At 38.3% G+C, this 288358-nt stretch overlaps 1 pseudogene; it reads right to left on the bottom strand.

Moving 5' to 3' along the window:
- Nucleotides 1-145678: 145678 nt before the first annotated feature.
- On the bottom strand, nt 145679-269703 carry LOC139042497 (putative ribosomal protein eL39-like 5; annotated as a pseudogene).
- Between the last annotated feature and the right edge of the window lie 18655 nt (nt 269704-288358).

Here is a 288358-nt window from a genome sequence, read left to right as displayed (position 1 = left end):
TTAACTAGTTCAATAAGATAAACTTGGGAAATTGAACTGATCAATCCTATGTGAAGTTTCCCAATTCTCCTGCGGGTTAAGACTAAATAGATGGGGTGGAGAATGTATTTTATGGTTCTGTTTCTAAAAACACCTATCCTGATACATTTCCTATATACAGAAATGTGAAGAGTATTAGGATAAAGTTGGAGAAGAGAGGGTGAATATCAAAAATAAAAAAGAATTAGTGAATATATAACCTTGTTCAGCTAGAGTCTGATTGAATGGGAAAGCAGAGGAAACTAACACATACTGATCACTTTTTATGGGGAAGGTTCTGGGTTACCAATTGTTGCCTGTAAATTCAGTGGCTTCTCTTCTTTCCCCACCTCTTTGTAACTCTTGAATGCCATCCACTTTTGTTTGCAGGACTGGTTCTCCATTGGGAGGGATAGAACTCTGTTAGGCCAATGGAGTGGTGACTTTCCCACCACCCCATCAATCATCAAGGTGGAACTGACAAAGGACAGCGACTCAGCTTCCATCGCAGCAGGAACTAAGTATGTCATCTGCCCAAGCACCTGATCTCCACTTGCCAGGACTGAGAAAATCCAAGAGCCCTAGGAAGGCAGATGTCGAAAGAACATGCTGCCAGGTAGCGATGGCAATAATTTTTCCATCAATTGACTATTTCTGCTTCCGTCCACTTCCCCCATCCCTGTCACACTTTCCAGTACTATTTAGAACAGTCATTTCAGCTTTAGTCTGTTTGATCACTTGCCCCCTTTGTCAGACCTGGTGAGCCATTTGGCGGGGATGGCAGTGGCCATCTGTGCTGTTAGAATGAGACTCTTTTTCATCACTTACCTGTCTCTCCTGTTCCAGAGATTCTTGGCTTAGGGGAGCCAGGTGCCTCACTTTTCTGGGCTTGTTGCCACCAACTGAGTGGGTTTCAAATCTTGAGCTGCCTTTCAGGTAGGAGAATCTACAGGGGATTATGTTTTCTTGGCAATTTCCTGCCCATTCCCAATACTGAAATTCACTTGGCTGTCCCCATTGGCTTGCTCTGTTGAACCCTCCAATTTAAAAGATTAACTCTTATCCTAAAAGTCTGATCAGCCCAGGCAAATGAGATTCTGCGCAATCTGAACAATAGGGAGTAATGAATCAGCTACTCTTCATTTCTTGGGAAAAAATACAAATCCATGCTGAGGAGTGGAATTAAGATTACTGCACAGGGATTTCCAGGTTTATAAACACTATTAAAAGATACATAGGCCTGTAGGAATGGCCTCAATTGAGTATGCATGAGCCACATGGTTTTAAATTTTCTTGGGTCACATCTACTTTCATTTTAAGTAAAAAGCAAGCTTGGAAAACCAAAGTTCTTCACTTTTGCACCAAATATAGAGGAGCCTGTTTTACAAAAATTTACCACCTGGGGAAAATGATCTTCATGTAACCCAGAAACTACATGAGTTCAGCAGTTTTTCACCCTGGTTTAATTTTCTCTTTGAAAATATTGGCAATGATCAGTACAATTAGTGGTTAAATTGGAATATTTTAAAATCTAAAAGCAATTTGGTGGAATGGGGGCATGACACAAAAGCCACCTTTGTAGGGCAAAGCCCAATAATGCAGGCTGGAAAACTCTCTCACGGGTGATCTTAACAAATTACTCATACTGTTGTCGGCCCTTTTCTTTGTTTATACTTAAACCTGGGAAAAATAATGTTTCTCTCCTCCCTAGGTCATAGCAATATTATAAGCATAAAAGTAATTAATGGTTATGAAGCCCTTAGAAGTATTGCCATATCATAAAAATGAAAAGAAAATATATTAGACTGTAATAAATCCTCACTCATCTGGACACTTTTAATTTAGAATTTGGTGCAATATAGAGAGACACACTTCTGAAGTTTACGTTTGTGTTATATGGGAAGAAGTAGTTTGCTAGGCAAATCAAAAAGGTAAACAGAATTATTGGAGGAATATATCTAAGAAATACATGTAATTAAAAGCTCTTGAGTAGTTATTAAAAAATAATGGATGAAAAATCTTCAAATTAACTATCTATTGGCACGACCATACGTTAAAAAGATAATTCTCTGAAGAAAATTTCAGAGAATTATCATTTAAGATAAATTAACAGGAGAGGAGATCCAAGATGGTGGCATGAGTAGTCGTCTTTGTCTCTCCCCCTTTGAATCTACAACTAATTGGACATTCATCGCTTAACAAAGGATATCCATATAGCATCTCAGGATGCCTGAGAGACCCACGCTGTTATACATCAGAAGGCGGACGGACTTCTCTCTGGGAGGAGGTGGAGATAGGTGAAAACTCTCTGACCTCGACACCCGAACAGCCTAGTACCTGCAAGCAGCTTTCTTCCAGCGGACGCCCCCCAGAACATCACCACACACCAAGGGCAGGAGGGAGCATGCACCAGAGGAGCGACAGTGGAAACAGGTGACCAGAGCCCTACCTAAGCCCCCCGCAATTACACCTAAGCCCAGAGGGAAGCTCCAGAGTTACACACCAGAGGCAGAGGGGAAAACCCCTACCCACCATTTGCGGAGAGGCCCATCCTAGCATCCACAACGCTGGGAGACTCCCAGAGAGAATCCCCAGTGGGGCAGCAGCCTGTCAGCTGCCGCCGCTGGCCCCACTGACTGCGGCTATCTCCCGGTCGGGGCTCGGGGCTACCAGAGATCTCCTGGGAGAGGACTAGGGCTGGGTGGAGCTCCAGCAGCTGGCTCCACAGCCCGGGGGGGAAACTCCAGAGTTCCGTCCAGGCAGCAGGCAAAGTCTCTACCTGCCATTAGCAGAGAGGCCTTTCCCAGCATCCACAATGCCAGGAGGCTCCCAGAGAGAATCCCAAATGGGGCGGCGGCCCACCAGCTGCCACCACCAGCCCCACTGACTGTGGCTATTGCCCGGTTAGGGCTTGGGGCTGCCAGAGATCTCCTGGGAGAGGACTGGGGCTGGGTGGAGTTCCAGCAACCCAGCTCCGTGGCCCAGGGGAAACTCTACGGTCTCACAGCAGCCTCAGCGAAAGCCTCTGCACAGCACTAGTAGAGAGCAGCCACCCGGCAACCACAAGGCTGGAAGACCCTGGGACAAAAGTAGCATAGCTAGGTGAGTTAACCACAGACTGCAGAAGATGCCCATAGCTCTGCTGTGACCCATAGTGGACAAGCGAGATTTTGTGGGCGCTGACAGTGACAGAGCTGCAAATATAAGTGATCCTGACCCTGGCAGCTGGGAAAGCCCATAACACCATTGCAGACCCCAAGGAGCATGTCTAGGTGGTCTGCAACAGTAGGCACAAGCAACCTGAAGCCCCCCTCCATGCCCCCGTGACGGTTCCCACAGCTGAAGAGGGAACCCGCAGGACCACTGTGACTATGAGGAGGGGCCCAGGCCCAGTTAGCAACAGCTGATAGAGTTCCTGGTTGGTGCAGTATAAACAGCTGTTCCCCCACCACACCAGTAGAAACAAGTGGAAGCAGTAACTAAACTCTATCTCTATGCGGAGGCACAAATCTACACCATCAAGCAATATGAAAAAATATATTAAATCTCCAGAACAGAAGAAAAATGACAAATACCCAGAAAACAATCCCAAAGACAATGAAATATATTACCTAAATGATGATGACTTCAAAACAGCCATGATTAAAGAACTCAATGAGTTAAAAGAGAATTCAGATAGACAACTCAATGAGTTCAGGAGCTATGTCACAAAAGAGTTCGATACTATAAAGAAGAACCAAACAGAAATACTTGAAATGAAGAACACAATAGAGGAGATTAAGAAAAATCTAGACACACTGAACAGTAGGGCTGATAATATGGAGGAAAGAATTAGCAATTTGGAAGATAGGAATATAGAAATGCTGCAGGCAGAGGAGGAGAGAGAACTAAGACTAAAAAGAAATGAAGAAACTCTCCAAGAATTATCTGACGCAATTAGGAGATGCAACGTAAGGATTATAGTACACAAGAGGGAGAAGAGAGGGAGAAGGGGGCAGAAAGCCTATTCAAAGAAATAATGGCTGAGAACTTCCCAAACCTGGGGAGAGAGATGGAACTTCATGTGACAGAAGCCAATAGATCTCCAAACTTTATCAATGCAAGAAGACCAACCCCAAGGCATATAGTAGTGAAGCTAGCAAAAGTCAATGACAAGGAGAAAATACTAAGGGCAGCCAGGAAGAAGAAATTACCCTACAAAGGAACCCCCATCAGGCTATCAGCAGATTTCTCAGCAGAAACTTTACAGGCTAGAAGAGAGTGGAATGCTATATTCAAAAATCTGAAGGACAAAAACCTGCAGCCGAGAATTCTCTAGCCAGCGAAAATATCCTTCAAATATGATGGAGAAATAAAAACTTTCCCAGATAAACAAAAATTAAGGGAGTTCATTGCCAAAAAACCTCCTCTTCAAGAAATGCTCAGGAAAACCCTCATTCCTGAAAAATCAAAAAAAGGAAAGGGGCTACAAAACCAAGAGCAGAGGAGATAAGTAGAAGGACAACAACAGAGAGTAGCAGCTCTCCATCAGAACAGATTAAACCATGAGACGAGAAACAAAGGAAATTGAAGAGAACCAGAAAACAAGGCATAAAATGGCAGTAGTAGGCCCCCACATTTCAATAATCACTCTAAATGTAAATGGATTGAACTCTCCAATCACAAGACACAGAGTGGCAGGATGGATCAAAGAACAAGACCCAACAATATGCTGCCTCCAGGAAACACACCTCAGCCCCAAAGACAAACACAGACTCAGAGTGAAGGGATGGAGAACAATACTCCAAGCTAATAATGAACAAAAGAAAGCAGGTGTCGCTATACTAATATCAGACAAGGTAGATTTCAAAGCAAAACAGATAAAGAAAGATAAAGAGGGACAGTATATAATGATAAAAGGGACTCTCCACCAAGAAGACATAACACTTATAAATATATACGCACCCAACACAGGAGCACCAAAATTTGTAAAGCAACTCTTAACAGAAGTAAAAGAAGACATCAACAACAATACAATAATAGTAGGGGACCTCAACACCCCATTAACACCAATGGATAGAACATCCAGACAGAAAATCAACAAGGAAATTATAGAATTAAATGAAAAATTAGAACAGATGGACTTAATAGATATATATAGAACACTTCATCCAAAAACAGCAGGTTACACTTTCTTCTCAAGTGCGCATGGAACATTCTCAAGGATAGACCATATTTTGGGAAACAAAGCAAGCATCAATAAATACAAGAGAGTTGAAATAATATCTGCCAACTTTTCTGATCATAATGCTATGAAACTAGAAATCAACTACAAGAATAAAGCAGAGAAAGGCGCAAAAATGTGGAGACTAAACAACACGCTACTGAACAAACAATGGATTATTGAAGAAATTAAAGAAGAAATCAAATATTATCTGGAGACAAATGAAAATGAGAACACGTCATACCAAATCATTTGGGATGCAGCAAAAGCAGTCCTAAGAGGGAAATTCATCGCAATACAGGCTCACCTCACTAAACAAGAAAAAGCTCACATAAGCAACCTCAAACAACACCTCACAGAATTAGAAAAAGAAGAACAAATAAAGCCCAGAGTCAGTAGAAGGAGGGAAATAATAAAAATAAGAGCAGAAATAAATGATATTGAAACAAAAAAGACAGTAGAAAGGATCAATGAAACAGAGTTGTTTCTTCGAAAAAATTAACAAAATTGACAAAACCTTAGCCAGACTCACCAAGAAAAGAAGAGAGAAATGTCAAATAAATAGAATTAGGAATGAGAGAGGAGAAATCACAACAGATACCAAAGAAATACAAGGGATCATAAGAGAATACTATGAAAAACTATATGCCAACAAATTGAACAACCTAGAAGAAATGGACAAATTCCTAGACTCTTACAACCTCCCCAAACTGAATCAGGAAGAAATGGAGAATCTGAATAGGCCAATCACAAGTAAAGAAATAGAAGCAGTAATCAAAAACCTCCCCAAAAATAAGAGTCCAGGACCAGACGGCTTCTCTGGAGAATTCTACCAAATATTCAAAGAAGATTTAATACCTATCCTTCTCAAACTATTTCAGAAAATTGAGGAAGATGGAGCACTCCCTAACACATTCTATGAAGCCAGCATCACTCTGATCCCCAAACCTCACAAGGACAACACAAAGAAGGAGAACTACAGGCCGATATCACTGATGAACATAGATGCAAAAAAACTCAACAAAATTCTGGCAAACTGATTACAGCAATACATCAAAAAGATTATACACCATGATCAAGTGGGATTTATACCAGGGACACAGGGATGGTTCAACATCTGCAAGTCAATCAACGTGATACACTACATTAACAAAATGAGAAACAAAAACCACATGATCATCTCAATAGATGCAGAGAAAACATTCAACAAGATCCAACATCCATTTATGATAAAAATCCTCAATAAAATGGGTATAGAAGGAAAGTACCTGAACATAATAAAGGCCATATATGACAAACCCACAGCCAACATCATATTCAATGGACAAAAACTGAAAGCCATCCCTCTGAGGACAGGAACAAGACAAGGGTGCCCATTCTCACCACTCCTATTCAACATAGTACTGGAGGTGTTGGCCAGAGCAATTCAGCAGGAAAAAGAAATAAAAGGAATCCAAATAGGCAATGAAGAAGTAAAATTGTCTCTGTTTGCAGATGACATGATCTTATATATAGAAAACCCCAAAGAATCCATAGGAAAACTATTAGAAACAATCAACAGGTACAGCAAAGTTGCAGGGTATAAAATCAACATACATAAATGAGTAGCATTTCTATACACTAACAATAAACTAACAGAAAAAGAACTCAAGAACTCAATCCCATTCACAATTGCAACAAAAAGAATAAAATACCTTGGGATAAATTTAACCAAGGAAGTGAAAGATTTATACAATGCAAACTACAAGCCTTTCTTGAAAGAAATTGATGACGACATAAAGAGATGGAAAGACATTCCATGCACATGGATTGGAAGAATAAACATAGTTAAAATGTCCATACTACCTAAAGCAATCTACAGATTCAACGCTATCCCAATCAGAATTCCAAGGACATTCTTTACAGAAATTGAACAAAGAATCCTAAAATTCATATGGGGCAACAAAAGACCGCGAATTGCTAAAGCAATCCTCAGTAAGAAAAACAAAGCCGGAGGCATCCCAATCCCCAATTTCAAAACATACTAGAAAGCTACAGTGATCAAAACAGCATGGTACTGGTACAAAAACAGATGCACAGATCAATGGAACAGAATTGAAAGCCCAGAGATAAAACCACACATCTATGGACAGCTAATCTTTGACAAAGGAGCAGAGGGCCTACAATGGAGAAAAGAAAGTCTCTTCAACAAATGGTGCTGGGAAAACTGGACAGCCACATGTAAAAGAATGAAAATTGACCATTTTTTTTCACAGTCACAAAAATAAACTCAAAATGGATCAAAGACCTAAAGATTAGGCCTGAAACAATAAGTCTTCTAGAAGAGAATATAGGCAGTACACTCAGTTTCAAAAGAATCTTTTCGGACACTATAACTCCTCAGATGAGGGAAACAATAGAAAGAACAAACAAATGGGACTTCATCAGACTAAAGAGCTTCTTCAAGGCAAGGGAAAACAGGACTGAAACAAAAAAACAGTCCACTAATTGGGAAAAATATTTACAAGCTACTTATTCGACAAAGGGTTAATCTCCATAATATACAAAGAACTCACACAGCTTAACAACAAAAAAACAAACAACCCGATTAAAAAATCGGCAGAGGACATGAACAGACATTTCTCCAAAGAAGATATAAGTATAGCCAATAGACACATGAAAAGATGTTCATCATCACTAATCACCAGGGAAATGCAAACCAAAACTACACTAAGATATCACCTTACACCCGTTAGATTGGCAAAAATATCCAAAACCAAGAGTGACAAATGTTGGAGTGGTGGTGGAGAAAGAGGAACCCTCATACACTGTTGGTGGGAATGCAAACTAGTGCAGCCGCTATGGAAAACAGTATGGAGATTTCTCAAAAAATTAAAAATAGAAATACCCTATGACCCAGCCATCCCACTACTGGGTATCTATCCTAAGAACCTGAAATCAGCAATCCCAAGAGTCCCATGCACCCCTATGTTCATTGCAGCATTATTTACAATAGCCAAGACGTGGAACCAACCTAAATGCCCAGAAACTGATGATTGGATAAAGAAGATATGGTATGTATACACAATGGAATACTACTCAGCCATAAAAAAGGACAAAATTGTTCCATTTGCATCAACATGGATGGACCTTGAGGGTATTATGTTAAGCGAAATAAGCCAGACAGAGAAAGACGAAATTTATATGACTCCACTTATAGGTGGAAGTTAACATATAGACAAGGAGAACTGATCGGTGGTTACCAGGGAAAAGGGGGGGTGGGGGGAGGGCACAAAGGGTGAAGTGGTGTACCCACAACATGACTAACAATAATGTATAACTGAAATCTCACAAGGTTGCAATCTATCATAATCTTAATAAAAAAATAATAATAAGATAAATTAACATAACATGTTAGGCCTAAACATTTTTTAGGTTTTTTTCTCTTTCCCCATCTCCATTTTAGAACTTGGCTATAATATGACCCCAAAACTATATTTTCATTTTTCATTAAAGTGTGAAAAAATTCATGGTTCACATTGTAATGAAAGAGGGATACCAAAAACATGCGATGAATATGGTTGCAAAACAAGATGTTATGGCAGTATGAAAAGAGGAGTCTTTAATTCTCACTAATAAGATTTAAGTTGGACTTTAGAAATGAGTAGAATTTTAGTAACAGAAGTGGGAGAAAAAAGCATTTTGAGGGAACAGCATAAAAAGAAAGCATGCAAGTGCATGGTGTATTCAGAAACTGCCCAACAGGTCACCACTGTTGGATAACAAGGTACAAAAGAGTAAATAATCAGAGGCAGCATTGAAAAATAGAGCACGTGACATGGATCTGCTTTGGGTGCCATGCTGTGAAGTTTGCACCTCATTCTGAAGAAAATGAGAACATTTGGGTGTATTTAAGAAGGAGGATGATATAATGAGATACATGATTTTGAAAGAGCTTCAGGTGAGACTTCAGAATGGCTTCAAACATGGAGAAAAATTGGGGGTTAGTGTTAGGGTCAGGCATGGGGAATCAGCAAGGAGATCTATTGCAGACTTAGCTTGGTAAAGTTTAATGGTCTGCTTCTGAGCTGGCATCAAAGAAGCCCTAAGAGGAAGCAGTCCATCAAACAACAGCATCCAAATTTCATGTTTCTTATACTGAGACAGTGAGAAAGAGTTGAGGACTTGTCTGTACAGATATAAATGGACCTAAAAATATAACTTGTGGCCATTACATTGAAGAATATTGTATATGTCCCCAAAGTGTGTAAAATCAGAGGAAAAGAGGGTTGAGGGCAAACCGAAAAAGCTTGTAGCAAGTGAGAAGTAAAGAAGAAGCATCGGCAAAAGAATCCAAGATGGACTCTCCAGAGGGCCATCAAAAGCACAAAGTGCCTAGAGTGTTGCTGAAGCCAAGGAAAAAGAGAATTCAGGAAAAAAAACAGTGTTCTCAGAATGTTCAGATGCCACAGATGAGGGTTAGGCCCTTGGTATCTGATAAATAGACATTGATGTGCAAGCACAATTTCAGAGGAGAGAATGAGAAGACAAAACAGATGAGTGGGAGCAGAGAAAACAGTAAGGGGTTGAATGGCAAGCAGCATGGAGAATAGACATTTTCTTCTTAAAAATAAGGACAGAGAATGAAGGACATTTATAGATGCTAAAAATCCGTGGAGAGGGTAAGACTAAAGAGCGAAGAGATCAAAGAGATAGGTCGTGGAGACAAGTCCTGCAGAATGTAAAAGTGGATAGTTTTAAGAGTTCAGGTGCAAGTGGAAATCTTGGAAAGAAAAATGGCTTCAAATTTCTTGAGATAGGAAAAAAGACAGTGCTACTGAAGCTATGGAGTTTTGAAGTAATCACAAAAATATTGGAGGAATTCATCAGTCGTGCTTGCTGTTCTTCATTGATATCAGAGCTCACTCAGTGGGAAAGAGTGAGAGAAAGGTGGTTTGGGCATGCAAGGAAGATTAGAAAATATTCAGACAGCAGACTGGGCTAGGAAATTAACTAGAGCTGAAAAAAATATTGGCTAGTAGTATCTAGAGCATGTGATGTTGAATCACATGACTTTATTGTGTTTTATTATGCATCTTGATCTTTTTTTTCGTAAAAGTAAGGCATGTTCAGCATGAAAATGTGGAAATGATTGTAATAGTAAAAATAAGTGATATTACATCTTACTATATCTATTTATCAATTTATATATATATATATATATATATATATACGAGTGTGTGTGTGTGTGTGTGTGTGTGCATGCATAAGTATGATTATATATTATAAGGGTCATGGCAGGAAAAAGACGGCACAATACTCAAATGCAGTAATTGAGGAGAGTTTAATAAAGGTTCATTTACAAAGATGTTGGTAGGGTAAAGAGAAATCAAGAAGAATTGGTGAAGTATCCTAGGGATGGAGTGTCCTAGAGCTAGCCACATGTTGGGCAGGGTAGGACAGCAAGAGGGTAAGAGGAGAGAGCATTAGTGAAAGGCAGTGAGATCTATAGCTTTAGAGAGGGCCATTCAATAGGAGCTGTGGTCCTTGACAGACAGTGAGACTGGGGAATCAAATCCAGAGAAGCCAGTCTCCAGCAGGGCAGAGATGGGTAGAGTGGATCTGGAGGTGCCAACAGACAACAAAGAATGAAATATGTTTTTCAGGATTGGAATTCAGCATCCCTGAAGCAGAAACAAAGAAATAGAGGGTTGAATTTACCCAGTGTTAAATTGGGGGAGTGGGGTGGGAAAGAGCAATAGGATTTCAGTGGGAGACAAGGAAATCCAGATGACTATGAGATAAATTGAATAACTCAGATCACAGCTCAACAGTGTTCGGGAGACAAGTGTTCAAGTTCAATAAGACCAGCATTACTTTTTCTTATCACTGAATGGAGAGAGTAGCAATAGTGTGCTGGACCTCGAAACTCTTTCGCTGGCCTGGAGGATCTCCCGGATTATTTGGAAGGAAAAAGGAAAGACAATTCTGGTATGAGGTCATAGAAAACATTCTAGATAAAATTCCAATGAGACTGGGGATTGCTTTAGATGCACTAATTTTTCATAGTTTTACTTTTCTGAATGAAAATGTTTCTTACAGGGCTGACCCCATGGCCAAGTGGTTAAGTTCACATGCTCCACTTCGGGGGCCCAGGGTTTCGGCGGTTCAGATCCTGGGCAAGGACATGGCACTGCTTGTCAGGCCATGTTGAGGCAGCGTCCCACATGCCACAACTAGCAAGACCCACAACTAAAGAATATACAACTATGTAATGGGGAGATTTGGGGGAGAAAAAGCAGAAAAAAAAACAAAGAAGATTGGCAACAGTTAGCTCAGGTGCCAATCTTTAAAAAAAAAAAAATGTTTCTTACAATGGAAGTAATGTTTCTTTTTTTTTCTTCTTCCAAAAACTATTTTTATATTTATCTTAGCTCTTAAAATCAGACACTTTAACATATAAGAAGTATTGTGGTGTAGAAGTAATGAAAAAAGAAAAATGAGAAAAGCTGACATGATAATTACTAAAACAAACTTTCAATCAAGATGCTTCTGAATATTCTTTTGGCAGGTGCTTATTGATGCAAATTGAAAGGAAGATGGAGTAAGCAGATTGCCATTTAAAACTTAATTAAATTAAGACTTAAACATCAGTCCAATCTTTAAGAGTCCTCAATAAACAGGGGACAAATGTAGGCTATAACCAATGAGAAGAGGAAAAACATTAAGAAGCAACTTAGCTTATTTTTCAATTTATAACTTCCAGCCCAAATGAGAGATGAGGAAAAGAGATAAACAATTGTTCCCTGAAGATTCTCTGGTGGCATCTTCGAAATTGCATCAATTATATTTATGCCATCACCATCCACTGCTATAACATCCACACAAGCATAACCCCACAGTTTTCAGGAAATTCCATATTGCTCAACTGTGCATCTAATAGAAGTGCAAAGAAATCTTGCTAAAGGAACTTAATGCATATGGACCTTATTGGAATTGATGTATCTTTGCTACAGAGATCTTGCTTTCAAATCTCCTGGGAATTGTGGGGTAGATGTCATTCTAGTGTCTTTACTTAATCAGGTTTCCTTATCCTGTTCCAAATACTGGGAAAATAGCTGATTTTACGGTTGACCGTACTTAAAGTCTTTTTTAGTCCATCCATTATGAGCATTCTGTCATAAACTTTAACTAGCCTTAGAAGTTATCTATGTCCATCTCTAACACTCAAAGTTTAAGTGACTGACACATAATAAAAATATAGAGAGCATCATTACAAACACTGCTTTATGCAAGGCACTAGGGTTACAGAGATAAAGCACAGTTTCTCCCTGTCAAGGAGTTTACATGATCTCTTTAGAAGCGGTTATGTATGCAAATAAATAAATGTCACACAGTATACCACATGCTATAATTCCAGCAGAGTTCAAAGCACAGGAAGTGCCCGACTCTATGTAGGAACACCCGCAGCAGTTTCTTAAATGAGATAACACATCAGGAGTCCTAGAGAACCTGAGCAAAGTCTAGTTTTTAGTCTCTATTAATTAATTTATTTACTTACTTTTGGTGAGGAAGATAGGCCCTGAGTTAGCATCTGTTACAAATCTTACTCTTTTTTTTTGAGGAAGATTGTCCTTGAGCTAACATTTGTGCCAAACTTCCTCTGCTTTATGTGTGGGACAGCGCCACAGCATGGCTTGATGAGCCGTGTGTAGGTCCACACCTAGGATTTGAACCTGTGAATCCAGGCTGCCGAAGCAGAGCTTGCGAACTTAACCACTGTGCAACCAAGCCAGTCCTAGTCTCTTATTTAATTCTAAGCTCAGGTTTAGATTCTCTTGTATCTCTGTGTACTGGTAAAAATTCTTATTCAGAGATTTTTTTTTTTTATCTTGAGATTTTTTTGTTTTGTTTTGTTTTTGGTGAGGAAGATTGGCCCTGAGCTAACATCTGTTGCCAATCTTCCTATTTTTCTTTTTCTCCCAAAATACCCAATACATAGTTGTATATCCTAGCTGCAGGTCATTCTGGTTCTTCTATGTGGGACGCTGCCACGATACGGCTCGATGAGTGGTGTGTAGGTTCGTGCCCAGAATCTGAACTGGCAAACCCCAGGCCACCAAAGTGGAGCACGAATGTAACCACTTGGCCATGTGGCCGGACCCCTTATTAAGAGTTTTTAAAAGAAGTGAGTCAGAAAATCACTCCAAAAGCATTTTTAATATAAATAATTCCACCTAGGCACAGGTCTACTAATAACAGAGAATGTTGAGAAACTTTGAATTAAAAATTGATGTTGTTAACTTTTATTTAATATACATGAACTGGAAGCTCATTTGCAGAAATCCTGTATTAGGATGTGTGAATGTGTTTAAAGATACAAAGACAAATACCTTGAGCCCAGAATACAAGACATTTGAGAAAGGGAGATGTACACACACAGGAATAAAGTCTGTATCCAAAAAAGTCTGTGAAAGCAGCTTTATGCAGGTACAAAGAGCTATAATCTGCTGACGGAAAGAGCAAAAATTCCACCAAGGAGAACCTCCAAAGTTTCTTGGAGGAAGTGAGGATTTCTAGTTATATAGTTTGAGTTGTTTTCTCAACCATTGTGACAGGATTGTACTGATGCAAATGTGTCCAGAACCAATATTGAAAAGATTATACATTGAGTATCCACGGCCATTTGCACAATCCGTAAGAAATACAATAATGTGATGCTCCCATGCTGGAATCTGTTATGACCTTGATCTCAATGTCTCATGGAATCTATTTACACCATGGTGCCAAGCCACACCAATGAGTCCCAGCCAGTGGGCGAGAGAGAGAGAAGCTACAACTAGATCTCTGTGAATTATGCACAATTTACAAATTATTTTATTTGCTCAGAGACCTCTGCTAATCTAATGCACCCAATGGGGGTGCATCTGCTAGTAGATATGAATTTTTTCAAGCAGTAATCAAGTGAAATGAAAAGGGTTGAGGACAACTGAAACCAATTGGGTAAACTAAGGAACATTTGGGTCATGTCCAAAGTTTAGGTTCCTGCCCAAGCCTATTAACTGGGCATGGTAAGAAATGTAGAGTCCTCATATTCTCAGACAGCAGACTTATTAGATCCAGCACTGGAATCCTAAGGATGCCACCAGAACTTCAAGTCTTCACAGTATCCTCAACTGTAAAATGGAACCAACTGGCCTGTCAAAGCTTATAGAGTAGATTAAAAATCAACTGAGCAGAGTGATTTTTAAAAAGAGCAAATAGGAAGTCCATATAAATGCTAAATAATCATATTAAATTTCTAGACACTACAGCAAGTGGCACTAGGTAAATGCTGAGTAGATTAGGCCCTATTTGATTTGCATTTAACTTCAAGAACACAGGGTTTTTGAAGTAATTTTGTTTTTATACACTATAGCTTATAAAGAGCCATAAATCTTGTTTGTGTCTCTGAGGCTCTGTGAAACTCTTGATTGAAATGAAATGCATCATCTGGCTTCTGTGTTGATTTTGCTTGAGCAAAGAAAGACAGTGAGTTGATTTTCTGGACGGCAAAAGTATATGAGACATAGTTGCACTTTTTCTAATGCAGAATTGCACTGCCTGTTACCATGAGAAATGAAATTGTGCTTTCCCGTAAAAACTTAGTAGGGTAGCTTGCTAGTGTTTGGGATGAAAAGACACAATTGTAAAAGGTGTAAACGAAATTCTGTTCCTGAATATGGTACACCAGACCCAGTGTACCACTGTGGAAACAGTGAACGTGTGTTGGAGTGTACAACAGTCCAATGTATGTAATCTCGGCTCTAATAATGAGTTTATGGATTTCCTTTGTATACATTTTGAAGTCAGTACTAAACTTAGTTGCCATATAAAGGACAGTTGCCCTGGAGAGTCACCTGTAACTACATCGGATAATGGAGAAGTGAGCTTCTGCTATAGTAAGCTCTTGTAGTGTAGGGACTGTTTGTCTCTGTAGCATAACCCTGCCTATGCTGACTAATACATCACCATTAAACTATTTTTTTCTTGTCACTAGAAGGTGAAATCAATAGATTTTAACTATTGTCTAAGTAAGGCGTGCAATTTTTTTCTGTTCCTTTCATGAAGATTTAAGGAAAGTAAAGGTGAAAGTCTGTAAATTTCTTCCAATTAATGCTCTTTTATGGAAATTACTCTTGCTTGTTCCTTTGAATTTCTATAAAGAGGTCCCCAATGTTTCCCTAAAGCGCAAGTTTCAAATAGTGACTTGGACAGAACTCTAGGGATTGTGGTAAAACATGGGCAATTCTGCCATTCACCATTCTTTGAGAAAAATGTCAACATTGGACTTAAGTACCACATGGACAATCGAGAAACCCCAACTTTAGGCAGGGTCAACTTCCTGGGTGTGTTACCCTTGCAAAAACACAGGATCCTGTGCTTCAAAGAGTCCTGTGAATGGTTTAATGCTCTGCCATCAACATTTTATAATTCTTAATAATTTACAAACAAGAAGCCCTGCATTTTCAATTTGCACTGGGATCAGCAAATTTTGTAGCTGGTCCTGATCTGGGGTAATACTTTGTACTGGCTGGCACTGCATTTTCTAGGGAAGTTAGGAAATGTTAAACTCTTTGATAGATCTCTGTCTCTTGGTATCCAGAAATTCTGGTCTCATTTTCATACAAGGAGACAAGTTATATTCTTCTCCAGAAAGGGTACGAAACCTCAAGTTTGATAAGTACCATATGAACCCACTTCCTCTTTGGTATTTCCAACCTCAAAAGGAGAGAAAGGACTAAAATCTGCCTTGTATTTGGAATACCCAAGGCCTGGAAAAATAAATGCAAATGTTTCTCAGGACCTCAGCATTATATGATTTTTTTAAGGTCTATGGTTAGAGAGCACAGTATTAGTTTCTGCTGTTCTCCTTAGTATATCAAGCTGCCAACTCAGAAGCCTCACGTTAGGGACCACCAGTAATCAGTGGGGCTAATTGTGACGTACCAAAGGTAAACTAAAATAATCGTTATTAAACAAGAAAATAAGTTAATGTAAGTTCCACTTTTAATGTAAACAAAGCATGTAAAATTATTCCTTCATTGTTTTCAACTCTATTTGATTTTTTTCTTACTTTGTAGCCTCAAAATTGTATTTTCACTGCACCAGGTAGTTCCTTCCATTAAATGAAAGAGGGTCTGCCCAGGTTGCAGTTGAACATTAAATTTCATGTTGAGTCATATTCATATAGATCTCTCCACATCTAATTTACCACTACTCCGCACCTCCTCTCCCTCCTACCCCTTATCCACACCCAGAATCTTTTTGCATTTCGTGTATTTTGTTTCCCTCGCCAGACAATGAAAACATCGAAGGTGGTGGTTACTCACTTATTATAGTCCCACTTTATTGCACAGAGTAAGCAAAGAGTATTTGACTGACTGAATCTTTCCATTGTCAACTTGGAAAACTCTGAGTTAATAGGCAGTGAAAGAAGTCTATGAAAATTTTGACAATAAAACAATATGACTCTGGTACCAAGCCTTCCTTTCATCGCTTTTCATCACTATGTCTGTAATTAAGGATAAATCTTACTTGGTGGAAAAAAAAAGAATGTAGTAACTTTAAAGAGACAGACAAATTTTAGGCAAAGAATGAAGGACGGTCCTCTTCCCATCAGTAGGCACTAAGAAAATGTTTAAGGAATGAATGGTTGAATAAAACTATTGCCTTCACTTGGAATACTGCTACTACTAGTAATAATTGTGAACACATACAGTATACCATGTGGCAGAGACAGTGCTAAATGTTTTATATGTATTATCTCAATTAATCCTTAAAACAACCTTAAGAAGTAGCTAATATAACATCCCAATCTTACAAATGAGGAAACTGCTATAGAAAGAGGTTCAGTATCCTGCCTGAGGTCACCTAGCTGATAACTGATAGAGATAACATTTAGAGGGAGGCACTCTACCTCCACAGCCTGTGGTCTTAACCACAAGGTAATACTGCTTAGAATAGGTTTTACTGTTGTCAAAATATTCACTGTCCTTCCCTACCAGACCCATTCGATGTCAAGATTCTATTTCTCACCTCATTGAAGCCACATTTGGCCATGTGACTTGCTTTGGCCAATTGAATACAACTAGAAGTGATATGTGCCACTTCTGAACAGAAGATTTATGAAAAATTATGTTGCTTCTCCATTTATTTTTTTCCCTCTCTTGGAGATCAGAGATGTCTTAGATAGGAGCTGATTCTTCATTCTGAGATGGGTCCTAGAATGAAGAGTCAAAGATAACCCATGATAAACTTCTAATATTAGAGCACAATTATTCTTTGTTGTAAGCCACTGAAGTGTGGGAGATATTTGTTACAGGAGCACAGTTTAGCCGTGTAATACTCTGCATTTCTTTTAAAAGTCCATTAAAATTTTACACATAGATAAAGCAATTGACAATTCTGTATCTTTGTATAACACTATTCTGTAGAATGATTATTTTATGCACAGGACCTAAAGTAGTGTCCTCAGAAGGAAAAAATAGAGAGATTGTATTGTGGAAAATAAAGGACTTGGAATAAAGAAATCAGAAATCTGGCCTGAGTCAGTTGCATCACATTGGACAAGTTGCTTAACCTCTCTGATTTTTAGTTTAGTCATATGTAAAATGAGGGTGCCTCATGAGAAAACTGTGTTAGGAACATTTTAGCCTTAAGTTTCCATGAATAGTAGATTCAATGCACTCTCAATCAAAGTTTCAGCAAGCAATTTCATAGAAAATGACCAACCCATCACAAAGTTTATACAGAATGTCAAAAGACACAGAATAGCCAATTCAATACTGAAGAGAAAATCTAGTTGACCTTGGATTTGGCCATGAGGTTTTAGATACAACACGAAAAGCATGATCCATGAAAGAAAATATTTGTAAGTTGGATTTAATTAAAAACTTCTGTTCTGAAAAATATACTCTTAGGATAACAAAAAGACAAGCCACAGGCTAGGACAAAATATTTGCGGAACAAATACTTGATAAAGGGTCTGTATCCAAAATATACAAGCAAGTGTTAAAACTTAACAATAGCTGGAAAAAAATAGGCAAGAAAAAGAAATAAAAGGCATCCAAATTAGAAAGAATGAAGCAAAATTTTCTCCGTTCACAGATGACATGCCCTCATATAGAAAACTCTAAACATTCTCCACAACCAAAAAAACGCGAAAACTTTTAGAACCAATAAACACATTCAGCAAGGTTGAAAAACACAAAATGAACACACAAAAATCAATTGTATTTCTGTACACTAACAATGAACAATCCAAAAAAGGAAATTAAGTAAACAATTCCATTTATAAGAGCATCAAAAAGAATAAAATACTTAGAAATATACTTAATCAAGGAGGCAAAAGATTTGTACACTGAAAACTACAAAACATTTCTGAAAAAAATATTAAAGAAGACACAAACAAATTGAAAGACTTTCCAATGGATTGAAAGAGTTAATATTGTTAAGATGTCAATGCTATCCAAAGAGGTCTAAAGATTTAATGCAACCCCTCTCAAAATCCCAATGGTATTTTTTTATAGAAATAGAAAAAAAAAATCCTAAAATTCATATGGAATCTCAAGGGGTCCTAAATAGCCAAAAGAATCTTTCAAAAGAAGAACAATGTTGTGCAAGTGGCATCTGTTGCCTGTTATCAGGAGCAAAAGTCTGAGCACTCTGTTTGCTGCATCTGGTATTGAAATCACCAAGGAAACACAATGCAGTCAAGCACTGGATGGAACAATGCTTTACTCACATAGGGAAGTGACAGCGTGAGATCAGCTTTAGCAGTGAGCATCAGTTCCCCATAGCCAGTGGGTCCCTCTTAGGAGCTGATGGCGGCCAATTGGCCTGCAGGAACCCTTCCTGTGTTGCCTCAGAAGGACCCTGTCCCCTCCCCTTCTCAGGGGACAGATATAGCAATGGGGTTGGCCATATGCCATATGGTGCACACACTTAAGCAGAACAAAGGAGCACACATTGAATTTGAAACAAGGAAAGATATTCCCACACGAGATGATAAGTCCAGCAAGGCTATGAGGACTCTTTATCTCATGGTAAGGAAGTGTTTCAGGCCCACGACTCATTCTGATGCAGCTGAGTAGGGGTCAAAAGACTCCATGCACCAGACTGCCTTTCTCAATAAAGCTGGATGATTCATACTTCCTGATTTCAAAACTTGTTACAAAGCTATAGTAATTAAAGCAGTGTGGTATTGGCATAAAGACAGACACATAAACCAATGAAATAAAATAGAATGCCCAGAAATAACTATATGGTCAAATGATTTTTGACAAGGAGTCAAAACCATTGAATGGAGAAAGGACAGTCTTTTCACACATGGTGAAAAAGAATGAAGTTGGACCCTTACCTTACACTACAGGCAAAAAATACCTCAACACAAAATGGGGTAGAGACCTAAAAGTAAGACCCAAAACTATAAAACTCATGGAAGAAAGCAGATAGGGGATCCTCATGACAGTGGATTTGGTAAGAATTTCTTGGATATGAGACCAAAAGCGCAGACATCAAAAGGAAAAGTAGATGAAATGGACTACATCGAAATTAAAAATTTCTGCACAGCAAAGGACACAATCAACAGAGTGAAAAGATCTATGAAATGAAAGAAAATATTTGAATCCACATATCTGATAAGGGGTTAATATTCAGAATATGTAAAGAACTCCAACAACTCAACAAAAAATAAAAAAGCTTGATTAAAAAATGGGCAACCTGGGAGATCTTGTCAAGATGGTGGTGTGAGCAGATGTTGAACTCGCCTCTTCCCACGAACACAACCAAGTTACAGCAATTTTTGGAAAAATTACCCTGGATTGAAAACTGAAAACTGGATAAAAAGAATCCCCACAACAAGGGACAGTCCTGACAAAGGCAGAAGAGATAGTAGTTCCTGCTAGAGAAGATGAAAGCCACCTTTGGGAGCAGCAGAGCTTCTCAGCTGGCCAGGCAGAAGCCACCCTAAGGTATGCAGCCCTCCCTGAAGAAGTGAGGTCCAGAGCATGGGCTATGCGGCTCTAAGCATCCTTCCAACTCGGCCCAGCTGAGACGGGGGTCTTACCGTCTGGCTTTGCTGGCTGTTCACTGCTGGAGGGACACCCCCAGAAAAGCTATCTATCAGCCAAAAGCCGAAAAGACCCGGGTCTTAAATGGCCCAGGCACAAACTCACTCATTGCGGCAACCTAAAATCACCAGAGAGAAGGCTGATAGTCCTTTGGTGAAACGAGACTCACCTGGTGGACTCTGGGGGCATCTTGGTGAGAGGAGGGACCTCTCCAGAGACTGAAACATTGGTGGGGGCCATTGTTCTGAGATGGTCCAGGCGTGCTGACACGGACCCCGGGTGGGTGCCATTGAGGTTCATCCCTTGGCCTCTTAGCCCAAGGGTCTGCCATGCCCACTAGAGCACAGGTTTAATCCAGTTTAGCCAGGGCAGATAACCCTCCCTAGGGACTGGCCCCACCTAACAGCAAGCCCTCAGGCTACTTTTCAGCCTGCATTGACTGGGTGCCTTGATCTTCTACAGGCAGGCAAGGGTGTCTGCCTCTGTGGGGCAGGGCCTGTGTGAGGACTGGGTGAACTGTGGGGGGCATTGGTGGAGAGGTGGGGGCCCCTGCAGTGCAGCGTCAGGGTATACTCCAGGGGGTTGAGAAGTGTGTACGACCAGGACTGTGTTGATGGTGTATGTGGTCCTATGTGGGGGGGTGAGGCTTTTCAGTGGCAGAAGACCTGTATTTCACAAATAGCCATAAAAAGGATCAGCCTCACCTTCCAAAGCCTGAAACAATTGAGTGCCCCCTGCCTAGGACCAGCCCCACTCAGCTGCATTCCTAAGAGAACTGACAACAGCCTTGTAGGCCTGACGCCTATCACAACTGTACCCCCCTGAGCCTAGCAACCAGCTACACTGGGTATCAACCCAGCAATAGGAGTGTGCTGATAGACATTGTAGCAAACAGTGCTGAGGCTCCCCAAACCGGATTTACAAGCAGCTGGCCAGGGAAGGAAAGATTAGACTCCCTGGGTACCTGCAGTGGGAGCAACCCTGCCACAGCAGAAGGACACAAGTAGCTCACAAAGGGGTCACTCCTGGTTCTTATGGATTGGTGATGAGAGGGAAGCACACTGCTGGGCCTCATAAGGCATCTCATACATAGGGCCACTTCTCTAAGATCAGGAGACATAGCTGACTCACCTAATACATAGAAATAAGCACAGAGAAAGAGGCATAATGAGGAGGCAAAGGAATACTTTCCTAGCAAGGGAATAGTACAAAACCCCAGAAAAGAGGACTAAATGAAACAGAAACTAGCGACCTACTTGACAAAGAGTTCAAACAAAATATCATGAGGATGCTCACACATATGGGGAGAAGAATGGATGAACACAGTGAGCACATCAGCAAAGAACTGGAGGATATAAAAAAAAAGAGTCAGAAATGAAGAATACAACACTGGAAATGAGAAATTCACTAGAGGGACTCAATAGCATAGTAGAAGAAGCAGAAGAATGGATCAGTATGCTAGACGAAAGACTAGAGGAAATCACCTAAGCAGAACAGAAAAGAGAAAAAGAATTAGACAGAATGAGAACAGTCTAAGGGAACTCTGGGACAATATCAAGTGTGCTAACATTCAGATTATAGGTGTCCCAGAAGGAGAAGAGAGAGACAAAGGGGCAGAAAATTTATTTGTAGAAATAATAGACAAAAATTTTCTTAACCTGAGGAAGGAAACAGACATCCAAGTTCAGGAAGCACAGAGAGCTCCAAAGAAGATAAGCCCAAAGAGGCCCACACCAAAAAATATTATAATTAAAATGTCAAAAATTAAAGACAAAGAGAGAATCCTAAAAGCAGCAAGAGAAAGGCCGCAAGTGACATATAAAGGGAAGCCCATCAGGCTATTCGCGGACTTCTCAGCCGAGACCCTACAGGTGAGAAGAGAATGGCACGATGTATTTAAAGTGCTAAAAGGAAAAAAGCTTACAGCCAAGAATACTCTATCCATCAAGGTTGTCACTCAGAGTGGAAGGAGAGATAAAGTGCTTCCTAGACAAGAAAAAATTAAAGGAGTTTATCACCAAGAAACCAGTTCTGCAAGAAATGCTGAAAGGACTTATTTAAGTGGGAAAGCAATGACAACAAATAGAGATTAAAAAAAAATTATTTAAAAAACACAAAACAACAACAACAACAAAAAACAGGCAATAAAATCACTTGTAAGGTAAAAATATAGTAAAGGCAGCAAATCAACAACCTGTGAAGATAATATGAAGGTTAAGAGACAAAGGTACTAAAATCACCTATTTCAATGATAAGAGGGTAATGGATATACATCACTAAACAAGAGACTATATATGATTTGAAAAACATATAATGTGGGAGGAGGGGGTGAAAAGCAGAGCTTTTAGAAAGAGGTCAAGCTAAAGAGTCTATCTACTCAATATAGACTGTTATATGCATAGTATATTAAATAGGATCCCCATGGTAATCACAAATCAGAAACCTATAATAAGCAAGAAAAAAAGAAAGACAAAAGAAATCAAACAAATTACTAAAGATAGCCATCAAACCACAAGGGAAGAGAGCAAGAGAAAAATAAAGGAACAAAGAACTACTAAAACACACAGAAAAAAAAAGTGACAAAATGGCAATAAATACATATTTATCAATAGCTGCTTTAAATGTCAATGGACTAAATGCTCCAATCAAATGTCATAGGGTGGCCAATTGGATAAAAAAACAAGACCCATGTATATGGTGCATACAAGAGACACACTTCTGACCTAAAGACACTCACAAACTGAAAGTGAAAGGATGGAAAAAGATATTCCATGCAAATGGCAAGGAAAAGAAAGCAGAGGTAGCAATAATTGTATCAGACAAAATAGACTTTAAAACAAAAACTGTAACAAGAGACAAAGACAGGCACTACATAATGGTAAAGGGAACAATCCAACAAGAAAATATAACACTTGTAAATATCTATGCACCCAACATAGGAGCACCTAAATATATAAAGCAATTATTAACAGACATAAAAGGAAAAATAGACAGTAACACAATAATAGTAGGGAAGTTTAACACTCCACTTACACCAATGGATAGATCATCCAATCAGAAGATCAATAAGGAAACACTGGCCTTAAAGGACACATTAGACCAGATGGACTTAGTAGATACATAGAGAACATTCCATCCAAAAACCACAGAATACACATTCTTTTCAAATGCCCATGGAACATTCTCCAGGATTGATCACATATTAAGCCATGAAACAAGTCTCAATAAATTTAAGAAGATTGAAATCCAGCTTACCCACTATTTCCTTCATGGATGTGTCTTTGGTCTTGTGTCTAAAAAAGCATCACCATACCCAAGGTCATCTAGTTTTTCTCCTACATTATCTTTTAGGAGTTTCATAGTTTTGTTTTTTATATGTAGGTCTATGATCCATTTTGAGTTAATTTTTGTGAAAGGTGTAAGGTCTGTGTCTAGATTCATTTGTTTGTATGTGGATGTCCAGTCTTTCTAGCCCCATTTATTGAAGAGACTACTGTCTTACATTTGCTGCTTTGTCAAAGATCAGTGGACTATATTTATGAAGGTCTAAATCTGGGCTGTCTGTTCTATTCCATTGATCTATTTGTCTATTCTTTCTCCAATACCACACTTTCCTGATTCCTGTAGTTTTATAGTAACTCTTGAAGTAAGGTAGTGTCAATTCTCCAACTTTGTTCTCCTTTAATATCGTGTTGCCTATTCTGAGGCTTTCTGACACTCGAAATAAACTTTAGAATAAGTTTGTTAATACCTATAAAATAACTTCCAGGGATTTTATTGGGATTGCATTGAATCTATAGGTCAAGTTGGGAGAACTGACTTCTGGACAATATTGAGTCTTCCTATCCATGATCCTGGAGCACCTTTCCATTTACTGAGTTCTTCTTTGATTTTGTTCATTAGAGTTTGGTAGTCTTCCTCCTATGGATCTTGTATATATTCTGTCATACTTATACCTAAATATTTTATTTGTGGGGGTGCTAATGAACATGGTAATATCTTTTTAACTTCAAATCCCACTTGTTCATTGATGGTACGTAGGAAAGCAATTGGCTTTTATACAATAACCTTGCTATCATCACTCATTCCAGTTTTTTTGTAAATTCTTTCAGACTTTCTACATAAATGATCATGTCATCTGTGAAGAGACAGTTTTATGTCTTCCTTCTCAGTATATACACTTTTCATTTCCTTGCCTTGCCTTGTCATATTGCATTAGCAAGGACGTCCAGTATGATATTGAAAAGGAGTGGTGAGAGGGGACAGATTTGCCTTTAGCTGACCTCAGTAGGAAAGCTTTCAGTTTCTCACTGTTAAGTATGATGTTAGCTGTAGAGTTTTTGTAGATGATATACAAGGTAAAAGGACCTGCTGTAAAGAATCCTTTAGCAATGTGATGGTGAGGTGTATGGAGATCAAAAGCCTTCTGTACTCCTATGACCAGGCTCCAGTCTTTCAGTGAGCCTGGGACTCTGGAATGTGAACTTCTCCAGTGCCTCGTGGTCTTTTTCTCCCGCTTTAGGTGGGAGAGGATGGCTAGAGTGGGCTGGACTTGGGTAAGTCCCTTCCCCAGGTGTCAGTTATGCTCTGCTGAAAGCCCAACAGGTTAGGCTCTGGTTAACTAATTTCCCCTGAGGCTAGGCCTTGTTAAGAAGCACAGAGTGCTCTGGCTTATTTCAGAATCGTTCCTTTTCACCTTCCCTACCAGAAGCCCAAGGGGATTTTTCTCTGATATTTACCGCAGGAACCTGGTCGAGCTCCTAAACATAAGTCTGTCAATATTCTGGGTGGCCCCCCATGACTGGGTCCTTGTGGAGTTTTAAGTCTCAGAGTTGTCTGCACTGAGCCTCCAGCAATTTGTTATTTACAGTTTAGGTTTTTCTTCCCTCTTCAGTTTCTTCTCATGAGCCACTGCTTGGGTGAGCCATCATGACACGTATTCACCTCGCTGTTTCTCCAATCTTGGGGGCAATAGTTTGCCCCGTATCCTCCCCTTTCTTGTGAATTCAAGAAGAGTTCCTAGATGTTCTCAGTCTGTTCAGCTTCTTATTTTTAGGAAGATTTGCCCTGACCTATCATCTGTTGTCAATCCTCCTCTTTTTGATGGGGAAAATTGTTGTTGAGCTAACATCTGTGCCAGTCTTCCTCTATTTTATGTGGGATACTGCTACAGCATGGGTTGATGAGTGGTGCTGGGTCCAAGCCAGGGTTCTGAACGTGTGAACCCTGGGCCGCCGAAGCAGAGTGCGTGAACTTACCCACTGCTCCACCTGGCCAGCCCCCCAGTTCAGCTTTTTATAATTGTTGTTAGGATGGAGTGGTGACTTACATGTGGAACCGGAAACTGGAAGTTAAGTTGCACTTTTATATCAGTTGTGCCACACTGTTTTCTGGAAATTTTATTCGAAAGGCAGACAGTTGCATGGAGAAAATTGCTGAGATTTAGGGACAGCCCTCCTGGTTTGAATCCTACCTCTACCATTGGCTAATTTGATGTGCTGGAATGTTTCAGATTTCAGCTATAAAAAATGAAATGGGAATAAAACTCATTGGTTTGATCGGGGCATCAGACGAGATCATTAATATCCAGAGGATAGCTCTGTGCCTCACCTAGTAGGTTCTTAATGAATATTTACACTTTTTCTTCCACATTACATTTGGGAGGGCTCTTTTTTAATAAATGAGAAATCTGGCTAAGCTTTAACCAAAAAGGGGAAAAAAATAGTAGTTTGTACACATCTGAAAATAATAATTAGTGGAAATGTAAAAATAAAGTCTAGGTCCCCAAACGCCTAGTTTGAGCTCTTTAATATGTTTATCCAGGATCTGAAATGGGGGGAGGAAGAATTCTTTATATATATTAAACTTTATAAATATATATATATATATACACTTTCTGATTCAGAAATTTAATCTCTTATAAAATGTATCTTAAGAAAATATGTGTAAAATAATTTCAAGGATATTTGTTACAAGATTATTTAAAAGAATAAACATTGGAAATAATTCAACTATTTAAGTAAATGATGGTACATACATAAAATGGAACATTATGAAGTTCTCAAAATTACAAGGTAGACACCATTAAGAAAAAAAATCCCAGTCAGACTGGGAGAAAACATTCATAATACAATGAAGTCGCACTTTTTTATATAAAGATATAATACAAATCAATTAATTAAAAATTTTTAATGGCAAAATATTTGAACACACACTTCGCAAGTGTCACTTTAAAAGGTGCTCAGCCTTATTAACAGGGAAATACAAAATAAAACCACAATGTAGTACTACCACATGCCTATAAGAAAGGCCAGGGGCCGGCCCCATGGCCAAATGGTTAAGTTTGCGTGTTCTGCTTTGAAGGCCCAGGGTATCGCCTGTTGGGATCTTGGGCGTGGACATGGCACCGCTGGTCAGGTCACATTAAGGCAGTGTCCCACATGCCACAACTAGGAGGACCCACAAGTAAAAATACACAACTATGAGGTGGGGGGATTTGGGAAGAAAAAAAAAAGAAGATTGGCAACAGTTGTTAGCTCAGGTGCCAATCTTTAAAAAAAAAGAAAGAAAGAAAGGCTAAAATTGAAATAACTAACAATATCAAGTGTTAGCAAGGGTGTAGAGAAACTATAACTCTCATATATTGCTGATGTGAATGCAAAATGGTATGAGCCCTTAGGAAAACTGTTGGAAAGTTTCTAATAAAGTTAACCAAACATCTATTCAATTACCCAGCAATTTCACTCCCATGTCTATATGCCCAAGAGAAATAAGTTCACATGGACACAGAAAGATCTGTACAAGTATATGCATAGCACATTTACATAAAATAAACAAATGTCCATCAACAAGACAACAGGAAATAGATTGTGTTATATTCATAAAATGGAATATTACTCAGCAAACAAAAGGAACAAAATATTGATATGTTCAATAACATGGAGAGATCTTCAAAACATTATGTTGATCAAAGGAGCCCCAACTATATGTTTCCTTTTACAGGAAGTTCAAAAACAGGTAAATCTAATGTATGGTCATAGCAGTCATAACAGTGGTTTCTGGTGTAGAAGGATTGGTTGGAAAAGGTATGAAGAAACTCTGGAGGATGATGGAAATGTTGTATCTCTTAATTCGGTCTAAGGTCACCTGATATATACATTTGTCAGAATTCATAAAACTGTAACCTTGAGATTTGTGCAAATTACAATATATAAATTTTACCTCCATTTAAAAAAAATTCTACAAATAATAAAATATTCCACATAAAAAAGTATATCATCAGGATCCCATATGAGCAAATATTTTTGAGTGCCAGGCTACGGGCCCTCAAGGTTGAACAAAAGCAACAAGGCTCTTTTTTGTATGAAACAAATAGATAGCAATAGAGAAAGAGAGATAGATGCTTCAAAAAGGAGGAGGAGGAGGAACAGGATGAGAAAAAAAAAAGAAATTTGACCATATGCACTACCAATTAGAACTGTTTGTATCCTGTGTCATAATAAGAAGGTGGATGGCTAACTATAGTGTAAGGTAACTGAGCCAGGGATGTGAGGGGGTGTCTTCTGGAAACTTTTCGGAAGCAATGATGATGACTGTGTGTTCTCAGTTGTATTTCTGTTACAACAGTATATGTATCAATTGTGCATTGTAGGTTTTTTTCAGATTTGTTTTTTTCCAGTTTTAATGAGACAGAATTGACATATAGCACTCTATAAGTTTGAAGTGTACAGCATAATGACTTGGCCTCCAAATTGTGAAATGATTACAACAGTAAGTTTAGTTAACACCCATCATCTCATATAGGTACATAGCAAAAAGTTTCTTTCTTTGTAATGAGAACTCTTAGGATCTATTTACTCTCTTTACAACTTTCAAATATACCATACAGCAGGGCTATCTATAGTCATCATGTTGTACATTATATCACCGGTACTTATTGATCTTATAACTGGAAGTTTGTACCTTTTGAGCGCCTTCATCTAATTGCCTCACTCCCCACTCTCTCCTTCTGGTAGTCACAAATCTCATCTCTTTGGGTTTAAAAATTTTTTTTTTTTAGATTTTAGATATAAGTGAGATCATGCAGTATTTATCTTTCTCTGTCTGACATTTCACGTAGCATAACACCCTCAGGATCCACCCAAGTTGTTGCAAAAGTCAGAATTTCCTTGTTTCTTATGGCTGAACAATGTTTCATTGTATATACGTAAGTACCACATTTTCTTTATCCTTTCATCCATCGATAGACACAGATTGTTTCCATGTCTTGACTATTGAAACTAATGCTGCTACGTGAGTGCTATAGTGCAGATGTCTCTTCGACATAGTGGTTTTTATCCTTCAAATAAATACCCAGAGGTGGAATTGCTGAATTACATGGTAGTTCTTTTTCAATTTTTTGAAGAATCTCCTTATTATTTTCCATAGTGGCTTTACCAATTTACAATCCCACCGAAAGTGTATGAGGGTTCCCTTTTCGCAACACTCTCGCCAACACTTATTATCTCTTGTCTTTTTGATGATGACCATTTAGCTGTGTGAGGTGCTATCTCACTGTGATTTTGGTTTGTGTCTCCCTGACCATTAGTGATGGTGAGCATCTTTTCATGTACCTGATGGCCACTCATATATCTTCTTTGGAAGACGATTCAGTTCAAAGCCCATTTTTTAATCAGGTTGTTACTTTCTTTTGCTTTTGAGTTGTATGAATTCTTTCTATATTTTGGATATTAACCCCATATCAGATATATGAATTGCAAATATTTTCTCCTGTTCTCTAGGTTACCTATTCATTTTGTTGATGGTTTCCTTTGCTGTGCAGTAGCTTTTTAGTTTGATGTAGTCCCGTTTATTTATTTTTGCTTGTTGCTTGTGCCTTAGATGTCATATCCAGGAAATGACTGCAGAGACCAATGTCAAGAAGCTTTTCCCCTATGTTTTCTTCTAGGAGTTTTACGGTTTCTGGTCTTACATTTCAGTCTTTAATCCCTTTTGAATACATTATTGTGAGTGCTGTAAGATAGGGGTCTAGCTTCATTCTTTTGCTAATGAATTTCCATTTTTTCCCAGCACCATTTGTTGAAGAGATTATCCTTTATCCATTGAGTATTCCCATTCCCTTGTAAAATATTAGTTGACCACATATGTGAGAGTTTACGTCTGGACTCTTAATTCTGTTCCATTGGTCTATGTGTCTACGTCTTTTGTTTTTTTTTAAGATTGGCACCTGAGCTAACAACTGTTGCCAATCTTTTTTTTTTCTGCTTTATCTCTCCAAATCCCCCCAGTACATAGTTGTATATCTTAGTTGCAGGTCCTTCTAGTTGTGGCACGTGGGACACTGCCTCAACGTGGCCTGACCAGCGATGCCATGTCCGCACCCAGGATCCGAACCTGCAAAACCCTGGGCAAACCTAACCACTTGGCCACGGGGCCAGCCCCTATGTATCTACTTTTATGCCAGTACCATGCTGTTTTGATAACTAAAGCTTTGTAGTAATTCGAAATAGGAAGTGTGATGCCTCTAACTTTGTTCTTCTTTCTCAGGATTGCTTTATATTCAGGGTCTTTTGTGACTCCATACAAATTTTAGATTGTCTTTTCTATTTCTGTGAAAAATAATTCTTTTTTTGTGTGTGAGGAAGATTGACCTTGAGCTAACATCCATTGCCAATCTTCCTCATTTTGCTTGATGAAGATTGTCGCTGAGCTAACTGTGCCAATCTTTCTCTATTTTATGTGGGATGCTGCCACATCATGGCTTGACAAGCACTGCTAGGTCTGCTCCCAGGATCCGAACATGTGAACCCCAGGACACTAAAGCAAGGTATGCAAACTTAACCACTACACTACCAGGCAAGCGTGGTGTTAATTCTTCTTTAAATGTTTGATAGAATTAACCAGAGACCATCTAGTCTGGGGCTTTTCTGTCTCATGGAGTTTTTGGTTACAAATTCAATCTTATTACTCTATGTTGGTCTGTTCAGATTTTCTATTTCTTCATGATTCAGTCTTGGTAGGTTGTATATTTCTAGAAATTCATCCATTTATTCTAGGTTATCCAGTTTGTTTGTGTATAATTGTTCTTAGTAGTCTCTTACAAACCTTTGTATTTATGTGGCATCAGTTGTAATGTTTCCCCTTTCTTTTCTGATATTATTTATTTGAGCACTCTGTTTTTCTGACTGAGTTTAGCTAAACTTTGCCAATTTTGTTTGTCTTTTCAAAAGAACCAGCTTTTAGTTTTGTTGATCTTTTCTATTGTTTTTCTGGTTTCTATTTCATTTATTTCTGCTCTAATCTTTGTCATTTCCTTTTTTCTGCTAACTTTGGGCTTAGTTTGTTCTTTTTCTAGTTCCTTGAGGTGCAAAGTGAGGTTATTCTTTTGAGATCTTTCTTGCTTCTTAATGTAGGCATTTATCACTATACATTTCCCTTTTAGAAATGCTTTTGAAGTATCCCACAAGTTTTGATATGTTGCACTTCCATTTTCAGTTGTTTCAAGATATTTATTGATTTCCCTTTTGATTTCTTCTTTGATCCACTGGTTGTTCAGGAGCATGTTGCTATTGATTTCTACTTTCATAACATACCATACATTTCTGAAGAAGAAGTTTGCTGGTTAAAGTATTCTTGGTTGGCAATTTCTTTCTTTTAGCACTTTGAATATGTCATCCCATTCTCTCCTGGCCTGTAAGGTCTCTACTGAGAAATCTCCTGATAGCCTTATGGTTGTTCCCTTTTATTAAATAATTTTTTCTTCTCTTGCTACTTTTAAAATTCTCTCTGTCTTTGGTTTTAGACAATTTTACTATTATGTTTCCTGGAAAAAAAGTTTTGGATTGAAATTTTGAGATGACCTATTAGTTTCATGAACTTGGATGTCCATATCTCTCCGCATGGTTGGGAAGTTGTCAGCCATAGTTCTTTAAACAAGTTTTCTACTCCTTTCTCCCTCTCTTCTCCTTCTGGGATTCCAATAATGCATATATTTTTCTTTGGATGATATCCCATATATCCTGTAGGTTTTTTTAATTCCTCTGATTCTTTTTTGCCCTTCTTGTTGTATAACTTCAATTGATCTGTCTTCTAGCTTGCTGATTCTCACTTCTGGTTGTTCAAGTCTGATGTTGAAGCTCTTTAGTGAGTTCTTTAGTTCAGTCATTGTATTCAGCTTTGAAATATCTGTTTGATTCTTTTGTGTTTTCGTTTTGTTGAGCTTCTCATTGTACTGTTTTCCTAATGTCATTAAATTATTTATCTTTGTTCTCTTTTAGCTCTCTGAGCATCTGTGGAACAATTATTTTGAATTCTTTGTCTGGCAATTTGTGGATCTCCTTTTGTTGGAGCCAGTTACTGGAGGTTTTCTGTATTCCTTTGATGGCATCAAGTTTGCCTTATTCTTTGTGATTCCTATAGCCTTGGGAAGCCTTTCATCTGTGAATGGGAGCATGCTGGATCATGCTCTGATCCTATGTCTAGTGGTAAGGGTGTGAACTGCAGGGGTATGTGATGGCACCCAGTCCAAGAGGGTGTAATGTCTCTTCAGCTCAGGCCACTGGGGTCCACAGCATCAACAATTGTGTGGTCTTTGGCAAACACTATAGGGGGTCCACAGTGGCTACAAATGCTATTGGGCTTCTAAGCAGTGACTCAAGGACCAATAACTGGGGACCACAGCAGCCATCAGTGATGGTTGAAGCCTGTGGTGTGCACACACTTGGCCGTGCGTTCCTATGTAGTAACAGAGGTCACTTCTAAACACACTGGTAGTGATGGGGGTCAAGGCAAGTAGCAAGGGCCAGGGCCAACTGTGGGCTCACTGGCATCTGCAGAAGACATGAGTATCAGCAGGCCCTTCTGTGGCTTCACACTCTACCCCCAAGTATGCATATTGCAGTGGAGGACAGTGACATGGTTAGGGCTGGGAGGCATGCAGGTCTACAGCTGGAGAGACTGGTTACAGGTGGGCATGGTGGTGCCAGCCAGTGACAGATGGCAGGGCCTGATCAGAGCCTGCAATCTGCTACAGGCTCTTTGGATGTTCATGTGCTCTCCTCTGGCTGCACACTCTTCTCTTTGAGTGTGCTCAGTGTAATGAGGACCAGTGACAGGATGGGCTGGGGGCATGCTGGAGTAAATCTGGATGGGCTAGCTATAGGTGAGCATCATGTTGCCAGTCAGTGACAGAAGGTAGGGCCTGATCTGGGCCCACAAGCAGCTGTGGCCCTGGCTGTCAGTACATTCGCCCATGGCTGCGTACTCTCTCCTCTGTGTGTGTATGCTGCAGTGGAGGCCAATGACAGGTGTCATGCCAGTGGCATGCAGGTGCACAGCTGGAGGGGCTAACTCGAGCACAGGCACAGTCATAGGGGTCAGCGAGGGCACCTAGGCCGGTGTCTTGCGTTTGAGCAGTTGCAGAAGTTCAGATTGGCTGTGTGCATAGCATCCCTGCTCCAATTCAGGGCAGAAAAGGACTCAAGCAGCTGACATCTTACACTTGAGCAGCCTCAAAGACCTTGGGTGGCTACCATGTGGGTCCAGGCTCCAGTAGGAGTGTGAGGGGGAGCAGGGAGGGACTGAGGCAACTGGTGTTAGCAAATGAATATACCTGCGGGGTGGGTGGTGGGATCTGCCCAGCCATTGGTGTCTTCATCATTGGCAGAAGATGCTGAGTTTGTCTGCAGTGCTGTTGTCTGTGAACCACAGTCACTCCCACTGTGTATGTGCTAATAATAGCCTCTGCTTTTCTTCCTTGCTCCTAGCTGGCTCTCTGCTGATATGGCTGGGGTGAAACTGAAGCGGGACCTTCATGCAGTGCCTGAAGAAGCTAGAGAAGCTAGTCAGTCACCCTGCTCTTCCTTGCCTCTCAAGAGGAGCTCTTATGAGCTGGGAAATTCCTTCTTGGCACTGAACGATGCTGGCTTGGGGGCATGGGTGGGATGATGGAGGCAAAATGAAGTTGTCTTCCTTCTCTTCTGAGATTATTCTTAGGTTTTTTTGTTCCATGATATTGCTAAAACTTCCCAAGTGGATTCTAGAGGTCTGGAGCTGTTTTTGTTTGCAGATAGCTGTCTAATTGTTGATCTTTGTGGGGGGGCTGGGGAAGCTGAGATTCCTACGTCACCATTTTTTTCCTCAGAATCCTAAAACTTTTAAGTTTTTTAAGTAAGGTTGTAAGATACAAAATCAAAATGTAAAAATCAACTGTATTTTCTTACACTAGCCATGAACATTCAGCAGTTGGAGTATTTAAAAATACTATTTATAATATTGAAAAATATGAAATATTTAGAAATTAATCTGACAAATGATATGCAAGACCTGTCCACTGAAAACCATAAAACTTTACTGAGAGAAATTAGAGAGGATCAAAGTAATTCAAGACTATATCTGGATTAGAATGAGTAGTGTTGCTAAAATGCCAGTTCTCCCCAAATTGCTACGTAGATTGAATACAATCCCAACAAAAATTTCAACAGGCTTTTTTGTGTAGAAATGTACAAGCCAATGTTAAAATTTATATGGCAATGTAGAAGACCTAGAATTGTCAAAATAGCTTTGAAAAAAGACAAAATACTAACAGTACCCGATTCTAAAACTTATTATAAATCTATAGTAATCAAGACGGTATGTAAATTTAGACAGATAAAGAGTCCAGAATAGACATATAGATGTGTGTGTGTGTGTGTGTGTGTGTAAGTGAAACTTGAAAAATAAGTAGAATTGCCAGGGTTTTCCAGCAGATGGGACAGTGTGAGGGAATGCCTTGTGGTGAGGAAGAGGAGGAATTCTTTGAAGAACTCTTCTAGAAGTTAGAGACAACAAAGAGAGATAATAGGTGATGCTAGAAAATCAGTTGAAGCAAAAATGCACATAGTTTGACAAGCTGTGTTAAGGATTTGGGTTTGTATCTTAAAGGTGATGGAATTCATGTCGGGCTTGGGTTTGGCGTGATCAGATCTGCTGTCGAGGGAGAGAGGCTGTGCCCGTGGCATTATCTCAAGTCTGGAATTATGATCATAAATGCCGTGTTGAGCAGACACCATCTCCTCTGAGATTGTGTGTCTTACAGAGACATTTTCTAGGCAGGCATGATTTTTATGTGTCCATATATGAGAGATGCATCCTATAGATGGCTATTTTCCCATTGCATGTGTTTCCCATCTGCTAATAAAATTAACCTTTGCTTGAAGCTCTTTATGGTCCGTTGCATGTCGTGTTCTCATGATGGGGAGGATACCTTATATGTACTGACTAAAATAATATAATGTCTTGTATTATTGATCCTTAAAATACTTTGTCTCAACTTCAGTTGCTGATAATGAGAACTCTGATATACTAAGAAAACCTGTTCATCTTCTGTTTATGCCCTATGACTGATACTCAGATTATGTCAGAAAAATTCAAATGGATGTCACCACCTCGTAATCCTCTGACTAACCTTTGCTCCTTCCTTAAGCTTTGGAGGAAGTTGAAAAAGTGTCCTGCCCACAAACAGCTACTGGGCACTCTTTCAATTAGTCAATTACATCCACATTAAAGTAGATGTGTAGAAATAGCTGCTCACTGCCAGCATTTTCGATCTTGCCCTTTTCTTCCCCTCACTTCCCCCACTCCCATTCCTTCCACGCCTTCCAGATCATCTCTTTTATAATTAGGTAGGGGTGAAAGGGTAAAATAAAAAACCAACTTAAGATTTTAACACATAATTGCCACTTCATATGAGTGCCAGTGATATTAAATACAAAATACTAAAATAACTCAATGCACAACTACCAAATTGGTGAGTGAGTTTTCAATACTTGTGGCTCCCTCCTGTTTGCATTTCAACCTTCTGCATAATGATCCTCCATAATATGATCTAAAAAAGCAAAAGTTTTGCTTGCATACTCGTTGTTGAAATTCTGAAAATCTATGTATGTTCTCATGCATATTTAAAATTTTCACATATGGCGTTACATGTTACTTTTTAAGAGAAAATACATAATAGACATTATATAACATTAGGATGCATTAGTAATTGGAATATTCTGTGACACCACTTGTTAACTATGTTTTAACTATGTAGTGAATTATGCACACCCAATTTGAAAGAAATCACATGAAAATTTTTTGTTGGTTTTGTCTAATGTGAAGAGATTGAAAAAATGTAGTTCATGAGAATGTTTTAATTATATTTAGAAAAATCAGTATTACTATACTCTGCTGCTTCGGCTGTTCCAGATTCAGAATATGTTTTGAGCTCACCTTCACCCCCATAAGAATATGTATAAAATGGGAAAAGACAGAAAGACCTACAGGATTAGGAAGACTTCCCCAAAAACCAATACTTCAACTTTTTTGATTGCCTTGTAAATTTCATAACCCAGCTAAAGGTGCTATCATAAGATTTGGTATGGATGAGTGTATGCTTTCCTTTCGAAAAGAGGAAGATAGATGATTTTGAACACAGATACATTTTCAGGAAGTTTTAGAAAAGGGCATGAGTCTGAGAACCAGTGAGAGGATTATGCCACTTATCAAGTATTGTCTTTTCTAACCGCATGTTTGAACACCAGATAAATTTGTGGACCCATTGGATGCATTGGGAGACAGAGTCAGACCAGAAGCCTATTTATCACTTAATCCTTGAAAGTCCCCGACTTGACTGATAGACTTCCTCAGGTTTAGCGCAAACTAAGAGTCAGGGTCCATTAACCCCAAGTATTCCTACTTCCTTTTCTGAAAGGCACAGTTACTCAAGCCAATGGCTCCAGAGGAAGGAATGGAAGATTGGGAGTAGACACTTGTGGCAGCATAGTAGGGTGCTTCCTCAAGAGGATCTGCCATCATCCCAACCTACAGAGGATGTCTACAGAGCTCTCCAAGGATGGTGATGCTCTCATCACCAAATATTGCTCCATGCTTCTGTGAAAGAGTATCCTCTGAGCCCTCCCAGGAGATGGGGGCGTCAGTCACACATTAGAAATCCACTCCAACTTTCCTGTTTCCCTAAGCCTTTAGATTTACTCCTCTATTATAGCAAGGAAATTGCACATTTCAACTTCGTTTAATGTAGACCAATGTGACATCCAGGTTTTAGGCAATTATGTGAGCAAATTGTGAGGGCCTTTCCCAGTTGCTCAGGCTAATATACGGAATTGAGAATCCCTCATTAGTGCACCCATATTGATACATTTGTCCATTCCAATCTTTTTTTCCTTCCATCCTGGACAAATATACTTATATTCCTTTTCTGCACGCATGTATTAATGTCTGCTGATGTAAACTAACCACATTTTGCAATTTTTTCAATGTGTGAGTTGACTCCTCCCAGGTAAGTCTCGGCACTCATTTCCCTTGGTTAGGTTGGATGTGACTGTAGTAGGCATCTGGAGGCCATGAGGGACACTGAGTGTGGATCTTTTGGAGATAAGCATTCCCTTGCAATGTAGGCCATTACAGGATCCTCATGCTAGGAGAAGCTACTTCCTCAGAAAGGGGAGGAGGCGCAGTATCTGCTGGTGAGGGAGCTTAAGGGGATTTAGAGGAAGGTCAGGATACTCCGATTCGTCTGAATTCACCTTCATTCATTTCATTCCAGTTCTCAGGCACTACTCTTTTCCTATCAATGCCCTAACACTCATAACTTAGAGCTAAAAGAGATTATTTTATGATAGTCATAGAATCTCCTTTCCAAGATTCTCTTAACTGTGCCAAGAGGTGTTCATTTTCATTCTACCACTTCTCTAATGCAATAAAAATGTTAGCATAGTCCACAGTACCGATAGCAATATTCCCATCATCGTAGTGTTTTGAAACAGTCCCTTTGTTTTCCAAAGTCTTCCCTTTGATAGGCACATTATTTCAGGCAACATTTGGGGCTTATGCCTTAAAAAATATATGTATAATAAGTCCTCATTGTGGTAGGTTTTGGTGAATAATTAAAGTAATGAAGAAAATGTGTTCTCTGCCCCTAAGTTATCTATCTCAGTGTGTTAGGGTTTGGAAGCAAATTTTCCTTAGACATTTGGCTTAAAATTCAGGGTTTTGCCACCAAACAGTGAGACATCAGCTTTGAAGAGACTCGATCTAAACTCTTTGACTAAATGTGAATATCAGAGAAAGCCCAAACTAGTACATAATTCAGTTTCTTGTGAATATCAGAGAAAGCCCAAGCTAATACGTAGTTTCCTATAGACTGATTCTAGTGCATAATTTAAAAATATAGTGTTATTTTAAAAGCAAAATCACAATTACATAGCCACAAAAAGGGAGTTTAAGCAATTATGACGAGTCCTTGTTACCATCCTCTAGGACTGTCAGAGACTTCCTTAGTGTTCTCTAAGACTCCAAGCTTTCTGACTGTGCCCTTTGTCTCATTCCATCCGGTTCTTTCTAATTCCGGCCAATTTAAGTTTTCAATAGATTATAAACTGTGCATTTTACTAGGAAGAAGACATTAATTTTCATTCTCGGCATTTCTAATAATCTTTGGAGTCATTCTCCATTCACATTTGACAAGGGGTATAAAACTGGTTTTCTGATTCTATTAGCTGTCTCCTATGTCCTATCTCTGCTTTCTTTCCATTCCTTGCTGACAAAAAACATCAATGTATCCCTTGTTTTTTGCTGAAAAATAGAAAAATGGAAGATTGTATATGTAGATGCGATTTCCTCATGGTGGTCTATTGCAATCAACAGAAAGTTCCCTTGCAAACAAATCTACTGAGAAGGTCATTCGTCATAACTCATGATCCTCGTCAATGAAACTTTTACATAGATTACTGAAGAAAATACAACGTGTAGTCTATTATCTCCAAATAGTTTTATTCCATCAACCAGGTTTCCAGCTGAAAATCAGAACCAAGTTTCGCCCTTAAATATTTTGAAAGTAATTAAAAATAAAATAACATACACAAAATAGTAGAATTGCTTTATTAAAGATGGAAAATATCATGCAAAGCTTTGAGGTAGGATTGTGTGAAGAAAAATCTAGAACAGATTTGATGTGTATAAGCATTATTACTGGAGTATTCTCTTGGATAATAAAGGAACAATTTTCAATATCTTGTGATCTAGGATATGATGGTTCGGCCAAGACTTATGTAATCTAGTCTTTGAGATGAAATCATAAAACATCTTGGATAAATTCATAAATACAGAGTCTTTAGAAATAAGGTGTTGCAAGTAAATAAATAAACCAAAAGTAAAAATCACCACTAGTTATTTTGCTCTGCCACCTGCTACACCTTCGTTATCTTTTAAATACCTTACAACATATGGCTTAAATGAGCCTGGAATTTTAATTTTTTTCAACATGTTTTCCGAGTTTAATTAGCATTCAGTAAAGTCCTTAAATGTTTGAGTGGCTTGGTTATGGGAAATATGTTATCTTCTTCCAAATCCAGTGACATAAAACTGCCGTTAAACACATTTAAATAAAATTTAAATACTTTAAAAATTGCAACCCAAAGTGTGTGTTTTTAAGAGCTGTGGGTAATTTAAGAGGCTCAGTGGCTTTGTCTTGAACAGATGCGTGAGAACAATCTGGAAAGGAGTACATCTAACAGTGAAGCAGCAGATGATGAAATTATGTATGTATTTATAGTCTTACATTGTTGACTAGCTTTTCATATAACTACCTTTTCACTTTGGGATTATTTTTCATGGTGTGTGTTGTGACCTTCTCTGTTTGCTTTTCTTTTCTTTGGGGACAATAGATTGTTTGGGATCTCTTTTTAAAATGTGTTTCGGGTGTACATTTTAACAGCCTTTCTAGTTGCATTATTTGCTTCATTTCCTCCCTGTAACATCTCTCCCTTATAAACCAAACAAAGAAAATAATTTTGAGTTTGTGTGTAAGGGAGAAAATCGTGTGATATGAATGGGTATGGGACAAACCAGGAGAAGTTTTAAGTATCTTAAATGGGTTTTGCCAGAAATTCTTGTTTGTTATTTTTCCCTTTGTAGATTTATCATAAAATTAATAATATTAAGTATTACTAATGGAAACTATAATTTATTGTAAGCCTTTACTTCAAAGACATTATTCTCAGTGCTTTGTAGTATTTACATATATACATTATTGTGTTTAATCCTCACAGTGACTTAGAAGACAGATGTTACTGTTTCCTTCTTTACAGGTGAAGACACTGAGATGCAGAGAAGTAAACAATTTTTCCATAATCCCCTGGTCAGAGCGTGAAAGACCTGAGAAAGTAGCCCAATTCTGAATGACTGAAAATCCTGTGCAGTGAATGACACTCAGAGCACATGAGTAGTAGACATAAAAATTAGTCCATACTTTGCAAAGACTGGAGGTAGAGAAGGAAACAGTGGTGAAAATAGTAAAAGCAATGAAAATATTAATAACTACTACACTGTTGCCATTTAGGTCCAATTACACACCAGGAATCAATTCAGGGACTTCACAGAAAGTATATTTATCTTCCTAATGATGCTAAGGAATGGTATTTTTATTCCCATTCTAAGATCACACAACTGAGGTCAGGAAAATTAGGTATCTCATTCCAAGTGACATGGCTAGTCCATTACAGATGCAGGATCCAGCTGAGATCTGGGTTCCAAATTCTGTACTTAATCTTCTGCCCCACTGAAACCTACATTCTTCTGTACTTGTGATTTCATCTCAGAAAGTCTTTCTGCTGGAATAGTGGTTTTTTTTAAAATTCTAGTATAATGTGACATTTATACAGCACAATGATTGCAGATATCATCATATTTACAGAACTATTCATCCCATTTGTTTCAATTTAAAAAAAAAAGCTTTCTGAAAATAGTGGAGAAGGGCTGGACGCAGGTGTGGACATCTTCCTTGTAAGCCTAAAATCTCTTAGCAAATGATAATATTCTCATTGGACAAGGATAAAAGTATGATATTAGGTCACCAAAATTCTGAGACTTCTCATAATACTAACAGGAAATAGAGCAAAAGAAATATAAATTTATTGCTAAGGGTCCTATCTGAAGGCAGGATTTAATAATATGAATAGCAGTATGCAGGCCAAATTATTTGGTAGTAGCCTAGAAATACTGGAGCTCCCAAGCTGCAGGAACCGAATCAAGAAGAAACAGACCATTTTTCTAAAGTTCTTTTAGAGGTCTGAAGGAAAGAATCCTCAAATTGTAATGTTAAAGATTTGGACTAAAATTTATCATGTTGCATCTGTGAAGCTTTCCATTTTGGTTCAAAGAAAAAATATATATCTTTGTATGTGTGTGTGCATACTGTATTGGTCTGCTTGGGTTACCACAACAAAAACAAACTGGGTGGCTTTAACAACAGAAATTCATTCCCATTGATCTGGAGCCTGGGAAGTCCAAGTTCAAGGCGCCATCAAGATAGGCTTCATTCCAAGGCCTTCTCTAGGCTCATAGATGGCTGCCATCTCCCTGTGTGCTCACATGGCCTCATTTTTGTGTGTACACAAAAGAGAGCTCTCTGGTGTCTCATTTTATGAGGGCACTAATCCCACCAGAAAGACCCTACTTTTATGACCTCATCTTACCCTAATCACCTCCCAAGGCCCCATCTCCAAGTACCATCATACTGGGGGTTAGGTCTTCAACATATGCATTTGGGGGCAGCACAAACATTCAGTCCATAACATTCTGCCCCTGGCTTTCCAGAATTCATATCCTTCTCACATACAAGGTACATTCATTCCATCCCAATGGCCCCAAAAGCCTTAGTTTATTCCACTATCAACCCTGAAGTCTAAAGTCCAAAGTCTCATCTAAAATCAGATATGGGGGAAAATCAAAGTATAGTTCATCGTAAGGCAAAATTTCTCTCCAGCTGTGAACCTATGCAATCAGACAAGTTGTGAGCTACCAAAATATAGGAGGTGGCCCTGAGATAGATACTCCCATTCTAAAAGGAAGAAATAGGAAAGAAGAAAGGAATGATGGGTCCCAAGCACATCCAAAATTTAGCAAGGAAAATTCCATTAGGTCCTAAGGGTTGGGAACAATTCTATTTGCTGTAATGCTGTACTCTCCAGGCCCACTGTGATCGAGCATCACCCCAAGGGCTTGCCCCACGTAGCTCTCTTCAAGGGCCCCACTCATGGCTCTCTGAGGCCTCTGCCTACCTGCCTGAAATCAAGATGGAGGCGACCTTTCCCCCGAGGCCTGTGAACTCCGGGCCTGTGGTGGGAGTGGTAACCCTGATGATTTCTGAATCACCTTTGCAATTTTTCTTCCCTTCTTGAAAGATAGCTCATGTCCACAGCTGAGTAACTCTGTAACCCAATCTTGTAAAATCCAAGAAGTCTGACAGCCTTGCTTCGTTCTGTCGCACCTTCTCTGGCCACCTTACTTCAAACTGGCAGTGTCTCTGCTGCTATAATCCCATCTCTATTCTTGGCTTATTAAATTTATGAGTTGCACTCATGATCTCTTTTTGTTAGTGTTCTCTTCAGAAGAAACTTTCTCATTTTTTGCAATATGGAAAGGCTGAGAATTTTCCAAATTTTCTAGTTCTGGTTCCTTCATGCTTGACAGTTCCTTCTTCAATGCATCTCTCTCTTTTCACGTTTTACTGTAAGTGGTCAGGAGGAACCAAGCCACACTTTCAGTATGTTGCTTAGACATCTCCTCAGCTAAATATCCAGTTTCATTGCTCACAATTTCTACCTTCCATAAAACACTAGAACATAGTTCAGTCACGTTCTTTGCCACCTTATAACCAAAATTACCATTCCTCCAGTTTCCAATAACATGTTCCTCATTTGCATTTGAGATTTCACCAGAATCTTCCTTAATGTCCACATTTCTAGTATGCACCTCAAAATTCTTCCAGCCTTTTCCCATTACTCAGTTCTAAAGCCACTTGAAAATATTTAGGTGTCCATTACAGCAGCACCCCCCTTCTCTGTACCAAAATCTGTCTTAGTCTGCTCAGGCTGCTGTAACAAAATACCATAGACTGAGTGGCTTAAACAACGGAAATTTATGTCTCACAGCTCTGGAGGCTGGAAGCCCAAGATCAAGGTGCCAGCATGGTTGGGTTCTGGTGAGAGCTAAGAGCTCTCTCCCTGGCCTGTAGAGAGATGCCTTCTCACCGCATCCTGTATGGTGGAGACAAAGAGTGAGCAAGCTTTCTAGTGTCTCTTCCTATGAGGGCACTAATTCCATCATGAGTGTACCATCCTTATGACTTCATCTAACCCTACTCACCTCCCAAACGCCCCATCTCCAAATACCATCACGCTGGATGTTAGGGCTTCAACTTATGCATTTTGGGGGGATGCAAGACTTTAGTCCATAATATATACATCTATTCAAATATGCATATATATATATATACACATGTGTTCATAGATAGATAGATGACATAGATTCTAACTACATGTGTTGCTAACTCTAGATGCAGAAATATCATTAGTAAAATCAGGTATAGAAATAGAAGTGATGACATCTCCTTTCACTCTACTTATATATAGCACATGGCTGTTTTTGAAACAGCTGGCAGAAGTGTCACTTTTTCTTCTTAGTGTGAAACTTAGTTAGACTTAGTGTGGTGAAATCAGTTATTTGCTCCTAATCAGCGTTACAGACAGGCTGACAGCAAAACGTATCCAAAATTGAGTGTCTTGTGTGTCTTTAGAGGAGACTGAGCAACACTCCATAGCATTATCTTAAACTTTAAATTTGACCTCTACTGGACACTCTAGAACCCCTCTCTTAATTTGTTTTTTTCTTAAGGGTATTAGATACCAATTTCATTTCCAGCATGCTTCCGTGGAAGTAATTATGGATATGTAAGTATGTCCACTGTGGTGTTACTTACATTAATAAAACAGCTGAGATATCAAATGGTAGGGGATGTTTATAATACACCATGCTGCAGTGACATATCAAATGCTATGGAATCCTGAAAATGGTCATTTTATTTAAACAAATGAAAGAATAGAAATAGGAAAAATGTCAGAGGATAGGATTGGGAAAAAAATGCTAAAGTGAACACAAGCACCTAATTTTCCCTTCTCACCCAAATAGCTGTGAAATGTCAAGTAATAAATTGTTTTTAAGAAAATAAAATCAGAACCACCCTGGAAAATAAGGCAAGACATTGGTAGAAGAAAATTTCTGAGGAATTCCTCAGATCTAGAAATGGGGTGAGATCAGAATCATGGAAAAGCAAGAAGGGAGGAGATGAAAATCCAAAACACATGCAGGTGGCTTAGGAGCTGTTCCAGGGGAGCTCAAACTCAGAAACTACTAGAACAGGGACAGGAGGGAGCCATGCTGACATTGAAGGGGACTTGCAGTCTGACAACAGCAAGCCATTGATTTACTCAACCTTAACCCGTTTGGACTGAGCTGGGGTCAGTGTGTCCACATATGACCAAGCACCAGCTGCGACTCTTGGGTGTAGACCTGAGGCGGGGCCCAGGTCACTCCAGACCCCAAGCTTGGAGGAGTTGCTGCGCATCCATGGCAGGCTTTCCATCACCATCACCAGAGGCAGGCTCTTGTAGTCAGAACCAACCTCAGCTAAACCTGGTGAGGCGGGTCTCACTGAGGAATACAACACGGTAAGCAAGAATCACAGAAACAAACATCCTTAAAGAAGGATAACAAATGGACACCTAGGAAAACAATGCTTTTACTGCAAACTGAATACCTCGTAACAAGTTTACCTAATATCCTTCTGAGGTTTGTGTGAAATATGAAAATTTAAACATGTTTACAAAATAAAAATCTCAGTTGAACTGAATTGCTGTAAAAAAACAGTAATAAAATCAATCATGAACTAGAATATCAAAGTGTTTTCTCAGAATGTGACACATTTTCTATAAAGTAAACATAAAGTATAAAAGAAAAAGTAAAGAGACATAGGATATATCCAGAAATTCCAACAACCCATTCAGAAACAGAATATTTTTAAAAACTAAAATGTATATGTAGTTATAACTACATTTATGCATATAAAGACATAACAGAGAGGCTGGAAATATGTCTTTGAAAACAAATAGAATCTATAGAAGATTATGAAACTATTTTAAAAGCAGCAAATTAAACTCTCAGGAATAAAAAAATAAAATGTAAAACCTTGGGGCCGCCCCGTGGCTGAGTGGTTAAGTTTGCGTGCTCTGCTTTGGCGGCTCAGACTTACGCCAGTTCAGATCCTGGGCGCAGACCTAGTGCCACTCATCAGGCCATGCTGAGGAGGCGTCCCACATGGCAGAACCAGAAGGACCTACAACTAGAATATACAGCTATGTACTGGGGTCCTTTTGGGAGAAGAAGAATAAAGAAAGAAGACTGGCAACAGATCTTAGCTCAGGTGCCAAAAAAATAAACAAAAAATAAAACGTAAAACCTCAATGGCTGGATTGAATTCCAGATAAACACATCTGACAAAGGAATTAGTAAACTAAAGGATATAACCCAAAAAGAATATGGCTGAAAAAGTCTACGAAGGGGCCTGCCTGGTGGTGCAATGGTTAAGTGCGTATGTTCTGCTTCAGCGGCCCAGGGTTTGCCAGGTCAGATCCCAGGTGCGGACATGGTACCGCTTGTCAAGCCATGCTGTGGTATGCGTCCCACATATAAACTAGAGGAAGATGGGCACGGATGTTAGCTCAGGGCCAGTCTTTCTCAGCAAAAAGAGAAGGCTTGGCAGCAGATGTTAGCTCAGGGCTAATCTTCCTCAAGAAAAAAAAAAAGTCTAGGAAAACAGATGCAAAAATAAGGAAAAGAGGTTAAAACACAAAAAGTCAGAATAAGAAGTAATGACTATCTAATCAGTGATCCAGAGAAAATTTAAGAGAAGGAGGACAAAGCGATGTCTAAAATATAGTGGCTAAGAATTTGCCTAGAATTGTTGAAATTCACCAATCTTCATATCTTGGAATCCCAACAAAATCCAAGCAAGAAGAATGGAAGAGAGAAAGGGAAGAGGGAGAGAGACAGAGACAGAGAAAATCCTAACATTTGTGTCCAAATACGTACCAATGAAGCTACAGAACACCAATGAAAGGTGATAAGACCAGTCACAGAGATTTCATTGATCACCTACAAAAGAACCAAGAAGTGATTACACAATAGCAACAGTGGAAGCTAGAAGGCAGTTGAATTCTATCTCCAATTTATGCAGGATATAACTGTTTACTTTGATTTCTACACCCATCGGAAGTATCTTGATTATGTGAGTGAAACAACGATAATTTCAAACAAAAACTGAGCGATATTTACTGCCAGCAGACCTTCAGTTTTGGTAAAAGGAAACAAAGAAAATACTAGAAACAAAGAAAATTATTTCCAATAGAAAGTCTAAAATGCAAAAAGGAATGGCTAACAAAGATGTTGCAAAATTTGTGGGGAAATCAAAACAAATATCGCTTGTGTCCAACGATAAAACTTTAGAAGAAAAAAAACAGAATAGAACTAAAATACTGGACCACAACTTCATACAACTTGGGAAGAGGATCAATTAGAGTTGAAACTTTCTAAAAAAGTCCTTGAACTAGTTGAGAGTGGAGTGAAGAGATCTGTAAAATTTAGGCTACATTAAGGTGTGTAGAAAAGTGTAGCCTCCCACTCCCAAATACACAAGGGAAGGGAAGAGACAAGAAGAAAATTGGCACGATCAATGTGGAAGAAAGCAAGAAAGAAAAGGTGACAAAAGGAAGAGAAAAAAAAGAACAAGTAAACGGAAAAAAATAAAGAAAAAATATTCATTCAGTCAGAAGAGGATACAAAAAAGAACAACAAAAGGGAAAAAATCAGGACAAATAGCAACTATTTAATACAAACGGTGGAAATAAGTCAGAAGTCAAATAAATGCAAATGGATTAAGTGCTCTAGGGAAAAGACAAGCATTCTCTGAAAAGATAAAAAAAAATTGCTGAGTGATGTTTCCAAATACACATTGCAGGATTTGGTTTGCTAATTTTTATCTGATTTTTCATCAATGTTCATGAGTGATAGTAGTAGAATGTAGATTTCTTTCTTCATACTCTTCTTACCTGATTTTGCTAACAAAGTTATATTAGCTTCATAAAATGGGATGAGGATGTGGTCCTCCAGTTTTCCCCCCTTTTCGTTTGGTAGAAGACACCTAAAAAGTCATATGGACTTGTACTGTTTTCATTGATTTTTTGTTGTTGTTCAGGGATAAATTCTTATCTATGGATTGAACACCTTTAATTATGATACATCTCTTCAGGTTTTCTATTTCTTCAGCATGCTTTCATAAGTTATATTTTCTAGGAAATGGCAATTTTCGTCTATTTTCAAATTTGTCATAAAGGTATTTTTTGAATTTTCTCTGGTAATATTTAAAAGTTCTACTATAATAAATCCTAGCTGCAATTAATCCTCCTTTACATTTCTAAGATGCTTTATCTGTGCTTTTTTTGATCCTTGATTTGTCATGCCAAAGATTTATCTACTTTATTATTAGTCTGTAAGAATTAGCTTTCTTCATATTGATCCTTTCTATTATATCTTTATTTTCAATGTAATTAACTTCTGCTTGTATCTTTATAATTTCCTCTCCTCAATTTTTATTGGCTTCACTTTATTCTTTTACTGAGAGGGGAAAAAATCATAATAGGAGTAGGAAATGCAATGCCACTCACCAGCGGTTGGGACAATTATATAAATCTGCTGGACGTGAGTATTCTCATTGTACAGGAGAGGGTGCCATCCCTTCTTCCTGTCATCAAGTTTAGACAGGAAAAGACACATATTATGAATTTATCTGGGATTAATAGTTGCCAGTTTAAAACGCTCAAGTTTGGAAAGCTAATTAGAATGTGTATGAATTTTAAAATCAGTAGAAGCTCACTTACAGAAATGATCAAGCTCAGATTGCCTTGACTAAACTTTAATATTGCTTAAAACTGAGAAAATGTTCTTTTACTACTAATTTCAAAATTGTTTTATGAAGTATAGACTCAAAGACAGTATTACTTATACTAAGATACTATAGGATTATGCTAATTCAACAAAAGAACTATATAAAGTTGTATAAATAAGAGGGAATAATGTATTTCCATTCCATAAAAGAAAATTAAATGTCTGGTTGATAAGCAGGGTTTCTGGCATGATGTTTTTGCAGATTTCTTGAAAGACATTTTATTAAAACACCATACAAATTAAATTCTTAAATTAACATTGATACCCATTCCTTAAGGGAAGCATATTTAAAATTAAATTTGTGTGTGATTACCTCAAACATAGCCTTATTAACAGCCACCTAGATGTTTGTGGGTTTTCATGCATTAAATTTTTGTTCCAGATTATTCACGGTTTGTTAATTGGTGTGATACTTGATGAATATTGATGGTGCATATTGTGGAAATAATTTCCATATGAAAGGGGTAAAGCATTTCCTGCCCAGGCAATACTCTGGAAATAAAAATAAAAGAATTCTGAAAGGCTGAATTTAGAATGTGAGTTGACCCTTTTATTTATTTAACAGTTAAAAATTCTCTATAACCAGGCATCTCAAATGTATGTATGCCAGATTATAGCTGAATACTTTGATGATGTCCAAAACAAATTAGGAAATTAATTGATTCATTAGGGCCCTGTTTAAATGTCTAACGTGAAGGTTAAATGTTTGCTTTATTTAAATGAGATGTTCAGGCTTTAGAAAAATCTACTAGATTTAACTTCTGCTTCTAAAATGCCATGTCCTAAGGGTGTTCATATTTCTCACTTTACATATATTACAGCAGATACATAGATTCAGCCAATACATTTGCTTAGGGAAGACCTTCATCAGCTCAGAGAATCTTCTTCAGCCAGCACATGATTATTATTTATCAGCTGATGAATCCACAGATTACAGTATTTATAAGTAGTTTTGCAAATGTTATGAAATCGGAGTCTGTTCAATGGCTCTATATTCGTAGAATAACACATTAAGTGCTCAATAAATACTTTTTAAAATTTCTCTGTTTAATAGATCTTTTAAAAACTTTGACACTGTGATAGATGTCATTTAGACGTTACTCATTGAATCTCCACACTTCTCTCTAAAATCAGTACAATCCTAACATTGCATTGGAAGAAACTGAGACTTGAGAAATTAAGTTGCTCATTGTTTACTTTCAGGATCTTCTTATTTAGGGAGCCATGACCTTCTTGGAACTATGAATAAGACATAGAAATTGAGTTTTAAAGGGATCTCAGCTACTCTATCTGTCAGACTTGCAGGAAAAAGGAAGAGCTTATGCTGTCACACACAGCACAACCTCTTTCCTTGAAACTGGATCATACTCTCTAAGGACTCGTTTTTATACATACACCAGTGGTAATCTCATGTTAATTTTTTTTACCCTGAATTACTCCATAATACTCATGGAAGAGAGAGTTGATGGCAGTGGAAAAAGGAGTCAGGAAGAAAAGGAATGTGTGTTCAAGCCACTTCCCCAATTCTTGCCTACATTTTGGCAGCAAGACCCCACTAGTAGAGCTATGCTTCATTTATGGTCGATTTGCATTGTTTGTCATTGGTTTCTCTGCTAGGGAGGTCTCCATCAGTTCAGGTATCTTTTTGTTTTTGAATCATGCACTAGTGCCTTGCCGTTTAATGCACAGTCTACTTTATGCTTAACCAATAATAATTAACTAGCCCCATGAATTATACCTAACACAGCTGCTAAGTAGTTAGGTCAGGACTCAATCTGCAAGTCTAATTCTTTTCTCAAAATCAAAAATTGTCCTAAGATGTTAGTCCTTTGGAGTCTAACCGTATGCATTATTCTTAATGGAAGTATAACTTATCCTTGTTTTTAAAAATAGACTATTAATACAGTCAAGAAGTCTAGTGTATTCTACATATCCTGAAGTCATACTGGGTTTGGAATAACTTAGGCTCTCCAGAAAATTTTCTGAACTCCTAACTTATCCTTCCCTGCCCCCATTTTGTAGTAGCAAGCCGATTACTTGTTGTAAGCCAACTTTTTGCCAGCCTCCCTTGTCCTTGCCTAATGGGTTCATGAACAAAGTAGTCATGGTGGCAGGGAAGCCTTGCAACATGGACTTTCACCCTCCAAAACTGATCTAGATAGAGCTACCTCTGAGTGTCTAACTTGCCAACCGTGGAGACTAAACTTGAATATCTAATATGTTACCATTCCCTGAAGTCACCAACCAGCCACCTAGGGCAGAATGATTACTTTTGACTCTTTCCATTATGGAAGAGGAAATTGTTTCCTCTCACTAGAATAGTCACTTACACTAGACATGGATTTGCCTTACCTGCTGGAAATTTTTCTGCCAAAATCACCACCTGTGGATTTACAAAATGCCTTAATCATTGTCATAGTATTCCTTGCTTCTGACAGGGCAACTCTATTGCTGCCTAACAAGCCAATTCAATAGTTACTGACAAAATAATCATTTTATTATCTTTCATGATTGTATGATTGACTGTTCAGTTCGGTGGTTCTTCTGGTCCATATGATGTCAGCCCTTAATGCAGTCATTGGGCAGCTCAACAAGGCTGGAATATTGAAGCTGTCTGTCACTTAGGTGGTGGATGTCTTGTAGGCTGGGGTCAGCTGAGATGGCTGGGCTTCTCTCTCTCTTAATGTAGTTTCAAAGTCTTGATTCTTCATGTGGTCTTTCTCCATGATATCTCCATAAAGGCAGTCCGACTTCTTAGATGCCAGCTTAAGACTCACAAAATCACAAAAAGAAAAAGTTACCAGATTTTCTTAAGGTGTAGACCCAGAAGTACCTCAGATTGTTTAAAGCATTTACGTGCCAGCACAGTTTCAAGGGGAGGGAAAATAAATTCTGTCTCTAGAAAGGAGTAGAGAAAAAAATTATGACATCTTTAATTTATCACAGGGTGGAAGTCATTCAAGGTAGGATCAAGAGCTTTGGTCTAGATTCTAAGGAGGGAAAAGCACATTGTGTTCAAGAGCTGGGGTGCAAGAGGTGAGGAAAAGAGTAGCAATAGATGAGGCTGGCCCAGAAAAATCCATGGTTTTACAGACATCATCAAGTCTGTGGGACTTTATTATAAATGATATGGAAGAAGTCTATGGCAGAAAGACCATTCAATAAACTACTGTGATAACATGGGAGGGGGTGATGGTTTCTTAGAGTAGGGTGGGAAGGGGGAAATGGAGAAAAGCAGGCTACTTCAAAAGATATTTAGATGATATAATCAACAGGACTTTATGATTGATTAAAATTGAATATACCAATCTCTGGCTTGAATTACTGAGTAGATGATGATTCAGTTACCAAGACAGGAACCTGTAGAAGGAGGATTGGAGAGGAATAGTCATTAGTTCTGTTTTGGATTTGTTCAGTCTAAGTTCCCATGAGATATCCAGATGAAAACATTAAGCAGGCAGTGATCTACTTGGATGTGGACCCCAAAAGACAGGTCTGAGGGCATAGAGTCGGTAAAATCATGAATCATGATATTAATTACAGCAATGCTTGCAGGTGAGGCCGCTTCTAATTGACGGAATGCAGAGGAAGAAGAAAAGCGTTTACATTGTATGACCCGGGAGCCCAGTCATTTCAAGATTTGGTGGTTGGTGGGTGTGGGGACTTCATAGAAACTTAAAAGCTAAAGCCATGGAGATAAGTAAGCTCTGAGGGAACGTGATGTCATAAATACTAGAGAAGATGACGATTTAAGACTATGAGTCTAAGAAAACACAAAGGATGATTTCATGAGTGGGTTGAGTCGTGGGAGCAGAAATGCATACATTTACCAGGTGATAGTGGATAAATAACTGCTAGGAAATGTGTCAAGACCTGCATAGGTTGTGAGATTTTTATCTTACATTCTAAGAAGTTCGCCTACCACAGTTTCATCCACACTAACAAAATACATAAAACTTTTCAACAGAGATTAGCACCGTGATCATCACAACAATTGCATCAGTTCTCTAAGCTCCAACTCCCAGAGGTCAGTGAGCAGAGGGCCAGGTGACACTGCACTCACAGAAAGATGTGTTACAGGATGAGTCCTGAGCTTAGGTTATGTAAATCTTTCTCTCTTTTTTTTGGTGAAGAAGATTGGCCCTGAGCTAACATCTGTTGCCAATCTTCCTCTTTTTGCTGAGGAAAATTTTCCCTGAGCTAACATCTGTGACAGTTTTCCTCTATTTCATATGTGGGATGCCACCACAGCATGGCTTGATGAGTGGTGTGCAGGTGCATGCCCGGGGTCCAAATTCACGAACCCCAGGCTACCCAAGTGGAGCATGTGAACTCAACCACTACACAACAGGGCCAGCCCCCTAAATCTTTCTGTCTTTCTTAACGTGCAGTAAGCATGCTTGTTCTTTTCTCTAAAGGGAGAGACTATCTCTATCTTCTAAGATTATTTGCTATACAACCATCCTTGCAAAGATAATCTGGAACAAAGTCCTCTGCTCCCAAGATATTCAAAAACACAACAGACCCATGGAGAATTGTCTTTTAGCTGAAGGAACCCCAGACATTGGTGATTGGCTTAGTAAAATAGGCTTAAGCAACATTTACTGTTGACGATCTTCTGGGGATTTGCGGGTATTTGAACCTAATAGAATTCATATATAGTTGCAAAGTTCCCTTAATTAAAATGTGCACTTAAGTATTTTAATTTCTATTTGTCCACAGGAGTTGTCAGCTGTAGTGAAAATAGCAATGAGTGTTACCTGGAAATGCATGCATGTCGGGTTGCATAATAGTGGTTAATAACACTATTTTTGGAGGCAGACAGCCTGGAACCAACTGGTGGCTTTTACTGCATCTAAATTAAAGATTTCCATTCCATAAAGTACATCAAATGAGTGATCGATTAGGATAGAATATTTCCAGTAACTGAAATAAAAAAAGATTAGTATACAGACTCTACCAAAATTTCTTCAGACCAGCAAGAAAGACACATAGGAAAATGTTATGATGATATAATTCACAGAAGGAAAAACCAAATGGCCCAGAATTATTAAGAGATGCTTGACTGAAGTAGTCATCAACAAAACACAATTTGAAACAATGAGCTATAATTTTAAACCAATTTTCCTGGTAAAAATTAGAAAATCAGATGATAAGTAATGGCAAAGATATAGGGAAACTAGAAACGCAAGCAGTGCTGATGGGAGTGTAGAATGATGTGGCCATTCTAGAAAGCCATCTGGCATATGCATATGCTACCATTTAGCAATCCGTCTCTTAACTAGGTACCAGAGAAAATCTCCCACAGTTTTATAAAGAGACACGTATGAACAGGACTACTCTTAGGATATGTGAGGCTCAGGCAAATATTTTGAGCAGAACCTTGGTCTTCACATACAATTTGATCAGAAAAGGTATTAAAAAAAATTCAGGGGGCCGGCCCCATGGCTGAGGGGTTGAAGTTCGCTCACTTCGCTTCGGAAGCCCAGGGTTTCACCAGTTCGGATCCTGGGCGCGGACATGGCACCACGCATCGGGTCATGTTAAGGTGGCATCCCATACAGCACAACCAGAGGCACTCATAACTAGAATATACAGCTATGTACCAGGGGAGCTTTGGGGAGAAGAAGGGAAAAAAAGAAAGATTGGCAACAGATGTTAGCGCAGGTGCCAATCTTTAAAAAAAAAAAATTCAGGAGGCCATGTGAGGTATAGTGGCTTATTGATGATTTAGAATAATAAGTAAAGAATAGGTATTGAAATTTTTTTTATAGTCTAATTAGTGCGTGTGAATACTATTTATAGTGTTCAAGTACCGTCTCTTTTTGTTCGTACCCAACAATCGTCTCTTCATTTTCTTTATTGTCATACATGCTGTTCCTGGCCAATTTCTTATCTCCTACCACAGAAAAAGGAATAACATGGCTATTACTCACTATTATAAAAAATATTACATGGGGCCGGCCCGGTGGCGCAGGGGTTAAGTTCGCACGTTCCGCTTCTCGGTGGCCCGGGGTTCGCCAGTTGGGATCCCCGGTGAGGACATGGCGCCGCATGGCAAGCCGTGGTATGGTAGGCATCCTACATAGAGAGTAGAGGAAGATGGGCATGAATGTTAGCTCAGGGCCAGTCTTCCTCAGAAAAAAGAGGAGGGTTGGCAGATGTTAGCTCAGGGTTAATCTTCCTTGGGAAAAAAATATATATATATTACTCATTATTTCAAAAAAAATAATACTATCTTTCCTCTGCAGTTACATAATTTTAATTACTTAATACTGGTTACATCGTTACTCATGACACTACATCATCCGTTCTGCTATCCGTGAATACTGACTTCCAAAGACTATCTCAAAACTTTATTACTCTACTTCATTGATAATGACCACAAATGCAAATCTTACCCGGATTGTGCAGGACAATATAAATACTTGTTCTCCTCTCAGCTTAAAGTTAGTTCACTTTAGGGATTTCATAGTGAAAACACAAGCATAGAACAATACATTATCCAACTCCATGTGTTCTCTTGAAATTTTTAGGCCATAAACACTGTATTCCTGGAATGTGATTTTTTTTCACTGTTGACTATACCCCTGTCTTCCACACACTGCCACCCGTGGGAGGTAGGCCAGGGGCTCAGTACCATTTCCTGAAGGAATACCCATCCTTCATCTGTCACTGCTTAAGGCCAACCAGAGAGAGCATGATGTCATCATATTGACTGTAGACAAGAGAAGATACAGATAGGAAGGGCCTGTTAGAATTGTGAACCAACAGTTTAGGTCTTAAATGCCCTTGGAGGAGGTAGCCACGGCCAACTATGGAGGACTGCCTGGCATGCAGAGCCTATAGAGGGGGTGGAGCGACCAGTCTGAGAGTCAGAAGTCTCAGGAGCTGGCTGGGTATGACAAAAAGGATAAAGGATGAGTGTCATCACCTCTGTAATATTAGAGAATCTTCAAAATTAGTGTGTCAACACACCATCCTGGCAACCCAATTTCATGGAACTTGGGCCAATAAGCCTTGGGAAAACCCATAGCTGTGAGATCTGGAGCTTTCCGGGGCAACTGGCCAACCCCACATGCAGAGTAGGGAGTCAGAAATAGCCACAAAGGGGAGAAATGGGTAATGTGATCCACGCAGGTCACTGTCCAGGATCAAGGCACCAAACTTAATGTCACTGTTGGCCTGGTCCATCTTAGACACCATCACAGTACTTAGAGCATGTCAAGGAAGGCGCTTCAAAGCACAGCACTGCCTGAAGCCTGGGATCAAGGCCAGGAACCTCTGCGTCTAACTGTAAGGGCATTACTGTGCGTGAGGATGCTTGCTGCAGTTGTGGTTTTAGAGGGTTAGAAGTAACATAAGGAGACTCTATAAGTAAATGTGGTGTATGAAAGCAATGAAATGTAAAGCGGTCCAAATGGTAACAGATTGACATTCAGTAGCCTAGTGTATCAGCTACCGCTGGGGATCACCCCCTATTTTGTAGGTCTCGCAGAGATGAACTCCAGTCACTACTGTGGCAACCACTTTTGCACTTTAGAGCAATTTGCCCAGGTGCAACCTGACCTTGATCCATACAACAAACCATTGTTTCCTTCTCTGGGGTTCCTCTGAAGCTGTGGGATGGGATGACTGTGGTTATCCTCCCAGAGTGCAGGCAGTTCAACCCAAAAGTGGTGAGTCGGCCCCCAGAAATTGGTGCCTGTGAGACCCCACTTGGCCAATGGAGAACAAAGGCCAATGGATAAAGAAATGCTTCCCACTTTGATCCCCTGGGCAGAAAATTCTGAGATGCATTTTGCACAATTCCTGAGAAGCTTCCAAGGGATCAAGGGCCTGTCGTAGGTAGCAGTGGAGATGACTCGATACCCTGTTCATGTAGTAGACTTTCTTTCTCCGTTCATCCTTTTGTCCCTCACTCCAGCGATCTGGGGCCATTCTCAAATTATTTGTACAGAAGCTTTCGTCTTAGGCTGTCTTTCAGAAGAACCCAGGCTAAGACACATGGAGAGATTTTTTTAAAAATACAATATTGACAGAAAAGAATAAAAAAAAAAAGTGAGATATATAGCACTATACTACTTACATAAACTAAAAGCACATACATACACACCAAAAGAAAAAATCCCCATATTGGAAGGATATAAATATATAATCCATATATAGAGAAATGCCTATACATACGTAGAGATGTTTATATGTTTATAAGACATATTTATATTTGTTTATGTAAATGTGTTTTTATATGTAAGCGTATATATATAAAATGACATACATTTAAAACATTAGAGTGGATAGCTTGGAAGAGGAGAGGAATGAAAGGAATTGGGGAATAAAAATCCAACAAAAAAAGAGACTCCTGATGAGACCAAGAGAGGCTTGAAAAATTAATTACTCAACTCAATGCCCCTGAGGCCTAATTTTTTATGAAGGGAGAAAGAGAAAGATGGACATGTCTCAAACAGAGGAAGATAGTTTATGCCAAGAAATAGTCTTTGGCTTCTTAATGATTTTGAGAGAGAATATATATTTAATAAGAAAAATAAGAGTGATACAGGACTTCCTGAATGGCATTTATATCTGTGCTTCTCAGTCATCCTTTGTTTACAGAAGTACTGACTCTTGCTTGATTAAGTATCTTGCTAGTCTTTGGTTTACGCTCTGGCTGCAGCATAGAATAGCTGGAAATGTAGAATGGGGATATTGCTGCCCTCTAAAGTCAAAACCATTCACCTTTTCTCATTTATTTCATCTGCCTATGTGTTGTTCGTACTTGACTTTTTTTCTGAAAATATTGCTTACTGAGGTTGGGGGATAGGACCAGGAAAAGAGACTTTCCATCCTCAAATTAGCAATCCTGCTTTGCTTTTACATACATAAGCATTCTGAATTTTCACCCAGCCTCTCTGGGTATTTCAAGAACTACTATAATTATTTTGCCAGCATTTTTCAAATTTGCATTTGTTCTGCTTTCTTCTTAATGTGTGAAATGTTATTAAAAAAAAAAATCTTCAGGACAAATGTGGCCTGTGCTTCCTGATCCACTGGTGAGATGCCCAGTTTCCCTGTGCTCTTTGATTAAATTCCCTTATTGAGAAGGGCATGTCTGGTGGTTAATTTGGCATAGATTCTATTTCCAAGAAATGAGAGAAACTTCTGATCAAGAAAGATCATAGGACTTCCTATTCCTATATCCATGTAGTGAGATACGACAGCGTAGGGGAATATGTGTAATTTACAACAGCTGGATTATCCCCCTGTAATTTATCCTTGCCCCAACAAATTAAAGCCTTTTTCTGTCACACAAATGAAGAGAAAGGAGGGGCCTTGCCCTCAGTCACAGGTGTGCACAGCATGAGCAGGTGAGCTAAGAGCTGAAAAATCGAAACCTCAGCACAACTATTTCCTAAGACAACTCACCCTGAGGCATGGGGCTCCTGTCAAGCCTACAGAGCTTTTCAGGATGATCCCTGGTTCCAATCACTCATATTTCTTGTCCCTAAAAATTTAGTCTCATAGCTAAAAATTTATGTTTCGAAAAATTCCTTCAGCCCATTTAAAATTAGAGTTTTTCTGCTAAAACGTAGGTGACATAAAATTTCAATAAACTCACTTGAAATTTTTCAGACTTGCCTCATCATTTTTTCCCCCAGGGAGCACTCGACACTTTAGAGAGACAGCGAGGTGTGGCAGAAAGAACAATCCTTTCTATTGTCTGTCATAAGGCACTGTCATAAATCTCATCTTTCCTGCTTATGAGCTGTATGAACATAGACAAATTTAAAAAACTCTATGATACTCTCTACTTCTACAAAAGTGGAGGTCATATCTGTGTCCCTTAATACCTAGCAGAGGACCAGGCACATAGTAGGGTATTCGATTGTTATTCCTCTTCTTTCCTGCTCCTCCTCCTGCTTTGATGTCTAGGAATTGAAGCCTTCACTCCTATTGGCTAAAAGCTTATCTAAACTATTTGTGATTTAGTTCCTTATCTTCTCTCTCCTTTTAATCTTTCTTAATAAACCCTTTGTTCATTACTTGGGAGGGGGCATAAAAGCTTTCAAACACTAAAAGAGAATGACTCTCAATGTTAAGAATTTTTTAAATAGCCTGTGCCATTTTAAAGCCATAGACACTATGCAGGGATACTCTAATAATTACAAAAGTTGTTCCACAGTACACAAGTTGAAGAACGTGTTATTCCTTTTCTTCCTTTTTCTTTTTTTTTCCCCCCACCAAATTTACTCTACTCTGAGATTCTACTCTCCTGGCTGGGAAAAAATGCAAGCTCTGTCATGATCAAGTGCCTTCATCCCTTGCACTGTATGACACAAGAATCCTGGGCTTATGTTGCTAGGGTAGGGACCAGGTCCTATATCCACAGTGTTGCCCATCCTCATCATTACTGCATGAGGCACCGGCGCCAACTCTCTGCCGGGCATTGGTGCTCTGGGTGAGCCCTTCACAGGCTTCTGTACTGCAGAAGCTGACTTACTGCTCTTGAGGCCTCCATGCTCCCTCCACATCTGAAGTCCTGCCACCTTCTGGGCGTACTCGCAATCCCTGCTAGGATTAGAACTGACAAAACTTTGCCATGCAGGGGATGCTCTCCAAATTCTCCCTTCCTACATTTGGCCCACATCTACCTCTTAGAATTTAGACTTTTCTCCAAAACAAAAGTCTTGGTGGAGGTTACCTTTTGAGTAACTGCCAATCTATTTCTGGCCAGTCAGCAAGTCTATAATAGCTATCCAAAGGCAAAGATCTTATAACTCAAAAAATAAAACACAGCTACATGTTTGAAGCAGGAGAGAGAAAATACCTCCCATCTCCTCCCATTCCTTCTGACCTCTTAAACAAGGAGATAATGCAAAAGTTAGTCTCCCAAGATGTTAGCTGACTCTTTGGGGGCACATCTTTACGTGTGGTACTTCAGTAGTATGCAAGTATATCTTAATACGTTATCTCTAATCCTTTTATCAAAGCCCCTGGTACCATTTTTTTCCTCAATATTTTAAAGTTGAGGGAATTGAAGTTCAGAGACTTTTAGTGCTATACCAAAGTTCACAAAGCTAATATTTGATGGAGTAAGCATTTAAACCTGGAACTGCCAAGTTAAAAATTGCACTCTTTCAATTGCATCCTGCTCTATCCCAATCAGAGAATCATCATTCTCATCATCCTTTTAATATAACATTAGATGCAGATGTATCAATGGCAGAAATTTCTAGATTACCTCAAAAGTGGGTCTTTTAGTTTCCTTTTGACTACAATTCGCAGTCAGAAGCTCGGGAATACACCCTTACTACTTTTAGCAGACTTCACTTTAACGCAATCTGACTATAAATATTGGAAGAAAGTATAATTGAAAGAAAAAAAATAACAAATAGTTTACTTGTTCTAAAGTAGTTGCTCAACATCTCCCAAGGAGTGGCTTAGTCATTCGTGAATAGAGAATCTTTCTGTCTGGACCACACATGTGTGCCATTGCCCTTTGATGGAATGACCCACCTGTGATACATTCTCCTAGAGTTGCTCTGCTATTGTCACTTCTGGTTTGGCTTGGTTTGCCATGTTGTCATATTAATGTGTTGATCAAATATCTGATGAGTATATTCTCAATGATCCAGATTATGCATATAGAGTTCTGTGAGTGCTCCAGATAGTAGGACTTAAGTAAAGTGTATGGGGTACTAGTCAGAAGTTCATGCACTGGAATTCAGCTGTGTAGATTGTAACCTTGGTTCTACTACCAGGTTGTATGATATTAGGTAAATTACTAAACATTTATAAGCCTCAATTTCATAATCTATAAGGTGACAGCAATAATAACGTCAACTCCCTAGGAGTGTGTGAGGGTCAAATAGGGTAACGAATGTAATTTATACAGGGCACTATGATCATTATATGTTAGCTATGGAACAAAAGAACAAAGCATGTATTATTATAGTTATTCCATCAAAGCCCTAAATTGCTGTAGCAATTTACCTGGTCAGGGATGTTCTCTTCTTTGGTCTTATGCCCTGTGTTTTAGATCAGCTTCCTTGTCTTCCTGGAGAAATAGCTTTCCCTTAGAGCTCTATATGGAATGTAGCTTATTGGCTTCTCAAAGATCATGTGTAAAAGGAAGAACTGTTTTCACCACAAAAGTGACGGCTTGTGCCTCCTGGAGTGAACTTTTGTGAAATACTAATCAAGGGTCATTGACTTGGTCTCTCCTGACACTTTAGATGTATTGTCTTCAAATCCTGATTAAAAGATTACAAAGGGATTCCTCCCTCTCCAACAACAGAACCGATAACATGGCTGTCTTGAAGCCGTCAAATTTCTCCTTAGTTCTTAGTTCATGTAGGAAAGGCACCCGGCTCATTATGCAAATTTAAATGACTTAGACACAACCCAGATCACCTAAGGCTATACTAATGAGTTCTGGATAAGAAGGAATGAACATAAAATCGCATCAGGGGTATTTAGGAATAACTACCCAGCTGAAAGAATAATGAGGTAAGTTGTAAAGGAAAGCTATGGAGAGATTTTTAAAATAATATTTCGTGCCTTCAATCATGTTTAAAAATATGTTCACCTGCTATGTGTAGTACATCTGGACTGTGTATGTGAGCAGGAAACCTTTCAGAATATTAAGCAGTGGTGAAATTGCTAAGGTGTGGTCTTGATTAGAAGAGGGGATTTTGTTTTCTCCAGCACCAGTCTTGAGGGCAAGAAAGTCCAATTCTACCCCCAAATCTGAAAAGTTGGTGACTAGAGATGTCAATGAAGTGATATTTCACCGCACCTAACAGGAAGGAAATCTACTAACCACATCGACTCTTCCAGCAACACACAACTCTTCACCAAACATATGAGCTCCTCCAGCCATATGGGAATTCAGACCTAAATGAAAGTGTTCAGGATTCAAAAAAAGCAGAAGGAGCATTTGCTAAATTTATAATCAAAGGACGCAGAGGATTTTCAGAACCCTGTCCCTTCTGGGAGTCTCAGTTCAGGGGTCTGCTTTAATGCCCCTCTCACAATATGTTAGTGAGGATTCAATTTCTAAGAACGGAATCCATTTTAGGTAGTTTAAACAGAAATTTCTTATTTAATGAAATTTGAGCAGAAATGGTATTAAACGGCTTAAAACTAATTCAGAGGGGAAAGAAACAAACTCTAGGCTGAGTTTCCAGGAAGGACTTCCAAAGACACATTGCAGAACTGGGTGACCAAGGTGCTACTGCTTCTCCTACAATCAGAAATCTGTAGAATCAGGAAAATAGCAGAAAAACTTCCGAATCCATGATGACACTATGTCTTCCAGTCCACTCTAGGTTCATGTCCCAAGTCCTCCCTCTGTCCTCATTTGACTCCTTCACAACCAGGACTCAACAGAGGGAATCTGATTGGCAGGACCTAAAGCATGCCTGGAAACCCTAGCTGTAAGAGAGTGCTGGAAATAGAGTTTTTAGCTTGTCAGACTCTGTGTACTAGAAGGCCATCACAATGCGTATTGAATGAGCAAGTTCATCTAGCTGCTAAACTGCCATTGTCAATCCCAGGTGGTCCTGATCTTACTGAGTATGATTCCAAGAAACAAGCATGTGAGGGAGTGAGACTGACATCTCCTGAGGGATGGAAATTGTGGGTGGGGAATAGAGACCCATCCACACCAGAGGGAAGGGTAGAGGTACCATCCACATGAGAATGGGCAGAGGAGTGCAGGGCCCAACCTTTCTGTTTTGCTATGTCTGCTTCTTGGTATTCTTTATTTAGTGCTTCTCTCTGAGTTTGTCTTATTACCAATTTTGTGGTGGTATTTGGGTCTTTGCCATGGCTGATAAAAAGGAATTTAACTGCCATCTCTACCAATAATGGCCTTCTGGTGGGCTTGATATTGCAAAATGGGTCTTTATAAGGGTTCTTTCAGAAGTATTTGCAGGAAAGTAGACTTGGGCGCAGGAAGAGGGAGCAAGGGAAGGCATTAAGGATAAGCACTATAACCACATGAATTTTTCTATCATTTTAATATTAAATGACACCAATCAACTTTACAATAGAAATAGAGAGCCAAAGAGCATCAAATAAGTTTGGTGATTATAATAAGATTGAAACAACAGAACAGTAGAGAAACATCTTATGTGAGGGTCTCATTCTAAAGTTAGCTCATAAAGTAAAAATTATTTGTAGTCAAATTAACCTTGAAAACTTCAAAATCGCCTATAAAATGTAGCATAGTGTGTGGCATATTTGTTTTTATGTAGGCCTAGAATGGAGTTCTTACAAAGCCGAAGATTAACATCCGCTGAGCTAGACCAAAAGGAGAAATAAAAGAAACGCTAATCACAGATGTCTGGTCTTTGAACTACGTTCCTTTGGGAAAATGATCAGATTCTAAGAAGTAAATGGAGTTTAGTTGGAGAACTTTAAAATGTTCCTGTTCACCTAAAAAGATTACTCAAATTGTTGTTATTTTATTAAGAACATTAATTGTAATATATGTTACTGCTTGTTATTATGAAGACTAATCAATACAAAAGAGTTAAATCTTAGAAGGGGTACAAAATCAGCTCTAAAATTATCATGTGCTTATGAAAAGACACAGCTATGTAGAATGGAGATGGAATTTAAAACATCTGGATGTTATTGCTGATTCTATCATTAATAATAATCTTGGAACAAGACATTCCCTTTACTTTTCCATATCTTAATTTTCCTTCTGAGAAATGAAGTGATAGCCATAGTTTCCATCACCTAATATGTTGTTAAAGTGAATGTTCTCATCCTCCTGCCTGTAAGACTTTCTCCAACCTGGCCATTTCACCAGGCTGTCCCACATCCTTCATTACTTAGCTCAGTCTCCCTTCTTCAGGTGACCTCCCATCTGATCTGATCCTGCAGGGCAGACTGTAATTACCATTATCAAAGTTTAAGCTATTTAAGTGCTTGTTTACCTTCAGTCTAGAAAGTTCTTTGTGATGAGTAGCTGTTTCCCCACTTGTTAATACAATGCTTGGTTAATTATAAATGCCCAATAAATGTATACTAAAGGAATGGAAGAGAAAACGACAGAATCTTAGGAATGAAAGGGAGTAATTTTTAAATTTCTGATTCAGTGTTGGAATCTCTTTATAATATTCTTGATATGTGAATTCCAGCCTTTTATATTTAATAAAATGGAAGCCCGTATTCTTGGACAACTTATTACTTCTACTTCAAATTAAACGAATAGTGCTTCCCTCTAACTTCAAAAAGCATTTGTCCAAGAAAATTTTCTTGAGCATATTTTAGGATGTTTTAGTTAACATAGGACCTTATCCCTGACTTCAAGAAGCTCTTAAGCCAGTAGAGAGAACAGACATGAAGACAAATAATTATAATATTTATATTTCTCAAATGTGATATGATTAAAAAGCAAAGGTCTGTTGTATAAGACCAATTAGTTGTCTAAATATATTACTTACAGTGGCATACTGAATGATGACTAGTACATTATGTAGAAACTTTTACCAGATGGCATTCCAGATGTATCACAGAGGAATAAATAATAATAAGCGTTTATTATATTTTAGGCACTATTCTAAGCAATTTACATTATTAAATCATTTAATACTGACATAACACAGTGAGGTTGGTACTAGGACACAAAGAGGCTAAGTAACAAGCCCAAGGTCGCACAATTGGCATGCAGCAGGGCCAGGGTTTCCATGGTGACAGGCTGGCTCTTGAGTTTGCACTCTTGCCACAGTGCAAGAGAGAAGCCCTTTCCCGTGGGAGCTTCTTGAAAATGAAATGTCATTAGCTTGAATCCTGCTATTACCTAGGCCAAAGCAAAGTAGAGAAACAATATCTAGAACTATATAAATATGGATTCTTTATGTTGGAAGCTTAAACAAATATATAAAGACAGAGATTCTCTGGAATTTGAAGATGAGCCTTGAGTGGAGTGGAGTCAGTAACCATGTTAACTCTATCCCCAAAAAGAAGATGAACTGGGGGCTGGCCCCGTGGCCGAGTGGTTGAGTTCTTGCACTCTGCTGCAGGCAGCCCAGTGTTTCGTTAGTTCGGATCCTGGGCGCGGACATGGCACTGCTCGTCCGACCATGCTGGGGCAGCGTCCCACATGCCACGGCTGGAAGGACCCACCATGAAGAATATACAACTGTGTACCAGGGGGCTTTGGGGAGAAAAAGGAAAAAAAATAAAATAAAATCTTTAAAAAAAAAAAAAAAGAAGATGAAGTGAAGTAGAATCCAACTGTGGGAAGGAGAAACTCCAGACAGACAATTATCAGAGTCACTTCCTTCAAACGATTGTGTCAGTTGACTGGTGGAGACAAAGTAGATGTATATGCATAAATCTCACACACACACACAATATAGAGGGATTACATCCATTGTTTTGAAAAGTATGTATTGAATATTTCACAGCATTATCAACTAATAGCCACGAAAAAGACCAGCATAAAAGAATGATAGTCATTTAGAAGTCAAGATTCTGTTACCCAGAGAAGACAGATCAAGTAAGCAGCACACCTCAGTAACTGATGCCTGAACAGAATCTTTCTTCCTATGTGGTGTGCCACACATTGTGACATCACACCACACTGTGTTTATGTGATGTTATGGAAACAGAGTGGAGGCAGGATCCATTTGGAGCTACACAGAAAATGAACGAGTTTTCCTCATAATGGTCCTTCAAATATTGCATCTCCCTGAGGCCTTTCCTCTCCAGATTAATTGTTCTCTTGTCATGCAGGTTTATCTCTGATGGACATGATTTCCTAGACTTTCACTACCCTGTTCATCCTCCTTTCAATGTATTCTCATTGGCAATCTCTCCCTTCAAACAATCCAGAACTGAATGCAGTACTGCAGGTGTGATCTATCCATGTGATGCCCAGAAGGCTGATTTATTCATTGACCTGGAATCCCTCACTCAGTTCTATTATTACAGCCTAAGTCAGCGTTTTCTACTGTGATCTGATGCACTTCCTGTTAGAGTAGAATGACCTTATAGTCTTTTTCAGATGAATTACTATTAATCTAGTTCTCTTCCACTGTGTAACATTTCATTTTGTTAGTTTACCTTTCTGATCCGGGGTGATGATTGTGTTGGTTGGTATCTCTTTACAGCAATTCTATCAACAAAGCAAATTGGTAACCTTGTTAGTTTTCAGTCATTTATCAATTTGGTAAGTAGATCTTTACTATCAGTAAAGTTGTTACTAAAAATGTCAAACCTGTGATAATTGTTACAAACATTCCTTGAAATACTTGGAAGAAAATCTTATAACAAGTAAAAGGCATATTTTAGTCTATTTACATTTAATGCAATTAATATGGTGGGGTTTAAATCTGCTATCTTATTATTTTTCTCTTTGTCCTCTCTGATTTTTGGTTTTTTAGTCCTCACTTTCTGCTTTATTTTGGTTTATCAAACATCTTTTAGGAATTCATTCCAATTCCTCTACTGGCTTTTTATCCAAACTACTCCATGTAAGTTTTAAATATAGTTTCTTCTGGAAATACAGTATGTGTATTGAGATTAATATTATAGCATTTAGTGATTAATGTAAGAATTTATAACAGTGTAATTCCATTTACATCCTTTCCTTCCTTTATAATCTTGTTATGATATTTTATACATATATATGTGTATATATTTATTCCTTCCTGTAAATTATTTAATGTATTTATCATAAATTTTTAAAAATCCTTGCCTGCTAATGCTTACATATCATTCTTCTGTAGGTCTATTTTTACAAACTGATTTTTCTCTTTGTATATCTCCTTTTTAAAACAATTGTGGATTATATCTTGTTGAGATTCTGGATTCTATTATCTTTTTCTGAGGAATCTGAGAAGTTTTATTCTAGATGACGGTTAAATTGCTGCAAATCAACTTGGACTGGTAGAGGCTTTGTTTTTAAATTTTGTTAAAGTTGGTCTGTTTTAGTTTTGTCCTTAGTCCTAGTGTGAATACCTTAGTTCTTGGATAGTACTCTTAACCCTTTTGGGGTTTCAATGAAAAGCCCAAAATACTTGCCAAGCCCCTCTAACTTGATGAGATCCAAATTCTACTTCAGTCTTCTATGTGGTGTGCAGCTGCCGAAATTCCTATTAGCTCTCTGAGCTTTAAACTCCTATTATTCCCCTGAGCTCCTTGGTGCCTTGTCTGACATATACATTATGCAAAGTGTGATGTATCTGAAGGGAGTTTATATGCCAATTTTGGGCCTTCCTCCTCTGTGGTTCTTTTCTTTTGGGGATTTTCCCCACCTCTCAATTCCCAACAACTGTGTATCCCCAGACTTCATCCTTTTGCATATCAGGCAAATAAAACTGTGTCTTCCTGCTTTATCTTAGCCATCCATGGCTGGGAGGACTGGGAATTCCCTTCAGGGGAAAAGCTATATTTCTTCCGTTTCACTCATTGTGGTTTCCTTCAGTCATGAGTTGAACTCTCTCCAGTTTCTACTTGATTTTGGTTACCCTTCAGTGCCTTCAAACACTTTTTTAAATATAATTGTTGTCAGCAGGAGAACTAGTCTAATACAAGCTACTCTGCAATTACTGAAAATCAGAAGTCAAAGATACATTTTAAAACCTAAATTCATTTTAACCTAAAAGAACGAATTATATTTGTAAGGTAACAGAAGCAGAATGGTGCAGTGGAAGGATCTGGCTCCGAATTGCTGTTCTAAATTTGCATCATGTCTGTGACTGCAGACAAGTGGCTTCATCTGTAAGCTTCATTTTCCTCCTCTCTAAAAATGACCCTTTTCCTTGGAATGCTGAGATTCTCCAAAAATATTAGTTCCTTATCCCATCTCATAGTTGAAGACAACTGAAGAAGAATTTAACATTTTTGAGGTAATATGAATGCTACTGGGGACAGTAGAGCTCCAAGAGTTAATATAGCTTCCCAGGTCACTTAAAGGAATTGAGAGGTGTATGTACTGTGAGAATCTGATTCATTAAGTTCTGTAAATAACACTGGATGACCTTCCTCAGCTCATTCCTTGCTTTTCACTTTGGCTCCTTTATGGGAAAGAGGAGGAGAAGGAGAGATCAAAAGTTGCCTTCCCCAATAATTTTTAATAGCAAGTAAAACTGATGCTCCAATATCTGTTCTCATTTTCATTAAGTTCTTTTTGAGAAATAAGCTAGAGAAATGGAAATGGATGGGTTTTCTGGAAAACATAAGCCGCAAAAAAATTATGACAGTGAGAGGTTTAATAAAAGGAATAATTGTTTTTTCATTCAGATATATTGTGGAGAAGGATTGCCAGGTAAATTGATGCCAATAAATATGCCATGTGACTCCTCTTTTGCTCAAAAAGTTGTTTCCCTACTTGTGTACGGTGGAAATTTTTAGTCCTCTTCACTTGCTCCCTTGCATTGGCTAGATCGTCAGCTATTAGAAAATAGTTTTAACAGCACTGCATATAAATTAATCATATTTACTGCTAGGAGAAAATTCCACTTGTGAAACGTTGGATATTGAACCTTATAGACCAGAATTGAGATTTGCGATAAAATTTCCATTCCTAAAATGTTGAGGTCTCCTAGTATATGATTTTGTTTATTTGCCTTTATACAAAGTAGACATGAGACTAAATCAAAAAAGAAAGTGGAAACAAAGCATGTAAGTTCTCATGCTTGCATTTAGAATTTATGCTTAAGTTTGAGGAGGAAGAGGTAAGAGGACCATGATGGGGAGTCCTGGAGTAATGACACTACTGCAATACAGGAGGATTTTTTGCCCCCTTCATTAAAGAAAGAAAACAGCAATGGTGCCTCTCTAACATCTTTCCAGATAAATTATTATGCTAAATAAATTACTGAATATTGGGTAGAAAGGAAGGTAGTTCAGGCAGGAAAAATATGCATGTGCAAAAAAGTAGACAGGGAAGGAAGAAAGAAGGAGGGGCCGAGCAGGAGGGAGGGCAGGGGAATAAAGAATAGAGAACCCTGGGATTATAAAACTGCTTTAATACCAAGAAGGTGAAGTGTCATTATATCAGGAGACAAGGTTTTGTCAAAGAAAAACAATAGTCTTTGTTACCAGATAGCTGGTTGTGAATCTTGATGCTGCCTAATTCTTGGTATAATTATGGAAATGACTTCTCTGAGTTTTAGTCTTTCATCTGTAAAAATGAGAATAATATCCAAAAACTTACATATATTTCAGTGTTATCGTGAGGATTGAATTAGTTAACTGATGTGAAAACATGTGCCAACTATCGTATGGTGCGATCTCAATAGGTAGGATGCAGATGAGTGACTGAAATCCATGAGCCAAACTTCCAAATTTACTCTTGTTTAGAAATATGCTTTTGGCACTTTTTGTCTCTTTTGAGAGAAAAGTAGAACAAAAAAAAAAGAAAAATTTAACTCCACTCTCTATACAGAAGAAGTGCTTTGTGTCCAATATATAATTATCCTGCATCATACAGGTATATCACTAAATTTATTTTAGCATTTCATGTTTTTCAATAAACAAGTTAAAATCTCTATTTCTGAATTTTAAAGAGCAGGTTGAAAACCTGCTGCTGCAAAAGGTATTTTTGAAATTGTGTGTTCCAAAAAGGGTCAGAGCTAAAGAGAGAGCTACGGTTATTAGTGTTCAAATCCTAAGTGATGTTCCAGGTGGTCAAACAATACATGAGCTAATTCATCCACCCCTCCCTTTGATCACAGCGCTGGAAGGTTTAGCAGCAATATTCGCTTGAGGTGACCTCATGTAGACTGGAGCTACATGGTTCATCCTTTCTTCGGCTACATTTTACCGAACATTTATCAACCTAAACAATCTCATCCACCTAATCTTATAGAACTCTGTCAACAATCCTCTAAAGCTGGCACTATTTTCTCCTCTTTACCAGAGAGGCAGCTGAGATTCAGTAAGTTTTCCCAAGGTCACACGGCCAGCAAGAGACAGCACTGGATTCAGAATCAGACCTCCTGTGCATCAAAGCACCCCTGTTCCATACACCCTCTCCAAGTGGACTGTCATGGAAATCTAGACAGTTTCCACATTGGGTAAGAAGATCAGAGGAACACACACTGTGTTTGTTCCAACTGTCCCACCCTGGCCCTTTCACAGTTTTGGAATTTGGAAATACGTGAAACGGAACACAGAGGGAGTCTTGGGATGAGAAAGTAAGCCACAAAGTGACAGCCTCATGAGTGTGTGTGTGAGTGCCTATGTACGTGAGCGATCATCTGTGTAAATCAGGAGGACTTCCAGCTGCTGGGTTTTGGCAACGCTCATTGTTTGTGAGATAATTGTGAATATATACTGATCTCAAGTGTTTTCATTTCTGTAGCAACTGTTAGATGGAACAACTTCTTTTCCCTCCATTGCTCCCTGTCTGCCAACTTCTTTTCCTTCAATTAATACCTGAACACATTGACTGAAAACACTGAGTCTCTGCCCAGCACCCCAGTGTCAGCAGTGAAAGGTCCTCAAAGAAAGTGGTCTGAGAATGTCTCTTGATCACATTTACCAGATAAAAGTTTTGTCCACATAGTTAAACAAATAATTTCAAAGAAGACCATGTTTCTACAATTAACGGTCAGAATAGACATCGGATAAGATTTTCAGAGGAAAGAGAGATTTCAGTCTGAATGCTAGAAAAAATATTACCTGTGTAGATGAGTATACATTTGCTTGCATCATACTTCTAACCCTTCAGCAAATTCCTACCCTCCATACTTTGTGACCCCGCCTCCCTATATTACTTGAAAATTTCATGTCATCTTATGTAATTTTGAAACCAAAGTAATACTGGACACCTCCATAGGGTTAATTGGCAGGAGGCTGGCATGCATGAAACTGAAGAAGTTGCCAAAGACGTCACAGGATGACCAAGAAGGAATAAGTTAAGGATTTCTAGTTAATAGTTTATTTATGTACTGATCCAGTTTCATTCATTTATGGCTCAAATAAACGTTTGTTGGGGATGAAGTAGTGAATAAAGCTATACAGTTTTGTCCTCTCAAAATGAGTAGAGCCCAGTAAATAGGCAATTAGCATGCAGTAGGATACAACCATTAATAATACAGAATGCTTTGACAGCCCATAAGAGGGGCATGTGACCCAGAGGGATAAGGGGGGCTTTTGGTGGAGTTGGTGATTTAAAGGATGAGTAGGGGATTTACTGAGAAGGATTCAGTGGGAAGAAACACCATGAGAAGAAGAAAATGAGTTCAGCTTTGCTCATGTTGTCTTTAAGGTGTTTCAAATATATACTAATAATAGCGAACATTTCCACTGAGTACTGGTAATGTGTTAAACAAGTTTTCACTGTTGCCTCCAGTGCTCTCAACAGCCTGATGAGGTAGATTTTGGTTATCCTCCTTTTTACAACGAGGTTGAAATAAGTATTTTGAGTCCGTTAGTCTGTTGATGGTAGTTGAAGCTGTGGGGGCGTTTGAGGTTGCCCAAAGGAGATGGAAAGTGGAAGAGGAAGAGGGTTGATGAAAGATCCTGAGGAATATCAGAAAGTACGCAGAGAATGAACAACTGAAAGGATGGAAGAAGAGCCAGGAAAGCGCCATACAATGGAAACACAGGAAAAGTTCACGTAAAGAAGATGAGAGTGGTCCACATGCCAGAAGAGAAGTCAGTGACTATGCAGACTGAGTGTGGTGACAAGGAGTGGGTACCGTCTTGCAGGGAGCTAAAGAGAGAACAGAAAATAAGGACGCAGACTCAGTGAGGAGAGAATAAAATTCATTCAAATACCAGGCTGAAAGGAGAGGAGAGAGAGAGCAGTACAAAAGTGGAACATGGGTGTCAGCCCAGTGGCATAGTGGTTAAGTTCATGCACTTCTCTTTGGTGGCCCAGGGTTCACAGGTTTGGATCCCAGGCATGGACCTACACATATCTCATCAAGCCATGCTGTGGCACCATCCCACATATAGAATAGAAGAAGATTAGCACAGATGTTAACTCAGGGACAATCTTCCTCACCACCAACAAGAAAACAAGTAGACTGTGGGCTTGGGGGTTTTGTGGATTTGTAGTCATGATACCTGTTGGAAGATGCCTAGCGGAGTTGAAGAGGGTGGAACTGAATCCACACAGGGCATTAGCTTGGACATTTCTTTCCTGTAGCAGGAAGGAAGGAGAGAAGATTGCCTCTGGATTTGGGTAGGTTCATATATTCTACATTCTCTGTAGTAATTCCTACCCCTCATGTAGATTTTATTACTAAATTCAATCAAGTAATGAGTTATTCAACCAAAACTACCCCAATCCAACTGAGATTCACAGAGACATTGAGTTGCGCTTGTTTCTTGTTTAATCAGTCACATACTAGTTAGTATTTACTTTCAATTGTAAAGAGCATTTTTAAAAATCAAGAGTGGGCATAAAATTAACATATTCTACCATCTCATTTATTTCATTTTTCTGACTTTATCACTGTCCTTAAACTTTGGGAAATGCTTTCAGGATTTCCTACTGACATTAATCTGTTGAATGGTGGGGGGGATGTGAAGAAGTTTGGTGACTTAGCTATAGCTTCGAAACAAACACGTCTACACCACCTTGGTTCTTGTATTGGAATCCTTTTTGTTCGGCATTGCCGCTGAAGTTATTTTTGGAACATCATATGGATTTTTCATTGAAACATCTGTGTTAACTTTTATTATCCCTGGTCTGCTTTGTAATTTTGGAAACAGATATAAAGAACGAGCAACCCAAAGCACAGTAATATAGTGGGAAGCATCCTTCATAAGTCAATTGAGGAATTTAATAATCTCTTTAGAAATAAGCTCTGCAGCTATGAGAAAAATGTGTGGGTTAAAGGCCTTCCAATTAAGAAAGGTTTCTCTGTGGATTTATAGGCTGGTGGTTCACTCTTCCTGTTCGTGTTTCCATAGCAACTGTCAGGTAGATTTTCTGCTACTTGCTAGGAAGTTGGAAATGTTGAGTCTGGTTGAGCCTTTTCAATTCAGTGAAGCTTAAATGAAATTCTTTGCAAGGAACTGGCATTTAGCCTGGGTCATTTATTCATATCTAGAAGAAAAAATCAATTATAGTAATCAAATGTGCAAATTTTTTATTGGGATTATTTTTGGTACATATTTTGTGCTGTAATCTATTTTTAATGCCAGGATTCTAAAGGTTTGAAGGGCTGCAGCTGGCCCCTTCACTCTCTGATGGCTTGTGGCTTTAATTACAGCCCAAGACACAAGACATAGGAAGGCATGCCTTTTTCTGGTCTACTTTTGCAAGCTGTAATCACCCCTGGTGATATTCAGAAGCAAACTAGGATCCAGGAGACTCATTATGTTGAGACACCTATACTGCACAAAATACAATGCACAACCTTTTATTCTTTTATTTTTCCTGTCCTGTTGGTTAGTTGACTTAAAGCCTGGGAAATAAATAATTTATGTGCCATTATTTAAACTTCTTGGGCATGCAGTATCTTCATTTTCCCTTCAGATTAAACACACTTGGGTGTCACTCACTGTGGGTCATTTCAACCCACATTGACTGATGTCTGACAGCTCCACGTAGGATGGTATCCTTTAATCCTTAAAAAAAAAATCAAGTAGGTGGGTGGACAGAGTGAGCATACATGTCATTATTCCTTATGTAACATACAATATACGCCATGCAAAGGACAGGCGTCTAAGGGGCATTACTGTGTGCATTCTTTTGTTAGCATCTTTGCTCGCTGGCACAGAAACAGCAGCTTCTACAGAAAATAAGGCACAGTCCTTATTTCACACTGTGGTTCTATTTATACCCCTGCTTCCCTGTGGACATTTCCTATAAGATATGTTATTTGCAACAATGGCTTTGAATGTATATTTCAGTTCATTTCATTCCATCCCTCTTCTTTTCTCTGGTCATTTGTGCACCATGTCTTTAACTATTATAAGGATGCTTCATATTATGTACTACGATTGATCATTGGCAAAAATACAAATAAAAATAAGAGAGAACGAGAGAGATTTCTTTTAAAAAAAGTCAGAGCTGAAATGTCTTTTACTTACTTGTCTTGCCTCGTCTTATTTTCTTCCTCTTTGGTCTAGAAACTGTGCTTTCTTCCATTAAGCTAAATAAAAACTTTCTGAGAAGAGCGATTGAAGCTGAAGGAAACTCACTCTTCAGTCGCTATACTAGGAAATGGGAATGAAGTCGCTCAGCCCTGTTCTCAACTTTATTTACTCTAAACGGTGGGCAATTTTCTCTTAAAATAAATTGTACTTGGGGTTGTATGGCTCCCTTAGAAAAAGATGCACTTCTCCCCAGAAGCAGAGAGATGCAGAAAACTGAGGTCAGGACGTTTGTCTGGATTTAGAGAAGTGGAGAAGGAATGGACTTGCTTAGTTCTAGAAATGTATTAAAATGTGTAGGTGCATAAAAGCATAAATGGCCTGGCCACAGAGGCCATTCTGACCTCTGCCTTGACACTGGTAAACAAAGCCTTTCTGGGTAAAATAATGAAGGGGAAGCATCTTGCTTTGGGGGAGTGGCAAGGATTAAATTTCGGTTTCTACTACTCTGAGGGATAAACGAGGCCCTCTCTGCTGCAAGCGTTTATACGTTAGATCAGAGCTCTCCTCTACCCTCTCCTCCTCCCAGGCAGAAGAGGAGGAGGCAGAAGGGGGAGGAAAGCAGCATCTTTGGTCCAGCATGTGGCCAGGCAGGGCGCCCACTCACAGGAGGGAAGACAAATAGTCAAGGGGTTCACCGGTCCTGCCTCTTGCTGCTGCTTGGCTGAGTGTGTATTTAATTCAGTAGATGATTCTTCCAGACCCTCCTGTTGTCCATGACTGAAAGCCCTATGCCCCGTCCTCGAGGCCTTGGCTTCTGCTGAATGTATCAAGAGCCTCCGGGCCAGCATAAGTTCCCTTCTTCCAGACCTTCATTCCTAGAAAAATGGAGGCCTTTTCTGAGTGGGCCTCCAATCCACTTCTTTGGCTTCAGAGTAAGACAACTTCCCCAGCACTTCCCTCCCGCTCTGCTCAGCTGCCATCATTTCTCTGGCTGAGGCAAGTGTCCTACTTAGCTGAGCCACTCAATGGGCTGAGATAACTGTTCCCTCCTCCTCACCCTCCACTTCCCCAGCTTCTACCCCATTGTGCTGTCCTGATCTTTCTTGCTTCCTTTACTTGTAGCTGTTCAGCCAGTCCTCCTGCTCTGGGCTAGCTCGTTCTTCATTTTCTCTTCTAACACCTGACAAGTGTCCGTCCCCTACAGCTCTGGTCACCACCACCTCTCCTTCCATCTTGCTTCACCCACACACACTGGTTTTGCTTAAATACCAACTTATATGTTAGTAAAAATCTCTTTTGAGCCCTGTAAACCTTCCCTCTGATGTGTTTTCTTTCAGAGCCCTAATCATTATTAGCTATGAGATCAAGATACTTAACTTCTTTAAAGTTCAGTTACTGCATCTCTGAAATGGGTACAATTGTACCTATATCAAGATTGCTGTGAAAAATAAATTAGCTAATGCATGTAACGTCTGTAGAACAGTGCGTGGCACCTAGAAAGTGCCGTATAAATGTGAGCATTTATTACTGTTCTTGTGGAGATTTTTTGTTGCAAAGAGCTCAAGCTTCACAATCATACAGATACATGTTGGATCTTTCCTCTGCTATTTACTGCCTACGTGATCTTGAGAACATTTAAAAAATTTACTCAGCCTGTTTCCCTTCTAGTAAAATGAGGACAATCGTAGCTGCCTCCTGGGACTGTTAGAGGCGTTAACTGAGCAGAGGGTTTTGTGGCATCCAACACAATGCCTACCTCACAGTAATAATAATTTTTCTCTCCTTTTCCTTAAGCATGTTGATTTCCTAAAACTTCTATTAATTATTCTTTTTATCTTTACCTTCCCATTTGTACCAAAAACACTTACCCATCACCTTCCTCCATCGTGCTATCTCCTTTCTTAAAAATGATCTCTTTCTCTCTAATCCGTAGAGAAATCTGTTTTCTCAATGCCAAAAATCTTAGAATACCAGAAGGCAGGCAATCTGCCCTCCAGCTCCTTCCCCCTTACAAAGCTGGATCAATATTTAATTTTTGCTTCTAAAAGCAAAGGACCATCTCTACTCACTGGGGTAGGATGGTAAGTTGTGAAGAGAGTGTGTTTTACTATGGTGTGGGGAGTGGGGATTAAAAGGGGTGTCTTCTGAGCACCCCTAAGCCCAAGGAACCCACTCCCAAGGACCCCAACATGAAGTTATCCTACTGGCAGGGTTGTGAAGAACTAGGAGTGTCTTATGTCCAACTTTTGGCATCCTTATCCCAGTTTCACATTTGGATTTTTTTCCCCATCAATTCCAGATGTGGTCCTAATTCCCTTGTTATGCTTGCAGTCTCTGCAAGTACAACATTTGAAATTATTCTTGTCAAATACACCCCTTCCAGATTGGCTAACTCAAAGATCAGAGCTTTCTGCACAAGAAAAGACTTTCTGGCTCAATGTGTCAGTTCTTTTTCATGTAGCTGGATCTTTCAATTTGTAGCATAACCCCTGCAGCACTACAGAGAAAAGATGATATGTCTGAAACGCTGAACTCCAGTCACCCCTGTCTACCATTATGTTTCCACAGGCATTCTATAAAAAGCTGCAAAACCAAGGGGTCTGAGATCTGACACCCGAAATGGCTGCAATCATTCAAAGGCACCCCTTTTCCTATCCCTTGCTGATTGACCCCCTCCTATTGTGCCTTTCAATACATAGCCTACAACTCTATATTTAGGGCAATGACCAGCCATCCACACAGGCTCCAAACACTTCTCACTCTTCTCTAGGATAGCTTCCCCTGTGAGTTTGGTGTTAGACTGAGAAGGATTATGTTCCTCTCTCACCTCGACTGCCTATTGTGTGACATTATACTCTTTCCTGGAACTTTCTGTTGTTTCATTCCCTATAAAATAATAAACAATGGTGACAGCTAATGTTGTTGAGTACTTACTGTCTGCCAGATATTATCCTAAGTGTTTTCTGTTGGAGTATGTGTGGGTGCACCAATTCCTTTAAACCTCACCACAGTCTGATGAATGAGGTCCTTTTGCAAGAGAGGAAATTGAAGCCCAAACCCTCCCAGGTGGTAAATGGTAGAGTTGGGATTTGAACTCATAGAGTCTTGCTCTGGAGCCCTTGTGTTTAATCATAAGTTACTCGTTTGCAATATGTACAACTACAGTTGAGTCTCATTACCCACAGTAGTTATGTTCTATAAAGTCACCATGAATACTGAATTAGCAGATACTGAGCCACTGCTCCTTCAGGAAATACAGGGTTGGGTTCCTGTGAACCTCTGCTTACAACATTTTCACCAATTCATTAATACATAGGCTCGTTTTATGTGTGTTTCTCTTTAAAGATACCTCACTTCATCTATATTGTTGATTCATGAACACTGACGTCACAGCCAACAGCACTATAACTCATGCCTAGACAAACATTATCTAACACACTTATTTGGGGAATGGCATTGGGTTACAAATTTTTTGCTGCTCTCGGCATGTCCCCAAATGACAGTGAAAGCACTGTCAGTTATTGACTTGGGGGGTTCAAAAGAATTTTAACAGATCAGTGAATTTGCAAATAAAGAATTTAGAAAGATGAGCATCAATTATATACAATCATTGGAAAAAAAATCTCGGAAGATCCTCCAACAAGAGTAGGTCTACTATGGGGTTGGTTTAGTGGCGTAGTGGTTAAGTTCATGAGCTCTGCTTCAGCAGCCTGGGGTTTGCAGATTTGGATCCCAGGCGCAGACCTACACACTACTCATCAAGCCGGGCTGTGGTGGCATCACACATACAAAATAGAGGAAGGTTGGCATAGATGTTAGCTCAGAGACAATCTTCCTCAAACAAAAAGAGGAAAATTGGCAACATATGTTAGCTCTGGGCCAATCTTCCTCACCAGAAAAAAAAAAGAGTAGAACTAGTAGATGGAGTTGAGAGGAGTGCAGTCCTGGGGGGCTCCCACACAAAGGCATGGGGCTATTCCACTGCCTGAACAGGCTACATCTCTAGCCGTCTCCCCAAATTAAAGAAGGAAAATGAAATAGCTGGTCAACTGCCCATGTGTTGAATGAGCCTTTATATCCATGTAATATCTGTATATTTTGACTCCTTGTTCTGGATTTCAGAAAGATGTTTTAATTCATAGACACATCATCTCTACATCTACAACTTATATTTCTCTTTCTCTGCAATGGATTATAAGGGCATCTGAGTAGTAGATATTAAAATGTATTTTCTTTAGGGAGAAGGTAAATGAATGGTGAGATATAATAGTGGCTAATAGTGGCGATCACTTCATTCTTGCCCCTACACCTTAGCTCCTAGGGTGCATAGCTCTGGAATATACTGTAACAAGCACATCTGGCCATGTGTGCTCAAATAATAAATGTAAACTCGTTTGTAAACTGAGAAGTTGAGATGGCTGAGCTAGCCAAAAAAAAAAAAAAAAGCTGGGTTTCTGGTGTGGTTCTTTATCGTGCTACTCCAAGATGACATGTGGACCAGCAGCACTGGCGTTACCTGGGAGCTTGTTAAACATGTAGAAGCTCAGTTCTCTCCCCAGACCTACTGCATTTTAACAAGATCTGCATGTGCTTCATATGCATATTAAAGTGTGAGAAACAGTGCTTTGCAAAACCAAGCCCAGATCCCAGCTTGCTATCTCTTCATACTATTAGGTACCTGTTAATTCCACTGTCTATAATCATAATTCTGACTACAGCTTTTGCATAGTTCCAAGGTTACCAAAACCCCACAAAACTCCAGAACCTTCAGTGACTTTTGCACCAGCTCACCATGGAGCAGTATGCCTTTGACCAACTTGCCCCAGCTCCATTTTTTGCAAGTTTCCACTCATTCTCATTCTCAGCAGCTGGTTGTGTTTATTATCCATGACCAATACCTGAGCTGAAATGTTTAAGTTTCAAAATAGTTCACTCAGCCTTCTTGATCAACCATATGCTGTTTCCCTTGTCATATATCCTAGATGTCAAATTGTGACTTTCTTAGCTAACTCTGAGCAGAATATATGTGGGAGAGTTTTTAATAATTCATATGTTTTTTTCACCAAAGCTTCTGTCCCAAATTTATGCCTAACTCAGAGGCCCATGACTCTCAAAACTAGACAATTATTAAGTATCATAAGATTCAGTGCAAATTCTTAATTTTTCTACTTCATCACTCTTCCGTCCAGTTTCCCATTCTGTAGAACACTGGGGAGAGGGGGATAGTAGTCATTGCTCTGTTAAACAGATTCTTTGTAAGGAGCAAATTAGAAAGTGACAAAATGCTTTCAGAAGCATAAAATGATATGCAAATGTAATTATTTTTATTACTATTACTAGCAAGGATAACTCACAATACTAACATTCCTAAAAATCAGCAATTTACTATTACACAGGAGAATATATATGTATATATTCATTTTGAGCCAAAAAAATTTTTTCAGTAAAATGAGTATTACGTTTCTATAATGACTAGTTGGAGTCTAGAATCAGATTATATCCTGTAGCTATTGGAATACTTGCCTTTGACAGTTTCCGCTGGACAATTGGAACAGACAGAAAGTCATCCCACTTCTCTTTCTGTAGTCTGAGGTTCTTAAAATGCAATGAAAGTATTTGGACCATTTTTAATGGAAATGTCATCCCTGATATTTATAAGGCCATCATAGAGACCAGCCAACTCTCTTAAATGCCTCTTTTCATGGTGCCTTTGCAAAGCATGAATGGTCGTCACATGAAATAGGCAGTCCTGAAGTCTTGCCCTGCACACACAGCAATATATTTTTCAAGCAAGAGTGTGGAAGGTTGTAATAAATAACCTTAACTCCTTCTCAGATTCAGAATCTCAGGTTAAGTAAGATAAATGTCATTTGTGAGGCCATTGTCTGAATAGATGCAGGACATTTCAACCCACGGGTACCCATACAAGCTCTTAGCCCATATTGGTTAATGAACAGAGGGATCCCCAGTGCCTAAGTCATTTCCTAGTGGTAAGTGAGGTGTCTGGTGGGTGGGGCATACTTGCTTTAAAATTCAATTTGGTGCCATCCTGCTTCTGGTGTAAAATGTAACCAGCACATCTGGCCATGTATGCTCAAACTCTAAATGGCGCCCAGTGGAATGAAGGAGTGATGCAATGTACCTCCCTGAACTGAGAACAGACTAGTAAACAGCAAGTTCATCACTGGAGATAAGAGAACCTACAGGTGGTTTTTTGCCTCTTTCCTTAATACTCAAGATAGTGTTTTCTTGTTAATGCCATGTGGTTCTGGGGCTCAGTGTGCCCATCCAGTGTGTGATTCTTCCACCCAAGAATGCGTGTGCACACAGAAATAACATCCTGTAACTGTTCTCATCTGTTCTTCAAGGAACAGGTGGACAGCTTCTTCTAATGGCATTTTTTTCCCTTTTTCAATTTTATAGTTGTTTTTATTCCAGGATTCTGTTTGTGTTTGTTTTAAGTTTGGTTAAAAATGAGATGTCTAGCAAGAACTTCAGGAAAACATATCCCCCTCTTTTAAAAAGAGTTGGCAGACGATTACACCAGAAATAATAATATCATATTAATTACCTTAAATTGCACTACCCAATATTTAAGCCTGTTACGAGCTTGGCCTTCTCTCCTAAGAGAAGTTTGATGCCAGGAATTGAGGATGTAAAGATGGGAAAGACCTGTTCTTGACCTTGGGATGGTTGCAATAGAGTAAAGACAAAAGGGAAGATTCAGTAGGGTGATGAAGTTTTGTAAAGCTTGGTGACAATCCCTGCAGAAGCAGAGAGAAAGGGAACGAGCCTGAGGGTGTCAGGGAGCTTTCCTGGAAGAGATGTTGTCTGCATAGGGATACAGCATATGAAGGAAATGGGAAAGGAAATTCCGAGAGAAACTGCGTAAGTAAATGTGCAGAGGTGTGAAGAATGCTCAGGGACAGTGAATGCCAAGCAGCTTGGAATTACTAGAGGACAGTAGCCCTTTGGAGAATGGAGGAGAGTGAGGGTAGAGAGGAAGGCAGCGAGGACGTAAATGTCCTGTGCAGGAGTTTCAACTTTATCTTTAGTCGGTGAGGGCTGTTTAAAGGGTTTGGGTGAGGAAATGAGAGAATGAGTGTTAAAATCAGCACTGCTCTGCTGTCACTCACTCTGAAGAGGATGAGGATGAGGAGCCCAAACCAGAGAGAGAGACTGACCAACTAGTGAAGAAGCTACTGTGGTCACCCAGATAGGAAGCAATGAGGGATTTATCTGGAAAAGCTATAGTCAGAAAGAAGATGGGGCAACAGATTCAGGAAATAATTAGGAGGCAAAAATCATCATGGGCTACTGGATGGTTTTAAAGGAATAGGAAAGGAGTCCTGAAGGAGAGGGTATAAAGTAGTCATGATGTTTCTAGTTTAAGATCCTGGGTGGATGGGGCTGCCATTTAGGGGAACAGAGAGGCCCGGAAGAAACATAGTTTGAGAAGGTTGGAGTCCTTAACTTCTGCCACAGAGCCTGAGAATCAGCCAAAAGAAGCTGAGCATTCCAATGAAGCTCTATGTTTCAACCCAAGAGTGAAGCACAGACTATAATTTTAGGAAATTATTGAGCAGCATATTGCTGGTGACTTTCTTAATTTATTATCTACACATTTCAATTCAATATTTAAAGAACTAACTTAAATTCTCCATCCTAACCAATATATTAATGGCTATCACTTTAATAGCTGTAATTCTTGGGTTTCCTTGAGAGTTTCTCGTTTTCTTCAATGGTTAATATCTTTTGCAATGAGATAATTTTTCGTCATTGATTTCTTATTTATTTAAAAGCAGAAAACATACTTATTTGTGGCTGGACATAATATATAAAAAAAGGAAAGCATTCAGCACTCAAAAGGTAATAATCATATTCCTAAGTTTCAGATATTGTTCCTCTAAAATAAATCTGACTTCTTTTCGGATCGAAATAGCAAAAACAAAATATTATTCATCCTACACTGGAAAGTTTCATATTATTTGGAAAATATATGTCATTTGAGGGTTTTTTTTTTGAATAGTTCAATGAGTTTTTATTAAGAAAGAATCTCCATTCCCATTTTAACATATTATTTCAAATATCTTAGATGATTGCAAAAATATTCTTCTAGACATCTATGGAAAAGTTTATTGTAAAATATTTCAGCTTCTGCTTATTTTTCTTATAATAAAAAGAGAATAAGTGAATCTATATCTGTTGTTGCTATGGTAACTAACATTTTTATATATTGAGAAAGAACATGAACATTTCTAATTGCATTTCCATCCTTCTGATATATGTCTCTGTATATACAAGACCTTATACTTGGGGTGACTTTAAGTCCATGAGACTCTAGGACATGCCCTCCTGTAGCTATTTTGTGCCTCATCCCCACATACAGACAGATGCTTCAGACCTCGGTCTTGGTGTTAGTTTGGTGGAGATGAACTGTACACATTGTGTAAGAAGGGAATTGATCACTTATTTTAAAAGAAGATTGGAAAACATTCCTAAGAGGACATTTATGTTTCAACAGTTTATTAAATTCTATAAATATCTCAGGTTGTTTCTTTTTTTAAATATATTTCAAATCTGAAAGTCATTGGTAAACCACCTATCTGCCTGAGTCCCAGGTTGGCTCTAAGTCAAGTGTGTTACACATACCTTCATTCATTAACAAATATTTCTGACAACTTTCTAAGTTTAGAATCTGTGCTAGATTAATAATACAGAGGAGGTAACAGCCATATACAGATAATTATGCAAAATATGCAAAATGATACCTGCCAGGATGGAAATATAAACAAAGTATGATAGGAACAGAGAAGGGTCAACTAACTTAGCCTGAAGGCATCAAGGAAGACTTGGAGGAGGGAGAAGAGGGGGGAAGTAGGAGAGGGATGCAAGGCCTGAATCAAGTCTTAAAGAATGAGTCTTACCCTACAGGACACTTTTACCTAAAAGATTAATGCTCATATAGACAACTGAGCTAACGTTTAACAAATACAACACAGAATATCCATTATGTACTTACAAAACACTGTGTGTGTAGGAAAAGAAATCAAGGCAGTTGCAGGATTGGATAATGAGAGTTCAGTTCAGTTTAACTACATTTATTGAACTTCTATTACATATCAGACACTCGCTAGGTTCAGAGAGACTCCCAAGGGGCTCATTTTTGTGAAACTTAAACATCCTTAAAAAGGAGTTGTAATCCTGATCTACAATAATACTTTTAAAAATATGCCTATATCCAAGAGTACAGTTTCACTAAAAACTTATTTCATGGTAAATAAATTTAAATTCCCAGATCATTTAAATCATATTCGTTTATTCCCTAAAAACAAGCAACCATATGATGGGTAAGCAAAAGCAGGAATCATAGCATTTACAATAGTCAATGTGAGGAAATAAATATTTCTCTCTTCATTTTTTTCTTTTGGGAGTTGAAGTCTTAAAGAAACATGGCAGCTACAGAGGTAAATAAGAAATACAAATGAATTAAGAACAAAGTCAAAGCAAAAACCAATGAACTGGAAGTCACAAGACCTTGGAACTAAAGCTTTCTCTGCTAACTTATTCACTTGCCATGTGCCTTTGGGCAATGCTGTCACTTCATAAAATCAAGAGTTTAGACAAGTATCAGTACTAAGCAGGGCACAGGGGACTCAGGGATGGATGAGATGGGATGCTTGACCTTGAGACACTTACATTCCAGTGTGGAGATAACAGGAAGGCTCAATGGTACAATGAGGCTGCTGTAGAAAACAGAAAGACAACTTGAATCCAGGGTTTCTACAATTCCATTTCTTGACACCAGACAAGGCTATGTGTACAGTGGGGTAGTTTGACCTAGAACCTGTTCATTCCTTCTAGACTCATATATGAAGTGAAAAACAAGGTAGAATACTATGGAAAGTTACCCTTACATATTTAAAAATATTATATATTTACAATATTTAAAAAGGTATGATGTAGAAACATCAATGGGAAAAAAATCATAAGTACAAAACGTTCCCAAAATGGTGTTTTTATTATAAATAAGAAGTAGCATTTCAAATCAATAAGAAATGGAATATTATTTAATAAATATTGTTAACCAACTAGCTAAGCATTTGCTTCAGTTAAAATTTAATGTAAAACATGAAAACAAAAAGTTCTAGAAAAGTACAGGTAAAAATATAACATGAAAAAAAAAAGACATTCTGAAATGAAGTTGCAGCCAGAAAAATGAAGAAAAACCTTGACAAATGAAATACTTGACTCTGAAAATTTTTAAAAACTTCTGCAGCATAGACAGTCCTAAAATTAAAAGGATTCCACAAATTGAGAAAATAGTTGGAAATTGTATATTAGGAAAAGATTTAAGGCCCTCAATATTTTTTAATACATGATATTCTCTCACCTACCAATTTGGCAATTTAAAGGAAAGTACTAATGCTCAGCATTGGTTTGTCCCTGAAGAAAGTGAGTTTTTTTTCTTTTAAAGATTGGCACCTGAGCTAACAACTGTTGCCAATCTTTTTTTTTCCTTTTTTTTTTTTTTGCTTTTTCTCCCCAAATACCCCTAGTCCATAGTTGTATATTTTTTTTAGTTGTGGGTCCTACTAGTTGTGCTATGTGGGATGTCACCTCAACATGATCTGATGAGCAGTGCCATGTCCACACCCATGGTGCAAACTGGCGCAACACTGGGCCACTGCAGCAGAGCACGTGAACTTAACCACTGGGCCACGGGGCCAGCCCCCTGAAAGTGACTGTTTAATACATTATTCCAGGAGGTAAAACTTGGTAAAACTTTTTGCAGAGTAATTTTTGAATATGAATGGACATTCTTTAAAATACGAAAAATTTTTTGTGTAGCAGTTCCAGCTCTAGGAACATAGTCTAAATAAATAATTACATATTATTAGATATTAGATAATAGTAACACATTCTAGTTAAATAATCACGGATGTGTGTAAAGATGCAGTCACTAGGGTTTTCAACAAAACACTATTAGTAAAAGTGAAAAAACACCATTACCCCAAATGTCCAAAACTAGGTACTGATTGAACAAATTATAATATACATTGTGTATCTGCTGTTATGTAATAATAATTTTATTTATTATATAGTTATTATTTGAATATTAACAATATTGATTTTTATGGAAATATTTTCATCAAAAAGTTGTAGTGAACTAACCAAGCTAAGCAAACTAACCAACAGGTATACTGTACCTATGTTTTTGAATTTCCTAAATTATATGCTACTCTGAGATAACTATCATTGACATTGCCTATATTACATTTTGTTTTTTTAAATGCATATTGTATATCAAACTGAATTGAACTGTAGAGGCCAAAGACATGGTGAAGAAGAGAAAGGAAAAGATTTGAACATGTGGCATTGCTGGAAAAGAAAGATTTAGTAATGGTTCAAGAGTCTCTTAGAAGAGGAGAATTAAGCATGAAAGATTGTTATAGAACAAGTGTAAGAAAGTTGGAGTTGAGAATAAGTTATAGCTAAAGAATTAGAATGAACTTGGATATGGTCCAGGAACATATGGCGGGAGTAAGCGAAGAACAGAATATGAGGACTAAGGAGAATAACATGTTGATTCTGAATCTAAGACTGCTGGTTTTGAAAGTCATAAGATAGAAAAACTAATCATCAGAAGAACCAAGATGGATTCTCAGGCAGGGAGGAAAAGAACTTTCTGAGAAAGTGAAAATAAAGTGCTGGTTGAGCCTTTAGAACAGAGCTGGCAAACTATGACCTGCCTGCTTTTGGATAACCAATGAGCCAAGAATTTTTAAATATTTGAAGAAAACCACAAAAAGGTATTATTTCTTCACATGTGAAATATGAGATTCAAATTTCAGTGTCAATAAATAAAGTTTTATTGGAACACTACCATGATCATTGTTTATGTATTGCCATGGCTGCTTTCACACCACAAAGCAGAGCTGAGTACTTACAACACAGGGCCCATAGGCTTAAAATATTTACTATCTGGCTTTCTACAAAAAGTCTTCTGACCCCTGATCTAAAGACTAAAGGAGACATGAAGAAATAGACAAATATTTAGGAAGGAAATTAAATGAGGAATGCTTGCTTGAAGTCAAGAGTAAAAGGAGATTCTAAGGCCTGAGACAATAAGTCTTTTGGAAGAGAATATAGGCAGTACACTCTTTGACATCAGTTTCAAAAGAATCTTTTCGGACACTGTAACTCCTCAGTTGAGGGAAACAATAGAAAGAATAAACAAATGGGACTTCATCAGACTAAAGAGCTTCTTCAAGGCAAGGGAAAACAGGATTGAAACAAAAAAACAGCTCACTAATGGGAAAAAATATTTACAAGTCACTTATCCGACAAAGGGTTAATCTCCATAATATACAAAGAACTCACACTGCTTAACAACAAAAAAACAAACAACCCGATCAAAAAATGGGCAGAGGACATGAACAGACATTTCTCAAAAGAAGATATGAATATGGCCAATAGACACATGAAAAGATGTTCATCATCACTAATCATCAGGGAAATGCAAATCAAAACTACACTAAGATATCACCTTACCCCCGTTAGATTGGCAAAAACATCCAAAACCAAGAACGACAAATGTTGGAGAGGTTGTGGAGAAAAAGGAACCCTCATACACTGTTGGTGGGAATGCAAACTGGTACAGCCACTATGGAAAACAGTATGGAGATTTCTCAAAAAGTTAAAAATAGAAATACCCTATGACCCAGCCATCCCATTACTGGGTATCTATCCTAAGAACCTGATATCAGAAATCTCAAGAGTCCATTGCACCCCTATGTTCATCGCAGCATTATTTACAATAGCCAAGACGTGGAACCAGCCTACATGCCCAGAAACTGATGATTGGATAAAGAAGATGTGGTATATATATACACAATGGAATACTACTCAGCCATAAAAAAAGACAAAATTGGCCCATTCACAACAACGTGGATGGACCTCGAGGGTATTATGTTAAGCGAAATAAGCCAGTCAGAGAAAGACGAACTCTGTATGACTCCACTCATAGGTGGAAATTAGTATACTGATAAGGAGAACTGATCGGTGGTTACCAGGGAAAAGGGGGGGTGGGGGGAGGGCACAGAGGGGGAAGTGGTGTACCTACAACATGACTAACAAAAATGTACAACTGAAATCTCACAAGGTTGTAATCTATCATAACATTAATAAAAAAAAAGAGTAAAAGGAGATTCTGAAAGGAAAACGTTATTTATGGTTTAGAGGATGTGAAAAATTAGAACCTTGGTTCACACCCAGCCCTATTCCTCCTGACCAGCTCCATTCCCCCTTCATGCCACAATTAATCCCACGTCTCAAGGGTCTGTTGGTTCAACTTCCCCTACTAAATCTTTAATACAATCAAGGTTTTTTGGTTTCAAGAATCAAAAGTCATTCCTAACTAGCTCTAATGAAAAGGTGAATTTGTGAGAAAGTCATACTGTGAGCTTAGGGAATTGAAATTCAAGTGGACTCAACAGAAACTGGAAAACCGTCAGGTTCTGAGGATCCCAGTTTCTGAATCCCCTTTCCTCAGGGGTCTGTATCTTCCTTCTTTTCCTCCTTTCATGAAAGTCTGTCTTTCTCTGCTTTTTCTCTAACTTTCACACGGCTAAAGGTGGCAGCCAACTCATTGTCTCTATCGTAATCTCTGTGTCTTAGCATCCAGCACCAAAACATCCTTCTGCAATTGTCCTCTTTCCCATTGCTGGGGAGAGACTGAGATGCCTCATCCCAGCCAGTTGATTGAATGCATTGGCGAAGAAGGTGTGTGCCTCTGATCCAATCAAATATAATGGGGTGTGTAAGTTACAAAGCCCACTTCACACTTACCAGGGCCTTACGTTGGGTAGACAGTGATAACTAAGGGCAGAAAATGGTAAAGTGTATACTACATATACATAGACAGAGACTTTTTCTTCAAACTTCAGCTCATGCCATCTCTTCTGAAAAGCCTTCACTTTCTATGCAGTCTGACTTAGATACCAATTCTCTGCACTTCCAGAGCATCTTGTTCATACCTCAAGCCCGGGCAAATTCGTAAAGGGTAAAGTTGTGTCTTTATCGTTGGGTTTTTCCAGCGCATAGTATGTGTTCAGTAAATGCACATTGAGAAGATTAATTAGCATAGAAATGAATAACACGTGTTTGTGGGGTCAAACACAGGCAACATTAATTAGGTAGATTAGAAATAGGGCTAGATATTTTTAAGGATGGGCAAATTAAGCTAAATTAATTGGTTGTGAGCTACCCTTCATAAATCCTAAGTGTATATGATATCTATCTATCTATCTATATATATATGGCAATATATATATGTCTCCTAATTTTAGAAAAGGGAAAAAAGTTAATGATATAAAAATTAATTTTGGTAAGTTAAATTGCCCCATTCAGAATATAAGACTCATTCAACATTCAAAATTCAATCAATGTAATTGACTGTAGTAACAGACTTAAAGGTAAAGAACGCCATAATTGTCTCAATAAGCTCCAAAAATCTCTCAGCAAACTAGAAATATAAGGGAATTTTCTTCACCTGATAAAGGGCATCTATTAAAAAAAGTCTATAGCTAACATATGCTTAATGAGGAGATACTGAATAATTTTCTCTAAGATAAGGAACCAGACAAAAAATTTCCTCTTAACACTCTTATCCCACATTGTACTGGGAGTCCTAGACAGTGTAATAAGTTACATTAAAAACTTTTAAAAGAATCTACAAAAACACTGAGAACTAACAAGTGATTTTGCAAAGATCACAGGACACAAGATCAATATACAAAAATCAATAGTATTCATATACTGGTACTGAAAAATGACAATTCAAAATTTTTTAGAACAACATTTGCAATAGGACCAAAACATAACAATACTTAGCTATAAATCCAAAAAGTAAATGCAGGATCTATATGCTTAAAACTATGAAACACCAATTAAAAAAATCAAAGAAGAACTAAATAATGGGAGAGAGAGACCTTATTTAAGGAATAGAAGACTATATTGTTAAAACATCAATTCTTACCAGATTGAGCAATAGATTCAACACAATCCCAGTGAAAATCCCATCAGGATGTTTTTGTGAATATCACCAGCTAATTCTAAGATGCACATTGAAAGGCAAAAGAGTTAAAATAGGAAAAATGACTTCTGACAAAGAACTTGTATCCAGAATACATAAAGAACTCTCAATGCTCAACCAGAAAACATCGCACTAACGAAAATCTCAATTTAAAAAATGGGCAAAATATTTGAACAGACACTTCACCAAAGGAGATATATATATGTCAAATGAGCTCATAAAGAGATGCTCAAAATCACTAGTCATTTGGGAAATGTACATCAAACCCACAATGAGATACCATTATAAACATATTAGAATGGCTATTATCAAAAAACACTGACAATACCAAATGCTGACAAAGATTTGGAGCAAGAGGAACTCATACACTGCTGGTGGGAATGCAAAATTGTACAGCAACTTTAGAAAACAGTTTGGCAATTTCTTAGAAAGCGAAACATTACACTTCCCATATGGGCTGGTGATCCCACTTCTCAATATTTACCCTGACAAAAAAAAACACTTAAATTCGCACAAACAAAAATTTATATTCCCACACAAAAAAAGTCAGTGTGACGTCATTATCACTCAGTGCATCGTAATTTTTCAATGTTTAAATTTGATCAGAATCAATAAGAAAATATAGAAAGAGATAGATAAGTTGATAGAAAAAATATTTGACTGCAAATGTTCCTTAAAAATAAAGCTGTGTGAGACAGAAAGTAGAAAGGTGGTTGCCAGGGCCTGGAAGGAGGGAAGGATGGAGACTTATTGTTTAATGGGTACAGAATTTCAGTTTTACAAGATGAAGAGAGTTATGGAGATGGATGGCACTGATGGTTCTACAACACTATGAATATATGTAATTGCACTGAACTCTACACTTAAAAATAGTTAAGATGGCAAATTTTGTGTTATGTGTATTTTACCAAATAGAAAAATTGAAAACAATATTCAAAGACACTAATAATAAAATTCAAAAATCTCAAAAAATTTAAAAAAAATTACAAAATAAAAATAAATTGGATGAGTTGATCTAATTTATGCCTTGTAGCAGAAAACAGAGTCTATCTGGTTTGGTCCAGTAATTTAGATAAATATCATTAGTAGAGTAGATTTAAGTTAAATTAAAAAAATTCCTGATCTCTCGTATCAGTTACATCATAAAATTTTGGTGATAGTCTACTGCATATTTCAGGAACAAATGGGTTAAGAGTTTGGTCATTGTTACAGGAATGTGCACTAATTGAGACATTTGGGGTCCTACCAAGAATACAGTGCATAATTCTAAGGAGTTTATGAATGCTTTGAATGGTACCCAGCTGGTTTTTGCAAAACTGGGTATGTTCCACTGGTTAGTAACCTCAAGAGCTTACTGCAATGGTTTGCCTTGTGGATTATCAGTCTGCCATTAGGGTTGAGAAGGCTGATATCCCACCATGAGTTTTTTCCCTGACCTCAAGAGATTATAAAATGACATTCAGCAGATTTTAGATGTTTAAACATGCTGGTACTGTTAACATTATTTTACTTTCCAGTTGCAAAGCTAACTGGATAAAAATCCCCAAGACCCTACCTGGTTCCTATAAAGCAGCGAAATGAGAATTTGCTCCCCACTCCCCCATCTAATTCTCTTCTCTTCTTTAATGGTAAAACTATCCTGTGCACTATGTCTCTATTTATAGCCCAGACAGTTCAACTGCAGGCAGGTGGTTCTATTGAAAGATAAACAAACTTGTTAAAAACTCCCACTGGTTTGTAAATGGCCAACTGTGCTGACATGGCAGGCTGCAAGTGATGGAACCCATCTGGGGATGCTGGTCATTTGCTACAGAGCTGCGACCCCACAGTGTCTTTGGCCAAGGAACAGCTGGTACTCTCAGCATTTTTATGTCTTAACAGAAATCAAAATCAGTGGTCATACAAACTGGTTAAAAGTATCAGGTGAGATTTCATCTAATATACCAATCTCCAAAAATATCATCTTTACTGTTTTTGCCTAATGTGCTGATTGATCTCTGAGGATCTATTAGAGGATTTTGTTGAACATTCTTGCCTTTCAAAATGTGACTTGGTGCAGTTAGAGTGACCACAGGCATCTCAGAGACACATTCCTCCTCACTTCTCTCATTGCTCCTTTCTCTGTCTTTCCTCACCCCTAGGGTAAAATCTTGTACATTCTCACATGAAAAGAGTGGGTAAGGAATGACAAGAATTCCTTTCTCAGGAGTGGATTTCTGCATACCCTTTTTCAATTTCCCATTCTCATCAATGGTCTCATTGGATCTTTATACCACTCAGTTAATGACCTCATATTGGATCTTCATTGTTGTTAGTGCTATCGATTCAATTCAGACTCCTAGCAACCCTGTGTACTGCAGAGCAGAACCCTGCCTGGTCTTTTTATGCCATCCTCTTACCTTCCAGAACTATATCAGACAATGCTTTGCTGCTATTCATAGGGTTTTCATGGCCAATTTTTTCAGAAGTGAGTGGCCAGGTCCCTGTTCCAAGTCTGTGTTAGATTGGAAGATCTACTGACACCTGTCCATCATGGGTGACACTGCTGGTATTTGAAATACTGGTGGCATAGCTTTCAGCATCACAGCAGGACACAGCTGCCACAGTATGACAACCGACAGATAGGTGGTATGGTTCTTTGATCAGGAAATGAACCTGAGCTGAGGCAGTGACAGCATCTAATTTCAACTTAACCACCAGGGCTGGCGATTGCATCGTCTTACCTCCTGATTAATTAAGTCTACCACAATAGTATGAGCTTTTCTCGTGGTCACAAATTCATTCTTTGCTATTTTTTTGAGGTATCATTGACATAACAGTATTTTAGTTTCAGATGTACAACATAATGATTCAACACTTGTATATATTGGAAAATAATCACCATGAGTCCAGTTAAAATCCATCACCATAATTACAAATAAATTTTTCTTGTGATGAGGACTTTTAAGATCTACTCTGTTAGCAATTTTCACATATACAATACAATATTATAAACTATAGTCATCACGCTGTGTGACTTATTTATTTTATAACTGGAAGTTTGTACCTTTTGACCCTATTCATCCATTTGCCCACCCCACATTCCCCACCTCTGGCTACCAACAATCTGTCCTCTGTATCTATGAGCTCATTTTGTTTCTTTGTTTTTTAGATTCCACATATAAGTGAGAGCAAATAGTATTTGTCTTTCTCTGTCTGACTTATTCCACTTGGCTAATGCCCTCAAGGTACATCCATGTTGTGGAAAATGGCAAGATTTCATTTCTTTTTATGGCTGAATAATATTCTGTCATATATATGCCATATCTTCTTTATTCATCCATTGATGGGCACTTAGTTTGTTTCCAAATCTTGGCTATTGTAAGTAAAGCTGCAGTGAACATGGGGATGCAGATGTCTTTTTGAGTTAGTGCTTTTCTTTTCTTTGGGTAAATACCCAGATGTTGGATTGCTAGACCATCGAGTAGTTCCATTTTTTTTTTTTTTTTTTTTTACTTCATATAAATTTTATTGATATTCTGGTACCTACGAAGTAATTTTACTTTCAAGCAAATAACATTAACTGCATCCATATAAGAACCACAAAATGTTTCCAAGTACAAAAATAATGATCTAAGATCCTGTGTGTTCATGTGAAACATTTGCTATTAACCTCAGTGGAATCTGACCATTTTTCTATCTGCCACTTTAGCTGTTAAAAATTTTTTTTTTTTTTTATTAATGTTATGATAGATTACAACTTTTTGAGATTTCAGTTGTACATTTTTGTTAGTCATATTGTGGGTACACCACTTCCCCCTCCGTACCCTCCCCCCACCCCCCCTTTTCCCTGGTAACCACCGATCAGATCTCCTCCTCAATATACTAATTTCCACCTATGAGTGGAGTCATATAGAGTTCGTCTTTCTCTGACTGACTTATTTCGCTTAACATAATGCCCTCGAGGTCCATCCACGTTGTTGTGAATGGGCCAATTTCGTCTTTTTTTATGGCTGAGTAGTATTCCATTGTGTATATATACCACATCTTCTTTATCCAATCATCAGTTTCTGGGCATGTAGGCTGGTTCCACGTCTTGGCTATTGTAAATAATGCTGCGATGAACATAGGGGTGCAATGGACTCTTGAGATATCTGATATCAGGTTCTTAGGATAGATACCCAGTAATGGGATGGCTGGGTCATAGGGTATTTCTATTTTTAACTTTTTGAGAAATCTCCATACTGTTTTCCATAGTGGCTGTACCAGTTTGCATTCCCACCAACAGTGTATGAGGGTTCCTCTTTCTCCACAACCTCTCCAACATTTGTCGTTCTTGGTTTTGGATGTTTTTGCCAATCTAACGGGGGTAAGGTGATATCTTAGTGTAGTTTTGATTTGCATTTCCCTGATGATTAGCGATGATGAACATCTTTTCATGTGTCTATTGGCCATATTCATATCTTCTTTTGAGAAATGTCTGTTCATGTCCACTGCCCATTTTTTGATCGGGTTGTTTGTTTTTTTGTTGTTAAGCAGTGTGAGTTCTTTGTATATTATGGAGATTAACCCTTTGTCGGATAAGTGGCTTGTAAATATTTTTTCCCAATTAGTGAGCTGTTTTTTTGTTTCAATTCTGTTTTCCCTTGCCTTGAAGAAGCTCTTTAGTCTGATGAAGTCCCATTTGTTTATTCTTTCTATTGTTTCCCTCAACTGAGGAGTTACAGTGTCCGAAAAGATTCTTTTGAAACTGATGTCAAAGAGTGTACTGCCTATATTCTCTTCCAAAAGACTTATTGTCTCAGGCCTAATCTTTAGGTCTTTGATCCATTTTGAGTTTATTTTGGTGTGTGGTGAAAAAGAATGGTCGATTTTCAATCTTTTGCATGTGGCTGACCAGTTTTCCCAGCACCATTTGTTGAAGAGACTTTCTTTTCTCCATTGTAGGCCCTCTGCTCCTTTGTCAAAGATTAGCTGTCCATAGATGTGTGGTTTTATCTCTGGGCTTTCAATTCTGTTCCATTGATCTGTGGACCTGTTTTTGTACCAGTACCATGCTGTTTTGATCACTGTAGCTTTGTAGTATGTTTTGAAATCTGGGATTGTGATTCCGCCGGCTTTGTTTTTCTTGCTCAGGATTGCTTTAGCAATTCGCGGTCTTTTGTTGCCCCATATGAATTTTAGGATTGTTTGTTCAATTTCTGTGAAGAATGTTCTTGGGATTCTGATTGGGATAGCATTGAATCTGTAGATTGCTTTAGGTAGTATGGACATTTTAACTATGTTTATTCTTCCAATCCATGTGCAAGGAATGTCTTTCCATCTCTTTATGTCATCGTCAATTTCTTTCAAGAAAGTCTTGTAGTTTTCATTGTATAGATCCTTCACTTCCTTGGTTAAGTTTATCCCAAGGTATTTTATTCTTTTCGTTTCGATTGTGAATGGGATAGAGTTCTTGAGTTCTTTTTCTGTTAGTTTATTGTTAGTGTATAGAAATGCTACTGATTTATGCACGTTAATTTTATACCCTGCTACTTTGCTGTAGTTGTTGATTATTTCTAATAGTTTTTCTGTGGATTCTTTGGGGTTTTCTATGTATAAGATCATGTCGTCTGCAAACAACGAGAGTTTTACTTCTTCGTTACCTATTTGGATTCCTTTTATTTCTTTTTCCTGCCGAATTGCTCTGGCCAGCACCTCCAGTACTATGTTGAATAGGAGTGGTGAAAGTGGGCACCCTTGTCTTGTTCCTGTCCTCAGAGGGATGGCTTTCAGCTTTTGTCCGTTGAGTATGATGTTGGCTGTGGGTCTATCATATATGGCCTTTATTATGTTGAGGTACTTTCCTTCTATACCCATTTTACTGAGGGTCTTTATCATAAATGGGTGTTGGATCTTGTCGAATGCTTTCTCTGCATCTATTGAGATGATCATGTGGTTTTTGTTTTTCATTTTGTTGATGTAGTGTATCACATTGATTGACTTGCGGATGTTGAACCATCCCTGTGTCCCTGGTATAAATCCCACTTGATCATGGTGTATAATCTTTTTGATGTATTGCTGTAATCGGTTTGCCAAAATTTTGTTGAGGATTTTTGCATCTATGTTCATCAGTGATATCGGCCTGTAGTTCTCCTTCTTTGTGTTGTCCTTGTGAGGTTTGGGGATCAGAGTGATGTTGGCTTCATAGAATGTGTTAGGGAGTTCTCCATCTTTCTCAATTTTCTGGAACAGTTTGAGGAGAATGGGTATTAAGTCTTCTTTGAATGTTTGGTAGAATTCTCCAGAGAAGCTGTCTGGTCCTGGACTCTTGTTTTTGGGGAGGTTTTTGATTACCGTTTCTATTTCCTTACTTGTGATAGGTCTATTCAGATTCTCCATTTCTTCCTGATTCAGTTTGGGGAGATTGTAGGAGTCTAGGAATTTGTCCATTTCTTCCAGGTTGTTCAATTTGTTGGCATATAGTTTTTCATAGTATTCTCTTATGATCTCTTGTATTTCATTGGTATCTGTTGTGATTTCTCCTCTGTCATTCCTGATTTTATTAATTTGCGATTTCTCTCTTTTTTTCTTGGTGAGTCTGGCTAGGGGTTTGTCAATTTTGTTAATTCTTTCGAAGAACCAACTCTTTGTTTCATTGATCCTTTCTATTGTCTTTTTTGTTTCAATATCGTTTATTTCTGCTCTTATTTTTATTATTTCCCTCCTTCTACTGACTCTGGGCTTTGTTTGTTCTTCTTTTTCTAGTTCTGTTAGGTGTCGTTTGAGGTTGCTTACGTGAGCTTTTTCTTGTTTAGTGAGGTGAGCCTGTATTGCAATGAATTTCCCTCTTAGGACTGCTTTTGCTGCATCCCAAATGATTTGGTATGTCGTGTTCTCATTTTCATTTGTCTCCAGATAATATTTGATTTCTTCTTTAATTTCTTCAATGATCCATTGTTTGTTGAGAAGCGTGTTGTTTAGTCTCCACATTTTTGCACCTTTCTCTGCTTTTTTCTTGTAGTTGATTTCTAGTTTAATAGCGTTATGATCAGAAAAGATGCTTGATATTATTTCAACTCTCTTGTATTTATTGATGTTTGCTTTGGTTCCCAAAATATGGTCAATCCTTGAGAATGTTCCATGTGCACTTGAGAAGAATGTGTAACCTGCTGTTTTTGGATGAAGTGTTCTATATATATCTATTAAGTCCATCTGGTCTAATTTTTCATTTAATTCTATTATTTCCCTGTTGATTTTCTGTCTGGATGTTCTGTCCATTGGTGTTAATGGTGTGTTGAGGTCCCCTACTATTATTGTATTGTTGTTGATGTCTTCTTTTAGTTCTATTAAGAGTTGCTTTACAAATTTTGGTGCTCCTGTGTTGGGTGCGTATATATTTATAAGTGTTATGTCTTCTTGGTGGAGAGTCCCTTTTATCATTATATACTGTCCCTCTTTATCTTTCTTTATCTGTTTTGCTTTGAAATCTACCTTGTCTGATATTAGTATAGCAACACCTGCTTTCTTTTGTTCGTTATTAGCTTGGAGTATTGTTCTCCATCCCTTCACTCTGAGTCTGTGTTTGTCTTTGGGTCTGAGGTGTGTTTCCTGGAGGCAGCATATTGTTGGATCTTGTTCTTTGATCCATCCTGCCACTCTGTGTCTTGTGATTGGGGAGTTCAATCCATTTACATTTAGAGTGATTATTGAGACGTGGGGGCCTTCCACTCCCATTTTGTGTCTTGTTTTCCGGTTTTCTTCAGTTTCCTTTGTTTCTCGTCCCATGGTTTAATCTGTTCTGATGTAGAGCTGCTACTCTCTGTTGTTGTCCTTCTACTTATCTCCTCTGCTCTTGGTTTTGTAGCCCCTTTCCTTTTTTGGATTTTTCAGGAGTGAGGGTTTTCCTGAGGATTTCCTGAAGAGGAGGTTTTGTGGCAATAAACTCCCTTAATTTTTGTTTATCTGGAAAAGTTTTTATTTCTCCATCGTATTTGAAGGATATTTTCGCTGGGTAGAGAATTCTCGGCTGTAGATTTTTGTCCTTCAGATTTTTGAATATATCATTCCACTCTCTTCTAGCCTGTAAAGTTTCTGCTGAGAAATCTGCTGATAGCATGATGGGGGTTCCTTTGTAGGTTAGTTTCTTTTGCCTGGCTGTCCTTAATATTTTCTCCTTGTCGTTGACTTTTGCTAGCTTCACTACTATATGTCGTGGAGTTGGTCTTCTTGCATTGATAAAGTTTGGAGATCTATTGGCTTCTGTCACCTGCAGATCCATCTCCCTCACCAGATTTGGGAAGTTCTCAGCCATTATTTCTTTGAATAGGTTTTCTGCCCCTTTCTCCTTCTCTTCTCCCTCTGGTATACCTATAATCCTTACGTTGCATCTCCTAATTGTGTCTGATAATTCTCGGAGAGTTTCTTCATTTCTTTTAAGTCTTGCTTCTCTCTCCTCCTCTGCCTGCAACAATTCTATATTGCCATCTTCCAAATTGCTAATTCTTTCCTCCATATTATCGGCCCTACTGTTCAGAGCATCTAGATTTTTCTTAATCTCCTCTATTGTGTTCTTCATTTCAAGTATTTCTGTTTGGTTCTTCTTTATAGTATCGAACTCTTTTGTGACATAGCTCCTGAACTCGTTGAGTTGTCGGTCAGAGTTCTCTCTTAACTCATTGAGAATCTTAATGATGGCTGTTTTGAAGTCGTCATCATTTAGGTTATATATCTCATTTTCTTTGGGATTGTTTTCTGTGTATTTGTTACCTTCTTTCTGTTCTGGAGATTTAATGTATTTTTTCATATTGCTTGATGTGGTTGATTTGTGCCTCCGCATGGAGATAGAGTTTAGTTGCTCCTTTCACTTGTTTCAGCTGCTGTGGTGGGGGGAGCCGCTGTTTATACTTCACCAACCAGGAACCCTGTCCGTAGTTGCTAACTGGGCCTGGGCCCCTCTTCGTAGCCACAGTGGCCCTTTGTATTCCCTCGTCTGCTGTGGGGGCCGTCACAGGGGGGCTTCAGGCTGCAGGTGCCTACTGTTGCAGCCCACCTAGATGTGCTCTCTCCTTGGGGTCTGCAACGGTGTTATGGGCTTTTCCAGCGGCCAGGGGTGGGATCACTTATATTTGTTGCTCCGTTGCTCTCTGCACCCACCAAAACTCACTTGTCCTCTATGGGTCGCAGGAGAGCTATTGGCATCTTCTACAGTCTGTGGTTAGTACACCTAACTATGCTGCTTTTGCCCTGGGGTCTTCCAGCCTTGTGGCTGGCGGCTGGGTGCCTTCTACTGGTGCTGTGCAGAGGCTTTCCCTAAGGCTGCTGTGAGCCTGTAGGGTTTCCCACTAGGCTACTAAGCTGGGTCTCTGGAACTCTCTCCAGCCCCAGTCCTCTCCGAGATCTCCGGCAATCCCTAGCCTCACGGGGCGGGCAACGGCAGCTGGGGGTCGCCCCGCCTTCAGGGCTTCTCTCCGGGCCTCTGCCGGAAGCCCTGAATGCTGGGCGTGGCCCCTCTGCTAATGGCAGACAGAGAGTTTTGTCTGCTGCCTGGCGGAGCTCCGGCGCTTCCCCTCCGGGTCGCAGGACCGGCCTTTGAAAGTTCCCCCAGCCCCGGTCCTCTCCGAGATCTCCGGCAATCCCTAGCCCCACGGGGCGGGCAACGGCAGCTGGGGGTCGCCCTGCTCTCTGGGATTCTCTCCGGGCCTCTCCCGGAGCCCTGACTGCTCAGCGTGGCCCCTCTGCTAACGGCAGACAGAGAGTTTTGTCTGCTGCCCGGGCGGAGCTCTGGCGCTTCCCCTCCGGGTCGCAGAACCGGCCTTTGAAACTTCCCCCCGCCCCAGTCCTCTCCGAGATCTCCGGCAATCCCTAGTCCCACGGGGCGGGCAACGGCAGCTGGGAGACCTCCGTGCCCTCCGTGTCTCTCTCTGGGACCCTCCGGGCGCCCCGAGCACCAGGCTGGGTCTCCCCGCCAATGGCGGGGAGAGACTCTCCCCGCGGGCTCAGGTGTGCAACTCCAAAGTTTCCCTCTGCGTTTAGGAGTAATTGCGGGGGGTTTAGGTAGGGTTCTGGTCACCTGTTTCCACCGTCGCTCCTCTGTTGTGTTCTCGCTCCTGGCCTAGATGTGTGTGGATCCTCTGGGGGCGTCCGTTGGAAGAAAGCCGCTTGCGGGTACTAGGCTGCCCGTCGGGGTCGGAGAGTTTTCACCTATTTCCACATCCTCCCGGAGGAAAGTCCATCCGCCTTCCGATGTATAGTCGCGTGGGTGTCTCAGACGTCCTGAGATGTTGTCTGGATATCCTTTGTCAAGCGATAAGTGTCCAAATAATTGTAGACTCGAAGGGCGAGAGACAAAGAGGACTACTCACGGCGCCATCTTGGATCCTCCTCCGAGTAGTTCCATTTTTAATTTTTTGAAAAACATCCATACTCTTTTCTGTGGTGGCTGCACCAATTACATTCCTGCCAACAGTACACAAGGGTTCCCTTTTCTCTACAACCTCTTCAACACTTGTTATTTCTTGTCTTTTTGATAACAGCCAGTCTAACAGATGTGACGTGATATCTCATTGTGGTTTTGATTTGCATTTCCTTGACTATTAGTGATGTTGAGTACCTTTTCATGTACCGGTTAGCTGTTTGTAGGTCTTCTTTGAAAAAGTGTCTATTCAGATCTTCTACCCATTTTTTAAGTGGATTGTTTGAGTTTTTGCTATTGAGCTGTATGAGTTCTTTATATTTTTTGGATATTAACCCCTTATCAGATATATGATTTGCAAATATTTTCTCCCGTTCAGTAGATTGCTCTTTCATCTTGTGGCTTCCTTTGCTGTGTGATGTTTTCCTTTGCTGTGAAGAAGCTTTTTAGTTTTATGTAGTCTCATTTGTTTCTTTTTGCTATTGTTGCCTTTGCTTTTGAAGCCAGATCCAAAAAATTATCACCAAGACTGATGTCAAGGAGCTTACTGTCTGTTTTCTTCTAGGAATTTTATGGTTTCAGGTCTTATATTCAAGTCTTTAATCCATTTTGAGTTAATTCTTGTGTATGGTCTAATATAGTGGCCCAGTTTACTCTTTTGCATGTGGCTATCACAATTGTATTTTGACTGCTCTCATCCTAGGCTTCTCCTTTGGTTTCTTTAAGTATCCAGAATATCTACTGGCAACTAGAGTCTTTGCAAGGTATGGCCCAATCCAGTGCACAAACAATTATTGTTCATCAAAGGAATGGGGAAACTGCCCTTGAAAAGCATACAAGGGAGATAGATAGATAAATAATTAAGGTCTATTTGGCATGTATGGATGTGGTGCAGAAGTGATACTTTGTGATATTGAGTACATTTTTAGACATGAAAGGGAGAAGTATACTGCAGCAGCAGATGAGGCTGGCAAGGTGTTGTAGGGGCTAAAACAGAGAGGCATTTACAGGATGATGGGGGAATCTCTGAAAATTTATAGCAGAAAACCAGCATCATCAGATTTCCATTTTAAAAGTATACTCTGGTAGAAGTATAGAGGCTGAGTTTGAAACAGATGGGGCTCAGGTCAATAAAACCAGCAGCTGGGTTGCTGTTATAATTCGGGAGAGAGTGTATGCGAAGAGCAGTGGATGTAGAAATAAGTATCTGAAAGCTTTTAAGAAGTATTTTTAAAAATCCTAGTTCTCAGCTCCAAAAGCAGTCTAGATAGATAATAGAGACAGGGACTTGGAAATCCCAGAACAAAATCTGCTGTTTTTTCATTTTTGCTTAATAATTAAGATTACTTACTGGAGATGACAGAAGACAGTTTAGTAACGGTGTAAAAATTCAGGGTAAAAATAAATTGAATACTAATCAATCGTTGAGCTAGTGTAGCTCACAACAGGAGGAATTTAGGTAGGATCTGAGATTTAAGATCAGATGAAACTGTTAACTTAATCACTAATGTTATTGGGCACCAGGATGTAGACATACACAGGCACACACTTTCTTGCCTATCAGGATGTCTTACATTTAGACTTCTCTGAATAGTGGGCAAGGTAACATCTTAAGTCCACCTCAGTATATTTTCAAAGAGAAGGAAATGAATTACATGTTTTCTAAAGACAAATTTTATTACATATACTTCTTTTACTTTCCAGAGAGTAAGCTTATTTATTGGTTTACAAACCTATATTGCATGTTAAGTTCATATTGTTTTGATGGTCTGTCTCTGCTGCTTCAAAGTGGTAGCCAGTCAGTTTCTAAAAAACAAACAAAATTAAAAACATAAACCTTTATAGCTGGAGGTTTCATGTTTAAGCTATTGCACTATAAAGCCATAATTGATATGCATCATCTTCCTGCACCACTACCCATCCCAGTTTGTTCTCACCTTCAGCTGTTCTTCTGCTGGTCTAGGTTTTTTGTCCCATGGGCTAACCTAGGCTTTCATTTCTGAGAGATCTGAGGCCCTGGTTACTATGCAGTTTCTTGAGCTGTGGTTGTTTCGTTGGCCATTCACAGCTATCATAGGCTGGAAGCACCAGGAGGTGCCCCAGTAACTCTAACAGGCTCTGAACATTCCTGTTCCTGCCCCCATTGTATAGGAATGACCGTATATCTTCATGATAATCAGTTCAATTACTCCTGCTAACATAGGAATTCCTTTTTCAGCCTGCTGCACTGCTAGCATGAGGAACCTAAAATGACTACATGGCAGTCATTGATTTAAGTTTAGTGGAATTTGTTTTACATTTCCTCAAAGAAGTGTTCCCGTCCCACCAAGAACCAAGATCTCTAATCCAGCAAAACACAGTTTGGTGGATGACAACCACAAAGTCTCCAGGTGAACTGATTAGAATTAACGATGAGAGTGGGCAACTCTCATTTCTACCCCTTCTGCCCAGATCCATGTTTATCACTGTCAGTGATACAGCACCATATAATGGCATCTTGAAGGACAGCCCCCCAATTCACAGGGTCATCTCCATTCTGTGGCTTAGCTCTACCTTTAAGAAGATTGCTTCACTGCTCTATCAGGCTGTCAGATTCCTGTGATACAATTTATAGGAGGTGCCCTCATGGTCAGATGCCCATTGTCATACCTCTTTTGCTGTAAAGTGGATCCCTTGAGCACTCTGATGTGCTAACTGAGGTACTACAGGCAAAAAAGACAAATCCATACTTAAGATATGTATCATTCCCAACAATAATGAATCATAGAAGGTGTCTAATGTTACCAGCCTGCCAATAAATGCCTGGATCCTCTCCTTAAGGGATTGTAAGGGTAGGACTGTCAATGGTAGTAGAATAAGCTTGGTGAGATGGAGTTAACACCAATTAAGCTATGCATAGCTTCCATCCCTGCCATCAAGACTCCTGTGTTCATTGAAAAAACACTGGGGAAGCCAAGGACACAGGCTGGCTTACATCTACTGGATGCGATATCTTGTACAGCTAGTTTTCATTTCTTTCTTTGGAATGGATATTCTTTGATTGGCGTTGGCATGAGACACAGAGTTCTGCACAGTTTGTGTCTGCTTCCGTAAGTCCATCCATATACCTCTCCTTGTCTCTAATCTCCTAGCCATTCACCATTGCCAAGGAGTCATATTTATTCCTACCTCAGTCTACTTCTCCCTCCAAACAAAATGCATGATCAAATACACTACTCAAAGTACTACTACTACTGAGAAGATTTCCCCTAATCATGGTTCTTTAGGGAGAGCCCTACATAGGTCTTTAGTGGAATAGGAGCTGAGTCTCACCTTGTATTAATGAACAAGTCAATCTATCCATCAGCTGTTCATGGTGTGAACTGAGGTGAGGCATTGAGTGACACAGGTAGATGAATGGAGTCTGAACCCCTTGTTTCTATAATTTATTTATACTTTCAAGATTTGCTTGGAACCAACTCTGAATGAGCATTTACATTGTATAGTGGATCAGTGCTGTATCTATTTGACCTTATGACTTAGTGGTTATACAAATACTAACTCATGATAGATAGCTCAGGGTGCAGCATTCATTAATGTTGCCTTGTTAAATGTTTATTATCCTCTAGGACCCAATAGCATGCTAGTAGCTACCTTTCAAATGGCATGACCTGTCTTTATAATTCTGCACTGCCACTATCCTATTCACATCTTTATCTGCTCTATTAGTCTGATATTATGATTTATAAGAAATATATATTTCTCATATATATTTGATCATCAACCATGGTTCTGGGATTACAGCTCCCAAGACCCTTGGAATTTCCTGAACATAAGGGCAATGGGAGCATATTTTGTCATAATATTTGGTCTCTTGTCCTTAGTTCTTCAGAGCAGTAATGGTGAAAAGGGTGTCGTCTTATTCATAACAAGCCCCTTTCCGCCATAACTAGGTTTATGTTAATGAAATGACTTGGAAAGTACCCAAGGATGGGGGCAGGTTTCCTAGGGAACCAATCATGAATAGAGGGTTTGAACTTTTAGTTCCACCCCTAACTTCGGGGGAGTGGAGAGGGGCTGGAGACTGAATCAATCACCAGTGGCCAAGGATTTAATCAATTGTGTCCATCTAATGAAGCTTCCATAAAAACCCAAAAGGACAGGTTTTGGAGAGATTTGGGGAGAGTGGCGCACTCAGAAAGGGCATTTCTCCATTCCTTGCCCTACGCATCTCTTCCATCTGGTTGTTCCTGAGTTATATCCCTTTATAGTAAACTGGTAAACCAATAAGTAAAATGTGCTCAGAGTTCTGTGAGCCACTTTAGCAAATTAATCAAATCCAAGTAGGGGGTTGTGGGAACCTCTTATCTATAGCCAGTCTGTCAGAAGAACAGGTGATACCCTGGACTTGTGGCTGGTGTCAGAAGGAGGGGAAGTCTTGCAGAACTGAACCCTTAACCTGTAGAATCTCATATAATCTCTGGGTAGAAAATGTCAGAACTGAGTTGAATTATCAGACACCCTGCTGGTATCTGAGAATTGTTTGTTCGTGGTGAGGGAAACCGACCCCCACTGCACACATTGGAATTGGATCCAGAATTACCTTTTAATTAGGACTATCCAGAGAAACAGAATCAATAGGATGAATGGGCGGAGAGATAGATAGATAGATAGATAGATAGATAGATAGATAGATAGATACACACACACAGATGAACAGGTGAAGAAAGAGAGAGATTTTAAGGAATTGGCTCATGCACACAATTGTAGGGACTGGCAAGTCCAAAATATGTGGGCCAAGCCAGCCAGAAGGCTGGAAATACAAACAGAATTTCTATGTTGCAGTCTTGAGGCAGAATTTCTTCTTCAGGGAGCCTCAATCTTTGCTCTTAAGGCTTTCAACTGATTGGATGAGGTCCACCCATATTTCAGAGAGTAATCTGCCTTACTTAAAGTCAACTGATTGTAAATATATTGATTTAATCTAAAAAATACCTTCACTACAACATCTAGACTAGTGTTTAACCAACACTGGGTACTATAGCCTATCCATGTTGACATATACAATTAACCATCACATCCACTATATATACTTGTAGCATCTACCAGGTTACATAGTCTAAGCAGGAGAACTGCTTGTATCTGGTATCACAGCCTGAAATTGCTCCAACATCCTCTCTTGCTCTCAGTTCTTCTCAAAATGGACAGCCTTCTGAGTTATTCCATGAATTAATCAGAAAAGAATTACTAATTGTGGTATGTGCCACCTCCCAAATCAGAAGGGACTTGTCAAATGTTGCGCCCCTTTCTTAGTAAAAGAGGCTAAAAGGTAGAATAGCATGTCCTTCACCATGGGGAATTTGTATGTCACGGACCAATGAACTCCTAAAAACTCAAACTCCATAAGAATGAGCCCTTAATACTTGTAGTGTTTTTTCTTTCACTCTCTGGTGCCCTTGTGTATCACTAAAGCATCCAGAGTGCTTGCCAGGTTTTCCTGTCTAGGTCTGATTAATAGGGTATCATCAATATTGTAGACCAATGTAATGAAGGAGTGTCAAGTAGATCAAGTTCCCTTTGGACTATATCATGCCAAAGAGTAGGAGAAGTAACGCAGCCCTGGGGCAAGATTGTAAACATGCACTGTTACTCATCCTAATTGAATGTGAGATGCTCTTGATCATCGTCATCACAAGGATGAGAAAATAATGCATTTTCAGGATGAAAAGCCACATACCAAGTTACGAAGGCTGTATTTAGCTGTCCTACTAAAAATATAATATTTGACATGGCAGCTTTGATCTGTTAAGTATAATTGGTTAAATTTATGCCATCTATCACAGCCCAATGGTTTCTAGAGGGGCAATATCAGTGAATTAAATTTTTTACGATGGGGAACACCACCCCCTACATAATTTAAGACTCTAAGGACAATACTAATCAATGCCATCCCACCTGGTTTGTGTTATTTCTTCTGATTTACTTTCGTGGCTGGTGGGGAGAGGAATGCTCAAGAGCTTCCACTTGGCTTTATTATCATAATGGCTTTTACTCCATAAGGTGAGTAACCTGTGTCAGGAATCTGCCAGCTGTTAGATACATTCATCCTAGTTATTCACTCAGAGATTCAGGAAACAACCATAGAGTAGATCTGGGGGCTCATTAGACTAGCAATCAGAAAAACTTTTTCTCTAAAGGGCCAGAGTAAATATTTTAGGTCTTACAGATCATATGGTATCTATTGCAACTACTCAAATCTGCTGTGGGAGCACAAAAGCAGCCACAGACATTTAAAAAAAAAAGAATGTGTCTGTGTTCTAATAAATCTTTATTTATATAAGTTGATGGTGGGAAGAATTTGGCTGTGGGCCATAGTTTGCTGACTCCTGCATTAGACCCATGTGAAATGAACTTGGACCAGCACTCAATGTATCATCTGACTCCTGCAGGTTCTCACTCTAACAGAGGTACTGTGATGGCATTTTGATTCCTCTGGTACCAGTGTCAGCTCAGATCATCCATCAAACAGGCCTCAAAAGATCTAGGTTTCCCCTTTCCTTAGTGAACTCTGTTAAATGGCTTTGGGAAAGGATTGGGGGAAGTGCAATTGTACTGTATGTACTTTCTAGGACATTTCAGGGTCCTTCTTTTGAGCGCTCAAATTCTCTTTCAATAGATGGGCTTTGGGTCTGAGAATTTGTTCATCTCTGGAATGGGAGAAAGGAATCATAATTTTCCATTGCAATGCTGACAGCTGCCTCCTGTTTCCTTGCTCTTGATTTCTTGTCATCGTTATAAATTTGAGTGGTACCCTTGCTGCTGGCTCATCTATCTCACACATCTCTTGATCTGTGCAAGTGAAGACCCCTGGTTGCCATTCTGGCTTTGTTGCATGTTACAGTAATTATATCCATCTTGCCTCTAATGGTTAAATGTTTTCACTTGGCCTTGAATATTCTAGAATCCTCTCATCTCAGAGACACTAGGAAGCCCAGTTTCAAAGTAGCCTCTCCCATAGTCAAGCCTGATTTACAAAGGATGGTCACCCCGGGGCTTTCTCCCCATGTGAAATGGGGTTGAAAACAAAAAGAGGGATGTCACTGGCCAATGTTTGTTTTACAAAGACAAGATTACAACACTTGAGTGAGTGTGGAGAAAGTGATTCATTGTCCATTACAAAACGAGTTGGGAGTGCTTCTAACCCATGTCTGGCATAACGAAGAGAAAGGTTCTTAACTTATTCCTCCCCACTGAAACCGTGAACAAGTTACTTCTTACTATCTCTCTTCATTTGCTAGCTGAAGAATCACATTTTCTTTCCCAAGTAGCATCTAACTGGTAGCATACATGGTGATAAAATTGGTTAGGTATGGAGTGTGAAGGCAATTTTAATACTGAATTTATTTAGTCCAGAACATTTCTCTTTGTACATGTAAGTGTAACTTAAACAAATCAATTCCATCTGATTAAACTCACTTTACATGGTTAATGTACCATGGACACTCTTTCTCCTCTGGTGCTTTAACCAAAGATCACAGGAAGAGCATTTGGATGTTTGCTTTGCACATCACCCTGATGCACACAAAATCCAATAGATTCAAAAGGAAACATTGCATTAAATTAATTCAGCTTCAAGTTCAAAGGCTCATCATGTATGAAAAACAAAACCAAAGGAACTGATAAGAGGCAGTGTCACATTTCATTTAATATCTAAATCCACTCACAAGGTAATATCTAATTCACTGTAGCGTTGCTGTATACTCATATGGCACAGCCCCTTAGGGAAACAGAAAAGCTCAAAGAACCTGGAGTTGGCAAATGTAATGTGAAGTTATAAATGACTCAGAGCAGTGGTTCCCAACCTTGATTGCACTTTATAATCACTTGGGGAGCTAGTAAAATTCCCAATTCTCTGGCCTCACCCTAGACTAATTAGTTCATAATTTCTGGGGTTAAGACCCAGGCATCAATATTTTTAAAACTCCCCAAGTAATTCCAATGTGTGAGCAAGGTTGAGATCCTCTGATTTAGAGAGTGGTTCTCAAACGTTGATGTGTTTCAAATCACCTAAAAGGCTTGTTAAAGCTCAGATTATTAGGCTCCAACCCCAGAGTTCCTGCATCAGTATGTCTATAATTTGCATTTCAAACAAGTTCCCAGGTAATGTTCTTGCTCCTGGTCCAGGGACCACACTTTGAGAACCACTACTTTAGAAGAACCTTGCAAATCTCAGACAAGGAATAAATGCTATGAGATTACCATCGATATGGTCATAGAAAGATGACAAAAGATACTTCTCAGTAATTCTATTGTGGGGGGGACCCTATACTACATGTGAGTTCTGTAGGAGGAGAAGTTGTTCTAAATAAATAAATGCTTCACTTACAGAAACCTGAAGTCCTATAGAAGGAAAAATTCAACAAGCTGGTAAATTTAAATATGAGAGTTGGGGCTGCAGAGGGTAGAGGAATATGTTTGAGATTTGAAATATCTGAGCTAAATAAGGAAAGGAGAAAAATCTAAGTCTAAATCTTCATGGGTTTGGCAAACTTAGGAACAAATTATTTCGTACGTGGCTTTTATTACCAGCACTAAGAGGAGAAAATAAACAAGGAACAAAACAAACTAGGAAATATGTCTCTGGTGATGATGATGATGATAAATTTGAATTGGTCTTGGAATATATTTCACAGACCATGTTCGACTATTCATGTTCTGCAAATCTGAAATATGTCATGAAGTATAACTAAGGCTCAAACAGAAGAGACTTTCACTTCCTTCTCCTGCCAATGCTGATACTAAGGTTGAATAGCATTATCAGTATGGTGCCTATGTATATACTGACATGGAAAAAAATCTAAGATATTTTGTGAAGTATACAGTTTTGTATATGACATAGATATGAAATTAAATGCATATTTCCTAACATGTACTTGCATTTCTTTATGAGGAAGAATTTTAGGAGAGCATCAGTTTTCGTTTTTTTCTATTTTGCCATTTTTGTCTTGTTTACTACATAACTTCTTTACGTTTAATTGCAAAGTTAAAAAACACGATTTTTAAGAATGCATTAAAAAATTGAACCTAAATAAAGGATAAGGATAAACTGAGAACACAGTTGCCATAAATAAACACATTTTCCAGCCCTCTTTGCAAAAATTATTGTTATGTGACCAGACTCTGGTCAAAGAAATGTAAGCAGATATGTCATGAGTGCCTTCCACTGACTAAATTTAAAGGGATAGAGGCATGTCTTCCTTCCTTCCTTCCTCCCTTTCTTTTTAAATTAAGACTGTATTTTTAGAGCAGTTTTAGGTTCACAGCAAAATTGAGAGGAGGGTACAGGGATTTCCCATATAACCCCCTGCCCTCCCACATGGATAGCCTCTCTCATTATCAACATCCCCCACCAGATTGGTACATTTGTTGGAATTGATGGACCTGTATTGACACATCATAATCACCCAAAGCCCATAGTTTACATTATGGTTCACTTTGGACGCTGTACGACGTTCTGTTGGTTTGGACAATGTGTAATAACATGTATCCTTTATTATGATATCTTATAAAGTATTTTCACTGCCTAAAAATCTGCTGTGCTTTGCTTCTGTATCCCTTCCCCCAAGCTCTCACACTCTGGAAACTACTGATCTGTTTACTGTGTCCACAGTTTTGCCTTTTTCAGAAGGTTGTACAGTTGGAATCATACAGTAGGTAGCTTTTTAAGATTGGTTTCTTTCACTTAGTAATATCATTTAAGGTTCCTGTGTGTCTTTTCAAGGCTTGATAGCTCATTTCTTTTTAGTGCTAAATAATATTCCATTGTCTGGAGTTCACTTTATTTATCCATTCACCTATTGAAGGACATTTTGGTTGCTTCCAAGTTTTGGCAATTATGAATAAAGCTGCCATAAATATTAGTGTACAGGCTTTCATGTGAACATGTTTTCAACTCATTTGTGTAAACCAAGGAGTGTGATTGCTAGATCTTATGTTAAGAATAGGTTTAATTCTGTGAGAAACTGCCAAACTGTCTTCCAAAGTGGATATTCTGTTTTGCATTCCCATCAGTGATGAATGAGAGTTCCTGTTGTTCCTCATCCTTGCCAGCATTGGTCAGTGTTCTGGATTTTGGCCATTCTACAAGGTGTGTAGTGATGTGTCATTGTTTCAATTTGCATTTCCCTGGTGATTTATGATGTGGAGCGTATTTTCATATGCTAATTTGCCATATGTATATCTTCTTGGGTGAGGTGTCTGTTAAGGCCTTTGGCTCATTTTTTAATAAGGTTTTTTGTTTTTTACTGCTGAGTTTACAGAGTTCTTTATATATTTTAGATGACAGTTCTTTATCAGATGTCTTTTACAAATATTTTCTCCTAGTCTGTGGCTTTTCTTCTCTTTCTCTTGACATTGTCTTTTGCAGAGCAGAAGTTTTCATTTTATTGAAGTCCAATTTATTAATTATTTCTTGCAGAGATAATGCCTTTAGTGTTGTTTCTAAAAAGACATCACTATATCCAAAGTCATCTAGGTTTTCTCCTGTGCTATCTTTTAGGAGTTTTATAGTTTTAGATTTAGGTCTATGATCCATTTTTTAGTTCAGTTTTGTAAAGACGGTAAGGTCTTTGTCTAGATTCATTGTTCTGTATGTGGATGTCCAGTTGTTTCAGCACCATTTGTGGAAAGGACCATCTTTGTTCCATTGTATTGCTCCTGCTTCTTTGCCAATTATCAGTTGACTATATTTACGTGGGTCTATTTCTAGGCTTCTATTCCATTCCATTGATCTATTTGTCTATTCTTTCACAAATACCACACTGTCTTGATTATTGTAGCTTTACAGTAAGTCTTGAAATTGGGTAGTGACCATCTTCCAGTTTCGTTCTCCTTCAATGTTGTGTTGACTATTCTGGGCCTTTTGTCTCTCCATATAAACTACAAAATTACTTTGTCAATACCCACAAAATAACTTGACATTTTGATTGGGAAAGCACTGAATCTATAGATGAAGATGGAGAGAACTGATATTGAAAATATTGAGTCTTCCTATCCATAAACATGGAGTATCTTTTCACCTATTTAGTTTTCTGCCTTTGTTTATCAGAACGTTGTAGTTTTCCTCATATAGGTTGTATTTTGTTAAGTTTAGACCAAAGTATTTTATGCTAATGTATATGATAATGTGTTTTTAATTTTATATTCTACATGTTCATTGCTGTTATGTAGGAAAGCAATTGACTTTTGTATTTTAACCTTGTATCTTGCAACCTTGCTAAAATTGCTTATTAGTTCCAAAAATCTTTTGTCAATTCTATTTTGTTTTCCACATAAATGATCATGTCATTTGTATTTCCTCTCTTGCAATGTATTTGCCTGGCTTTGGTATCAGTGTAGTGCTGGCCTCACAGAATGAGCTAGGGACTGTTCCCTTTCCTTCTGTCTTCTGAAAGAGGTTGTAGAAAATTGGTATAATTTTTTTTAGGTGGTTAGCAGAATTCACCAGTGAACCCATCTGGAACTGATTACCTCTGTTATTGGAGGTTATTACTTATTAATTTGATTTCTTTAATAGATATTGGCCTATTTTTCTTCTTGTGAGAATTTTGGTAGATGTGTCTTTCAAGGACTGGGTCCATTGCATCTAGCTTATCAAATTCATGGGCATGGAGTTTTTCATAGTATTCCTTTATTTTTTTAATGTCCACAATATCTGTAGTGATATGCCCTCTCTCATTTCTGATATTAGCAACTTGTGTCTTCTTTTTTTCTTGTAGCTTGACTAGGGGCTTATCAATTTTATTGATCTTTTCAACACACCAACATTTAGTTTCATTGATTTTTTTTCTACCAATTTTCTGTTTTCAATTTCACTGATTTCTCCTCTAATACTTCCTCTTATGTCTTTTTTTCTTCTTACTTTGGATTTAATTTTCTCTTTTTCTATTTTTCTAAGACAGAAACTTAGATTATTGATTTTAGATTATCTGTTCTAATATATGCATTCAATGCTATAAATTTCCCTCTAAGCACTGCTTTCATTACATCTCACAAATTTTGATAAGTTGTGTTTTCATTTTCACTTAGTTCAAAATATTTTTTAATTTCTCTTGAGATTTCTTCTTTGACCCATGTGTTGTTTAAAATTGTGATGTTTAATCCCTATGTATTTTGGCGTTTTCTGGTTATCTCTGTTACTGATTTCCAGTTTAATTGTAGTGTGGTCTGAGAATAGACATTGTATGATTTCTATTCTTTTAAATTTGTTAAGATGCACTTTACGGCCCAGAATGTAGTCTATCTTGTAAATATTCCACGTGAGCTTGAGAAGAATATGCGTTAGCTATTTTCGGATGAAGTAGTCTATTGACGTCAATTATATCCAGTTGATCGGTGGTGTGGTTGACTTCTACTATGTCCTTACTGATTTTCTGCCTGCTGGATCTCTCTGTTTCTGAGACAGGGGTGTTGAAGTCTCCAATTATGATAGCAGATGCATCTATTTCTCTTGCATTTTTTATCAACTTTTGCCTCATGTGGTTGCACACTCTGTTGTTAGGCACAGAAATGTTAAGGATCATGTCTTCTTGGAGAATTGACCCTTTATCATGTAAGGCCTTTCTTTATCCCAGATAACTGTCCTTGCTTTGAAGTCTGCTCTGTCTGATATTAATATAGCTGTACCTGCTTTCTTTTGATCAGTGTTAGTATGGCATATTTTTTTCATCCATTTATTTTTAATCTACAGGCATCTTTATATTTAAGGTGAGTTTCTTGGAAACAATATATATTGGGTCTTGATTTTTGATCCACTCTGACAATCTCCATCTTTTAATTCATGCATTTAGACCATTGATGTTTAAAGTGATTGTTGGTTGAGTTGGATCAATACCTACCATATTCATTGCTATTTTCTATTTATTAACCTTGTTTTTTGTTCCTATTTTTTCTTTCCACTCTTTTTCTGCCTTTTGTGGTTTTAATTGAGCATTTTATATGATTTTATTTTCTCTCCCTTCTTAGCATATCAGTTACACTTCATTTTTAAACTTTTTTTAGTGGTTGCCCCAGAGTTTGCATTATACGTTTACAGCTAATCCGGGTCCACGTTCAAATAACTCTACACCACCACCTCACAGGTAGCGGGAGTCCTCCCTTTTATCCTTTGTAGTATTGCTTTCATTCATTTCACTTGTCTACAAGTATACACACACACACATACTCTTAAGATATGTGCATAAGCATACATAATCGAACTCATTTTGAATCTTATGATTTTGAACGAATTATCTGTTAAATCAATTAAGAATAAATAAAGTTTTTATTTTTACCTTCATTTATTCCTTATTTGATGTCCTCACTTGCTTTATGTAGATACAAATTTCTAACCTATATTATTTTCCTTCTCTCTAAAAATCTTCTTTTAACATTTCTTGCAAGGTAGGTCTACTGGCAAAAAAATCCCTCACTTTTTGCTTGTCCAAAAAAGTATTTATTTCTGTTTCACTTTTGAAAGATAATTTCACTGGGTACAGAATTCTAGGTGAGTGGGTTTTTTTCTTACAACACATTGAATATTTCACTGCACTCTCTTCTTGGTTGCAAGGTTTCTGAGGAGAAGTTGAATGCAATTCTTATCTTTGGTCCTCTATATGTAAGATGGTTTTGTCCTCTGGCTTCTTTCGGTATATTTTTCTTTTTATCTTTTATTTTCTGTGGTTTGAAAACGATGTGCCTTGGTGGGGTTTTTTGGCATTTATCCTGATTGGTGTTCCCTGAGCTTCCTGGATCTGTAATTTAGCATCCGACATTAGTTTGGGGAAATTATTTGTCATTATTATTTCAAATATTTCCTTTGTTCCTTTCTCTCTTTCTTCTCTGGTATTCTCATTGTTTGTACATTACACCTTTTGCAGTTGTCCCACAGTCCTTGGATATTCTGTTCTGTTTTGTTTCAGTCTATTGTGTTTGCTTTTGGTTTTTTTTGAGGATCCTATTGCTATATCCTCTAGCTCAGACATTCCTTCCTCAGCCATGTTCAGTCTGCTAATGAGTCCATCAAAGACATTCTTCATTTGTTACAGTGTTCTTCTATCTCCAGGGTTTCTTTTTGATTCTTTCTTAGGATTTTTATCTCTCTGCTTGCATTGCCCACCTGTTCTTGCATGCTGTCTGCTTTATCCATTAGGACCCTTAGCCCTATTAATCAGGGTCATTCTAAATTCCCAGTCTGATAATTCCAACCTCCTTGCCTTGCCTATTTCTGATGCTGCTCTATCACTTCAATTTGTGTTTTTTGCCTTTGGTAGGCCTTGTAATTTTTTCTTGATAGTGAGACATAGGGTACCAGGTACAAGCAATTTCTGTAAATAGGCCTTTCATAATGTGGTCAGGAGGTGTAGTGGAGGGGAAATGTTCTATAGTCCTATGATCAGGTCCCAGTCTTTTGGTGATCTTGAGCCTTTGGACTGTGAACTTCACAGATTTTTCTCAGTTTTTTTCCTCCCCTGCCCCTCCCCTTTTTTCTTTCACAGGATGACTAGAGTGGGCTGGAGTTGGGTATTTCCTTTTCCCCAGGTCTATTAGGCTCTGATTATAGCCCAGCGGGTTAGGCTCTGGTTAACTAGTTTCCTCTGAGGGCAGGCCTTGTTAAGCAGAACAGATTCATTCTTATTCTAAAATGATTCCTTTCCGCCTCCCCCGGATGGCAGCATGAGGAAATTTTTTGTTCTCTGATATTTTCTGTGAGAACCTCATTAAGCCCTTGGAGGTAAATCTCACAATATTGTGGGGGCCCCATGTGATTGGGTTCCCCTGGATTTTTTAACTCTCAGACTTGTCCACACTGAGCCTCCAGTAATTTGTCAATTACAGTTCATTTTTTTACACCTCGCACTGGTTCCCACAGTGGTTTCTGCTCATGAATCTCTTGTTTGGGTAAGCCATGACTCCCTGTCTGTCTCCCCAGTCTTGGGGGCAGTGGTTTGCCTTGTGTCTGCCCTTGTCTTCAAGACAAGTTGTTGATTTTTCAGTCTGTTCAGCTTTTTACTTGTTGGTAGGACAAAGTGGTGACTTCCAAGCTCCTTATATACAGAACTGGAAACTGGGGCATGTCTGTCTCTGCCTCTTCCTTTTTCCAGGAATGCAGATTTGATGGATGGGGCATAAGCAGCTAACTGAGACCATAGAGCAAATGCCACATGCTGAGGATGGTGGAGATATAAAAGATAGAAGGAGCCTTGGTTCCTGATACCACAGAGTCCTATTCTAGCCCTGCACTCCCTGAATCCAGCCTTCTAGAACATAAGAGAAAAGTGAACTTCAATTGCTTTTAGCTACTGTTTTTTGGGGTTTTGGGTCATTCACAGCTGAACCATATCTTAAATGTTACAATGATGAAGAATAAGGACTATATTTCGAATCTTGGTTTCTAGGAGAATGTTGATAGTCTGAACATAATAAAGATATCACAAGGGTATGGCTTCGGGAGGAGAGGATAAACATTTTATGGTAATTTCTGAAGTCCTGGCAGGACTCTGAGGATTCTATTACTGTTTACAGAAAAAAATTTCCTGCTGCTATCACGACCGGGTAAGTTGGAAAGACTTCTTTTGAAGCTGTCTTCCAGATGCAGGAAGTAAATCACACCTCTCTGTTCATTAAACAAGTTGAATTAACTTCCTAAGAGACCAGAAAATTAATACAGATTGAAGGAACCTACCTCCCAGTGAAAAGACATTTAATTAGTAGAACTTTAAAAGTTACTTTCCTAGCTTTAGTTTTTCAATTTGGAGCTTTTCTGAACAGCCATTATACCATCCTAACAAGAATGTACAGAAAATCAATAAACTGAAAAGTTCAATGTGGTATAATATGACTAAACTTGAAAATATTGTGCAATATGGTATTATAGTGAGCTAATCCTGCCAGATTTTTTTTTGTTACAACAATCCTTTTGAATGCATTGGAGTCCTCAGATAATGTACCTTTTTGTTTTAAAGTAATTTCTGTAGAGCAGGGAGTGATCCCTTAAGGAAATTTGATCTCAAGTTCTTTTTTCAAAAGCAAATTGAATGTTAGGTAAAGTATCTAGATAACCCCTGAAAAGTCAGAACCAATCCACAGTGAATTCTCAGTGTATAAGATCAAGAATTAGTAGAAGCACGAGACAGTAAATACAGCAGGGTTCTTTTCAGATTTGTAAATAGGTTATGCAGTGCTCGGAGCATTCTGAAATGCAACAGTCTGTATATTTCCCATTTCTCTGAAAAGGAGAGGTCTGTTCTTAATATTTTTGGGGGATCGGGGCAATGGTTCTTCTTCTCTGAATTTGGGAATTGTCAAATTTACTTGCCTCTAAAATCAGCATGCTTGGCAATTTAACTCATGGTGACTCTCTGAATAACCAAACAATCAAATATTCCCAGTTACAGAACATTTCCTTCTTGCTTCTCACATGTAAATACAACCCTCCAAAATGTTAAGAAAATATTGAATCACTCTATTAAAAATGCTCAACTTTGGTATAGCTTAGCTGCTAATAGTCCAGTCTATCTCAGGTTTGTCCAGGGCCTCTCCACATTGTGTCTCTAGATATGAAGTGGGCCAAAGAAGCCAGGGTTCCCCAGGCTCACCTACTAGGAGAAGTCAGAAACTAAACTAGCTGCTCCTCCTTTTGGAACTGAGAGCAGAGAAGCTAGGAGGGCAAAATACATAATACATGGCATACAGTTATCTCAGAACGTGATCATCAATGGTGTTTCTGATAAGTCAAGCAAGCGGAAATATCTAGAAGCTGGGTCCTGGAAAAGAGAACCAGAAAAGTAAGTGTGCATAATCCAAAGTGTGCTGTTATTTCAAATTATGATCATTGCTGGAAGCATTCAGATGTATCACTCATGTGTTTTAGAGCCAGGGGTAGTTTTCCAGGACCTGGAGAGTAGACTGGAAAGAGCGAGAAAATCAAGCTGTAGGAAACAGGTGTTCATAGGACGAATTTAAGACAGATACTCTGCAAGAAGGACAAGGAAATATACTCATTTGAATTCAAGACCTTCACGTTGAAGAATTCTGTTCCAGAAACCCAACATCGAAACTGAAATTTTGGCTTTGACTGGGAAGCAATGGAGAACCCGAGTGAAGACTGAATCCTGAGACCTAGAACTAAGTACTTAGAACTAAACTTAGTGATTACAATAAGGTCTCAGGAAAAAAGAAAACAAAAGTAGAAGACAGAGAAGGAAGAGGAGGACAGAGGAAGAGGACAGAAAGAGGAAGAGAAGGAGAAATATTTAATGATCATTTTCTGTGCAAAGAGCGTTCTAAGCATTTTACCTATGTTCACTCATTGAACCCTCACGATCCCGTGACAGTGTGTTGAATGGTGGCCCCTAAAAAATAGATCATGCCCTACTCCCCGGAACCTGGGAATGCTACCTTATTTAGAAAAATGAGGTCTTTGCAGGCATAACTAAGCTAAGGTTCTTAAGATGAGATCATCCCGTATTATCCAGGGGGCCCTAAATCCAAGGACAAATGTCCTTTTAAGAGACATACAGAGGAGGCAGAAAGGAGGCAAGGTGACAATGGAGGCGGACACTGGAGTGATGCAGCGCAAGCCAAGAAATGCCAATAACCACCAGAAGCTGGAAGAGTCAAGGACTAGAAGCTCCCCTAGAGCATCTGGAGAGAGTGTGCCCCTTCTGACACCTGGACTTTGGACATCTGGTCTGCGGAACTCTGAGCAAATAAATTTCGGTTGTTGTAAGCTACCAGGTTTGTGGTGATTTATTATGGCAGCAATAGGAAACAAATATAGTCAGGAAGTAGATGCCACTTTTATCCATATTTTACAGATGAGGAAACTAAGTCTCAGAAAGATTGAGGGAGATGCCCAAGATTACCTAGATACTAGGGGCAGGGAAAGGATTAGAATCCAAGCAAATCTGGCTCCAGCCCATACCTTTAAGCCCTACACTACATCATCAGTGCACAAAACCACGAGAATTACCCAGTATACAATCATATCATATCAGGAGGCTGGAGCTGCATAACTGCTTCCATCAAAGGCAGAAAACAGTACAGGCTGGAACTTACAAGTTATCAGTGACTTTAGCTGTGGGAAACTGAGAAAATAGGAGATGAGGAAATGATGTAGTAGGTATACACTGCTCTAATAATGAAACATCTGATAGGTACTTTTATATTATCTTATTAATAATTAACAAAGATAAAGCCAATAAGCATGACTTTAGGAATATAACATGGAGCCAGAAAATGATAAAATATATGAATAATAGTTTTTTTTAAATACAATGAAAATAATATAGTTATAGAGATTTATCACCTCCTTTGTCAGAAATACAGTTTATCTTAACATTACTGAATAGACTCAGGAAGAGAAAAAAATATTCATGTCACTTCAGAATCCAAAATAGAAGTAAAGATTAGAAATAAGATGTTTCAGTCGAACTAGAACAGTGGGGCTTGGATATATAGGGCGCTAAGAACACAGATCTCAAGCTTTGCATCCACGATTCAGGAGCCATGGAATGAAGTACAGAGTGAAGTCATGAAACCCATGTGTAACTCAGCTCTCATTGGGGGTTATCCAGTCCCTTGAGATTTGTTTTTTTCTCTAATTTCTTCCCCAACATGCCCTGAGTCATCTAACTTACCTCTTAATCTCTTGAAATTCTTGCACGTGAGCTGGGGTGTGGGCAGTGGTTACTGCTAAGTATTTAACAACCTGATTTCCACAAAAATGCCTGAAACACAGCATTTGCCAGTGTTCGTGGTGTAACTGCTCCCACTATGGCCTATTTCAAGCTAGCAGAATGCAATTACTGAGAGAAGTAATGGAAGAGAGACAATGGAAGAGACAGAAAAAAGAAGAGATATACAATCGCACACCATTGTACTGTATTTCCACCACAGATGTGGTAGGCATAAATAACCTCAAGCATGTAGATAACATTAAAAGGTAGGAAGATCATTAGGAAATGATGTTTTGAGTATTTATTGCTTCTGTTTTAAATATAGTTTATTTAATTACATTTATATAATTTTATGTTTAATAATGGCTGTTTTTAACAGGCTTACAAAATTCCAAAAAATTTAACACTTGACTCTCACGGGCCAGTGTGAGCTGGCTCCAGCACCCACTGGTAGTAGAATATGTGGTCCTACTCATCTCTGTCATTGAATTCCTATTTCTGCCCAGTTACTTTAGATTTTGGGTTAGTTCACCACTCCATACCTGCCGTCCCTTTGTAGCCCCACTCAACGCCCACTCTGAACACTGCTTCAACTCGTTATTCTCTAAAATATTATTCATACAATGCTGGGTGAGTAATAGGTACTTACGGACATTTTGAGATGATGGGACTTTTTATATTAGAGTACTTTACACAACTAAAAATTGAATGTTAGACTATCTTTATTCTTAAAAGTTATGTGGTCACCCTGACCCTTGGAACGTTTCTCTGACAACAAATCTCCGTAGATTTCTACTTTCTTCTTGATTCAGGGACCACTTCCTTCTTTTTTTTCTCCTTCTTATTCCTGACTAAAAAATTCTGTTAATTTATTGTACAGGTATATTTGTTAGCACTCTTACTCCAGTCACCTTTCAAATCATGCCCCACCAATCTCAAAATTTCACATCTAAGGAAGTTTATCAAAGTATTTTTTTAATATAAATGGTTCTCAGTCTAAGAGGAATTCTGGAGCTATCTAGCAAATTAATATTGTTGATGCCTACCACTTCATAATCACAAACCATGACAAGATGGTCCATTAGAGACCTTGATTGACACAACAGGAGTAAACGTATTCTGAATTAACAGATGCCTGGGAAAATCAGAAGGAAGGCATAGCAGAAGGCGGATGAGTTCATGTAAGCATCAGCATCCAGGAGTCCATGGAGTGACCTCAAAAGGAGGGACAAGATTCTCAGGAAAGCACTTCTGATATGCTTCCTGTTAAAACAGAAACCATCGCAAAACAAGGGCAACCCAAGCCTACAGATAAGCAAAATGGGACTAGAAAAAGAGAAATGTGTAGCCTTTGAAAAGAGAAACTATAATCTGTCTCTACCTGCTTTTTACAAGATTCGAGAAGCCAAAGGAATGTTTTCTTCATAGCGCCCATACTGCTTGGTACAGATTGTTATTTAATAACTGACCTTAATTTGTAGTTAGAGTAGTTAAATACCACATTCAGAACAGCTGTGGACAGCACAGAGGCTCTGCATTGCCCAACCTCAGATGATGCCATCTAAAGAGTCGATGATGTGGGGCTGGCCCCGTGGCCGAGTGGTTAAGTTCGCATGCTCCGCTGCAGGCAGCCCAGTGTTTCGTTGGTTCGAATCCTGGGCGCGGACATGGCACTGCTCATCAAACCACGCTGAGGCAGCGTCCCACATGCCACAACTAGAAGGACCCACAACGAAGAATATACAACTATGTACAAGGGGCCTTAGGGGAGAAAAAGGAAGAAAATAAAATCTTTAAAGAGTCGATGATGTGAATGGCAACTCCAGGCATGCTGCCATTCATCATATTAAAAAGTTACAAAGCCAGGGACCGGCCCCATGGCCAAGTGGTTGAGTTTGCGTGCTCAGCTTTGGTGGCCCAGGGTTTCACCAGTTCAGATGCAGGGCGTGGACAACCTAGCATCACTCATCAGGCCATGCTGAGGCGGCATCCCACTTGCAGAGCCAGAAGGACCTACAACTAGAATATACAACTATGTACTGGTGGGCTTTGGAGAGAAGAAGAAAAAGAAAAAAAAGAAGTTTGGCAACAGGTGTTAGCTCAGTGCAAATCTTTAAAAATAACGTTATAAAACAAAAAGCAACATATGTAAATTCTATTGTCTTATATAACATATAACTATCTCTCTGTGACATAAATGATGATAAGATTTCTGATGTCAGAGAGTATAAGAAACCTAGAACAATCCTATACTATATTGACGTAGCCCATTACTTATATTTTAACCCAAATTCTTGTTTTCCATATCATAATTTCAATCATGCTTCTCTAATGTCATTGAGATAGCACCAATTTTACATAAAAATAAATTAGTAGTCCTTAAGACATCTGCATGCACGTTTTCATAATCACAAAGAGTATTGCAGAATATAAGCAAATTACCTGACTTCTGTGAAAATAATCCTGTCTTATTGTATTTCATATAAGAGAAGAACACGCTGTATTAGACATGGCATAGTAGGCATATCAGTTCAAAATCCATTTTGGGTAAAATTCCCATTTTACTAAGCTTGGTTGGATATCAAAATTGCTACAGTGTAGTCAAATATCATCAAAATGAAAGTTTATTTCTAAGGCATACTCGGGGGATGCTCTATTGTTTAATGAATCTTACTTCTTTACATAAAGCAGATGTTTAATGTATATTCCTTTTACAAACAACAACATCCCTCCGTCTCTCTTTGGCTCTTTATGCCAAGAGGTGTGTATTGTGGACTTACAAACAATGTCTCCTAGGAGTAAAAATATATTTGTACCTGAATGGATCTAATTTCCTCTACTTGTATTTGAATATAGTATGAGAGATTCTTAATGAAAATTAATGTTACTAAAATACACTCTTGGTGATGTGTTCTTTTAAGATACACCCATTATTTCAATTTGTTCTTATAAAGCATGCTTTCCATATTTGGCCCTAGGCTGTGAGGTTTTTGAAGGCAGGAATATATCCCCTTTATCTTTGTATCCAAGCAGATCTAGACATTTATATATGTTCATAGATATTTGTTGAATGAGCAGGATTGTGATAAGTCTAAACATGAGCCCAAATGCCAGAGATATTTAGTAGAAAACTGAAAAAATCTGATAGGGTTGCAAGGTCAAAGTCAACAGCTGAATGTGAGAACATTGGTAGAGGGGAAAAGAGCAAGGGAATGAGGCAGTCGGCTTTGGATAGAAAATCTTGAAGCAGAAAGGTTGCCAAATGGAGCAATATTAGGAGATGCAGCTCTCAGTGATAGACAGCTGTCACGTGGACTGGGTAGAGGACCTGGTCAGAAGCATTGAGACTTCTCCAAAGAGTCTCTCTAAGGTTTAACATTACTCCAGGGCTGGCCTATCCATAATTCCGTTTCTCTTCAGACCCGCCAGTAACTTTCTTACATGCTGTGAGAATTGTTCCCTGATTCTTGTGGATACCCATGTCTCAGCCTCCCTCATTTATTTCCTCTTACTCACATTTTTCTACCCTGTATCACCTGAAGAACTGAGAATTCTCACACAGGTTATTAGGCAAGTGAAAATGGAAATATCAATGCAGTCGCCAACCCGGGAAACAACAGATTCTCTTCTCACAGCTAGTACTCTAATTCAAAAAAAAAGAAGCAAGAAATGGGGCTGGCCCCATGGTGTAGTGGTTAAGTTTCTGCACTCTGCTTCAGCAGCCTGGAGTTTGTGGTTCGGATCATGATTGCGAACCTACATACCGCTCATCAAGACATGCTGTGGCGGCATCCCACATACAAAATAGAGGAAGATTGGCACAGATTTAGCTCAGGGACAATCCTCCTCAAGCAAAAAGAGGAAGATTGGAAACAGGTGTTACCTCAGGGACAATCTTCCTCAAAAAAAAGAAAAAAAAGGAAGGAGAGAAGGAAGGGGGAGAGAGAGGAAGGGAGGAAAAGAAAATAAATATGTTTATTTTCTTCTTGCTAAAAGGCAAAGTTTGGGAAAAAAATCTAAATGTAAAGAATTTTTTAGAACTTATAGTGAGAATACATGTAAATATTAGTTTATACATAGAAATAATATAAGAAAAGAGAACCTTAAATTTGTTCTCTGCTTCATGACCGAAGATTTGTAAACACATTAATTAAACAGATTTTTTACTGCATCTTTTGACATGCACCATCTCTTTAGAAGGCTGATGCTGTGATTTTTCTCTTAGGCATGAGACCCACAGTTTAGCTCACTAAAATAAAATTGAATGGCACTTACAGAATCAAGTCTAAATGAATTATCATGCATTTTCAAAAACATGGATAATTAAGCTTAGGATTTTTAAATCCTCAAATATATTGCCCACCTTAAATGTAAGCAAATAGGTTTTGTATCTTTAATTATATAGTGCTTATTTTTAAAAATTGCAATTATTATTGATTATGCAGTATATTCAGTAATTTTTCTTTTTAATTATAAAACTAAAATTATAGAATGTGTAGATTCTCTTGAGACTTCATCTTCAATTAAACATCACCTTCATCCATATTATTTGATTCATTCAATAAACATATTGAAGTAAACCTTCCAGGCATGAAGTGCAGCATGAGAGTTACAGAGATGAAAGATGTGGTTCCTGTCTTGGACAAACCTTCAGTCTAATGGGGAAAACAAACAAAGAAGCAAAAGACGGATATCGCAGACTGAAGAAGTTCAGACACAGTTCATGGGAAGAGCTGATGTTGGAAAGACCTTTTTGTGATGGGGGAAGCAGTAGTGGTTAAAGCCGAGAAGGTAAGCCCTCACAAAGGACTTTGCATGTTATGTTGTGACATTATAATCATATGACATGTTTTAAGAGGGGATTACATTTTCACATATGCTCTTTACAAAGATGGCTGTGGTGGCATCATGGAGTGTGGATTTGAGATGAGCAAGAGTAGAGTCAAGAGGTCCAGTTAGGAAATTATTGCAGTCATCTGAGTGAAAATTGTGAGGATCTGAAACACATCACTAGCAATAGGAACAGAAAGAAGAGGCAGCATGCGGCAGCCATCAAGGTGCCACTTGGGTTTGTCATCCGGAAAGAACTTGACGTTCAGCTGCAAGAAGCACCATTAGCCAACTTACTCTAGCTGCAATGTCTTTGAGATCTGCTGCAGAGTCTGAATTGAGATCACACTCATCCTGAGTAGGACCGGCCAGTGACCAACATGGTTACAGCACTAAGATTTGGCCATTTCTGCCCAACAGGGGACTCTTCTAATGGTCGATCCCCTAGTGCTGAGTTCTCCACTGGGTCAACTTCGATTTTGTAAGATCTGCCTTGTCTGAAACTCCCTGCCCAATGCTGTTTCCTCCCCGCTTTCCTTGCACAGGTGTCAGATTATCAACATGACCCAATGGCTCTTCCTATCTAATTCTGCTTCTTTTTCTCTGTATCTTTCACAGCTGTTACCCTTGACTAAACTGCTTGCACTTATGTCTCCAGCTCAACATCTACGTCCAGGAAAATGTGATCGCCACAGGGTGTTTGAGAAATACTTAGAAGATAGAGCTGACAAGAGATTTTATTGATTGGACATTAAGTCAGAAGGATGATTCTGAGACACCTCAGGATTCTTGCTTGGGTGGCACTTCAGTTCACTGAAATATGGTTACAGGAAGAAGGGCAGATCTGGAAGTGGTGGGTTTTAGAGATGGTGAAATTGAGATTCCTGTGAGACTTGCAATAGTTTGGCCCCATAAATAATTGTATACATAGATTTAAAGCTCAGAAGAGAGCTTCCAAGTCTGTCTGTATGCACTAGGATGAATATCTTGCAGTCATAAGCTCTTTGCTCTCCAACCCTGATTGATTACTGAAGATACAAGTCTATCTTTTTTTTCCTTTTTTGATGAAGATTAGCCCTGAGCTAACATCCGCCACCAATCCTCCTTTTTTTGCTGAGGAAGACTGGCCCTGAGCTAACATCCATGCCCATCTTCCTCTACTTTATATGTAGGACACCTGCCACCGCATGGCTTGACAAGCAGTGCATAGGTCCACAACTGGGATCCGAACGGGCGAACTCTGGGCCACCAAAGTGGGAGTGTGCGAACTTATCCACTGCCCCACTAGGCAGGCCCTGAAGATACAACTCTAGAATGCAACAGTAGTTCAATTCTACCATTAAAGCAGTTGTGATGAATATTTGCAATTATATTGTGTCACTCACACACACATATTTCTTCTACAATAGAGCACACAGGTTTTCCACTCGCTAGTTGTACAAGCTGGAGTAAATATTTTCATGCCTCGCGTTTTTTTTTAATTGTAAAATTGGATCAAAATAGTACTAACCACGTAGAGTTCCTATGCGTTGGAATGAGAAACCAGATGAAAAGCCCTCAGAATCGTCCCTGGCACGAAGCTATTTTTTTTACAGACTACTACACGCCTTTATGTCTCCCATAGAGACTAAAGGGTAATTTTCATATAGTCCACATATAATATACACTAGTCAAGACAATGAATGAAATATAAATGAAAAGAAAAATAAGTATTCCTGAATTCCACAGACATGATACCCTGAATAACAAAAATTGACTCGTAAAGGTCAAACTGTTTTGTGGTTGAATTCCAAACCACTCACTCCCGTATCCTCTTCGGGTTTTCTAGAACTCACGCCAAGAAAGGAGGCAAGGCAAACCCTCCCTACATCTGCCTAAGAAGACTGTTGTCAGAATCACTCTGCTCCCTCTCAAAGCTCTCAGAAATTTTCTGGCCGCTCCAGCCCCCTCCATCAGTAATCTCAGGCTTAAAATGAAATAAAAATTTGTACTTTTTGAATAGGTTAGTGGTAACATTCTTACAGAAATAATGTGTGTTATTCTCAGCTCAACTGAATACTATTTTTACCTATAAGTTTTTATTTCTGTCAATTATTAACTGAACTGTATCTGAGTATTTTTGCAAATCAGTGTCAAGTATAAGGCATTAATTTCCATTCTAAGTCCTATATTAGGGATCCTAATTTGAATGCAAGAAGGTTTATACATTTGCCTCTTTTTCCCTCTCTTGAAAATCCAGTCTAATCACTAATGATATCAAGATCATATTTTCATGTTGTTTAATTGAGATGTAATTGACATATAACATTATATTAGTTCCAGGTGTACAACATAATGATTCTATATATCTATATATGGCAAATCCATCCTCACACGTTTACAATTTTTTTCCTCATGCTGAGAGCTTTTAAGATTTACTCTCTTAGCAACTTTCAAATGTACAATACAGTATTATTAACTATAGTCACCAGGCTGTACATTATACCCCCAGGACTTATTTGTATCTGTATCTGGAAGTTTGTACCTGGAAGTTTGTACCTTTTGACCACTTTCACTCATTTTGCCCCACTACCCTGGCTCTGGTAACCAACCTTTTCTCTGTATTTGTGAGTCATTTTTGTTGTTGTTCTTTGGTTTAGAGTCCACATATAAGTGAGATCATACAGTATTTGTCTTTCTCTATCCGCTTTATTTCACTTAACAGAATGCCTTCAAGGTCCAACCATGTTGTTGCAAATGTCAGGATTTCCTTCTTTTTTGTCACTGAATAATATGCCATTGTATATATGTGCCACACCTTATTTATTCATTCATCCATCAATGGATACTTAGGTTGCTTCCACGTCTTGACTGTTGTAAATAATGCTACAATGAACATGAGGGCGCCGATATCTTTTTGAGTTAAGGTTTTTGTTTCCTTTGGATAAACGCCCAGAAGTAGAATTGCTGGATCGTACGCTAATTCTATTTTTAGTTTTTTGAGGAAATTCCATACTACTTTCCATAGTGGCCCACTAAATTACAACTTCACCGACAGTGCACGTGTTCCCTTTTCTCCACATCCTTGCCAGCACTTGCTATTTCTTGCCTTTTTGATAATAGCCATTCTAATAGGTGTGAGATGATATCTCATTATGGTTTTGATTTGCATTTCCCTGATGATTAGTTGTGTTGAGCACCTTTTCAAACATCTGTTGGCCATCTTTATGTCTTCTTTGGAAAAATGTCTATTCAGATCCTCTTCCCATTTTTTAAATTGGATTGTTTGGCTTTTTGCTATTTTATTGTATGAGTTCTTTATATATTTTAGATATTAAACCCTTACCAGATATACGATTTGCAAATATTTTCTCTCACTGGGTAGCCTACCTTTTCACTTTGTTGATGGTTTCTTTGCTGTGCAGAAGCTTTTTAATTTGATGTAGTCCCACTTGTTTATTTTTGGTTTTGTTGCCTTTGCTCTTGGTGTCAAATACAAAAAGTTCATTGCCAAGACCACTATCAAGGATCTTACCAACTATGTTTTCTTCCAGGAGTTTTATGGTTTCAGGTCTTACAGTCAAGTCTTTAATCAATTTTGAGTTAACTTTTGTATATGGTGTGAGATAGTGGTCCAGTTTCATTCTTTCGCATGTGGCTGTCCAGTTTTTCCAACACCATTTATTGAAGAAACTATCCGTTCCCAATTTTATATTCTTGGCTCCTTTGTCATAAATTAATTGACCATGTAGCTGGCATGGGTTTATTTCTGGGCTATTTATTCTGTTCTATTGATATGTATGTCTGTTTTTACGCCAATATCATACTGTTTTAATTACTATAGCTTTGAAATACTGTTTGAAATCAAGAAGTGTGATGCCTCCAGCTTTGTTGTTTTTTCTCAAGATTGCTTTGACTATTTATGGTCTTTTGTGGTTCCATAAAAATTTTAGGATTGTTTGTTCTATTTCTGTGAAAAATGCCACTGGAATTTTGATAGGGATTACATTGAACCCGTAGATTGCTTTGGGTAGTATGAACATTTTAACAATATTAATTCTTCTAATTCATGAGCATGGAATATCTTTCCATTCCTTTGTGTCTTTTTGAATTCCTTTCATCAATGTCTTATAGTTTTCAGTGTACATTTATGTCATTGGTTAAATTGATCCCTAGATATGTTGGGTTTTTTGATGCAATGGTAAATGGGATTTTTTAAATTTCTCTAATAGTTTATTATTAATATATAGAAATGCAGCTGATATTTGTACATTGATTTTGTATCCTGCAACTTTAGTGAATTTGTTTATTAGTTCTAAGAGTTTTTTGGTCAAGTCTTTAGAATTTTCTATATATAATATCATGTCATCTGCCAGTAGAGACAATTTTACTTCTTCCTGTCCAACTTAGATGCCTTTTATTTCTTTTTCTTGTCTAGTTGCTCTGGCTAGGACTTTCAATACTATGTTGAATAAAAGTGTGAGAATGGGCATCCTTGAATTGTTCCTGACCCTAGAGGAAAAGCTTCCAACTTTTACCATTGAGTATGATGTTAGCTGTGGGCTTGTCATATGTGTCCTTAATTATGTTGAGGTGGGTTCCCTCTGTATCCTCTCTAGTGAGAGTTTTTATCATAAATGGATATTGTAAGATTATATTTTCTAGAGCCTCTGTTAGAACACATGACCTGATAACAATATTTTGTTCCATTTATGGTTGATAGTCTAGAAAAGGCAGTGAATATGACAACATGTTAGAGTTTTATGATTTTCCAACTTTTAATAGAATAATAAAATAGAATATTTGAATTGAAGTCTATCCCATAAATTCTAGAGGAAAGGATCGTCCTAACCATGGGATCTATTCACTAACAATGATTCTACAAAGTTGAATCATTTTATGTCAATGAACGTAGGGCCCAAGTAAAAACTTGGAGATAAGTATTCACATTACCAGAAACCAGTAAATAGTATATAGAAACACTAGTTGCAGAAAATAAAGGCTTTAATGTTATTCATATCATAGTCCCTTCAAGTTAGCCTTAATTTTATTCATTTGCCAACCCTGTGCTGATTTTTTTTTTAGTGTATACATAACTTAGACTATAACTTACTATTATGTATTTTACTGTTTTGCTTTATTTCAAACAGCAGGAGCGTTACAAGTTCAAATGCAAAATTAGTACATATTCGGAATGAAATGTATCTGTTTAGAAATTCAATTTGCATGATATTAATTACAGCTATATTCTTTGTTAGAGTTTGTTTCCCTCTAGCATCCAGAATCATCAAGTTCATCCTACATGTAATTTCAGGTCAACAGATTGCTTAATTAGCAACTAGTTGAACTGGGAGACTTGCAAAGCAATTTCACTCTGACAGTTTTAACAACCACAATGATATTTCATACGAAGTTGGGTCACAGAAATGATAACTGATAGTACCTGGCTTAACTTTCTACCCAATGCAAAAATTTATTAGCAATTAGTCATTAAGCTTCCACTTACCTTTGGTGATGGGGACCTCATTACCTGATGAAGTTGTTTATCTCCAGATTTCAGACAATTCTACAGCATTTAAATATTCATAGTTCACGATGAGTTTTAGTGCTTAACTCTTATGGCAAATATGAAATAATTAATAGCATTAAAATAACAATGATGCATACTAATTTAATTCCCTTTACATGTAGGGTGAATTTCATAAGAGAGAACATAAACTGTGTAAATAAGGGTTAACCTATGTGTCTGATGGAGAAGGACAAGGCACAAATAACTGCCCCCAAGTATAAAAACTCATAGACACCTCCCTCTCTACCATGTTTGAAGGGTCCGTGCTTAACTCTCAATACTTCCAGCCTCTAGCTCCCTATGTCCCTCCCCCTGAATGATCAACTGTTGTTTGTTGCTATTATTCCTAATAACTGAATTGCCTCACCCAAAACTTTGTCCCCAGCGTGGTGGCATGACCTCTTTTGGATTGCTTTTATTTGAGGATTCATATTCACCCTTCTTGACACTATAATGTATCCTGGCTTTGATTGACCCAACACCTGGTTCTACACTCACGGCGTTTTACTGACCACCTTGTAGGTAGCCTATTAAGGACTTAAAAACAGACAAAACAACTTTAAAGAAACATTCAGCTAGGATATTGAGGGCAGCCAAGGAGAAGGATTGAAAGGGTAAATAAGCCGACTGGCCACATGAACCATGGCTAAGATGAGTAATCATAGAGCCTAATCTCACTGTTTTTGCTTAAACTTAACACTTTTGTCCTTGAGTGAGCCAATTTTGGATTGGAATTATGTAGAAGAAAAAAGTCGCATATATGGAAGATGATGTGTGCTTCTCATGCTCATTAGATTTTCTTAATATTTCTTAGCTGGAACTTCAGTCTCAGAAATAAAGATCAAGCACACAGCACATTCCAACAAGTCCCACTGAGGCATGGGTGGCCCTGGAGCAGGTGGGTGTCTCAGGAGATCATTATCTGGCTGGAAGAACTTTAAGAAGAATGGCTATGGCACAGATCTAAGGAGCTCACAAAATTCAAAGCAAAGTGTTTGGATCTCTATTGGAAAAATTTTGACAAATGCTGCAAAATGCAGAGGCAAGAATTACAAAGGTCTCATTTTTCAGCTTCCCCTACTCCCCTGCAGAGCTTCCATTGATTTCAAAGACTCGCCAGGCTTGGATCAGCTCTGTGGGGTGTGGACCCTGCCTAGGTATGGACCAAAGGCAGGCAAAAAAGAAAGGCTGAACGGGGAAAGGAAAGTTCGGTGAGTGAATTTTAGTACAAAAGAGTACCCCATTCTTTTGACCCACATGAGTGCTAAAGCAGCCGATATAAGCACCCATCAAATATTTATAAAACATGTTTATAATTGAAACTCTATCATACATCAGATCTAGATACACATGATTACGTAGCATATGCAGAATAAATAAAATACGTATGTTCTTTTTTCAGAAAAAAATCAACCTGAAGGAAACTTACATAGGAGCAGAAAGATTATTAGAGAATGCCATCATAAATCCTAGTATTTTTCTTAGGAATTAACAACTGATTACTATTTTTCATCAACAAGACCATAGTGAGAGATACTACCTTACTCAAATCAATATAGGGCCTGTGTAATAAAAGCTTGGAGAGTGAGAAATTTGCTGGAAAAAGCATGTATACATATGAAGACTTTGGAGAATAGGTATATCTCTATTTCTTCTGTAAGTCTTAAATTTTAAATTTTTACATTTAGATCTTTGATCCATGTGGCATTTATTTTTCTGTGTGCTGTGGCGTGGGGACCTGCTTAAGATTTTTTATCCAGGTAACCGTTTATCCCAAATCATTTATTAAATGGCTTTCTTTTCCCAGTAATGCACAATAGTACTTCTCTCATATTAAGTTCCCATACATACTTGGGTCCTTTGCTGGGCTCTCCACTGAGTATCATTTGTCTACTTTCTACTTCTTTGCTAATACCAAACTATCTTAATTGCTAAAGATTTAAAATAAATATTGATCTGTGGGAGTAACCCCCCACCCCACCCCACATACACCCGTATCTTCTTCAAAATTGGCTGGTATTTGTTTTGTTAAGTAAATTTAGGATTAGATGGTGTCAAATTCCACCAAAACTCTACAAGGATTTTACCTTAAATCATACGTAAATTATAGAAAGGTTTGGAGTGACTTTCCATTATACACTATTTAGTTTTCCTGCCTATTAACACGTAATCAGAGGAGAATTTCCATAGATTCCAAACAGCACATCTACTCCGTTACCAACGTCTGCATCAGTCCACCTTATATGTGGCTGTTGATGAACAGTCCATATGCCTATCTGAAGCCAATCCTGCCCATTTTGTGCTCTCTTTGCCTCCTCAAGGTCATCTCTCCAGGAATTCTATTCTTCTCTGTTAGATCTCTACCAGATTACTCCTATCAGTATACAAAGGTGATACCATTTCTGCCATCTTAAAAAATAACTTCTCTTGACCTCATTTCTCCCTCTAGCTACCACTCCAGTTCTCTATTTCCCTATGCCACAAAATTATTCAAAAGCACTGTTTTAACTCCAATTCCCCTCCTTCTAATCGCCCATAAACTCCTTTTAATTAGGATTTCTCACCACTCCACTAAAACTGCTCTTATCAATATGACCAATGACCTCCACATTATTTCATCCGATTGAAGTTCTATTTTTCTAGAAAATGGTCCAATTCACCTAATTTTCAAATGTACTAGCATATGATTATTTATTATATAATCTCATAATCTTTTCAATGATTTCAACATCTATAGAGAGTGCTTTTGTCCTTTATTTCCACCTTGTTCCTTCTAGGATTTTTCCTTTCTTTTCAAAGAAAGAAGTTTTTTGTTGTTGATCTTCTTTTATCAGTTTCTATCCTTGCCTTCAATTTTTTTGTTTGTTTGTTTCACTTACTTTGGACTCATTTTGCTATTCTTTTTCTACCCTCTTGAGATTGAGACTTAGATCGGTCTTTTTTTTTTTTTTTTTGAGGAAGATTAGCCCTGAGCTAACTGCTGCCAATCCTCCTCTTTTTGCTGAGGAAGACTGGCCCTCAGCTAACATCCATGGCCATCTTCCTCTACATTATATGTGGGACGCCTACCACAGCATGGCTTGCCACGCAGTGCCATGTCTGAACCTGGGATCCGAATTGGTGAGCCCCAGGCTGCCAAAGCGGAATGTGCACACTTAAACACTGCACCACCAGGCCGGCCCCAGATTGGTCATTTTTAGTCTTTTCTTTTCCTAATGAAAACATTTATGTCTCTAAAAGCTTTATAAGTGGCACTTTATTACTGCTAATTTCAAAATATTTCCTAATTTCCAGTATGAATTTTTCTATGACTCGTGAGTTACTTACGCATGTATCTCAATTTCCTAACATAAGATTTTTCTGTTATCTTTTAGATCTCTACTTAATTGCATTGAGGTTGGAAAATATGTTCTGTCTTATTTAATTCCTTTGAAATGTGTTGAAACTTGCTTTATAGCCCAGCATATGATCAGATTACGTAGCTCTTTTATGTATACTTGAAAGGAAGGTGTATTCTGCAGCTTTAGAGTGCAGAACTCTGTAGAAGCCACTAGATCAAGTTTGATAATCATCATGTTCAAATTTTCTGTGTTCTTGCTTATTTTTGTCTGCTTGTTCTATCAGTTACTAAGAGAGTTGTATTAAAATCTCTGATTATGACTGTGAGTTCCTCTTTTTATCCTTGTAGTCCTGTCTATTTTGCTTTCATATATAGAGTCTGTAAATTAGATACCTACATTTCAAAATTATAGTTTTCTGGTAAAATTGACCTTTTTTCACTATGAACTAATCCTTTTATGCCTAATAATGTGTTGGCCTACAGCAAAGTTCTTTAGGAAAGAATTAATCTAGTATGTCTTTCTCCACACTTTCTATTCAACCTTTCTGTATATTTTAGATATATCTCTGGTAAAAAGCACGTAGTTAGATTTTATTTATTGTTGTTTTGTTTTCCAGCTTGAGGAATCTTTGCTTTTCTTTAATTAGAGCATTCAATCCATTTCCACTTAATATAATTAATTATATATTTGCATTTATTTGTGCTTTCTTTTCTCCACATCTGTTCAACATATTCCTTTTCTTCCCTTTTTTACCTTCTTTTTAATTTGCCTACTTACTAAAATTTATGTGTGATCTCAAAATCAATATTCATAGTGCTTTCATGGTCATTCACAGACGTGCAGAATGGCAAAAAGTTTGAGTCACCCAACGTGCACATCCCCAACTGGTGTCTAGCAAAATGACCCTCTGCCTTCTTGTGTCAGCTTTCATATTTTACATAAGTGCCCTCTTCACAGTATATTTGGTACTACATTTTTTTTTGCATTTTTGCGGGTTTTTGGTGACTTCCTTGTTCCAAATGGCCCCCAAGCATACTGCTTAAGTGCTATTTAATGTTCCTAAGTACAAGAAGGCTGTTCTGTGCCTTCTGGAAAACGCGTGTGTTAGATAAGCTTCAAAGGCGTATAAGGACTTATAATACTGTTGGCTGTCAGTTCAGTGTTGAAGAGTCAACCATATGTAGCGAATGAGGTGTCTTTAAACAGAAAGCACATAAAATAAGGCGATGTATTGAATAATTGACAAAAATGTTGTGACCAGAGGCTTGCGGGAACCTAAACCTGTGTTTCAACTAAGAGCAATGGTTCAGTATTCACTAATTGGTGTTCAAGGGGACTTTAGAGAACATAACCTCATAAATAAGAATTGCCCATGCTTGCAATACATATGCTTTATAAAGGACTCATATACAGAACATATGAAGCACTCACAAAATGATAAGAAGATGAGGGGCAACCCAGTATACACATGGGCAAAACATTGAACAGGTACTTCATGAAAAGGGATATCCAAATGGTCAGTATACTTATGGAATGGTAGACGCGGATATATATTTATTATCTCTGCTCTGTCCCTCAGTTTCACACACAAAAATAATAATCTACAATTTGTCTAGAATAAAGTTATTTTTAAATAAAGTGATTTTTCACTTTGGTGGGTTCCTAATGCAAAAATATTGTGTTGCCATTATAGTAGTTTCCTCTATAAACAATGGAGGAATTATGCATAATAAAGTCTCAACTTATGTGACAGAGGGTGTAAACCTTCGACTGTAATTACCCAAAGTCAATCAAATATGACTTGAGTATATATTTTATTTACAGAGCTTAAAAAATATTTGGAAGTAATGTTTGCTGGGATTCATATAATAACTACATTTGTAGAATTTTAATGGAGGGTCTTAGTGTTTTCTGGGAAAATAATGGGAATGATAAAATTAAATTCTTGTGCAAAAAAATTTTAAAAAGGTTTTAAGATTATCAAATTCTTCCCAAATAATTTTGTCAGGATCTCTTTGGATCTGCTGTTTGTTTTGCCACGCTGAGTCTTTGTTCATGCATTTCCTTGTGTGCCTCTGCCTACTGTAATGCTAACCATAATTCACTGCTCAGCTAAAAATGTTGCCACTTCATTGCAATCTTTTCTGGTTTTCCTCTAGGAGTAACTCCTTCTACTTCTGAGCTCCCATTGTACTTTACAGGCATTTAACCCTGTCCATTCTGCTTTGCAATGTAGTTATTTATGTGTATGTTCCATCTTCCAAACCAGATTACAAATCCCATCCAGGAGAGACAATGCATGCTATCTATTTGAATCCCCATAGTGCCTGATCTTACCCAGTGGCTTAAAACTTGAGAAGCATTCAATAAATACATAACAACTTAAACAAATGCACTTACTATGTAAAATAAGTTTTAATTGTCATTTTCTATAGAATGAAAAATAGCCCAAAGAAAGCAGGGAATAGGTAGGACAAAAATAAACAAGAATCCCCAACAACAAAAGGAAATAAGCACAGGTGACAAAAGCAGTTAAGGACCATGGGCGACCAAGGAAAGGGAGTTGCTTTTCATTGCCCCTTTTCCCTCTATACCCGGCTCTTCCCATCTCCCCTGTGTTTCTGGTTTGCCTTGTTTGTCTTCCACCTTTCATCTCTGCCTTTGACAACTGACTTCTGCTTTCCCCACCCCTCACTGCCCACCTGGTTAAGGCTGATGGAAGATTTAGGGCTAAGCCAAACTGTGGCCATGGCCATACCTCTGGATGTCATTGCTTTCATCATTTGCCCCCAAGCCATTAAGCTTAGTGCAATATTAGCTCCATGAGTAGCCAACTAGTGTGCAATGAGACAAAAGATATTTTGGCTAAAGACTTTTTTTTTTTTTTTTTGATAGCCAATTGACTGAAAAGCAATTCTAGATACCCCATTAAACCTGACGAAACTATCTAATATGGAAAAGTCAGCTGATTGTTTACCTGAAGGGACAGGCTTCTGAAACGCAGTTGAACATTCAGAGCAATTTGAATCAATTTTCTATGTTTATCCCAACAGATTAATACTTTTATTTTCAGCACATACAAATACTTTATTGGAAGTTTTAAATTTTGAACTGGATGGGTCACTGGTCTGCTGGAATAGAGAAAAAAGTAAATAACTCTAACCCAGCACCAGGTAGAATGCCTGAGGCAAAAGATGATTAATGTCAGTGGATGATGATGTTTAAAGCAATATTTTCTTTCCTTCAATCTTGAGAGAATATGCCATCCTTACACTCTAGAGACAGCTGTTTTTTTCATGGCAACAGCTGGAGCTATGGTACCCTGTGGGCAGCATCAGATCACTTCGTGGCCCCCTGTGTTTCCCAGAAGACTCTAGTTAAAGTCTCCTGCTTCAAAGGACACATCAAAGGGAATGACACAACAGAGAGGGCAAAGAATTTAATGGAGCCATCCAAATTGTCTTAAGTCCAACCTCAGGAAAACTTCAGCCTTACCTAAACTATGTCAAATGCTGATAAAGTACACATCTGATTAAAGATTCATCTTCATTAGGACCATAATTACTACCATCATCACAGACCTGGAATGAATAGCTGCAGTGCCAGGGCCAGGTGGCAGAGCCAGCGGACACAGAGAGGGTGAGACACACACCCAGCCTTCTTCCTGGAGCTCCACACCTACATTTTGGTTGCCTACTGGCTAGTTGCCTCAGATTGTCCCAACCAGTAGAAATGTGCAAAACTTTAACTTAAAAATCCCACAACCAACTTCTTATTTTCCTTTCCATAAAGCTTCTCTACCTCACAATTCTGTTCTTTCCGTCTTAGTGGTGCTATGACCAAGTTAGCATGACAAACTCCCATGTCTAAACCACCCACCCCCATCTTATTTTCACAGCATGCTTCAGAAAAACACTTGAAACTGCATGTAGGCAAGCTCATCAGTAACTAGTCAGTAACCAGGAGAGAATATGACTGTCTCGTGGTCATTCTTGTTAGCAGAGAATTTAAGGACTCTGCCCAAACTGTTCCTTCTCTCTCTGATAAGAAAGTAACTAATGTGTTCTTAGATTCCACAGGAATGTCACATTTGGCAGATCTGAAACTTGTGTCTATGGTGATGTGCCCGGTGGTCTGCAGTCATTCAACACCTGACACTCCTGAGCCCCCTCTGCAACCCCAGTTGCCTTATATAAGTCATTTCCAAATCAGTTCCCCTTTAAGATTTTTTTTAGGATGATAGTCCACCATCTTCTGATTAGCTAGCTCATCGCTTAAATAAAATTTTCTTTCTCCACCACCTTGCCTCTTGACAGATTGTCTTTTGTCTCATGGTGAGTAGATCAAGCCCTTGCTTGGTATCAGCACCAGCATTTACCAAGATACCCAAGGTAGAAACTTGGGAATGATTCTAGATACTTCCCCATCCCCACCCGTCTTGTTCACCAAGTTCTTTAGGCTATGTCACCTAAATAGTTCTTTTTTATGCCAATTGCTGCCTTCTTAGTCATTTCTTATTGAATTTACTGCAAATATACATTGTCTTAACTCATTCAGGCAGCCATAACAAAACACCATAGACTGAATTGCTTAAATAACAAACATTTATTTCTTCACAAATCTAGGGACTAGGAAGTCCAAGATCAAGGCAGCAGCAGATTCTTTGTCTAATGAGGACCCACTTCCGGGTTCATAGACATCTTCTTGCTGTCTCTTCACATGACAGAAGGGGTGAGAGAGCTCTTTGAAATCTCTTTTATAAAGTCATTAATCCAATTCATGAGAGCTCCACCCTAATGACCTAATCACCTCCCAAAGGCCCCACTTCCTCATACCATCACATTGGGGGTTAGGATTGAACATATGAATTTTCAGTGGACACAAACATTCATTCCACAACATACACCTTCATCCTCATCCTCTTCCAACCCATTCTCCACACTTTACCAAAAAATAATAATTTCTGTCGCTAACCTGTAAAGACCCTTACATAACTTCCTTTGACCTTAGTATAAAATCCAAGCTCTATAGCATAATGTAAAAAACCCTTAATCACCTGAGTTCAAGTATCATCTCCTGCTGATCTCCATTATTTTAAATTTTATGCTCTATTGGTGCTGAACCACTTTCATTTCCCCAAATGGGTCAAATAGCACATGTTCCATGCCTTTTCATGTGCTTCCCTCTGCCTGATACACAAGTTTCCTTTCCTTTGTTTCTCTCACCCCTGCCTAAGGAACGTCAGCTCATCCTTGAGCCCATCACAGCTGTCACATCTCTAAGGACCATTTCCTGACACCTCTGCCTTCAGCCCTGTACCTTCCTGCCCTGCTATCTGCTCCTTTCACCACACTTCCGTGGTTGCACTTATCCCACTATACTTGGATTGCAAGCCAGCCTCTTCATCTATATATTAAATTATTTACTACAAGCCAGGGACCATGTCTTGGATATTTATCATCAGCCCCTCGCACAGTCCCTGACATGAAATAGGTAAAGAATAAATATTTTAAGATGAATGGGATTGGATTGAGCTGAATCATAATCTGGTTGCTAAGAGAGTGCATGCAAATAAAAAGATTCAAATGCAAAGTGCCAAATGAGGGCTTATAGCTGCTCAAAAGAGAAAACAATTGTTCTGTGCTAGGGAGAGTTGGATGAGGCAGGGTATTCGATGGTATCAATGTTGTATTTCATGGGCTCTTATGTTCATTTCATTCTTCACAGAGATACAGTAAATATGGAAGCAGCTGATTCAAAAGTACAGGGATAGTATCAGCAGGCCCCTCTTCTGGTACATAACGTGTTCCTTAAGACGCTTGGAAATTCAAACAATAGAGATCTCTGTATATGCTTCTGGGGAGAGGGAAGAGGTAAGTTCATTCCCACAAAGGTGGAAAACTAGAAATTCTCCCCACATTATTTTTTCTTCTGTTGTGATAACCACTGCACCATCCCCACGATGGAGCACACTTTTACAATAATAAACAAAATAATTAATATCCCAGTCTTAAGTACTCACCTTTAGATTACTTTGCCAAAATCCAGAGTTAATCTAAAGAAAATAAGTGGGTACCTTGTGTTACATTGCTTGACCATGAAGATCTGTCAAAGTAACTTCTGTCAGATCCAAGAGTCAGCCTGTAAGACAGATGGCCACTCTGCCCACAGATCATTAAGACACATTTATGGCAGTTTTAGAAAAACATATTGTCTCTTTTTCCAGCCTTCAAGTTTTCAGTAATGCTGAGTTCCAATTTCAGAGCATCTTGTTGAAAGAAAGACAATTTTAAATAGCCAAAGAAAAAAAGAATGTTTACATTTGATTTCTTTTATTTGTTTTTAACCAGACAACTAAATACTGGATGGCTTCATGCAAATTTCAGCACAAGTCAACCTATAATAATGGTTCACTCAGGCGCTACATCTCTTTAAACCTAGGCAACCCTTCAGCTAAGTGAAAATGTCACAAAATGTCAACTAGGCCAGGAGGCTGCTCCCAGCTATCCTGGGCAACTGGGGGTTCTGAACACCTGGCACAGGTCCACTGCCCTTCCTACCCCTGACAGTTTCTAATCATCATACTTGACCCCAAGGAGCTTATCAGTTCCTGGAATACAAGTGGGGAAAAAGGTCTTTCTTGGTCATGATTACTTGATAGTTGAATGGGGCCCAAATAGCTAAACCTCCTCAATCCTCTTGAATAAACAAATATGCGGCTGCCTGAGTGAAGGTCCCTAACTTCTTTGTTCCCTGAATGTCAGGCTGTGCTCCACTGTGCCTGGGAGAGGAAGTACGAGGATATGAACATTTCGTGAGGAGAGGAACTTGCCTCTGACTATAAGCAAATGCCACAGAACACAATCGCCTGTGATTAAGCCAGGTCCAGACCCTTGTCCTTAGGCGTTTGGGTTAGGGGCCCTCACTTTTCAGGAGAGGAGAATACAAACTGGACCTTGTCCCCACTTTATCTCCCTGTACCCCACAGGGCCAAGACTCAGTCTGGTGAAAAAAAAACAAAAAACATTGCCATCTTTTTTTTTTTCTGCGTTATCTCTCCAAATCCCCCCAGTACATAGTTGTATATCTTAGTTGCAGGTCCTTCTAGTTGTGGGATGTGGGACGCCACCTCAACGTGGCCTCACGAGCGGTGCGATGTCCACGCTCAGGATCCAAACCCTGGGCCGCGGCAGCAGAGTGCACGAATTCAACCACTGGGCCATGGAGCCGGCCCCAACACTGCCATCTTGACTGAAGCTCAGACTTTCCTCCCAGAAACAGCTTCTCTCACTCAGAGCTCCATTAGAAAGCCTGAAATGTTCCCTAATAACTAAATTCTCTGAAAGAAAGGGGTGGGAGTGCCAGTACCTGTTGTATGAAGTAAGGAGTTGTATGAAAGTTGAATATATCACAGTCACAAGCTCTGGGTAGACAGTGCTGTGAAGGACATTTCCTCCTATATGGAAAACCACATTGTGTCGTTCCAAAAAGCCACCAATATAACCTAGGCCTGGGAAGCCCCTTCCTTTTCTGCCAGATAATTTGATTTTGCAGTCCTCACCTGAAGGAACTGAGTCTTCTCTTTACTGCTGCCAGCACCTGCAGTGACCCTGCCTAGGAATTATTTACTCATTGGGAGCAGGGGCAGTGGGTTTTCATTTCTGTCCTGGCCATGCAAGATGACAGAGATAGGAAATGGTCACCGTTCTCTACCCAGATATATCCTGCTGTTCCAATCTTGCTCAGACTAAACACAAAACAAACTCCATGGAAGGGCATAGAGTTTTCCAGTCAACACTCTAGTAGATCTCTATAACACAGAGTAGGGCATATATAATTTATGTAATATTAATGCATATATATTACTTTATGTACATATACAGTCATCTTAGTTTATGTTGCTATAACAAAATGCCATAGATTGAGTAGCTTATAACAAGGAAAAATTTATTTCTCATAGTTCTAGAGGCTGGTAGTCTGAGATCAGGTTACCAGCATGGTTGGATTCTGGTGGAGGCCCTCTTCCAGGTTGCAGACTGTCATTTTCTCACTGTATCTTTTGGTGGAAAGAACCAGGGAGCTCTGTGGGGTCTCTTGTATAAGGGCACTGATCCCATTCATAAAGGCTCTATCCTCAAGACCTAATCAATTCCGAATGACCTCACCTCCTAAATCGTCATATTTGTGGTTAGGATTTCAACATATGAATTTTAGGGGGACACAATAATTCCATAACAATATTTTTTACACTTTTTTAGCTAAAGGAGCTATATTTAGCTTATTTACTCCTTTGTACCAAACCTCAGAAGGGGATCATACAGAGTTGGGCTTTCTAAGACAGGTATTTCCTTCTTAGATCCAAAGAAGGGTGTTCATAAATGCTCCTCCTCTCCACCAAGATGCTTACTCCTCCCTCCACCCCTCAGGTCTCTATTTTACAGAGTTCAGAGTTCTCCTTTGTGATTTACAAGTCCAGTTCAAGTCTATAGCAAGGCCAATGCTGAGTAATTCCTTAGTTGACCTAGGGAGCAAGGCCAGCAGTGTCTCCGATTTCCCCAGAGACAGCACAGACTGGTCTCACTTGAGACAAGTCTATTCTTCCTGTTCGCATCACTCCATCTTCTTCAAATGAAAAACTACAACAATATTGTTCTAAGGAACATTGACTCTTCTCTGGGCCTGACTTATCTTGAAAGAACCACTACATATCCACCAATGGCTTTTTCCTTGACATCAGGATTAGAAGTATGAGCTCTGATTAGATTCTTTTTATTCCAAATATGGCTCATTGGCATTCCCACCCCATCCCCACTTAAAGGGGAGTGTCTAGATTATTCTATCACATTGATTTAGTACGAAAATGCATTTTAAAAAATTTCTATTAGTATGTCCAAAGAATATGTGCAGGGAGTGACTGTATTTGAGATTGCATGTGTGAGTCATGTCATGAATACCATTTTCATCTTGTTAAAAGCCATGTAGGATTGGGGATTTGGGCTAAGACTCCTACTCAGTATGGAATGTTGGATTTCTAAAGTCATGGACATATTAACAAGCTAATTTAGAGGAGCTCAAAATAGAGGGTCCCTGTATGGTGGGGTGTGTCCAGTTCCAAAGGGGAGTGGTGGTCCATTGATCCAGAAATCAGGGCCATTACTGTCATTTAATCAGAGAACTTAACCTTTAGGTGACCAGAATGGGAATAAGAGGAAGGAATGTGTTGAGACTATTTCCCTTGGAGGAATAAATGCATAGTAAGAAAGGGTTATTTACTCAGTCATTAGGACACAAACCACAACCTTGGGAAGCATTTGGAGCTTGTGCAAAGTGTTCTACAGTTTCTCTTTAAAGTCTTACTTTGAGGAACTGAGCTTTGTTTTCTCCAAATTAAAAAAAATTATTCCTCCAAGATTGAACGTTATGAATTGTAAATGTAACACAGAACTCATGGTTGTGAAAGTTGACCTTCTTATCATAGGAGTAACATTATTTTACTACGTAATCGGGACAAAATCTAGCCTGTCTCAAAAATATTCCATGAAATTCTACAGCTGTTCTACTGCCGGATGGCCTAACTTCACCTTTTATTTCCAGTTATTTATTGTTAGGATATTTTATAAGTTACTGTTATTAAAGAAGAAATAAACACATAAGTAAATGAAAAGTTATATTAGAGCTTTTTAACTTCTGCCCTAGCTCTTCATTTATTCATTGACTTAATAGATGTTTGCTGAATATCTTTAATGTTCAAGGTCTATATCAGGGCGACAGAAGTGGGCTGAAGGGCGCAGGAGGAAGCAAAAGGGAGTAAGACGTCAGTTTTTCTTGTAAGGCTCTTGCAATATAGTAGAATAATTGGAGTAGAACACAAAGGGTTAAAATACAAGGTGGAATGTCATGTGTACCCCGAGAAGGGTGCACGCAAATGTTATAGGGGTTAGAGAATGGGTCACTCATGTCCAACCAGTGAAATTAAAGAACGAGGATGTCATATTTGAAGTAGATCTCGAAAAGTGACCTGGGATCTGTTGGAAAATGTAGATCATACAATGGTGTAAAAAAAGATGTTAAAGGAAGAAAGTATAGGGTAATTCCACAGACTCTCTGAGGGTCCACACGCTCATCCCATGAAATTCTGTATGTAATTCTTCTGTGGAGAGGGTCCCCAGCTTTCATCAAAATCTCATAAAATGTCCGTATACTAAAAATATTTAGGAGCCCTCTGGTTTAGATCATGGTCTGGGAATAGAAAGAAATTTGAATTAATATGCAATACACATTTTACCCTATGAGCAGTAAGCCAAGATGGAAACAGTTTTACCCCCTTCACTTTTAAGTTGAGGAAATGGGACTCTGAGAGGTGATTGTCTTGATCATAATTACCGAGCTTGTTACTGGAAAGAGGTAAGGCTAATTTTTAGAAAGCCTTTCTTAAAAATATGTGAAGAATGGGGCCGGCCCGGTGGTGCAGAGGTTAAGTGTGCACGTTCTGCTTTGGCGGCCCAGGGTTCGCCAGCCCTGATCCCAGGTGCGGACATGGCACCGCTTGTCAAGCCATGCTGTGGCAGGCCTCCCACATATAAAGTAGAGGAAGATGGGCATGGATGTTAGCTCAGAGCCAGTCTTCCTCAGCAAAAAGAGGAAGATTGGCAGCAGATGTCAGCTCAGGGCTAATCTTCCTCAAAAAAAGAAAAATATGTGAAGAATGGACTTTATTTACTAGGTAATCAGGAGTCACTAAACTATTTTTGGAAAGGAGTGTATATAGAAGACGTACCTAGCAGACTATTACTGGAGAGGGAAGAATCTATATTCAAGAAGGCCAATTGGAAATTTGTTGCAGTGGCCCAAACCAGAACTAAATGATCTAAATCAGAGTGGTGGTAGAGGGAATGAAGAGGAGGTAATAGATTCAAAAATCTCAATGAAGGTGAAATCCACAGAATTCAGAACGGAATAGATGTGAACAGTGAAGGAGAGGTAGACAGCTAAGAGGACTCATCGATTTCACCCTTGTAAACTGGGAGATCCTGCTGAAATATGTAACACACGGGAAGAGCCAGTTTCAGGAGGAAGGTGATATTTGGTTTCAGATATGAAAGATCTGATTAATAAAATAAATTACACCAACTTCCAAACAAAATGTATGACTCTACAGTTCGTTTTCAAAAAAGAATTGGCATCAACCCAATGACAATTTTATGGTCAAAGCTGACATCCTCTTGTTGACCTGGTTGAGGCTTCATAGTGGGGTATTCCACACCATATGAAAGCAATAAAAATACAACTAATTGAGTCTATCTTGTGGCTATTATATAGAATAGTAGATTTAGGAAAAAGTCAAAGGCATTTTTATCTTGCCCATAGGTTTATGAATATTTATAATCATAGCTGCATCCATCCATAAATCTTATAAAAATCGTGCTACTGATTCAATTTAATAAGTATTTAATGAGCTCCTATGATATACTAGTGACTGTTATAAGTACTTTTGAAGGGGAGGTACAAAAAAACTGAGACATAGTTCTGAACCTTAAGTACTGGTAGTTTAGTTAGGGTTGTCAGTAATAAACACCATCCCCGATTTCCCATTGACACCACATTGTTTATCTAAACCTAAAATGCAAGAAGCCTTATAAAATGTGCATATCCATTTTGCTTTTACCTTGAAAATAGTTTTACTATATTAGAATTTGAGGCTGATAACGATCCTCTAAAAAGTCAAAAACAAACCTCGTCACTATAGGATACGAAGAAACATGCAAGCTTGTTCCTTGAGCTTTGGGGTTGTTCTCCACAAAGTGGATGGTAGGCTTTGGCTGCCAGACTCAAAAACCAAGTTTCAGCTTTATGGTACGTATTCTGAGTTTCAACAGTAATCCAATATGGACACTTCTAACATCTGATTATTCTTAGGTCTATGCCTGTGCAAACACATGAGACTCAAGTTCACTTCACCTTAAACCCTCTAATTTCTGTTCTATATGAAAGCCATACTTCTTCAATTTTCTTGAATTTCTGCTTTAGTTTCTCTCTCTCTCTCTGTCCGCTCAAACTTTTTCACCTTCCTATCCTGTTGGCTATGAAAGTCTTACTTTTCTTTCAGTTAGATCTTTTGTTGAGGTCACAATTAAACTAAATGATTCAAAATGAAAAGACCAAACCAGGATGAGTACCTGTTACTGAAAACTCTCCTCCCACCATGCCTTTTGTCCTCCTTCAAGACTCTGGTTTCTCTGAAGAGGTTCCAACCTTTGTTTGAAACCCTAGAGCTCTGGACCAGCAGCTGGTATATGTCATAATTACTTTGGAGTTGGACTACCCTGAGACCATCGAGAAATAATGAGATTTGCCTGAAAAATTATTATTAAGACATCTTAAAGATTTAGATCAAAGGTTGCCTCTCCTTATTCTAGATGTTAAATACATTAATGGTGTGGCCTGCAATAGCAATAGAATTCTCTTCCTGCGAGTGTGAACAGTACAGGAATAGATTGCTAGAAGTTAGAACATTTGAACTGTGAATATATGAGGTGCCATTATTAGCAAATGGAGTTGGCTGGGGAACAGGAATAACCACTCCCTCATGGTTGAATGAAAATAGAAGGGACTAAATGAGCTTCAGATGTAAATCATATCTGAAACTGTGTAGATCAACCCCTTCATTTCAACTCCCCATCTTAATGAGGTTTTTCCAGTAGAGCTATAGATGTATAGCCATAGTTTAAGGCTTTCTTTCATAGGAGCAGTATGGCTGAGTGGGAAGCAGCTTTGCCCATCTGAAGGCAGTGGAATATATTTACTAAAAATTAGTGCTCTGTATGGTTTGAACTTGAATTAAACTTCACTCATCACTTTCTAGTTGTGTGACATTAAGCATTACTTGACTTGTTTAAGTCAAGTTGTCCTCATCTGTAGAATGAGGGTAATGATCAGCTCAATAACCCCCAAAACACTGATGAATCTTCCTTCTCCGAAAATCTTCTTCTGTGTATTGATCCCACAGTGCTTTGGCACTCTACTCATACCTACCTCAATTCTGCTACCATGACTATGTAACACATAATTTGAAATGAACTGATTGGCTCAACCTCTTTCTCTATTTCCAAGAGTTGGTTATGTCTATCTCAGAGCAATGTCTCCTTCTGTATCTTGTCCAACGTCACCTTCTCAAGAAAAACCAATATGTATTCATGCGTTCCCCTGCCAGCAGGAATGGTTCTATTCTCTGTCACCCTCCTCCTTTATTAAGTTGACACCAACTAAGGAAATGCAATTAAACTTTAAGAAGTATAATTAGAAATGGAAATCTTCTGCAAAGATAGAGCATTAGAACATGTTTAATTTTTTAATTTAAGGGCATAATTTGCTATTTAGAATTATAGGAGAAAAAATCCCACTTTAATGGTTCCTACTTTTAAAAAAGGATTTACTCAAATCAATCTCTAGGTCCCTAAAGGTGGATCATTATCTAGTAAATTGGATCAAGGAAATAACAGTTTGTTAATCTATTTACAGATATGGGTTCCACCCTAAGAAGTGTATAGTCTAGTAGGAGAAATCATGTGTATGTAAATATTACATAAGGTAGAAAATTGGTTATAGAAGATGTTTAGACAAACTGCTATGGGAGCTCTGAGGAGAAAAAATAAATTTCCAAATATAGAATCAGGGTCAGCTTCTTAGAGAGAGGATGAACTGAGTCCTGAAGGATCTGGATCTGTGATTGTGGCTTACGTATTTGTTGAATACATTGCAAAAGTGTAGTATATACAGTCAGTGAGTTTATCTGTTAACTGTTAAGCTCTATTTAATCCTGTCATGCAAAATCTATCTTATTTCCATCTCTCTATGCCAAATATTCCTAAATCAATTGATGATGACCTCAATTTTTGGTTGCCTTCTTTGGTCTATAACAAATGTCAAAGAGTCGGATAGTAAATATTTTAGTCATGGCAGGCCATATGGTTTCTGTTGCAACTACTCAACTCTGCTGTTGTAGCATGAAAGCTGCCATAGATGTAAGTGATGTGCATGGCTGTGTTCAAATGAAACTTTGTTTACAGAAACAGGTGGTAAGCCATATTTAGCCTACGGATGGGCAGCAGGTTGCCAATTCGTGTTCTATAGCATAGGCTTACTGATGCATCAGTCCAAAGAAAATATTTCTGTTATCTGACCTTCATAGGAGTGGGACCATAATAAGTACAAAATCAGCATTCCTGCCAGGCCGAATACTCAGCTGTAAAAAACAGTGAAAAGTCTGAGATTTTACTCTGCTTGCAAGTGAGTAAGTTAGCCTGATGCAGTTTCAAGGATGCTGGCATAAGACACAAGATTCCTGGATCAGAAAAAAAGGAAAATTTGTTACTCACAGTAATAGCAGAGTCAGAGCATCAGCATTTCTTGTGCCAGTTCCCCACTTGTGCCAGTTGCCCTAATTCCCACAGGGCAACATAAAAAGAGCCAGGTAATTGCTGTACACATAGTGCATTGCATTATAGAGAAAAAACCCTGAGTTTAAGAACACAAATCTTTTATATTGGGCAATAAGCCTGCTTGAGGTTTGCCCCAGTAAGAGAAATTAACTTTATTATACTATACAGTAAATATACCTGCCCTTTGCTCTGGAGAGAGACACCATCCTTATTTTCTAAAGCTATTCACCATGCAAACATCTTTGAGTAGATAATCCAGAACCAAAGCAGATAGTGCCTCTATCTATAAGATATGCAGAAATGTCAGAGGCTCACAAAGAATTGTCTACCAACCCCAGCCTTCCAAACTATCCCATGTTCTTGAAGGTCTTGAATGCTTTTATAGAAATACAGGGTTAAACCAACCACATTTAAATGTCCACAGAATTTACCAAAACAAGTATGCAAAAAATCTAGGAAGTGGGCAGAATCACTCTGTACCTTTTTAATCCAAGACCCGAACTAATCATCAACAAAGATGGACATCAGCTGTCCTTTAACCCCATTCTGGAACCATATTCCTTTAAACAGGATTATATTAAAATCAAACTATTTCAATGCTGCTTATTTATACTATGACTTTTTAAAGTTTTATATGTGTATATACATGTTTGTATATGTGTGCACACGTATGGAAAAGCATCTGTCTACTTATCAGAGGTTACAGGGAAATAAGGAAAAAAACTGTTATTGAACTGAAAGTAAGTTAAGATGCTTCAGATTTTAAATAAACTGACCAGAATTTCAGATGGTTTTATAAGATTCACAATATCAGATTTTTTTTTTACCTTAGAGTCTTTAAGAATTCAAATGATATATAATCACATCTATATTGTAAGAGATGACCTATCTTATTCCAAATCTGCAGTACTGGGAAATAGAAGTGGATGTACATAGAACTATTTGACCAAGGCTGATAGACAAAATTGGAACAAAGTCCTAATTTTGAATCTTTTTTTTCAAACAAAAGATCTCACATATTTATTACTGAAACAAGCTGTTAGCAAAGAGGCATAAAAACAAAGAAAAAGATCATTATTTTCCCAATAAACTGTGTCCAACTGTCCAGATTATGGTGACTTTTTCAGTTTGATATGATAACATGTTAGTGATTTTGATACAGCATAAATACATGAGCTACTACATGTGGGATTCCTTGTAGATATATATTGGTTCTTTTCCAACGTCTCCTTTGGAGTTGTACTTGATTTTGTCACCAGTTTTCATTCAAGTCCATGGGGAAATGGAATGTTTCTGCTTTTGTTTCTTGGTCAGGAATTGCTTGATCCTGGAAGTCTTGTGAGAAGACCTGGGGGCCAACCATGCACGCCATGTTGGCTGAGAAAGGGAGAGAGGTTCAACACTTGTTTAACAGTCGACTGTGAATTTTTGAAACACAATGCCCAAGACATTTTATTGATGAAAGAAATGTGTTGATTTTACTCTTGTAGTCACTTTTTAGGCCTTTGTATATTGCTGTGACGGTAGACCATGTTCTGTGGAGGAAGCGGGATGTAGGACCACAGTCAGTCCCTGTAAAGCAGCTGTGCAACATCAGGACACATGTACCAGGCACCTGTATAAGCAGAAGACATGAACAGGAGAGTGGCCTTGTCCACGGCCAGCAGAAGCTAGTGGCCAGGAGCTGAGAGGAAGGTGCCCTGTGCTACTCAGCTCCCTTCCAATGACACATTTGTGCCTACTTTGAACAATTCCCTGACACGAGGAGAAAGCTGCATGTGTGCAAACAACAGATGGATGTAGGGGTGTGTGGTTTCACTTCTAAAGACTTTTTCCTCCCATTTACTCTATTGACCCTTTTAGAATCATATACCTACAACTGTGGAACTTCAGTCATTTTTAACTTGGACTTTCGGAACTAGAGACAGCTGATTCATTTGACAGATATGAATTATGTCCTTTCCTGTCTATAGATGTTTTTCAAGTGTGTCCTTGTTTATAGGTATGGACATCAAGATTCCTGGAAAATACTATTGATGTCTTTCTGTCATGCATCATGGAAATGCTGGAGACGATTTGTCGGTGAGAAAATAAAATGGTGACAGGCACCAGGTTTTAAGTTTTATTTTCACCATGCTTGTCCTTTGTTCCGCTTTTAGCAGCAGCATGATGTCAGTCACATTCAAATCAGATGAAAACCTGAATTTTTCATATTAATTAAAGTTCAATGGATTCTTTATAAAGAATACATGAAAAGATCAGCAGTGATGAGGGTGGGGGAAGTCATTGGGGTGGATTTTCTGCAGATTAACTGTGGCTGACTTGAACTTCCTCCTGTGTTTTCTGGACTGAATCCAAATCTCGAAAGAGATTGACAAACAATGCTACTTTATCCTGCATGATTTTTTTTCTCTTTTGAAGAGCAGCATAAACAAAGAGGGAGAAGAAATGTTTTCATCTTCATGAGTAGTGATGTTGACAAGCTTGTGTGAGTGTGTGTGTGTGTCTGTGTACTGTGGTTCTCTCATGAAATAACTCACATTTGTGCAAAAAAAACAGACTAACAAAGCTGCTCTGTGTGCATACATCTCTAGAAACATAAGACAGGAGATGTATTAAGGCCTGCACCTCAAACTGCCTATTCCAGCCATAATAGCTGCCCATGACTGCAGCCTGAACATGCAAGTAAAGCGATATCATTACTATGTAACCAGCTGAATCCATCTGAGTTCAATTGTTATATTCTGATTCATAACTGCAGATTTTTAAAGCATTACTTGGCAAAAACATAGATAAAAAAATCAACAGTAGAGAGGTGTGTATAGTCTTACTAAAGCTAAATTTGAACTCAAAAGACATTCATAGATGCAACTGACATTGAACTGCCTGTTATACATTCTGAAGCTCCATAAAGTCTGTCACTGAGTGGAGGAGACAGTCTTTGTCCTTGTTCTGGTCTCCTCAGTTCCACCTGTCCCCATCTTGTCAGCTGTCTTCTTCCCATAATATTTCCAGAAAGACCGTGAGTAGAGAATGCACCCAGATTCTCTGTGCCCTTAGAAGTATCAGATTCCTGCTGTTACAGTTACTGCTGTGTTATAACTATTAATGTTCCTACTTTATCTATCTTTCTCTTTATATTTGGACTACAAATTTGAAGACAGTTGTCTCTAGTTAGGAAAGCCCAAATCAGTCTTTTAATCTTTCACACTTACTTTTGGTGCACTGCCTCAATCTGTGATGGCCTCCGTTTCCCCAGTTTGAATTAATGCTTGTTCTGATCCCATTAAAATCTCTTTGTCAAAGCTTTGCTTGTTATTTGATCACTTGGCCTAATCAAAGTGTAATCTAGGATATTCAGTCCTTAGGACTCATAATATATCTCTTTTTCCTTTTTAAACATGCTTTTTGGTAGAGACTGTTGGCCCTGAGCTAACATTTGTTGCCATCTTCCTCCTTTTTTTTCCTTCCCAAAGCCCCAGTAAATAGTTGTATATCATAGTTGTAGGTGATTCTAGTTCTATGTAGGACGCTGCCACAACAGGCTGATGAGTGGTATATAGGTCCCTGCCCAGGATCCAAACCCGCAAACCCCCAGCCACCAAAGCAGAGTGCACAAACAACCACTCGGCCACAGGGCCGGCCCCCATAATGTATCTCTTGACAATGATTCTCGAATTATAAAACACAAATTGGTAATAATAGTAGACATAGGTAAACTAGGTATGACAGAATTTACACAGCTGTTATTGAGTCATTAACAAAAATCACATAAGTTATATAAATTACACAAATCACAAAAATGTACTTATCTTAAAAAAAAACTAAAAACTTTGGTTTCTATCATCATGAGTCTGAGATTCTTTGATACAGTGAGTGATTGATATGAGATCTGTAAAAGTTAAGAACCAAGTGCCATCTACCTTTCCTACCTTGACCATCACATCCTCACATTTCAATTGTAACTTTACTGTCATATACTAGAAGGAACAATTTACTTTGGCCTTGTGCTTTTGGTAAGAATGAATAACTTCCAAGGCCAGTGCGTCTGTGAAGTGCCTCTCTCCTGGAAACCACATAAATTTATCTCTGCTGCTTTTTGCTATTTTTTTTTAATTCCCCAAACCTCCATGCAATGGGGCAAAGGGTGAAATGGCCATGTGAATATGCATTTGAAGAGCTCTCATAATAACAAAAAAATGCTTTTTAAATATTTTACCTTTTTCATGCCTCCATGTACAACCAATATTGTTGTTATAATAACACACGGTTGAATCACCAGTGGCAAATAAGTCAACTATTGATAAGTTTGGTGGAGTATGTTGATATCCACAAGATCTTTAAGTCATTAGAGGAGAGAGGGGTTTTTTAAAACTAAATGAAACATGATCTAAGGTTATATGAGTCAAAGGGACCAAACAGAAACAAAGAAAGAGAAAGTGCAATGAAAGTTGGAAAGTAACTTGGTAGGGCACATGAGGATGAAATGAGTGGTATTTATATCCTACAATCATGCAACTTGATTGAGATTAACTTTTTAAAAGTCCAGTAAATAATTTGCCTGATATAAAATTTGATACATTAAATTAATAGAAAAAGTAAAGTTTCATGGTGTTTTATCATTGGTGTATATTACTTGAGGAATAATATGCAAACTCATCCATACTCTCCCTCTCTTTGTTGCATCTAACTTTTGTGCATTATTGGTTAGAACTTAGTGAAACAGACAAGTAGATAATCATAACTGAGCCAAGAGACACCTTATGTACAGATAAAACATATGTTTTCAGATACTAAAAGTCAAAATATGAATTTCTAATATAAAAATAAATTTTATTCAAGAAATAGTTTTGAGCGCTCACTATGTGCCTCTTGATGTTCTAGACCAGCATGCTGTTAGTAACCAAAATAAGGGTTAACTCTTCAAGGAATAGTAAAATTAAAACAGGCATGGAGTGGATATTTATAGGAATAGTTGAGCCTTTAAAAGTCATGATGGTTTGTTTGCACTGATTTCTATAATAAGAAATAGAAAATTTGCTTTGGAAATAGTTTTTGAATGCTCAATGATAAATTTGAATAAAGCCAGCCGTCGTGAATCTGCTATTCTCGCTATGAATCACAACACTGATGCCTTCCTTGACTTTAATAGTGAAAGACATGACTCAAATGTTTTATTTGATAATAATTGAAAACCTTGGTATTCAACAAATTTATTTTCTACTATGAGACCTTTTTTTATGAAATGAATGCAATACATTTTCAAATCCATCATTCAGAGGCTATTTCATTCATTAATTTGGAACATATTTTTCTTTTTAACATTTTTTTGGGGGTAAGAAGAAGGAGAGAATAGAAAAAGCTTCTTTAAAATTACATATGTATTTTTCTCCTTTCTGATTGTTTAACCAAATGAAAATATGATGTTTTTATATCTTTCATTCTTTGAGAGGGGCCAAAAGCTAACTACTTCTATCTTGTTTCCTCCCTACTGTAGACAATGTTGGTGTCCCCTCAAAATTCGTATGTTGAAATCCTAACTCCCCAGTGTGATGGTATTAGGTGGGTCCTTTGGAAGGTGATGAGGTCATCAGAGCAGAGCCCTCATGAGTGGGAGAGTGCCCTTATAAAAGGGATTCCACAGAGCTCCCTCACTCCTTCCACCATGTGAATCACAGTGAAAAGACAGCTGTCTATGAATCAGGAAGCAAGTTCTTATCAGACTCAGAATCTTCCAGAGCCTTGATCTTGGACTTCCCAGCCTCCAGAACTGTGAGAAATAAATTTCTGTTGTTTTTAAGCCATCTTCTATGGTATTTTGTTATAGCAGCCGGATTAGACTAAGACATTTCCTTATTAATGTATATGTAGTGATAGACAGTAAAAGAGACAATAAATTGAAGAATTTAACCCTGCTGACAGATTACGTTTTTAAAAGAAAACCAAGTATTTGGGTGATTTTCAGAAATCTCTCCAGAAAACCAGAAGATGGGAGCCTTTTTGATTAAAGGCTTCTCTAGTGTCACTGCTTTAAGAAGAGCTACATCTCTTTGCATCCTCTGCTTTCAGAGTGTATGATAAGTATAACAAGATCTGTGTTCATATGCAAATCACTGATTCAATGGAAATATTTGGGAAAGGAGAAAAAACGTCTTCCATTTGCACTGAAGGAGTAATAAGCTTGGATATCAAGAATGGAATGATCCAATTCATTTATAAAAACTTTAGTAGGGCCAAAGAGAATTATTACTCTGATTGAGGATGCCAGTGAACAATAATTGCAACTGTTTATTTACTGCCTACCCTGTATCTTGTGTTCCATGCCCTTGTCTTTAATTCTGCAATCACCTTTCAAGTCAAATTTTATTATCATCATATTAGAGATGAGCAAAATAAGATTTGGAAGGGTTAAATGATATGCCCAAAGACAAACAATTCGTAATTTCTCAAGCCAGAATTCCAACATAGAGCTCCATCTCAAAAGATGGAGACCTTTCATTGCATCACACTGCCACCTCATTGGATGGGATCCTGGAGTAACTCACCTAGAAAAGGCCACATTCCCTAAGAGGGCTCTATAATTTAAGTCAAGACAAATTTAATGGAACTAAAATGAGAAGAAAAAATGTAATAGTAACAGGTTCCCTATAACCTGAACATAAATATATCAATGTTTATAAAATCACTGTCAAAAGAGTTAATCAGAAAATAATCCATAAGCTCCATTTGCATCTAGTTTGAAATTCGCTTTGCCTGGATGCTGACACCAAGACCCTGGTAACTTTCTTTTAAGATATACTATATATGTAACAAAGCTTTAGAAAACTTCGTCACTGATATGATGTGAACTTTTGATGATAAGAATCAGGAATAATGCTTGCCTCTTTGGTTAACTTATTCTTTTCTACAGTCTGAACAAATTGAATAAAGGCATTAGAAATCACTAAGCTTTATTTTAATCTTATTTCTCAAAACATTCTTTACACGTCATGCTGAATTTTGTGGTGGGTTTTCTGTTACACAAATGAGAACTATAATAAGAATCTTTTGAGTAAGAGTAACATGTAAGTTTTGTAAGATTCTTTAAGAAAGTTTAATATTAAAACAGAAAAAATTAATTGCATCCCCATCTTTTATCCAATGAAATGTTTAAAGTCCAGTAAAGATGTAAATATTTTTAGTGATTAACCTTCAGAATCTGGATATATGAAAAATATGTCCTGTTTAGATAACAAGTAAACTATGACAAATGCCATCATTTGAATAATTGATCCTAAATAAAGAACAAACCTCCAGATGATTAAAATTCTATTTTTTAATCTGGATTCTTTGGCAATAATTAATATATGAGTTAAGCCTCAGATTGACTGGAAGGATAGTAAATTTTATTTTTTCTCTATATATACATTAATATTTAGTTTGCAAGTGACATGACTTGCTTATGTAAAAAAGAGGAGGGAGTTGATTTTTAAAATAGTTTAATATCTCGTGGAGTTTAAGAAGAAAAATATGGTTGGGCTCAGGAAAAAACAGCAGCACAAATGCTATCAGAACTCTTTCTTTATCTCAATGTTTCTGCTCACCTCTGTTTTTCCTTCTCTCCTCCCTCCCCTTCTTTCTTCTCTCCCTCCCTACCTCCTTCCCTCCCTTTTCTTCTTTCCATCTCTCTTTCTCTCTCTGATTGAAGACATGCTACCTTTCTTTTTGTAGTCCACATAACAAGATGCATGGTGACCTATAATACTCAAGCTGTTTTTCTTACAGACACCATCTGGGTTCTAAATCCACCTGCCTCCTGGATGGGCTGAGCTTTAGTCAGCAGGAGTCAGACACCCTCGTCTGAACCAATAAGCTGTGTCTCGGTGTGCACAGGGTTACGTGTACAAAAGGGATCACAGTAGTACTTACATGGATAGAGGTTGTAAATCCCAAAATGGAGGTGCAGAACTCTGGGAATAAAATCTCATCAATGTCATTATTTTATAAATTTAAAAAACTTCTACATTGTCAGTAGGGGGTAGTTATGACACCAACTTATCATTCTGCTCTTCCAGACCTTAAGATGTACAGGCCAGGGCTACTAGACTCACCACAAATCAACAATCAGTTTAAGATGAACCCTGCTTGGTTCAGTTGTTTTCAGAGTTTGGACTCATGAAGCTTTCCAACTGTACTTGGCACGAGTTATTGAGTACACTTAGGGAAGCTGCCAAAATGTGCAGAATGTCTTTGGCAGAAGGAAAAAACAGATGGTCCCATCAAATGGATCACGTTCATGGGCTTTAAATCAGAATCGAAGAGAAAAGAGTGATATCTAGCTGGGGAATATATTTTAAAGGGTTAAGTAGCTTAGTTATCATAATCTGGGACATAAAGCTTCAAGAAACTGATTATGAATTTGAGCATATAAGGCCAGATTCTAGATATTGAAAGAGTGGCAGGAAAGGATATTTCATGATCAGAAATTCTACAACAGAGCTGCTGGGGACGAGGAAGCAGTTGACAGATCACACTGGCAAAGAGAGTCAGAGCTGAGCAGAGCCAGTGTGAATAAAACCATCAGTGTGAATGACCACAAGATGAAAGAGCAGAATTTCTAAGGCCTGAAGTATGCAAGCAAGATACAGGTATCATCAAACTCCAGAGATTTTAGAGCATTAAAAGGTCTTGGAAATGGTTTCCGTCTAAACTCTTCATTTTGCAGTGAGGAACTGAGGTCAAAAGAGGGAAGCATTTAGTGCCAGTTCTCCTAATGACAAGGAGAGTGTTCTTCTTTCCATTATTAAACAGGAACTTTGAGTTAATAAGCAAAAAGGAAAATAATCTGCTGGGAAAGACTGTCTTCATATAAATTCATCCAGGACTGCTTTGTCTAATAACCACTTTGCTTCTGGCATGCCTTCCTATTTTAGTAATGAATGTAATGAGAGTCATTCAAATCATAAATGGAGGAGTGCTGGTGTCAATCTTGGGACAGGACTCAGCCAAAAATTCAATTTATGGTTTAATGAAGTTGGTAAAAACTCGTGTGTGGGTAGTCACTTAATAAAGAATCACAGTGACCTGAGCATTCAAGGACAGACCTAAATCAAGCCTCTAATATTAATTGATACATCCGATGGAGCAGAGATAGCTGTTGATGTCCATGCCGCCCCTCTGTCACTCTGGAAAGTCACTCTGGAAAGGAACTTCCCAGCCAGAGACTGCATCTTCCAGCTGCCCTTGCATTATGACCAAAAGGAATGTGTGTGCTGCCTCCAGCCCAAGGGAGTTAAGAAGCAGTGAGCTTTCTCCATCCTCTGTCCTGCTGTCTATTGACTGGAAGCAGAGATCTCTATGATCCTGAAGGATGGTGGAACTATAAGTGGAAAGAATCATAGCTCCCTATATCACAGAGTGAAGGAAAGTTTATATTGTCCAGGAATGTCCACATCCCACTGTTACTTGAGCAAGAAATAAACCTCAGCAGGGCTGAGTTACTGAAAGTTTGGGGGTTATTTGTTTAAGCAGCTAAAATTACCCTAATTAATACAATAGACTATTTCCTTATGTAGATGCCATCTTGGATATGTCTAAAAATGTCTGATAATAGGCCATGTTTCTAAAGGGTTGGAGTTGGATGAAGATCTATTAGAAATGTATAATGTATGAGAATTACAGGCCTGAGCATCTTTAGGTTCCATCAGCATTTCTTTAGAGCTTCAGAGCTGATCTGCCTTTTTGGATAACAGAAGATAAAGTGTCATGCTAAAATAATGACTTATTATGTGATGCCATCGCTTGAGTCAAAGAATATTATTAGAGTGAGATTTCCAAAGAATTATTGAGAGTTACATGAGGTGCAATTTCTAATATGCTTCTCTAAGTCATCTCTTTTAGGGCGAAACAGACTAATTTGTTTATGCCAACAAGAAAATCTCAAAGAAGATGACCAAAGCACTTAAATATCCCAACAACTGGTACGCAGTAAAACGCATACAAAATATCACATCAGAACAGGATCCTAACAATCATTTTGCCCAATTCCATCATTTTACACAGGAGAAAACTGGCTTTACTTTTTAATATCACTCAGCTAACAAAAGATTTAAAAATTCTGAAATCCTTGACTTTTACTAGAAAACTTTAAACTCTGAGTTTTCTACCAAGAAGTATCATATCCAATTTTAATTCATCAGGAGTCCATATTTTCTTTTAGTTGTCTCTTCTCTCCTTCGTATCTCTAACTGGTTTCTTCTACTGATTTATGTACACGGGGGACTTAAGCACAGCTAACACTGAGATCTTTTCTAAGGAATTAAGTTTTATATGGCAATGTTTACTTCTTAGAGTCTTCAAGCCATTACAGAGAAGTCTAATTTTCCTTGCCACCAAATATTCCTGAGTATAATGTAAAAGCATGACTTTAGTGTCCATATTAGAACCAGGAAAATATTTAATGGTGAACAAGAACATTGGAAGAACTTCTGCCATTCCTTCTAATACACACTCTGTGGGAGATGGGGTAACTTGCGCAAAAGAATTCCCCAATGGGGCCATTGGCACTGACACCTAGAATTCTTGATTCGATATCCTGTATTAGTTTCTTAAGTGAGAAGGAATACTCTTGTGTTCTAACCATATCATTCAGTAAGCTTTTTTGTTAAATAGAGTGTGTTTGAGAATTGATAACATCACCATTTGTATTGAAGGTTCACAATTAGCTGTAGAGGAAAAAAATATTCAGTTTTCTTTTACTCCTAAAGTGAATGATATCAAATTCTTAACAACGTGATCCCAAGAGGAAATAAGAGAAGAAAGCCCTGGGCTTTCTTTATCCTGATTTCTTTTCCAATCCTTTTTTAAAAAAAAAAAAATTAAGCAAAGATGACCACAGCTAATGCATTAAAATCTGGAGAATTTTTGTTTTTCAAGGAAAAAAATCTGCAGCGAATTTTATGCTAGATATTTTGACTATATCGAGATTGCATGACACCCCTTAGGGCATGAACACATGCTTGGCAGAAATAAACCACTCCATTGGCGAAACACTGGGAGAGAATTAAGACTTATAATCTCAGTTATTGATCACTAGACTGACACAAGTATCATTCTCTGCCAAGAGAAATCGTGAAAAGAGGAGAGAAGCTGACAGAAGAGAAAATGGGATTGGGAATTACGCTAATGGGAATTACAAAAGATACAATCAGGTCTGCTTTATCCTCTATACAAATAAATAAATGAAGATCATATTTAGGCAAAAGAAATAATGAATTCACGTTGCGTACCACAGAAGCCAAATTACCTAAGAGAAAAATAAGACCCTTAGACATATAATTCAGAATAGATAACACAACATTACACCAAAAACTTGTACAACTCTTTGTGTGTATATGAATGATTATATGTAGTGGTTCTTAGACTAAAAAGTGGTTAGATAATACCCCTACGCATGCTCTCATCGCTAAAATCACCCTTCAGGCTTACACATCCGAAATAATGCTCAACTTTAAATAGCAAGATGAGAGACCAATGAAAAGGAATTTTAAAACAACATTAAATAGTGATACAAATAAAAACGATTATAAATCACCCAAAGAACTCTGATTATTTTATAAATTCTGTTCCTAAAACTTTCTAACGTTTTATCCAAAATTTAAAAGTTTGTTTACAACACTAAGTATTATTTTCACCTATATACTGGAAAAAGATATAGGGAAATTTAACTGTGAGCATTAGTAATTAAATCATTCAAGTTTCAGGGATATCTAATTCTCACTCATTGCTGGACCTAGTCATATCCTTTTTGGAAATTGATGTTGAAGAAATCTTTCAAGAAGCAGACAAAGATTTACAAGGATGTTAAAATCACATTGTTATTTAGGTAATGGTAATAATAAAAGTTAGAAACTACTAAGCATGTAATAGAAGGAATAGATAATAGCATAACACATACGCATTTTAATTCTAGTTTTGATATTTTGAGTTTTTAAAAAGTTACTATACGCACGGGTAAAAAATTAAAACAGTAAAAAAATAAAAATTAAAAAAAAGTAGAGTTTCCATAGTAAAAAGTTAGTTTTATTTTCACCCTCATCTCCCAATTATCCTCTCTAGAGGAAACTGCATTTATTATTCCAGATTTTGTATTTATATATCAGAATATATGTATACATATCCACCTTTTGATTTGTACTTAAATGGTGACAAACCACTTGTATTGACTATGCTGCAGATTCCTTTTTCTCTTAATATATCTTGAAAATCATTCAATATAAATACATGTAAATATTACTCACTCCTCTTTTTAACTTTTTTGAAGTATAACATGATAAAGAAAACTTAAAAATCAAAAATTAACTTCATGAACTTTCGAAAAATGAACACTCTCCTGGAACTCACACGTAAATCAAGAATAGGAACACAACAGCAATCAAGACACCCTCTTTGTGGAGCCAGCCCGGTGACATAGTGGTCAAGTTCATGCACTCCACTTCAGCAGCCTGGGATTTGTGGGTTCAGATCCCAGGTGCGGATGTACATACCTCTCACCAGGCCATGCTGTGGTGGTATCCCACATACAAAATAGAGGAAGATTGGCACAGCTGTTAGCTCAGGGACAATCTTCCTCAAGCAAAAAGAGGAGGATTGGCAATAGATATTAGCTCAGGGTTAATCTTCCTCTCGAGAAAAAAAAAAGAAAGGAGAAACACTCTTTGTGGCCTCTTCTAGTTGCTGCCCTCAAAGGGTTACCACTATCTTGACGTCAAATAGCATAGATGAGTTTTGTCTGTTTGAACTTTATAAAATTAAAATCACACAGTATATCCACTAGCTGTTGTGACAATAATGATGCATAATGAGTCATCTCAAGATTCAGTGGCTTAGGAAAACAAATAGTTCTCATTATTAATTTATTTGGGGTTATATTGAATTTCAGACATTTTTGTGCATTTTGTATCATGATAGAATGCGTTATACCCGGATCAATGAACTTTTCCTGTAAAGGGCCAGATAGTCAATATTTTAGGCTTTGGTAGCCATACGAGCCGTTCTCAATTCTGCCATTGTAGCATTAAAGCAACAAGAGATAATATATATATAAATGAGTGTGGCTGAGTACCGATAAACCTTTATTAATAAAAACAGGCAGAGGGTCATATTTGGCCTTTAGGCCATAGTTTGCCAATCTGTTGGTGTATTATGATCAAAATCTCAGTAGCTTGACATAACCAAAGTTTTATTTCATGCTCACACGGACATGGCCAACACAGGTTAGCTGGGGCAGGAAGTTTGCTCAGGAACCGACTGCACATCAGTACTTTCACTGTCACTATGGCAATGGGAAGCAAACATGCCTGCTCTCACATTGGTTCAAAGTTATTATCCAGAAGTAATACACACAACTTTCATTCACATTTTGTTGGCCAAAGCAAGTCAGATAGCTTTGCCTCATTTCAGAAAGGGCAGGAAAATGTAACCTTCTTCTCTGCTTATACACAGAGAAGATCCAGAATATTTGTCAATCTATTTTATGGCAACTATAACTCTTGTTGCATCTGTGCAATATGGTGGACTAAGACCCTGCAGAACTCTCACACTGATAAAACATTTATGTGCATTTCCGAGTGTTGCAAATGCTTGTAACTTACCACTGCCACTAAATCAACATTATCTCCACGTAGCTTTTCCTGCATTATTATGGTGCAGCATGTTGCCAGCCTCCCATATAAAGATCTTGCTGTGGTGGCTTTGCTTTGCACCCTCAAGCCTTCCTCCAAAGACACAGAAGTCTCCTCAACTCCAGAACCAAAACCCTAAAATGTAGGGGTATAAACAATCTCAGGAAAAACCCATGGGATAATTCTAATGTGTGTTGTACGCGATCCCTCAGAAAGTTTCTAGATTGATTGAACCCCAGTTGCCCATGGTCATAAACAGCTAATCAATGTACCATTTATCAATTGAATCCTTTCACTATCTTATTTTTCCACTTGCTATTTCTGCTTCTTGGGAACACTTCTCAAATCATCTACATACATGCATGTAATTGTTTCATGGTCTGCTTTCATGGGAACAGAAACTAAGCCAATTAGAAAGTTTACACTCACGATTGATATTCTGGAATTGGATCACTTACTGGTCAAATGGCCCCCATTGTATCCTTTTTCTATTCAACTCTATGGCATGTGTGAAGGAAAAATGATTTGCAATATGACTGGTGATGGTGCACTAGTGTAAACCCAACCAAGTTGTAGCTCCAATCTCTGCTGCTGTGACAGATGGATCATCACAGATTTTGGCACTTTGGATATGTGGCTATTGATATGGTGAATGTCAATTGACATGGTGAATTATTTTCAATACCCATAGGTAAAGAGCATCAAAACTACTTGCTTTTACATGGGGAGAATAGGAGTATATATTCACTCTTGCCCCAAGTCTATGTCAGCTCTCCTACTCCTTCTCACAAGATACTCTACAGAAATTTTGTCATTCTATAGAGTATCTTTCTGGGCCATCATATTTATCATATCATATTAAAATGCCCTGATGAGCAGATTATCAGGATCTGGATGCCCTGTAAATGTACATAATATGCCAGAGGGTTCACATGTACCCTGCAAGATTCAGACACTTGCCACTTTCATAATGTTTATAAGATTTCATTAATCTGGGACATGCTCTGAGGCCCGTGTAAGAAAAAGAGCTAGTAATTGAACTTTATACCCTTTATCACTAAGAGAGAGACACCACGTGAGGCTTGGTGGTTTTCTTTGGATTTCGGAGACAGCATATACCATATTTGTGTCTAATGCTCAGATCTGTATATTGAATGATTCATAAGGCTGCCAGTTTTAATTGCACAGAGCAAGAGAGAACTTTGTCACAGGTTCAGATGATATGACTTGATAGATTTGATGGTGCTAGAGGTATCTATGATAAATAAGGTACTATGTAAAGCCGCTGTCTATCTGCAATAGGTGAGTGACTAAAGAGAATACTAGGGTTCTGGAACAAGACACTACCTTACATTTGAGAAGCAGTTGTTGGCATGCCATCTGTCCCTAGTAGACAGTGAGTGCCAAGTCATGGGATACGAATTGGTTACAAAAACATTACTGCGCACAATAAGCTGGGTATGGTCAGATTCACAAAGTTACAAGGCTGGACAAGTGCAGTCAAAATCCATCATACGATGAAAACTGAACATTCAGAATTTGTCCTGAGCAAGTCCAAAGCGCCCCCAAAATTACAAGAACAGAGGACTCAGATACTTATATCACCAACATCTTTGCATTGATGGCTTCCTCCCCAGCACACAACTGTGGCCTCCTGGAGTGTTCCCTATAACCAGCTAATAAAGAATGAAAATAGAGGAATAGAAAAGAAAAACTTAGCCTTGCTTTAAAAATGAGTTAACTCAATATGTCGGTGCAGAAAATGGACCTATGATGCACTATAGCCCTAATCAGAGATGACCTTAAAGAACCCTGGTGAAAAGAAATCTATTTGTAGAGCTCCAGTGGTAGACTTGGTCAGGACTTTGGTATGGAGAGAGAAGTAACCTAAAGTGAGAAGACTCATGAATTCCTGAGCTGCAGCAATGACTTGGTTGATTGGTAAGAGCCTGGAAGCAACCACGCTGAAAAATTGGAAACACAAAAGAGGAAAATAGACATGTGATGGACCGATGAAGTGGAACAATCAAAACCTATTAGAAAAGGAGGCACTCAACAACTAGATAGATAGGTTGAGTCTGGGGGTAAAGGTCAGACAGGCTCTGTCCTTGGCCATCTCTTGTCCTTGCACAATTGGTTCATAAATGGAGAAGTTATGATGGCAGAGATGGAGGCTATGCATGAGCCCCGTGACTCTTTTTCACTAAGGCTTAACTACCTTTTGCTATTCCTGAATATCCAACCCTTTCAGTAGCAGAGACCAAACCTGAGCTCTTGTTATGGTACCATCAGGGAAGGAGGTCAGCCAGCCGCTTGGGGTAAAATCTATTATATCAGACTCACTTTATCTCAGAGGGGCAGTAATTCATTCTTACCAGGACTGACACTTAATCAGGTTTTGGATTTTCCTTATGTACTCTCAGTGCTTCTGCAAACACCACCTCAGACGGTTTATAGAATGCTCAGTTATTGACATTGAATCTCACAGAATGAGCTTCATTCTGTAAGCTTGAACTAAATCACCTATTTTACTGCACAGTTGGTGTGAAAATGGACACTGGTTTTCACGACTGGATGGATCTATTTCTAAACTCTCTATGTTGTTCCATTGATCAATTTTTCTATCCCTGGGCCAATACAATACTGTAAACTGCTTAATAATAGGTCTTGATAACTGGTAAAGCAACTGAACACACACACACATAGCTTATTCTTCATTAAAAGTTTTTTGGCAGATTTTAGCCTCTGAGTGTTCTATGTAAGTTTGAGAATCAACTTATGAAGTCCCACATAATGTCCTTTTGGAATATGGATCAAAATATCATTGAATCTATAGATCAATTAGAAGATTAATTAAATATTTATAATACTGAGCTCTGCAATTCATGAACATATACCTTTTTATATATTTAGATTGTTTTTTAATATCTTTAATAAAATTTTCTCATTTTTCTCCACTCCTTTCTTGCACAAACTTTGTTTGACTGAGTTTTTTAGCCAGTTTCATTTCCAAACATCCTTATTATTGATAATAATTAAATTTCCATTTTCTTCACAGACAATCGTCTCTTATGTGAATAAAAGAATTTACTTCGTTATCATTCTTATCCCTCTACATCTACTTTCTTTTCACTTTTTAGGGTCTAGAGCATCCAATGCAAGGCTGAAAAGATAGGATAATGTTAAACATTCCTTAGGGATTTTTTTTTTAAAGGTTTCATCATTAAGAATGATATTTTTGTAAGCTATGTCTCATTAGATAGTCGTGCCCTAGTTTTCTAAGAGATTTAAACATGAACCACTGTTGAAATTAGTTTATTTTGACATTTATTTAGATGATCATGTAGACATCCTTTTAAATCTATTAATATGGTGATTACATTCCTCATATAAATATAACTTGGTCTTTTTTATACAATATTGGATTAGGAGTTTTGGACTGTTTTAAGGAGTTTTGGATATATAATCACAGTTGAGATTGATTTCAAGATTACATTGGTCTCACAGAATGAGTTGGAGAGTATTTTCACTTTTTATCATTTTCTGGAGGAGGCAGAATAAAAATGGAATGATTTTTTCCTTCAAAGTTTTGTAAAACTTACTGAAAAAATAATTTGAGCTGGGTCAGTTTTTCATGAGATTATTTTTAATACTAATATTATTTCTGTGGTTATTATAAGTCATTTATGCTTGCTATTTCTTGAGCATTCTGTAATAATTTATATTTTTCTAAGAATTTTCTTATTTGGTGCAAGTTTTCCAATTTAACAGCATCAAGTTGTTTATGGTATTCTCTAGTTGTTTTTTAACTCTCCTCTATCTCTAATTATGTCCACTTAATATTGTTCTTTTATAGATGTTTTGCCTGACTTATTATTCTTTTGAGAAAAACAACTATCGAATTTTTGAACATCTGTGGTATATTTATGTTCTATTCTATTAGTTTCTAATCTTTGGTTTATTTATTGCCCTTTTTATACTTTCTTTTGTTTTGTTTATCTCCTAGAATGAATGTTCATGACTCTCAACTTCCCTCAATTTTCTATTATCATTGCATTCAACATATTTTGTTCTGTAAATTCATTGACTTATAATTTCATTTTACTTAGTTATAATTATTAATAATTTCATTGTGATTTTTTACTAAAATATGAGTTATTTTGATGTATATTTCATTTGCAAATGTAGAAATATTTGAAAATCATTACATAATCTTGCAATGGAAAAATACTTTTTCAGCATGATAAAAAAAGGAAAAAACTGATAGATTTGAATACATCAATCTTCTAAATTTCTTAACAAATAGAAACACGTCTATAAGAACACAAGTTACCTGAAATTTTGAAATAATATTTACAAAATATAAAGTTCAACGTATTTAATATATGAAAGCTCTTACAAGTCAAGAAGAACATGACTCCTTAAAAGAAAATTGGGCAAAACATAAAAAAATACTCCCAACAAGATATATAAGTGACTAGTATGAAAGAAAAAAGTCTTATTTAAATAATCGAGAAATCAAATTAAAATAACATACATTCATTGTATTTTGTCTGTGAAATTGGTGAAGCCTTTTAGAAATGAAAATATCTAAGGAATTCACATATATCAATATTTGAATGTAAATTAACTTTTCCTGGAAATAAATTTGGTAATATACCTAACATTTGTCAAAACCTTGAGAATTGTGTATGACTTCTAAATCAGTAATCCCTCCTTATAAATTTAATTTAGGGCAGAAATAATAATAATAAGGAAAGGGCTTATTGGCAAGAATGTCTATCACCATATTTAAAAACATACATAATATTAATATTAAACAAATATTAAAATATTGGACAACATAAATTCTCCCTAACTGGTGCTCAAGGTCATGTCTGAAAGAATTCATCAACATTTATTCATGATTAGCTTGGGTTGAACCTCAATAGTAGTTCTATTCATTTTTGCATTATATTTTTGGGCCTATTTTATAAAATGCATACAAATTTGCAAAGCTATAACTTCCAGGTAAATAGAATCATTTGCTTGTTATATAATGATCCTTTCTATCCTCAATATGTTTTGTCTTAAGTATATTGTTGTATAAAATAGCTATCTAATCTTTATTTTGGTTTCTATTTTCTTTATCTTTTCCCGTCTTGTTATTTTCAGCTTCTTCATATTGTACATACATTACTCATAATGGGATAGAGCTGAAACCTTTGAAATTCCCTTGAAAAGTCTATCTATTTACCACAACTTTGGTTCTTTACATTTATTAAAATTATCATTATTTTGGAATTCCTTCCTTTACATCTCTTTTTAATTTATCTTTGCTCCAAGTTTTTGGAAAGAATAAGATATTTGTTCCAAGAATGGATTTTGTAATCAAACTGCCTAGTTTTGAATCTGCTACTTAGTAACTTTCTGAAATTGTGTGTCACATTTTCCTGCTCTGTGAAATGAGGATAGTAGTAAAGCTATAAAGTTGGGGTGAGGATTCAGTTAGTTAATATGTGTAAAGTGATTAAACTGTGCCTCCATTGTAGGAATCACTACATGAGTACGAGTTACAATTACAATTCTCTGTCTTTTATAACTTTTTCATCTTGTTTGTTTGCCTGTTTTATTTTACATAGTCTCCCTCTACTGATTTGAAATTTAAGCTCCCTATTTCCTTTTTCTTAGCGACTACGACTGAAATCTTTTCATGTATATTTAATTTAATAAAGACAAAAACCAAACTAAAGCCTTTTTAGAAAACAAGAAAGATTCTAAGACTTTAACTCTTATCACCTTTCCCCTGATATACATACTATTTATGTCTAAAATTTGCATTTTCACTTTTGATGAAAATCTCAGCAATTAGATATTAATAATATTTTATACAGACAGAATTTAAATTGACATATTTGTTTAGAGTATTTTTTTCTCTCTGTGTTTTAGAGTTAATATTTTGTTTTCTTCTGACTTTGCTGCTGTTCGTGCCATCGAGTCGATCCTGACTCAGCGCCCAGTGGACAGCAGAGCAAAACCCTGTCCGGTCTTTTTGCACCATCCTCTCACCTTCACACACTGCATCAGACAATGCTCTGCTGCTGTTCATAGGTTTTCATGGCCGATCTTTTCAGAAGTGGGTGGCCAGGTCCTTCTTCTTAGGCTGTGTTAGTCTGGAAGCTCTACTGAAACCTGTCCACCATGGGTGACTCTGCTAGTGTTTGAAATACTGATGGCATAGCTTTCAGCATCCCGGCAATATGCAGCCGCGACAATATGACAACGACGGATGAGAGGTGTGGTTCTCCGACCAGGAAAGAACCCGGGCTGCACTGGTAAGAGTGCCAAATCTTAACGACTGGACCACCAGGGCTGGCATTCCATTGTATGGATCACCAAAATTTGTTTGTCCATCATCTGTTAAACATATTCTTATTTCTAGTTTCTGGTTATTGTGAATAAATCAGTTAGTAGCCTCAAATACAATTCTTTTGGGGATATAGTTTCATTTCTCTTGACTAAATTCTTGGGAGTTGAACTGCAGAGCAATTGGGTAGGTATATCTTTAAGTCATAAAAGATTTCAGACTGTACATTTTCTTCTCGTAATGTCTATGTCTTTGTTATTACAGTTATAATGGCATCATAAAACTAATTGGGGGAGTGTTCTGTCCTCCATCATTTTCAAAAGACTTTGTGTAAAAACAGACTTTTTTCATTTGATAGGATTCATCAGTGTATATGGATCTAGACTTTTATTTACAAGAAGCTATTGTATTACAAATCTAGTTACTTTGATAAGTAGTTTTCAGGTTTTCTATTTCTTCTGATATCAGAGTAGAATTTTTAAAGAAATAGAATTTTTCAAGAAATTTGTAAATTTTTATCTGGTTTGTTACTGACATCAAGTTTTAGATGACGTTCTCTTATTCTTATGACGTCTGGAGAATATGTACTGATATCTCGTCTTTTGTGTGTGATATTGGTACTTTTTTTCTATTTTATCTCATCAATCTTTTGAAATTTATTAACACATTTTATGGCTCAGGATAGAGTATATCTGTGGCTGCTCCATGTATACTTGAAAAGGAGTGTATTATTCCTTTACTAGGTATAATATTCTGAGGTCAGATCTTGTATAGCCTTATCGATTTCTTGTCTATTTGTTCAAACCACTTTTGAGAGAAGAGTCAAAATACCCAACTCTAATTTTGAATTTGGTCTACTTCTCTCTTTAGTTCTGTCCATTTTGTGTCATATTTTTTGGAGTTCTGTTATTAGGCACATGCACATTTAGGATTATATGTTTTCCTGTTGAGTTTACCCTTTAATCAGTATAAAATTTTCTCCTTTATCTCTGCTAATACTTCTTATCAGGAAACTTACCTTTTTTTATATAAACTTAGCCTTTTGTATGCTTTTGTACATTTTATGGTTTTCATCTGGTTAACATTCTCATGATATGACTTTGTCATCCCTTTACTTAAACCTAGTTGTTTCTTATATTTTACTCTTTTTATGTGTGTATGAGGAAGATTGGCCCTGAGCTAACATCTGTTGACAATCTTTCTCTTTTTTCATGAGGAAGATTGTTGCTGAGGTAACATCTGTGCCAATCTTCCTCTATTTTATGTGGAACACTGCCACAGCATGGCTTGACAAGTGGTGCTAGGTCCGTGCCCAGGATCCGAACCTGCAAACCCTGGGCTGCCGACGCAGACTGCACCAACTCAACCACTATGCAACCAGGCCGGCCCCCATTGTTTCTATATTTTAAAGTAAATCTCATAGTTTGCATTTTGTTGGTTCTTCCTTTTTTATACAGTCTGATAATCTCTGCTTTTTAATCAGAGCATTTGACTCATCTACATTTAATATAGTTATTGACATATTTGGGATTAATTCTACCATCTTCCTACCTATTATCTATCTGTCTGATCTATTTTTGTCCTATTCTTTCTCTTTTCATGTCTTCTTTTGGGTTAAATATATATATATTTATTTTCTTGCCTTTTATAATGTCTAGAAAATATGCAATAATGCTGGTTAGTGTGGATGATCAGTTGTAATAAATCTGGATTAATGTCTTCTTTTAAAGAACGTTGAGTTTTGTTACAACAGGATGTTAATTTACTGGTGTCTCTACTTGATTTTGTTGAAGCTTAGTTTTAGGTTTTGTTAAGGACCATTGCAGTAACTTTTGGGAATGGTTGTTACCTCTAAGGTTTATCTGTGCTGGTGTATCAGCTAAATGCCCAAGGTATTAACAAGGTTCTTCCATTATGATTGGGTCAGAGCACTGGCATTTCCCAGAAATGTGCAGTCTCTTGGTTCCACTCTCAACCTTACAGCAGTTATTCTCTGCTGGGCAATGTAGAATTTCACCCTCACCTTACGGAAAGAACACATACTCAGGAGTCCCTCTCTCCATTGCCTTCTCCTTTCCGGCAAACTATCCTTCAAATTTCAGCTGTTTCTGTAGCCATGAACTCTGTTCTCAGCCTCCTTATGTCAGTGAGACCATGATGCTCTGCGTTAGCTCCACTTTTCTGCTTTTCTCTGCTATTCTTACCATCTGGAACTCTTATGGTATATATGTTAAGTTTCTTTACCCTCATCCAATGTTTCAGCTGATCTAGGTTGCTTGCTAGGTGAGGGATACTGACACTTTCATCCCTGAGGGATATGGGGCTTTCGCTGCCTTGCCCTTGTCTTGCTGTGGTTGCTGCAATTGTCTATTTACTCCACTGTGGGCATGGAAGTACATTCTTATGAGACTTGTATCCTATAAGCCAACAATATATTCCTTGGTGTATACTGTTTAAAGACTAAAAGAAATATGGAACAGAGAGTGTATACTTTTCATAACAGCAAAATAACTAGAAATATGCAACAGATAATATACGATATATGCACTTTTTATAGTAAACAAAAACAAGCAAACAAAAATCTAGAAACAACCGAATAGTTATCAATGGAAGAGTGGAAAAATAAATTATATTGTATTAACAATGGAATATTCTACATGAATGACTGTTCATTATCTACAGCTACAACATCTGCATGCTTATAAGAAATCTCATACTAAGTACGACAAATTTCAGAAGACCAAATAAAGCATGATATCATTTATATAAAACTCAAAAATAAACAGAAATAACATTATATTTGGGGAAGAATAGGATGCAGGTGTTCACAGCACACCAACCCTCCCACTGAAAAGAAGATGCAGAGCCGGGTACATTAGAAAAATAAAATATTTGAACTGGTACAGCACTATGGACAACAGTACGGAAATTCCTCAAAAAATCAGTAGAACTACCATATGATCCAGCTATTCCGCTTCTGAGCATTTATCCAAAAAACACAGACACACTAATTCAAAAAGATATATGCACCCCTACATTCATTGCAGCATTATTCACAATAGCCAAAACTTGGAAACAGCCTAAGTGCCTATTGACAGGAGAATGGATAAAGAAGATGTGTAATCTATACAACGGAATACTACTCAGCCATTAAAAAAAGATGAAAGCATGCCATTTGCAACAACATGGATGGAAATTGTGAGTAATGTGCTAAGCAAAATAAGTCAGAAGGAGAAAGCCAAATACTGTCTGATTTCATTCATACATGGAAGACAAAAGACAACAGCAATAACAAACAAACACTTAGATATAGAGAATAGGTTGGTGGTTACCAGAGGGGAAGAGAGGATGGGAGAGAGCAAAACGGGTAAAAGGACACGTGTACAGTGATGAGCGTTAATTAGACTTTGGGTGGTGAACATGATGTAGTTGACAAAGAAATCAAAATATAACTTACACCTGAAATTTATAAAATTCTATAAACCGATGTTACCTCAATAAAAAAATAAATAAAATATTTAAATACACCATAGAGCTGTAGAAGCAATAAGGACTAAAGAGAGTCAAATTCTGAAGAGAAGACAAACTTCAGGGGTGAAATGATGACCCGGACTATTTGTGGAGGCAGTTTTCCATCTTGGGCATATAACAAATACTAAGAATCTGGTCTTGGCCCAGATAGAGCTCTACTCCTGGGAAGGGGTAAACATACAGAAATTTTGGCTATTGTGAAGGATGTCCTCATATTTTCTTATACTAGTCTACAGTTTTGAATATATTTATTTAGATGTTTACTATATTTCTTATAGTAATCTTTACTTTTAAATAAATTTGGACAGTTTTTAAACTGTCAGTCTTGATAAGTTTACTTCATCTATTAATAGGCTAATTTTGTTTCTCCCCTTTATTTATTTAAATGTGAAAATTATTTAAAGATTTTGAAACCAAAATCTCCATTTTATAGAGAAGAGAGTATACAGTTCAAGCAATGGACTTTGGGTCTTCCCTGGGTTCTAATGTATCAGATTTTGATTAAAATTGCTTTGTATTTATAGATTAATTTGAGTAAAATTGGTTAGCTATAGCATTATATAGCTCAAATATTCATATATTATGCTATATATTTCAATAATATGTTTTAATTTTGTCTAAGAAGATCTTGCACATCTTTAGTCTATTTCTCAAGGCTTCACAGTTTTGTTCCTAGTATATAAAGGGTTATATTTTCCACTAAATTTTGTTTATTGCTGAAGTATAGGAATATTCTTGATTTTTTTCATATTTATTTTGTATCAGTAACCTTGATGATCTTATTATAACCATTTATACATAGAACGTCTCTTGATGTTCTCTGTAGATACATATATTGTTTGAAAAAAGACAAATTATTGAGTTTGTCTCTTCCATCTCAAAATATACATTGCTTATTTCTTTTTTCTTATTATATGGGCTAGAATCTCCAAGAAAATGTTGAATAACAAGGATAATAGAAGTCACTCATGTTTCTGATTCTAATGGGACTACTTCTGAGTTTCAACATTAAATACAACGCTTGTCATAAGTTTTAGGTAAATGACATTAACTCTGTTAAGCAAGCATTATTCTATTGACATTTGTTAAGAGATTATTTATTTTTACTTAAAAACTGGTTTATAATTTGTTTAGATTGCTCTATTCCAGGCACTAGAGATACAACTGCTAACTCTTCCGAGGGTTGTTGTCTACTTCTTTGTTCCCTTTAAGTGTGACGATTCCATCTACTCCCATTTTCCTAGTCCCTTCTTCACTTAGTTTCCTCTTTCTCTTCAGGATGCTACGTATATGTCGCTTCTCCTTGGAAGCCATCTCTGATCCCTCAAGTCTCAGTTGGAACTATCCTTTCTTTGTCTTCCCATATCGTCCCATACTTTCCCCATCCTTACACTCATCGGTCACTATTGCAATTGTCTGTTAACTCGTCTTCATCAACACTAGTCTGTGGGCAAATACTGAGTCTCATTCCCAATTGTATTTCTGGTGACTATCACAGTGGTTGGCGCAAATTAGGTGCTTAATATTTGTTTTATTGACTAGTTAATTGCTTACTATGTTTTCTTTGTTTGTTTTAGGGTTGAAGTAGAACATTTGATTATTTACTTCTAAGCCTAAAATTATAATCACTTTGAGCTTTGATGTAAAAAGTTTGGCCCATTTATGACCCAAGTCAGGATAATTGTATATAAAATATAAATACTTGTGTTGAGAAACTTGAATTGTTGTTGTTGTTGTTGTTGTTGTTTTTTTTGAGGAAGATTAGCCCTGAGCTAACTACTGCCAATCCTCCTCGTTTTGCTGAGGAAGACTGGCCCTAAGCTAACATCATGCCCATCCTCCTCTACTTTATATGTAGGGTGCCTACCACAGCAGGGCTTTTGCCAAGTGTTGCCATGTCCACACCCAGGATCCAAATCAGTGAACCCCGGGCCGCCAAGAAGCAGAATGTGCGAACTTAATCACTACGCCACCGGACTGGACCCAAGAAACTTGTTTAACACACCATTCTGGGACCTCTCTGTGAGAACCCATGAGAGAAATGCCTCTCTAATTTCTCATCTCAAAAATTTGCATTTCCCCTAAAGAACGGTTTGTTTTTATTTTATAGATAGTGTGGTACATGATGCCAATTGTGTTTTCTATTTCATATTGTTTGGGAAGCTTAGAACAAAATTGTAGCTTACTTCTACCAAGAGTATAAAATTATAGTATCATTTTGTTCATTAATTTAATTCCTGATTTTCTTTTGTATTTGGACCCTTAGTTTTTCCCTCTCCCCGACATCATTCAATTGCATTTTACATTGTTGAATTATACATTTCCCTGTAAACTACCTTAAATCCTTTTCAACTCAACAAGGTAAAACATTATCAGGATAATATATTATTGAAAGAGTTCTTACCACTAAAACCTATTTTAAATGCTGTTAGCAGATTTGTCTTTGAGCAATACGTATATACTTATGTCTGGCTCCTACTTAAAATACTTCAGTGACTTCCTATTGCTTCTAAGATGAGACACAAACTTCTTAGAAAGTCGCGTCTATATCTTCATGACACTTTTTCTCAGTGCAATTTTGATATATGAGCATTTAAACACATCATGTCTGCATTTGACTGAACCATTTGTAATATAAAATAAACAAATAAATTTCTGTGACAATATACTAATTTCCTTTCCATCAAAATTATAAAGTAAAACATTTTCTTTTCACAATAGTGAACTTGAGGATAGTTAGCTTTATTCTTGTTTGTTTATTTTATTTTGTTTTGTTTTTGTTTTTTCCACATTATAAATATTAGAATGCATTTGGCAAGAAATGGAAATTTGAGAAAGTTTATGGCATGTTGTGGAAAATGGAGAGGGAGCAAGGAAGAGCATGAAAATATAACTGTTGGTTGTTCAACTGATGTCTAAATAAATAATAATATCTTAACATGCTGTGCCCTGTGTAGAATACTGCTACGTGTAAGTCCAGGAAAAGTGTATCTGCAACACCCAAGTTTAAGTGGCTTTAAATTAAATAAAAATGGTAAAGTATTTCAGAAAAAAGAATTAAAGAATATTCTCAAGATTCAGATCTCATCTTCCCCACTGTATCTTCCCCTTTGTTTTTCTTCCTACATCTAAAACAGGAATTATGTCAGTTGCAGTAACTATGGGACATTACGGTTTCAGAAAAACAACTCTGCCCTAAAAATGACTCTCACCAGTGGCTTGAGAAGAAATGAAGTTTTGTAATGAAATGCTATACTCCTTTGCTCAAGTGCCAGAATAGCAAGTCTTTTAACTCTGTTTACTAACTGTATCAGATAACAGAAGTATGTTGAAGAGCATTTTGCAGAGCATCTGTTGGATAAAAGGGTTCAACTTCTTTATAAATTAATTGATAAAGATTCTAATTTGAGAAAACTCTGAGGCAACAACTAAAACTAAGGGCGTGAACAAGAATAGAATAAGCCCAGTTCAGACCAGTATGAACAATTACATAGTGCGACATTATACGTTTAGGCTGGCGTGATTTCTGTGATGCTTGTTTAAATATAAGGCGCATTATAGTGTACTTCATGTTTATATACTTAGTTACCCAATAAACATTTCCTCAGCCTATTAGGTATGCCATAAAATCATCTCTTTTGAAATTGTATAGATATATAGTCCCAGCCAAATTGAATGTCATATATTGGTAAGAGATGTTTATATATTATATGAATTTATATTTGTTGTTTTCTCTATCATATTACAATTTTCTCTACATGAGACAGATTTCTCACGTAAAGTGCAATGCAATTGTATATATTCCAAATAGATTGTCATATACTTCAGATCGATGGAGAACAGGAAACTTGAAGTCTAGTTCTTTTGTATCCCTGACTACCTATCTAAAAACCTAAACTAAATCCTGCTGCCAGATAGGACCACAGTAATATGGTTAACAAGTTCTCATTAAATTTAATTGCATTGTGGTTAACTCCATGAAATTTTGCCTTTGGCAATTCCCTTTTCTCGCCAATGCTGTCTGGCAACTGACCCCGTCACTACAATGAAATTGCTTTGCCAATAACCTTCAACTCGCTATTTCTTATTAATATTTCCTAGTCTATTACAGGCCAGATTATAAATATTTGAAATCTTTTCAGAATTTGATGCTCTGTAGTAGTTCAAATCATCTCTCTTGAATTCTTTGATCCCATCTTGTTCCTTGTCACCTCTCATGCTACTACTCAATCTGTCACTTTAGCGCCTTCTGCTTTGCCATCCCTGGAACTCTCCTCTTATTTCTTGGCATTCTTCTGAAGAGCTCATCATTATGTGGTTTCCCTTGTATGTTCAGGACTCTCATCATCATCCCTCCACTGATCACTTTCCTGAGAGCTGGACCCAAATAACTGGCCCTTTCCTATACTTTGTCCAACTGAGTTCTTGAATGAACGTGTTCCAAACTGACCTCACCATCACTCACTACGCAAAACTTGCACCTCCTTGCATCCCCTCAGGATGAATTATGCCACTATCCCCCTTGTTATCCAAGTGAGAAGTCGCCCCTCCTTTCGAGCACTGACCGTGTTCTACTGACCCTATTCTCTAAGCCCTGTGCCGTTCTCTTCTCACCTTGGTCACTGTAGGAATTGGATTTCCTTGGACCTTCATCTGTCACTTAAACTTTCTTGAAGTACAATCTCTTTATCAACTGATTCGTAAGAAGGTTTTGCTTCTTTCCAATATGCTCTGAAAACTTCTAGCAGCCAATTTAACCAAGTAATGTTCATTTCTGTAAAACGCTCAAGTTCTTTACTTGTCTGTCTAACTTGGGTGTTCTCTGTATTTTCTGCGGCTTATGGTGTTCTTTGCTTACATCTTGCATGTTTACTGTGCCTATCAGAGTAACGACGTACACTTTCAATTTCCCATTATAAAATGCCATGATACCTCATGTATCACATGTTCCTGGCATCATTGGTAAAGGGACATTATGTCTAGCCATTTGAGCCCAGTCTCATATGGGCTACTTTATGCTTCAGAATGAGCTCAATGTAAAAGTGAGTTTATTTGTGGCTTGTCTAAGTAAGAATATGGCAACAAGATAGAGATGACCTAGGAGGTTTAAGGCATCTTATGGTCTTCATTCTCTCCCAGGCCAATTATCACTTTCTGAGTTGATCCCTTTATAATCCGAATACTCAGACTAAACTGCCTACAACTCTGTGTGTACTTGGTCCCAAAGAAATGATTCTAAAAATCCCCTTAAAATCAGGAATTCTATGTGTGTGTGTGTATGTTTAAAAACTCAAATTAAGGACCAGCCCAGTGGCGCAGCGGTTAAGTTTGCACGTGCCACTTCGGCAGCCCGGGGTTCACTGGTTCAGATCCCGGGTGTGAACCTACACGCTGCTTGGCAAGCCATGCTTTGGCAGGTGTCCCACATATAAAGTAGAGGAAGATGGTCAGGGATGTTAGCTCAGGACCAATCTTCCTCAGAAAAAAAGAGGAGATTGGCAGCAGATGTTAGCTTAGGGATAATCTCAAAAAAAAAAATGAAAATAAAGACTCAAACTTACTTTTCATAAATTTAGTAAAGTGGATTTAACAATGGACACATCATTCAAAAGACAACCCAAGAGTAGAAGACCACTGTTATGACAGCGGTGAGATATGTTCTGGTTACTCGGGTCTAAAGGGGTAATCATGATAGCTAAGTATTATAGTAAAGGCGAGCAATTTCTCAGAATTCTATTGAAATAAAAAACCTATTATTCACTGGCTCTTGTAGTCATTAAGACATCAGGGTCACAATATATCATACATTAGGCAGTGTTTCACAGGCCCAAAGACAAAAATGACCCTGAAGAGGGTTGATTCAGAATGAAGGAGACATTTATCAAAAAGGAATAAAGTAATTTAAAAATATGCAATAAGTTTCAAAAATATTTCATTGTCAATTATAACTGAGAAGATAAAAAAAAGTATTAATTTGATCCATACACAAAAAACTGAACTAGCATTTCCCACCCTGACATTAAGTTTCTCTGAGCATAAAAATTTAAATTTTATATATTAAATCCCTTCAAGGAATTTCTTTAAAACACATTCCCAATAAACCTGTTCAGTGTTTTTCTTTAAGACAAAGTTCTATGATTTGGAAGCCATATAAATGTATATCTGTACACAAAATTCCCTAACAATTCAATAGGATATTTATTGTTGAAGTGGTTTTGTTCCAGCAGAGATATGCGACATGTGATAAGATGGTACTTTGTCCCCCAACACCAAGTAACAACTTCTGAAGTAACAGGTTAAATGTCTAGTGGAATCATGAGGCTCATACATCTACCAAAGTCTGTTACTTCTCTAAAGTTCAACGTCAAGATTTTTTATTAGATTAAGAATAATAGTCTGCTAATTGCACTCAGTCAGCATTGACAACCATGGGAATATTCTCTCTTCATTTAAAACAGAGACTTTAGAATATATAAACGTGCTGCTCTGTGCATATTTGTATATTAACTAACACATTCTAAGTGTATTACCTTATTCACGATTCCAAAGTATTTAATGTTAGCATGTTAGTCACAAAAATTTGTCACCATAAAGTAAGATACCAATTTTTAAAAACCATTTTCGTTGCTTTTTTCAGCTCTATGTATTTTTTCTTTCTTCATATTTTTCTATGTATTTTTTTCGTATACATATTTTCAGCTCTATACATCTTTGTAGAACTCTTCTTTAAAAGGAAAGGATTGAGGAAAAGCCACTTGAAATTACAGAATGCTTCAAGAAAATAAAATCTCTCTTCAATTAAATCTTTTGAAAAATCTATGCATAACACTTTCCAAGCCAAGGCATGGGTTGGTTTTATTGCATTTATGCTGTGACAAAGTACCATAATTAGCACGTTGGTGCAATTTACCACTGTTTCATTAAAGCTGATTGCCTAACTACCTGGGAAGTTAACGTGGTTTCTTGAGTACTTGACCTGCCGTATTTTTCTATACCGCAGTTGTTTCTGGGAATTGAGCAAAGTCATTCATTACTGACAGAAGAATAATCCTGATAAAAGTTATATAGTACAAGGAAAATATGTAGTTTTCTTTTTGCCTCCTCAGCCCTGTCCATTTTTAATTGGTTTGGTTTTATGATGAGACCTCAAATGACAGAACAGTTAAATGGCGTTCAGCTAAATTCTTACCAATTTAGAAAGCTACAACATGTTTATTTAATTTATATTGTTAACCATTTCTCTTTTTAAAATCTGACTTTCAAAACTGAAGTGCCTTAAAAGCCATCAAGTTAAGCCCATTCTTGGCTTTCAGAGATTCAACAAGTTATGCAGAAATAGTGAAATCCATCTAAATGGCTTGAGGTAGGGATAAGGGGGAAATGTCTTAAAAAATACAAAAGCTGACAAGCAAGAGTAGATGAAATGCTGTCATGTCAATAGGAAGAACTTTCTTTCATATTTTCAACCACTGGCAAAGAACCATATCTACTTTTTACATTATACATTTATACATATAAAAGATACATTTATCTTTTACTCCTTAACTACCCCACCCCCAACTATGTGACATGACACACAAATTGGCATGGTACTTTTTGTTGGAGCAGTAGGATAACCCAAGAAAAATCCATACTTTAACAGGAGAACCAATGCTATATGCCATTATAGAGGCAATGATTCAGATCAAGAGGCAAACTTGTAGATAATCCACATGACGTGTAGGCTCGTAATAGCTTCAATACCAAAGCAGTCTATAACACCCTCATCTGAAAAAAAGAAAAAAATTTAGAAAACAACAAAAGAGCTTGTTGTAAATTCTCAGTCAGCTATTTACGTTCTAACAAAAGAAGGATGGGCTTCCTCATTTTCTATAATTCCTCTGCTATAAACTGACCATATGCTGCACATTGAGTACCCGTTTTATTTTCGTTGCTAAAATTAAAGTAGTTTTCTATAGGAGAGATCTTAGGTTGAATTTTCAATGTAGACCACGTTTATCTCAGTGATTTTTAGTTATTTGCCCAGTTCATAAGTATGAAAATAAACTTTTGGGATTTGGGTACGCTAACTTTTTGCTTTAATATTTTATCCTTCTTAGAAGTTTCTGGTACTTATGGGACCTCCTTCCTAGGCCCTTATGTCCTTTGAATTATTCTCAACACTACATACTCAAAAAATAAAAAAGTATCAAAGGAGAAGTGGAAGCCCTGGTGATCGTGGTATTTCTATTATTCCTAGAAATTTCAATGTTTATGAGATAAACAAAAAAGATGAGGGGGAGTGTGTCTTGGAGAAGAGGACAGAACAGTAAGGGATGCAAAAGATGGCAATAAACAAATAATAACAGTAAAAGTATAAATAATAATAACTAATAACTATTATTATTGTTATACACATCTAGGAAAAGAAAAAAGGAAAGGAAAAAAACCCAAACAGTAATAAAACCCCATCATCATGAGCTATGGTGTATCGATTAAAATGTAAGGGAATTATATGCAAATGATTCACATGGAAAATGTAGAATACCTTTCCATGATGATTTTTAGTTGTCAGGACAAGTGAGACCCCACGGCAGACAGAATGGTCCCAGCATGCTTGTTGCCTCTTTTTGTTTGCACAGTAGCTGTCAATTCCAGCCTTGCAGGTAGTGGAACCCAGCGGGAGAAGGGGCGGGACCCAACGATGCAGCCTGAACTGAGAGCAAATTTAAATTACTGAGCTTTTTTTTCCCTTTTTTATTTTTCTACTCTGCGACAAACTGAAAAGATTCCAGCACGCTAATTTAACCACCCTGCTTCTTCTTCTTCTTTGCCTTTTTTTTTTTTTTTTTGTCTCCCTGCTTCCAGGATAATTAAAAGAGAAACCTGTAAAGGCAAGATTCCTGTGAGCGAGTTGGTGCTGCAACGTGCTGGTAAGAAAATGAATTTAATTTTTTTTATCTTTTCTTTTCTTTTTTTTTTTTTTTGGCTTTTTCTTTTTTTAAAGAGCTGAAGGCTTTGTCTGTCTAATGCAGTCATAAGCGTGGCTTCCCTGCCGTGAGGGGTTAGCGTGTAATGAAAAGGTGTAATTGCCTGATTTGTGACCTTGGCGTCATACTTATAATGGGTAATAACAGCATTCCTATGTACCCCGATGATGCTTCTCTCTGCGAATTGACTAGTTGCCCAGTTGCAACAGGGCTCACATTGTCGCACTATGGCAATGAGTTGTTGATCGTTTAGAGTTGACGTCTCAGTGTCCTGTCAGGGAGAATTCTTGAGTGTTCCCAGTTACTCCATTGTAGGGATGTTATGGGTTTTAATAGGTCTGTTATAGCCCATAACTCTTTTGTTGTTTACTCACCAAACAGGAAGTACAATGATGAAACTTTTTCTAAGTAATGCTGTCGTTATCATAGACTTCCTTAGTCCAGACAATGAAACAGACTAAAGTGAGCGCTAAGTAAAGTTATTTTAATCCCTTTCATCTGTAACTAGTCAGGAGTTCATTAGACGGTCAACCGTGGAGAGCCTAGATCATCTGGGGACCTTGAACTTGAGATGCCAACTTTATTCTTTAAAAGGATGAATTTTAATTCGACTCAATTAAATTCAACAAGTATTTCTCTATATTCTACCTTGGACCGGTACTCAGAATGTTCTTGCCAGTTATTCTGAGAAACTGAAGAAACCGTGGTGTGAATGTTCAGCGCCAGCTATTTTTACTACTGTTAGAACTGATCAGATCATTTAAGACACATTTCAAAATGCATGACTGATGACCATGAGATACAATTCCCAAGGTTAAATCTCCTACAATCCTTCTATTCCTTCCATGCATGTAAATTTTGTTTGTCAATTTTCAACTATGGTCAGTATATTTTAGACTGTGTTTTAATAATATAAAGAAGGGGAAAAAATGGAAATCTTATCTTTCTGTCAAACCAAGCATGTCATTTGAGGATATATCCTTGTGACAAACTTTATTTGAGCTTACCCAATTCCTAGCTTCAGAAGCTGGAAGATACATCGAAAGGTTTAGACTTGTCAATGAGTCTGCCTGGATTTGGATCAAGAAACTTAAGAAAAAAAATTTTCTCTTTTTGCCTTTAAAAACATATATAAAACATCAAAGGATATTTTCTGCTGTTCTCAATTGTTGTGTGTAAACTGTGGTAGTTTTTGTTTTTAATAGATAAATAAAAATGTAATGAAAAGAGAATATCAAAAAGAGAATGTAGTTACCAAATGTCCGTTAAGAGCTTTCTCTAAAGAAAAACTCTCCTGTGAAAGTTTGAACATTGTAAGCCATTTGCATCTGATAGAGAATGGCATTGCACACACTGGTAACATTCAGTCCCTAGTCTCTGTAGCTATTCTATCTAATTGTGTCATTTCTACGTTTAACAGCTCTGAACTGTGCCACCCCTTGGGTCCTCACAGATGCCCCCAGATCGCTTGAAATGTCTAAAAAGACCTCGGAACATTAGAAAATGTCAATTGTTAGAATAATTTCTGCCTCTTACAACAAGAGAAAATACTATGGATTTAATAGTTCATTTTTAAAATGTTTTTATCCACCAGTAACTGTCTATTAGGAACATTTCAGTTATAATTGGAATAAATTGTTGCCCAGTAACAAGCGACTAAGTCTGTAGCTACTTTCCATAGAATCAGTGACTAGAAATAGCTACAAAGAGCTAAATGCAAGTCAAACCACAACACTACCATTCCTTAATTTAAAAAAAAAAAAAATGTATTTCTTTATGATTTTACCATTCTACTTAAATTCTTAAATTTTCTACTCAAAATGCCTCTTCCGTGAAAATTGATAATTGACCAACATCCTGTATGTGAAGAATAAAGGCCAATAGACCTTTGAAAAAATTTCTTTCTGATTCAAAATAAGAATGAGAGTGAATAAGCACAACCTCTCAGAGTATGAGCGTTAACAAGATTCTGGGCTAGAAATACCATTCTGTGTGAAGAAGTGCTATCATCTCTTGCAGAACATAATGTAAAATTATGGGTTTCACTGTGGGGCTCTGTCATTTGAACTGGTAATGAGTCCATAATTCTATAGATTGCTGCAGTTAAAATGATGCTTTCCCCGATTAATAAAATATTGAATAACACTGAAATTACTTTAGTTAGATTTTACCCTATCCATTTTTTCAACAGAAAAAGAACCTGTAATAGCCCCAAATCTAGATATCTAAGCACACATAATATCAGAATGGCTTTTCTTCTTCCCTTGCTGAAGTGCTATGACATTACAATTTCAAGAGCAAAATTCTTCAACAATGGTTCTGCATTTGCCATTTAGCTTTTGTGGCATCTGGGAATAGTTTTCACCTTATAATTGCACAGGTGTTGAAATAAAAAATACCATATAGTGAGAGTAAACACTGTTATTTTACACACAGACATACAAACAGACAAAATTATATGTGATGCCAGAATGAAAATGCAAAGGCCATATGAAGGTATAAGTAATACTTTCTAAAAATATGACATATGACATTTGCTCAATTCATTATAAATGTTTACTGAGTATCAACTATGTCAAGATCTATGGGAAATTGAAAAATGAAAAAGCCATGTCTTGGTCATCAAGGGAATTACAATGTAGTAGAAGTTTAACTGGTGGACTAGAAAATGTAATTTGATTAATTAGCCTATGACGAACTTAGTGTTGTGTTGGGCCCACGGGATCAAGAAAAATTATAACATGTTATTTCTGACTTATTGGAACAGGCATATTCTTCACTTCCCACGTTTGTTTCAGCTGTTTTTCTATAGCGACATATGTGTTTTATATTTCCCATGTTTTTAAAAAGTTCTATTAGTATTGATGCAAATAGTTTTAATATCTGTATATTTTTAACTATAAAAGAAAAGAAGCAAGAAGCACTAAACTGGATATCAAGAGATATGAATTCTAATCCCCAGTCACCCACTGACTTTGTTACTTAACCGTTTTAGGCCTCTGTCTCCTCACTTTTGCAAAGAGGAAGTGGGCCCATCCAACAGTAAAATTGTTCAGTTCTGCCGAGCTGAAGATGGGTAACTTCCAAGGAAGAGAAAGAGGATGTCAGTTATGGCAGGCGTTGTAGACCAGTGGTGTAAACAAAACCACAAGAGAATTATCAGTTAATAAGCCACAAGTCCTAGCCTCTGCATTTCTGCTGAATTGATGTGTGCTTAGGCCACTTTCTTTACTTCGCACCCTATTCTCTCTTCCTTCATGTGGTAATGCCCACAGGACTAGAGAGAAACATTCATTGCAGCAGAGCAGTAAGCGTATATAAAGAACGCTAGTCTACCATCTGCTGACATACTTCCTCCACGGGACCCAAGAAAATACAGAGAATATCTCTCGCCTTAAAACTAAAATGTGTAGCAATGCTTTTCTTAAACACATAAAAATATTCTTCCATGTACCTATCGCCATTAGTACCTATCGCTAACACTTCAGAGTAATGACGTAATTCAAAAAGTCATTGTTTACAACCTACATTAATAATATAAAATATATTATAAATATAAAATTAGAATATTTTCTAATACCTGTTTCTAAAAGTTTTCCAGTCCATCCATCTTATATTTCCTGGGTAAGTCTATAAGTGCTTAGTTTTACTAAATCTCATAATCTTTTTATTTTCTTTCAACCTCTCTGGCTTCCTGTTTTCACAAAAAAAGAAGATGGAGAGATACATGGGATATATATACATGTGAGAAATTAGTTTAAATTTTTTTTCCTTGATTCCCATCCATATGTTAGTCAATCTTTTAGAGACCCAGGTTGCTGGAAAGAGGCAGAGAGGACACTAGTTGTTCTCAAATTACGTCTATCAGAAGAGCAGCAAGACAGAAGGGCTTGTGATCTCTTTATTCTTTCATTCCAAATTTGTTCTTAAATGTCTGTTCTTTAAAAGACACTGATATACCCTGAACCATACCCAACAGATATGGTTCCTATCCTCAAGAAGCTCAAAATCTAAGACATTTTGAAACCAATGAACACAAAATAAATATATAATTACAAGTGGTGGCAAGTGTTGTGAAGGACAAGAGCAAGTACTCCGATAGAAACTATAGAGGACACTAGTTAAGATTGGTGGACTTGGGGAAAGTTGTTCTAATCCAAAGGTATAGATGCTAACTCTTTCTAAAGTTAAAAAAGAAAAACATATTTCTATTTCCCCATGTCTTTGGGTTCTCTTCTCTAGGCCTGGATCACTCCTTCTAGATGTCCATGTCAATTGCTTCCTCACCCCCTTCATGTTTTGCCCAAATATCACCTTCTCTGACCACCCTATTTACTAGTACAACTCGTCCCAATCTTCCCTCTCCTCCTTCACTGCTCTATTTCTCTGCATAGACCTTATCACCTTCTAATATAATGTATCACACATATTTTGCAATTTGTTTACGGTTGGACTCTCCCCATTAAAATAGATGTTTCATGAAGGCAGACATCTTGGCCTATTTTGTTTACTGCTGAGTCCCCGGCATCTGGATATGCCAGAGACATAGCAGGTGCTCAATAAACATTTGTTTAATGAATGTTGGATGTTATCAAAAATGTCAATATCATCCTAATCGGTAGACTTAGGGCTACATTCTGGTCTGAATGTGGAAGTGCAGGAGACTGGCTCAGAGATGTGGGGAATGGGGTCATGGAGGCTCAGGAAGACAGATCTAGAAACAGAGAGGGCTAAAAACTAAAATAGAAGATCCAAATAAGTATCAATTCCCAGAGTGCAGACAAAGACACAAAGAGAGACGGAGATATAAGACATAATCAGAGGTGATAAGATGCAACGAGTGGGTTTCATAAGACAGATGGCAATTGGGGCAGTAATGGCGGGATTTCTGATGTCGTATAAATGTGTAAAATCTACTGGAATGTGGGTAACATCATCTGGAATAAGGTAGATTTTTCTTACACTGTAACTGTAGCTTTCCTGGGACCTCTAGAACTTTCTTAAGGAACTACAGTTGATTTGAGTAGTAATGAGCTGATCTAATAAATGATAGTCATCTAAAAGAAAGCAAAGTTTGAAGGAATTGGGAAACATTTTACTAAAGTTGTTTTATAACCACATGGTACAATCTGACATTTTCTGTGTACTTCTTAAAGTAGCACTTGAGCAGTACAAATGGCATTCCTGAGAATCTTCTAGTCATAGGATGATGTAAACAGGCCACAGAGAAATGGGCAAAACAAGTTCTTTTGTTCATCTTTGATTATACTATATCCGTATATTAAAACAGCCCTAAGTTCTGCAGACAATGTTACAGGGAGATAATGCTCTCTGAATATCCATCTTTTTAAAGGTTATTATGAGAAAATAAAGATGTGATGGCGTGCTTTTCTGGCAAAGAGATACTTCGAAGATGTGCGATTTTCTGAGTATTTTTATTGTGCTAGGCCTGTTATCTAGCTAATCTATTTAACTGAAGAGTTGGAGATGAATCCCCAAAATTCTTCTCTTCTAAAAGACATTTGTTAGGGATTTTAATCAACTAAATTGGTATGTAATTTACATGCAATAAACTACAGCCATGTTAAGTGCACAAGTTGATGAGTTTTCACCAACATATACACCTGTGAAACCACCCTATTTACTAGTACAACTCGTCCCAATCTTCCCTCTCCTCCTTCACTGCTCTAGTAATCAAGATACAGAACATTTTAATCCTTACAAAAGTTTCTCTGTGTCTCTTTGCTGTCAATCCTCTCCTCCACACCTAGCCTTAAGGCAACCACTGATTTTCTTTCTGCCACTATAGGTTAATTTACATTTTATAAAATTTCATGTAAATGGAATCATACAGTATGTACTCTTGCCTGGCTTCTTTCACTCAGCATAATCCCCTTGAGATTCGTGCATATTGTTACATATATCAGTAGATTTTTTATTGCTAAGTGGCATTCCACTGCATGAATATACCACATTTTGTTTATCCAGTCACCTGTTGATGGAAATTTGGGCAGTTTCCATTTGGGAGCTATTATGAGCAAAGCTGTATGAACATCCATATACAAGTCTTCACGTGGCCGTTAAGTGTTCATTTCTCTCCAGTAAATAGCTAAAAGGGAAAATGCTGTGTTAAGAAAGGTGTATGTTTAAGTTTATAAGGAAAAACCAAGTCGTTTTCCAAAGTGTAAAATTTTATGCTTCCACCAGGAATACACGAGAGTTCCAATCACTGGACATCTTTGCCAGCAGTTGGTATTGCCAATCTTTTCAATTTTACTCATTCTAATGAGTATGGGGAGGGTTCTCTCTGTGGTTTTAATCAGCATTTCCCTGAAAAATATTGATGTTGAGCATCTTTTCATCTGCTCATTGCCTTATTGTAAACTGTCTGCTCAAACCTTTTGTCCATTTTTTTTTTTTTTGAGAAAGATTAGTCCTGAGCTAACTGCTGCCAATCCTCCTCTTTTTGCTGAGGAAGACTGGCCCTGAGTTAACATCTGTGCCCATCTTCCTCTACTTTATATGTGGGATGCCTACCACACCATGGCTTGCCAAGCAGTGCCATGTCCGCACCCGGGATCCAAACCGGTGAACCCTGGGCCGCCGAAGGGAAACATGCACACTTAACCACTACACCACCGGGCCGGCCCCATTTCTTATTGTGCTATGTGTTCTTTTAATACTGAGTCGTAGGAGTTCTTTTCATATTTTGGATAGAAGTCTTTTTTCAAACATCTATATGGAAAGTATTTTCTCCCAGTATGTGACTTTTCTTTCTATATATTTTTTATCATGTCTTTCAAGGAACCACATTTTTTAATTTGGATTAATCCAATTTACCAACATACCATATAATCAACATGGCAATTTGTTTTCTTTTAGGGTTTATAATTTTTGTGTTCTTTCTAAGAAATCTTTGCCTATTAGAAGGCAACAAAGATTTTTCTTCTATGTATCCTATATAAGTTTTGTAAATCTAGTTTTCACATCTAGATCTATGAACCATTTTAATTTTATGTTTGGTATGAGGTAAAAATGAAGGTTCAATTTTTTTTTATGCAGAAATCCAATTGCTCCAACATCATTACTGAAAAACTTGCTCTTTCCCCCATTTAATTACCCTGGACCATTTGCCAAAGATCAGTTGACCATATATGTGTTGGTTGTTTTCCGGAATCTCTAATCTTTACCATTGAGTTATGTCTACGTTCCTACTGATTCCATGTTGTACTAGTTACCGTAGCTTTATAGTAAGTCTTGAAAACAGGAGTGTAAGTTCTCCAATCTTGTTTTTCCTTCTAAAAATTGCTTTGGCTATTCTAAGTTGTTCTCATTTCCATGTAAATTTTAGAATTAACTTGTAATTTTTTACCCAATAAAAAGCCTGCTGGTATTTTTATTGGAGTTGCATTGAATATATAGTTCAATTTGCAGAACTAATGTTTTAACTACATTGAATCTTTGATCCATTAACATTTATTTGGTTCTCCATTTATTTACTTGTTCTTTAGTCTCAACAATGGATTGTAGTTTTGAGTATAAAAGAGTTTCACCATTTTTATTAAATTTATCCCTAAGTATATAATGTTTTGGATGTTATTGAAATGGAATTGTATTTTTTATTTCTTCTTCCCACTTTTCTTGCTGTTATATATAAATACTATTGATTTTTGTATACTGAAATCCTATACTGCTATCTTGACAAATTAGCTTATTAGTCTAGTGGGTATTTTTTAATATATATATTTCTTAGGATTTTCTGAATAACCATCAACTCTTTAATCGAAACACTTCATCCTTGCCAATCTGGATTTCTTTTATCCCTTTTCTCAATTGATTGAATAGCTAGGATTTCCAGTAAAATCTTGAATAGAAATTATGAGCATGAACATCCTTAACTTGTTCCCAACCTTAGGGGGAAATCATTCAGTCTTTCATAACAGAGTATGATTTTAGTTGAGTTTTTTGTTACATGCTTTAATGCCTAAATCCTCTTCTATTCCTGGTTTGCTCAGATTTTTCACAATGAAAGGGTATTGTCCTTTTATATATTGAGGATTTGTGTGTTTGTGTGAGGAAGATTAGTCCTGAGCTAACATCCATTGCCAATTCTCCTTTTTTCGCTCGAGGAAGATTAGCCTTGAGCTAATATCTGTGCCAATCTTCCTTTACTTTACATATGGGATGCCTCCACAGCATGGCTGATGAATGGAGTAAGTCCGCACCCAGGATCCAAACCCACGAACCTGGGCCGCCAAAGTGGAGTGCATGGAACTTTAACCAGTCAGCCATGGGGTGGCCCCTATACTGACGATTTTATTTGCTAATGTTTTATTAAGGATTTTTGTATCTCTATTCATGAAGAATATTACCTGGCACCTTTCTTTTCTCATAGTATGTTTGTCTAATGTACAATCAGTGTAATACTGATCCCATAAAATAGATTGGGAAGTATTCCTTCCTCCTTTCTTTTCTGAAAGATTTTGTGTAGAATTCGTTGTTTTTTTCCCCCTAAATGTTGGATACAATTTACCAGTAAGCTATCTGGGTCTGGAGTTTTCTTTGTGAAAAGACTTTTTGTTAGAAATTCAATCCCATTTGTAGATATATAGTTATTTAAATTTTCTATTTCCTCTTATGTTAGCCTTGGTCATTTGTGTTATCCAAGGAGTCTGTATGTTTCATCTGAATTATCACAATTATTGCCATAAAATGTTTATCATATACCCTTATCCTCTGAATCCTATAGGATCTGTAGTAGTATCTCCTCTATCTTTCTTAACATTAGTAGTTTGTGTTTTCTATATCTTTTTTTTTTTAAATCAATCTATTCGCTTTCTATTTTTGCTATGGAAAATTGCCATAAACTTACTGGCTGAAACAACACAAGTTTATTACTTTATAGTTCTGTATATCAGAAATCTGACACAGATCTCACCAGACTAAAGTCAAAGCATCTGCAGAGCCACCTTTCTTTTAGGAAGCTCTAGAGGAGGATCCATTTCCTCGCTCATTTGAATTGTTGGCAAAACTCAATTCCTTGCAGTTATAGGAATGAGATCCCCATTTCTCTACTGGTTATTGGCTGAGGGTCATTCTCAACTTCCAAAAGTCGCACATATTCCTTGGCTTGTTGACTCCTTCCTCAATCCTCAAAGCCAGCAATGGTTGGTCAAGTCCCTCTCAGTCTTCAAATCTCCCTTACTTCTTCCATTTCATCTCTTTAACCCAAGTGAGAGGTTCTCCACTTGGAGGGACCCAAGCGATGAGACTGGGCCCATCCAGATATTCCAGGATAATCTCCCCATCTTAAGGTCCATAACATTAATCATATCTGCAAAGTTTCACTCACCATCTAAGGTCACATATTTAGAGGTTCCAGGGATCAGAACACAGACATATTCAGGGGTCCATTTTTTTGCCTTCTATGCTAGAAACTCACTTGATTTTAGCTTTTTCTTCATTTTCTATTATATACCTTTAAAGCTATAAATTTCCCCTTAACCCCCACATTGGCTGTATCCCACAAGTTTCCATTTATTTTAATATTTCATTCAAAATAATTTTAATTTCTTTTGTAATTGCTTCTCTTTCCCATGGTTTTAGGAGTGTGTTAATTAATTTCCAGATACTTGGACCTTTTCAACTTATATTATTGTTGCTGATTTCTAATTTAATTCCAATCTGGTCAGAGAACTTAATATCATAATCTTTATGTCCAAACATATGGCTTAACTTGGTGATAATTCGAAATGTTCATAAAAAGATTGTATTTCCTGCAGTAATTGGGTGTAGTGTTGTATAATTGCCATTAGGTTGGCAGTAACCTTCTGGTCTTATATTTTTTACTTGTTTTTCATCTATTTGTTTTATCAATTACTAAGAGTAGAGTCTCTATCCATGATTGTAGATTTTTCTATTTTTCCCCTTAGCTTTTCTTAGACTTTGCTCCATGTATTTTGAAGCCTTATTATTAGATGTGTATACATTTATAATTCTTGTATATTACTGTTGTATTGACCTTTTTCATTATAAAGTCTCCCTCTTTTCTCTAGAAGTACTCTATTTTAATTGTTTCTTTCCTTCTTTTGTGTTAATCAGATGTTTTTGAATTTTACTTATTGCTTTTCTAATTATATCTCTCTGAGTTATTTTTCCATAATTGCTTAAGAATTACAATATGCATTTTAAAGTTCATATTAACATTTTTAATATTCCAACAGTATAATTCCATTTACCTTCCCTCTTTTGAACTGTTATTATATATATTATGTTTACATATATTATAAACTCATCAATAAGTTGTATTTTTTTCACTTTAAACAATCACTTCACCTTTAAAGAAATTAAGAGAAGGAAATATGTTTATATAACCTGAAGACCTTCCTTTACATTATTTGTAATGTTATTCTCCTGGTATTGAATTTTTCCACTTTCTACTTATCTGAAAATGTTTTAATTTCATCCTCATTTTTTAGGATAGCTTCACTAAACATAGAATTTATTATTGGCAGCTTCCTTTTTCTTTCAGCAATTTTATTATTTCATTCTTATATCTTCTGGCCTCCATAATTTCTTAGGAGAAGCCAGTAAATCATACCATTTTCATCTGTTATTAATGTGCATGCTTTCTCTGGCTGAGTTCAAGATTTTGTTTGTTATCTCTGGATTTCAGCAGATTAACTACAATATGTTTAGGAATGTTTTTCTTTGATTTCATTCCATTTGAAGTTAATCAATTTTCTTGTATCTGAATTTAATATTTTCCACCAAATTTTTGAATATTTTGCCATTATTTGTTCAAAATTGTTTTTCTGCTCATTTCTCTCTCTCGCCTTTCTTTTGGGAGCTCCAATTACGTTTATAATAGCCTGATTGATATTCTCCCATAGTCCTCTTAGACTTTTCATTTTACTTCAATCTTTTTTCTGTCTTTTCAAATTGAGTAATTTGTATTGATCAATCTTCAAGTTTACTAATACTTTATTCTACCATCTCCAATCTGCTGTCAAGCCCATCCAGTACTTTTTAAGGTTTACTGAATTTTTCAGTTATGAAATTTTTATTTTTATATAAATTTATTTCTCTTCTTATCTTTTCATGAGAAGAAGATAAGAGATTTTCCCATCTTTTCACTCACTGGTGTCATACTTTCTTTTATTTTTTCACTGCCTTAAAGTTTTTATCTGCTAAATCCAAACTTCGGACCAGTGGGAATTGGTTCCTGTTGACTGTCTTTGTTCCTGTTTATGATTCACACTTTCCTGTGCCTTTTCATGTCTAGTAATTTTGGTTGTAAGCTGAATATTTAAGATAATTTGTTATTGTGACAGCAGATTCTGTGCTGCTCCAAGACCTGTAATTCTTTTATTCCAATATTCAATTAATCTGCCTGGACATGAACTGTAATTATCTTCTCTCTAGTATACAGCTACTGATATCTCTGGTCTATTCTGATGGCTTTAAAATGCTACTTTTATTAGTCTGACTTCCTGAAAGTCTCCCCTGAGCCTGTGTAATTTGGAAACTAGGGATTTGGGCAAAGACTTCCTCATATATTGGGGCTTACCCTTTCTATGGTTTCTTTTCCTCTAGGAATGTCCTTCTAAATCAAGCTTCTTTGGCACATCCTTAGGATCTCAATTCTGACACTAAAAATCCCTGAGGCTTCAGTTTTCTGCTGGCTGTGCTTCATGCAACTGGACAATGTATTCAGCTTAAAAAGCAGCAAAATTATGTACTTGCCCATGCACCCTTTTTCTTTCAAGAGTAGAGTCCTCTCTGACTTCTTCCTGCTTTGTTGCCAGGCCCTATAGAATTTCCCCTCACCATGCGTAGTTTATCTGTCAGGCAGATGCTATGGGCTTTTGGTTTCATTCCTCTGCAATTATCTTGTTCTCAAGAGTTCACCTTTACATTTCCTAGTGAACTCTGATTTCTGCAAACATTTGCTGACAAGGCTGTGATTTTCTACCACCATTTTTCTCGTCCATACCTATGGGGATTGAGAAATACCTCACAATTCTGAACCTTTATGTTTTTTTCAAGAATAAATTCTCCCCAACTTTTATTTTTGGACACATCCCAGTGTCTTTAAACCATTAGAGTCTTTTTATGCTTTATTCAGTTTTTATAATTGTTATCTGTGGAAGGATTTGCACAATCACTTAACACCACTGCCATAACTGTGAATTCATTTTTAGATATATTGATGTATTGTATATGTCTGCTATGTCACAGAGACTGTTTAAAAGTAAGAAATAAACTAATCCAGGGCCAGCCCGGTGGCACCATGGTTAGGTTTGCACGTTCCGCTTCTCAGCGGCCCCGGGGTTCACCAGTTGGTATCCTGGGTGCGGACATGGCACCGCTTGGCAAAAGCCATGCTATGGTAGGCATCCCATGTATAAAGTAGAGGAAGATGGGCACGGATGTTAGCTCAGGGTCAGTCTTGCTCAGCAAAAAGAGGAGGAAGGGCAATAGTTAGCTCAGGGCTAATCTTCCTCAAAAAAAAGAAAAAAGAAAGAAAAGAAAGACACTAATACAAAGAGAAAATTTTTTGACTTTTTCGTGTATGTCAATTTTAAACCTACTCCGTGGTCATTACCCTCTCTTATTAAATGGTTAATACATTCACATCTCATTCATTTTAAGAATTGGAATCATGCAATTTTATAAAAATGTCTGTGAATGAACAGCATTCCATAAGATTTTTTTTCTACTTTAGGACAAATTGACAAGATTCCAGCCCACTAATCTAACAACCTTAAGGTCTCATTGGAGCTGACTGTGGAGCTTCCAGTGACACTTATGAGTGTGTTTGCGTCACATATAAGGTAGACAGTTGAGTCATCAATTGTTCATTCTCATTCTTCAACTCTGGCTATCAGGAGAAAGCAAATACCACTGAAAAAAACTGGGCAATCACAGTACCGATTTATTGATTTTTCTCTCCAAAATAAATGCTATTTACATGGATAACTAGCAAATACACATGAAAGGATATACATTAAAGGGAGTAAATAGTTCCTTATGTTTATGAAGATACATTCTAGAGTGGAGATCCTTGCCATTGAGATTTTGGGTCCTGTTGTGTGTTGTATTGTGTTTCCCCCCCCCCCCAAAAAAAAAGATACATTGAAGTTATAATCTCCAGCAGCTCAGAATGTGCCCTTATTGGAAACAGAGTCATTGCAGGTGGAATTGGTAAAGTTAAGATGAGATCATCTTGGTGTAAGGTGGGCCCCTAATGCAGGATGACTGGTGTCCTTAAGAAGATAGCCACACAGGGAAAACACTATGTGACAATGAAGGCCTCTGGATAGAGTTATCAACTGCAAGCCAGAGAACATCAAAGATTGCTGGCAAACCACCGTAAGCTAGAAGGAGGCAAGAAAAGATTCCCTTACAGGTTTCAGAAGGAACATGGCCCTACCAACACCTTGATTTTGAACTTCTAGCCTCCAGAACTGTGAGACAGTAGATTTCTGTTGCTTTAAGCCACCCTGTTTGTGGTACATTTTTATAACAGCTCTGGGAAACTAATAAAGGTGCCACTGCTAACTAGGCACTTTGCAGGTTTTAGTAAAGAGTCATTTAGTCAAAAGAGTCACTTTTATAAGGAAAAGTTTTAAGAATGAAATCCTGGGGAGGATGGTATATGCCATAATATGTTGAAGAGATTTTTGGTTGTTCTTGCTGTTCTTGGGCATTTTTTAATGTAATGCTTATATGCCTATGTCTATCCATCACATTCATTATTCACTCAAGGGGAATAATCATTAAGCCATTGAAGGGAAAACTAAGGCTTCTTATGTTAAATTATTTGTCCAGAGTCATGTACTAAACTCTTGGAAGACATGAAGTAAAAAAGAGAGAGAGAAGCATATCATTGCTCACTCCCAGTTTGTCCTCTAAACTACACTGAGCCATTGAATGTTAAATATCTGAAATTTAACACGGATTTTTAATCATTAAAATATTTGAAATCTAATGTATGGTAATGGATGAAGACTAGACTTTTGGTGGAGAACATGATGCAGTCTATACAGAAGCCCAATTATAATGATGTACACCTGAAATTTACAGACTGTTTTAAACCAATATGACCTCAATAAAAAAAAATTCACATCTAAAAGGGAAAGAAGTTGAACTCAGGCAAACTGGAATTATATCTTAAAAGCAAATATTTTTCTGTGCTACTTTTAATTTTATACCAGTGCTATTTTCTATAAGATTGTCAAAGGAGACTTTTCTGGGAAAGGTAACAGATTCTACAGTGATGTGAGAGAGGAAGTCGTAGGATATCCAGGAAAATAGTACCCAAGGCAAAAGGCAACAGCATATAAAATAGCACTATAGCAAGAACAAGCATAAAAGAGTAAGCTATCAGAATGACTGGAGCAGAATACCAATGAGTGGAATGGTAGGACAGAAGAGAGGTCCAACCCTGTGGGAAGAGATTGGCAAATTTTTCTGTGGAGAGCCTACACCGTACACATTTTAGGCTTTGGAGTCCATATTGTCTATGTAGCAACAACTCAAATCTGCACTGTAGATGAATGAAAGCAGCCATAGACAGTATGTAAATGAATAAACATGGCTGTGTTCCCCCAAAATTTATCTATGGACACTAAAATTTAAATTATGTATAATGATCATGCGACAACCATTTAAAAATGTAAAAACCACCTGGAGCTCACAGGCTGTACAAAAACAGTAGTTTGCCACCCCCTGCCGTGGGGCATTGTAGGACATGGTGGGGATTTATGATAAAATCTTTTGCAGGAGAGGGAGGTTTGAGTTGAGGGGTGACTTTTAAAGGATCGCTGTGGATGCTCCATGGAGAATAGACTGTTGGGGGAAAATGCATGACAGCAGAAGAGCTGTTGGGTTAGTTCTGTAAGAAATGATGAGGCTACAACTAGAATGTCACCTCTGGAAGTGATGAGAAGGAGGCAGCCTTAGAACATCATTCCAAAGTGGCTCTGACAGATTTTGCTCATGAATTGGGAATGGTGTCTCCAACACAGAGGTCAACAAGAAAGATGGAGAAGATTGACAAGATTTCAGGGTCAGAGTTTCCAAAGTAGCATTCCAAAACACAGTTCATAAGCTTTCTTATTGGAAAGGATACTTAAGAGGTATGTTTTGAACAACGCCCTACAGTTACATTTCTAGAGCACTCTTCTGTAAACACATGCAATGACTTTCCTATACATCTCTCTTATTCGGGTGGGGCAGTTATTGTGATGCTTGCTCTAAAAGTGAAGCAGATGGGCACAAAGAGTTTACAGAATTTGCTCAGAAGCACTCAATGGGTTCCTGATGGTCTCCTCCTAAAGTCCCCTAGCCTCGTGTCTTCTGGCCCCTTGGTCAGGACACTGCCTACCACACCTGTCTGCCTCTGCCTCATGCAGTTGGATGTAGATATGTAAAAACAACAGTACTGAGTTATCCATGTCACAAGTCAATTATTGGCAGAATTATTCAAGCTCTTTTGCTTGGCCACTCAGAGGAAAAACAATAGAAAAGTAATTTTCTCTTTCTGCCTCCAGATCAACTTCTCAGGGTGACATCATTACCCAGGAAAAAAACAAAAATGCAATTATATAATTCGAGGGCCTCTCTCTGGGGAATAAGTATCATTCAATCCGTCAGTGGAAGAAGGACAAAGAATCTGTTGTGCTTTAATTAAAACATTTTGCCCCCTAACTCACATGCTCAATATATATTGTTCTCACTGCTAATGTAAGGCTAGGAAGAAATGCTCCTGGTTACTTGTTAACACTTTGTTCAGACCCCATCTCTATTTTTTTATGCAGAAAAAGGCTTAACTTTTAAATAATGAACCTCTAAACTTCCAATTTTGAGCAATTAAGATCAACGAGTGTATTTTTCTTTGAGTGAGCAGACATTTTCTTCCTTTTCTTCTTTTGCATATTCCACTTTTAAGCTGTTTAGCCCTTTCTTTTGTAGTGGTTGTTGATAATTCCTTTTTATTTTGTATATTATTGCTCCTGAGTGGCTTTGGCACCTGGTTCTACTGAAGTTAACGGTAGATTGCTGCTTTCCAATACTGAGGCTGCTGGGGTTTTGTGCTCTCCTGAATAGCTATTCCAAGGCAGAGAGTTGGTCAGCAGAGATTAGTAAGAATCAATTGAAAAATAACTTGGAATATTTCTCATACTCAAGATCACCCTTGACAAATCCCATGATTGGTTCAACTTGTTTCAATGTCATGCCATTCATGTGTACAAGGGAAGATGTCTTGTGTTACCCTACAGCTCTACTTTATGATCTAAGTTTAATCATAGGCCATTTCCCTCTGCATCACCCCAAAATTCCTACCAGCCACATGATAGGAATTATTCAACTTTGTGTCTACTATCAGGAATGTAGTTGAGAATTAAGTTTGATGCTGAGGCATAGGGTTAATCAAATGTAAAGGCTGTCTTTTATTACCAAGTTTGAGAACATTAAGTGTTATGATATCTATAAACATCTATAAACATTCTATAGGGAATTAGCTTCAGAAACCAGAAAGAGGGGATGTCAAAGCAGTCCCATCTTGCTGGCTCTGTAACATCAATATTTGAATGGGTAGCTATGCTCTCATCCTACTCCCAAATATCCTTAACCTAAAGATTTTTATAGTAAGTAAAATTTTACATTAAATAATTTTGCTAGCATGCAAGTTTTGAAAAAGAAAAGCATCAAATACCCTAACAGATAAGCAGCTTCATGATGAGAAAGTATAAATTTATTCCTTATCAGGGTGTTAATAGGTTATAAACATTTTTTCAAATGAAAATCTTTGGATTTTCTTCAATCACACTGTTTGTGATTTTCTTCAGAGCTGTGATTTCCTATAGTCCACAAGTTCTTTCTTACAAGGTTAGTAAACTGTCAGTGTTACCCCCATTTTGGCCTTTAATGTTCAGGTTCTCTTAGATCACGTTAAAAGCTCAACATATGTCCATACAGGTGTCCTGGAGTAAGGAACTTAACTGTTCTTCCTTTCGGATGCCCCATTTTGTGACCGATATTTTTAAAAAATATGTATTCTTTTAGTAAATCAAGAATATTGTGAGGACAAACAAAGTAATGTAATTGAACTTATTCTCACAAAAATGAGAAAAGAAACTCTAGAAGTTTAGATAATTTAAACAAATATGCCATTTTTATTTAATTTCCATAATGGCCAACACATGTATCTATACAAATGCAGGAGATTGGAGACATAAAAAATTCAGAACAGTTAGCCTAGACGTAATTCATACACTTTAAAATGGAAAACCACACTGTGAGCCAACCATCTAGCTGAGAACACTGACCACTCCACAGTCTTAGGTCAGTCCCTTGATTGGACATTTCCATAGCACATCCCATAAGATCAAAAAAAACATAAATTTAACAGATTCAAAAATAAGGTTGTTGATCCAGCAATTTTTCTCCTTGGAATTTACCCAAAGGATTTGAAAATTTATGTCCACACCAAGACCTACACGTGAATGTTTATAGATGCTTTATTCATAATTGCCAAAACTTGGAAGCAACCAAGATGTCCCTCAGTAGGAGAGCAGATAAATAAACTACAGTAAATCCAGATGATGGAATGTTATTCAGCACTAAGAAGACATGAGCTATCAAGCCATGAAAAGACACGGAGGAACCTTAAATGAGTATTGCTAAGGGAAAGAAACCAATCTGAATAGGCTACATACTGTATGATTCAAATTTTGTGACATTCTGGAAAAGGCAAAACTATGGAGATAGTAAAGAGATCAGTGGTTTCCAGGGGCTGAAGGGGAAGGGATTATTATACAGAGCACAGAAAAATTTTAGGGCAGTGAAACTACTCCGTATGATACTATATTGGTGGGTATATGTCATCACAGTCATACATCACTTAACGACAGGGATGTGTTCTAAGAAATGCGTCATTAGACGATTTTGTCATTGTGCAAATAACGTAGAGCATACTTACAGAAACCTAGATGGTACAGTCTACTACATACCTAGGTTATATGGTACTAATCTTATGGGACCAGTGTCATATATGCAGTCCATCATTGACTGAAATGTCAGTATGCTGCAAATGAGCACACACACTTGTCCAAACCTGTAGAATATACACCACCAAGAGCCCTTATATAAACCAAGGACTTTGGGAAATAATGATGTGTCAAGGTAGGTTAATCAGTTGTAACAAATGTACTACTCTGATGGGGAATGTTAATAACAAGCTGGCTGTGTTGGGGAGGGGAAGAGCAGGGGTTATATGGGAAATTGCTGTACCTTCCTATCAATTCTTGCTGTGAATCTAAAACTGCTCTTTAAAAGATGTTTGTTTTTTAAAAAAAAAATAAGTGTCAGAGATAACGGACAACTAAAGTCACAACTCTGTCCACCATAGATTGGTGATGCCTTTGATTCAGAGAGTTTTTGCATGACTGCTGAAATATAATGGATGGGCCCAGAAATGTTTCATCTCTCTGGTTTGCCCAAGTCATTTTCAAAGCTAAGTAAACAGAGAAAATGGAAACATCTGGTGGGCCTTCAGACATCCAAAATTTTAGAGCTAATTCTTTCTTAATTATAAACCTCATCAATCACATTTGTATCCACATAGCACCAAGTCCTATCTTCTTGACTCAGCAATTTTCTAGGCAGAGGATTATCATTACGTTATATCTCTAAAAAGTACATGTGATTAATAGCCCACAGTCTACAGTTGTATGGCCCTTGAGCTAAGAATGCTTTTCTATTTTTAAGGGTTTAAAAATAAATCAAGAAAGAAAGGAAGAAGGGAAAGAAGGATATGAGAAAAGAAGGAGGGAGGGAGAGAAGAGAAGAGAGAGAAATACGAGACAGAAACTGTATGTGACTCACAATCTAAAACAGCTATAATCTGGCTCTTAGACAAAATTTGCCAACCTTTAGACTATGGAATTTACAATATTTGAAACTATAGCATAGAGTCTTTATTACTTTAATAATTATCTTTATTATTCCTCATATTATTTTAGTAAGAATATCAATAACTGCTCCCCAAGGAAAATAAATCATGTGTATAATGTGGCAAGTTTCTTTCTGTCCTGAGAATATATGTAATACAATTTAATGCTGTAGACATAAGCTTCTTTCATAACTTGATTCTGTCTTCTTATGGTTGAGTCATTGTCAAACATCTATTGAAAATATCACTCAGATACCAGTTTCCATATGAGTAGTTTTCTTACCTATCCTTCAAGGAAAAAGATGGCCATGAGCTTTTCCATCTTTTATCTGATATAAAACTATGTTCCTCAGCACATGTGTATTTCTTTTGTCAGCAAGTGAGCCAAGATTTGGATGGAAACACTATAGACCCCAGTGTTATCTTGTTCTCAACTGCATTACAGGTTTCCATCCACCAAAAGCTGAAATCTGGCCAGTGTTAGGCTATTTTATTTATTGAAGCTTACAACCCCAGTTATCCTTTTTTGTCATAAAGTATACTACACATTTTATATGTTTGACTTATGCCTATTGAGATTCAGACATTTACCAGAAAATTCGGAAGGAAGGACCTTACGTACGCATTTCTCTTCATAGCATCTAATGTAATTGGGGCATTGTTACTATATCTAACTTTAGATTATAAAAATATCAGCTATAAAAGATAAAGCCCTCTCTAAATTTGCCCAAATCTAAAAATACTATGTAGTCATTCAAGGAAGATAATTTTTCAGTTTTATTTGAACTCACCATGAATATAGTATACAAGAGAGAATTCTAAATAAATTGTTAAATCAGAATGACAGAAGTGGCTTCCATGCAGGGACTATAGCTAGAAGAAGTCAGTACCTCATGAATACAATTAACCATGCCTTTCTTCAGCCTCAGACATTTCTCAAAACAGACCTCCATCATGGCTGGCTGGGACAATTTCAGCTTTTAAAACATTCACAGTGAAGTGTAAATTTCTGGTGGCAACTGAATATCTTATCTGGTTTGGGAGCAATAAGAGGGTAAAAGTACAAAGAATGGCTTAAAATAATTGGTTTTGTTTGGTATGGTTTGGTAAAACTGGAAGGATTTCTTGATCTTTCTTTTTGTTCATGATCCCTGCCCTCCGACCCCAGCTCCTGCATAATCTCGTTGAAAAGTCACTTGTAACAGCCCTGATTTTGACATTGCTTCCTTTCTCCTCAAGCAAGTTTGCCTCTCACGTTCTGAAATAGATGGACAAGTAGAGGCGTCCTCTTTCTACATTTCCCTCACTCTTTATTAGAGATGGTTCATCTAGATTGATTTCCAAACTGTGTAGAAGTTACGATAGGAATGAAATAAGTGTCACTACTACTTTTTCAACTTTTCTATAATTCTCATCACTGAAAACAGGCAAAGCCCTGCTCGTTCTAAGGTATGATCTGGTTGGAAGTTGTGACTAAGAACATGAGCTATGGTACCAAACAGATCTAGGTTTAAGGTCTAGATCTACCAGGGGACCTCGGGCCAGCTATTTAATATCTCCAAGCTTCAGTTTATTCACTTGGAAGTTAGGACTATTAGCACCTTCCTCAATGATTTCTTGTGCAGAACAAATGGCATAACATGTGCAACCCTGTAACTTAATGGTTCCTTAATAAATGGAAATTATTATTATTATTAGCCACAATTTAACCCTGTTCAACTTTTTCCGTGCAGAGAAAAAATAACTTCATTAAATGTCTCAATGAAGCGTTATCAAACTTGACCTAGTGATTTGGCCTGGTTCCCAGGATTTTGCCTATAATTTCTGGTGCCTAGATTCTTTTTTGTGGACTCTGGACCTTGCTGCTCAATGGACATATAGTTCCCAGCTCTCTCTCCGCTACATAGTTCAATGGTGTTTAATCTATTTAGGAGAAGAAACTTTTTCCAAGTGAAATCATATATGTAGCCCCAATATATAAAATAGCCAAGAGAAGAGTTACTCAAGTTTACGCAGAAGTGGAGCCCAAAACCTCACCCTATAGGCCTCTGAGTAATGTCTGAAGGACATCAGATTTCCATCAATCCCTTCAGAAAACCCCTGGTGTAGCGGATCTCCCTGAACTTAGCTCAACCCAGATTTCCTAGAGAACCAGCTCTCCTCTTGTCTAAACGAACTCCTTTACCTCCAAGCAGATGCCCACGACCCAAGCTCTGCTGGCCTAGCTAAGTCAGAGCAATACCGGGATACAGTCCTCATCAGGATCGCTGGAGGTACAGATGAGGACTCTCATATCTTAACAAGGTTCCCAAATGAGTGAGATGCTACCTCATTTGAGAATCCCTGCCATAAAGAACAAGATGGTCAAGGTTTCCTAACTCCCACATTGAGGGAATAAACTCACTCTGCATATTTAAAGATGGCTGCTTAACAACCGCTTTTGAAAATGAGAATTAGAAAGAATAACTAAAAACTATGTATTATGAGGAAAACTCAAAGTAGAGAGAGTCATCTACATTCCAATAAATCATCTTTTAGGGACTGTTTTCTAAATATTCCATTAGCTTATTTTTCATCTAAGCACCAATAACCTTTTCTTTTATTGTCTATGCCTCAATATAATTCAGATGACAAGGAATCTTGCCCATTGTATTTTGAAAGAAGAAAGATGCAAATAGAATGCTTTTCTCTGGCCACTTGTCATTCAGTTTAAGTAATCGTCTCCTTAGAGAAACCTTCCTTGACTGCTGAATCCATGGTAGCCAATGAGTCATTGGCCATTACATCAAACTGTTATTTTTCTGTATATCACTTATTTCTATATATTTTCATGTTTATTTATGTACTTAGGTATTTCTTTGTTTATTTACTTATTGGTGGTCTGCACTTCTAGAGTTTGCTCCATGAGCACAGGGACTTTCTTTCCCTTCCATGAATTGCTTGGTTGTTTGGGCCCATAATAAATACTTATTAAATGAAGAACGAGTAAATGAAGCAGTGAAGTGAACCCTGACTTTTAACCACCCTAAAGAGAATTCACCTTAAAGAGAAAGGCATGACAAAGGAAATATTCTCTCAGCAACAATTAAACTCAAAAGCTAAGGTAATCCACTTTCCTGTTCTCCATTTCTCCCTTCTGAGCTGTGTTGTATTAGACTGGAAGCTATCACCCCAGTCACAGATCTTCTAAAAGAACTAAAAGTTTTTCCAGTACCTTTGCCATTTGGGTTACACATGATACTACTGGAAAATTTATAATTCAGTTCAGAAGACTTGGGAAGATGAGGAAGAAGGGAAACAATATCATTCCTTTGTTTTCAGAGCTCAAGATTTTGTGTGATGATTTTTCCCCCTTTTAATTGTGAATTGTCAACTCAATTCTGTAGTATGAGGGAAATCATGCAAATGTTACGCTTCATTTTCCTTCTAATAACTCAAAATAATTATTCACTGGCAGAAACATGAGCTTAGCAGTACATGAAATAATACAGAATCAGGTCTCATTGCATATGTAGAAGGTCCAATTTAGGCAAAAGTTATTTCTAGCAACGCATGATTCTGAAACCTCAATAGCCACGCTTTGAATGTTTTTAAACTTATTAATGTTAAGTATCATTTTCCGATCTTTATAAGCAGATATAGGAGTTAGCTTTATAGGAGTTGCTGTAAGTGGGTGAACAATATTGATTTGCACATATACTCAGTGTCTGTGAAAAAGAATTGCAAATGGTTTGCATAGTAAATGTCTTTGAGGAGACAATTCCATTTTGGAGGTTGTTGATTATATTCATACCTTTCAGTGCATGGGGAAAAATTCTGTTTAGGAGAATAATTGTTCGAAAATATGGTAATTTTTTTGGAATGTTATAAATTATTGCCAACGCACAAATGTGTGAAATGTATGTTACGATTAATGTTCAATAACAGATTTGTAAAAATCACCCAATTTAAAATATGAAAAAAGTTGGTTAAAAAACTGGTTTCATAATGTTAACGTTCTGCTTGCTGTTAATAAGTATTGGCTGCAAAGGGTCAAATCAGTTTAAGCAACTCTGGGTTAAACAGTGTTAAAAAGGTTACTTTACTGTAGGACTTCACACAACCTTGAATATGCTAATATTTGATTTGTGAATATTCAAGCCAAGTATAAAGTTTGCCTGATTTACCAAATTCACACCAAAGACAATTTTCTTTTTGAAACAGTGTTTTTTTATTTTCAGCATTGTATGATGCTTTGACATTTTGGGGGGCCTTGCTAATCCTTAACAGATTACCCCTCCCAGGGCTAGCTAGCTCCTAATGATGGTAAACTTCCAGCTGTCTCAGCCTGTTTGGGTCACTAATAACAAAATGCCACAGATTGGGCAGCTTATAATCAGCATAATTTTATTTCTCCCAGTTCTTTAGGCTGGGAGGTTCAAGATCAAGACACCAGCATAGTCCTGTTCTGGTGAAGGCCATCTTCCTGGTTCATAGCTGGCAACTTCTCCCTGCGTCCTCATGTGGTGGAAGAAGTAAGGGAGGTCTCTGGTGTCTCTTTAATAAAAGCATTAGTCTCATTTACGAGGGCTCCACTCTCATGATGTAAGCACCTCCCAAAGGCCCCACCTCCTGATACCATCACACTGGGGATTAGGATTTCAACATATTAATTTGGGGAGGAATGCAAACATTCAGACCATAACACCTGTCAACATGCCAGTCCCGAGTTCACACCCCTGATTACCTCCCTTTTTAACTCTCACACACCAAGCCAATAGTTCCCCTGCCCCAGAGCACCCCAGGGCCAGGTACCAGACAACTGGGGACCACCGTCACACTATCCAGTCCTAAGGCTGTGCCACTGCTTAACCTTCCTTACACCTTCCTTCCCATGGAAAAGACCATGAAGGCTCTGCACCATGCATTCCTCTAGTTCCTTACACCTTCCTTCCCGTGGAAAAGACCATGAAGGCTCTGCACCATGCATTCCTCTAGTTCCTTACACCTTCCTTCCCATGGAAAAGACCATGAAGGCTCTGCACCATGCATTCCTCTAGTTCCTTCTGCTGCTCACCAAACTTGGGGCTTTCCCACGTACACCTGCATGGCCTGGCATACCCTCTCTTTTTTGAAACTGTAAGTAATCCCTTCAACAGCATTGACCTCTCTAAGTCATCACTCAGTCACCTCTATAAAAGAAATTCCCACAGGTGCAGTTGAGACAGTTTTGTAAACAGGCTGGTCAACACTGATAGACTAGAGTATAAACTTTGGAGTGCAACGTGAGTTCAAAGCAAACTCTGTTTCTCACTACCTAAAATATCATGGGGTAACTTCTCCAAGCATCTCTTTCCTCATTTGTAAAATGGAGAAGGTGATAATAATCCCTCGGAAAGTATCTTGAAGATTTAATAAAACAGGGTATGTAAAACACAGCTCCTGGTAACAGACAAGAGTTCAGTGTCTATGTATATACATAAATTCAGTATGTAAATAGAGGAATGCACATACTTAAGAGTGAGCCAAGTTTTATATTAGCCAGTTGTCATCCTCAAGATATGAAGAAGTCATATTTATTTGCCCATAAATAAAATCACCCAGCTTGATAAAGACAATTGTAAAATTGCTATCTGTGTCTTTGGTTTTGCTTCATCTTAGTTTGATAGTTAAATAAAAACAGAAATTAAGTCTTCCTAAGATCAATTTCATTTTTTTATACATTCCACCTATTAAGCTAGTCCCTAGACTTCTGTTTGTCCAATGAAAGAAGGAAAGGAGGACGCCAAAAATGCAGCAAATTAAACAATTCAAAGTATGCTATAAAGAAAATGTTTCCTCCTTAACTCTACAAGTTATAAAATTTTATCCCTCTTAAAATAGGTTTCAATTAATATACCTGTGACCTTTTGATGGGTTAGGAATATAAGCCATTCTCCTGTCTGTATGCAACTAGCCATGTTTGCACATTTTAATGATCAAAAATTAACTCGACTTCCAACAGGTAAAGAATCTAAAAATTAAACGTACCAAATAAAATATTGTCATAAATCACATAATGCTATTCTTAATTAGTGTACCTAATAATCAAGCAGGCACTGTATCTGCTTTTCTGGATAGAGATTTTCTTTTAAAACTCTGCATTCCAAATCAGTCATGAGGAAGAGGGTACTTTCCAATGGAAATATGATCCCTGTTGTTGAATTTTTCTTTTCTAAATAGCTTCTTGATGATGCTTTATGGGCAGCCTGTGCTTTATATCTCTTTACGTACTCCTTCTGATGCTCAGAAATTGTCCTCTAGGGACACCATGACATTTCACTGGGGCACTCGAGTAATAATTTTTACATGGTCTGCCAAGGGGATTGGCCTCACATAAGAGTCAACTCCTTATTCAGTCATTGATAATAGATTTAATTACCTTGACTGCCATTTCTAAGGCTTATTGCTAGAATTCATGTTGTTACAGCATAATCTTTATTAAAATGCTAAAAGCAATGATGAGGAATGCCAAGGACCTGCATTTATGGTGTGAATGTCCAGAGGTAACATGTATTCATTTCCCTTTCAACAAATGTTCTTCTCTATAAACAGTTCTACACATTTTTATTTCGGTATACCATATTAACCTTTTCCAATTTGGTTTGCAGTGGAAGCACCTGCATTTGTATAAACTTTTAAGTATGAGATATTGCTTGTCTTCCAAACGAGTCATTAGGTCACATTTGTGAGCAATCACACAAATATATATATAGGCTGACATTCACAAAACAATCCAATGGATAATTCCCCTTTAGAAATGTGAGGAAAAAGTTGTCATTCCTCACGCCTTGAGAGAAAATCATCTCTGTTCTATTTGTGGCCCTGGCAGCTTTGTATTAACGATGTTCACAGCACACCACCTCATGCGATGTTATGAGAATGAATACGACCATCTTTGCAGAGTGCTCTGTGTTTATATGGCACCTCTTCCCAGAATACTCCCAGGTGTGGTGCAACAATTGTCACTGAAGTAACTGTCTCTATCCTGTCCATCTCCCAAAGAGACACAAAAGGGCAAAGCCAAATTCCAGAACCTCAGCATAAACGAGATGGATAGGAAGCTTATTTGTCTAAAAAACTAAAGTCTGGAGATTCCAATGTAGAGAAATACAGGAGAGCAAGTGAAATCACCCACGTAATCATCAGTGTTTATGATCAGAACCTTTTAGATTCTATACTTGGCAGTCATGTGAAGAAAGACACCATTTTAGAATGAGTTAATTGCACCCATTAGAGCATGGAGTAGAAATAGAATTATAGAAATGTAGAATGACAGCATCTGGAAATTGAAGAAAGCTTATAGCTTCTCCAGGCTTATCCTCTTTATTCTTCCTGCAAAGGTCAAAGAGACTCCAAGAGTGTAGGGAAGAGGTCACAGTGGGGAATGGATAGTCCTAATCCTCTTTCTTCTAAATTTGGACTAGACAAAGCAATAAGAAAAGCTGAACAGATACTATGAACATAGATGCAAAGAACTCACACCTTTAACTTTTCTCACTGATTACTTAAACAGATACACAAAAATAGAAAAGCTTAGATACTGGCCCCATCATGATATTTTAGTACCGTAATTTAGTTATCTATGATTGAGAGATAGTACCTGCTAAATATCAGAGCTCAGATGACTTTCAGAATAAACTGTATCTTTTGTCTTCTATACAAAATAACAGCATTGCATACTATGTTATTTATTGTTTACTATATTTATCCTATTGTATTTTTAAAAAGAAAGTAATCTAGGTAAACACCCCTGGCTTTGTTTCCCTGGAGTTTGTACATTAATTAGGGAAGCTGTTGCCAGGAGGTTAAAAGCAGAAGGCTCCAACAAGGATGGGGAAGAATTAGGCAGCTGAAAGGTCAGTAAATAGAAAAGGGAACAGAGAGGAATTATTATAAAGAACGCAAAGCAACAACTGACAAGTAGATTGACTATGTTTTTCTGCCAATATGAAATGAAATTTCCCTTCACATAGTATATGTCTAGGGATGTCTTTCATTTGACTGGAGAATGTATAAGCATTTTACAGTTGGAGCCATCAGGATGAGACTGTTTCAGAAGTAGAGATGATTTCTGCTATGATTTCTGGAATAGTTCTCAGAAAGCAACATGTGGGGTGCTGTGATGTCTTCTTTTGTCCTTTCAAGACACCTCTTCTTTGTTTGTATTTTCAATTTCTTTATTATTATACATGGGTTGCCAGAGTCTCCCTCAAAGCATAGACGTAACATCTAAAATGCAGAAGAGCCAAGTGACCATGTCAAAAGTCAGCGTCTCATAAAGGCTAGGTCGCTATTTATAATAAAAAATTTCCATCTTTTGCATCTCGGCTGTTTAAAAAGCCAATCTTCAGCTGATTGGTTTCATCTCTCATAGGTTGGAGTGGTTCTTAAAGTTTGTGCATTAACCTTCAGAAATGTCATGTCAAACACACTACAGTCCATTTGTTTGTGTTACTAACTGGGGGAAGTTTTTGACTAGCGTTTTCATGATTTGTGGGATCCCATCACTCTATTAGATTTTACGCCACTATATCTACCCTCTGAAGAAAGGAAAATACTTTGGCTCTTTCCTTAACTTTGGCTGTTTCATAAAGAGACAAAACGTTATGCTTTGATGCATATTTGAGATTTTGAAATAACAATAGACTATTTAACTGGTAAATTATAATGGAATCATTTAGAAATTATATGTTATATCAGCATTTATACCAACTTAATACATCATGATTAAAGGTCTTATAATGAATACCAAATGAATTAGTAATGATGGTCTTTATGCATAACCCTTTAAATTATACAAAAGTATATTTTTAGCAAATAGTTCAACGTGAGAATTGAGAAATTGAAGTTAAGTAAGTTGTATTTGTAATACAAAGATTGCAAACTTTTATTTATGACTTTTTAAGGTTCTATTTTTGTTTAACAAGCTTTTGTTGCATGGTTTCTTTTATATAACAATGAAAGCTAGTGTATTATTAATTAAATAAGTAAATTCCAATAAATAGTTTGTGGGGAGACAAAAATCTTCAAAGTGGAAATCAACCTGTTATAGTCTACTGTTATGAAACATTCATTTTGGTAAGTCAAAAACTTGATTTATCATTTATTTTTGAAATCATTTGATAGGAGTATTTCTTTATTATATTGTTGATCCGTACAATACAGTGGAGTTGTCAGTCCCCATCCTCATTCTGAGGGAATCATACAATGACCAGAAGAAATGACTGAACTAGTTAAAAAGTTGAAAATCATAGGCCTAGAGGCAGACAAACCGTGCTTCAGATTCTAGGAAAGGTATTCATTCTCTGTGCGACCTCATGAGATTATTTAACTTCCCAGTGCCTCAGTTTCTTCATCTGTAAGAGAGGAGCTAAAAATACTTGCCTCATAGACTTGTGTTGAGAAGCACGTGAGATGATTTGTAGAGAATGTTTAGCCTTGCATCTGGATTTATTGAACTTTTATTGAGTCCTTGGGCATATGTACCACAGGCACACTTTAGAAGTATTTTCTCATTTAATCATCACATAGTTACTAATATCCCCATTTTATAGATAAGAAGCTGAAGCACAAAGAGATTCATTGCTCAATAAATAGCAAGTAGTATTATCATACTTATTGTATTTCTATATTTTTTTGCCACTGTCTTTCCACATAGAGATTTATTTCTACAGGAATACGGTATAAAGAAACTAAACAGATATATTCTTAGAAATAGGTGATATTAATTTGAACTAGCAAATTAATGTAGATGTTAAAGTAAGGATTGCGTTTAACACCAAATCTTTCAATTCTTCTCCTTCAAGTCTTGGTAAAACCACCTAGTAGAGAAAAAGAGGTTTGGGGTTGAAATCACAACAAAGACACAGAGATGAAACATTTGAACCCCTGCCCCTACTGTAAGTGACAAAATTGAGAGCAGGGAAAGGTGATAGTAGCTAACTTAACCTCTAAGCAAGACTGTGAGGAACTCTTCCGTCAAATCTTCGTGTATTCATCAGGGCACGCAGTTCTGCATGCACTGCAAACCCCCAGCCCTGTGAAACCCCTCTAGGAGCTCCATTACATTTCATTGATGAGGGATTTATTTTCAAACCAATTTTTTCATCAAAATCCCCTTCACGTAACCCACGCTCTGCAAAACGTGAATATTGAAGAATAGTCTTAATTCAACTGATTAAGAACAACACCTAAGCTCTATAAAGCACCCTTCTTACAAAGAGTCCAGATATGTTAGTCCTGTCAGATTCTTTATCCAGAGTGACAAATGGCCCTAGGATTTCAGAATTTTGATTAGAACAGTGTAGGTATACTTAGAGCATTCTGAGAATCCTCACCACTGATCATTTAAAAATTAGACACATTTTTCAATGTCAGCTTAGTCTAACATTTACTGTTTTGACAGTGCCCAGTCATATTGTATTTTTCGTGTTTCTTTATTCATTTGATAATTCATGTTGTCTAATCATTTCCATTAGGACCTCCCAAATATTCACACAATTCAATAAGTATACAGCATACATTAGAAATGCCCTCAATTTCATTAAATTTTGATTTTATAAAAATCACATTTTATAAGCCAGTCAAGTAAAAATAACAACTGCAGTTAAAGATCATCATCTAGGCATGGGAGACCAAAACTTTCTGCCAATTTTTTGGCAATGCTTGGGATTTTTAATATTCTGAAGGAATTTTATCAGGAAGTAGTCCATGAATTATTTGAGAACAATTTGTGCTAATGCATTTTTCTATGGCTTGTCCTTAAAAACAAAATGTGGGGAAACTCAGCAAAATGGCAAGATTTCAGGAGCAAAGTTGGCAATTTCAATTATATAACCTCATGATTCTATAATCTCAGCAGGACAACTTTTTTCCATTCATTTTCCTTAGTTAAAAAAATTTGAATCTACCTGAGTATATCCTAGACTTGGGGGGAGGATGTGGCATATTTATATTTATGTATACATTGGACACTTGCCATTATTTAGAAGGAACACTCATGCTTTTAACTGTCTGGTACAGAGACTCAGGTGCCAGGGAGGAGGGCACCGTGCTCCATGGCATGATTAACATCTTATAAACCCTTCTTAGTTATCTGACAAATCACATTTGATGATTCTTCCAATAAAATTCTCTGGCACCTCATGGGGAAAATCACTTCTGCCATATTATCAAAAAATGAAAACTATTAGAACACTTGAATTTAAATAAATTGCTCATCATCTCTTAGGCCGATGTCCATTTGATATTAAGACATGAATAACACAAGCCTTTTGACTTGCCTAATTACCGGAGAGTAGAGTAGGTCAATTTTGCCTAAATTAGAAACAATGCCATCATTAAAATACATGGGGCATGCCGGCCTGCTGGTGCAGTGGTTAAGTCCACACATCTGCTTTGGTGGCCCAAGGTTCGCCAGTTCAGATCCCAGGTGCAGACCTATGCACCACTCGGCAAGCCATGCTGTAGCAGGCGTCCCACATATAAAGTAGAGGGAGATGGGCACAGATGTTAGTGCAGGGCCAGTCTTCCTTAGCGAAAAAGAGGAGGATTGGTGGCAGATGTTAGCTCAGGGCTAATCTTCCACACAAAAATAAATAAATACAAAATTAAAAAAGATATGGGGGGGGAACTACAGTTGGAAATTGTGGTTTTAAGACTTGCAAAATCGCCATGAGCAAAAATCATTTTTATCCTTTATCACATGACATCTGCCAGTTGTTCTAATAGGACTGTTTTCTGAAAAATATCCTTGTTTACACCAGAAAGTTTTACTATGGGTTACTTTTTTGGACTTCATTCAGCCAAACACACTAATGGGTATTTACCATGGATTCGAACCTGTCTTGGATGATTTGGGATAAGAAAATTATTTTTAAAGAAATGAAAGTAACTTCCCTGTCATTGTAGAGATTGTCATCTATAATCTATCTACCCAGGGAACATGGGAAGCATATACATTATCTACCAGGGAGCATATACACAATAACTTGGAAATTATTCATACACACGCACATTAATGTTAAAAAAAAAAAAAAGCACACGTATTGTGTGGCATAAAGAGGAGGAACAGAAAGGGAAGGACTTAGGAATATGTGGGCAGGTTACAAATTTGAGCGAGGCTCTGGGCTGAGAAAGATCACCTCTTTCTCATCTATGAATCCTAGGAGGTAAATAGGCGTGCCATCGTGGGGAAACCAAGAAGCAGGAATGAACACAACTTGCCCAAGGGAATTAATGAGGAAAGGGAGCGAAGATAAACCAGGATACAAATGGAAGAGTCTTAGACCCTGAGATATTTCAGTTCCAAAAGATGACCTCTCAAACTGAAAATGAGTAGGTCACAGAAAATACAGTATTAGTTGGGCAGACGGTATGAAGTTTTCAAAAAATTAGCCATTATTTGCTCCCTGGTGACTATTGTAAGAAAATCAATACTACTATTTAAATGTCTGTAGGGGACAGGCTAAAGAAAACTTAAATCTCATCACAGCCAGAAAACTGCTTGATTCTTCCTTCTCTAAGGCAGTTTATCTCCCAAGGTCAAGGTTAAAGAAACTTGTTTGGCAAGGCTTCCCTGGCCCAGCAAACAAATGCATCTAGGTACTTCAATCCAGCCCCTTTCACTAACATTAAAATCTATTCAATGTATTTTATTCAGTATGTTTCAAAACCTTCATCCAGACACATTCAATAAATGCAGAATTGTCTTGCACAGAAATTATACTTGTTTGCATGGCATATCCATTCTGAAATATGACTAAATGAGGTTTCCAGCAGTGTCTGCACTAGAAATAGTTTTGAAATCATACGGTGCTCTCCTGATCTTGATCTTCAACATCTTCAGGAAGATAATCTTCATTGTAATCTCTCTTAAAGACGTATGCTGACGGACCCGTGTTGCCCTGAATATGGGTGACGACTGGACTGTATGTCTAATCTTTGGATTTTCTCTGCTGAACTGCAAGAAATCCATTTCCTCAGACTGTTTATGTTGATTTTCTTACTTTCATGATGGAGTATTTGTGAATCCTTTTGGAATGTGAATTCCTATCTCTAATCTCTGAAAGAAAAGTGTGTTTTACATTCACACACAAAACCAGTGTGTTCTTTTTACTTGGTTAATAGGTAATTCAGTTAGGTCACAACGATAAAAGTGATTGAACTAGCTGGGCTGTCCTCGAACTACCTCATTCTTATTTGAAAAACATGTGTACCTTTCATGGCTCTTGCTTTGTCCACCATTTCTCAAGTACAAGTTAATGATTTTTTTAAAATGTTTCTGTTGCATATAAGTCCATATGATCATCTTTTCATAAACGTATACACAGGATCGGTTTCTTCAAGTCTTTCTTCCTTCCTTGCATTCTCCCACCCACCCTTTCCTTCTCCTTTCCTTGTCCCCTTCTCTCTCCCTTCCTCTCACTTCTTATGCTATTCTGTTCTCCATCCCTTCCCAGGTTAACTCATTTAGCAACTGAGGATTTATTCTTTCCTTAATTTTCCCCCATGGCAGGGACCGGTTATTGGTGATGCCATTATGGACATAGCTTCATTAAGCACTAGATGGCACGTCTCTAAAAATCTATGCAACTCATCATCGGTCCTCATCCATGAAGGGCCAGCCTTAGTTCACATCTTCCTCATCTCTAAGCTGGTTACACGACAGCCTAATTCCAGCCTTGCTGCCTCTCATCCATTCCCCACACAGCAGACAGGCAGTGAGCTCTCTAAACCCAACGGATCAATCTCTCACTAGCTTAAAATCCTTTAAAAATCAAACCTCATTTGGCCATGTAAAATTGTGCAGCTGCCGTGGGAAACAGCATGGTATTTCCTCAAAAAATTAAACATAGAATTACCATATCATCCAGCAATTCCACTTCTGAGTATATATCTGAAGGAAATAAAATCACTATCTTGAAGAGATATCTGTATTCCCATGTTCATTGCAGAATTATTCACAAAAGCCAGAAGGAAGATGTAACCCAAGTGTCCATCGACAGAAGAATGGATGAACAAAATGTGCTATATACATACAAGGAATATTAGCCACTCTTAAAAAGAAAGGAAATTATGACACGTGCTACAACGTGGATGGATCTTGAAGACATTGGGCTAAATGAAATGTCAGTAACAAAGGATAAATATTATATGATTCCATTTGCATGAAGTACCTAGAGTAGTCAAATTCATAGAGACAAGAAAGTAGAATGGTGGTGCCAGGGGCTAGGATAAGGGACAAATGGAGAGTTATTGTTTAATAAGTACAGAGTTTCAGTTTTGCAAGATGAAAAAAGTTTTGGAGATGGATGGTGGTGATGGTTGCACAACCATGTGAATGTATTTAATGCCATCAAACTGTACACTTACAAATGGTTATAATGGTATATTTTATGTTAGGTATATTTTACCGCAATAAAATAAATCAAACCTCACAGCCTTTAGCATGATGCCCAAATTCCTTAATAAGCCATCAGCTACTCTGGACCCCCATTCCTCCAAGTCCTATTCATGGTGCTCCTTCTACCTAGAAAGTACTACTTTGCCAACCTGCCTCTGACCTTTGCCTAACAATCCAAAGCAGCGTATATTGCTGTCTTCTTAGGAACTCAGTGGTTCTTTGTTCTCACGGGCCCTATGGCATTACTACAGCAAAATCTCTGAGCAGTTTATGATAATATCTCCTCCAAGAGAGGGAGAATGCCTCAAAGCAGAGCAGTCTTTGCCTGGCACAGAGCCGATGCTTCCCAAACATTGAATTAATGCATGAATTTCAGTCCTGTACCATGTAGACCATTCTGTTAGAATCACTCTATGTCCAATTAACTATTTATCCTTTAAAGGGATAAAAAAGTAGCTGTCACAGAATAAATGGAGCAGGATTTTGAAATATTGAAATTAAGAATGTTTTCCTTTAAAGTTGAATTGGGTTGGTATAAGCACTTCCGTTCCTAACAACATATGGATGTTTTCTTTTGGCAGATTTTGTTCCTGGTGAGTAAAATATTAAGAGTGAGTAATCCAGCGTCTTTGACCATTAACAGTCAAAGAAATGGGCATTCTGATATACCACAGTACATTCCAAGTTCTCTTAAAATTGGGGCCAGTCACTTTCCAATAACTCATCTTATAAATCAGAAGATTGATACACAGAAAATCTGATAGATTTGTTCTAATTTACATGAAAAGAAAGCTGTTGGTATATGATTGTGAGACTTGACATTTTCTTCTTCAGCCCATTATTTTATATATATATGCCAAACTTCTCACCATGATATTCTATAGTAAAGTTGTTCTCATAAACACTTAATTAATCAATGAGAGTTTGTTGGACACCTTTTCTGCATTCCACCCTGTACTTGACCCTGGAGAGAGGAGGGAGGGGTACATAAAATACATAAAGAATAGTCTTAGAACAATCCATGTTCTGAAAGATTTATCATCTAAATGTCACAATCACTATCAAAGGCATCTATGAAAAGCATAATATGATTAAACTCTGGTCTTTTGGTAGCCCAGACAAACACTAACATTGGTCTATACATACAACAAAATATAAATTTAGCTGCACAACAATAGAGAAAATCAAGCTAGGGTGGATTAAAATACCATCTGCTTGAATGATTTTAAGTTAATATTAGTCTACAAGCAATCAAGGATTACATTCAAAGTCTACCTTACCCCATTAAAAAATGTATCCCTTTGTACATAATAAAATAAAAAACAAAGTTCATGTTATTTCGGGAACACTAGATAGCAATGAGCCATGTTAGTAAACAGCTGTGTGGTTTTAAGGCTGTATACTGAACAGAAAATTATCCTTTCCACTTGTATCTCAAAATATCCCCTTAACTGAGAACTCGTACGGAACTTAAGGTTATAAAGCAGATATTATCTGTTGAGGACCTCACAGGTGCCTTGAGAACCATTCACATTTTTTAATGCCTGTCCCCTGTGCTTGAGCGAGAGCAGCGTCCACAGACAATGAGAATTGCTCCATGGAGTGCTTCCTGCTCTCTCTCCTTCCTTTTAAAAAAAAAATCAAAATTTCTGGCAGAGGAAATAGTTTTCTGCTTCTATCTGACAATAGTATAATTAAAATGACTCTGACCTTTTTTTGCTCAATGTTTAAAACACTGTGGACCACATGAGAAAGAGTGAAGGACTTGGGCATTTCTATTTGCTGTGTTCTGCAGGGATCCTTCTGTCCCAGCCAAGCAAGCTCACTAGTGATTATCCTTGGTCTACCTTCTGAGGACTGTAGGTATTCCCTCCTTATATCCACATGTGCCGGGAAACAGCGGACATGATTTCACTGAAATAAAACTTTCAGTTTATTTATTTCTATTTAGTAGAGTGATGTTTCAACCTGTTGGAAATATGTACTTGTTACTCATTTTTATTGAGGTAACATTGGTTTATAATATTATAGAAATTTCAAGTGTACCTCATTAAGTTAGAAATCTGTGTGGACCAGATCATGTTCACCCCACAAAGTCTAATTACCATCTATCCCCATACACATGTGCCCTTTTACCACTTTTGCCCCTCCACCCCTTCTGGTAACTACCAATCAATCTGTTCTCTATATCTATGCGTTTGTTTGTTGTTGTTTTTATCTTCCACATATGAGTGAAATCATAAGACCCTCAAGATCCATCCATGTTGTTGCAAATAGCAAGGTTTCATCTTTTTTATAGCTGAATAATATTCCACTGTGTATGTATACTACATCTTCTTTATCCATTTGTCCCTTGATGGGCACTTGCATTGTTTCCAAGTCTTGGCTATTGTGAACAATGCTGCAATGTACATAGGGGTGCATATAGCTTTTCAAATGAATGTTTTTGTGTTCTTTGGATAAATATCCAGAAGTGGAATAGCTGGATCGTGTGGTAGTTCTTTTCTTAATTTTTTGAGAAATCACCATACTGTTTTCCATAATGTAAATAGTAACGTATTAATCACTTACTAACAATAGCAACATTTAATAACAATAATAACATATTGATCACTTAGTTTGTGCCAGACTTTGTACTAATTTCTTACATGCATTGCCTCATTCAATCCTTGAAAAAACCCTACAAGGTGGGTTTTGCCCATATCTCCAATTTACAGCTAAGGAAACTGAGGCTTCAAGAGGTTAAGTTACTTGCCCAAAGCCTCACAGCTAGTAAGCAGAAGACCTTGCAGGGATTCAAACTCATGTCTGCTCAGTTCCAAGTCCTGAATTCTCCGTTTTTCTATGTCAAATGAGTTTGCTTCATTTCTTTGGTAAATATATTTGAAAGACTTTCTGTAAGCCTTTTCTTGGCTATCTCTCACATCTGTTTACTTATTTCCATGCATATCACCCCTTGTTTAGAAGCTACATTAATCTCTTGCCTATGCTACAACTATAGTCTCCTACGTCGTCTCCTCTTAGCTGTGTCCCTGATCTTCATAACTTGAAGCCCATAAGTCTGCCTGGTTGCTCTTGATGCCATCTCTGTTCTCACCTAACCTTCACATTCTCAGAGCCCTAGCACAGGACGTGGAATACAGTGGGTGCTCAACAAATGTTGGTGAATGCATGCATGGATGGACAGATGGAAGGAAGGATGGATGAATACAAACATGAACAATGTATGGTTATTGGCCCTAAGCAGGTTACCAGACGAAAGGAAAGAGGACATATATGCTTATTCCTATAACCCAAGATAGAAATAGAGGTCTTCATGATAAACAATACTGAAATTGTCTCTGTATGAAACCGTCTGTTCCTTGTTCCTCTTGCCCTGCAGGATCTAGAGTGTGTGACACCTCTAATTGCAGTCAGAGGCCTGGGATAAGTACAGGAAGGAAGGCTGGGTGACTGTGACTGTGCATTGGAGGCAGGGTCCAATGGCAAAGGGAAGGGAGATGGTAGAAGGAAGGAACAAGAAAAGGAATGTAATCAAGAAGAGAGAAAAGCAGCAAGGAGAAACTCTTGGGACATAAGTACATTTATGAAGCACAGGAAGAAAAGAAGAGACAAGAATGGAGAGGACGCAACAAAGGGACAGAGAGATGGAAATGGAGAGACACAAGGACAGAGAAAATAATCATTTATTCAGTTCATAGAAAAATCTTTACTGCAGGTCTACTATGTGCCAGGCACTAGTCTAGGTGCTGAAACACAGCAATGAAAAAGAAGAAGATAAAAGTATCTCCCCATTGAACTTATAGCCTAGCAGAAGAAGAAGATCCTAAATAAAATGGTGAAATCAAATATATATTACATGAAACAGTGAAAAGTGCTACTGATAAAAAATAAAGCAGGAATGGGAGAGATGAAGTCACATGGATGAGGGTTTTCAGCTTCTAAATGGGTGGTGGGGGAAGAAGGTACCTGCTGAGTTCTGACCGACTGAGGGAGTCGGTCACGGTGCTCTCTATGGAAGAGCATTTCAGACAGAAGGAACCAACGGCGTGTATGAGGCCCTGAAGCAGGAGTCTGCTCGGCATGATGTGGAGGAGCAAGGAGGTGGTGTGGATGGATCAGAGTGAAGGACGATGGAATAAAGATGGGAGGGAGCCAATGGCGCAAGCGGTTGTGAGGACTGGTCTTACTCTAAGTGACGCAGGGAGATGTTGGAGGGTATTGACCTGCCTTACAATTTAACATAATCACTCTGGAGGTTCCGTTGAGAATAAACAGATGAAGGGCAAGGGCAGAAGCAAAGAGATGAAAAAGGAGACTCGGGTATATTGCAGTATCCAGGCAAGAGGTGAAGGTGGCATGCATGTGGGTGGTGATGATGGAGGTGGTAACAGGCGCTCAAACTCTAGATACATTTTGAGAAAAAGCAAGCAGGGTTTGTGTATGGACCAACGTGAGGTGGGGGAGAAAGAGCAGTTGAGGATTCCTCAGAGTTGTTGTCCTGAGCCCGTAGAAGACTGGAGCCAATATTAACTGAAATGGGGAAAGCTGCAGAAGGAGCGGGTTTGTGGTAGAATCAGCAGCTCAGCTGTGGACATGTCAAGTTTGAAATGCCGATGACCTCTCCAAAGGCAGATTTTAATGAGACAGTTAGCAGCCCCAGATTAAGGAGAACCAGGGGAGGGCAGCATTCATGAAATCGGGGGAGGAGAGTGCCGAAAGGAAGGAGGTGGGTGCTCAGGCCCAAAGCCACAAATTGGCTCACGGTGGCGAAATTGGGCCAAGCCTCTTGGATTTGATTAAGAGAACAAATCTGAGCTCAGTTACTAGGGACAGAACTCTGACTGCCAGTGGTTGAGAAGAGAGTAAGAGGTGAGGAAGAAAGCACAGCATAAGGAGACTACAGTTAGGTGAAAGGGATGAGATAAATATAATGCATAATGCCTTCTAAGTTCACGAGATGATGGCTTTTTGGCGAGGGTTATTTTGCAGAGTAAAATTAAGCTTTGCCTTCCTCTACCCTCTTTCTCATCATGGAGCTAATAGCTAACATAGGGGGGCACTGCTGGAAAACACTGTGTAACAGAAAGCTGTGCAAGTGAGAGCATTAAATCCACAAAAAATTAGGAGGTAGGGATTTGCAGCTAAAATTTGACTAACTCATTTCATTAAAAAGGACGTTTACAAACAAAATAATATAACACAATTAATGGTCTCATTTAAAAATTTACTCACAAATTATTAAAGGACCACAGGGAGGTGAGAAAGAGTTGGAGACAGAAGAAAGGGTAGGGCAAGTATGCACTTTGGCATTTTTCTAGCCCTGCCTCATTCTCCTTCACTAAAATCCAGAGGGGAGTCAAAGAGAAGCCATATTTTCCCGTCTCTGCTCCTTACCAACCACCACCCCAAATTGAACAACTGGATCTTCCCCAAGCATTCTACCAATAGGAGAGTAATTTATTTTTGTTTCTTTTAAACTATAAGACATCAGAAGGAACGTTAAACTTACTGGTAATTTACACATGATTATTTACCACTATGATGACTTGGCTTCGTAGCTAGGATTGGCAGGCTAAGTTGGGGCAACAGTGTGAAGAAGGGAAAAATGGTAATCAGGGTCTTTTAAAGGGAAACAGGCTGGGATGATGCTGTGCAGAAACAGAGATTCCTGAACCATTCATGGTGATATCAAGCACCAGGAACTATAAGCAGGCCAAGAGATAGATGTATGTGGAGGTAAGGCAAAGTCAGTCTTTTTACTTTTGCTAAGTGTGGGCTACATGAAACATGAGGGAGAAATACAATCTCGCCATGTAAACTAGAACGGGGAACCACATTGCAATAACATTACATGAGTCATGGGAACTAAACCCTGTAAACCCTGAAGCTTCTGACTGTCTCAAGTCTCATTTGGGCAGCACGTAATAATGATGTGACATTTAGGGGTAGGATCCATGTTACTTTGTTTCCTGGAGCATTATTACTTCCTGCATTCACTTAGTTTTTTATCATTTAATTGAACTTTTCTTTTAGAGATCAGTGTAGATTCGCATATAGTTGTAGGAAATGATACAAAGAGATCCCATGTTTCCTTCACTTGGTTTCCATTAATTGGTAACTGTTAATCTGTTCTCCATTTCTATAATTCCATCATTTTTAAAAAACTTATATAAATGGAATCACACAGTATGTAACCTTTTGGGATTTTTTTTTCACTAGCATAATTCTCTGGAGATTCTTCCAGGTTGTTGCATCTATCAAGAGTTCATCCCTTTTCATTGCTGAATATTATTCCATGCTATGTACCAAACTGTACCATGGTTTGTTTAACCATTCACACACTGAAGAACATCTGGGTTGTCTCCAGTTTGGGATTATTATGAATAAAGCTTCTATAAAAATTTCTGTACATGTTATTTGTGGACTTAGTCTTCATCTCTCTGTGATAAATACCTGGCAGTGCAATTGCAGGTCATATGGTGTTTACACGTTTAGTTTCTTAAAGAAATAACCTAACTTTTCCAGATCGGCGGTACCATTTTACATTCCCACCAGCAATGTCTTAGTGATTCAGTTCCTTTGCATCCTTGCCAACATCTGTTTTTGAAACTACTTTTTTCTTTTAATCATTCTGATGGGTGGGCAGTGGTATCCCCTTGTGGTTTTAATTTGCATTTTCTTATTGGTTAATAAGGTTGAACACCTTTTCGTGTGCTGTTTTGACATCCCCATATCCTTTCCTGTGGAATGTCTCTTCACGTTTTCCTCCCACTTTAAAATTTTTGGATTTTTCAGTTGTCTCTTTTACTGTTGACTTTTGAGAGATCTTTATATACTCCAGTTGCTAGTCCTTTGTTGGATATGTGGTTTGCAAAGGTTTTTTGCCATACTGTAGCTTCTTTTCTCATTTTCTCAACAGTATCTTTTACAGAACAAAAGTTTGTAATTTTGATACAGTTTAATGTATCGGTGTTTCCTTTCACGGATTATGCTTTTGGTGTAATGTCTTAAGAATTCTCTGCCTAACCCTAGATCCTGACGACGTTCTCCTATATTTTTCTCAAGTTAAGGTTCATTTTTTTTGCCTGTGGATGTCCAGTTGCTCTAACACAACTTGTTGAAAAAATCTTTTCTCCATTTGCTTCTTTGTCCAATATCAATTGGGCGTATTTGTGTGGGTCTATTTCTGGGTTCTCTGTTCTGTCCCATTCACCTATGTGCCTATTCCTCCACCAATATCGCATAGTCTTGATTTCCACAGCTATGCAATACATTGTAATCAGAATGATTCCTCTCACTGATTCTTTTTCAGAATTGTTTCAATTATTCTGTTTATCTTTCTACATACACTGTAGAATAGTGTTGCCTTTATATACAAAAAACAAATAAACAGGGGCCGGCCTGGTGGCACAGTGGTTAAGTGCACACGTTCCACTTCTCAGCGGCCTGGGGTTCGCCAATTTGGATCCCAGGTGCGGACATGGCACAGCTTGACAAGCCATGCTGTGGTAGGTGTCCCACATATAAAATAGAGGAAGATGGGCATGGATGTTAGCTCAGGGCCAGCCTTCCTCAGCAAAAAGAGGAGGATTGGCAGCAGTTGGCTCAGGGCTAATCTTCCTCAAAACAAACAAACAAACAAAAACCTGTGGTTTGATAGGAATTGCATTCAACCTGGGGAGAGTTGGCATCTTTACTATGTTGAGTTTTCTAGTCCTTGAACGTAGTATGTCCCTCCATTTATTTAGATCTTCTTTGAATTGTTTCATCAGCGTTGTGCATTTTTTAGCATATAAGCCCTATACATGTTTTGTTAGATCTACATCTAAGTATTTGAAGTGGGGTTTCTTTTGTTTTCTACTTTTGTTTGTTACTAATGGCATTGTGTTTTTAATTTTGTCCCCCCAGGTTTGTTTTTAGTATATACAAATAAAATTGCTTTTTATACATTTATCTTGCATCCTGCAACCTTGCTGAACTCACTAGTTTTTGGGTTTTTTTGTTGACTCCTTAGGGTTTTCTGTGTAGACAATCATGTCATCTGCAAATAGGATACTTTTTTTTCTGCTATTTTGATCTGTAGGGCTTTTATTTCCTTTGCTTGCCTTAATGGACAGGCTAGAATTTCCAGCACTATGTTGAATAAAAATGGAGACACGACATCTTTGCCTTGCTACTGATCTGGGGGGAATGCATTCAGTCTTTAAGAGTGAACTATACTGTTTGTTGTAGGCTTTTTGTAATGCTCTTTATCAAGTAAGGAAGTTACCCTCTATTCCTGTTTGTCCATGAGTTTTTATCATAAATGATTGACAAATGCACTTTCAACATCAGTTGGTATTATCATTTTCTTTTTCTTTTTTGCCTGCTAGTATGGTGGATTACATCAACTGATTTTCAAATATTGAACCAGACTTGCATCCCCGGAATGAACTCTACCTGGTCTTGGTGTATGATTCTTCGTATGTATTGGTGAATTCTATTCACTAACATTTTATTAAGGATTTTTGTGTCTGTATTCATGAGGGATATTGATTTGCATTGTTCTTTTTGTGAACTTTCTTTGTCTTATTTTGATATCATGGTAATACTAGCTTCATGAAAAGAATTGGAAAATGTTACTCCTACTCTGTTTTTTGAAGAAATTGTGTAGAATTTGTGTTAATTATTTTTTACATATTTGGTTCTGATATCAGGGTCCCAAGTCCTCCAGTGAAATCATCTGGGCCTGGAGATTTCTCTTGAGAGTTTTGAAACTATAGATTCATTTCCTTAATAGTTGTAGGAATATTCAAACTATGTCATGTTGGGTGTAGTTTGTGTTTTTTGAGGAAGTGGTCCATTTCATCTCAGTTGTCAAATACATGTGTATAAAGTTGTTTGTAATGTTTCCTAATTGTCCTTTTGATGTCTGCAGAGTCTGTAGTTATGTCCCCTGTTTCATTCCTGATATTGGTAATTTACATACTCTTTTTTTTCTTTGTCAGTCTTGCTAGATATTGTCAGTTTTATTGATTTTTTTAAAGCAAGCTCTATTATTTTTCCATTTCTTATTTAAATGTTTTATGTTCTTATCATTATTATTTCCTGCCTTTTGCTTGCTTTGGATTTATTTTGCTCTGTTATTTCTAGGTTCTTGAGGTGAAAACTTAGATTATAGATTTAAGACTTTCCTTCTTTTCTAATGCATGCATTTAGTGCTATAAATTTCCCTCAGCACTGCTTTAGCTATGTCGCACAAATTTTGATATGTGTATATTAATTACCATTTAATTCAGCATTTTTCTTATTTCCTTTGAGAATTTTTCATGACCTGTGGATTATTTAGAAGTGAGCTGTTTAGTTTCAACATTTTTGACTATTTTTCTGTTATCTTTCTGAAATTGATTCTAGTTTGATTGCATTATAATTAGAGAACACACCTTGTAAAATTTTAATTCTTTCAAGTTTATTGAGATTTGTTTTATCCATAGGATGTGGATTACCTTGGTATATGTTCTCTGGGTACCTGAAAAGAATTTTTATTCTGCTGTTGTTGGGTAGAATATTTTATAAACGTCTGATAAGTCCTGTTAATCAACAGTGTTGTTGAGTTCTTCTATATCCTTATTGACTTTCTGTCTAGCTCTTCTATCAGAGTCTTCTTATGTTTGTTTTACATATAATATGCAGGGATTACAGCAGGAGAAATAAGGAAAGGTATATCTACTCCATCTATCCAAAAACAGAAGTCAGTATTCACTTATTTTAAAAGAATATTTTACTTATAAGACAATTGTTATACCTCTTGCAACAGTAAAATCAAGAAGAAAAATTTCCTCAGGTTGTCTATATTGGAGTAGTGTAGGAGAGGAAAAATAATTTTCCCTCTACCCTTCTAGGTTCTTAGATGAGATACACTCTGTAATAAAAAGACAGTTACTAGGAGAAAATCAAAGAAGTTTAATAACATGTACACCTCCTGTATACATGGGAGACATCCAGAAAAACTGAATAACTCCTTGAAATGTTTGAAGCCATCACCTTAAATGTCCTCTCCAGCTAAAGACAAAAGAAGATGCTGGGGGTGGCCAGTTATGGGAGGCTATCAGGAAAAGCACAGTAAACAAGGGTATGGTTGTTATGCAGATTTAAGTTACTGTAGTCTCCCCTCATACGCGGAGGATACAGTCGAAGACCCACAGTGGGTACCTAAAATGATGGATAGTACCAAATCTTATACATGCTATGCTTTTTCCTATACAAACATACCTATGATAAAGTTTAATTTGTAAAGTAGGTACAGTAAGAGATTAACAACAATAACTTCTCTTTGGTACACCCAACATCACTGCTCTTGCACTTTGGGGACGTGTTAAGTAAAATAAGGGTTACTTGAACACAGTGTGGTAGCCCTACAGTTGATCTGATAACCAAGATGGCTACTAAGTGACTAATGAGCAAGTAGCATTTACAGTGTGGCTGCACTGGGCAAAGGGATGATTCATGTCCCAGACAGGATGGAGCAGGATAGCACAAAATTTCATCACGTTACTCAGAATGACATGCAATTTAAAACCTATGAATTTTTTATCTCTGGAATTTTTCATTTAATATTTTCAGACCCTAGTTGACCATCGGTAACTAAAACTATGGAAAGCAAACCCTTAGATAACAGGGGCCCACAGTACTACCATCTCAATTGATGAGAGGTTCTAGTGATTTAGTCTTCTTCTTCTTGGTACAGAGAGGGAGACACCCTTACAAATTGAAATTTCCCCTGTAAGTGTAATTTCTCTTACAAAAGGATAACTTCTACTTGGTTTTCAGAGGTCCTCCTGTCTCTGCTGTTTTTTAAAAAGAATCAGCCTAAAATAATCCTTAGGCCAAAGACGCACATTTTGGGGTGGCAAGTTCTACTCCCCTTCAGAAGGAAATCATCAGTTCTTTACCCTTGACTCACGTGTTTTTTGCTTTTCCTCCAGTTTTCATCTAATTCTCAGAATGCTTATGATGGGTGTGTACATTCATGTGTGTGCATGTGTACATGTATGCATGTGTTTGTGTCTCTGATGACAAATAATTCCAACTCATACTGATTCTCAACCACTAACTGATTTTGCAGTGAGTAAGGGTACTTAAAAGCCTCTTTAAATAATACCAAATGCCCTTCAGATATTTGATGCTCTTCAAATAATACCAAAGTGTCCACCAGAAATCACTTGGTAGATCTTGAAGTCCAGAGACACCCACTCATTCCTTACCACATCCTGGTTTCCAGCAAGGAAGAGAGGAGACTCCAGAACTTGATAGAATTTAACCTTAGAAGGCATAAATTCTAATCATGGGCTCTGGAATAATGCCTACATGGCACACATATCTTTTACCATCCTACTCCACATCTATACAGATTAAAGCCATGTTCTGTAGTGGGGGTCCAGACAAAGGATGTGTTTTTTAGACCGAATGATAGAGATTTTTTGATGTTTAGCTTTTAGTTTATAGGATTGACCAGAATCAATTCACTTCCTTATTTCAGCTGCTCCTGCCTCAAGTTTCAAGGGCTTCAATGTTACGTTAAAATGAGGTCTTTTCTTTCCTTTTCTTTTTTCAATAACCTGGCTGTAGTTATTTGTTGATTCTGTAGCACTCTAAGCCAAAAACATGAAAGGCAGCATCTAAGCAGATCTCATGCTAACATCCAGAAATGATTCCGGGAAAGCACAATTTTGAGAAGTAAAATATCTACCAGTTTTTCATTGACACTATCACTAATTGCACAGGCTTATTTGTTATTTTATTTTTCCTTCCAAGCAGCACTATGCTAAGTAGAGGAGTTACTTTCCCTGCCCTCCTATCCTCCCTGCACCCCACCTCCCCCCATGGGGAAGGAGAGCATGGAAATCATGTGGCAAAATACATGACCCAGACGTTGTATGTTTTGCAGGACCCCCTTCACGATTGCTGAGATGAAAGAGATGATGCAGGCAGTTCATCTTCTTAGCCCATTCCCTGTTCCTGCCATGACGCTAATTTAGTGTACATCCTAAGAAACACAGGGCGTTCCTGGTTATCATCATTTGGCAAATTTAAACTCTGAGTATAAATGAAATAACATAAATAAAACAAGCTGGGGAAAATCAATTAACTCAGGCCCAGGCTCCCTCTGTGCCTAATTGGAAAAGATTGTTCTCAAAGTCTCAAGAGGTCAGATGCAAATGCAAAAGAGTCCACAACATATTAGGGATTAGGTTGGAGAGTTGGAGGCTCTCATAACTGCATAATCCAGAGGATATGGTACGCCTTGACGTAATCCCATGTAGGTACTTAGTGGGGAGGGAGGAAGAGCATTCAAAAAATTTCCAAATAAGTGCATCCCAAACCTGTGTTGAACATTTTTAGCAAACTGAGGGACCAGGGTGAGAAAGAGAGGAAGTGGTGGGAAGAGCAGGATGTGTGATATCAATGTAGAATTCTTCTGAATGTCTTCGAATTCAATTTTCCTCCATCCAAATGAAGGCTGACAATATAAAATAGCACTTTGGGGAGAAAGATAGAAGAAAGAATAGTGCTAAAAATTAGCACATTCTGGGGGTGGCCCCTTGGCATAGTGGTTAAGTTCCACATGCTCTGCTTCAGTGCCCTGGGTTCAAGAGTTTGGAACCTGAGTGCAGACCTACACCACTTGTCAGCCATGCTGTGGCAGCAACCCACATCAAAGTGGAAGAATATTGGCACAGATGTTAGTTGAGGGCTGATCCTCCTCAAGAGAAAAAGAGGAAGACTGGCAATAGATATTAGCTCAGGGCTATTCTTCCTCAGTAAAATAAATAAATAAAATTAGCACATTCTAAGAGATCAGAAATGATCTTTAATATTCAGAGCCCTCAAATTTAGCAGAAGTTTGAAGGACGCAAGCCCTATTCCAGGGGTACCACTTAAGTTAGTCTATAGCTTCCTGAATCAGTACTAGAGAGGTGATGAAATAAAATGGAAATGACTAGCTTTCCATAGCATTTGCCTTGGGTTTTGTGTGTTACATAAGGCACTAGAGGAAAGAACATTTGCAAAAAAAATTTAAAATAAAAATGAATAAGCCCAGAACAACTTGGAAATACTACCTAAGTCTTGAACTGGTCCAAACTGGGACTCTTAGGAGGTGTCGGTGCTGTCTCACACAGACAAATCAACAATTCATGTGCTTTGCAATCGGCAGCCAAATTGTGCATCCTGCCTCCAGCAGATAAGCCTTGATGGTTGTGCAATGCTGTCTAGCAAGTAAAAGGAAAACCACTGACCCCACTGAGCAACTCGCAATACTACTCGAACATGGAAATAGCAGATGGATTGAAAGTGACAGAGCTAATAAGCAACTTCCAGAATCTGCATGAACCTAATTGCAGAAAATCCTTCGTGCAGCTACTTCTATTTGCTTCCTCAAATCCTTAAGCCAAACAACCTAGATTAGAGAGCCTCGGCATGCTCTTGAACTGCTCAAGCCATCTTTAAAGTACTGTCGGATTTATCTGAACCATGGTTCCAATTAGGAATTATTTATGGAGGTTTCCCACTATTCCAGAGGGCAGAATGTCATTTAGGGATATTGGTTGTGTTTTGGTCTAATTGCTTATATTTTCAATACTTTCCTCACCCTAATTTCTTAAAAGGAAGAGAAGCATATTTTCAATTAACAAGATAATAATGATCAAATATTTTTAATTCTAAGGTGGCCTTATGGTTGGGTAAGCCTAGAACATTCCTTTGCTGAGAAATACCTTGTTCCTCAGAATCAGATACCTTCGAGGATTGTAGGTTCTGTTTAACTTTATTTTTGACTCGTTTGTCTGGGTTTTAATTTCCCTTTCATAAATGTCCTCAGGCACTGGAAGAATCAGGAGGTGGTAGTAATGAGAGATGGAGAGGACTGGATTCACTGAGTCTTTGAGTGAGCTGTCTGAGTTCTAACACGCCTGCTGGTGTCATTCTACTACTGTACAGAACAATTTCCAGCCTGCTCCAGGGGAAAACCTTCACTCTAGAGAATAATCTCTGAGACTCTCCTGCCATTCTTTGGCAGAGTTCCTCTGACATTAACCCTATGTCCTGCCAAGCTGCTATTTCAGCTTTGGCACTGTCTTGGAGAAGTGGGACAGTGACCACTGCAGTACCACTGCAGAAAACCTCCACGATATCTTAAGAACACATTCCTAGAGGACTCAAAGAGTTAGGCGTTGTTTTCAGTTCCCCAACAGTGTGCATAATAATGAGTTAGAAGGAGGAAGGGTCACTAGGGACCCTGCATTGATCTTGCCGATGAACTTGATTTGTGCTATTTCTCAACCAAAGTGTAGCATCTTCATCAGCTTTTCTACATGACCGAGGAAGAATCTGGCTTCTGAACCTGTCTATTCTTGCCCATACAGGACTCTACCAGATGTTTTTCCTCCTCTTCTGGAAAAGAAATTATACTTATCTGAACTGTAATTGCCTTTAATATGAATTTATTAGGTCTTTCTTGGTTGAGGCTTCATTTTACTGATGATCCCTCTGGACATATACTTCATCATGATATTCACGTCCTCTTCACAAACCTCTAAGTGCTATTATCCTGAATGAAAATTAGATATTTTCACTGGGAGAAAAAGTCATCCTTTAGTACTTGATTCAAAAAGGCAGTGGCTTCTAGGCCCTGTGCAACTCTATCTAGTAAAAGAAGCTCTTACCAGTGCTGCTTTTGGGTCGTCTTGTTTAGAGACGTGGAGCTAAAAACCAGGAGAGTGAGGGGAGATGTAGACAAAATACCAAAATCCTTTTGAACTTATTTTTGCCTTAACAAGAAGTTTACCTTCCCCAAAGTAATATTCCATCAATTTTTTCATTTATTCATTCATTCATTTACCAAATACTTATCAGCGCTGATAACGGGCCAGGCTGTGTTCTTGTCACTGGGGTTGCAGTGGTGAACAAAACAGAGATAATCCCTCCCTTTCTGGGGCTTATATTCCAATAGAAGTGACAGACACCAAACAGGTTCATAAATAATGAATTGTCAGATAGCGATAAGTGTTATAAAGGAAATGTGGCAGTAAGTGAATACGGAGTGCTGGGCGGTAGGATGACCACGGTAGATTAAGTCCAATGAGGTGATATCAGAGCAGAGATCTGAATAAAAAGGAGTGAGCCATGCACAGAGCTGGGGTATGAGCCTTCTAGATAGAAGGAATAGCAAATGCACAAGGCATAAAGAGAGAATGCTCATGGACGTTCCCAGAATAGAAAGGCCAGTGGCCGAAGGGGAGGTGGATAAGGGAAAGGAGGTGAGAGAGGAGCTCAGAGAAGAGGGCAGCAGCAGGACATGGAGGCCCTGTGGGCCTGCCAGGGACTTTGGATTATATTCTGCATGGAATGGGCAGCAATACAAGGATTTTGAACCAGTGTGTCATATGATCTGCTTACTTTTTAAAAAAATATTTCTCTGACTGCTGTTTGGAGAACAGATTGTAAAGAAGAAAAAGTAGAAATAAGAAGAGACTGATAATAAACAAACTCAGCATTTGAAGCACTCTGTAGCTTGGGACCTTTTTCTAGGGGACAGTCTGTGCAGTGGCAATCAGTGCGTGGAGCTGCTCTCCTGAGCTGGGACACTGGTTCTACCGTGAGACCTTGGATCAGTGATTTCAACCTATCTGTGCCTCAGTTCGCTCATCGAAAGAACATGCATAATAATATTCCCTGCTTCAAGGGTTGTTGTAAGAATCAAACAAGCAAAGATAAGTAAATCACTTAGAACAGTGCACAGCACCCAGCAGGAACCATATAAAGACTTGTTATTATTATTTTCTTTATTGAGGCTATTGCTTTGCACTCATAGTTTCTCTTTTCAAATTGATTAAAAGATTTTGGAGAGCAAAAGCCATGTCTTTGTCTTCTGACTAGTTTTTATAGAGCCAACAAGAGATTGTAAATGTTAGGCCTTCCATAGATAGATATCTGTTCATTTGAACTATAGTAACCACAAACATGGGAATATCAAAACGGGTATATTCCTAAAGGACCTTGGGAATCTGGCAAAGTTAACCTCATTTTTCTTTCTGGTTATTCAATTTTTTATGAACTAACAAGCTCCTTGCTCCAGGGTACAAGTGAAACAAGCAATTTAAGAAGTTTCTGTGACCAAACGGCACACATCCCCTTCACTCTTTATTACCATGGTAGGAACTCAGTAAATATTTGCACTGCTGATTGACAGCATCCATAGTGACATGATTTGGAATGCATGACACCAAGTGTCAATAGTCCCCTTACCATGACAAGAGGAAAGAATGATTTCTCTACTGCCAACACGCATTTCACAGGAGACCTTCCTTCTTCTGAAAGGTCCAGTGTCGATACCTCTGGGAGCTCTTAACAGGATCAATTAAAGACGTTTTGGTTTCTGCTTTTTGGCAGTTCCTACCCTCCTGTTAAACCACAGTGGTCTCTTTAGTTCCTTTTTAAATTTCCTTTGGCACAAGAAAATGGAAAGATCAGCTATTAGTCTTAGTGGAGGTCAAATCAACACACTGGCCTCCATCCCAAGCTTAAGAGAAATATTCTTGTGAGGATTTTAACCTACTCCTTTATAAGACTCTTCCTTTTGCTTAAAGTTGAGGTTCAACAGTTTAATGATTCGTCTGACACAACGAAAAGAGTGCAAAGGTGGTTGATTTCTGGTGATATGTAAGGTCGTCTAGGACACCCACTCTTGTTTACTGTTCTTTCTGTGTATGACACAATGATAATCATCAGTTTCCCTTAAAGGATTCAAGTTAAGCATTAATAATGGACCAAATGCTATGTACCTTAACAATTCACAGGGCACTGGAGAATTTTGTCTCTGTTTTTCTCATGAATTTGCTATAACATACTTAAGAAATGGTATGACCCTATCAACTCTACTAATCAAAGGGTGATGGATGTGACAACCAGACAGTCTTCACAACTAGTTCTACTGTCCTGATTTGTTGAGAGAAGCATTTCCTTTATCCTGGCGTGATGAACTTATTAAGGTCAGAAGAGTTCCCTCTTCTACTTTAAAAGGAAGATGAAGTCAATCAACCCATAAGAGCAAATATTTTGTCCAATTAAATGAAATCCTCCTGTTTTATTCAGGATAAAGTGGAAGAGAGACAGAAAATTTGGAATGCCAAAAATAAGAGGAATATGGGAACCTCAATTTATCTTATGGTTTCAAGAATGTTTCAGCAGAGCTATCCAAACATACTAGAAAGTTCAAGTTACGTGAAATAATCAAAGTGATATTATCATTTAATCCAGAAGATGCCATAAATCTAAATCATAAAGAATTTACTTTCTTTACAAACTTTTAATTTTAAAAAATATAAACATTCAGATTCAGATATAAACATTCAGCTACACACTCTGCCACCTTCTAAATTAGCTCCAAAAAAGGGGCAAAAGTAATATATATAAGGAACACCTACGTTCCTTCTCTTGCCAGCAGATCTCCCACTTTCCATCACCCACTCAAAGCCCCTAAAGCCATCTACTCCTGATGGTTGCCATCCTGACAGGCTCATTCATATTCTTTGCCAAGCACACAGAACCCCTGAGGGCTTTAGAAGATGTTATCCCTAGATCCTCAGGGGATGTACGCAAATATAAATTTCTTGATTTCAAATACTCTGGAACTAGAGATGGTAAAACTCAGTTTGGAATAGTGGACATGGAGAGATTTACAGAAAGAACTGGCCCTAGACTATAGCTGTAGACTGATTCATTCATGGAATTGGTTTTCAATCAGTTGGAGCAGGTATACAACTGACCTACTGACGGATGATGATCAAGTGGATCAAATATGCCTTTTGTTTTGAAGTAATAGTGATGGTGGGCACTGCCTGTTCAGCCTTATCCAGGGGAGGTAGAGTGTAAAGAAAAACAAAAGACATGGACCCTGCTCCTCAGGAATTTAAAGAATGGTAACACATGAAGCAACAAGCACAAGGCAAAGAGGATTCTCAAGTGCTGGAAACTTCGAGCCCCAGAAAGCTTCCTGTGGGCAGTGCGTTGAGCTCCGGATGAGAGAGAAGCCTAAGATGAACCTTGGGAGAGAATAGGATGAGCTTGTGGATTCTCCACGTTGTGAGGAGAGTAGCTGGTATCGTTGGAATAGTTGAGGGGCCTGGGAGCTACATTGGCAAGAGAGATGGTTTTGGGTTCTCTTCCAAAGAAAACAAATGGCCGGAGACAGTTTAATCCATGGACAGAGAACTAATGGATCAAGAACATGAATGATACTTCCTGAAACTGCCATTGTGTCACCACTTGATGGGATTCAAATGACTTCTCCCAAATAAATCTTACCCTCTATTTCTTCTTCAGCAAAATCAAGATAATCTCTGAATGCCTTGCAAAGCACAGCTAATTAACACTGATGACAAACGAGGAGTTATATAACAGGTTATTTAAGTGTGTAATAGCAGCGAGGACCAAAATGATTTGCCTATGGCATTTTGATTTGAAAGGAGATCTGAAAATACAAAAACTAAGACCAAAAAACCCAGCAAGACTGGTAAGAGCTACTAAAAGACAGAGGGTTCCCTCTCAGCTATCTGTAGGCACGCTGAACTCGACAACAGCCTCTGATCAGGTTTTAAAACATTGCATCAAGGTCTTATAATTGATTCTATATATAATGAAACTAGCGTATAGCAGCCAAGGAAACTCATGAAATCACACAATTATGGTATGGACTAAAACCAGTCATATTCATACAATGAGATCTTCCCAAATCCTCCATTGGAGTCATATCATTCATTGTCATAATTGCTTTGACTAAAGGTCATTCATACGAACTGAATTCTCTCCTACTGTTACACAATTTGCAACACTAATATATAGTAGTTGAACATTTATATTTAATAGTTAGAAAAAAGTGAATGTCATTCAGTCTGGTAAAACAGAAATCAAGTGACCTTGAAGGGAGCAAAGAGGGTAATTTGAATTCAAAGAATCCTTTTTAGCCCAGCTTCCCACTGTGCCTCACTAATACTCTATTATTATCACTGTTAACTTCACTTTAAAAAAGAAGGAAAAATGTAGCGCAGAGAGAATTCATGACTACTCAAGGTCACGGTACTAGACAAGCTAAGTTGGAAAGATCTTTGAAATCAGAAACAGGAGACTCTTGTCTCCTGATTTTGCCACTTCTAGCTATGTGAACTTTGATCAGTCACTACACTAATTTTTTCCTCTAAAAAGTGGATATGCCGTATTTCAAGGATTTTAAGATTATGTTTTTTTCTCATTGAACATCTTTGAAATGAGGAAACATCTTAACGACCTATAGTATAGCATATTTTAGTGGGTACCACTTTTTCTTGCTTAGTAGAAAATGAAATAGCGATGTGTTTGAAAATCTATGCATCTTAGATTGGATAAGAGACAGTAATAATAACAAGGTCTAATGAGAAAATGTGAGAAGGCTGCACATGTGGTTAGTAAATTCATGTGGATCATTAGACTGGAGAAGTCCCTCCAACCAAGAAACTCAGCCAGTGACTGGAATTTGCTAGGAGGATGAAAAGTTAACTTTTTTTTTTTTTGAGGAAGATTGGCCCTAAGCTAACATCTGTTGCTCATCTTGCTCTTTGAACTTGAGGAAGATTGTCACTGAGCTAAGATCTGTGCCCATCTTTCTCTATTTTATGTGGAGGATGCTGCCACAGCATGGCTTCACGAGTGGTGCTAGGTCCACGCCCAGGGATCTGAACCCCTGAACCCCAGGCTGCCAAAGCAGAGCACATGAACTTAACCACTAGGCAACCAGGCTAACCCCATGAGTTAACTTTAAAAAACCCTCACCTCTTGGTCTAACTTTTGGAACCATGACCATTAAATCTGACATCCTGAAAATACCCGGCCACAGGTAAGAAACAGGCATTGCTCGGTCAGTGCAAAGAAAACAATCAGAAGTTTCGTGGAATTTCTCTGAAAAGTCTGTTATTTAAGTCTGAATTCCATATTAGCTTGTCATCTTGATATTTTTGACAAGTGCATGTAAGGATTTTGACACTGAGGAAGGTTCCAATATACTTTTCCTATATAAAAAAATAAATGGAAAATACATAAATGTGCTTCTAAATTGCTACTGTTTATTTTAAGAAATAAAACATTCATCATCTTAAGATTCTGTACTTCTGAACACTGATTGCTGGGTGCTAAGGGTGAGCGTGGCAGGAAATTATAGTCAATGCGGCAGCAGAGATAAACTGCAGCTGTTTTTACTTCTGTTTCTGCAACATCCATGGTGGAATTCAGAATTTACTGAGAGCTGGCTTTTCTCATTTTACTGGCAAAGGAATTGCTGGCTTAATTACCCTCAGGGGTCCTGTGTAAATTATGTCCATAGATCTGGAGAGAGAAGATGGCAGAAAATAAACATTCAGCAGCACTGAAAAAAAAGAAAAAAAGAAAAATTCACCTCTGCTGATTTTGCATTCTCTCCCCCAACACCTCTGAAGTTTGGAAGATGACAGTCCCCTCCTGGTCCTCGACAAACCATTAGTTCTGCCACACCCTACTCATCTCAGAAGCATCCTCAACCTAGTATCTTCAGGCGCCATGATCAAACAAGCCTGGCTTTGGACAGCTGGGTTACCTCTTCATTGATCTACCACATTTCTACCCTTTGAGAGAATCCCATGATCTTATACACAACCCTCACCCATTGTTTAATGAGAAAACTACTGGGACAGGTGCATGGAAACATTTGTGAATCAATTAAGGTGTGAAATAGTTTTTCCCAAGAAACAAGCGCCAGTAGCATAATGCTTTCTAATGTTTATTGAGAGTTTATGCCGTTTATCTTGTCCAAGCTCCCAATCACTGTGGTCATAGGGAGGCATTATTGGGAGTATATTCTTAATTCAGTGACTGAATTTTGCTACAGCTTGAGGACTGCACTTAGACATGGGCATCCCAGGATGAGTGGTAACTGGCCTGAAGGAGTAAGAGTTGGAGCTGGTTCCCATCCAAACCCAAGCTGTCTGACCCTGGAGCCCACATTGTTAGCTGATTTATTCGTTTTTGCCTTCCTGGTATGAGAATTCTGGGCATGAAGGAGGAAAAGAGAGTGTAGTAAGAAAAACGGGAAGGCTGTCAACTCTTCACAATCCTGACCTTGGTCAGCTCAGCTTGTATAATAAGAAATATGATATTTTGACATGTGACTCTCTCCTGGAGTCCAGGCTGACACTCTGAGCCTGTATTTTACGTTTGAAGCCTGGATTCCTTAGTCAAGTGCATTGAAGACATGGGCAAGGGCTAATGTGAGATTGTCTCAGGAAATTAGCCCAGTTTAAGGAAGCAATTTTGATTGGCAGCATTAAGAAGGTGAAGAGGGTCCTGATGGGGACGTATGGCTGAAGGCAGCCATAACTCTCAACCAGAGCTTTGGGGCTTTTCCAAAAGCAATCCCACCATGGCAATTATGTGGGAGAGGTGTGCACTTTGCACCAAACTGCAATCCTGCTGAGGAATTATATGGTTAATGTGCTAGAAAATCCTTCATAAAATGGCATTTCCTTTACCGGCACTCCAGCCGCCCACACCTGGAGTGTGCCAGTTTCTTGTATAAATACAATGGCCTCACTGGCACTATTGTATTTTATTTCCATTGAAAAGGTGACAAACCATGTCATAACCACTCACTATCTCCTTGAAACCCGCCCAGCTCTCTGGACACTCCAGTCACACTCAGCATCTCCCTCATGTCACCCATAGACTGGGGTGGCCTCTCAGCAATGGCCCCCACCCCACAATGACGCTTCCCTTTGTCGCAGCCTCCTTAACTTTCTCTTTAATCTAATTGAAACTGTTATGAGCAATTATGAGAATATAATTCTTTTCCTAGGCCCAGCACGATACCTAGAATGGCCCCCAAGACAAATATGGGGCTTTGTCCAAGCCAGATTTCACAATGACATGTGTTTGCGTTATTTGTGTCTGACTGAAACTGTCAGAAAGGAAAATTACAATAGAAAGCAGGAGATTATGTTTCCTCTTCTTGGTCTGCCACTGTGTGACCTCAGAGAAGTTACTTAACCTGTCTGGGCTCTGATCTCCTCACGGATGTTGGGAGAGGATTATACTGGAGCATGTTTATGAGCTTTTTTAGTCTAATGATTCTCTAATTCCAAACACAAGAAGAGTGGGAATTCTCTCTTATTCTCTTGAGCTGCAAAGTATTAACCAAGACTTGGTAAAATTCCTAATTAAATACTAGGTGGTGATGCACACAATCTGAAAGAAGATAAATATTTGCACCAAATATTGGCACATACTTTGATCTGGTGGACATCAAAGCGGATACAGGACACCACAAAACAGTAAGAGAATTAGCTCCATACTCAAAAAAGAAGAAGCCTCTTTTAAGGACCATTCTATTGGTGACCCAGACCCCAAAGGAGCCAAAGAGGACAAGTCAGCTGAGAGGCCATCATGGTGGAAAATCAATTTCTCCATGTGGGTGGGGAAGCACTTTGCTGGGAGCCAGGCACCTGAGGTGAGCCCAATGGAGCTTTCTTTCCAAGTGGTCAAAAGTTTGTCAGGAGTTCAGTCCAAAAAGAGTCAGGAAGGGGATGAATAAGAGCCAAGTTTTAGGAAAAATAAGCAGGATTCCAGGAAGTCGTCAAAAAATAAAACAACATAAAATAGGATGATCTGAGGCTTGATATGAATACTGATCTGAGGACAGCCTGGCATGGATTTTTGGGGCCATTGGCCAAACAGCAAATTGGGAACAGAATTTAGCAAAACGAGATTTGTTAAAAGATCAGGAGTTGGGTAAATTATTTGGCTATTTTGGGGCAGATTCTACATGTTCACAAAGCAGAGCCTTTCCTGATCTCTGGAAACAATTATCTTTTAATGAGTCAGGTTCAGGAAGTCCTATTAAAATAGCGACGTAAGAACACTTTGGATAAATCTTCTGTAAAATTAATACAGCCTAATATTAAGCTAACTCATAAAAAAAATTCAAACCATGAGTGAATGCGTCAGAATTTGAGTACAGGAAATGACCCCCAACATTACTTTTGACAGTTTTTGTTACGGTATGTTAGATATGTCTCTATTATTTAGATTTAGGATAACATTATAGAAGCTTTGGAACTTCACAAGTCAACAGCTAATTTGACTTCCTAGTAATAGAAAAGGAAAAGAAAAATAATCCTGAAGGATGTCTTCCGTGAAAGCAAAGTGCTGAAAATTCAAGAAAGCTTGCAATGCTCCTGTCAGGTCCCATTCTCCTCAAGAAACCCTTCTTATAGGTGAATAATTCAGATTGTTCCATTTATAAAAACCACCTCCCAAATGCTAAGCTAGGCTGGACCACAAGGCCAGTCCTGGCTTCAAAGACTAGTGAGAGTGGTGAGTTGGACCCGGTTAGGTTGCTTTCACTTGTGTTTATTGTTAAACCAGTAAACACTTAGTTCAAGAGACACACATGGACATGGGTGAGGAAGTGAGGCTTCCTGCCACCCTAGTTACCCCGGAGTACAAGGGATGGTGTTCCTAGCCCAAGGGAGGTAAGGAGTCCTTCAGTCTAGATGAGCCCAGAACCACTGCTGGTTACTGCACGTAAAAGGTTAAGCGGGAAAGCGGCCAGCTTTGTGGGTCCCTCACCTTACAACCAGCTGAGGAAATCTGCACCACGTATCTGACTTCATTGTTCTATTTTTCACTTCATAACTGGGTCTACTAAATCTTTCAAGGCAGCAGGCCAGGCCATAGATGATCAAAGATTTGAGCCACGCTTCACATTTTAAAAACAACATGACAACATTAGCCTCTCCCCAGACAACTTTGTAAGCATTTGTTTAAAGACCTTTGGAGAAACCCCAAATTTCTACCAATTTTCTTGGGAGTAGAAAAGGGCAGGAGGAGCTGGAATGAAAGCCCCTTTCACACCCGACACCTTATCCAACCTTCACTGAAGTCAACAAAGGCTACCATCGGATACTTTAGAACACACAGACAGTGACCTGAACCACAGCAAGCTGTCCAGCCTGCTGGGTTGGGGTAGGTCAACTTTCAGGAACATACTGGAATATTTTCCATTTTGTGCTAAACACTAGATACCATAGAGCCAAATATTCCTTTTCTACAGTGCTTAAGAGCTTGTCCTCAAACTTTCACCCAGCTAGTGATTCTATGGAAAGCAAAACCCACGCTGAGTTTTCAGCTGCCAGGATGAAATGACATGCAGAGGGAAAATGAGGGCACACTGCTGAAGGCAAGGGTAAGAGAGCAGGGCCTGTGTAATACGGGCAGAGCAGCCTGGAAGGCACAGCACAATGCGAGATGCAACTAGCAAGAGAAACAAAGGGCAGCCAGACAATATTTCACAAATACATTAGGAACAAGACAAAAGAGAATGTAGACCCGCTAATTAGTAGGGAGGGAAAACAAATAGCAGATGCATCAGAAGGCTTGAGCTTTTAATACCTATTATGCTCTAGGCTTCACAAAAATGGTGAGCTATCATCAGAAGCTGAATATAAACCACAGTAATGAGCACATGGGGGGAAAAAAGAGGAGTTTAAATGGAAACCAAACAGATTAGTAACTACTTAGTCAAGCTAGATGGTTTCAAATCAAGGCCCTGACAAAAGCCACAGCTCTATGGTAACGCAAGGAGTTTCTGAAATGCAAGTCTCTGTTAAAAATTCTGTTGAAGGATTGGAAAGATTTCAGGTGCCTGAGTCTGAGGCAAATGCAGGGTCAGCCTTGAGCAAGTGGAGCTAAGAAATGGCTGGAAACAAGAGTGTTGACTCTGGGAGAGTGTCCCCATTGCATGACAGTCAAGGTGAGTTAAAGAGAGAGAGTCACCCACCCAAGACCAAGCACAAACATAAGAGAAACTCAACTGGCAAGGGTGCCAGTATGGACAAGAGCCTGGGACGAGGCCCTGGAAGTGCCACATTCCAAAACAGAGCCGCCATGTCTCCATAAAATGTCAGGCACTTGACCAAAGAAGGCAAAAGTAGAACCTAGGATGGACCTGGGAAGCTGAAGCTGGAGAATACAGGATGGGAGGCAAAGGCCTGGGAAGCTGTGTTAAGGTTCTGTGCCTTTAGTTATCAAATTAATTGATAATAGCTAAAATAGTTTGCATCCCTCCTCTGTGTCATGCCCTGTCCTAAGTACTCTGTATGCATTTTTAATTTAATATTCTCAATAACCTGAAAAGATAGATACTATTATTATCTACATTTTGTAAACTCTTCACTTCCCTGGGCCTGAGATCCTTCACATAAATGATCTAAAAGACAAAGCTAGAATGGCGTAAGAAAGGAAAGCGGCTGCATTTATCTCCTTATTTGCTCACCTGAAGCTGCATAATCTATACAACCTCTTTGATTTATTAGCTAAAGTAAGTATGTGAAATTTAACTTATTATATGATTTTCTTGTCTACATCTAACTCCCTGGGCTCTACCAACATGTCCATGCTACCTCTTTTTAAAACCATAAGCGGATGTGTTACTATAACAAATAAAAAATGTAAAGCTCTGCATACTTATCACATCCTTCTCTAATTACCAGATAAGGAAAAAGGAATGAACAGGTGTAACTGGGCAGTGATGGCCCACACTTGGTTGCAGTTAATAAAAGAGAATGGCTACAGTCCATCCAGGGTCTCACAAGGTGGCAGCATCTTCGTGAGGTCACTTTTTTCTTGGGCAAGGATGATAAAAATGAGCAAGTCCCTCATATTTGCTGCATCCTTGGCAAATATTGATAAATAATCCCAGAAATCTTTCTCTTGGAACCAAGATGGGCCCCAAGAGTCCTTCTCTACATACAATACAAGACTCTGTTTGTCAAAATACTTGCAAGTGCTCTATGGAATAATTTGTCTTGGTATCAAAGTGCCTGGGGCATCAAATTAACTGTCAGTAGGAGGTGAACATGGACCCAAGAAGTAGAACTTCCTGGCTTTATTTTCTTTTTTTAATCATTCATTCAACAAATTTTGGGAAATGTTGGGCTCAAATGGGTAAAATCCCAATTCTTGACATGCCTATTTGAATTGTAAGTCTACATAAATTGGATACAGTATACAGCATTTCCCAAACTTGGGAACCACCTTCCCACAGAACATGTAACATCCTATAGGACACTCCACAGTCCATATTTTTGAAAGGGCAATAGCGTATTTCTGTTAGGGAACCAGAGATTATTATTAATCATATTCAATGTGTTTCTTCCTTGGATGATATTAGCACAAAGGTCAGATCTGGATTCAGTTTAAGACAGAGCCAGGCAAAAGGAAAGATGCTCAATGTTGAGGTCCAGACTAAAGGGTTGGAACTCTATCAATCTCCCCTGCCCAGAGTAAGGATCGATTCTACAGTCTCATGCAGAATGAAGCCTCCTTGTGGAAAGTCAACTGAATCTACCTTTAGGAGATGAGGCAGGGAGGAGCTGGCAGCCAACAATGACATGATAGATAAACCCTGACCGATTCCTGTTGTCCAATTTCCCTTTTTGTATGCACCATGCAGCTACTTCAGGCCATTGAGTTGTAATGCAATTTATTAGGTTACAACATTCTTTACTAACACTCCAGGCTTGACTATACATATATCTTTCAATGGAGATCTGGGAACATTTTAGATACTTTAGCTACATGCATTTAAACCATTTCTAAGAGTGGGTTAGTCCACAGATGGCCACTTACACCCATTGTACTTCAACTTTTATTGATTAACAATCAGAAGGTGACTCATCCCCAGGATTTGGAAGCATCTTACTATAGTGATGTATACACTTAACTATATGTTACTAAGGAGCATATCATAACAAGGTGAAACCTTATTAACTCAGTATAAAACCAGCATTGGAGACTCCCTTAGCCTCTACCACCAATGCTGCCATTACCCAGAGTCAAAATAAGAAGTCAGTCCTTGTGGCTGGGCTGGGAACATCATGCATCCACTCGACCTCCATTCAGCATCCATTCACTTAACAAATATTTACTGAACGTGATTCTTCATGAACAGTAGGGATGCAACAATCAAAACAGACAAGGCACAGTCTCTACCCTCACAGCATCGATGGTCTAGATGCAGTCTCCACAGTGGAGCTGTGCAGGAGTGAGGTTGGAGCCTTCAACACTGCAGCCCACGAATGACTGGCACTTTCCATCTAGTAAGTGAAAGACTTCATATTTCAGTCTGGTTGGTCATACAAAACAACAAGAGCATCTTAAGGCTATAAATGGCACCATCCAGCTTCCAGTGCAAGCCCTTCAGCCAGTAAAGTTGGTACAACCCTGAAGTTCTGTAGATAAACTCTACATGCTAATGATTAAGATAGATTTAATTTTAATTTTGCACAGATAAATAGAAGTTGTACACAGAGATATGTAATCTGTGTGTTCCTATGTAGTAGGAAAGGCTTTCAATGAATGAAGACTTCTATAGACAGTTGATACTTAAAGCAATAAGAAATGTGGAAAGGTCAAAATAAAATAAAATGGAAAGGACAAGAAAGAACTAGAGTGGCAAAGTGTATGGGGACCTTCAAGAGACATTTTTCTCTTGTTCTAAATATGTTTCTCAGAAGGCAAAGTCCATCATAGAAATTTGAAAGAGTATGTTCTTTCTGGGTGTATGTGTGCGTCTCCGTGTGTGTATCTCTCTCTGTTAGGTGTGTACATGAACCCAAAAGAAAAATAATCTTCTCCTAGGAGACTGAGACATCTTGAGGCTGCAATCAGTCCCCACTTAGCACGAATACAAGATGGACAGACCCTTGAATAGATGCTCAGTCATTACTACCACAGGATTCAGATACAGAGACTGTGGCCATTTGTATACCATTATCACATGAAACTGCCAAGTACACAAGGCAATCCATGACCTTCATTTTAAGTTGCTTCAAAGGAGATTTTGCTTTCAGAGATGGTGTTTTAGGAGACAGTCTTTGGAAGTGATAGAATTTCTCTCACTGACACCTTCAGGAATGGGTAAGTGGCTTTTTAAAGAGATTTCAAACACTATCTTCTATTTTGTATCACAGCAGTATTCAAATGATGCCTCACACATGTTTGAGGATGTGAGCATATTCTTTTGAGATAATAAATTGCCAAAGGGGCTTTGAAATTTTGGATGAAACTTAAGTGTTTTTGTTTAGAAGTATAGACTGTGTGCTTCTTGAAGAGAGTGGCAATGTCCACCACTTATTTAGTGCCTGGAGGCCTAGAAAATTCTCACATCAACAGTGATTGTTAAGTCCTTGTGTGTGGATATATATGTGCATGAATATGTGCATATGTTTCTGATAATGTCATTGTCCTCGCCCTAATAAGAAGGGGTTCTGAAATGGTGCTGTATTTCCAAGTTGCTCAGCTCTTTTAAGATAAGCTTGTAAAGATTTGCTTAATGGACTTGTTAGGTTTTTAATATGCTTGTTAACCAACAATACACCCCTTTCTCTTCTATCACTATCCCTGCAGAGACATTATAGTGTAGGGGAGGAAGACATTTCCTCTAACCTCTCTGGGTTCGTCTGGCCGGAGAATGAATTAAATTCACTTGAGACAGAATAGCAGGAGAAAATTAAACAAAGTTTTATAACATGTATACATGGGAGAGGTCAGGCAAGCTGAGCAACTCACCAAAATGGCTGAAGCCCTCACCTTAAATCATATCCAACTAAAGACAAAGGAGGATGTTGGGGCTGGGGGGAGTCAGTTACAGGAGGTTACCAGAAACAGGAATAAGATTATTATGCAGATTTAAGTCCTTGCCTTTGGCATTGATTAAGAGTTTCTAGAGAGAAGGTCATCCCCTTTCTTCTTCCTGGTACAGAGAGGGAGGCACCTTTACAGATAGAGATTTACCTTACAAATGTAAATGTCTCCTAACAAAGGGCAAGCAAGTTCTACTTTTCAATTGCTTTCCTGTCTGCAAAGAAACCAGCCTCAAATAATCCTCATGCCAAAGAGACATATCTTGGGGTGGCCAAGACCAGTCCCCCACAATAGAATCAGAAATAATAGGCTGTCACATGCCAAACAATTTTCTAATCAAAAATTACAGTGATTCAATACATAAAAATTTCCCTGAAGACCTCTTTTCTGGAATTAAAACTTCAGATAAAGTTATATGGAGAAACATCACAAGTAATATTACAAAAGAGCAAATGGGACTGGTCTTCTTACCTTTCTGATGACTTCTTAGTAAGCTCCTTCTGCCCACCTTAGTTGTTATCATTTGATAGGCCTCTCTCTGTCACCATTATTTGCCAACCCGCATGATCTTTCAGGGTGACGTCATACAAGCAGATACCGATGGCTTCTAAACCAGCCCTAAGGGCCAGACATATATATCCAACTGCCTGCCAGACATCTCCATTGGGAAGACCAACAGACATCTCAAACTTCACAAGTCCATTCCAAGCTCATCAACCACCAACCTTACTCTTTGCCACCTCTTGTTCTTTTTTAACTCAATAAGTGTTTGTTGAATAAATGAATGAATGATCTTCAATGATTGCTGAACAAATACCATATAGAAGACAAGTACTTGTTTCTATGTATAATGAGACTTAAATTGCATGGCTCCTTTCTAAATAGAGTTGTTTATTTTACCCTTTCTGGAAATCACAGGCTAGACAAACACTTGGGAGCTGGACTTCTGGTCATCTGAGCAAAGAAGCAAGTTCTAGGCTCAGACCAAAGGAGACTGTATTAAACTTGTACTGCAGTTGTTGATAAATCATCTGTGGCATTTTCTTTTGAACCATCCAAGCAAAATGTTACGGTTTCATTATAAGCAAAAACAGATCCAGATGTGTTCCTTTGCACACATGCTCATATAAAAGGAAAACAAGTCAGTTAATATTTGGCTGCCCATCTTCCACCACTGTGGTACTCAGTGATGTCACACTCAAATGATATTTGACCTACTCTTAATTAACCAAGCTACAGGGTAGAATAATGTGTTAATGTGTGATGTTTCTTTTAAAGATAAGATACATCATAGGGTGTGTGGAATTTATTTGACTATTCCAGGTGAGTCTAACACTTGCCTTCTGTTAAACGATGCTTGTATTTCTTTTATAACTCTTTACCTTCTTACCTGGCTGGGACCACAGAGAGTATTCTGGCTCATACCCGAGGAATCTCTAACAGTGATTGAGGAACCAATTATTGCCTCCGATGCATGATAATAGTTCTTTACAGGAAGGAAAGCAATGTTGCATACATAGCTGTTTTCCTCTAGGGTTTTGACACACTCAGGAGTAAGTGCAAGGAGAGGGCCAAACTATCAAGAAGGAGTCAACACAGAGTCCTAGTGGCTGACATTTCTTTGACTTGTCTCTATAATCCTCTCTCAAGAAAACCTTTCATTTCAGAGAAGGCAGCAAATTGACTCTATGTCATTTATACAGAGCTTTTTCATTTAGGCTTGACAGGACTTGTGTATTATCTCATTCAGTCCCCAGAGAAGTTAAACAACTTACCTGAGATCACACGTTGAGTTAGTGGACGCTCTCAAATTAGACCCCAGGGCTTCACGTGTCTAGCTCATTGTGCAACCTTCCTAACCAAACTGCCCCATTGAATTTGATTTCAACTCACAGATGCTTAAATTTTCAGTTTGAGATCTATGCCTTTTTTTTAATTGTCACAAAGCAAATGCGCCAGGAAGGGGTAAGGGAATTCATCAAACTCCTCTGGAGAAGATGATGTTGAGATTGAAGACATAAAGAATAAAAGGCACAGATTGCCTGCAGGGCAAAAAGAAGGCAGATGTGAAGGCTTAGAAAGGTGATCCTGGGACAGCAAAGACCTTGGCCTTCCTCACTATCATGTGGGCAGCTAGTTGATATTGATATTTAATCTTATTGAGGACGTTTCCTGTGAAATGAACAATATCCACGTAACAAGAGGGAGGCACAACCTTGAGCTGACTCTTGAACCTAAGATTAACGTGCTAATCTACCTGCCTCAATTAGCAGGAGACTTTGGAGGTAAGGAATCCCATCACAGGGACCCCATAAGGAGTCTGTCTATAACGCAGGCCTGTGTCAATGCTGAATTGAAGTTCAGTCCACACTCCTTGTGATCCATGTCCCTTTACTGAGTGATGATAATACTGTGACACTCATACTCCTGAAAAGACTCACTGTGCTATTGCACATGGTAATGTTTGTTTAAGATCCTTTATCACAAAACAAGTAAAATAAGAATACAGATAGTTCACTCATGACTCATTGGGATGGGAGGGACTTAAGGAAAGAAGTATAGTTTGATCTTAAAAGGAGGATTTTGTCCTCAAAAACTTTATCATTATTATTATTATTAGTTTTATTTTGACACTAGTATTTACTAAGGAGTATCTAACATAGCACAGGCAAGAAGGGTAATTGAATGAAGAATTGATTTTTATTGCATCTAATAAAAAGCAGCTCTTATTATTATTACAAATTGCCCATAATTACAATTGTCTGGAGACTGTCTTATCAGCCTGAGTGGGACAGAAGTAAGCTAGATGTACAATAGCACTTCCTCATCTATGAGTTAAATGTGTATGCTTGTTAATGGCAATGTGAGTTACTATTATAGCCAAGTTAGTCCATTTCACTCTCCTGTACAGAGTCTAATACAGCTAATGAGTGATATTTAGTAGACATGTCATTTATTTCTGCCCTGTAACATTCAGAGGTGCAGGCACAGTGGTCATGGTGTATTCCTTCTAGTGAATGGAGATTCTGTCAGTCTTGTACATCAAGGCTTGGTTCATAACATTTTAAGCAGCTTCCATGCTCTTTTTGGACATCAGTCTTGAAGATTACTAAATCGTTTACTAGCCACATTTTGGAGACCCCTTATTTTTATGAATGTGTCTTCCAGCCACATTTGAGTCTGGCTCCTTGGTAGACAGCTAAGGTCAATGAAGTCTACCCCTGTCTCAGTCAGAACATCAAGGAATCCCAGTGGAGGACAACAGGAGCACTCTATCCCAGAGTCTTCATCATTGGCTCTGAACCAGACCCCGAGGTAGTGTCAACATCTCCAAGCTGTGGTTTAGCCGGTCTTTGAGGACTATTCTCCATTCTCAATGCAATGTCCAAGCCTTGTAAAAGGTGATCAATTACTAGAACTGCTCTGCTGCCACCGTGGGAGATGAGAGGGATGTTTATTTCCTTTCACAACTCATCACCCCCCCTCACACACACACACACACACACACACACAAATACACACATATAATCCAGAGAAACTGTTTCTTTGGGTGTCTAGCAGCCCACTCTGCTCTGCAGGTTGAGAAGGCAGGAAAGGTTAGGCAGATGGGGAGGGGACCATTCTTAGTTGTTATACAACTATCACATATTAATATCCGATTACCTAAAAAGGGGTTTGAAAACAGTGAGTGCTGAGATGGGCTGGGTGTTTTGAATGAGGAAAGGGTTCTGAGGCAGCAAATACAGCATGCTATTCACTAATTCTTATTAAAAACTATTTTCAGTGTGGAATTGGTACTGTTCTTTTATCCCAGATGCAAAATAGAATGGTCTCTTTAATGTCATGTCTTCAAATTACATAGCAGTAAACCAGAGGGTGGAGCTACACCTGCAGCTGATGACTGCTCATAGTGCTTATAATGCAAAATAGCTAATTAAGATGATGGTCAAGTGGTAGTTTTCTGCTGATATTAGCACAGAAAATCATGGCTGTGTCTCTGTGTGCTTTTACCCCATACAGTATCAGCAAGCTAAAAACTAATGGCTAATTTCCACACCAGATCTTGCAAAAATTAGCTAGCCGCATCTTCTAAAAGAAATGCATTTGAATTGGCATTCACCTGTGATCATACTTCATCTCAGTCTAAACCAGCATTCCTTTAAACCAGTTTCTCAAAGCAGGATGTAAGGAGCACATACATCAGAACCAACTGGGGACATTTTTTAAGATACAGATTGCTTGACCTTACTCTGGAACTTCTGGGGAATCTTTACCAATGACCCCCAGGCGATTTTGATGGACACCGTGTTCAAGAATCACCCTCTAAAACAATATGGAATAGTTAACCGAAGTCTTTAGTGCCTTTATGATGATAAAATAACCAACACAAGCAGTCCTATGAAAGAAAAATATTGTTGACAGATTCTGATACCTGAACACATGCTCCAGATCCTGACCTCAGATCCTATTCTGAATCACTCTTTCTGGTACCTCGTTAGGCAGCTCTGGACTCCAATATCAGCCACTCCTGAATCTCCCACAGTGTGCCAGCTCTGCCCAGTCCATGGAACACTAGGGAAGGCATGCTATTCATTTAGGGTAGAGATGTTCTCATCCTTGAATTCTGCAGGAGGAGAAGGTGAGTGATTAAGCCTCCTATGGTTCAATTTCTTTTCTCACTTCTTTTTAAATAAATTTTGAATCAGAATTAGTCACCTGTACTAAAATTTCCTTTTAGACATTGTTTAATTGGAAATTCATTACTTTTAGAAAGAACAGGACGTACCAACCATGATGATAGTTAGAACACTTTGGTCTGGTGGCTAACCAGGGACAATTGGTATTCACAACAGGCCCTCATCATTTCATCGCTCTCCAACCCCTCTTAGAGTATTGTAGTTGCATTAATAGCTGCATCTACTCTGCCTTACGGGGAAAGCAAGCAAGCAAAGAGTTGACTGAGCATTTGGAGATCCATAGATGAAGATGGCTAAGAGAGAAGTACACAATATCTTAAATCTAAGTGTTCTGAATTCACCTAATAGCCAATGTAGTAAAATGTACTCAAGGTCCTCAAAGATAGGCAACACCACCTGGGGCCGGCCCAGTGGCACAGTGGTTAAGTTTGCATGTTCTGCTTCTCAACGGCCCGGGGTTCGTCGGTTCGGATCCCGGGTGTGGATGTGGTGCCTCTTGGCACACCATGCTGTGGTAGGCGTCCCACATATAAAGTAGAAGAAGAAGGGCATGGATGTTAGCTCAGGGCCAGTCTTCCTCAGCAAAAAGAGGAGGACTGGCAGTAGTTAGCTCAGGGCTAATCTTCCTCAAAAAAAAAAAAAAAAAAAGATAGGCAATGTCTTTTCAACCCTCACTGTCACCACTGTGGTTGAGAAGTGCTGGAGTGGACAGGTCCTCTCAATAATGTCCAGTTGATGCCACTGTAAAACTCTTGAGCCATACATTTGGAAAGTCTTTAGTAATCATTTATTTCAATGATTTAATTAAAATTTAAGCCATACATCCATTTGAAAACATATCGGCAGAGAGAGAGAAGCTTGTTCTTGGGATGGTGATTGACAGGGAGGAACAGATTGACTTGGCATATATGTAGAACTCATTAATCTTCTTCAAGTACATTCTGGGGAAACACAGAGTTCTCTCAACAAGCTATTACCAAAACAGCACTTTTATTTGCACAGTTGGAATCCTAACAGTTTAAGTGGAAGTCACAAGTTAAGAGACAGAGCTGTACTCTCCCGTGATAAAGTTTTCTGTGATTATACAACCTAATATTGTAAGCAGCACAATCAAGTTAAATAACTTCACAGCATTGTTCCAGTTGCTGCAGTCTTAATATCGAAATAGGATACAACCAACTTTAAGGTCAGTCATAGACATCATTTGTTAAATGTTGATCCTTGCTTGGTAGTGAATTTTATATCTCCTTTAGAAATTACATATTTGTATTTTAAAAAACATCATTTACTCACTAGAGATCTGGGAACTTTCTGAGTTATCTTAGTATATCATTGGGACATGAGATGCTACAATGATACAAGAGAAAAGAAAAATAAAACTAGAGCTGTGATTTTCTTGAAGAAGGAAATCAGTCCAAATAAACCATAAATGTAAAGCAGCCACCCTCCAAATATTGGCGGGAGATTTGGGCTGATGGGAATTTTCATGCACTTAGCATCTCTGGCTTTGTTCTTTCTCTGAATGCTGTCTCTGCAGATTTAAATCCATCTTATTTCAGAATGCTGGGTTTGTAACTGAGAAGAATCAGTGCAGATGGCTACATTAGCCTCACTTGTTCGAAACCATGACAACTTACCATAATATAGCTTTAAACACCTGAAATTAATTAGGGAAGAGTACATTTGAATGTTGAGAGTGTGATTTACAGTATGGGCTTCAATACACAGACGTGTTTTGATTTCAGGTTGCCATTTATTATTTTAGCTATAAATGTTGATCAAACAGAATTTGCTTTGTCTTTTAATAAAGACTATTTTAAGGGGAAGTGGGAAGGGACATACTGTCCAATATTCAGAGCATATAAATTTTGGAAGGACCAGAACAAAATTTTCTTATAATCATGATACAAACCTTTACTGATTATTATGGGGCAGTCGGAAGGTACATTACCAACTTTTAAATACTTACTAAGGGTCATTAATTTTTTACAATAGTACTCTCTAAACTTAATTAAATGTCCTTCAAAATCTGAAACTAAGACTTATTAATCTCTTCACCTCAGAGTAATTTATAAAGGAAAAAGCCCAGTGTAGTGATCTTAGGCAAACTGCGGTTTGAATCTTGACTCCAGAGCTGACTGGCTGGATGACCTTGGGCAAATGTCTTAACCACTCTGATAGGGAAAGAGGATTCACAAATAAGGGAGAAATAAATTCAGAGATAATGGGACAAAGACTATGCCCAGACAGGGAGATCTCTTTGAGAAAATAAACAAGGTTGGGGTCTAGGTATGTTGAATCTGAGATGCTGGTGGGCCACCCACAAAAGATGTATGGCAAGTAGTGGGAACTTGGGGTCCAGGAGAGAGCTAGAACATGCAGATATATACTTGGAAGACACTGACAAATAGTGTTAGAATTTGTGAAAGTGAACGGGATCACCAAAGGAAAGAATATAAAGGACAAAGACAAACTCTAAGGATATATTTGGGAAATTTAAAAATCAATAGCCATGAAAGAAACCAAGAAAAGGCAATCTGAAAATAGGAAGAAAATCAAGATACTACCATTCACAGAGTGTTCAAATAGGTGAAAGTAGACCACAAGATCAAATGCTTTAGTGTGATCAAAAAAGATCAAGACTGGAAAACTAAAAGGCAGGAGCGTAGAAGTGTAGTAGGAAAAAGCAGGTACTAAGTATAGACACACTTTTAAGAAATTTAGGGCAAAAGGAGAGGTGAAAATAGCACAATGATTTGAGGCAATCCAGAGAACTTCTTTTCAAGTTGGGAGAAGGGAGCATGTTTGTTGATGGGGCAAAGAGCTCAGAGAGAAAAAGAAATTGATTGAGAGAGTTTCCAATGAACCAAGGAAGAAATAAGGTGAGGGATAGAGAATTAGATTAGCCTTGGGAAAGAAAGAATCATCCTCTGAGACAGAGAGAGAAAGGATAAAGGGAGATACAGATAAATTTTATGAGGGTTCACTAAATTGAAAATAGAGCCCTCATGTTCCAACTCAATTTCTCTTTCCTCACTTATCTATCGTTCTGCATCTTTCTCCCTACCCCACTGCTTACTAGATACAAGTAAAATCTTATCTTTGAGAAGAAAAGACAGCATTCATTTTTAAGAAATGGTTAACTTCAGGCCATGGAGTTATTTCTAAGAAAGAATCAGGAAATCATCCTGCCACATCATTGTGGTCTGAAAAAATGGATGCACTATGAAAAGGGGGCCACTTAATTCTCACTCCTAGTAGGATTAGGCATAATGTAGAATGCTTCATACTGGAAGAGACCTTTAAGGATCTTCTTTAAAACAGTACAATGTTAAAACAAATCTATGACTATACACTACATATAATTAACTAGTTTGCTACTGCAGAACCCATTACTAAGAAAAGTTTTTAGGAGAAGAAAAAAATATACTTTCTATAAACCAAATCCTATTATATCAGCCCTAGTACACATTTGGAGAGATCAGTCTTACCCACTTTTTAATCACCTCCTGTTCACTTCATTGGTGAAGGGAGGACCCCTGCCCTAGGGTTATGATGGTGGCTCTGAACATATGACTCTCGACACTGGACAGATAAAATCAACTGCAATTTGTGAATCCCATATACTCACAGCCTGGAAGAGAAGGATGCCTCATGCCACACAGGGCCCCATGGTGGTTACAGTGGGAACAAAACCACCAGGGGCTGTGGGAGCCAGGCTTTGTGGAATCAAAAGGGTGAGGTGCCTCCTGGTTCCTATAGGAGAATGGGATTGGCTTGTTTGAATAATTCTGTCAGCCAACAGGGAACTGAAACATACTACTCAGGGATGAGCAAGAATTGCTCCTGGTCCCTTTGGTAAGGAGGGTTATTTGGCTAAGGGCCCTTATCCACAGAAGCAAAGTGGGGAAGGGAACCTGTGGTTAGGCCGTTTGAGGCCCTCCTGATTTTACAAAATGTCAAGGCAGCACATAATATTCGGCCTTACTTTTATGCCTTACACTACACCCATGACACAAACAAATTCATGTAATAAGTAGTCATGTTATAATGGCATTGTGTTGAAATTTGTGGTAGCATAAGCATTTTTCCAGGAAAGGGAGGGCCTCAAGAATGCTTTTGGAGTCTTAATGGAGTGATTCATATGAATGATACTTTATGTACTTTCCACAAACATGGTTTGAGAGAACCATCAAAAAGAATTGGTCTTGTAAATACCTCCTAATGCTTTTGGTCTATTTTGAAATGGCATCTGCCCTTAAGCATATATTCTTTCTGAAAGTGAAGTTTTCCTCACTGAGGAGAATTTAACCAATCCCAAGCCACTGATTAAATAAAAAGTCAGTTTTGTGGCTGGCAATACTCATCGTTTTCTCTAATTGTGACTCCAGAAATAGGATTCCTGGTTTAACTCCTTGTTAATGATACTTCCAGCAGGTAATACAAGGCACAATCAAGCAGGGCTGTTGAAAAGACGTGGATGGTGAATGCCATCACAGACAGAAACCACACCAGTTATTTTAACAGGAAGAATTTAATATAAGGATCATTTACTGGGTAACTGAAAAGGTAAAGAGAGAACACTAAAAAATCACAGAGGATAAGTGAGCTGCAGGAAGCAGCTTGGGCTAAAGGAACTATGGGTAGCAAGTGGAGTTGTTAAAATACAGAAGATTAGAGAAAAGACCTCATGGGCCTGGAACCAGACCTTCCAGGAGTCAAGGAGTGGGCTCTACTGGCTGGTGCTGATGGGTCTTGAGGGGTCATGATTGGGCTGGTTCTGCAAGTTTTGAAAAACAGACAGCAAATTAGACAAACTGAATCCAATTGCTGCTGCTACTGGAAAAAATGACAGTATTAGGTGAAAAAGTGAAGGTGTCATATTGCTGATAGGAATAAGAAACCAACAAGCGGGAGAGAAATCCCTTCTTCTTCCTCCAGGGTTGTAGTCTCTCCCCAGCATGGAAGAACCTAACAAAGAGCTAGTTGGCCTAGAAGAGATGTGAGCCGGGTCCTGTATCACAAAGAAATGTATAGGAGGGTGAGTTTTGGAGTTGTGTCAAGAGCTTTATAATCAGCACAGGAAGATTTAGAAAGGTGGGGGCAGCATTAAGGGAAGCTAACAAAGCGTTGTGAAGAATCCCAGAGATAGCAACAGCGGGGGAGTCAACAGGCCCATCCCTAACATGTGTGAGGCCCCAGGCCAGAGCACAAATGGAGACCCACCTATAGATCTATATATTTAAAAGTTATAAATTCAGGGGAAAAAAACCTGTAAAAGAAAATATATCCTGTCCTCTTACCTTAACAAATGTAATTTCATGATAACCTGGAAACTGGCTTTGAATTTATAATTCTGAGACTCCCTGGAGTTCTACTGGAAATTTATGGTGTAGGGAGAGTCAACAATCCTTGCCCCTCGGCCAGCAGCCTGTATCCTGGCTTTTCTTCCCACTTCCAGCTCTGTATTTTTCCATGAGGGGGTCCCACATGCATGGACCCAGCCCACGTATCCCAGCTGAGTTCACTCTCCCCCTGCAAGCAACTGAGCCTTAGCCACTCATTGAGCCTATGGCTGAAAACACTATGGGTGCATGATCGACTCAAAAAAATCCTGGCAGAACCTGAAACTAAGTTTGGAGCCATCTGTGCAGAAGAAATTGAAGTCCCTAGTGCCTGGTGCTTGAGTTAGAAGGGGGCAGTGTGTGCACTTCAAGTGGCATGGCGCCTGTTGCCAAGGACTCTTCATGGGATAAGGAGGGTTACGGCCAGAGGGGCAAAGAAGAGCCCTCTAATGTATAAGGCCTAAGGGCAGTGTAGGAAGCATTATCACCTGTGGTCATGAAAGGGCATGGGAAGAGAGTGGTCACCAGAAAATAAGAGAGTAATTGTAGGAGAGGGTTATCTGTCAGAGGTTGTGGCAAAGCTCCTGCTGCCAGCCAACGCTTCACCCCGTAGGGAGGTAAGCAGACTATCAATACCCTTAACTTGTCTCCCTCCCTCTTTCTGTCCTCCTGCCATTATTTCCCATTGACTAAACCCAACTGGAAGCCAAAGGGCAAGAGAGTCCAGATGATGCAGCCCACAGAGCTCAACCTCCTGGGCAGAGGGAAAGATGGGGAAAAGTAAAGTGTGGATCTAGAGGGGCAAGCAGAGGTGATATAGTACACCCAGTATACCAATCCTTCTAATGTTTGTTTCCTCCTATGCCTAGTCCCAACTGTCTATGGTACAATTCCCTACATCTCCCTCTCTATCTGCCCTGCTGGCTTTCATCCATCATCTGTCATCAATGTCAACCCCAAGTGCCCTCCAAAAATCCCAGCCTCATCATAATATAGTCAAGGATCAAATTTTCAGCCCAGAACATGCTGCAGAAGAGAAGAGAGATGAGTACCACTTTGGCATTGAGACTGGATAACCTTGGAACAGTGATGTGTGCTAAGCACATAGAAATTACTGAGGGCAAGAAGAGCTGCTGCGGAAAGGAGCTCAATCATGCTGACCCTATACCAGTGCCCCCTGTCCTATTAACTGGAAAGAAGCACATTTTTCTCTTGATCTCTTGGTCTCCTTATTAATTCTGCTTTTCATTAGTGTTTCTTTCTTAACCTTTTTGTTTTGGTGACATCCTTTCTTTAATCTTTCCCAAATCTTTTTTTTTTTTTTTAAAAGTAGGACATACATGTATGTAATAAATAGCAGCAGGACAGTGAATAGTAATACAGTACAATGCTTTTCAGTAGTCTGAAGACCACGGATTCATAGTGGAATCGTCCAGATGCTTTATAAAATGCCAATTTCTGGTCCACATTCCAGATCTCAGGGAGTTGGCCCTAAAGTCATTCTTGAGAATTTCTGATGAAGTGGTTAAGAGTAGAGGCCTTAGAGTTATAGAGTAGCTATGAGATTTAGGAAAGGTTTCTTCACCTCTCTGAGCCTTATTTTCTCATCTACAAAAAGAAAAAGTAACAGTACCTTTTCTATAGGGTTTCAGTAAATATCAAAAGAGATAATAGATATAAGGGAATTTAGCACAATCCTCATCTATCACTATTACGGACCAGTGTTTAGTTTCTGCCATGGTTCTCTAGGAGGTTGGCCAGTGCATAAGGTGGTGCTTTGCTTGACTAACTTTAGAGAATTTCTATGGCTTTCAAAGAAGCAGGACCCTCCATCTCTGCACTGCTTTGGGAGTTTACTGACCCATTAGGATTTCACTCAGCACAATGCAAAAGAAGTTGGGACTGGTATTTCACTCCCACTATGCAGATGGAACATCAAGACACGGAAGGATACATTCCCTGAACCAGGCCTGCATGATGCTTGACTGCTGGAGCTAAACAGAAAACTCTGGAACTACAACTCTTAAGAGAGTATTTTTATCCCTACACTGTGCCACTGCTTTTACTCAGCTTGCATTGAGAACGCCTCCCAGTTAGAAATTGTACCACCAGGCATTAGAACTCTGTGCAAAGTCCATCATTGAAAAACACTGAGGCATAATAGAACACATTTGAAATAGCTCAGCAAATACACATGTTCAGTTACAGAAGCTTTCAAAGTAAATGACTTGGCTACTTGAAGCAGAAAGTAAGAAAATAAGCCAGGCTAAATAAGGGAATCTTTTCTAGATTTTTATTTCTTTTCCCTCAGGTGCTCAGGAAAGACTGCCAGGTGTAGTTCTAGTAAATTTTTGGAAACAGATTATTTCAACAGAGTAAAGGAAGAATTGGAAATTCTGCCTCCCTTGTTTTTTAAAGAATATTTATGGGACCAGCCCAGTAGTGTAGTGGTTAAGTTCATGCGTTCTGCTTCAGTGGCCAGGATTTCACGGGTTCAGATCCTAGGCGCAGACCTATCCACCATTCATCAAGCCATGCTGTGGCAGCACCCACATACAAAAAAGAGGAAGCCTATCATAGATGTTAGCTCAGGGCCAATCTTCCTCACCAAAAAAAAAAAAAAAGAAGAAGAAGAAAAAGAAAAGGAAATACTCCAACTCTTTGTAAAAAGACATTGAGACAGTAATAATTCCTCTTGCTCCGGTGGATAAATTTTGAACAGATGAGTTGGTATGAAGAACCCTGTAACTTCTCTTGCTGGAGGCAACCTTCCTCAGTTAGGTGAGGAAGGACTTCAAGATGAAGTTTTAATTCTGTGTCATAGTCCAAGTTGTTTCATTGCAAAGTTTGGAGGGAAGCAGGCATGTCAGTACACACAGCATAATACATCTCCCCAGAACTGAAAACCCCAGGAACAGGTGCAATTTAATGTGAGACAAAGGACTGCGTGCTCCTGGCTTTTCACACCCATGTTCTCCTTATCTCCTGCACACAGTTCTGGGTTCAAGGTTCCGAAACTGAGGTCCTCTCGGGAACTCCTTGCTTTGGGGGCTATTCATAATAGCTATCAAGAGAAATCTCACTGCTTGCCTATTTTCTAGCAAAACATCTAAGCTAGATTTGCCTTTTGATGGAGCCAAAGGGCTTTTTTTAATTCCTAAACTCTGGAAGACCTGCCTACCCACACAGTGATTCATGACTGAATGGGAGATTGCAGAACAGCACGGAGAGAAAGCTTGATCCTTTCAGTCTAAATTGGTGAATGTTACAAGTGATAAATTCTTCAGATAACTTTCTAATGAACAGAATTCCTTCTACGGAAGCGGTCCATCTACTTCCACTAATAATTAAAACATACCAGGCTACCAGGACTGCGTCCACAGTGAAAATCCTGGCCTCGCTAAGTGGATGGATTTTGTGGTGCTGGTATCCATTCTTGTGCATCCTCCCCCACAACCACATACCCATCCTAAAGAATTCAGTGTCCTCTTATGTTCCTGCCTCTTTGGAGTTCATCCGATGCCCCCTGAAGTTCCCTGTTGCCCACTGAAGTGCCTAGGTGCCCCTCTACCCAAGAGACCCACACATCTAACTCCTTCCTCAAGTCTTGTGATGTCAAATTTCCAAGACTCTTCCCAGGTTAATAAAGCTTATATACTGAGTCACGCTAATTAGTAAATAAATATCAATGGTTTTAAGTGCTGCCTCGCCAGGATTGAATTTGCATCTTATTAATATGTATATTTGATAATGCAGATCAAAAGAAGGGGTAATGGGGCAATGAACTTAATTGTAACAGGGCTGATAAAAATAGCTGCCACTAGCACTTAGAATAGGTAGTATGCTAGGTGCTTTAATGGATGTCCAATCACCTAACTTGACAATCCAGTTATTCTCCACATTTTCCAGATGAAGAAACTGAGATATAGAGGGTTAAGTAACCAACCAAAGGCCACACAGCTAGCAACTGTTGGTGCCTATATTCAAACACATGTAAGTGTGGTTCTAGAGTCCCATCCTCAACCGCTATACGACATGATGGGAAAAGAAACTTTGGACCACATGCAAATAAATGAAGATCAAGCAAATGAGAACATGCGAAGGCCACTTATTCAGAATTTTCTATAGCAAAAGAGTCAGCTGCTATCTCTCGTATTTTGGCCGAGACTCAAAGGCAAGGAGAGGAGTAGGAAACCCTTATAGAGAGAAAAAAAGGCAGAATCAAGGGATACCCTGATTGGAGGCTGTTGGCACAGGGAAGCTGAAGATGAGCTAAATAGAAGTGGGACATCCTATGCGATGTGTTAGAGGTTCATATCTGGTTTTCTCTGGTTGGTTTTCACTTGGAAGCGGAAACAAAAATTAGGAAAGCTGTCAGTTATTGATCAAGTCTTGGTCATTTTAGGTCAATTACTATAGGGGTTATTGTTTGGCCTCCTGGACTGTTTTCTAGATATAGTGGTCTGACTTCCTACAAGTCTGACTCATAGATAGCTGGCTTCTTGAGGTAGTTACCGAAGGTAATGAGTTGGTTTCCTGGACTGGTTGCTGCAGATAGTGGGTTCGAGTCCTATTTTATAAATGGTCTGGCCGTTGTCGATTTGTATATTCAGTCTCTCAGGCAGAAGAATCTTCTGGAATGATTCATTTGCCCCCAGCATGGAAGGAGTCTTCCTTCTGGTAAGGAATGCTCCAGCTAGCAGCAGATTTTTCCACTGAAGCAGGTTTGTGAGTTAGGTTGAAGTCTTGATTTCTGACAAAGAGATGTCCGTTGAGTTCCCTGGTGCTGATCTCTCGTACACTACTTAATATTTGCTTGGTGGTGAGGAGCCAAGGGGCAGAGAAACTGTTGGTTTTATCTCTAATCATGCCCCCAGTTTAAATGCCAAAAGTTGGCTGAGGTCTTAGCTAGTAAAGAAGGAGGGGAGAATATTTTTTCCATTTTCTCTGTTCTGGCTAAAACACAGAACTTGAAATTAGCGCAAAAGTGAACTGGAGATTAACTAACCTGCTCAACTTGCTTTCTCCTAAAGACTAAGGCCCTTTTAAGCAGCTGGTCACCAGCACAGCAGCCTACGACCTTTCCTTATGTTAACAGATGGTTCTGTTTTCAAGAGGACCAGGCATATCCCAAAGAAACTCAAATAAAAACAACACAGCTAGCCAATAAATTATTCCTGAGAACCAGCTCTGTGCTCATGATGATGAAAGAGGTAGACCATGACACCCTGCCTGCAGAGAGTCCTACAGTCTTTTGTGTGAGATACCGTTTTTCATTGACTTGAGCAAATGATAAACAAATTCAACATTAAGCATCCGGTGAGTTTTGCCCTGAGAAAACTTAAGCCCCTAATGAGATATGGCTCTAGCTCTGATTTTATTGCCTCTTTCTAACACAAAGTTAACGTGAAAGTGCTTGCATTTGGGGACCTGAATCAATTATGTACCCACAACAACTACAGATGTACATTCTAAAGACGTTAAAGGAGCAGAACCTGGATTAAAGGCCTGCCAGCATTCTATCCACAAATGTTCTGATGTAACAAATGCCGGTGATCAGTGTTAAAACTGGAATCCAACACAAAATGAAATAATGGCTGCTTCCAGCCACCAGGTGAGCACAAACCCAGAAGCACATTATCTATTAGCTATGTTGGCGAAATACTGATAAGGCATGGAGCATTTGGCCAAGGCCATGATCTTACTCACTCCTCCAGGCAAGGAGCAATTTGGGACCAGGGAAAGGGTTGCAGGAAGCAGATGTGAGGACTATCCTGTCACATCCAGCACAACAAAGATAGCGTGGCGTTTAATGAACTGGGTCCTAACCTGACTCAGTTACTACTTAGAGGAGTGACTCTGGGCAAATCACTTCCCTCTCTAGGCTCCAGTGGACATTATACCTGCCAGAGCTACAGAGGTAATATATGTGTGATAGTTTCGTATAGATTTGTGCATAGACATATAGAGTGTTTTAAAGTAAAATACAAATATTCCATGTAGCAAATTATTAGTATAAAATTACAGGTATTATCCACCAAAATGATGACTGCATAGGACAAAAACGAATCGAAGATGCAAAGAACAAGCCTAAAATTTTGCAAACCCTTCTCACCATAAACTACGGAGATCGACATAAGAGACAAGAGCCTTTTCCTTTAGTAAGCCACACATGTAACAGAAAAGGAAACGTAAGAGATTGCTCACCAACCAATATTGAAACCAAGCTGAGCATCCTTTCCAACAGCATGTGTAAAATAATTCCCTAATTTGATATTCTATTGGCGAAAAGGAGCAAAATAAACTCGGTAGTCTTTCTGGGCCCCTTGAATGAATGTCTAGGTTTCTACATCTAAAAGAAAATATTTTGTCCGAAGTCATCTTTAAGATTCTTAAGCCTGAAGCGCCTGGATTCCTAATCACTGTATTGCACACATCTCTATGGGTTTTCTGTTTCTCTTCGATACACACATGAAACTAAGCAATCAGCCCACGCAATTCCTCAGCTCTTCTTGAACACTTGATGAATAAAATGAGAGGCCGCAATAGAACCTGTACAATTATGCTTTCTATTTTTAACATAAGGATGCCCATTTCTGCCTTAAAGTGTTCTTTTGAAATACTTTGATTTATTTTGAAAGACAGACATATATATGGAGATGCACGTAGGCAGTTGTGTGTGCGTGTGGGTGGATGGGTGTACAGAAATGCAATTACACATCCTCACTAAGGTTACAGCAGTTACTCTTAGATAAAAACATTCCATTTAATCTAGTATGGCTAGTAATCCTATAACTGGATTAACTGGATTTCTGCCTGCAATCAAAAGAAACCCAAACAAGGCCCACTTCAAAAGAAATTACACCAAGTACATTTCTCTAAACAAGAAAAAGGGTGTTTTAATTAATTAAGAAAATGTCCCATTATATTAACAATCAGTTGATCACCCACTGTGTTATTCTCAACGACGAGCTTAATAAAAACACAAAGCCACAAATGAAATGATGCTTTTGTTACATTTCTTGACTTTTAATTTTTTATCATCATACTTTGTATTAAGTTGCTATTAGCCTAAGAATAGGAAGAAAATATATATGTACACATATACACACATATGTACCTGTGTGCATAGTATACTCATATATCTCTTTTTATGTTAAGAAAAAGTGAATTTCAAATAGAAGGTTATTTTTTAAAAAAGAAAACAATACTTTTAGGATGAGTGAAGTAGAACACCCACGGAAAAAGACATTTTGCAGCACGCTGAGAAATAATAGCAGCCGATACATGAGTTCTGGCAGAAGCAGCCTTTAAACGAAGAGCATAGCAAAATAAGGCAGTGTCTACAGTTAAAAGCACGGAGACAAGTGGGAATACATCCGCGGGGGAGGTGTGTAATTTTGGCTACACTCCTGGAGGAAGGTAACAATCCAGGAGGAGGTTCAGAGAACAGACCTTGTGCTGAAAACCCCTCAGGATATAGGATGACACTGATAACAATCAGGGAAAGAAATTTGACAAGCAGTTTTAAAAAATTATTCATATCTAAGGTACCTGGCACAAGTAATCCATTCAAAATAGCTTTAGAAGCATTGGGGCTGTGTATACAATGGTGGTTATCTACGAAATTGCCACTAAACGCTCAAACCATTCCTACAGATTGCCATGCGGCGGGTGCTATGCAAATTCATGCAGTGCAGGATAATGTGGCACTCTTCACCAAATTATCTCTATATTGCTAATTATACCATTGAATTTTGATAAAGCGTCTATAAATAGCATAACAGATGCTTTTGTTCACAGACTTCAGGTACCTATCTTTTTCAAGAGCTCATTCTGATGTTGGTTCATTTGAACTGGCAGATGCCGGTTGGGGCCAGAGAGTTTTCCTCATCACGGGTGAGTTTAAGTCCAGGACACTTAGGTCGATGAACCCTGTGTTTTTAATGGTAAATGGACCACGTTATAAATAAACAGGTCCTAGGTGTTTGAGTGAGTCAAAGCGCACGCCACGTCTATTCCATGTGGCCATGTACCGTAGGGTGATGAGCGAGTTCATCCGGACACCTACATGTCATAATTACTCCCTGGTCAAGAACGCGATACATCAGAATGGATTTATATGTTATAGGTAAATTATTTTCCTGACTTTTGTCATAAAAGAACACGACGCAATCCTCCCCAAAAAAGTCAGAGGGGAGAGACAAGCACATATTTTTGTTTTCCTTAATGGTTTCTTGAAACTTGATTTTCAAGGAACCACCTATGAATAAAAATGGTTTTGTGTGCATAGCGGGAGAGGGAATCTCAGAGAGACCAGCATTTTGAATCCTAACACTACGTAAATACTCGCCTATCAAGAAATATCCATTACCAGCTTGTCGATGTTTTACCAAAGCTACAGGCCCACCTGAGGCTATTTGCCTGTATACTGGGTTACCACACACCACAGCAATTACCTTAATTGGTTCGACAACTGTCAGAAATATGTTTTGGACAGCAGGGGATTTTATTTCCGCTGACTTTTCCAGCAAAAGAGTTAACACGAGATAAATGCTGGCTGGCCTCACAAGTGGGTACCACAGGACATACAAAAGCCAAGCACAGAAACACTAGCTCCTGAGCCTGTATCTCAGTGTCTTTTCAATATGCAGTTTATTCTTCAACTGTAGAGAGCAGCTGCTTCTTTTGTCATCAGGAGTCACCCACCTATAAGCCTCGTGATCTCCCTGGAAATCTCACCACTGCCAGTCCCTTCTCCCACGAAAGATCACTGCTTTGTTCTTAGAACGCAAAGAATGCAAGTAGCCTTCTGTGCCATGATTTTTTTTCATCTCAGCAATAAGTTCTTTTAATGTCCATTTTTCTGAATACTTGATTCACCAAATAGGTGGAATTCTTAGGCTGTTATTCTCTAACTTTATTGTTGAGCAAATTTTGCTCTGTCCTGCATAAAACATCTATCATCCAGCCTTCGAAGAGCTAATATTGCATTAGGTGACGTAAAATACAAGGGTAATGTGTAGATTAATCCCACTGACAACATACAGAGATGAATGCCATTCATAAAAGGTGCAGCTCAATTTTAAAGATAAATTTGGATTTCATTTCATTTCATTACCATTTTAAGTTTGGCTTCTATAGAAAGAAAAGGCAGCAAGTCACAGGGGTGACAACCCCAGATGAGCAGCCGGAGACCATTGGTTCTGGATCTGGCTCCAGCGCAACTGTGGACACATCACTTAATCTTTCTGGGCCCAATGGACTAAAGGGTCTCCAAGATGCCTCCCAGCCTAACATACAATCCGAAATCATTCATCGTCAACCTCCCCATTTGTAATTACTACTGCAAGCGTGCATTTGCTGGTTGCTGTTGTTTCTCCCAGAAGGGGATTTCTCATAGTCTCAGCTTCAGATTCCAACCTTACACTCCCTAAACCTCAAGATGACCATTCCACCTTTCCAAATACAGGGAGGAATGAGAGTTGGAGAGACGAATCTTTACGCCATTCTAATAAGGTTTTATTTTTAATTATAAATATATATTCTAATAAATATCCTAATAGTGGAAATAATTTGGTATTTTTGACATTTTTGAACTACGAAGACTCAAATTGAAGTTATTATTTTATAATTATGGGAACCACAGTGTTTTGCAAAATTAAATATGAAGAACTTGACCTTTCCAGGGTGGATCAACGATTTTCCCTTGGCTTACATTAGATCAGGATTTCCCATTTCTTAGAAAATTCATCAAGGCTTTTGTAATCTCTCTTTTGAGAATGGTTTTAAGTTATTATAGTTTGCATAAATAAATATCTATTTTGTAGCCCATAATTATTTTTCATGCCATATATTTCCTTGAATTTTGTAAGTATGTGGGGGGGGGCATGCTATTTTTAATGATTAGGAAAAGAAATATTATATAGCATTTTGTGGCTTTTTCCTGTTGATCAAGCCCAGTTAGAAGGAGCTTTCATTCTGGATGGGTGTTCAATGATATCAAGTGTTAATTTAGTTCTGAGTATCTGTCGTGAGGTGTCACAGTGGTTAAAAGGGACAAGCAGGTGGCAATAGGAAATTTAGATTTCATCTCATGTAGCAGAAAGTCATAGACTTTACATCAGGGCTCTTTCACTTTCTGGCTCTGCGACCTTAGGCCAATTATTTAACCTCTCTGACTCTCAGGTTCTCATTTGTAAAAATGGAGAGATAGAGGCAGTTAGAGAAGCTGTCTTAGGTGGTATAGTAATTTGCTAGCGCTGTCGTAACAAAATACCGCGGCTTGGGTGGTTTAAACAACTGGGATTTATTTTCTCACAGTTCTGGAAGCTGATGTCTGAGATCAAGGTGTTGGCAGGGTTAATTCCTTCTGAGGCCTCTCTCCTTGGCTTACAGATGGATGCTTTCTGTCTGCGGCATCATGGTCATCCCTCTGTGTGCACACGTGTCTGGTATCTCTCTCTGTGTGTCCAAATTTCCTCTTCTATAAGGACACCAATCACATTGACTTAGGGCCCACCCTAAAGACCTCATTTTAACCTAATCACCTCTTTAAAGACCTCATGTCCAAACACAGTCACATTCTGGGGGTAAGGACTTCAACCTATGGATTTTGGGGGAACACAGTTCATAACAGGTAGGTTCCCTGAGAAACAGATTCTGAGATGACTGTTTGCATGCAGCAGATTTATTGGGGGTAAGGAAAGGTCTTAGGAACAAAGCCGGTAAAAAAGTGAGGGAAGCAGGGTTGCGCAATGGGAGAATTTGAGCCACCATAGAATCATAACAGAGGCATCAATTGACCCCACAGAGAGCTCTGGATCTAGGACGGCCCTTTAGAGTTGCCCCAAATTGAAACAAGGAGGAGGCTGAGTCTTTGTACCGCACACTAATCAGATGCCTCCAGGAAAGGGATGCTCCAGGGAACGGAAGGGGGTGTATCCTTGGGCCAGGAGACTTCCTACAGTTGAACATCACTCATGTGAGCCTTAAGCTTGGCTGCTGGGGGACTGAGTGCCTTGGTCCTGAAAAGGGGGAGCAGGGTGGCACCCCTCAGCTTCCACTGGAGAGGTAAATGCAAATTTCACCATTTTATAGAATTTTGATGAGGACTGACAGACAGTCCTGTAATGTAATAGGTACTTTATTGATTTTAGTTCCCCTTCCATGGCCCCAATCTGCATATGTCCACAAGGCCCTTCCCTAACAGCAAGATCCTCAAGCAGTGGGAGATCCTGGCCCCCTCCCAACTCTACTTCACGTGTTTCCGCTGAACAGGAACAGGATCCGGGAGAGCTGGTTTTCAGGTACTTTCCCGTGTTGATATTTAACTTCCTTCCCCTCTGACCCCCTCCCTCCTGTCATCCAGAAAGCTCCAATCAACAATACATAAACCATCTGAACTCTCGATAAACAGAACTCTTCAGGGAGCCACATGCTGTTCCTTTACAAAGCTCTGTAATTTTCAGGGTGGTATTCTTTTTTTCCTTATTATTTTTAAATACCCTGCATTTAAAGTTTCACATCTGCAGAGCCGCCGAGAAGAGCATGTGGAACATAATGCACAGTGAGCACTGGAAGAAAACAAAAGAGGAGTGGGTGGATTCCAACAAAGAGGTTGCCTTGTACCTCTGACACCAGGCTTTTTTTGTTGTTGTCGATTGGTACAAATGACAGTCCATTTGCAAGAGTCATGTGCCTCTCAAACTGTAAAATAATACTTCATGGTGGTGAGTCCTTGGGTTGAGGAACGTTGGGCTTAGAGAGAGAAACTAAATGGCAGCCCATTGTTATAGAAAATGTAACCTAGCAGTGAATGGATGACAGAAATAAAGACTTTTAAGTAAAGAAAGGCAATGTGTACAAGTGAAAGAAACACATAGTATCCTTCTTGTCTGCAGCTTTTCCTAAGGGAGAATAGCAGAAAATAAATGGGTTTGCCCAATATATTTATTCTCCCAAGGACAAAACCTCATGTGGCCTGTCCTTCAATAGGCCTGGGGGCGGATCCTATTTCCAGGTGTAAACTCATACCCACCATGTCAGGAAGGATGAAGGAGCAAAATGCTTCAGACCATGAAATGAAACAGTCCCTTCTGACCTCAGATAAGCCTCTGAGTGTTTTTTGGGGTGGCGTAAAACACATCCACACCCTGCTTAACAGATAGAGAGGAGAAAAGACTATTTCACATTAAGTGAGTCAGGGATCAGGGACAGATCCCAAGGGGAGCACTTGGCTTATCAGGCTGCCATTTCCCTCCTGACATATTTCATTCATTAATTCTTCACTTACTGAGCACCTTCTGTCTTAGTCAGCTCAGGCTGTCATAAGAAAATACCATGGACTGGGTGGCTTATACCACAGACATTTATTTCTCACAGTTCCAAAGGCTGGGGGTCTAAGATGAAGGTGCCAGCAGATTTGGTTCCTCATGACAGTTCTCTTCCTGCCTTACAGATGGCCACCGTCTCAATGTGTCCTCACCTGGTAGAGAGAGAGAAGAAGCAAGCTCTCCAGTGTCTCTTCTTATAAGGGCACTAATCCCATTATGATTATCTCTCAAATTCTCTCTCAAAGGCCCCATCTCCAGACACATTGGGTGTGAAAGCTTCAAAGTAGGAATTTGGTAGGGGATGTAACTCAGTCCATAGCACCTTCTATGCCATAGAGAGAAGCAGGGAGGGGGGATATGTTCTCTGCTTTCAAAGATCAGAATGAGAGAGAGAGAACCTAGTTAGGGAAGTCAAAGAGGACTTCCCCATAGAAATGATGTCTGAGCTAGAATCTGAGAGATGAGTAGAGGTCAAGTAGGAAAGAGCATTTGAGGTAGAGGGGCAGTGTGAGCAGAGGCCCTACTGCAGGAGGCAAATCTGACAAGTTCAAAGTCTGAAGAAGGTCACTGCAGCTAGAGCAGAAAGTACTCAGAGAAGCATAAGGGGCAGAGGGAGGTTGGAGAGGTTAGTGGGGACCAGACCCGACAGGGCCTTGCCAATCCTGCTAAGGAGCTGTCCTTATACCCAACACGGAGTGAATCCTCTGAAGGAATTTGCCAAAGGTGGAGGCATGATCGTATTTACAGTTTGAAAAGATTGTCCTGCCTCCCATGTGAAGTGTCCTGAATCTGAACGGATGCCCGTTGATGTTTGGAAGTAATTGCAGCAAACTGAGCAGGAGGTGGTGATGACTTAGACTAGAATGATAACGTTAGGAAAGGAGATGTGTGAACTTATTCACGCGTTACTGAGGAGGGGAAGGCAACAGGATTTGGCAATAGATTAGATACTGGGGACAAAGGAGAGGGAATTAGTGAAGCTCATTATCCTTGACACCTGACACAAAAATCTGGCCCAGATGTGTGCGCACACTCTAGATCTTATACCCCCACATATTTCCCATGACCTTGGTTCATCCTTGACCTGTTTGATATGAGACCTCCTTCTTGCCCTCCTGCTCTGCTCTAATTACAGAAATATGGCCCCTGCAGTCTTTGTTTTCCAGAAAGCTGCTTCTGGCTGTGTTTGGCCATTGGGAAACACTGTAATGGAGTAGAAAGCAGGAAGAAGAGAGACCCAGGGTGTGTCTTTTCCTCTCAGGTGGTAATATCTGGGTGCCAGTTCCTGCAGGACAAGTTCGCTTTGCTTCCAGCTGCCCTCTGATGGCCCCGGCCCTGAGATCCAAGAACACTGCTTCTCTTTATCGTACCCCCAGAATAAGGATTTTAGTGCTTTTCTACAGTCACCAGTCTCTGGGTTATCTCACTATGCTCTATTTCTCAGCCCTTCCCTTGTCTAGGTAACTATTTCCCTGAATTAAGTTCCCTCCGTTTGCCTGGTCTGACCTCGTTTCATACAGTTCTCAAAGCCACTCGGTCCAGAAATGCATCCCTTCCAACCACTCATCAATGCCTGAAACTCATTTGTTTCCCTCCACCACAAAATAGAAGGCTTAAGATACAAATCGTCCTAGGAGACTTTACAAACTGAATTATACATAGGACACGTTTTTCCCCCCAGAGAGCAGAATGTATGTATTTGGTATAAGAAAGAACAGGATGCAGTGGGGTGAGGGTAGAGTCGCAAGGAGAAAGGAGTCACAAGGAGAAGGTCAAGGAATGAAGGAGTTAGAAAAAGAAAGTGAAACATGCTAAAAATTGACTTGCTTCACAATTTGCCAAGGCCAGGCCACAGGGTGACAGCATTGCTGTACAGATATATGAAGTCATGCCACCCAAAGGTTAGGTCAGTTACATCAAAGGGTAATTAACAATTAGACAACTAAAAGTAGAGCCTCAAGAGGCATCCTTATAAAGCTGCATTAGCAAAGAGAAGCGTGGGAGACCAAAGAGTCTATTCTGTTTTTTTATTTTATTTATGGCAAAGTTAAAATAATTTCCACCTGAAATCTACACCAAGCTACGATAGCCCTTCAGTCTCCATTCTCTCTTGAATGTCATTTACAAAAGAAAAAACGTGTGGCTGTATGGTCTGCATATCGCTGGTAAGTAGATGCCTAATGTACTGGGGCAGGAAGCAGAAGCGTGAACCCAAGTTATGTTTGTTCAGAGCCAGGACCTTTTCATCCTCATGAGGATAATTCTAGTGTCATACAAAATTGGATTTGCTCAGTTGTAAACATAACCTATGTATTAGCAATTTGTCCTGTGAATGACCCAGATTGTGGTGTTTATAGACAGCTCACATCGTTTGGTATGTCGTGTGCCCAGCATCATTTAGTACATGCAACCGGTCGAATTCTGCAACCTTTCCACCTCTCCATGTGAGTACACACAACGCTTACATCCATCTTGCAAACTCAGTTAATTCAAGATTTTCAAGTAAAGTTCAGTTAACTACAGCAACAAATATCTTGCACACCAGTCTGCGAAGCTCACCTGGCTTGTCACAGTTGCCCCGGCCTGAGTTAGTCCATTTCCAGACTTTCCAGGATTTCCGCGACTGTGTACAATCTGTTCGCTCTCCAAAGAGAAAGAGTAAGAGAGATAGAAGATAGATAGAAATAGAGATATGTATATTATGTATATATGTATTTCATTACATGTATATATAGTAGTGTACCTAACTTCAATAGTAGTCTGTACTTACATGTGCCAAAAAAAGACTTTGATAAACAATTTTCAAATCATACTTTTTTTAATGGATTACACCATTAGTAACGTAGGTTTTTATTTTTATTTACTTGTTCATTCATTCATAAAGTATTCATATGCCAAATGTGGCTTGGGAATCTACTGGGTCATTGTGCTGAGAGCTAGTCCACACCTGAATGCTACTTACAGTCTATCTGCGCTAAGATGGCAGTCACTGGCCACAGGTGCCTACTGAGCGCTTTAAATGTGGCTAGCCTGAATTGAGGTGTGCCGTAAGTATAAAATGCACACTGGCTTTCTCCAAGACTTAGTACAAAAATAATATAAAATATCTCATTAACAATTTTTGTGTGGATTACATGTTGAAGTAACATTTTAGATAAATTACATACGCTTGTAAAATTAATTTTAACTGTTTATTTTTACCTTTTTAAGTGTGGCTACTTGAAAATTAAAAAATACCTTTGGGGCCAGCCCTGGTGGCCTAGTGGTTAAGTTTAGCACACTCCACTTTGGGGGCCCAGGTTCAGTTACCGGGCGCAGACCTATAGCACTGTTAGTGGCCATGCTGTGCTGGCAGCCCAAGTACTAAAAAATAGAGGAAGTTTGGCATGGATGTTAGCTCAGGGTGAATCTTCCTCAGCAAAAAAAAAAAATTGTTGCTGAGGGCAGTTTAAATAAATAATCACCCATCTAATGACAAAATTGTAGTAAAAGAAATTCAAATCCCCTTCCACCACCGACATTAGCCATGTTTGACCACCTCATTGGTGATTTGGGGAATGCAGCGTTCCCTCCAGGCGATATGAAGTGTAGGAAAACAAAATGAGGTTGGTCGCCAGAGAAATCTGGCTTTGAATCTAGTACTCATTAGCTATGTGGCCCTGGACAAGTTATTAAACTTTCTGAGTCTTCATTCCTTCATCAGTTCAACACCCCACAGGATTTAGAAGGATTAAGGATAATGAATGTAAAGTACTAAGCTCTGTGTTTGAAATATACTAGCTGCCCAAAAATAATACCAATTATTTTGTTTGTTTGCTTTTTAAATCAAGTGTGCATGGGAACAGGTGGGTAATATAGGACTGATTTTGCATTAGTGTCACCATGTCAATTCAAACAGCATCAGTGGTCATCACACACAGTGGAAATGATGCAGTGATGCAGATGGAAGGAAGGGCCCCATCAGCAAAGTGTTAATTGGGAAGGGTTCTCTTAACCCTTTGTTAATTACAAACCATACACATCTCCAACCCATATAAAGAGCTCACCTGGGAATTCCAAGGTAGCATTTATGCCAATGGCATAATGAGAGAAGTGAGCAGGGCACAAGTCCCTTTGCTCAGATGTGAGCCACTCACTATTGCCTGCCGCCTTCTCCCCGTGTGACCAAGGCCTTCACACCCTGAGCCATGATCTTTGATGAAGCTTTAGAAGTCTCTGATAGCTCTCTGTGCTTCTAAAAACTAGACTGCAAAGCCGACTGCACACTGCTTTAGGTTGGCTTACCAACCAATTAACCAAGCATAAAAGAAATCTTGAATGAAGGCTCCGTGTCAAGAAATCCTCAATCTGATTTATATCTATTATGACTCTGGACAGGCTTCCCAAGACACAGGTGAACTTCACAAGAATAACCATTAGATAATGGTAGCCTACAGCCTATCCAAACTGGAATTTTATTCTGAATCCATTCTTTCTAAGGTGTATAGCTCTCCTCTTCCTTTTTCTTTGCCCAAAAAACAATAGGTAGGCATAAATCAAATACAGGCATAGTAAAACATAATGCTTACTATTGTTTGAAACCTAGAATTTATGTTTCCACATTGCTTCAATATTGTATATGTCTCTGAAACACCCTGAACAGTTACTAACAGCCTAGCCATCTAATGTTCCCATGGAAAAATGAGTCCAGAATGTAACTCTGGTCCAGCATATACTCCTTTCAGCCCTGATGGATTGGGATAATGTCCCCTCACCTGTCATAGCTTCTTTTATTCTCTCACTTGTTCCTTGCACTGTAAAGAAATTTCCAACCTCTTCTCTCTCCAGCAGACCCACATCTACTTCCTCTCTCACCTTCCTAGCTACATTGCAACCCAATCCTAGCAGTAGACTTGCTAATCCGGTTGGGTAGCATTCCAGGACATTTATCAGGCTGGAGTTTACTAGTTGCATGGGCTGCTATGTGTTAAGAGGTACACAGACAGGCTCCACATCCCTCCTTCCATTTCATTCATTGAACAAATACGTATTGAGTGCCTTCTCTATCCCCTGCACTGTTTGAGTTGCTGAGATAAAGCAATGAACAAAACAGTCCACAATTCCTTTCTTCATGGAATTTACAATTTAGTCACAAGTGATTCTCATCAACAAGATAAATAATCAAAACATTCAGTATCTCTGATGATGAGTGCTCAGGAGAAAAATAAAACAGGGAAATGGAGGAGTTGCACGTGTTCCCTTTTAGACAGGACAGATGAGGTCAATGTCACTGAGAGATGGTATTATGACCTACGATCTGGCTACAGATACCGCTGTCATGCTCCCACCTTCTTTTTTCCTTCATAAGACTAGCTAGAGAGTAGTGCAATCTCAAGATTAAATTCTGCAGAGAAAATCTAAGCAGTGTGCTCCACTTCCAGCATTTACCAGAGGGCTCCAAATCTACCAACATAACCGATCAACTCTGCTGTTTGTTGCCTAGAATTCCCTTGAGAAGTTCCCCAGATGTAGAGGCTATTAGCAGGGCAGGATTTCAGAACTGCTGGATTTCCAGCTGTAATAACTCTAAAATAGCACTAAAACAACACTCTCACCCTCTGGCATCACTTTTCTCTCCATCTCCTCTAAGCCCCTTGTGGGAGCTTAGGGAAGGAGAGCAGATTCACAGTACACAACTGTGAATGATGACTTCAACAGCCTGCCCAAACTTCTGGTTCAGTGAAGAATAAAAAGGAGGAATTCTGTGCAATTAGAGATGAATAAGCATAATCATTTACTTTTATTGATCACATTTTTTAATTGAAAGTCCTATGTTTCAGCGCTTTTCTAAAAATTTACATATATCATCTTATTTGGTCTTCACAGTAGTTTTGTTGTGTATGTGTATAATTATCCACTTTCTATAAGCATAAAGAAGTTAAGTGACTTGCAGCTAGTAATGTTAGATCGAAGACCCACCCCTAAGCCATCTGGCTCCAGAGCATTCATTGTAGTAACCATGCAGTATTTTCCCTGGAATACAGGAATGGGATAACTTGAAAGGGAAGATTCTCATTGATTAAGTTCCCAAATGCGTTTTGATCCCTCAAGGATCCCATGGTATTGTTCTTTTCCTTCCCTTCTCTTCTATTCCCTTCCCATTTATTTCCTTCCTTTTAATTTCTGGGTCCGATGTTGACTTCACATCTTAGCCTCCACTGCCATCATGTTCCTTCCAGTCCTGTTCCTCCCTCTCAGACTCTCAAAAGACCTCTAACTACTTCTCTAGGCAGCATGAACCCTTGGGAAGTCTTTCTAATGCTTTTTATAAACACTAGTAACAAAGATAAAGAGACAGAATGTAAAGACTTCTTCCTAAGCTCCTTCCTCATCACCACCTTCTCTTTTCTCTCTTAAATCATGTCAAGAATGACAAAATTACTACCGTAGGGGAGGGAGGAAAAATTCTTTTTCCTTCTACCCTCCTAAGTTCTCCAGCTGAGGCCCTGTAAATCAGGCTGATGGAAGACAGATTAACAAGAGACAAACAAACAGAAGTGTATCAACATGTGCATCGTGCATTCACTTGGTACCCAGTGATGAGTAACTCAGAGTCGGGTTAGACTTGGGTCTACGTAACTAACTTAGTAGGAAGGAGGGAGGTGGAGAAAGGCACTTAAGGAGAAGCAAGGACCTTTTGGAAAGACAAGTGAGCCCTTGGGAGCACAGATGGGAGCCCTGATAGTTGTGAGAGTGTCCGGGTATGGGGCCAGAAGAGGAGATTAGAGTTGCACTGGGAGGCGATTTATGACAATTGAGGTCTTTCGGGAGGCTCTGCTATTAGGCAGAGAAGGGATTTCAGGAACTCAAATGCCTTCAGCTTGAACTCATTCTTAGGCCAGAGTAGCACATTTTGGGGTGGCATGTCCTGATACCCTTTACCATGTAAATGTTCAGGAAGCAGCTTCTCTCCAAAAACCCAAGTAGGTGTGCACCGCATTATCTCTACATGAAGGGGAAGAGCTGGATAGGGGATCCTCTTGGCCGTTGGGAGAGAGAGAGCCTTACCTTCTGGGATTTTAGTCCTCGTTCTTTGTCTCTTCTGACGCTGCTATGTCAGTCCTGCCTAGAGGTCACCCAACCTGAAAAGGTCTTGGGGGAGAGATAAGGGGCCAGGATCACAGATGCCTGAAAAGGAAAGGGAAAAGAGAGATCTTGAGACATTGCTGATGGCAGTGGTGGGATCCCTTGGTCACTGGTCATTCCTAGATCGCCATTCCAATATAAGACACACTTGGACTGTATGTTCTATGAAGTTTCATTCTTTAGAATGCATTTTCTAACAGCTTGAGGTCATACAAATGTGACAAAACTCAACCCACCCCTTCAAAGATCCCACAATCCAAATAAACCTATTAATTAATTGCCTTAAAAATATTTAACGTTCTCACTAGTTGAGGTTTGTGAGAGGTGAATTGAAAGTGTTGATTTCAGTGGCAATGTATCCAAATTATACTTTGTTCAACAGCAAGAGTGTTGCTCAAGGCTTGGGGCTTGATGCTATGCATCTTTGGCATTTTTTCATTAAAAAGTGCTAGCAGAAGTGTAACAGGACATTAGGCAAATTTATTTGCGTTTTTTAAAATTCCTCTCTCCCATCCTTTGCCCCCCACCTTTTGCCTCCAATATCTCGGTGTGAAACATGAACCACTTCCAAACAAGTTAAACTTCACAACCTACTTAGGTTCTCAGGCTCATTACCAAGGATTTAAAACCTCTCTATTCATTCAACAGCAATGGTTTCCATGGCAATTACTGCAACACATGACATCCCCTGCAGCTCAGCTTAAAAATGCACCAGCAGAAATGGCTACACATCAACACATCCATCAGGAAATGCTAGGAGTTAGGCTAGGCGGGTCTCCTTCTCCACTGGCACTGGGCATAAGAAACTAATAAATTAATAAAAATAAACAATCAATCGTTTTGATTTCTTTGTGCAAGATTGATTTTCTCCTCTCTTTATTGCAAGCCATCACACCTGTGAAGATATAATTTCTTGTAGCAAATCATTTGAATTCTATTTATGTGAAAGTGGACAGGGATGAAGACAAAGTGCTTACCATAATTTCTGTCACCACTTTACCCCCTTGATCTATTTCCGACTCTTTAGTCATTACGCTTTGCCCTTTCCCCTTCTAAGAGAGACATAAATTCTGAAAGAATAAGTGGAATGCCAAAGTAGAAACCCAACTGGAGCAGGGAATCACCTTCTACACTATCTGTCTACCCTTCCTACCTCCTGCCAAGAAACACAAACAGAAGGTGCACTTAAAATACATCCACAAGAAATAACTAGTCAAATGAATACACAAATCAGGAGCATCACTCTATTGAGCACCGGCCACGGGCGAGTACTGTGGAAAGAGCTTTGCATTAATCATTTCATCGTGATCTTATGAGATCAGTATTTTCACCACTGTACAAATCAAGAAATGCACACTCAGAATGAGAAAGAAATTTGGTTAAGATCACACGGCCAACTGAGTCAGAATTGGGATTTTTAGCCCACATTAGCCTGGCTCCAGAGCCCACGCTCTTGAATTGATTGATAAAGGGACTTATTTTCTCACTCAAGTTTGAGGGAAGATAGGGTGGAGCAAAGAGTGCAGTCAAGAGGTCCAGGCTATTATCTGAGCTCTTGGAGCCCCTCTGCCCTGGCTGGGACAATTCTAAACCAGTCCCTGCAGCCTTATTCCTTCATTTTTCTGGGAAATGTTAATAGCAATGTTGACCTGCTTCCCTGGGTTGTGTAACAAGAGATTGTGAAATAAACAATAGGTGAGAGTTTGGAAATGCTAAGCAGTAATGTTGGTGACCATAAACGCACAAGGATAGACACATACATGCAAAGGGAAGACAGAGGGAAAACAAACATAACCAGAATGCTTTAAAATGAATAGGGAGAGGGGCTTGCCCAAAAGAGAATGAATGGTATAATCCTATTACCCTCATTCTGTCAAACCCGAAGCAGATGTGTAGGATGAGCAATGCAGCTCCTGATTCTAATTTCTGCAAGACCTGGCTCTAGAGGTGTAAAAGGCACCCATGAGAAGACTGTCTGGGTCATTCCTGGCTGTTTCTGGTCTAAGAATATGTAACACCCTGGAAGCCTTTATGTATGTGTGTTCATTTCTCCACAAGGAAGAATTCTGGACTTCAAGGTTTCCTTATGGCAAGCACGGTAGTAATGCAAATATCAGTTATCTTCAGCTCTGGAGCCTGTTTGTACAATCATTAAATAAGGAGCTACATTAGTTTCATATTAAGGTAATTGCTAAGCTTATCGAACTTTGCATTTACTTAGGCTCAGTCCTTCGTGACGTGTGACACCTTTAATTAAAGGTGGCAATTAATGAGGCAGTTGAGGTTACCATGCTTGACTTTATGTTTTAGTCAGCAGAAATTACACATGGTTGTACCTTTGCATTATTTTCTCCTTCTCCTGCACTTTAGAAGCTATCTAAATGAGAACTTCGGAAATAACACAGAGCCGTGTCCCAAGCGTACTCACCCATATATTGATGTGATGAGCTTTTATTCAGCACCTGAGGATACAAAACAGAACCCTGCATGGTTCCTGCCTTCCAGGACTCAGGATCTAGGCACAACCATATAAGATCTTAACAGGAATCATTTAAAAAGAAGGCCCCAGGGAAAATGTGAACTATAATCTACATAGATGTGATCAATCTGAGGCCCAAGGACCTGAGGATTTTGCAGGGCTTCCCATTTACTTCTACAGAAAGCACATGGTAAAGATGTGTCAAAACTGCCAATGATTGTGTCAGCCTCTTCTAAGGACCTTCCATGACAGTACAAAATAGAGGCACTTGGGAATTTTAACATTCAGGAAAAGAAGATTAAGCGATCGCTTTCTGTAAACTTTCAGGTTGGTCAATTTTGTCCATAACTTATATAAATGGATTATAGCTGAATTCTGTGTTGAGTCCAAAGGACTTTAGATTTTCCAAGGCTATTATTTGAGGATGTTTTAAAAACACTCCTGGAAATTGATTTCGTTTTTTTGCAAATAAATAACTCCTCTAAAATGTGTCTCTTTCACATTTCCTGACTTATATTTTTAGTTTTTCTCAGATTATACAAGCTATAGGCAAAGAATATGCATGGCATTTTGGTTTTCAGAGACATATTTAAATATACATATGCATAAATATGCATATTTAAACACTGATCACATCTGCTACTAAGAGTGAGGAGGATTGTTACAAAGAGAAAGACAGTGGTCATTCAAGAAAAGATCATCTTGATATATGAAAGAGTACAATTTCTAGATTTATTCTAAACTAAATAATAGATGTAAATAGATTTGATGAGGAAAATAAATATTCCCTCTATTGCTCTAAGTCAGTTTTAACAGTAAAGAGAACTGAAGCAGGAAAAGAAAGGAAAGGAGTTTATTTTAAAACTAGAGAATCATGTAATACTTCCAACGAACAGATGATGGAAAGTGCATTGACTTTAAAATTCAGTAGAAATTGGTTTGAATCCCAACTTGCCATTTACAGATCAATTAATCTTCAGTAAATTTCACCAGTTGAGTTCCCTGGGGAAGCTGACTCCAAAATAGAGATTGGCATACAGGAGATTTATTGGCCTGCATTTGGGATAGAAGGGAGGGAAAGGATAGAAGCAAGATTGGGTAGAGAGCAAAGTTGGACTTTTCTTGACTCTCAACAGAAGCTTCTGCTGGCTCTACAAGGAGCTCTGAAGCTGGGAGGACCCTTCAGAGTTTGGGTGAGAGGCTCAGTCCCTCATAACTCCCACATTGATTGTTCAATGGATGGGGCCTCCCCAGGAAGGGGCCCTGACTTTGACAATGTGATTCCCTTCAGCAGAGGCACGAGCGAAGATCCGCCTGCCAGCAGCACTCTCAGCATCTGAGGAAATAAATTCTGTAAACGGGGAATCTTGGCAGCACATCGCAGTGTCTGAAACAGCACACTGTATCCATTCATTCATTTATTCAACAGATATTTCTAGAAGTCCAACTATCTGCAATTAGCGTGCCCAGTGATTAAGTGATAAACTAAGCAGGCCAGGTCCTCACCCTCAGGGAACTTTCACTCTGGGAGATGAGAAAGGGATTTTATAGAAAGAAAACAAACAAATATAATATTTACAGAGTGTTAGTGCTAGGGAGAAAACAAAGTGATAAAATAGGGATTAATAAGAGGAAAGCCACTTTGAGTAGAGCCCTTTCAAGTAGAAGGAATTGAAGAACAACCAGAAGATGAGGGAGTGAAGAGAATGAGGGCAAACAATTCATTTGAAAACATAGACTATGAGGTAAAAGAGAGAAATGGGACCATAGCTGCAGGAGGACCAGGTGTCAAAAAAGGTCATTGATAACTTCTTAAGTTTGTTTGCAAGGCAGTGAGTAGAGAAGAAGGGGAGGATAAGTCCGGAGAGAAAAGATAACTGAAGAATCAAGTTTCCAGATGAGGAAAACTAGCGCCTACAGTCCAACCAGCATCTATGTTTGTGAATACACTTCTACACATCCACAGCCAGTGAGTTAATTACTGTCAACACTGCTTTCACATTAAAACATCAGCCTCAAGTAGTTGTGACAGAACTTGTGGCCCACAAAGCCTAAAATTTTTACTATCTGGCCCTTTACCAAAAAGTTAGCTGATCCTTGGTTTAGAGTTAGTAAGATGGAATGGGATCCAGTGCAGATCTAAAGAGCAGGTACCCTTCTTGGGACATAATAGGAGGAAAGGCAAAGATCCACACACAGGTGGGTAGGTCTGTGGATCTGGATGAGGAAGAGAAAGGAGTTCCATGTTGATAGCTGTTGTTTTCTCAGTGACAAACTAAATAAGAGTGTGATGGGAGGAGTTGTGAATATTTGAAAAAAGCAGAGAGGTTTTGAAGTTATTGATTTGGAGGATAAAAAAGTTAATTTACTACGGAAGCACGATAGAATTGAAGGAGGTGGTGTTGAGTACCCATTGGAGCCTATGGCCATAAGTTTAAAGTAAACCCAATTTAAAGAAAGGGACTACTGGTTAAGATATTGTAATAAATTTATGCTTTAACATCACTCCCTCTCCTTCGACCTGTAGCAGTGGAAAGTAAAATATAAAAAGAATAAAGAAATAAGACCTGGTTGAGCTTAGAAAGAGGATAATCATTTCTATGCACCCAAAACAGAGCAGAAAAAGTAAGGCAGTAAATGTGGCTGAAGCTATGGGGCTGCTGGTAATTGGTTTAGAATCAGTCATTGATGGCTGGCAATTTGGGTTCCTCAGGGTAGGGATAAAATATGTTTCATTTCAGGCTCACTCTTGAAGCTGGGGTTCAGGTATGTGTATCAGTCAAGTTCAGCAGAAGAAACAAAATCACTCTAGAAATTTGAAGCACAGAGGAATTTAATACAGAGAATCAGGTGCTTACAAAATCATTGGGAGGGTTGAAGAAGCAGGTTCTATGCTGGATGGATATCTTGGAATGTCTTCCAGAACACCATGGAATCAGCTACTCAGGGTCTACAACTTAAACAGCTTTGGGAGCTGTCCTAGGCCAGCAGCTGCACCAAACCCTGGACATCAGGAGAATCTTCACCGGAAACTGCCTCAGGAAAACTATGCCTTTGCTACCCAGCAGAGACAGACAGAAGCTTCAGGAAGATTGCCTCTACCTCTCATACACTTTCCAAATCTAGCATGGATGTACTTAGTTGGCATAATCTAAATCACATCTGAGAAGGAGTTATGCAGTTTCCAACCTCTCCAAATAAAAAGATGAAGAAATGGAAGGTGAAAAACCAACCTGATATCCACGATGGTGAGATACAATAACCTGAAGGAGTTGCTGATCTGAAGCCCAAGGTCTTGCATTGTAGGGAGCTGTGGGCCTGTTGGTGTAGCCATGGGGAAGACAAAGTCCTCAGGGCCAGGAACTGAGTCAAACCCCCTCCTGGATCAGTGAGTGGTCTGGTGAGCCCTGAAACAACATTGTAAGACTTGGTTCCAAATTTTGCATCCAGGAAGAAGCAAGGAGTCAACCATTGGGTTGGAACTCATGAAGAGAAAGTGAGAAACAGAAAAAACAGAAAACTTCAACTCAAAATGGACCTAACAACCTAAACTTATTCTAAGAATGTTAGCAACAAAATCAGCAATTAGAACACGGACTTATTCCAGGAGAAATTAATTTTATGTGAAATTTTAAGTGTTTAGTTTCATGTTCAAATAGATAAATGAAAGAATAAGATCAATTTTAAAAGAATAATAGTTCGTGAAAGAAAAACTGGCTAAGAATAAGTGAACATGAAAGACATCCACTTAAAATGTATAAATTAAAAATAGGGTTACTAAATTTAAAAAAAAATCAATGGATGCCATAAATACAAAATTAGCATAGTTAAGGAGAGAATTAGTAAATTGGAAGATAGTGGTAAGAAATTCACCTGGAACACTGATAGAGATTTTTAAAATGTGAACAAGAAGTTAGGAGATATGGAAGATAGCTTGAGATGCTTTGACATATATCAAAAGGGAGTGTCAGGAAAAGAGAATGCGGGAAATAATGGAAAAGCAGTAATTGGAGACTTCTGAGATTTTTGCAAAAGGAAAAAAAGACAAGCAGTTTTTCATACATTGAAAGTGCACTGTGATTCCTGAGCACCTCAAATAAAAATGAACCCACATTGAAATGACTTGTAATTAAATAAAAGCACATCAAGGATAATGTTAAAAACTTAAGAGCTTCTAGAGTGAGAAAAATGCGACTGAAAAGAAACAGACAAGTATACTACCATCAGAAGTCTCATCAGCAGTAATATAACGTTTTCAGAAGTAAATATCATGCTAGTTTTAGAGAACTGAAAAACATAAATGGCAACGAGATGCCTGGATTGACTAGAATTTTTTTTTTAAATGACAGCAAAACAAAACATTCAGACACTCAAAGACATAGAGTGTTTACCACCCACAGACCTTTACAGAAACTATCATTAAAGAATGCACTTCAGCAAGAATAAAAAGTGAACATATTCAGTTGGCATGGGATAAAAGAAAAAACTGCAAGCAAGTCATTGATGAAAATGTTGGTAAATATTATTCACAACTGACAGTAAAAAAAAAAAAATGAAGTAAATCCAATCACCCAAATAATATATTTTTTCTCCAAAATCTAGGCATGTTAAGCAGCCCGAGTGTTGGCATAAAGAATGCAAATAGTTGAGTTTTTACCATATGAATTCAAGAGCAGGCAAGAGAGGCAAAGTTGGTGGGAGTATACCAGGGAATAATAATAATTTTATAATTGCGTTTGACCATGGGTTGTAAATGGAGTTCTAAAGAAAGTGAAGGCATCTGAACAATGGTAAATAGTCCAAAAATCACGGGATCATTAGGAAGTCCCAGTGAGGGCAAGGAAATTTTGTAGTCATCAGGCTGCTAGGATAGAATGTATATTGTGGATCCTTGCAATACATTTCAAGGTATTGTTCTGATGGAGTGACCTTGGGTATGAATCATGTGGTGAGGCTCAGGAAAACAATTCGGAAGTGACAGAATTCTACCATTCCTCAGAATGAGAGGGTGGTGGGAATGGAGGAGAAGACAAAGGGACTAGAATTTAACTCTTCAATAAGTGAAGAGAGTGACAATGTGGTCTGTAAATGACGGCAATGAGGAGAAGGAGGTGGAATAGCCTGATGGAGTGGGGTGTCTTGAAAGAACTTGGGTGTGGCTATGAAGAGCAGCTCTTGAAAGTGTGATGTTTTGTTTTACACCAAAGTAATGACAACATGTATAGTGTGAGTTCCTGAGAAAGAGAGCCTGGGCCAATGAACCACATTGCAGAATGAGTCTTTTAAGAGTTCCTACTTGCAAGGCTTAAATTAGATATAAAGAGAATCCAGAAATTCATTTTTAATCATTAATGGCAGTTCAATGTCTATTGAGGTCCCTTGTTCTTTCTGTATGTCTCTAGATTAAGTCTTATGTCTTAAGTTCAGGATTCTTGGAAGAGATTTTATACCTTGTTTGTGTTGCCTTACAATTCCATGAACACCCAAGGATTTGAATGGCACTACATATTATTCTTTGAGGAAGTAATTTGTACCAAAGAGCTGCAGAATTCTCTTTATCAAGGAATCTACAGTCCAATGAAATATGAGCAGGAATTAGATCACTGTGAATATACGTACCTGCATTTTTTATTCCTTATATTGATTATAAGTAAAATATGCAAATATCCTACAGTATACAGATAAAATCTATCGTATAAATTTAAATCTGTAAATAAGGCTCAGATTAAACAAGGAATAGAACATTCTGATTAATCAAGTATTTTAGATTTCACATGATTAAAAATAGTTAAGCAAATATATTTATTGAGCTCCTTGAACATTTGGGTGATGTTTTCAGTGTCCTCGGTAATACAAAGTATAAGACACTGTCTCTACTTTCCAGAGTTTTGTTTATTTATATTTCAAATATATGTAATATTTTATAAAAGCCAATACATATTAAATATCAAAGAGAAGTATTATTCAGATTATTTTAAAAATTGCCCTGGATGTTAAGAGTAAAAAAGGATCAGCGTGCTCTGTTCTTGTCAAAGAGAAGCTCAAAGAGATTCTGTATTTTAAAGAGAAATGGGAAAGTTAAAAATGGCTTGAATACAAATTTGGAAACAGAAAGGCAGAAGACATGTTTTAGAGAATCAACTCCCTTAAATAAAGGGTGTTTGTATGGGAATGGGGGAAGTAAAGATTACATGGTGAAGGGCTTTGAATATCAAAGACATTAACCCATAGGCATTTTGGGCCAATAGCAGGCTTTGGGGCAGATAAATGATATGTGGAGGCAGCAATGTAGGCCTGACGATGACAAGGGATAAGAATGATTATATAGGAGAAGCATTGGGGGCATGAAACTCTGTTGGTGTGGTCAATGCTAGGCATGAAGAGATATAGGCCAACTCCAGGAGTAAGGAGAGAAGTGAAGAATACATGGCCGAATGAGAAAGACGTTACCATCAACCAACAGACTTTGTTATTAATTAACAGCAGTGAGGTGACAGCAAGGAACAAATCAGGGACTCAAAAGAGTCAGCCAAGAGTTCAATTTAAGAAAATGATAGTATTTCTCATGAAAATAGTGTAAAATAGAAAAGAAAGCTGTGTTAGTCCAGACTAAGTATTCTTGTTTTTGTGAAGAATGAGATGTACAAGCAACCTAAAAGTTAGTGGCTGGCAGTGTGTACGTTAATGTTTTATCTCAAGTAAATGGCTTTTTATTATTTTGTTGTTCTTATTAGAAATGCTAAGTACATCTAATAACTTAAAAAAGAAAACCAGCTTTAACAATGGAAGAATAAACAGAAGCACAATTGATCACCATGCCTCGCATACAGTATTGCACTGAGCCAGTGGCTCCTAAGAATGGTAAGAAGGCATGAATAAACAAACACATGGGTGCGCATTCCTCATTAACTCATTCTTGATGGGCATTAGACACTGATTAAAGAGAATATATAAAAATCCCAATGTGGAATAAGGTCCAAATCATGGAAGGAATCTTAGCAAGTTCATGCTTTGTCCTTAAATCATACTTCTCTTCTTATTTTGCTCTATGAACAAAAGCTGTGGGCCTTGGTCCATCGGCGTTTCATATAGCTTAAATACTGACAAAACTTGGTTCGTGTTGGAGATTCATTCAGGTGGAAATGTAAAGAAATTTTAATTTGTGAAATATCTGATCCAGACAAGTTTTTCTTTTGCTGAGTGTTTTATGCACCATGTCAGGATTTTTTTTTTTAACTCAGGATCCCTTCTACCACCATGCAAAAGGCACAGTCTCTCACTCTGTGATTTCTCTGTCTGAACTAACATCAAATAGCTACGGTCTATTCTAAGAATTGAAAACCTAGCTTGCCTCTGGTTAGGAAGGTCATATGTTTAATTTTTTAGGTCAATACATCCAATTAAAACAGGTTCAGTACTGAATAAACAATAAAAGGTGGAAACCTTACAAAGGACAAGATATTCACTTGTCTTAAGTTATACAAACAAGGAGGGGATGAAAATTTACTGTTGGTTTGTGCTGGGAGTGTTGGGCATTCTATGTAAACTTCAACGACTCAAGAAACATTTTTCATGATAGCATCAAAGGAATCCTGTGACCCCTGGCAAGGTCAAGAATCATGAACAGGCATTATCTCCAGGTCTGGAGGAGTAATTCATATCAAAGTCGATTTTAAATCAAATCAAAGTGGACATGTTATCAGTCTCATGGACTAATATAAAATGTTCTGCATTTTGAATCCTTTGCAAAAACTGCAAATTATAACATTTACTGGCATCTGCCCAATTCTTTGTCTGGCTAGGCCTTTTAGCCCTGGAGGTTTTCTGTTTCTCACATGGCCAGAGCCCCAGGAGCCCTGTCTCACCCCTTTAGGGAGAAAGAGACCAAATTAGGGGCTTCAAGCTGTCAGAGAAGTTGAAGGACTTGGAAGGGTCAGATGACGGAGCACAGCTAACTCAAACTCTCCTCCCCACTGCCCCTTTCTCTAGAATTCTGGTTAATAGGGCACAAGAGGCTGCCCAGATTATGTTTAGGGTCTTTTCTTTTGCAAGATGCCTGATGCACAAGGAGCCTAAGTATTTGCTTTCTCAGGCCCACGTTTTGACATTTTATGCACTCGTGAAGGAGGAAATCAACCCCAGCAAAAGCTTCTGATGCACTTAATTAGCTAGTCACTGTACTGTTAACTATGAACTGTTAACTATGAATTTATCAGTGGATAGGTAAAGGAGGTGATATGCTTTCAAAACAAGCCTCTGGTCTCCTCTGAGTCAAACTTCCCGGGTTTGCATCCTGGGTCTGCACATATGAATGCGCGAACTCGAGCAAATTGTTTAAATACCATAGGCCTGGGTTCCTCGTCTGTATAATGTCAGTAAAAGTAGTGCCTACTGCAAAAGTTTTGAAAGTGAAAAGAGCTGATGCATATACTACATTTAGCCCACCAATTCTCTCCTACTAAGTGCTGGATAAATGTCAGCTGTTATTACACGTGAGCCAACACTAACCCACAATGAAAACTCGCTAATACCTCGATAATACTCTACTTTTGTGCAGTTGCCTTAATTTTCCTGGAGTGTCTTGTATATTCCCATCCTTGTGTCTTTACCCATGCTATTTCCCTTACTTGGAATATCCATTAACCATCCTTCCACCAAACTTTAACACTTCACACAAAATTCACCCCTTCAGGATACCTTCTCACCTCAGTCTGTCTACTCTGACGCTTCTCTCGTGCCTCATCCACTTAACAGTTACTGATGCAATGGATGCTGCATTATCCTGCACACCCTACATAAAGTAGATAAACTAACACCGAGGTACTCTCGCCAGTGAGATGTTTAATTGTGTTGTACAGGAAATATAGTGTTGCTTACACGTATGTGAGTTGAGAGATCCATTTTCATTTTAGAAACCAAAGAGGAAGAGGCTATCCTATCCCCAAAGGGATTTAAAAATCCATTCCCATTATCACAGCAAGAAGGAAAACACTAATCACACAAGGAGAAGGCAGCCATCAAAGCAGAGGTCTCAGATCACAGCAGAGAGAAACTCAGAGGCAGAATACTGTACTTCGAGCAAGTGCATAAGCAAAGACTAAAATAGGGGCCCTGCAGCAAGAAGCAAACTGCCTTGGGCCAAAAGTGAATGATGAGAATATCGCAGGACACACAGAAGAATATCCAGACTGGACTAGATCTGTTCACTGAGACTCCATGGCCGAGGGTTATTTTTTCTGGGTGGAAAAATCACTTGATCAACTCTTCAGATGTTTTCAGCAGGAGTGAAAATCTGTGTGTTGTTCTTATTGTGAAATTTGTGTTCAACTGTTCTCAACAAATCAATTTATCAGTTTTTATGAGGGCTTCAATTTCCATACATCAGAGAAATAATCCAATGTAAGTGAATGTCCAGGGTTTGTCCTACAAGACTATTTCAAGTGGAATATTGATTTGCAAAGTGGGCAAAGTAACATTTGAGCATGCTCCAACCACAAAATATAATCATCTTAACCAGTTATGCTTCTTTCTGGATAATCTTTCAGTGCCTCTCACTGCATCTTTCACTGAGATGACTTAGGTTGCTCATGTTTCATGCATGTATTTGGTCCTCCCATGAGTCCAGACACTCTTTAGGTATTCAAAATTTTATATTAATTCTTCCTATAAAAGCTAAGACTAGTTTCATTCTACACCAATCATTTCAATACTCAGTATTTTTATGTGTTATTAAGCTTAATAACTTTTACATCCATTAGCTGTTTATCTTATGCATGTCCTGGCTCTTCGATGATATTATAATCTCCAGGTCTAGGACATAAGAACTATGTTTCCTACTTTGGAAAACTTTAAAATACCTGATTGTTCTCTACACATAGTAGAATACACATTTAATAAGTGATCAAAGAAACAAAAGTATGAAAGAACAAATAAGTGCTGTAAGAGGATAACAGATTTCTTCTAGGTTCTGATTTCTGCAAATATCAACCTAGGCACCTAGGAAAATTCAAATCCCAGCAAAATGCTTCAAGGGAGTGGTATGGATTTGGGGTTTGAGGTTCAAGAAGGCTGAAAATGTGTGATTTAAACTCATGAGGAAACATATATGTAAGAGCTGTTTTATTCATTGTCATTCAATGCTCTTCACATCCTTGCTTTTCTCCATGGGATGGAGGCTCTGAGGTAAAGAGGAAATGGAAGCCTCATTTTAGCTTGGTCTGAGTAGATCCTCAAGGATCAGTATAGGTTGTTAGGAGGTTACTTAAGATGTATTTTTCATCATGTTGCATTTGATACTGGTTTTAGCACCTCTGGCTGTTGCGTAGCTTTGGTATTAGCATAAAAATAAAACATAAAACCTAGAATAAGCTCTTCCTCCCACCTTGAAGAGGCAGCATCTTTAAGAGGAGATAAAAATAGGCAGTCTCTTAACAGAGGCAATGCTGCCCCCAGAATAATAAGAATATTCATCTTTTGGTGCCTTATTGTTCCCTTCAGAATACACTGAAGGAAGTTTTCATCTCCTCTGGGAAACAGTAACTATCTGATGCTATAGAGTACTTGAAAGTTCCAAATATCAGGGAAAGAAACAAAATTGTTTTTGAGTGGGAGCTGCAGAGTAAAAGAGATATGCCCAAAACACAATGAGGTATTGATGGAATGGTGTATAAATAGAAAACTGATGGGGAAAAGAAAAAAGATATTTGAATTACAGGAACAGATAACAAAGAACCTGAGGTATGGATTGTCATCTGGGGATTCAAGAACACGTTGAAAAAGGTTACCATAAATCATGTTCTCTTTCCGCACAGCAATAATAGTTGACACACAAGGAAATGTATCTAAATAAAGATTTTTCCCTTAAAATATTGCATCACAAAATATGTTTTTATATGAACTTTAAAATAAGAGAATGAGTTGGCAAGGTCAAGCCATTCAACAAGCCTATTATCGCTCTTGGACTAGTCAATATGGGGACAACCATATGCAGAGGAAAGAAGAGAGGGAGGAGGCATCTATTCTTCTCCCAGATTCATGATGCCCTTTACAAAGGTAAGTTTATTTAATTTTGCTGGGATCTAGAGCTGCTCATTGAAAAGAAGTCTCCAGGTCCCATATCTTCCACAGATTTACTCAGGAATGACTTTAGCAAATACTTTTTCTGATTGTCAAAGCTCAAAACCTGTTCTCAAGTAAAAGCAATTTGCATTTTGCACACTTAAATGGTAGTATGGTTTACCAAGAAGACCAGTGGGCTGGGCATTCTGACCCTGTTACTAACCAACTATGTGACCGTCAGCAAGCTACTTAACTTCTCTGGGCCTCGCTTGCTTCATATTTAAAATAAAATCATTGAAACGAACAATTTTCAAAGTCTCTGACAGTTCTAGAACTCTGATCATAATGAGTCTATACATGGCACAGATCATAATACATGCAAGAAAATAGAATCTAGATTATTGTATTCCCCAGTTTCAAGCTTTCTCCTCTTGGCAATTCTGTCTCCTGAGAGTCAGAGACAAAAGTGATGGAAATGGCTTAACAAAATGTATTTCATTGGATTGGTAAATATTTACTGTATGAATGAGTCAATGGTGAATTGATCACATTGTGACTGCATAAACCCAATAGAAGCCAATAGAATTGTCTGAAAATCTAGTGCAAGTAGTAGGGAATGATTTTCATTTAGAAATTTCTCTTCCTTACACTAATGTCCATAGGAAGGTTCTAATTTTGGAGAAACAGATTTTTTTCAAGTCAAATTTACACTTGCATGGTTACAGCTCTTCATTGGTCCTGTCAGCCTAGTGTGGTCCCCATTGCCTGTATGTCAGAGATAATGTGTTTTTATTTTTTAAATGTTGGTGAATTACATATATTTTAAATCTCCTGACAAGGATAAGATGTGAGCACCCACACATAATGATTGTTGTGGAAGATACATGGTGTTTACATGCTAACAAATGGGTAGATTCACAAACTGAACCAAGGATATGACCGTATTCATTCAACTTGCTAACAGTTGCTCCCCAGATGTTAGTTTAAGTATACTCTTGAGCTGTAATTTATGTATTTAAAATAGTGTTAGAAGTAGCCAATTATTTGAGTCAAGGAACAATCTATGAAAGCTAAGTTGGAAATAGTGCCTATTTACTGTCAAGAGGGTACGGTGATGGAGAAGCCCAAAGTGCTGGAACTTGGATTGACCATTGCAAATAGGAGATGACAGTCAAGATGAGAGATGATGAGAAGACTGTGGCAGGGGTGGAAATTGCGTCAATAGTACTCAGAAAAGCTGACACACTGACACAAGTAACAGAAAAAGACCACTCTGTCTCCCTCCCACATTCAGGCAAAGAGATATTTTAGTCACATGAGGCTTCAACAAGAAGGAGGATTGAGATGGAGACAGAAAATTGGCAATAGCTGCCAGGAGCATCTCAGAGACTAATTCTACAAAGCCATCTGCAAATCTTTTTGAAAATCAAGAAAATATCCAGCCTGAGGATTTGGTAATTATTAGCATGTCCTCACATACTTGTGTTAGAGTTACAAGAGTCACATATTCCAACCAGCAGGAGCAAGATTAACTCATTCCTGTGAACATCTTTCTGATTCTCTATAACTCAGTGAAGGTTCTTTTCCAATCAAATTTCATTTTCACTTGACCCAATTTTCTTGCATACTACCCTGTGCTTGTGAATCCCAGCTCGGGTACTAAAGATATTTTAACTATTTATGGAATTGTTTTTGCAGAAAATCCCTTACAACAATTTAAATGTTTTATCAAATTTAAATATATTGATGAAATTCATGATTAGATACAATTTGGTTATGAGTCTTGAGTGAAGCTCTATCACTCCTAGATAACAAAGATATTAGAAAGGCTGGTGGCGTTTTTGCTAATGCCTAAGATGGCTTCCTTGGATTCAAATTTTTTTATAGAAATATATAAATTGAGATTAGTCAGGAAACTTAGCGATTATGGAGTCCAGGCTTCTTACTTTGTAGATGAATAAATTCTTCATTACCTAGAATGTCTTTACCAACTAGCTTTCCAAATCCTTTCCCATTCCAATTGACAACCATGTTGTATTTATTTTGTAATTTCCTCAGTCATGCGTGTTCCCTCTTAGACTTTCAAGCAATCAATAAGCATTTCATTGAATACTCATCATACTCTCGGAGCCATGCCAGCTGATGTAAGGGATACAGTAGAACTTGGTATCATGGCATTTTCCCTAAAACCACTAAAGTCTGAGAAAACAAGGTGAAATCAATGAAAGAATGGGGACCACTGGGTCATGAGCTTCTTCTGTTTTCTACCAGTCTCTGCCTTCAATAAAAAGTGGTGACAACATCTCAGATTTGTGTTAATAGAAGCATAGGACTTGGAAAGAAGGAAGTGATGGTTTCATTCTATTCAAGGATGATGAAACCATATCTAGAATAAAAAGCACAGTCCTGGACTCCTCAATTTAAGAGGAGTTTGATAAGCTGGAATGTGTTCAGAGGATAATGAAAAATTCCAAGAAAGATTAAAGAATAATATAGACTTAACCTAAAGAAGAAAAGATATAGGGAGTCAATGAAAGCTGTCTTCAAATATTTGAAGGTCTTACAGTGCAATTGTGTGAAAGAGGATTATGCTCCTGTAGATATAGATAACCTGAGTGCCTCTTAAAGCACCAACCCAAGGCTATAAATGAGGTCCCATCAATTCCTGGATTGTGTTTATCTGCCCCTCCCTACTTGTGTAAATGCACAGTTTGGCTCGACCCCTCAGATTTATCCCCGTTTGTGTTTGTGTGTCCTCAGGGTATTTTCTGGGTACTCATAATTTGCCCCCTCATGTTTTTTTCTGCTCTCACCTCCATTGCCCATGAGCCGCATATTAAAAGTACTTCACATCTACCAATGCTGCTGGTGGAAACATTATTTCTCTGCCAAGTATGTGGTCTCTCTGTGTCCCAAAGCTTCAAAACCATTCAAATGCAAAAATCTGTGGGCCCTTTAGGCTTAACTGAAGTTGCTTCTGTGTTGCTCTAAATGAGGAGATAATTCCTTCTCCCAGTAAAGCCCAAGACCTGGTTGCTGGGGCAAAACTAGGGACTAGATTCTCTCCCATAACACTCAAGGCAGCTCACCAGAAATTTCTCTTTTCCAAAAGGCTTTTCTTTCCATAAAATATATATTCATAGAGCATGATACCTAGATAAGAGGGGCCGGGGCTGGTATCAGCCTTACACATTCAAAGTAAGCATTGAACTCTGACCAGAGAAAGCTAGGACAGATGAGAGGAAGCTAGTGGGAGATGCTTCAATATAAAGGAAGACTAGTGAATAATTGGGGCTTTTATCAGATCAAATGTGCTATCTTGAGTGTTTTTCCCCCATCCCTGTTCTTGTTCACGTGTATACTCCATGAGCATTTGTTGGAAAGTTGTCTAGAGAAGATTCAAGTAGCAAATGAGTATTTGGACCAGATAACCTGGAAGATTCCTTCTAACTCAGAGACTGTGGGAGTCTAAAGCTGTCTACTCACCTTGGACAATGAGCTAGGATATTGGTGATAGAGAGTGATCAACGGGGGCAGTAATAACTCAGTGATCACCACAGACCTGAAAACAATGGGTCAGGATGTCCTTGGTGCATTGGCCTTAGCACTGTTTCTCCAACTGTGATGTGTAGACACCCTGCATCAGAATCACCCGGGGAGCTTATTAAAAATTTAGGATTCTTGGTCCAAAAATGTATACGGAACAACAAAAGACCCCAGATAGCCAAAGCAATCCTGAGAAAAAAGAACAAAGCTGGAGGCATCACAATCCCTGACTTCAAAACATACTACAAAGCTACAGTAATCAAAATAGCATGGTACTGGCACAAAAACAGACAAACAGATTAATGGATGAAAATTGAAAGCCCAGACATAAAACCACACATCTATGGACAGTTAATCTTTGACAAAGGAGCCAAGAACATACAATGGAGAAAGGAAAGTCTCTTCAATAAATGGTGTTGGGAAAACTGGACAGCTACATGCAAAAAATGAAAGTAGACCATTATCTTGCACCAAACACAAAAATTAACTCGAAATGGATCAAAGATTTGAATGTAAGAACTGAAATCATAGAAATCCTATTAGAAAATATAGGCAGTACACTCTTTGACGTTGGCTTTAGCCACATCTTTTCGAATACCATGTCTACTTGGGTAAGGGAAACAAAAGAAAAAGTTAACAAATGGGATTACCTCAGACTAAAAAGCTTCTACAAATTAAAGGAAACCATCAACAAAATGGAAAGACAACCCACCAACTGGGAGAAAATATTTGCAAATCATTTATCAGACAAGACGTTGATATCCAAAGTATGTAAAGAACTCACACAACTAAACAAACAAACAAACAAACCCCAATCCAAAAATGGGCAGAGGATATGAACAGACATTTTTCAAAGGAAGATATACAGACGGCCAACAGGCACATGAAAAGATGCTCAACATCACTAATCATTAGGGAAATGCAAATCAAAACTACAATGAGATATCACCTTATACCTGTGAGAATGGCTGTAATTACCAAGACCAAAAACAACAAATGTTGGAGAGGATACGGAGCAAAAGGAACGCTCGTATACTGCTGATGGGAATGCAAACTGTTGCAGCCACTATGGAAAACAGTATGGAGATTCCTCACAAAACTGAAAATAGAAATACCATACCATATGACCCAGCTATCCCACTACTGGATATCTATCCAAACAAGTTGAAATCAACAATCCAAAGTAACATATGTACCCCTATGTTCACTGCAGCACTATTCACAATGGAAACAATCCAAGTGCCCATTGACTAATGATTGGATAAAGAAAATGTGGTCTATATATACAATGGAATGCTACTCAGCCATAAAAAAGACAAAATCATCCCATTTGCAGCAACATGAATGGACCTGAAGGGTATTATGATAAGCGAAACAAGCCAGACTGAGAAAGACAAACACCATATGATTTCACTTATATGCAGAATATAAACAAAAACATGGACAAAGAAAATAGTTCAGTGGTTCCCAGGAGAAGTGGGGTGGAGGGTGGGCACAGGGGTGAAGGGGAGCACTTATGTGGTGACAGACAAGAAATAATGTACAACTGAAATTTCACAATGATGTAATCTATTATGAATCTCAATTAAAAAAATTAAAAAATAAAAAATAAAAAAATTAGGATTCTTGGGATTAAAGCTTAGAAACCATTGTCTTTATGGCAATGTTGTCCAATAGAACTTAATGCAATGATGGAAATGTTCCATGTCTATGCTCTCCAGTACAGTAACCACAAAGCCACATAAACCTCTTGAATATTTCAAATGTGACTAAGGAACTGAATTTTTAAGTTTAGTTGATTTTAATCAGTTTCAATTTAAATGACCCCATGGGGCTAGAAGCTGCCATGTTAAACAGTACAGGTCTAAAGTCATAGAAGAAGGAAGCTTAGAGAGAAGTAAGTTTGAGATGCGTAGGACTAAGGGTGGGCAATTGAGGCAAAAGCATGAGATTGGAGCAAGGATGCAGCAAAAATTAAAGAGAATCATAATAGGAAGGGACTGTATAGATCATCTAGTACAAAAACTCATTGTTTTCTGAGGCTCTGGAACCCTTTGAGAATTGTTGCAAACAATGGATATTCAGTCAGTCATATACTTGTACTAATTCATATGATAAATTTATATGACGTTTTGGGGCAGGAGAGTTAGAAAATCCCTAAAGCTCATCCATTGTCCCCTTTGCAAACCACAAGTCCCTGGTTGGGAATTCCTGACATAGAAAAACACCCCTCAGTGTATAGACAAGAAAACCAAAACACAGAGTTTCCGGATTGGCCCGAAGCCATTCATTTATTATCAAACTTGGCTTCTGTGTCTCCCCGTTCTGTCCTCTGAACATCTTTCTTTACCCTGGGTCATGTAAACTTCATGTTTTATACAGATAGTAGAATTAGCTAAGATTTATACACCAAAGTTAGGAGTTCAGCTGGGCATATTCGAATCAGCACGCTTGGATTTATTTGGAAGTGCAGTGTTTTTGCAACGCTTAACCATGTTCCCTGTTTTTGGAAATGAAGGAACATTAGCTCGATATTCCAAGTACAGGAAGAACAACAAAGTGCTTTTGATTATCCTTCCTTTCTCTTACAAGAATAAAATGTG

Source organism: Equus asinus, chromosome 29 (genome assembly GCF_041296235.1).
Source record: "Equus asinus isolate D_3611 breed Donkey chromosome 29, EquAss-T2T_v2, whole genome shotgun sequence".
NCBI classification, from domain to species: Eukaryota; Metazoa; Chordata; class Mammalia; order Perissodactyla; family Equidae; genus Equus; species Equus asinus.
Note: the sequence above shows the minus strand (reverse complement) of the source record. Positions and strands in the feature narration are given on the sequence as shown.